This window comes from Bos indicus x Bos taurus, chromosome 13 (assembly GCF_003369695.1).
Source record: "Bos indicus x Bos taurus breed Angus x Brahman F1 hybrid chromosome 13, Bos_hybrid_MaternalHap_v2.0, whole genome shotgun sequence".
Classification (NCBI taxonomy): domain Eukaryota; kingdom Metazoa; phylum Chordata; class Mammalia; order Artiodactyla; family Bovidae; genus Bos; species Bos indicus x Bos taurus.
In genome coordinates, this window is record NC_040088.1 from 57,587,354 (window position 1) to 57,875,711 (window position 288,358).

Genomic DNA, 288,358 nt, shown 5'->3' on the forward strand with positions numbered 1-288,358 from the left:
TGCCACATTTTCTTCTCTAAAGTAGTAGTAATAGTAAACATATATATGGCAGCTACTAAGGTGTGCATTGTTCTAAGTGCTTAATGTAAATAAACTCACTTCATGTTCATAATGGTAAAGAATCCACCTGCAATGCAGGAGACCCAAGTTTGATCCCTGGGTAGAAAAGATCCCCTGGAGAAGGGAATGGCAGAGGAGCCTGGTGGGCTACAGTCTATGGGGTTGCAGAGTCAGACATGACTGAATAACTAACACACACACTCACACACAATGCTCATAAAAATCTTTTGATTATAGCTCAGTATGATTTTCCTCCTTTTCTAGAAATAGGGAAATTGAGGCACAAAAAGGTTAGATAATTGTCCAAGATCTCACCACTACTGACTGGCAGCAGAAGAGTTGACAAGGGACAGTGTGGATATCATAAAGAGAGGTATACACTCAGACACCTGAAGAGTAAATGATGTACACCTCACCAAGATTTCACTTAATCTTTAGCATCTTTTTTATCCCACAGTCCATCCACTTTCAGTTCAGTCAGTTGCTCAGTCGCGTCTGACTCCTTGCGACCCCATGGACTGCAGCATGCCAGGCTTCCCTGTCCATTACCAATTCTCGGAGCTTGCTCAAACTCATGTCCACTGAGTCTGTGATGCCTTCCAACCATCTCATTCTCTGTCATCCCCTTCTCCTCCCGCCTTCAATCTTTTCCAGCATCAGGGTCTTTTCCAGTAAGTCAGTTTTTCACATCAGGTAGCTACAATACTGGAGTTTCAGCTTCCGCATCAGTCCTTCCAGTGAATATTCAGGACTGATTTCCTTTAGGATGGACTGGTTGGATCTCCTTGCAGTCCAAGTGACTCTGAAGAGTCTTCTTCACCACCACAGTTCAAAAGCATCAATTCTTTAGCGCTCAGCCTTCTTTATAGTCCAACTCTCACATTCATACATGACTACTGGAAAAACCATAGCTTTGACTAGATGGACCTTTGTTGGCAAAGTAATGTCTCTGTTTTTTAATATGCTGTCTAGGTTGGTCATAGCTTTTCATAGCTTTTCCCATCCACTTTAGTGCCTGTGTAAGTGAAGTGGCACATTCTAACAGAATGTTAGAGGTTGCATCATGGAAAAGGCACTGGGAAACCAGGCTGGCCGCACAGGCTGCTCAGTGGATGCCGGAAAGTGTCCTCAGAAAGTGGTGTCCAGAATAGCCCCAAGGCACTGAGAGAAAAGATGGAAGGAAACTAGAGGGCGTTACCATCTTTGAGAAAGCTGACACAGCCTTCGAAGTTAGTAAGTTGCACATACCACACGCAATGGGGTCTCTCCTTTATTAGCCACTTCAGTTCTAAGGATTTTTGCATGTTTGGCTTGTTTTCCTTTACAAAGGTAGTGTAAGTGCCACGATGCAAATTGCATAGGAGCCACGATCAAGTTTCTTATGCTGTTTTCTGGACGTATGATGGAGTTTCCAGTTCATACCCCTCATGGGAGTGTGTTTGACACAATTTTTCTGGAGGAAAGATGCAAATCTGAATGTACTCTGGGAAAAGCATTCTTACATGCATGTAACAAGTCAGTATCCCAGTGCCACTGCAGTCAAAAACAAATGTAACTAATTTTCTCTGCCAGTTAACTCTCTTATTCTGAAGTTTTGATGAGCAGACTCACTGAAACTTTTTGTCTGAAGATCCTGATCTTTGGGAGTTCTGCAGTCTTCCAAGTTACACAACCCCCACTAAATGCAAGGTGTAGACTGCTTCAGGTGGCCGTGTGCCTATAGAGTTAGTTTACTTGCTTTGTATTGGATACATTCATATCTGAAGTCTTTAAATGTAGTAAATGTATAGACCCATACAGTTGATGGTTGTATGGCTGAAGAAAGCCTCCTTCAGCGATCAGTGCAAAGAAATAGAGGAAAACAACAGAACGGGAAAGACTAGAGAGCTCGTCAAGAAAATCAGAGATACCAAAGGAACATTTCATGCAAAGATGGGTTCGATAAAGGACAGAAATGGTATGGACCTAACAGAAACAGAAGATATTAAGAAGAGGTGGCAAGAATACACAGAAGAACTGTACAAAAAAGATCTTCATGACCCAGATAATCACGATGGTGTGATCACTCACCTAGAGCCAGACATCCTGGAATGTGAAGTCAAGTGGGCCTTAGAAAGCATCACTATGAACAAAGCTAGTGGAGGTGATGGAATTCCAATTGAGCTCTTTCAAATCCTGAAAGATGATGCTGTGAAAGTGCTGCACTCAATATGCCAGCAAATTTGGAAAACTCAGCAGTGGCCACAGGACTGGAAAAAGTCAGTTTTCATTCCAATCCCAAAGAAAGGCAATGCCAAAGAATGCTCAAACTACCGCACAATTGCACTCATCTCACACGCTAGTAAGGTAATGCTTAAAATTCTCCAAGCCAGGCTTCAGCAATATGTGAACCATGAACTTCCTGATGTTCAAGCTGGTTTTAGAAAAGGCAGAGGAACCACAGATCAAATTGCCAACATCCACTGGATCATGGAAAAAGCAAGAGAGTTCCAGAAAAACATCTATTTCTGCTTTATTGACTATGCCAAAGCCTTTGACTGTGTGGATCACAATAAACTGTGGAAAATTCTTCAAGAGATGGGAATACCAGACCACCTGATCTGCCTCTTGAGAAATCTGTATGCAGGTCAGGAAGCAACAGTTAGAACTGGACATGGAACAACAGACTGGTTCCAAATAGGAAAGGGAGTATGTCAAGGCTGTATATTGTCACCCTGCTTATTTAACTTATATGCAGAGCACATCATGAGAAACTCTGGAAGAAACACAAGCTGGAATCAAGATTGCTGGGAGAAATATCAGTAACTTCAGATATGCAGATGACACCACCCTTATGGCAGAAAGTGAAGAGGAACTAAAAAGCCTCTTGATGAAGGTGAAAGTGGAGAGTGAAAAAGTTGGCTTAAAGCTCAACATTCAGAAAACAAAGATCATGGCATCTGGTCCCATCACTTCGTGGAAATAGATGGGGAAACAGTGGAAACAGTGTCAGACTTTATTTTTTGGGGCTCCAAAATCACTGCAGATGGTGATTGCAGCCATGAAATTAAAAGACACTTATTCCTTGGAAGGAAAGTTATGACCAATCTAGATAGCATATTCAAAAGCAGAGACATTACTTTGCCAACAAAGGTTCGTCTAGTCAAGGCTATGGTTTTTCCTGTGGTCTGTATGGATGTGAGAGTTGGACTGTGAAGAAGGCTGAGCGCCCAAGAATTGATGCTTTTGAACTGTGGTGTTAGAGAAGACTCTTGAGAGTCCCTTGGACTGCAAGGAGATCCAACCAGTCCATTCTGAAGGAGATCAGTCCTGGGATTTCTTTGGAAGGAATGATGCTAAAGCTGAAACTCCAGTACTTTGGCCACCTCATGCGCAGAGCTGACTCATTGGAAAAGACTCTGATGCTGGGAGGGATTGGGGGCAGGAGGAGAAGGGGACAACAGAGGATGAGATGGCTGGATGGCATCACAGTCTCGATGGACGTGAGTCTGAGTGAACTCTGAGAGTTGGTGATGGACAGGGAGGCCTGGCGTGCTGCGATTCATGGGGTCGCAAAGAGCTGGACACGACTGAGCGACTGATCTGATCTGATGCTCATTAGTGGATGCAGAAGGTGATGCAATCAGTGTTGTTCCAGAAGAAAACCCAAAAGGGACAGGTTCAGGCAAGATCAAAACTGTCCAGTAATTAAAACTCAAAAATGAGATGAAGTGCCTGTGAAGGGCTGAGTAACTGTCAGTAAAAGCAATCTGACCATAGGTCAGGAGTCCTTCCTGGACCAAATGACTTCTACTATTTCTCCCATCCCAGTGCTAAGACTGGTGATTAATGTCACAGAGAACTTGAGTCTTTTTTTATGTTCATAGACATCTAAGCATTTGGAAATTTAACAGAATCATTTTTAGTAGTAAGAAATTGAAAGGCAGAGCTCTTAGTTAATCTTATGAATCATGGAATCTTAGTTTTCTAAATACTCTGGATAAGTTGGCAAACCCTCTGCAGTGCTGGGACTCAGAATCACGGCTGAACCAGTGTGTGAGAGTTGTGGCCCATGAGGGCCTGGGCATGTGCAAGGAATAGATACACCGGAGAGGAAGGACGGGGAAGGAGGAAAAGTGGAATAACACAAGTGACAGTAATCCTGATACCAATGCAATCATCAGAATAACCTTATCAGAGAATCATGACGATTCTCATTTTTTACTTGGAGGAACTGAATCTCAAGGTCATGAGCTCCAAGGCCATCAGTAAGTGGCAGAGACAGGGCACAGACTGCACTGCTGTGACTCCTGATTTAGTTTGCCCCTATGTAAGGTGGACTCACCTGTGCAGCGGCTTGGTCAGTTTAGCATGGGTGGCTCTGTATTAAAGATGGGTCTAAGGAGAGAAGCTCATTCTGAATCCTGCCATAAGTCTCGTGAATTTAAAATATCAGTATTTTGGGAAGTATATTGCTCAGCCTTGACTGAAACTCACCTTTCTTTTTATGAGATGGAAATAATATTAATGAGTCCTATAAGTGCCTTAATTAATTAATTAATTTCTTTTTGCCATACCACGTACCTTGTTAGATCTTAGTCCCCCAACCAGGGACTGAACCTGGGCCACAGCAGTGAAAGTGCAGAGTCCTAACCACTGGACAGCCAAGGAATTCCCTATATCTATTAATATTATAAATTCAAACTCCCATTTTGAGACTGAGAGAGAATAGAAATGATTGAATCCATAATAAAAGGAAAGTGTGGAAATCAAGTTTTGATTTTGCTTTTTGACTCAAGCTTTGATATATGTTTCTCTATGTTCAAAACATAATCAATGTTTTCTTTGTGTTTGGTTATGTTTCTCTATTGTAGAAAGCATGAAATAAAGAAAACCCTCTCACCAACTTTTCTCACGTTATTCCATACAGAGAGGGCTACAGACTAATTAAATATGGGTATACTGGCTATCAGAAAAACCTTTTCCTTTCTCTCTTCAAAACAGAGTAGATACATTCGAGACCAGCATAAGATCTGTTACTCCAGGACACTAATTCCTAACTGGAAATGATTCTGTCCCTTCCTCCACTCCAGGAGGACATCTGACACTTTCTAGAGATATTTTTATTGCCACAGCTGGGAATGATACTGGCTTCTAGCAGGTAAAAGTCAAGGATGCAGCTAAACCTCCTACAATCCACTGAACAGCCCAACGACAAACACTCATTTGGCCCAAATTGTCAATATTGCTAGGGCTGAGAAACCCTGGTCTAAGACCTGGTAATATGCTTGGGAGTTTACATACCTGGGCACCCTCATTTGCAAAATCTTCTAGCCCTCCAAACCTAGGGAATCTCAACACAGCAGAGCTGCCTAGAGCTCTGTGGAAAGAGAACATCTTGCCTGTATTCTCCATTAATTTTTACAAGTTCATAAACTGAGCTTAGATAATTATTTCCACTGTCTTCTTTCTCTATTTTTTTCTCATTATGCAAAGGCCAGCCGTATTTTGAGAATTTTTGCTTATCTGTTACTTTACATGATTTTTCATGGTTTGATTTTTAGGCCAGACTTTTCCTTTTTACTGAATTTTATTTTTTTACAAGAAGAAAATGTGGAAGAAGATTTGGTAAAAAACAAAACAAAACAAAAAACAACCTCTTAAAATGTCTAATCTCTCTAAGAATAAGAACAATTATTGGAAACTTATGTCTCAGGTTTTCCGAATTAATACAAAATGGTTTCTGAACAACTACTCAAATGACTATTTCAGTAACATTCTCAATATTGATCATTTTTAAAAGTTTGGTATTTAAAAAAATTCAATCTTATTGATTCAACAACTGGACTGTATCTAAGAAGTATGCCAAAACAAGAGCTTGGTAACATGAAGTAGTTTTAAGACTTAAAAAGAAATGTTGAAAAAGAGTGCAAAAAGGTCACAGATAACAACAAAAAAACCATAAAAGGTTTTTTATGAACTTGCCTACCAAGGTGAAAAGGTAATGAGTATAAAGTCCAGATATGCCATTTATGATTTTTGAGACAGTCTGTCTCTATCACTTAAGCTTTGGCAAAATCCCCAGACCCACAGAGGAGCCTGAGTCATCTCTCATTCCTTTATTCTCTGTAAAAGGTGACCTGGGTGTATATTCTGTGACTGACTATGCTGAACATGCTGAAAAATCTGAGAGTAAAAAGCCAATGACATCAATCCTAGAGTGAGAAACATATTATTTCCTGGTAATGCATTTGGCCTTATCATAGAAACTAGATTTTTCTGGTCTTATGTTCCTTCAAATGTTCTAAACTTAGAGATATGTTGAAAATTTCTCATCTGTGCAATTTTAGCATTGTTTGCTCTGTGTGGGTTTGGTATGAATCAACGAGAATCTGAAGGTTATTTGTCAACCCAAGAGACAAAGTCAGATAATCACAAAGTTGGCCTGAACTTTGAGTTCATAAGGATCATGATAGTTTTGCTGAACTAAGAAATAGTAGGGAATTTAAGGTAATGTGAGTGCTAAAGCAAGAAAACCGCTGACCACGGTAACAAAATAGCATCTAAAATGGTCTATAGAAACAGAGCATGGCTTCACCCAGATCCTCATGCAGCGCCCACTCCTTCACTGAGGGACAACTTTCGACTAAAAGACTTTCCCTGGGCCTTCCCTGGTGGTCCAGCATTTAGGACTCTGCACTTCCAATGCAAGGGCCATGGGTTGGATCACTGGTCAGGGGATGAGATCCCATATGCCACGGAGAGCTTTCAAAAAAACAAAAAAGACTTTCCCCAACTGCTCCTTACAGAGACACTTAGAAAAATGCTAAGTGACTTTTAATTTGATCCAGTCATTCTGTTCCTTAGCTGTAAGTTATAAATGCATTTATGTTTGATGGAAATCTATCAGAAGAATATTCATTAATCTTGAAGTTAACTTATGTTATTGTCCTTCATATTCTAAACATGAAGAGCATTAAATCAAGCTCATTTTTTCTAATATAAAAAAATAACATAGCAGTAAATAAAAAATAGATCTCCATTACTGTTAGAATCCATCACTATTTGTATTGATTTTACAGAGGCTTTTCTTGTAGCTTACTTTTGTTAAATTTATATGTACATTTTATGATATAAATTATATATATATATATCTTCACAGATGGTGCTAGTGGTAAAGAATCCACCTGGAATGCAAGAGATGCAGACAGACACAGGTTCAATCCCTGGGTTGGGAAGATTACCTGGAGGAGGGCATGGCAACTCACTCTAGTATTCTTGCCTGGAGAATCCCACGGACAGAGGAGCTTGGTGGGCTACAGTCTGATGCAGAGGGTTGCAAAGAGTTAGACATGACTGAAGCAACTTTGCATGCAGCATGCACATATATATATATCAAGCTGATAACACAACAAATATAATTTCATGGAAAATACTGGCTCATTTACATGAAGAAACTGTAAGTGATATAGTGTAGGTTTATTTACTTAAAACTTTTCAATTGATCTGTTTATTAATCCAGAAATTCTAATTAGGGATTCTATTTAAAATTTTTCTTCTTAAATAATAGATAAAATGTATTGTGAGCTCCTTAGGTTATCTGGACACATTATTTAAGCCTCACAATAGCCCCAAGAAGTAGGAACTAACATTATCTTCATCGAACAAATGCAAAAAATAAGGCAAAGAAATTAAGAACCTTGCCCAAGGTCAGGCAGGAGGTGGCAGAGTCTGATTTTAAAGCGGAGTCTGCCTGATTTGGAGCCAAAAGCCTAATACAGAGTACCATAAACTTTTCATTAGTCTAGGTATTACTTTATGGACTACAGCAATAAAAGCACATTGTTTTAAAGTAGTCTATAGTTAAGAATTTATCATAAATTCAAATTGACTTTTTCTTATTAGTTCCAATTACTAAGCTTTTAACATATGTTAGCCAATATTCTACCCTCAAACCTCAAAGTATTTTTGTAATAAAGTTTTATTCATGTTCAGTTAAAAATCCCATGAGATTTACTATAATTTTCCATTGAAGAAAGACATTAATATTGCAAGCTAAATTTAGAACTATATATCAAGAGTCTTAAAAATATTTATACCCTATAACTTAGAAATTCCATTTCTAGAGAATTTATCCACCAGAAATAGTTAAAATATACATAAATATTTTATTAAAAACATAGTTATTTATATATTTTTATAAAATCAAAATTTGGAAGTAATAAAAATATATTGAGGAATGGTTGGCATTGCCATTTCAAGCGATATTTATAAAGAGTTTACTATCCCGTGGAAAAACACTTGTGTTATATGTTTATTTTACATATAACATCAAAAGGTATTAATATTGTTAAAATGTCCATATGGCACAAGGTAACCTACAGATTTAATGCAATCTTTATCAAAATGTGAAATACCTATATCTATTGTAATATAATATATATAATGTAATGTTATATATTATCCATTATATTTATACTATACATTCCATTATATATTATATACATTATCTTATGTTATAAATTATATTTTACTTCATATATATAGTGACTTATTACTCACCATAAAAAAGAAGGAAATCCTCCCTTTTATGATAACATGGATGCATCTGGAGGACAGTATGTGAAATGAAATGAGACAAGACAAATATTGTATACTCTGACTTAGAAGTAGAGAAAAGAGTAGTAATTTCTGAGGACTCAGGGTGAGATGGAATTTGGGAGATGATAAAAATGTAGCAACTTTCAGTTATAAGATAAATAAGTTCTGGCCATGTAATGTATGGCATGGTGACTACAGTTAATAATACTATCTGGTATATTTTATATTTGCCAACAGAATAGACCTTAAGTGTTCTCATCACACACACACACAAAGACAACTGTGTGATTACTATGTGGATATGTTAATTAGCATGATTATGGTTAATTATTTCACAATGTATAGGTATATCTTAAGTTACTACTTTTTATACCTTGTGTGTGTGTGTGTGTGTGCACGCGCACATGCGTGTGTGTGTGTGCACGCTCAGTCGTGTCAGACTCTTTGTGACTCTATGGATTGTAGCCCACCAGGCTCCTCTGTCCATGGAATTTTCCAGGTAAGAATACTGGAATGAGTTGCCATTTCCTTCTCCAGGGGATCTTTCCAACCCAGGGATTGAACCTGTGTCACCTGTGTCTCCTGCATTTGTAGGCGAATTCTTTACCACTGAGCCACCTGGGAAGCCCCTTTTTATATCTTAAATACATACAATTTTTATTTGTCAATTATACTCAAAAAAGCTGGAACAAAACCAAAAACTTAAAATGAAAAGTTATGAACAGAATTATTAAAACTTAGCAATTTTCACCCTCTGTGAATCAGGTTTGTCTTGCCATGAATCCCACTGGTGCAGCTGAGGTGGTCAGTAGAGTTAAAGGTCCCGAGTTAGGAAACACAGGAAACTCAGTTCCTTCAAGTACTAACCCCACCAGACTATTAACCTGGCCACTGCAATAGAATCTCATTGTCCTGGCTATGACAACGCATGACTTGCTATATCACATCCCAGCTTTGCCTCTTGGCTCATCTGGATATTCTATATGCTGGCAATGTCTAAAAACAATGGCCTTTGGAAGCCACCGCAGCCACCGCAGTTACTGAGAGAGACCAAAGGAGATTGCCATAATGAGATAGCTTGCATCTATCTTGCTACTCTGGAGGCTGATCTTGTTTGTAGAGGGGAAATAAAGTATGAATGGCAGAGGGAGAGGGAGTGGGTGTGAGAGTAAATTCTTGTCTTCTAAAATAATCAAGTTTCATGTCTACTTGAAGGATGACACAAATTGCAAAGCCATGGCCTTTTAGAGGTTGAGAAAGGCCTTAGCCATGTCCATTTGAGTTTACTGCATATTTTTGAGAAGAAAAAAAACCAATGCATAGTCAGAAAACTGTATTTTAAATATTTAGTCCTCTCAAATATAGCCTTTAAGTAGCCAATTATAAAATTGCCTACTTCCAGATAAGTATAAATATAAATATCTTATAATAATGCAATTTGAAAAACCTTTTATAAAACACCCTCTAAGAAGATTTGCATGGTGTAAAAAAATAAAGTTTGGGAAACACTGCATTTTGCTATAGTCTTCTTGACTATTGACAGTACATGTTGGCATATTTAAGACTCCCAGACATTCCACAAGATAGAAATGTTTAGCTTTGCTTATCTCATTGTTTCTCAAACATAATGAATCACAACTTCATCTTTTTCAAACATAAAGAAAAATGAATTGAAATACACTTTGGGAAGTGTTCCTCTAGGTAGATCAGTGTCCAAATCTCTTTCTTTCTCAGTCTCTTTTCCCATGTGAAATGACCTCGACCTCAAACCACTTCTCAGCCGCTTCCCCAAACTAAAATATAACCCTAAAATACAATGCAGAACCTGACAAGAACTGGATTCATTCCTGGGATGTTGCCAGTGGATGTCATACATCAACTCTCATCTGAAGAGAATCCATGTTCAGCCAGGAGAATATTCAGCTCCCAGTCCAGTTGGTCCTTACAGTTCCTACACCACCAGCAGAAGTTCTCACCAACTAAGGTTTCCTTGTTCTGTGTGTATGTGTGCATATTTGAAGTAGACATCTTTCCATTAGGAGCTGGGCACTGGCTGAGGTGCCAATTAATTTTGCATAAGCTGCCACTGCACCCTTGGATGCTAATCCGCTCATTCATAACCACAAGCTATTGTGCTAGGGTCATGTACATGACTTGTGCCTCCAGCCCTGGGATTTATTTAGTCCTTAGCCTCTAGTTCCTGCAGCTGTGTCCTTTCAATGACTGCTTTATGGTGGCCAAGAGAGTTGAGGGTGGCTGCCAGGACTCTGAGATCTGGAGGAACACATGGACGCATTATTCTTCTCTGAACCTTTCCAATTCCTGTTCCGGTCAGATGGGGGAGATGGTGGGAGGATATCTCTGAAGCAGCCCAGCACTTAGTGTTGATGGTATTATTCGTGTCTGACATTATTGCAAAAGAACAGACTTAAATTTTACCCTCCGTGTGTTCTTCAGGGTAAGGTTAATTACCAAAGTGTCATAATGCAAAACATAAATTCTGAATTTATCTCCTGGGTTGTTTTGTAAGAACTGCTATGGAGTCATTATTTTTTGCTTACTCTAAGACTACACATTGGATCCAGTCTGCTTCAGACAAGAGTCCAGGAAAGAGGGCTTACTATGCTAATTGAATACTAATTAGGCTTTTGCTTAAGTTGTTTTGTGTTACAGTCATTTGCAACTACATTTTTTTCTGTATTTATGTCAAGGGGAAAAGAATACCTCAAAGGTAGCAAGATTCTTACTTAACCTGAATATTTGGAATAAAGTATCTTGCCACTTTTTTTTTGGTACTTGTAACATTTGTGAAGGGTTTTGTTCTGCACTAAGAAAAAGCAAAATATCATCATCATTATTACTGGCCTTTGTTCACAATGGACTTCATCCAGACTCTAACCAGTGACTCTATGACTAACAATCTGAGTCACTAAGTTTCACATGTTTATGAATTTCAACACAATTCCCAGGCTGAGAGTTTTTTTGTTTATTTTCATGTTTCAGGACTCAGAAAAAAGTAAATGCCCTTCTGGATTTCAAATCTGGTGTCACTGAGTGACTGCTCAGAACAACTCAGCACATAGACCGAATCACTCCTTCAATAAAGATTAATATTGGCAAAAGTTCAAGAACTACCAACTGTCAAAAGGTTAGTATATTCTTTTGTTGAGGGAAACACATTAAATGAAACCACCTACCCTGGCCAGGCACAATTACCATATCTGTGAGTTATTTTATGACAGGAGGTCCTGGTGAGGAACATGTAACTAACAAGCCACCACCAACTGGAAGAACTGGGGAAATGTCAAAAGAAGACTCCAGTGTCCTGTCACCTCCCAGAATCCTTGCTGGCATCCACCGTGACTGAGCCATGTGTGTGCCACCAAGGAATGATGACCCAGAGAAAACCCGGAAACTAATCCCATCACCATAAAACCTGAGACTGTGTGCCACGTTGCAGAGCAGTTCTCCTGGGTTCCCTCACCCTCCTGTTCTCCACCCAGGTGCCCCTTCCCAATAAGGTCTCTTGGTTTGTCAGCACGTGTGTGTCTTTGGACAATTCATTTCTAAGTGATAGACAAGAGCCCATTTTCGGGCCTTGGAATCAGTTCCCCTTCCTGCAACACTTTCAGGACAAAAGCCTTTAGCCTGGTAGAGATTTCAGGTAACCATAAATATTTGCATTTTCACCATGGTACTGAAACTAGACAATTTCAGAATTGAAAATGCAGGAACCTCCAACTAAAAAGTGGATCAAGAGAAGGACTGAAAAATGCAAGTATATTTACTGGTTATTAACTTTGCAAAGATGTAGTCCTTATCCTTATAGCTTCTTCAAAGGAGTATCAGAAAATGGACAATCTAAGCTAAAATACCATTTTTTGTGTGAAAAATTCCATTATTTTAATGATTTTCTTTTTTTTACTGTATCCACTCTCATACCGGTTCCACCTTGTCCCTAGATTATAACTGTCCCTGATTGGTCACCCTACACCCATCTTAAAAAGGCAATTACTGTGTCATTTTCCCATCAGATAACATTATAAACATTTGGTCACACACTGTCACAGCATCTCAAAGTAACACCTTACAGTTCTATAGCATTTTTCAAAGGATTCTCTCGCATGTCACCTCACGTTAATCTCATCTTCACATCCAGTAGAGCAAAAAAAAACAAAACAAAAAAACAAACTTCATATGCAGTATTGTCCTTCTTACTGATGAGAAAATTGAGGCATATTGTTGGACGTAATTGGCTTAGCCTCATTATCTAACTTCATATGGATTATTACTAAAAAAATCAGAATCGCTGTCTAAAGCCATTGCAGTAGATGCATAACAGAAATCTGAGATTTAAAAAGAATTTTTGCCTCTTGGTCCTCATATCAGGATTAAGAATAAAGTCAGGATGGATGATGTTATTCTTGGGTATTGGTTTTGGCAAATGCGATTTGTGATGTCAAATGTATACTGTATTACATTAATGTAGTCCAAAGTAGAGAAGCATAATTAGATCACCCAAAATGTTATCAAAATATACAAAGGTAATAAATAAAATGAATTCAATTTAACAAACCATTTGTGCACATTCCGTATTCTTCACAGGATGTCCTGTGGATCTCTGTAGGATCTTCTTGAGATTCTGTGATCATTCAAGTAAGTGACTTTTTTTTTTTTTCATTGTGAACCTACTGGATTTTACATTTAAATTAATGGCCTTTTTAAGGAAAGATTTATCTGCCATTTCCTTTACATCTTTCACAGTGCCTGGGCTGAGCACACAGTAGTAGCTTTTTTATTTCTTTAGAGCAGCTACATCTGTAACTGATACTGAAGTTTCTTGTTCCCAAGGCCCATGTACCCACGGGTAAACCTGACTTTGCTGCAGTAACAGTGGGATTCCTTAAGGTAAACCACTGCATTCCAACCTCTGAGTGTCTCAGCAGTTTAGGTGTCTGAATCTGAGCACACAGCTTCTCCACCGTAACCTGCCCCGACGTGAGGTGGCTGGCTTCCCAGCAGAGTCTTCTGGACACTTTAGTCTGATGATCACCTTCAGTTCCTGGAAATTTTAGTGACTTTGGTTGTGAAGATGCTTCCTGGGCTTGGTCTTCGACAATGAAAATAGAAGATGGTGCCTCACTTTTGAGAAAAGAGGTGGGTCAGACTATAAAAATCGCCCCAAACAAGGACGTCTGACTCTTTTATCTGTGCAAGAAGCATCTAAGCGCTAGTTAACAGGGGCCTCCCCGCCGCCCTTCCCCTGCCCCTCCGCAGTCCCCCCAGGACAGCGCCTAATCTCAGCGATGCACGTGCTGGCTGTAGACACACAAGAGGCTGAAGGCACATAGGGCTGAGTCGGGCCACGTCGAAATGACTAATATTTTCCCCACCCAGAGCGACATTCACGGATTGATAACTATTTCCCCCTCAAACCAAGCAAAATCAGCAGTCCTTCCCAGCTTTGCGCCCGAACTTGAAGATGAACAAAATAAGTCTTTCGGAGAGGCCTGAGTCCAGCTCGGGGCTTCAGACCAGAGCCGGCTGCAAAGGATGAAGTGAGATGGCAGAGACGAGGGCAGTGAATACATTTAAAGGGACAGCCGGGCCCTGGAGGAAGGGACAAAGAACCAGGACCCTCTAAGGGGGAAGGCTGAGATTAGGGTTTGAATTAACAAAAGATTCATAATAGAAGGCTCGTGAATCTGACAAGAGCTATGGCTTTAAGCTGCAACCTGAAACAATTAAACTCTGACCATACGTTCTTTAAAAAGTGGTGAAGTGAATGACGTCTAAAAAAGCTCTCCCTCCTCCCCCTCTCCGCCCTGAAAGCAGTAAAGGAAGGGCCTGCTTTCCAAGTCCAGACCCTGTAACCGCGGGTTTGGTTCAAGGGTAAACCGCCGCACAGCTCTTTCCAACTCCTGGCTGGGCAGTTAGAGGGTTTTAAAAACACTTCGTAGTTTGGTTCACAGCCGCACTTCGAGAACATCCCATACCGCAGGCTCTTTCGCGGATTTACTTGCGGTCAAGAGCACCCAAAAGTCAGCAGGCAGGATTCCAGGACCTTGTTAGCCTGAAAGCGGGGACGACAGACTTAGGGAGGCGGGGGACCTGGGCACGTCTTCTGTTGCAGCATGGGCGAGCTGCGTGCAGCTTGCGTCCCCCGGGTCCCCGAGCTCGCAGACGGGCGGTGGCCGCAGGGGACCCGCGCTCAGGTGGAGCCGGCCTCGCGGCAGCTGCGCCCCAACCCCCTACCCGCCCCCACCGACGCCCCGGGCCCTTCCCCTCCCCCCGACCCTGCCCCGCCCCGCGCCCGAGGACCCGCCCGGGATGCGGGCGCTGGCCAAAGCGCTGGAGTCCCGCCAGGCCTGGGGTCCTGGGTGCGCAGCGGCTCTCCCGCCCTAAGGCCAGGGGCGGAGCGGTCTCCCCTCTCCCCGCTACCCACCCTCTCCCGGCCCGTCACCCTCCCCTCTCGCTCCTTTCGTTCCCGCTTTCCCCGGAGAAACATGGCCGGGAACCGTGAGGAGGCGCCAGACTACGGGCAAGGCGTCGTGGTAAATGCAAACTCCGATTTCGAGGCCGAGGCGCGCGCTCCCCGCCCGTCCTTCATTTGCAGCCCCCTCCCCCACCTCCTTTTTAGATTAAACGCCCGAAATGCATTCGGGAGCGAGCTGGCCACGGCTTTGTTCTTCCCTCCCAGCGGGTCGCTTCCATCCTCCCCCTCCCCCGACTGACCCCGCGATTAACAACCCTTCCCCCGGGTCCTCGGTGTCCCCACCGCCCCCCGACAGCCACCCGCTACTCCCCACGGTTGAGCCCGCGTGGTTCCGGGTCCCACTCCCGCTGGCCACCAGGAGTCACCTCTAGGCGCCGGGGGGAGGGGCGGGGGCTGCGAGGACTTACGTGCTCCCTCCCGACTCCCCCAGCGCGGGCTTCACGTGTTGTTTTCAAAAAAGATACCTAGAGTTGGCCAGGGCAGCTAGGACATAAAGTTTGAGATTTGAAACGCCGACCAGGGCTCTTACTGTGGGGCCTCTGCACGAGCTACGGACACGAGAGCGCCCCTCGAGAGAGCATCCGTGTCTGCAAAAGGACCCGCTGAGCGAACTCGAGAGCATGTGTATGGAGTATCAGAAGGTGTGGGAGGCTGGGCTCGCAGACCAGATCCTCTTTATCCCTGGGAGCCCCACAAAGTCAGCCATCGCCCGGTGGGTACCCAAGGATCAATATTCTGGAATCAAATCTGGTCTTGCCATACAGGCTGCTGGCTTCTTTGGAAGGTAGTGGTTTTAACGTGTCAGGTTTAAAGTGAAACTGTGGCAAGGGTGGTGGGTGGGTGGGGCCAACTTCCTACTTTAAGATTCTTTGTTCAGAAATCAGCCTGTAATGTACAGATAATCCTGTCTGTGACTGAGTCCTGCAGGAGTGGGAGGGTTGGATTAAGAAACATCTCATTGTAACTGATCTGTTCGGGTTGAACTCTGTTGCCCAGGGTTAATTTCACAGCCAGGCCTGTTAGTCTTAAAAGAGTTCATTTATTTGTTCATTGGGCTCCTGTTTATTCTACTGCTGGGTACCTCCAGGCAGTGTTCTAGTCTCTGGGAAAACCAGACAGACCCCTGTGTTCGTGGACCTTACATTCTAGAGAGGAACACAGGCAAGCAGTGTGAAAGCGTCTGCACGAAGAATATGCTCTCAGACAGTGATAAGTGCAGGGAAGAGAAAAGAGAGTCTTGAGATAGTGATTGGAGGAGGGCTGGGGCTGCTGATTTAGCTCAGATGGTCAGGTTGGCCCCCTGAGTGACATCTAAGCCAAGAGCGGAGCTGAGGGGGAGGAAGCTGAGGGGGAGGCTGAAGATTGAAGAAGGGTACCTGAAGCAAGTCCCCTACATACGAACAAGTTCCGTTCAGAGAGCAAGTTCACAAGTCCAATTGGTTTGTATGTCCAACAATAAGCCTAGGTACCCAACTAACATAATTGGTTGTATAGTACTGTACTATAATGTTTATAATATTTTTCACAAATAATATATTAAAACAAAAAATAAAACAATTTAAATCTTACAGTACAGTACCTTGAAGAGTACAGTAGTCCAATACAACAGTTGGTATACTGTAGGGGACTTATTCTCCAAGACAGCACCTGCTAAGGGCAAAGAAATTGTTATAGTCTGAGAAGGAATCGTAACACCCAGCTTATGCTTTTTGAAAAAACGATCACTCCACTTGCCATGCAGACGATGGTCAGGCCTAGATTTGGGGTGAACACGTGTGAAAAGAGGAAGTCATTCAGTTCAGTTCTGGACAAGTTGAGTCTCTAATGCCTGTAAAGCTTATGGGTCAGGATGCACGGGAGGCAGTTTGAAATTCCTGTTTGGACTTCAGGAGGGTGACTGGATAGACTGGAAATCATCAGCAAACAGAAATATCTGATGCTTATCAGTGGGCTTCCCTGATAGCTCAGTTGGTAAAAAATCTGCCTGCAATGCAGGAGATCCTGGTTCAATTCCTGGGTCGGGCATAGGCTACCCACTCCAGTATTCTTGGACTTCCCTTGTGGCTCAGCTGGTAAAGAATCCACCTGCAATGCGGGAGACCTGGGTTCGATCCCTGGGTTGGGAAGATCCCCTGGAGAAGGGAAAGGCTACCCACTCCAGGAATCTGGCCTGGAGAATTCCATGGAATGTATAGTCCACGGCATCACAAAGAGTCGGACATGACTGAGTGGCTTTCACTTGGCAGTGGATGGGGATACCTGGTGAACATGGTGGGGAAATAAAACTTGTTAAGGGTAGAAACCCGGACGTAAGAGACTTAGTGGGAGAAGCCAGATAAGGAGACCAAGAAGGAGTAGGAGAGAGCAGATAGGGTGATCAGTGCCTAAGGAACAGAGTTTTATGGAGGTAAGGGGGCAAAAGCAGGGGCTTTCCTCATGGCTCAGATAGTAAAGAATCTGCCTGCAATGTGGGAGACCCAGGTTCGATCCCTGGATCAGGAAGATTCCCTGAAGAAGGAGCTGGCAACCCACTCTAGTGTCCTTGCCTGGAGAATCCCATGGACAGAGGAACCTGGCAGACTACAGTCCAAGGGATAACAAAGCACTGGACACAATTGAGCACACACACACATGTTCATGAGGGGGTTAAGATTGAGCAGGAGGGTCACATGCTGCAGAAGGAGCAGGTAGCATCAAGATGGCAAAGCCAGTTATGAAGCCAGCAGTAGTGAGAGTCTTTCAAACAACTATGCCATCAGTAGAATGGTTAAATACAGTAAATACTATTATGCCCACCAGGCTTCCCCATCCCTGGGATTCTCCAGGCAAGAACACTGGAGTGGGTTGCCATTTCCTTCTCCAATGTGTGAAAGTGAAGTCAATCAGTCGTGTCCGACTCCTAGCGACCCCATGGACTGCAGCCTACCAGGCTCCTCCGTCCATGGGATTTTCCAGGCAAGAGTACTGGTGTGGGGTGCCATTGCCTTCTCTGTTATTTAATAATAGGTACTCTTAATAAGGGATGAGGCCAGTCAATGTGACTAATTGGAAAGGTAGATTTTTAAAGTCTAAAAAGCAAATGGTGGAACAGTGAATAGCCCAATCTGTTGGCGTTAAAAGAAGCCCTCTTGAAAACAAGGTAATTTGGTGAAAGATAAAGGAAGGCAGTGTGAGGGTTCACCGAGGTTGGAAATAATCAATGTATTGTGGAGATATTCCCTGCACTCGTGTCATTCTCTCCAGTAGAGCTTGGGATAATTAGATTCACGTCAAGTTGGCTATGGGCAGGCAAGACAAATTCACAAGAGTGAATTCAAGGTGAGCTAATGGCGTCAAGGGTCAGGAGGATAAAGAAAGCTCAGGAGGAACGGTATACTGGGGAAGTATATACTTCTTGAGAGCCCCTCAAGAAGGGGTTGCAAAAAGCCAAAGGGAAATTTCAGTACGTGCGGGAAAAGGGATAGGTAATAACATTGGGTTGGCCAAAAGGTTCGTTCAGAGCTGGGGCTGCTGTGGCAGATGGGCTGTGGCCAAGGTGGAGGGGAGGCAAAGTCGTTTGAGCTAAGGTGGGTGAAGTTGCCTCAAGGTGGAGTAGCTAGCATGATCATCGGGGTGTGTATTGGAGTATCCAGAAATGATGTGGTGAAGAGAACTCTGAGTTGGTAGAAACTTGGTGATGAAGATGGCAAGGGGCCTAGATGACTTAAGCCTAAAATGAGTACAGTTTTTGCAAGAGAAGGGAAAATGAAGAGATGGAAACTGGCTCTTGGGTGCAGATGGCTTTCAGTTGAATTGGTGAGATGAGACATTAGTAGGTTATTAACAGTACATGGGATGGCCAAGCCAGAGATGTGGCCCTGGGTTCAGATACTCTGCTTAGGATAGCTGGTCACCAGTGTCCCCCCGCTAACCCTCACCCGACTCCTCCGCTGGTGTATCTTTGTTACTTCTCAGGGATAGAAAAGATCTTTACCTGTCTGCCCTTTGGGCATCAGGTTTATTAGATATGTTTTACTTTTACAGAACCATTATCAGAAGAACCATAGTTAGTACCTACACATGTGCATTTGGTAGGAAAATAAGGAGAAGAGGAAAATATAAAATATTTGTGCTTCTGTTGTCTCCCTCCCCATCTGTCCATGGAAACGTGGCGGGAATCAGAAAATCCATCAGAATCACAACTTTCCTAGGGGTGATGATTTTCACCTTCCAGGTGTAGAACCTTCCATGGGAGAGGAAGGCATGCAGGACACAAGGTATTATTTGGCCTGTGTGGTTCCCCCTTAGTTCTCCTTCTTTTCAGACTCTGTTTAGACTCAGTTTCTCAACATGTGGCTCTGAGGTGTCCGTCGCAGTGCACCTCCCTCCCTGGTTCTGGGCCTGGACTAGTGACCCCAGCTGGGCCAACTCCTGTTCTTGTCTGGGATTCCTGGAAGCAGAGACTCCCTTCCTCTCCTGTGATGGATGGGTTGATGTGAACCTGAAATTGAAAGCCGCCATGGTCACTGCCAACAAAGGTCCGTCTAGTCAAGGCTATGGTTTTTCCTGTGGTCATGTATGGATGTGAGAGTTGGACTGTGAAGAAAGCTGAGCGCCGAAGAATTGATGCTTTTGAACTGTGTGTTGGAGAAGACTCTTGAGAGTCCCTTGGACTGCAAGGAGATCCAACCAGTCCATTCTGAAGGAGATCAGCCCTGGGATTTCTTTGGAAGAAATGATGCAAAAGCCGAAATTCCAGTACTTTTGCCACCTCATATGAAGAGTTGACTCATTGGAAAAGACTCTGATGCTGGGAGGGGTTGGGGGCAGGAGGAGAAGGGGACGACAGAGGATGAGATGGCTGGATGGCATCACTGACTCCCTGGATGTGAGTCTGAGTGAACTCCGGGAGTTGGTGATGGACAGGGAGGCCTGGCGTGCTGCGATTCATGGTGTCGCAAAGAGTTGGACACGACTGAGCGACTGAACTGAACTGAACTGATGGTCACTGCCTGAAGGAGAGAGTGGGGCCCGTGGTCTGGGGCTTAGCAGCAGAGAGGTGCCGAGATTAGCCTTTTGTGTGTGTTTCCAAACTGTTTTTATCCCCAGAGCAGCCAACTTGAAAAATAAAGCAGGAAATATTCTAAGCAAAAAATTAAGTTTTAATGACTTAGAAAGAAGTCTTTAGTATATCTTCAAATGGGGAACAGAGGGTCTGAGGGAGTTCAGAGGCTTGGATGTGATGTAAAATGGCTTGGTGAATGTGTTTGTCACTTCCCCAGCTTGGCCATATTTTGCGTCTTTGAACAGAGAAAGCATTGTTCTGAAAAAACTTAGAGCGTATTATCTGTGATACTGAAACTATTTAAAGACTTGTTTTGATTTTTCAAAAAGCAGATGAATAACATAATTATCTGCAGTTCCCAACAGCCTCCATTCCCTCAGGTTTGGGACACATTTACAGTGCAATTTTGCATGCACTATTAAGGATAAACCAGCAGTTCCCTCATCTCTAATTGTCTTTAATCTCAACAGTGAAAATGAACTATTTCAGACTCATTTGGAAATAGACTGGTTTGGCTTATAGAATAGTGTTTAGAGAAACACGTTTCTTCTGCTTTTAAATTTGCAGCTTTAACTCAGTCCATAAGACTTTAGCAAAGAGGTTTGAGGCACTTTTTTAAGTTAATTAAAACATAATTTTTTTTCCTTTTTTTTTTTTTAATTTTATTTTATTTTTAAACTTTACATAATTGTATTAGTTTTGCCAAATATCAAAATGAATCCGTCACAGGTATACATGTGCTCCCCATCCTGAACCCTCCTCCCTCCCCATACCATCCCTCTGGGTCGTCCCAGTGCACTAGCCCCAAGCATCCAGTATCGTGCATTGAACCTGGACTGGCATCTCGTTTCATGCATGATATTTTACATGTTTCAATGCCATTGTCCCAAATCTTCCCACCCTCTCCCTCTCCCACAGATTCCATAAGACTGTTCCATACATCAGCGTCACTTTTGCTGTCTCATACACAGGGTTATTGTTAGCATCTTTCTAAATTCCATATATATGCATTAGTATACTGTATTGGTGTTTTTCCTTCTGGCTTACTTCACTCTGTATAATAGGCTCCAGTTTCATCCACCTCATTAGAACTGATTCAAATGTATTCTTTTTAATGGCTGAGTAATACTCCATTGTGTATATGTACCACAGCTTTCTTATCCATTCATCTGCTGATGGACATCTAGGTTGCTTCCATGTCCTGGCTATTATAAACAGTGCTGCGATGAACATTGGGGTACACGTGTCTCTTTCCCTTCTGGTTTCCTCAGTGTGTATGCCAATTTTTAAGTAAACTATTGATGTTTCAGTATGTCTTACTGGTTAGCATTTATTGCAGGGCCATGTGGGAGACCCGGGTTCAATCCCTGAGTCGGGAAGATCTCCTGGAAAAGGAAATGGCAACCCACTCCAATATTCTTGCCTTGAAAATCCCATGGATGGTGGAACCTGGTAGGCTACAGTCCATGGGGTCGCAAAGAGTCGGACACAACTAAGCGACTTTAGGGACAGTGTAGACCAGATACTGATGTAAGAGTTTTATATCCATTATCTATCTTATTTAATACTTCAGTATTCTTGCCTTGAGAACCCCATGCACAGTATGAAAAGGCAAAATGACAGGATACTGAAAGAGGAGCTCCCCAGGTCAGTAGGTGCCCAGTATGCTACTGGAGATCAATGGAGAAATAACTCCAGAAAGAATGAAGGGATTGAGCCAAAGCAAAAACAATACCCAGTTGTGGACGTGACTGGTGATAGAAGCAAGGTCCGATGCTGTAAAGAGCGATATTGCATAGGAACCTGGAATGTCAGGTCTATGAATCAAGGCAAATTGGAAGTGGTCAAACAAGATATGACAAGAGTGAACGTCGACATTCTAGGAATCAGTGAACTAAAATGGACTAGAATGGGTGAATTTAACTCAGATGACTATTATATCTACTACTGTGGGCAGGAATCCCTCAGAAGAAATGGAGTAGCCATCATGGTCAATAAAAGAGTCCGAAATGCAGTACTTGGATGCAATCTCAAAAACGACAGAATGATTTCTGTTCGTTTCCAAGGCAAACCATTCAATATCACAGTATTCCAAGTCTATGCCCCAACCAGTAACGCTGAAGAAGCTGAAGTTGAACGGTTCTATGAAGACCTTTTAGAACTAATACCCCAAAAAGATGTCCTTTTCATTATAGGGGACTGGAAGGCAAAAGTAGGAAGTCAAGAAACACCTGGAGTAACAGGCAAATTTGGCCTTGGAATACGGAATGAAGCTGGGCAAAAACTAATAGAGTTTTGCCAAGAAAATGCACTGGTCATAGCAAACACCCTCTTCCAACAACACAAGAGAAGACTCTACACATGGACATCACCAGATGGTCAACACCGAAATCAGATTGATTATATTCTTTGCAGCCAAAGATGGAGAAGGTCTATACAGTCAACAAAAACAAGACCGGGAGCTGACTGTGGCTCAGATCATGAACTCCTTATTGCCAAATTCAGACTGAAATTGAAGAAAGTAGGGAAAACCACTAGACCATTCAGGTCTGACCGAAATCAAATCTCTTCTGATTATACATTGGAAGTGAGAAATAGATTTAAGGGCCTAGATCTGATAGACAGAGTGCCTGATGAACTATGGACTGAGGTTCGTGACATTGTACAGGAAACAGGGATCAAGACCATCCCCATGGAAAAGAAATGCAAAAAAGCAAAATGGCTGTCTGGGGAGGCCTTACAAATAGCTGTGAAAAGAAGAGAAGCGAAAAGCAAAGGAGAAAAGGAAAGATATAAGCATCTGAATGCAGAGTTCCAATAGCAAGGAGAGATAAGAAAGCCTTCCTCAGCAATCAATGTAAAGAAATAGAGGCAAACAACAGAATGGGAAAGACTAGAGATCTCTTCAAGAAAATTAGAGATACTGAGGGAACATTTCATGCAAAGATGGGCTCAATAAAGGACAGAAATGGTATGGACCTAACAGAAACAGAAGATATTAAGAAGAGGTGGCAAGAATACATAGAAGAACTGTACAAAAAAGATCTTCATGACCCAGATAATCACGATGGTGTGATCACTGACCTAGAGCCAGACATCCTGGAATGTGAAGTCAAGTGGGCCTTAGAAAGCATCACTATGAACAAAGCTAGTGGAGGTGATGGAATTCCAGTTGAGCTGTTCCAGGTCCTGAAAGATGATGCTGTGAAAGTGCTGCAGTCAATATGCCAGCAAATTGGAAAACTCATCAGTGGCCACAGGACTGGAAAAGATCAGTTTTCATTCCAATCCCAAAGAAAGGCAATGCCAAAGAATGCTCAAACTACCGCACAATTGCACTTATCTCACACGCTAGTAAAATAATGCTCAAAATTCTCCAAGCCAGGCTTCAGCAATATGTGAACCATGAAATTCCAGATGTTCAAGCTGGTTTTCGAAAAGACAGAGGAAGCAGAGATCAAATTGCCAACATTTGCTGGATCATGGAAAAAGCAAGAGAGTTCCAGAAAAACATCTATTTCTGCTTTATTGACTATGCCAAAGCCTTTGACTGTGTGGATCACAATAAACTGGAAAATTCTTCAAGAGATGGAAATACCAAACCACTTGACCTGCCTCTTGGTCAGGAAGCAACAGTTAGAACTGGACATGGAACAACAGACTGTTTCCAAATAGGAAAAGGAGTACGTCAAGGCTGTATATTGTCACTCTGCTTATTTAACTTATATGCAGAGTACATCATGAGAAACGCTGGGCTGGAAGAAGCACAAGCTGGAATCAAGATTGCCGGGAGAAATATCAGTAACCTCAGATATGCAGATCACAACACCCTTGCGGCAGAAAGTGAAGAGGAACTAAAGAGCCTCTTAATGAAAGTGAAAGTGGAGAGTGAAAAAGTTGGCTTAAAGCTCAATGTTCAGAAAATGAAGATCATGGCATCTGGTCCCATCACTTCATGGGAAATAGATGGGGAAACAGTGGAAACAGTGTCAGACTTTATTTTTCTGGGCTCCAAAATCACTGCAGATGGTGACTGCAGCCATGAAATTAAAAGATGCTTACTCCTTGGAAGGAAAGTTATGACCAACCTAGATAGCATATTCAAAAGCAGAGACATTACTTTGCCAACAAAGGTTCATCTGGTCAAGGCTATGGTTTTTCCAGTGGTCATGTATGGATGTGAGAGTTGGACTGTGAAGAAGGCTGAGTGCCAAAGAATTGATGCTTTTGAACTGTGGTGTTGGAGGAGACTCTTGAGAGTCCCTTGGACTGCAAGGAGATCCAACCAGTCCATTCTGAAGGAGATCAGCCCTGGGATTTCTTTGTAGGGAATGATGCTGAAGCTGAAACTCCAGTACTTTGGCCACCTCATGTGAAGAGTTGACTCATTGGAAAAGACTCTGATGCTGGGAGGGATTGAGGGCAGAAGGAGAAGGGGACGACAGAGAATGAGATGGCTGGATGGCATCACTGACTCAATGGGCGTGAGTCTGAGTGAACTCCGAGGGCTGGTGATGGACGGGGAGGCCTGGCGATTCATGGGGTCGCAAACAGTTGGACACGACTGAGCGACTGGACTGAACTGATCTTATTTAATCCTCAAGTTAGCCATATGTGGTAGGCATTGACTGTTTTATAGAAGAAAACCCCAACCCAGAGAGGTTAACGCCTTGATTGTTGTTGTTTTTTATTTGGCTGCACCGGGTCTTGGTTGCAGCATGTGGGATCTAGTCCCCTAACTAGGGATCGAACCTGGGCCTTTTGCATTGGGAGCACGGAGTCTTAACCACTGGACCACTAGGGAAGTCTCTATAGATTTATTTTGTCATTTTATCATTCTTTACTTTTTGGGAGGCATCATTTATTAAGCATTTATCATATATGGAAATGGAAATGTACTAGGAATCTAAGTACATTATTTGTTCTTTTTATCCTGAAAACAACCCTGTCTTTGGGTTTTTATTGTGTTCTATTTAAAGGAGGGGGAAATGAGTCTCACATAGAATTTTCCTCACATCCATAGTAAGTGTCAGAGCTGTGCCCCAGAACATGAACTAGAGAGTGGTCTCAGATTCAGCTGGGCAGGGGCTACCGCAGGATTTCACGGTGGGAGGAACAACCCCCAGTTCGTGCTGCCACTACTGCAAGGGCTCTAGGAGGTGGTGTATGGGTTCTGGCAGGGGAGCCAGAAGGTGCTGTGTCCCTGGGTGATCTTCCTGAGGCCAGGTGCTGCTCAGGCGTCTCCTCTGGTCTCTATCATGGCCTGCCAGCGAGTCTTCTGGAAGCTCCTCATGTTCAGCTGGTGGTTCCAGGCACTGACCAGCGGTGTTGAAAGTGAACAGCCGGCCCTAGGCCATCTCGGGGTGGAAACCAGCGTTGCTTTGTAAACAGATTCAATTGTGCCCCTAGCCGATTTGCTGGTCAAGGCAGAGCCGGTGTGACACTCTGCAAATACACAGATGACACATTGTTTGACCACCCGTCTGCCCTTGGTCAGGTAAGAATTTCCAGAGCCGTGAACAGTGGTGCTCTTTATCACGAGGAGATAGACTGAGGGTTGGGTAGCACGTGGGTGGAGACTGTTATTTATTCACTCAGCATTTTTGAGCACCTGTGGTATTCCGGGTCAGTGTTCTGAATGCTGGAATTTCAACAATGAATGAGACAGACAAAGTCTCTACCAGAAGGAGCTAACATTCCAGTGCAAGGAGATAAAACACACAAGCACATGTACACATGTCACACCCAGTGGAAATACATGCTGTGAAGGACAGTGAGGCTGAGTAAGAGAAGTACATAGATGCGTGGGAAGGAAGCGGTGTTTTTTTACATAGGTGTCCAGAAGGCCTCGCTGTGGAGGTGATGTTTGAGGGGAGACTTGAAGGAAGTGAAGGGTAAGCCATGAGGGCTTCCAGGGGATGAGCGTTGTAGGCAAAAGAAAAGCAAGTGTAAAGCTCTTGGGGCAGAAGATGCTTGGGACATTCAAGCATCAGGAAGGAGAATGGTGGCTGAAGCAGGACGGGGTTAGACAGCTCCAGGGATGAGTCAGAGGCCGCCGCCCCTGCAGGCCATGGTGGCAACTCCAGTTGTACTCTTAGTGAAATGGGAAGCCCTTGAAAAAATCTGAGCAGAAGCCTGCTATGATGTACATGAGGTACGTTTTTCAAAGGAGGACTCCAGCTGCCACGTGGGGGTGGAGGATGGGCGGGATGCCAGCACAGTGGAAGCAGGGAGGCAAAATTGGTAGCCATGGCAATGGTCCTGGAAGAAGTGGTGGTGGTGGGGACTGGAAGTGGGGCAGTGGAGATGCTGAGAGGTGTGTGTGCGTGCTAAGTCACTTCAGTCATGTCTGACTCTTTTCGACCCCATGGACTGTAGCCCACCAGGCTCCTCTGTCCATAGGATTCTCCAGGCAAGAATACTGGAGTGAGTTGCCATGCCCTCTTCCAGGGGATCTTCCCAACCCAGGGATCCAACCCGTCTTTTATGTCTCCTGCATTGGCAGGTGGATTCATAATCTCTAGTGCCACCTGGGAAGTCTGCTGAGAGGTGGTCCTGGTTAAATTCTGAAGGATCTGATGATAGGATTTGCTGCTGGGTTGCAAGAGGGGGATGATAGAAAGGGGTCAGTTACAACTCTGTGATTTTGACCTCAGCAGCTGAGAAGAGTTGCCCTTTACTGAGAGGGAAGGGATTCATCTGCACTGGGTTTGATCTGGCCAGCGTTCCAGAGCCTGGAACCAGGATGGGAGTCAGTGGAGTCTGGACCCTGTGTGGCCCTTCCAAAACCTGGGTGGAGGAGAACTGGTTTTGAGTTCCAGGTGAGGAGGCAGGGGAAAAGCAGGGGGATATCCCAGTGTTCGATGAAGTACAGATGGGTTTTAAAACAATAGAAAACGGATGAGATGAGGGAGCCAGAGGCAGGAAGAGACAGGAGTCTTCTCAAGGAGCAGAGAGCTCTGAGGGATACAAGGAGTTTGGGCGACAAGATCACACAGAGGTGGGAACAGTCAGCAATTACTGGGGCCTGTCCTGAGTTTGTGCAGATGATGTGGAGTTTGGGATACAGGTGGGGGAGTGGATTAGACAGGGAGAGGGTGTAGGTGAGAGACAACAAATGAACAGAACACAGAACTAGGGAGGATCCTGATTCGACCACAGACCAATCTGAGAACAGGAGGACAAGGTATGGGGAGTTAGACTGGGAATTTAGGATAGGTCTGCATTAGGAGAGTCTTTGAAAGCATACAGCTGCATGGAGAAATCTGATGGAGGTATGTGGGAGTAAGCAGAAAACCGGAGACTGCAGTTCAGCTATGGTTTAGCTTGAGTGCCTTTCTGGATGATCTGACAGTAAAGGGAACATGGTCTTCACTGGCATTTTCTCTCCTGCCTCTTTATTGTCTTAACCATCAGACTTGCACATCCAGTCCTAAGCAACAGGGAGGCTTGCTAGCAGTCTGTCCACTATCTGAATACAACAGTTTTCTGGAGCAATCGGTTCCCAACAGGACTGACTGACGTTCCCACCACAGCACATCCTTTTGAAGTCTTTACTAAAACGACCCAACCACTCAGAAGTTTGGGTGCACAATAACCCCAGGAGACATGTACTTTTAGTAGGTAACCTTTCCTAGGCAGGTGAGGTGATTACAATGCATAGACATGTAATAGTATATATAATAATATATTATAATAATGTGGAGTGATACTGTCTGTGTCAGTGGCCAGACCTCAGAAATAGTGTGGGTTCAGTTCCAGACCACCAAATTAAAGCAAATATCTCAATAATGCAAGTCACAGATTATTACTATTTTGGTTTTCCAGTACATATAAAAGTTAGGTTTAACCTATACTGTGGTCGATTAAGTGTGCAATACCATTATGTCTTTGGCTTCCCTGGTGGCTCAGAGGTTAAAGCGTCTGCCTGCAATGCAGGAGACCTGGGTTCAATCCCTGGGTCGGGAAGATCCCCTGGAGAAGGAAATGGCAACCCACTCCAGTATTCTTGCCTGGAGAATCCCATGGACGGAGGAGCCTGGGGGCTACAGTCCACGGGGTCGCAAAGAATCGGACACGACTGAGCGACTTCACTTTCACTTTTCACCATTATGTCTAAAAACAATGTACATACCTTAATTTAAAAATGCTTTATTGCTAGAAGTGCTAAGCATCCTCTGACAACGCAAGGTTGCCATAAACCTTCAATTTGTAAAAAAAAAACAAACAAACTATCTGCAAAGCCCAGTAAAATGAGGTATGCCTGTAATTACAAAAATAATGTTACTTATATTCATGATAATATTTATAATGTAAATATACACTGTATCTTTACGTTTGTGCACTCTTACAAACAGTGCTGTCAGGTTAGCCTTAGGTCGGGGTTTTATCTTGTGATACGAGAAGTCAGGAATGGCGTTCCCTGTTCACTTCAGTAGGTCTTTACCTTGTTCCACCTGGCTTCTCACAGGTTGATGGAAGACAATTTAATGCCATTATGGATGGTCAGACCTAGTCTCTTATTTTCAATGGTATTCGTTTTTACAAAGCATGCTCTTTTACGTTTTAAAAAATAAATTCCAATGAAAAATATTGTAACCAAAATCAATTGGTTTGCAGATTACGGATGACTGGCCAGGGTATGATTTGAGCTTATTCACGTACCCACAGCACTACTATGGAGACTTGGAGTACGTGCTCATCCCTCATGGCATCATTGTGGACAGGTGAGCGCTCTTTGCTGAGTCTGTTTTCTCTAGTCCTCTCTTGTGTGAATCAAACAATAGGCTCAGGGACCCTATTCCGGAGTTTCTTCTATACAGTGGTGGATAGAATGTTTATAGGACAGAAAAATTGGAGTAAAATAAATCTGTGATTTCCTTGGATATTTGTTCCGGGGAGACAGAGGGTTGTACATGCAAAAGATAGTAATGACTACAGATAGTAAGGTGGTAACGGCTGTACATACAAGATAGATAGCCTCAAAATAACCGCGTCCTATACAGGCTGATAAAAATGAGGGCCGGGAAAGCATTTGTCTCACGTTTTTCACAGACTCTTAACGGGGAGAGTTAAGAGGTGACCTTTACCTTCATTTGCCTTCACAGGCCATACCCCGGAAACCCTGGCTTTTCCTGCAATTTGCATTTATCTCGAATAAGTCCCGTCTCACAGGTTGGCCAATCTGTGGATGTTTTCAGTGGTAATGTTTTGGAAATAAGAATATGTACAGCTTAAAAATAGCAGCACGGAACTGTTTCTCCACTACTGTTTCTCGTTCTTCTGAAGCCCTTGACACAGATGTCCTCTGGCTCCTTCCTAGTCACTTGACTCTCCTCTTCTAAGCCCCTAAGTCACCCTCATTTGTTTCTTGGTTTTCAGAGAAAAGAAAGTAATAGAAAGTTAGTCACTCAGTTGTGTCTGACTCTCTGTGACCGTAAGGACTGTAGCCGCCTGCCAGGCTCCTCTGTCCATGGAATTCTCCAGGCAAGAATGCTGGAATGGGTAAGAGCCTCTTCCAATTCAGCCTACCACAGGCGTCAGCACTTACAGGTCTTATCCCTTCAACAAAGCTGCCTTAATGCCCCGACTCTTGCCTTTCCGTGGACTTTTGATTTCTAGCACAAGATCAAATACGTAAGCCTTCACATTTATATGAAAAGCAAGCTTCCTGTATTTCACACTCAGAAATCGGGGTGGGAGAAGCTCTGAGAAATAAGGGCAAGCTGAGACTTGGGGCTCCCACTCTCCCCTTTTCCTTCAGCCTTTGTACTTCTGCTTCTATTTTCTTAAACTGTGACTTTCTTCTGAGTTAAAATTTAACTTATAAAATAGACCTTCAGCCAAAGGAAAGTTTGAAAAGCACCAACTGGTCACTATTCCCAGGATGTTATCTTTCCATCAATGCCTTTCTGTAAGCAAAAGGAAATGTCATTCTTTCATTCAAATTCTAAGATTTCCCATTGGTTAAGATCTGCATGTTGCATGTTCTCTCAAACTATAAAATATTACTAAAATAAGATCTAGTTTGGGATTTCTCACGGCCTCAGGTGGCCTTCCATGGAGTACAAGTTTTGATCCTTAAAGGGAAAAAAGGTTCTGAGAAGAAATAAATGTGAAAAATTTGGCATCTCCCAACTTGTCAAACCTCCCAGTTGGCAATTCATATTAAAGATGCAGATTCCTAAATCATTTCATTAGAGAACGCCCGATACTTGGTATCATTCTGTTTCACTAGATTGGGAGGCAGATTTCTGAGCCCAGTGAGACTCACTGTATGGCACCAAGGAAAACAGCTGCTCAATAAATTTTTCCTTTTCCAAATGTAGATAAATATGAATGCAAAACTCCTGTTATTGATACGGTAGGGGAAAAGTGGTCTCCGCTGTTGAATAGAATATTTATCCATTTCTTTTTACATATGCTTAGAAACAAATTTCTCCCAAATTAATTTGATTCAGTGGCTGCATTAACTCAATATTTTGTTTAGTCCAACCTCAGCCATTATGATGAATGCATTACACATAAAATATGGTGGAAGGTTAGAAAACAATAAAAATACCTAATTTTGAAAAAGGGGTAAATTTTGTAAAATATATTCAGCTTCCTAAGAATCAGTCTACTGGATTTCTCCTACCAAAAAAAAGGATACAGATTCTTGCAAAGGAAAGGGGAGGGATGGGGAAGAAATATGCTTGACTTTGATAGTTAAACCAACTTCTCTTGTGCAGTGGGCATCTTTGTACTCGATTCACTTCTTAATAGCTCTCAGAAGTACTTTGTCTTCACATGAGTTTGGGAACCCCCTGGTTTAAACAAATTCTGGCTTTTCTCATCTGAAAATTAATTTATGACTTAAGTTAATTGCATCCTGATCTAGTATAGGATTGAATCCTGGCAAGGTTACCAGTTGCCTCTACAGGAGGCTTTATGTCAAGAAATTCTGATTGGGGGGTCTGAGGTGGGGCCTCAAGAATGCCCGTCCCCACCTTTAAAATGAATTTAATTGAGATATAATTTACATACAACAAAACTCACCCATTGTAGATAAATGACTTAGTGATTTTTAGTACATTTTTATGGCTAGGCAACAATTACCAGCATCGTTTTACAATATTTTATTGTCAATCAAAAGTTTGTTGTCAATCTCTGCTCCTACCCACACTATCAGGCAATCACTAATCTAATTTCTTTCTCTATAAACTTGTGTTTCCTGAGCTTTAAATATAAATTAAATCAATATCTGATTATTGATTCATCGATTGATGGACGCTTAGATTTCTTGTTTGGGGCTACTGCGAATATTGCTTCCAGGAACATTTGCATGTAAGTCTTTGTGTGGACACATCTTTTCATTTCTCTTGGATGGGTTTTTGGAGAGGAATTCTGAGTTTTATGGTAAGCGTAAGAAACTGCCAATTATTTTCCAGATGCCTACACCATTTTTCATTCCCACCAGCAACGTTTGAGGCTCCAGTTTCTCCACATTGTTGTTATTGTTGTTTTAGTTGCTCAGTTGTGTCTGACTCTTTGCAACCCCATGGACTGTAGCCCACCGGGCTCCTCTGTCCATGGAATTCTCCAGGCAAGAATACTGGAGTGGGTTGCCATGCCCTTCTCCCTAGTTTCTCCACATACTTGCCAACATTTCATTTTGTTTGTCCTTTTAACTCTAGCCATTCTAGGTCTTCCCAGGCTCAGTGATAAAGAATCTGCCTGCCAATGCAGGAGACAGAGGTTTGATTCCTGGATCGAAAAGATCTCCTGGAAAAGGAAATGGCAACCCACTCCAGTATTCTTGCCTGGGAAATCCCACGGACAGAGGAGCCTGGCAAGCTACAGTTCATGGGATTGCCAAAGACATGGACATGACCTAGTGACTAAGACAACAAAACAAAAACGTGGATATATAAAGGTGTTTCATTGTGGTTTAAAATTTTCCTAATGATTAGTGTGCTTTCTAGCTGTTCATACATCTTCTTTGGAGAGGTGCCTATTTAAGTTTTTTGCCAATTTTGCAGTTGGGTTGTTTGTCTTCTAAGTGAGTTGTAAGAGTTCTTCGTATATTCTGGACACAGCCCTTTATCAGACATATGCTTTGCAAATATTTCCCACTAGTATGTGGCTTGTCTTTTCATTACTGATGTATTTTAAGGAGAATGTTGGGTAAAGTATTCTGTAAATGTCGACCAGGTCCAGCTGTTATATGGTGTACTGTTCCTTTATATCCTTACTGGTTTTCTGCCTTGTTGGATCTGTCATGTACTAAGAGAGGGGTATTGAAGTTTCCAACTACATCAGTGGATTCATCTACTTCTAGTTCTGTCAGTTTTTTGACACTCTGTTGCTAGGTGCAGACACATGAAGGACTGTTATGTTTTCCTGGAGAGCTGACCTCTTTTTATTACAGTAATGTTGCTCTTTATTCCTCATGATTTCCTTGCTCTGAAGTCTGCTTTGTCTGAAATTGATGTAGCTTGTCCAGGTTTCTGTTGATTATGTTTGCATGGTGCATCTTTCTCCATCCGTTTAATCTGGGTCTTTTATCTGGATCTTTGTGTTTAAGATGAATTTCTTGTGGACAACATACCTTAGGGTATTTTTTGATCCACTCTGACAGTCTGCCTTTAATTGATGTTTTTAGACCATGTGTGCGTGCTGTGCGTGCTAAGTCGCTTCAGTTGTGTCTGACTCTTTGTGACCTATGGACTATAGCCAGCCAGGCTCCTCTGTCCATGGGGATTCTCCAGGCAAGAATACTGGAGTAGGTTGCCCTCCTCTAGGAGATCTTCCTGACACAGGTATCAAACCTGCCTCTCTTACATCTCCTGCATTGGCAGGCAGGTTCTTTACCTCTAGCACCACCTGGGAAGCCTATTTTTAGACCGCTCACTAAAGTCATGATTGATATTCTTGGTTTAATCTCTACCATATTTGTAACTATTTATTACTCATCACTCCTGTTGTTTGTTCCCTTTTTTGTCTTTGCCTGTCTGTGAAGAGTGTCTCCCCAGCAGTGCATAGCTGTTGATGATGTGCAATCTGTTTTTCTTGTTTTTCCTTTTAAGTTTTGCTCACCGGGGTTCACACCTGTGTCTGAATAGCCTAGTCTTCGGCCTAATATTGATTAGAGATTGTTCTCAAACAACTTGAGATAGTGAGGCTTCCACTCTCTGCTGATGAATGTGTGTGGGGGCCTGGCAAACACATTCATATTGCCAGGCGTTTTTTTCTTTTTTAATTAATTTTTACTGGAGTATAGTTGCTTTGCAATGTTGTATTAGTTTCTACTGTAGAATAAAGTGAATCGACTGTGTGTGTGTGCATGTGTGTGTATCCCTTCTCTTTTGGATTTCCTTCCCATTTAGGTCACAGAGAGCACTGAGTAGAGTTCCCTGAGTTATACAGTAGGTTCTCATTAGTTATCTATTTTATACATAGTATCAATAGCGTATATATGTCCACCCCAATCTCCCAATTATTTCCAGCCTTTTCCAAGTCTTCCCTGGATTTTTACTTTTCACAGAGCTTTCTTGTGTCTGGGGCACCTTTCTCATAGGTAACATGCTATCTTCAGTAAATAAAAGACAAATATTATTCTTTTGATAGTTACTGCGGGCTTGACTTTTCCTCTAGTCTCGTCTAACGTGGTCAGGTGGGTGAGTCATTCTCCATTTCCTCTTTCTTTGCTTTTTAAAGTGAATATAATATCACCACATACCATCATAGCCTTGTTAAAGCTAACAACCAGGCTCTGTAGTGATCAAATAATTGCCTTCATGATCTTTGACATCATGTTTTACACCTTAATCATTTTTTTTGTGACACAGAGGGAAAAAATGTACCACTGATGATATGGTTATCAGAAATATGTTTTGAACACTCTCTCTTTGTCTGATGTTAACAAAGCTTCTTTATCTGGAGGCTTTGGTCTCCCAAGACCTTTTCCACTTTCCTCCTGCATAATCACATATGTAGAGTACATCATGCAGCTTTTTTTTTTGAAAGGAACAAATATGCTCAGAGATGTCTATACTTTAATATGTCTTTTAATCCCTTCTTTCAGAATTGAACGGCTGGCTAAGGATATTATGAAAGACATAGGATGTTGTGACATTATGGTCCTGTGTGTACTCAAAGGAGGCTACAAGTTCTGTGCAGACCTGGTAGAACACCTGAAGAACATCAGTCGAAACTCTGATTGATGTATCTTTATGAAGGTTGATTTCATCTGACTAAAAAGTTACAGGGTAAGTTATGATTTACTCCATTTTCATTATGTGATATTTAGAATGAACAGTGTTATAAAAGCAAAGAGCTAATAATGTGATGAAAATGAAAGATGTATTTTATTTTAATTTGCAAGATACTACAACCTGTCATTCAAATAATGTTCTTGATGGGGCGGAGACACCACCCTCCTAATCTATTGCTCATATAGGGAAAGAAGCTTCAGGAATGATTCATGCTTTCTTTTATGGCTATAAAGTTGAGTGGTTATTTCCTGGCGCCTAGTCTCATGAATAAATGTGAGGAGAAAGAGTATTAAGGAAGTCCAGTGAATACAGATGTACTTCTGCTCTGGATATCGCTCTTGGCCCCGAAGATCTGTATGAGGACGTCCCCCTGGCGTTAGTACTTGGGTGACTGCAGTCAGGGCCCAGATATGAAGAACTAAAACCTGTAGGGACAATGAGGTATCAAGAGCAGTGAAACAGAAGACCAGGGAATCTCCAACAGAACGCTCTTCTACCAGTCTGTGCTGGGTTTTCATGGCTACTCAGTTGTGTCTGACGCTTGGCGACCCGATGGACTGTAGCCCTCCAAGTCCCTGTGTCCTTGGGATTTTCCAGGCAAGAATACTGGAGTGGGTTGCCATTCCCTTCTCCAGGGGATCTTCGCGACCCAAGAATCGAACCCGGGTCTCCTGCATTGCAGGCAGATTCTTTACCATCTGAGCCACCAGGGAAGCCCAAATCACTAGCTTTGAATTGTGTTTGCTTTGCTTTGAGACGAAATAACCACAAACTTAGTGGCTTAAACCAACATATGTTTATTGTCCTACAGTTTCTCTAGGTCAGAAGTTCTCTGCTCAGAATCTTTCCAGACCGAAATCAAGGTGTTAGTTGGGGCTTTGATCACTTCTAGGATTTGGGGTCCTTCTCCAAGATCACTGGTCATTAGCAGATTTCAACCCCTGATTCCCTGCTGACTCTAGACTGGATTCACTGTCAGCTCTGAGAGGCTGCCCTGGGGTCCCTGCCTCGTGGACAACAGCATAGGCTGTTGATTGCAGGGTAGGAGAGCTGCTCCTCCGGTGGGGCCCTGCTCCTTTCTAAAGGACTCCCCTGATTAGGTCAGGTCTACACAGGATAAACTCTCTTTGATAAACTCAAAGTCAGTTGACTAATCACCTAATCATGAGAGTAAATTCCTATCATATTTACAAGTCTTGCCCACAGGTAAGTGGAGGAGATTATACACAGGTGTGTGCCTGGGGACTGGGATGGGAGGGCATCTTAAAACCACCGAAGAATTGATGCTTTTAAACTGTGGTGTTGGAGAAGACTCTTGAGAGTCCCTTGGACTGCAAGGAGGTCCAACCAGTCCATTCTAAAGGAGATCAGCCCTGGGTGTTCTTTGGAAGGAATGATGCTAAAGCTGAAACTCCAGTACTTTGGCCACCTCATGTGAAGAGTTGACTCATTGGAAAAGACTCTGATGCTGGGAGGGATTGGGGGCAGGAGGAGAAGGGGACGACAGAGGATGAGATGGCTGGATGGCATCACTGACTTGATGGACGTGAGTCTGAGTGAACTCCAGGAGTTGGTGATGGACAGGGAGGCCTGGCATGCTGCCATTCATGGGGTTGCAAAGAGTCAGACACGACTGAGCGACTGAACTGAACTGACCCTACCGTTCTCTTTCTTTGACTCAGTTGCCTCAGCTTTCAAGTGGCTAGTAAATTTTTCATTTCTTAAAACACTCTGTATTTTCCTAATGACTTCTGAGGTCAGGATAAAATTGTCTTTTGATTTTGTTTTTGGGTGTGGCGGGTGGGGGGGCGGGCATGTGGCCATCTTAACTCTAATTTATTTGTTTCATCTCTTGAAAATCTTTCCTCTCTTTAATTGTCTCTCATCTTAGTTTAAGTAGCTGTGCTTCCTTCTTACAAGATTTTTTTCCCCGCTTGGCTCTGATCCTTATTGTAAAATCTTCTAAAATCTTAAAAAAATTAAAGTCAGGTTTATTTGAGCCTAATTTACAGGCAATAGAATTTACCTCTGTCACTTTCTATGAGTTTTAACAAATGCATAGTCATGTAAATCACCACAGTCATCGATGTTGTTATATGTCCCAATAATGCATTTCTTATTGTCAGGTAGGATTTCATTGTATGGATACGCCAGTTTTAAAATCATTCATCAGCTGAAGGATATTTGGTTTGTTTCCTTTCTGGGGTGATTGTGAATAAAGCTAGTAAGGGGGGGTGGCAGAAGATGAGATGGTTAGATGGCATCCCTGACTCAATGGACATGAGTTTGAGCAAACTCTGGAAGACAGTGAAGTACAGGGGAGCCTGGCATCCTGAAGTCTGTAGGGATCACAAAGAGCCAGACATAGCTTAGCAGCAGCACAACAAAATATTCACATGCGGTTTTTGTATGTACTTATGTCTTTGTTTCTCTTGAGCAAATTTGTCTTGAGATTGCTAGGTTATATGGGGAGTGTTTATAAGAAATTACCAAACTATTTTCCAAAGTGACTGAACAATTTTGCTCCCCTCCCAGGACTATATGAGAGTTACAGTTGCTCTACACTTTTGGCAACACTTGTTATTGTCAATATTTCTTTATTTTTTCCTTTTTTTTGTTTTACCCATTCAGATAACCAGTAGTATCTCATCATGGTTTTAATTTGCATTTCCCCAGTGAATAATGATGTTGAGCATCCTTTTATTTGCTTTTTTGTTGTTTATACAGTTTCTTTGATGAAATGTTTATTCAAATATCTTGCTCATTTAAAAAATTGGGTTGTTTCTTATTATTGAGTTTAAGTTTCTTACATATTTTTGTTACCAATCCTTTATTAATGTGTTTTTGAATATATTTTCCTTTCAGTGGGTTGTTATTTTTGTTTTCATTAGAGTGCTTTTTTTCCCAAAGGGTATAATTTAAACATTTTTGTAAACTCTACTTTATCATTTTTTCTTTTGTAGATCATAATTTTTGTGTCTGTAAGCAATCTTTGCTTAAATCTTTGTGTATATGAGTAATCTTTGTTTAATTCAAGGTCATGAAGATTTAGCCTCTATTTTCTTTGAGAAGTTTCCTAGTTTTAGGTTTCTAGGTGTATCTAGGTGTATAATTCATTTTTTGCATGCGTGCTTAGTCACCTTAGTCACGTCCGACTCTCTGCGACCCCATGGACCATGGCCAGCCAGGCTCCTCTGTTCATGGGATTCTCCAGGCAAGAATACTGGAGTGGGTTGCCATTAATTTATTAATGTGGTACAGATCAAGATTTCTTTTTTTTTCTTTTTGCAAGTGAATGTCCAATTTTTCCAAGATCATTTGATGAAAAGACTATTCTTTTCTATTGAATTGCCTCTGATCTTTTATTGAAAATCAATTCACTGTATATTCGTGGGTCTATTTCTGAGCACTCTATTGAGTTCAGCTCATCTCTATGCTTATTCTTTGGTCAGTATCACCCTGTTTTGATTACTGTATCTGCACAGAAGTCTGGAAGTCAGAGAGCATGTGTCCTTCAACTTTGTTCTTTTTCATAACTGTTTATGAAAGTTTATCTTTCTATGTAAGTTTAAAAATCATGTTGTTGATGTCTACAGAATAACCTGTAATTGGTGTCCTGTAAAGGAGTGTTGGAGTTACATGTTCCTTCCGGGATGCATGCTCAGAGAATGGTGTGTTAGAGTGATCTGAGAGTGGGGGTTTTGGTCCTGTGATGTCAAAAGCTCATCCATCAGGTATTTCCACTAGACCAGTTTAAGGGTTGGGGATCTTGGCTGGTTTGACTTGGTTAAGACTAACTCTCTGCCCCTGAAAGAACAGCTGTACTGTAGCAAGCCATGTGTCAGAGGTGTTATCTGTAGGGGGTGCTGAAAGGAGTCTTGTGATATATTTATTGTCTAAGCGTTGTGAACCTTGGAGGGTGTGCAATTTTCAAAACAATTAAAGAGAGCTTAGTCAGGAAAGGCAGTTACAGGATGAAGCAAGTTATAGTTTAAGGGATCCAACTGATGACTGCCCTTGGTTTCACTATTATATATGGTAAACTTTTCCTTGAATTTCAAATTGTCTGTTGCAGGTACATAGCAATTTTGTGTATCGAACACTTGACTTTTCAAAACTCTCATTAGTTTAAATAGCTCTTTTGTAGATGCTTTTGGGTTTTTCTATGAAGATAATGGTTTTCCTTCTTTCTTTCTAATTTGTGTATTTCTTTTTATTGCTTTACTGAACTGGCTAGGACTTCCTGTTCAATTCTGAATAGAAATAGTGAAAGAAAATATTCTTGCCTTGTTATCAGTCATGTGATATTAACTGTTACATCATCAAATTTTTGTTGTATTGTTTTCATTTTCATTCAACTCAAACTATTTTCAAATTTCCTTTGCGACTTCCTCTTTCATTCATGGATTATTTCTTACTGTTTAATTTCCAAATATTGGGGGATTTTCCAGAGATAGCTCTGTATGATTTCTAGTTTAATTCTGTTGCAGAAAGAGTACTTTGTATGACTTCAATTCTTTTAAATTTTTTAAGTCTTGTTTTACGGTCCAGAGTACGGTCAATCTTGCTGAAACTAATAATCTTGCTGAAACTTCCCTGCTGGTCCAGTGGTTAAGACTTCTCGATTATAATGTAGGGGGTGAGGTTTGATCCCTTTTCAGGGAACTAAGATCCCACATGCTGTGTGGCACAGCCAAAAAAAAATTTTTTTTTAAGCAATGAACAGATATATTCAAATCAACGTTATTTTTCCTGGGGATCATGCTGTGGAGGCTCCTACCCAGGGTTCTGATGAAGGAGGAAGGCGAGAATAGACTTTAAATGTTTCCCGCCAGCATCGGTTCTTAAACACAGCACATTTTAGTGTTTGTCCCACCTTTAAATCATGTAGCAACCGAGCATAACTGTGGCATCTCTCCTCTTCCCTTCTTACAAAATGTCCTTCCTCTTGTCCATCACCAAGGTGACGCAGATCATCTCCTGATCGATCACCTCACATAAAAGCCTGCCTGCTCACTCAGAGCAAGCTTTGCCCCTGATTAAATACCCTCTCAGAAATGGATGGAAAACCATGCTCATAGTCCAGGCTCTGAGGCAAACAGCCCAGTTTTCTCTGCTCACAGCACGTAAGCTGTCCTCATCCCGAGATGGATTCAATGCCTTCAGATTAGTCTTGAGCTGACCACCCCTTTCCACACTTGAGCTCTCTCCACAGTCCCGAGGACAGAGACCTGTTAAAAGCCCAAGCTAATAACACCACCAAGGAAGAGAAACAGGACTAACTCATTTTCCTCTGAGGGTGTCTGGTGCTCCCACATACCTCCAAACCGACTCATCCCGAGCAGACACCTTAAAAACATCTTGGCAGAAACAGTGGCCACTGAGGTATTCTTTTCATTCCTTCAGAAGTTCCTGGAGGGCAGTCGGGACTCTGTAGGCTGTTGTGGGTGCTGGGCAGAAGCATCATGTAGGTTTACTCCCTCCTGTGCTTCTACTCTGTGATTCTTTTATTTGTTTGAGGAAAACGTTGGAAGTTCCGTTTACTGAGAGGCTGTGTCTCCTTGTGACAGCTGTTGGCATTCGGAGGTCACTCGAGGGGCTCTTTTTCTAGGAGGGGTCCCAGTTGTTTTACACCCTCCGCTAAGGTTTACTAAGGAACCTTCTTGGGGTATGGATGGGTCACACGTCTCAAGGCAATTTGACTTGTCTTTGTGTTGTATTACACTTCCCATGAGACATGAAATGAATTTGCTGAATGATACCCATCTAGACAAAGATTACTTAGAACTTAGCATGAGGCTAATTCATTGGAGAGCATGGCCCACAGACTCCTGTTTTTTAAATGAAATGAAAGGCGCTGGTAGCCTGGGTTCCTTAATGTTTCGAGGTTTCCTTCCTCCTTCCCTTCTTTCGTTTTTCCTCTGTCCCTCTTTTCAGGAGTTTTCACTTAGCTCTTGCTAGATTAATTAATTTAAATTCATTTAATCCTGACTGTAACTCTGCCAATTATCTCTCAGCTTTTTTTTTTTAACTGGTGAAGAAAAAGAGGCTCAGAAAGTTTAATTAACTCATAAGGTCACACAGCCAGTAAATAGTAGCAAAGGCACCAGAGGCCAGACCCATCTATTTCTCAAGCATGTGCCCTTTGCAATGTATCACATTTTCCACAAAATTTTACTGTTTCATGAGATATTAATATGTTTGCTAACATTTATTAAAGGAGTTGGTTGTATTTTTCTTCTAAAAATATATAAGACAAATATTAAGTTCATATATACAGTTATTATTGTCATTATGCAATAATTTGCCTTTAAGAAATGGTGACATTACTTGAGAAAATCCAGAAGTTGCATGAGAGAGAGAACTTATTGCATGTATCACATTCCATGTGCCCACAAGAGGCTATACTTTGTAGCTTCTCTTAAAAGATCAACAAAACTTGTGAGAGTATTCAGTGTTTATTTTATTTAGCAAAGAATCTAATTTCAGTTATTTCTCAAAAGAATTTATTTATCTGAGGGGCCTAATTTTTCAGCTGATCTAATAACCCAAAGATAACACTGCATTATGTGAGCACTTATTTGTGTTACACCATTACATTACACATTAAAAAAATATTTTCTTTTTCTCAAAATAATACATTCAAATAGGTTAACAACCCAGACAAAAAATTTAATTGTGGCAGTTTTATGGAATAAACAACTGGAAAATTCTCTTGCTACAAACATCTAATAATACTAGGTGAATATAATAATAAATTTTTAGTCATTCATTTACTGATCGTGGCACATGGGATCTTAGTTCCTAGACAGAGGGTTGAACCCGCAACCTCCTGCAGTGAAAACGTGGAGTCTTAACCACTGGATCGCTAGGGAAGTCCCTAAGAAGCCTTTTAAATGCTTACTGGAGTTCACAGAAGGTAGGGGATATCCAAGGCAGAAATGAAGAGTTTGAGAATCTAAGCGTAAATGTGTACCAGGGCTCCTAGGAGAGGGGTTGGGAGTTGTTTTAGTAATCTGACTTTAACCTCCATGCAGAGACAGATGGCAAAGCCTTGGACCTGTATCAGATGGGACATTAGATGAGACCCTCATGCAAAGCCATTGCCTTCAAAAATATATGCCCTTGCTGAAAAAAAAAAAAAAAAAAAATCCATCCTCTGGTAATGGGAGACCCTAAGAAGCTAGCTTGTCATTCTTGGCCTGCCCTAGAGGGGAAAGTAAATATCCTGTGAGAACTTTTAAACATGAATCTGTACCACATGTGAGTCTGAGGTTTTCATTTACTTTACCTGTATCATCTGGGAAACTCCAACCAGAAAACTTAATACTAAAATTGGTCTCAGACCACAAAATCCTCAAGACGCCTGATACAAGCAAGTGGAAAACCTCTGTGGAGGAAATACCTTAACTTTAGCCAGATTCCTACAGATATACCTCACTTAACCTGAGCTCACAAACCCAAAGCACGAAAGATGTATAGAAGCAATCTTTCACAGGCAAGATCAGCGGCTGGCAAAGTAAATAGCAAAAAATAGGTAAGCAAGCTATGTGAAAGACAATATAAAATAGTTATAGTTAATTTGACTAAAGACATAAACAAAAGGATTTAAATAAAAGATAAGACAACACAAGAAGAAAAAATAAATGAGAACTTTTGGATGGGAAAGAACAGAATGTCTAGCAGTGAGAAAGATACCGATTGAATGGATAAGAAAGTGACTCACATAATAGGATAAACAGCAGATTGAAGTTCTTATGGGTATGAATTTTTAACTGGAAGATAGATCTGAAAAAACTATCCAGGAAGTAGAGAAAACCAGAGATAGAGATGAAATATAGGAGAGGATAGGAGACATGAAAAGTTGAGTGAGAAGATACAAAAGATGTTACCTAGGAATTCCATAAGGAAAGACTAGAGACATTGAGGAGAGGTAATTTTTGATAAGATAATGCCTAATCATATTCCAGAGCTGATGAGAGACATGAATATCCAGGAAGCACATATCCAGTGAGACCACACGTAGACACAATCTGGTGAAACTGAAAGGCAAAACCCCAGAGTCAAAGAACAGATCATGAAAGTAACTGGAAAAAAATTTAAAATTCCCCCCTGTCCTATCAACAGACTTCTCAAAAGCAACAGCAGAAATCAGAAGACATGGTGTAGTAACATCGTCATTCTGAGAGAAAATACCTGGTAACTTAGATTTTCATTCGAGCTGATCTCGAACTCAAGTGTGAGGGCTGGCTATAGACATCAGGGGTCACCTTCCAGAAGAGTTTGTTGATAATAGATGCTGGCTGAAAACACCTCCTAGTTTATTTTAGTATATTTAGAGTACATTTTAGTAAAAAGGAAATTGAAGCCAGGTAAATAAACATAATGCAAATGAATTGACAGACATGTAGGTAAATCAGCAAAGATTGGTTCAAATAATAATTGTGAAATAATAGTACTGACTATGACCCATTTTATGGGAAAACAATCAAGATGGAATTAAATACCAGCTCATACTCAGTTTTAAAAGACCAGAGTAAAAGCATTCTAAGGTTTTCTATGGTTTAGGAGAAGTATAGAGAGGTTTATGATTTACAGAATTTCAGTTAGGTATGCCTGTTAAAGTTTAGGTGTAACCACTGAAAGAATAAGAATACAGTGTATATTATGTATACCTTCCCAGCAAATAGAAAGGATGAAATGGAATGAAGAAGACTCCAAACTTAATTGATTCAGTAGGAGAGGGAAAATGAATAATAGTCGGTAACATTGTTATACCCATTTTGCAGATGAGGAAAGTGAGACCTGGGCTGTGAGGTAACATGCCAAAGGTCAAACAGCTTGTAATAGAACTAATATTCAAACCCAAGTTCAACTCCAGAGCCCAAGATTGTGACCACTGAAACATACTGTGAATCTAGAGATGTGTTGATGTATTGAGAATTATTAGGCTGAAAGGAGGAAAATTTCACCAAATGAATCAGCTTAATTTTTTCCCAAGGTTTATTTTGATATTTACATACCTAGGTTAAGCCAACTCCTGTAACTGCTGGAAGAACGGCAAAATCTATAAATAGACAACTGCTTATTTTTCTGACATGTGTTATGTTTGATATTAATAAACTATGAAATGCCCTCCAGGAAAATGAATAATAAATATTCATAGGGGTTTTTTAATAAATGATGGGAAATTATGATTTTTTTTTCATCTTTGCCCCCTATGCCATGGAGATTTTCCAAAAGCTTAGAATATTCATTCCACCTGCTTCCTCTCTGGATTCAGTTAGAGCTGCTGCTCTTGGGAAGGCAGACCTAGCAGAATCTCCCAGAAACCTTGAACTCCAAGCTCCCTGCCAACTCTGGAGGCTGTAGAGGCTTGAATCAAAGAGAAACGGGCATCATTCAGCTGGCAGTTGAACTCCCCACCTTAGTGTGTTCTGAAGAAGCTCTTTTGGGGTAAGGGTGGGAAGCCTTTCAAAACATCTATTCTAAGGGGCTTGGGGGTAAAGAAATGGGAGGATATGAGAGAAGTCAGATGGAATATTGGTAGGTGCTATTTAGGGCCTCTTGAGAAATTTGTATGCAGGTCAGGAAGCAACAGTTAGAACTGGACATGGAACAACAGACTGGTTCCAAACAGGAAAAGGAGTCCGTCGAGGCTGTATAGTGTCACCCTGTTTATTTAACTTATATGCAGAGTACATAATGAGAAACGCTGGACTGGAAGAAACACAAACTGGAATCAAGATTGCTGGGAGAAATATCAATAACCTCAGATATGCAGATGACACCACCCTTAAGGGCAGAAAGTGAAGAGGAACTAAAAAGCCTCTTGAAAGTGAAAGTGGAGAGTGAAAAGTTGGCTTAAAGCTCCACATTCAGAAAACGAAGATCATGGCATCCGGTCCCATCACTTCATGGGAAATAGATGGGGAAACAGTGGAAACAGTGTCAGACTTTATTTTTCTGGGCTCCAAAATCACTACAGATGGTGACTGCGGCCATGAAGCCAATGCAGCCAAGCTTACTCCTTGGAAGGAAAGTTATAACCAACCTAGATAGCATATTGAAAAGCAAAGACATAACTTTGCCTGCAAAGGTTCGTCTAGTCAAGGCTATGGTTTTTCCTGTGGTCATGTATGGATGTGAGAGTTGGACTGTGAAGAAGGCTGAGCGCCGAAAACTTTTGAACTGTGGTGTTGGAGAAGACTGTTGAGAGTCCCTTGGACTGCAAGGAGATCCAACCAGTCCATTCTAAAGGAGATCAGCCCTGGGATTTCTTTGGAAGGAATGATGCTAAAGCTGAAACTCCAGTACTTTGGCCACCTCATGTGAAGAGTTGACTCATTGGAAAAGACTCTGATGCTGGGAGGGATTGGGGGCAGGAGGAGAAGGGGACGACAGAGGATGAGATGGCTGGATGGCATCACAGACTCGATGGATGTGAGTCTGAGTGAACTCCGGGAGTTGGTGATGGACAAGGAGGCCTGGCGTGCTGCGATTCATGGGGTCCCAAAGAGTCGAACACGACTGAGCGACTGATCTGATCTGATATGAATAAGGGCCAGCTCTTTTGTATGTGGACGCATTATTTGCAAGCCTTTTCCTTTTATTCCCTGTGAAATGCTGCCTTGATTTAAAGCTTCTTCAATCTGTGTACAATCCAATGTGAGGATAAAGTGTGATTCAGGGAACTATACTCTGATTTCTTCATGTTCCACCATTTCGATAACTAACCTGTGAGCAAAGTAAAATCTTCATCCAACTTCAAGTCTTTAAAAACCAAGAATTTAATTTGAGGCGTTGTAGTTGCCCTGGATCCCTTCCCTGTGCTACTTGTACATGCCCTGCTTGTATTCATCCATAATTCCTGTGTGTTGGCAGCACCGAGAGGAAGCTTTCTGGACATAAAATAGAATGCAGAGTGGGCTGCAATGGGACTGAGACGTTTGCCATGCAGGGTATGTGGGCCCCTGGGGATGCTGGCACCTTTATGAAAGAGGCTCATTAGAGCAAAGAGTTGGCCACAGACCTATTCCCATGAGAGGATTTTCTTCTCTCTCATTCCCAGAGTTCAGAACAAAGGCTTTAAGTCATCCTTTGTCATCCAGGCTAGTGAGGAATGGGTAAGAGATAGATAAACCAGACCCAGTGTCCCGAGAGTTCGTGTTTTCACTTCACCTTGCAAAGCCTTTCACTGTAAGTTTTCCACATAGTAAGGGGGCCTGAATGCCTCCTTTCTTTTTTTTCAGTTTATTTTAATAAAAACAAAGATAAGAACTGTTTACTCATTTCTTCCACGTCTTACTGCCCACCCACCCATCCGCACCTCTAGTAACCACCAACCTGTTCTCTGTATCACTGAGGTTTTTTTAGTTTCCACACATAAGTGATCATGTAATATTTATCTTTTTCTGATTTATTTCACTTAGCATAATGCCTTCAAATTCCATCTACATTGTTGCAAATGGCAAGGTTTCATTCTTCTTTATGGCTGAATAATATTTCAGTATGTATGTGTGTGTGTGTACCACATCCTCTTCTTTATCCATTTTTATCAGTGGGGACGTAGGTTGTTTCTGTACTGATTATTGTGAATAATACTGCAGTAAATATGCAGAAATCTTTTCAAATTAGTGGTTTTGGTTTTTTCAGATAAATGCCCAGAAGTAGAATTGCTGAATCATAGGATAGTTCTATTTTTCATTATTTGAAGAATTTCCATTCTTTTTTCCATAGTGACTGCATCAATTTACTTTCCTACCAACAGTGCACAAGGGTTTTCTTTTCTCCATATCCTCACCAACACTTGCTGTTTGAAATAGAAAATCTTAACAGACCAGTTACTATTAAGGTGATTGAATCAGTAATCAAAATCCTCCTAACAAACAAAAGTCTTAAGATGTGACAGCTTCACTGATGAATCCTCCCTTTCTTTTTGAGGCAGGAAGTCCACCATTAGTAGAGTCCCATCTTGGGCTTCGGGTGATAAAAAGGACCCCAGTTTGATTCTTTAGAGATAGACAGGTGCAGAAAAGAAGTCCTCATTTCTTGGAGATGCTGGTTGGATCCAAGACAGGCGTGTGTGTGTGTGTGTGTGTGTGTGTGTGTTTGTATCTATAGTGTATATATATTCATATATATATATATACACACACACACACACACTATATACATTATATATATATATACATTTTACATATATATTATATTTTCATGCTTTTTCAAGTAAGAAAGGGCAGAAAAACAAAAGGACTAGAAAAAAATAAAGGAATAAAAGAGGGAAGTTAAGAGAAAAGAAACTTCAGAACTTAGCCATATTTTGTTAAATTCAAGATATCATTGATTGTAAAGAACACTGTTACTTTACCTACCAATAAGGGCTTCCCTGGAGGCTCAGTGGTGAAGAGCCTGCCTGCCAATGCAGAAGAGAGAAGAGACATGGGTTTGATCTCTAGGTTGAGAAGATCACCTGGAGGAGAGCAACCCACTCCAGTACTCTTGCCTGGAGAATCCCATGGACAGAGGAGCCTGGCGGGCTACAGTCCATAGGGTCACAAAGAGTTGGACATGACGGAAGCAACTGAGCATGCATGCTGGTTTTGGGCAGTTCTGAGTGTTTGAGTAGCTAATATGTGACAGAAAACACTGTCTTTATCCTTTGGTTATTCTTAAATCTCAGGTCTTGTGATATTATTCCAATATTATTTTGCAAATGGTGGGATATTCCTTTGAGGCTACAGATTTTTTCCACCTTAGTATCTAAAATATTTTTAATATCCTCAAAACATTTTTGTAGACTTCAAAGGGAGAGTTATTTACCAAAGAATAAATCAGGGAGAAGCCTGGGTGGTTTGATTCAATCCACATAAATCCTTAAACGAAATCAAAAGCACTTATGAAAACCAGAACATAATTTCTCTGTGACCTCTGGATAGAGATGCTGAAACATCTGTCATGTTTATATGTTTACCGAAACAGGGAGTGTTGACATTACTTGTTTTGTCTTTGACCTTTGGCTCTTAAGATATATTTACTGTTGGCTTTCAGGATGCATGAATGCCAACAAACTTGGCATGAAGCAAATATCTAGTTTGATTTTAAAAGAGATTATTTACCATTGCTCTGGGGAGGTTTACTTTGAGATTCCAATTCATCAAGTAAAATACATTAAAGAAAAATGTGAAACCAAACCATTTATGTAATGTAATAAGGTTGCGTTGTGTTCAGTCACTCAGTTGTGTCCGATTCTTTGCGACCCCATGGACTATAGGGCACCAAGCTTCTCTGTCCATGGGATTTTCCAGGCAAGAATACTGGAGTGGGTTGCCATTTCCTTCTTCAAGGGATCTTTTGGACCCAGGGATCGAACCTTTGTCTCCTGCATCTCCTGCATTGGCAGGCAAGTTCTTTACCACTAGCGCCATCTGGGAAGCCCGTAATAAGTTAATGAAGGAATGGCAACTCGCTCCAGTATTCTTGCGTGGAGAATTCCATGGACAGAGGAGCCTGGTGGGCTATAGTCCATGGGGTTGCAAAGAGTCAGACACAACTGAGTGACTAACACACACACAGGGATTATAGCATACATTTTTAGCTATCATTCCTAGTCTTTATCTTGTGTCTGTGCATTTTATTAAAGTATACATTCTTTGTATTCAGGTTTACTTTCCCATAGAACACTGAGAGGGCAAATAAGGGAATAATGTAGAAGCAATGGTTAGATTGTAGAGGCAATCAAGTTTTCAGAGAACACTGTAGGGTCAGAGCTGTGCTTAATTCAGTGTCTACCTCAGGCTGTGTTTGGATCCGGGATAAGGAAGCACACAGAGGGGGGTATCTATTTTACCCATGCAGAGCGGGGCGTACTGGGGAAGGACTCTGCTCCAGCACAAGGTGAAGTCCAGTACAGCAGGCAGAAGAGGTAGTTGAAAGATGGACTGAAGGCCCATGGCCTGTAGAGCTCCAAGCACTAGACTGGTAGTTTCTGCTGGTTCGTGTTGTACTATTGGTTCTACTATTAATAAAGCCTGATATACCCTGAATACTCATTTATGGCCAACTCTCCTTCTAAGTGCTTTATATGTACAAACTCTCTAAACTCTCACAAGATGCCTGTGAATTGGACACTACTAATACTCCCTTTTCACGTATAAGGACACAGAGGCCAGAGAGGTTAGTTAGACCTCCAAAGACACGTGGCCAGGAAGTAAAGATCTGTCTAGTAAGAGAGATACTAGAGCTTTTTTTTCCCGAGGAAAATTGCTTTACAATGTTGTGTTGGTTTCTGCTGTGCAATAACGTGAATGAGCTGTAAGTATAACCTATATCTCCTTCCTCTTAAGCCTTCCTCCTACCCTCTCCCTGCCCTCCATCATCACCGAACATCGAACTGAGCTCCCTGTGTCATCCAGCAGCTGTCTGTTTTACACATGGCAGTGTGTATGTGTCAGTGCTATTCTCAACTCATCCCGCCTTCTCCCACCCCCACTGTGTCCACAAGTCCACCAAACTAGAATTTTTAACCATAGTACCACAGCTGCCTCTTGGAGCTGTGGAGGGGACAAAGGACCCCAGTGCTTAAGAGGTAGACGGGCAGAAGAAGGGAGCACCCCAGTTCTTCACAAATGCTGGGCAGGTTTCTAGGAGGAGACTTGGGCAAGGAAACAGAACAAGACACAAATGCAGAGTACAGTGGGTCCTGATCTTGAGAACAAGGCGGATTGCCAAAGCCAGCAGGAAAAATGTACTACTGAGTCATGGGGTATTAGGTTCTGATTGCCTGCCCACCAGTTCCAAAGAGTTCCAGTCCCATCTGACGTTGGAGTTGTTCCTAGAGATGCGATGAGGCCGATGCGATGAAGTGGGAGTGGAGATCAAGTGACTAAGCTATTAGAGGCACCTGCCGATGACTCAGGGCCTGGCCTCCACAACGTGTGTGTCCTAGGAGTATTGGCAGCACATGCCCCAGGCTTCCAGTTGTATTTCATGTTCCCATGTCACCCCATGTAGTCTTCACGTGCATGCTGGACCCATGAAATTCAAGTGTACTGCATTTCAGCACACTTATGTGTTAATGCTGCTGCTGCTACTGCTGCTAAGTCGCTTCAGTCGTGTCTGACTCTGTGCAACCCCATAGACGGCAGCCTATCAGGCTCTTCCGTCCCTGGGATTCTCCAGGCAAGAACACTGGACTGGGTTGCCATTTCCTTCTCCAATGCATGAAAGGAAAAGTGAAAGTGAAGTCACTCAGTCATGTCTGACTCTTAGTGACCCCATGGACTACAGCCTACCAGGCTCTTTTGTCCATGGGATTTTCCAGGCGAGAGTACTGGAGTGGGTTGCCATGTGTTAATAGTATGTGTAAATATGCTGAAAATCATTTAAATCCATTTGTACCTGACCTTTTCCCAAAAGTATGCAATGTGGTATTTTATTAATTATGTCCAGACAATTTCTAATTTTTTGGCACAAAAATAATTGCTGGCAGCAAAAATCCTTGTCCTTATTTTCAAGTGATGTTATTTAATCAACATTTTGTAACTGATGTAGAATATAAAATCTAGCATCAAGACCATAAAGCCTTTAAGAAATTATATATTCCATAGATATTTTATAAACCACATGGGCTTTATGTGCTAGGGAAGTTACCAAGGAATAATTTGGATTTAGATGGGAAAAATAGTTGGATATAATAAAATGACTTGGGGAAAACATTTTGGGGGAAATTAGTCTCTTTAAAAATCCTTTATGATGGTCATTGTGCTATAACATGGTTTGAGTTTAATGTTTTGGTTTCAATTTTGGATTATAATATGGGTTACTTTTATGGCATGAGTTTGCTGTTACTAAGCACAATACTCCAATTAGGTAATTTCAATGTATATTAATATAATTTTGACATATTAAAATGCTTGAGATCCATAGCTTTAAAGGACAAGAATGATTTCACTCTGTTTTTGTTAATTTGGCATTCTTCTAGAGGCTAGTTTTGAAAATACTTCTTTTTTTGTTTGCCTAGCACTATTTTCTCCTGGAGAATAGACATGGAATTCGAACAGACATTGACAAATGAGAGTCTTCCATGAAAACAGGATGACTCTCCGGGGGGAAAGGGCACAGCAATACGTCAAGGGCCCCAAAACTCACGCCAGAGACAGAAATGACTGGTCAGAAGTGCCTCCGGAAGAGACTCAGCAGTCACTGTAGAGCAGTAGTCGCGATGAATCAGCAGTGCTTTGGCTACAGACGCTGATCTAACACCGCAGTGGGAAGCACGGGCAGGCATGTGACGCGCGGAAGCCAGGAATTCCTCTTTCCTCTCTCATGGGCCCCTGCAGAAGTGCGGGCATGGGCTCAGTGCCCTGCTAACCTCTGCGTGTTGTTTTGGTTGTAAAGTCTCTTCTAATTAGGAAAGGCAGCTGGAAGAAATGGCTTCCAGAATCTGCCCCAGTTAGAATTCTGGTAAGGGCACACGTCTGAAGTTCATCTTGGCCTGTGTTTTCAGAAATCTGAGAAGTGAAAATGTACCATTTTAGCTTCGTTCCTCCTATGAAGACAATTTAAGAACTTTTCACATTGAAGCATAGTTGCTCTGGGCTTCCCTGGTGGCTCAGCAGGTAAAGAATCCGCCTGCCAATGCCTGCCAGTGCAGGAGACCCGGGTTCGATCCCTGGGATGGGAAGATCCCCTGGAGAAGGAAATGGCAATCCACTCCAGTATTCTTGCCTGGAGAATCCCATGAACAGAGGAGCCTAGCGGGCTATAGTCCCTGGGGTTGCAAAGAGTCAGACACGACTTAGTGACTAAACAGCAACAGCACAGTTGCTGTGCAGTGTTACATGTTGCATGTGTACAACACAGTGATTTCACAATTTTTAAGATTACACTCCATTTATAGCTATTGTACAATGTTGGCTGTCTTCCTCATATTGTACAATATATCCTTGTAGCTTATTTTATACCTAGTAGTTTGTGCCTCTCAATCCCCTACTCCTATGATGCCCCTCCCATGAAGATAAGTTCTTAAAGATGAAAATAGGACTTTTCTTTTATTCTACTACTTTCTGAGCCCAAGTCACTCAGGAAGGTGTTAATTATGCCTCTGTTGTTCAGTTCTTCAGATCACTTCTAACTGTTGTTGAATTGTAGGCATGGAAATACTTAACAATGGCAAGACAGGAAGGTGTGGCAATTGGGCCCTAAGAGGGAAGGACTACAGATTAGGTGGAGACCGCCTTGTCAGGAAGTAGGTGATGATGCCAAAGGGGGGTCATTTGAACACAAAATTTCCGTAGGCTAGTCATTCAACAAATAATTATACTATGGGTCAAACCCTGTTCTAGGTACTAGGGAGACAGGAGTGAACAAAACAAATTCCTTGCCATTCTCCAGCTTACCTTCTAGGTTCAACAGACAGAAAACTTCAAAAAACAGATATGAAATATTTCAAGTAGTGAGAGATACTGCAGGGACAAATAAAGCTGGGTCAGAGAGATAGGGTCAGTTGAGGAGGGCCAAGGGAGAAGTAGTTAGAGAAGATGGGTTCTGATGGGCGTGTGAAGCAAAGACTAGAAGGAGACCAGAGAGCACACTATATGGATAAGGAAAGTAAGCTCTAGGCTTCGTTGGGTTTTGAGCAGAGTGACACGATCTTACTTCTGTTTTAAAGGATAAGTGTGTTATGTTGAGAACAGAATGAATGGGGTAAAGATTGAAGCAGGGAGACATTTGGAAGGCCATTGTGGTAATCTGAGAGATAACAATAAGCTGAACCATGTTTCCTGAGCAGGAAACACGGTGAGAAGTGTTTGGATTCTGTATGTGTCTTAAAGTAAAGCCAAAGCACCGGATTTACTGTCGATGGATTTGACACTGTGTTTCAAGAGTGACTCCCAAGTTTTGGGCCTGTGCAACAGTAAGAACTGAACTGCCATTTGCCTCAAATGAGGAAGAGTATGAAAAGAGGAGGTTTGGAAAGGAAACCAGAAGTTTGATTTTGAGCTGTTTTTCCTCTTGTATATCTAAAATAAGCAGCAGCTGGATGTGCCAGTCTAGAATTCAGAGAGAAGGTTGAGGATGAAGAGGTCAATGTATGGAAGGGATTTGAAGCCATAATAAAGGATGAGGTCACCCAGGGAGTAGGTAGAGAAGAGATCCAACGACTGAGCCCCAGGGCATCCTATTATTTAGAAACTAGGAGGACAAGAAGAAACTAGCACAGGAGTCAGAGGAGAAGCAGCCAAAGAATCATGTCCTGGAAGCCAAGTGAAGGTGGGGCTGATCAAAAATTCAGTTGATGGATCAAGTAAGAAGATTGAAAATTGACCTCTAGCTTTAGCAAGGTGAAACTTGTCAGTGGCCTTGACAAGAGCCAGGTGTCTTTAGGAACAAAGAGAGGACAGGTTCAGCAAATGATGCTGTCAGCAATAGCACCTAACCTGGACAGCCCGTCATTGGAAGTAGGCTGCAACATGGAAAGTGACTCCTTGACTAGGAGGCGTGTACAGTTCTAAGACTGCCTGTAAAGAAACAGAAGTCAAATTTGGACAGTCATTAAGAAGAAAATAAGAGGTTCTGGCAAAACACCATTTGAGTAGTAAATTCCCTCTGAAGCTCTTATTCATTTGGAAGCTAGAAGACCGATTCACCTGTCCAAACGTCAGAGGTCTCTGAAAAGGCAAGCATAATAAAAAAGAATATGAAGAGAAGCAAATGGAAGCAATAAGCATAAATTTTAGAATAAAGATACATCTGATACAAATTCCAATATTCCATACTAATTTTTGGTACCAAGCTACTAAATCTTTCTGAATCTGAGTGTTCTCATCTATTAAAAAAAGGCTGTTCACGTCTATCTTATGGGAAGATTTTATGAGGAGTAACTTAGATGGCCCATAGAACACTCCTAGAGTACAGATTTATGCAAATTGATGATCAATAAATAGCAACCATGATTTATTATTATCATTATTGTTATTATTATTATATCCTAGTTAGGTCTGGTAGAGGGCCTCTGAGGTAGAGGCCCTTTGCTTTAATGTGGAAAAAAATGAAGCATTTCTTGACATGAACCTAGTTGGCTATGCCTGCAGTTTCAGGAAAATTCTCTGAAAGGCATTTCTCATAGCCTAGACCTTGTATACTGAGAAGGAAATGGCACCCCACTCCAGTACTCTTGCCTGGAAAATCCCATGGATGGAGGAACCTGGAAGGCTGCAGTCCATGGGGTCGCTGAGGGTCGGACACGACTAAGCGACTTCACTTTCCCTTTTCACTTTCATGCATTGGAGAAGGAAATGGCAACCCACTCCATTGTTCTTGCCAGGAGAATCCCAGGGACAGGGAAGCCTGGTGGGCTGCTGTCTATGGGGTCGCACAGAGTTGGACACGACTGATGCAACTTAACAGCAGCAGCAGACCTTGTACGAAGCAGAGCAGGGCTCAAGGCCATATTTTCACGATATCTTCCAAAACAAATTTCACTGACTTCTCTTAAACTCTACTCTTTAAACCAGATCATAGCCTGTGTTGAGGTTAAGATAATACCACACCCCTGGGATGCTGAGGGCAGAAACCTTGAGCAGGAGAGAACACCTTTCTGCCTAAGGATGTTGCCAGACCAAGAAGTACATTTCTGTGAGGTACTCAGTGGCCATAAACTCAGCTTCATTCTCTTGTTTCCACTCTCCTTTATGTATTTTTACAGTATGTACTCATGGGTGTTGGTTCTCTTCTTGCTGGTTCACAAAACAGAAAGCAGATCGCAAAACCGAGGAAATAATTTTGTGAAAGCATGTTATGACTTTCTTTTTATTTTCACAGGAACTCAGACCAAACTGGCATCTTTATAGTAGAAAGTGTCACATTCCTCACACTTGAGTAAAATATTTAGAAATTTAGCAAATGGGTTCTGTGTCCTAAAACAATATTTACTTGTAGCTATTACTGACTTCGTTTTCTTATTTAAATATGTAATTTTGAGTCAGGCTTTTTGATTTGTTTTTTCTAACTGACTTTGACTCTGAAACTTTATGGCATTGAAACAGTTGAGCCAAGAGGTTCACAGGACAGTGTTGGTTTTGGATTTTGTTTTTGTATTACAGTTCGTGGTCATTTAATTTATCAACAGAAAAATTCAAACAGATATTCCCAGAAGTCAAGTAATTTCCCCAGAGGGCAAATAAAATGTCATTAGTTCCTTAAGTTTAAAATCTTCTAACTCCCTTTAATAATAACCATGGAAATCCTATTTCTTCACATGTGACTCAGAGAAAGATTTTTTTGACATGAACCGAGTTGGCTATGCCTGCAGTTTCAGTAAAATTCTCTGAAAGGCATTTCTCATAGCCTAGACCTTGTATACTGAGAAGGAAATGGCACCCCACTCCAGTACTCTTGCCTGGAAAATCCCATGGATGGAGGAACCTGGAAGGCTGCAGTCCATGGGGTCGCTGAGGGTCGGACACGACTAAGTGACTTCACTTCCCCTTTTCACTTTCATGCATTGGAGAAGGAAATGGCAACCCACTCCATTGTTCTTGCCAGGAGAATCCCAGGGACAGGGAAGCCTGGTGGCTTTTTGAAGCTGCTTTGTATGCTAACCCTTATGTTTTTATTGTAAGCACTCAGTTGTGTCTGACTCTCTTGCGACCCCATGGACTGTAGCCCGCCAGGCCCCCCTGTCTATGGGATTTTTCAGGCAAGAATACTGGAGTGGGTTGCCATTTCCTTCTCAAGGGGATCTTCCTGACCCAGGGATCAAACCCACGTCTCTTGCATTGCAGGTGGATTCTTTACCCACTGAACCATTGGCGAAGCCCTAAATAAATTCTAAAACTTGATTTAAAGACATTGCCTGAGTGAGCTTTACCCTTATTAGCATCTGACTGTAATCTGAATGAAAATACATTCTAATGGGGCATTAGAAATCATTTAGGCTAACTTGAAAGGGTAATTTTGGCAGAAATGACACAAGTTTATTATAATTAAAATTTTCATTAAGCATCTCATAAACTTACCATACTCATGAAGTTACTTAATGGGTCAAGCTTAAAGGAACAGCAAGATTGATGCTGAAGCTGAAGCTCCAATACTTTGGCCACCTAATGTGAAGAGCCGACTCATTGGAAAAGACCCTGATGCTGGGAAAGATTGAAGGCAGAAGGAGAAAGGGACGACAGAGGACGAGATGGTTGGATGACATCACCGACTCAATGGACCTGAGTTTGAGCAAACTCAGGCAGATGGTGAAGGACAGGGAAGACTGGCGTGCTTCTGTCCATGGAGTCTTAAAGAGTTGGACGCAACTGAGTGACTGAACAACAACAAAGATTGCTTGATGTCATTGCCTGATAACATAACACTTCCCTCTCATTGCTAACCTAACTTTGAACTAACAAGAGGAAGCCAGTTACAAGGTTTTTTTTTGACATGAGGGCTTCCCCCATGGCTCAGCAGGTAAAGAATTTGCCTCCAGTGCAGGAGGCACAGGAGATGTGGGTTTGATCCCTGAGTCAAGAAGATCCCCTGGAGGAGGGCCTGGCAACCCACTCCAGCATTCTTGCCTGGTGCATCCCGTGGACAGGGGAGCCTGGAGGGCCACAGTCCAAAGGGTTGCAAAGAGTTGGACGTGACTGAGCATGAACATGAGCTCAGCATAGAGTTCCTCCACTGGGTGACTCTGCCTTCGAAGCTGGGCAGCCCTAGAAAAGGTAGTGTTTACTATAAAGTGGCTGAAATTTCAACAGCAAATGGTATTAGAACCATCCAAGAGGCCATTCTTGAAATCTTTTGTATTTGGTTTAGTGAAAAGATTTTATTATATTGTATTGCCAAGTCTACTTTTAAAAAATGTAAATGGGAAATATTTTCTGAAATGAAAATGTAAACATTTTGTCTGTTTTTATAACTGTAGTTTTGACTTAGTAAAGGGAAGACTTTGGAAGGTTTCAAGTGGAAAAGTGACAGGATCTGACTTTTGGTCTGAAGGGATCACTCAGGATGCTATGTTTGGAATAGAATGAAGGGGCAAGAGGGACCAGGTAAGAGTTTACTGCAGTAATCCCAGCGACAGATGGTGGAGCAGAGTGGGAGCAGTGGAGGTGATAAGAAGTGTCAGATTCTGGATACCTGTTAAGACAGAGGCAGGAGGGTCGGATTATGAAAGGAAAGAGAATGAGAGGTATCAAGGCTGACTCTAAGGTTTGGTGCTTAGGCACAAATTGGAAGAAAATATTTGCAAAATGTATATGATAAAGGTCTTGCATGCAAACATATAAAGAATTCCTACAACTCATTAATGCGTTGCTAAGTTGCTTCAGTCGTGTATGACTCTCTGCGACCCCATGAACTGCAACCCACCAGGTTCCTCTGTCCATGAGATTCTCCAGGCAAGAATACTGAAGTGGGTTGCCATTTCCTGCTCCAGGAGATCTTCCTGACCCAGGGATCAAACCCACATCTCTTATGTCTCTTGCATTGGCTGCTGCTGCTGCTGCTAAGTCACTTCAGTCGTGTCCGGCTCTGTGCGACCCCATAGACAGCAGCCCACCAGGCTCCCCCGTCCCTGGGATTTTCCAGGCAAGAACACTGGAGTGGGTTGCCATTTCCTTCTCCCAATGCATGAAGTGAAAAGTGAAAGTGAAGTCTCTCAGTCGTATCCAACTCTTAGCGACCTCATGGACTGCAGCCCACCAGGCTCCTCCGTCTATGGGATTTTCCAGGCAAGAGTACTGGAGTAGGGTGCCATTGTCTTGCATTGGCAGGTGTGTTCTTTACCACTAGCACCACCTGGGAAGCCCCACAACCCATTAATAGGAGGACACACACCCAACTTTTAAAAATAAGCAAGAGAGAGACTTCCCTGGTGGTCCAGTGGTTAAGAATCCACCTTCCAAGGTAGGTGACATGGGTTCAATCCCTGTTTGGGGAACCAAAATCTCACATGCCTCAGGGCAGCTAAGTCTGCAGTGTGCAACAAAGACCCAGTGCAGCCAAAAAAAAAAATAATTAAAAATTAAAAAAAAAATAAGCAAAAGATTTCAATAGGCCATCCACCAAAAGAGATATATGAGTCACAAATGAGAACATGGGAAAATTCCCAGCATCATTAACCATCAAAAAAATGCACATCAAAACCTGAGTGAGATAGGACTTCCCATCCACTAGGGTATGTATAATCAAAGAATCAGAAGATGATGTCGAGAAACTGAAACCCTCAAACTGCTGGTCAGAATGTAAAAAGGTTTAACCACTTTTTAAAACTCTTTGGTAGTTTCTTAGAAAGTTAAATATGCACTTGCCATGTGACACAACAGTTCTGCTCCCAAGAACTTTTCCAAGTGGAATTAAAACATGTTTTACACAGAGACTTGTATACAAATATTAATGGCAACTTTATTTATAATAACTCAAACTAGAAATAATTCAAGTGTCCATGAACCACAGAAGGGACACACGATGGTACATCCCTGAATAGAATCCTAGTCAGCAATAAAAATGAATGAACAACAAGCAAAGAGCAATCCATGGCAACATGGATGAATCTCAATGCATTATGCCCAGTAAAAGAGCCAGCCTAGAAGAGCTACACATTGTGATTCCATTTCAGTGAAATTCTAAAACAAACAAACAAAAAAAACCCAAACACCCAAACTATCATAAGAGCAAGTGGAACAACATTTGTCAAAGGCTGAAGGTAGAGAGGAGAGAAACACAAGGGGCACAGTGAGCTCTGGGGGTGATTCTTGATTGTGTTTGTGGTGATGGGAGCATTGCTGTTTACATTTGTCAAAACTCATTGAATTACATGCTCAAAATTGGCATATACAAATTCAGCTTCCAAAGAGTCGATTTTTTTAAAAAAAGTAGTTATAAGTATCACTGTCTTTATTTTTGAAGTTAGTGTATTTTAATTGTTTGAGATTCAGTAACTAAATGCACAGGTGGAAAGTACCTAAGCAAGACTGAAAAAGCTACTGAACTCTCTGGCCATCTGTCTCCTTACCTATAAAATGAAGCCCATTGTTCCCGATTTAGTTTTTTTTAAACCTAAAAAGTCACATGTAATAACCATTTTTGTAAATTGTGTTGAATTTTAATTGCCTCAAGTTCAGTTTTTATTTAATGGAATCCAGTAGTGATTCATGTGGTCAAGTATCCTTTGGCAGTAAAAGAAGTGGGCTTGAATTTTGTAGACTTGCATTTTTGAATATTTGATTTATTGAAGCCAGATAGATCTATAAACATATTTCTGAGGGGAGGAAAACGGCTTGCTCTCACACCGACAACCAGAAATGCTAGGATTTTAGTTGATTCTCACTGAATTAACATTGATTATGGGATTGACTGTGACCGTCCATTACAGTTTGACATACATTATCTTCATCTTCCATAGCTATGATATACACCGCAAGATAAAAAGAAAAAGCTATGAGTTGCTAGATGACGTGCTCGTGGTCACCCAGCTTGTGATTGGTAAAACCAGAATTAAATCTTAGGCTTTCTGGCTTTATGCCCATTCCTCAACCAAAGCTGCATTCTTCCCTTAGTCCTTAAAATACATGTGAGTTGTCAAGCTAATAATGGTCCTTAATTTGCTGATACGCCATCTTCTGCCATTGTTCAGCTCATTGGATTTGAGCTCAAACAAAACAGCTCAGGTTTGTTTTGTTTCCATTTTATTGGACTAAATCTGCGTGGGAACATGGCATTCTTGACAGAGTCTGGCCACGGCACTGAGAAAGGTCCTTGTACTGCTCAACTGGCCCCCTACCTAATTTCAATGAGGTGCTAAGGGTTTCATGGACTTCCTGTAGGAGGTGAGATGAAACAAAATGTAAAGAGCAATATTGCATAGGAACCTGGAATGTCAGGTGCATGAATCAAGGCAAATTGGAAGTGGTGAAACAGGAGATGGCAAGAGTGAATGTTGACATTCTAGGAATCGGCGAACTAAAATGGACTGGAATGGGTGAATTTAACTCAGATGACCATTATATCTACTACTGTGGGCAGGAATCCCTCAGAAGAAATGGATTATACATCATGGTCAACAAAACAGTCTGAAATGCAGTACTTGGATGCAATCTCAAAAATGATCTCTGTTCGTTTCCAAGGCAAACCATTCAATATCACGGTGATCCAAGCCTATGCCTCAACCAGTAACACTGAAGAAGCTGAAGTTGAACGGTTCTATGAAGACCTACAAGACCTTTTAGAACTAACACCCAAAAAAGATGTCCTTTTCATTATAGGGGACTGGAATGCAAAAGTAGGAAGTCAAGAAACACCTGGAGTAACAGGCAAATTTGGCCTTGGAATACGGAATGAAGCAGGGCAAAGACTAATAGAGTTTTGCTAAGAAAATGCACTGGTCATAGCAAACACCCTCTTCCAACAACATAGGAGAAGACTCTACACATGGACAGCATCAAATGGTCAACACCAAAATCAGATTGATTATATTCTTTGCAGCCAAAGATGGAGAAGGTCTATACAGTCAGCAAAAACAAGACCAGGAGCTGACTGTGGCTCAGATCATGAATCCTTATTGCCAAATTCAGACTGAAATTGAAGAAAGTGGAGAAAACCACTAGACCATTCAGGTATGACCTAAATCACATCCCTTATGACTATACAGTGGAAGTGAGAAATAGATTTAAGGGACTAGATCTGATGGAGTGCCTGATGAACCATGGAATGAGGTTCGTTACATTGTACAAGAGACAGGGATCAGGACCATCCCCATGGAAAAGAAATGCAAAAAAGCAAAATGGCTGTCTGAGGAGGCCTTACAAATAGCTGTGAAAAGAAGAAAAGCAAAAAGCAAAGGAGAAAAGGAAATATATAAGCATCTGAATGCAGAGTTCCAAAGAATAGCAAGGAGAGATAAGAGAGCCTTCCTCAGGGATCAATGCAAGGAAACAGAGGAAAACAACAGAATGGGAAAGACTAGAGATCTCTTCAAGAAAATTAGAGATACCGAGGGAACATTTCATGCAAAGATGGGCTCAATAAACGACAGAAATGGTATGGGCCTAACAGAAGCAGAAGATACTAAGAAGAGGTGGCAAGAATACACAGAAGAACTATACAAAAAAGATCTTCACGACCCAGATAATCACTGTGGTGTGATCACTCACCTAGAGCCAGACATCCTGGAATGTGAAGTCAAGTGGGCCTTAGAAAGCATCACTACGAACAAAGCTAGTGGAGGTGATGGAATTCCAGTTGAGCTATTTCAAATCCCAAAAGATGATGATGTGAAAGTGCTGCACTCAATATGCCAGCAAATCTGGAAAACTCAGCAGTGGCCACAGGACTGGAAAAGGTCAGTTTTCATTCCAATCCCAAAGAAAGGCAATGCCAAAGAATGCTCAAACTACCGCACAACTGCACTCATATCACACGCTAGTAAAGTAATGCTCAAAATTCTCCAAGTCAGGCTTCAGCAATATGTGAACTATGAACTTCCAGATGTTCAAGCTGGTTTTAGAAAAGGCAGGGGAACCAGAGATCAAATTGCCAACATCTGCTGGATCATGGAAAAAGGAAGAGAGTTCCAGAAAAACATCTATTTCTGCTTTATTGACAATGCCAAAGCCTTTGACTGTGTGGATCACAATAAACTGTGGAAAATTCTGAAAGAGATGGGAATACCAGACCACCTGACCTGCCTCTTGAGAAATTTGTATGCAGGTCAGGAAGCAACAGTTAGAACTGGACATGGAACAACAGACTGGTTCCAAATAGGAAAAGGAGTCCGTCAAGGCTGTATATTGTCACCTTGCTTATTTAACTTATATGCAGAGTACATCATGAGAAACGCTGGACTGGAAGAAGCACAAGCTGGAATCAAGATTGCTGGGAGAAATATCAATAACCTCAGATATGCAGATGACACCACCCTTATGGCAGGAAGTGAAGAGGAGCTAAAAAACCTCTTGATGAAAGTGAAAGAGGAGAGTGAAAAAGTTGGCTTAAAACTCAGCATTCAGAAAACGAAGATCATGGCATCGGGTCCCTTCGCTTTTGGGAAATAGATGGGGAAACAGTGGAAACAGTGTCAGACTTTATTTTTCTGGGCTCCAGAATCACTGCAGATGGTGACTGCAGCCATAAAAATTAAAAGACGCTTACTCCTTGGAAGGAAAGTTATGACCAACCTAGATAGCATAGACATAGATAGCAACCTAGAAAACAGAGACATTACTTTGCCAACAAAGGTCCATCTAGTCAAAGCTATGGTTTTTCCAGTGGTCATGTATGGATGTAAGAGTTGCACTGTGAAGAAAGCTGAGCGCCGAAGAAGTGATGCTTTTGAAGTGTGGTGTTGGAGAAGACTCTTGAGAGTCCCTTGGACTGCAAAGAGATCCAACCAGTCCATTCTGAAAATCAGCCCTGGGATTTCTTTGGGAGGAATGATGCTAAAGCTGAAACTCCAGTACTTTGGCCATCTCATGCGAAGAGTTGACTCATTGGAAAAGACTCAGATGCTGGGTGGGATTGGGGGCAGGAGCAGAAGGGGATGACAGAGGATGAGATGGCTTGATGACATCACTGACTCGATGGACGTGAGTCTGAGTGAACTCCGGGAGTTGGTGATGGACAGGGAGGCCTGGCGTGCTGTGATTCATGGGGTTGCAGAGTCGGACAGAACTGAGCGACTGAACTGAACTGAACTGAACTGACAGTCTATGGGGTCAGTCGGACATGACTGAGTGACTAAGACTAAAGCATTGGAAGAAAGGGACATTCTACCCCTACACAAAGCTGTCAAAATTAAGAAGAAATATACACAATATTTTTAGATTCATCCATTCAACTAACATTCAGTGAAAGTCTGTGCATCAGTGATTCTGCTAGATCCCGTCAGTTTGCGAAAACTTAAGCCCCAAATAATCCCTGTCCTTGAAGAGACCACAGCCCAAAGGGTAAGTAGTGGGATCACAGATAATGGATAATTTTATAATAAAAAGAGTGTGCATACCAGCTACTTATTTAAAAGTCCTGCAATATCTCTCTAATCTTTCAGGTAGATGGTCTTTTATTTAATATTTATTTATTTTATTTATTTATTTAGTGGTCGCGTTGGGTCTTAGTTGCAACATGTGGGATCCAGTTCCCTGACCAGGGACGGATCCCAGGCCCATTGAACTGGGAGCTCAGAGTCTTAGCCACTGGACTACCAGGGAAGTCCCTGAGGCAAATGTTCTCATCCCCACTTAACATATGAGGTCACCAAGGCTCAGGAAGTTTAGGCACTCTGTTTGAGATTGATCTTCCCAGGGTGGGAGTTGATGTTTCCAACAGCCGCCCTCTTTCCTGCATTCTCAGTCCAGCCAGAGATCTGTTTTCCTTGAGGTAGATGGAATCAAAGGGGCTATTTGGAAGAGAGGTTAACTCCTAATGTTCATCTCTTGCCTCCATACCCCACCTCGGTTACTAGGGCCCGAGTGGAAATAGGTCTCAGATCCAGTGAAGGAGTACAGTTGCACATGGAAAGTTCTAGCATCCAGCCCTTCCCATCTCCTTCCAGCCCTGGCTATGCTGGCAGTCCTTAGAGAAAAGAAACCAGATACTTTGTCACTTAGTATATTTCTTCCTGCCGGAGACTGTGAAAAATAACAAAATATGTAAAGAAACACTGTTTAGGCATTAAAAAATGTTGCCTTAAAATACAGCTTGGAATCTTCCAGTCCTTTATTCATTAAAGGATAGAGGGCATGTTCAATTAAATTCAACTAATCAAAAATGCACTGAGGGTATGTTATGTGGCAGCTTGGGTGGGAGAGGGGCTTGGGGAAGAATGCATATATGTATAGGCTTGGCTGAGTTGAGTCCCTTCGCTGTTCACCTGAAACTGTCACAACATTGTTAATCAGCTGTACTCCAGTACAAAATAAAAAGTTCAGAGGTAAAAAAATAAAACACTTTTATTTTTTAAAAAATGCATTGAGGGTCTTCTGTTACGACAGGAGTGGGTGTGTAAACATGTGATGTAGCCCTGGGCCTTGGAAGACTTTGTTACAGATGAAGCCACGGTCAGTGAAACTTTACTCTAAAAGGCTCTATTCAACATTCATGTTAAATGTCTTGGACCATATCCTAGAAAGCAGTGTTGCCCTCAAGTAAAATTTTCCCACATTTAATGCTCAAAACAGTTGGTTGCTAGAAAACTCTGTAAAGAAATTTTACTGAAAATCAAACTCTGAGGGCAAAGGTTATGACATTTTGTTGCCTGGCTTCAGAATGAAATAGCCTTTTATTCTGTATTCTCTATTTACACTGGGTTAGAATACTTCCCTTTGAAATGTATTTGGATATAGTTTTAAAATGAGAAAGGACAGAAAGAAAAAGGAAGAAAACAATCATTCAAAATATATTTTTATTGTTAAGACATTACATTTGAAAGAGTAGAATTTCTTCAGTAGTGTGGATGAAGCTGTTATAGATTTTCAGACTCAAGTGAATTTTAATTAGCTCCAAAACTATCATGTTGCTTTTTTCATAGAAATGATTTTTTTTTTCTTCTCAAGAATTTGCCTAGAAGTGATTCAAGTCAGATACTTTTATCCTGTGGGAATTCTAACTCATAAGTTCACCATCTCTCCATCTCCTGAGTCATTTTCCATTTTTATTCATATCTACACTGTCCCATTTTTCCATAATGTGTTCATGTGACTTTTATATTCAAGAAAGTTAAAATGTGAGCTGCTTTCTGTTATGAAAGGATAGAACTATGACATAACTGTATGCCCGTATTCCAAAGAAACCCATTAAAGGAAAGATCAGCTAGCAGCAAAATCAGGAAAAGTGCCAGAATTGCCTGACATCTTGTCCATTTCTCTATTCTTCGGACCTGTGCCTCTCAGAACCAGGGCCTGTGATGCTTGAGTAGGAGCAAGCAGCCAGTAGCCTCAAGACATCTCTGAGGAGCAGCCGAGGCAAACCTCTTATGTGTGTTGCTCCCTTAAAATGAGGTCTTTTAGTAATCTCGCTTTTATTTCTTTGATAAATAAAAATGTTCCAGCTCACTGGCCTCTTAGCAGAAATGCCAAGGATACCAAAGAATCAAAGACAGGCTTTCGTGTTCCTTCTGTGTGGTCTATATTCTGGCCATGTATCAAGGGAGATATTATTCTGTTTGTTCCACATGATCAGGTAAACTCATTCATTCATCCTTACGTCATTAGTTCCAGGTATCAGCGAGGCCCATCAGCATCTAGGAATTAGTAAGTGTGTGTGCACACATGTACACATAAGCTAGTATTATGTTAGCATTCAAATTATACCACATTATGTTTATTCTAAGTATTTCTTCATATGCAGCATCTACGGATCCTCATATGATGGGTGACCCAGGCCTCTCTTGACTTCAGAGGGGACCTGGCAGCCACAGTGTCATGAGAACTGCAATGAGACATATAGCACAGAGAGGCATACAGTAAGAGTTGCGGGTTCCATCCCTGAGTCAGGAAGATCCCTGGAGAAGGAAATGGCAACCAACTCCAGTATTCTTGTCTGGGAAATCCATGGACAGAGGAGCCTGGTAGGCTATAGTCCATAGGGTGGCAAAGAGTCGGGCACGACTATAATGATTTGGCATGCACGCATGTTGTACACAAAGCCTGGGAGCAGAGAGACCGTGGAGAGCCTCCTCAACCGAGTCATGAATGCAGAAGAGGGCTCCCTTTGAAGATAAGGGGAGATGGGACTCAGGCTGAGGAAGCGGCACCTCCCACTCCAGAGGAATAAGAAGAAACTTGATCTGGGATGGATGGAGGCCCATGCACTCAGGGTGTGATAGGAAGCAGGTCTGCAAAGATGGGCCTGGTCACCTCTGAGAAGTTGCCCCTGACCCTCTGGGCCTAGAGGATGAGTGAAATGAGCCGGGTAGAGAAAGACAAATACTGTGTGATGATGTCACCTAATGTGGAATCTAAAAAACAAATGAATGAATATTACAAAATGAAGCAGACTCACAGAGAACAAACTAGTGGTTACCAGTGGGAAGAGGGTTGGGAAGGGCAAGATAGGGGTAGGGGATTGAGAGGTTATACTGCAAAACATAAAGAATTTAGCCCAGATTTTTTAATAACCATGAATGGAGTATAACCTTTAAAATTTTTGAATCACTGTGTTTTACATCTAAAATGTACATAATATTATAGATCAACTATGGAAGTTTTAGTTGCTCAGTCGTGTCCAACTCTTTTGAGATCCCATGGATTGTAGCCCGCCAGGCTCCTCTCTCCATGGAATTCTCCAGGCAAGAATACTGGAGTAGGTTGCCATTCCCTTCTCCAGGGGATCTTCCTGACCCAGGGATTGAACCCAGGTCTCCTACACTGTAGGCAGATTCTTTACTGTCTAAACCACCAGGGAAGCCCGCTAGATCAACTAGACCACGAGTGTAATTACATACAGAAACGTGCTCAAATTGTGAGTGTACAACTCAATGAATCTTTCGCCAAGTAAATATGAATACACTTGTGTGATCATTACTAGTTAACTACAAATAGAACATTACCGATGGCTTCTTAACTAGTTTTCAACTTTTTAATTGGAGTATAGTTGATTTATAGTGTTTCAGGTGTACAGCAGTGATTCAGTTATAAATATCTATTCTTTTAAAGACTTTTCCATTATAGAGTATTACAAGATATGGGATACCTGTGCTATACAGTAGGTCCTTGTTTTAGTTTTCAACTTTTACGCGATGCTCAGTAAATAACAATTTACTTAGTTTGTGAAGATGATCCAGTTGTCTTTTCTCACAGAAGTCTCTGTCCTGTGTTATTCCATTCATAGTGGGGAATTTGTGTCAAACAATCTACTCAGTCTTTTATGGTCTTAGAGAAATCAGTAGGTATTTGTTGAAAGAATAAATGATTATCTAAACCAACCGTTATGGTAGAACACCAAAAAAATGAAGGAGAAAGAAAGTTAGCTAGACTCTTTTAATATATATATGTATTTATTTATTTGTCTGCCCTAGGTCTTAGTTGCAGCATGTGGGATCTAATTCCCTGACCAGGTATCAAACCTGGGCCCTCTGCATTGGGAGCACGGAGTCTTAGCCATTTAGAGCACCAGGGAAAAGTGAAAGTGAAAGTTGCTCAATTGTGTCTGACTCTTTGCAACCCCATGGACTGTATAGTCCATGGAATTCTCCAGGCCAGAATACTGGAGTGGGTAGCCTTTCCCCTCTCCAGGGGATCTTCCCAGCCCAGGGATCAAACCCAGGTCTCCTGCCTTGCAGGTGGATTCTTTACCAGCTGAGCCACCAGGGAAGCTGTAATTTTGATAGATGACATTTGCTTGCTTTTGCTCCTAGCTCTCTTCCTAAGACCTCGTCACTGTGTGGCGGGAGGAAAAAGCTCTCTAAGTTTCAGTGTCACTCTCTTTGGTCTCAAGTGTGAAGAAAACTGTAAAAAGTAACTTCCTCCAGGACTTCTAGAAAGAGCCACAGAGGCCGTTTGCACTGGATTGCGTTTACGAAGACTAGATCCTCACCCTGGTTCCGATGTGACCTACTGAATCACACAGTCTCAGGCAAAAGCTGAGTGGGTCTCTCCTCTGTGAAAGGACAGAAGTAGACAATTGCTAGAAATTATTCCTACTCTAAGATTCTGAGGGCTTCCCTAGTGGCTCAGAGGTAGAAAAAAATCTTTCTGTGGTGCAGGAGACACAGGTTCAATCCCTGGGTCGAGAAGATCCTCCAGAAGAGGAAATGGCAACTCACTCCAGTATTTTTGCCAGGAAAACTCCACAGACAGAGTAGCCTGGCAGGCTACAATCCAAAGAGTCACAAAGAGTCAGACACAACTGAACACGCATGCACCACTACTAAAATTCTAACGACACCCACTTTTTTCACAATGAGTAGCTGGGTGCAGCCTCTGGCCACAGAGGAGATAAAAACGAACTGGGCCTCGCCAGTAGTGAGCCATTGACATGGCTCTGTGAGTTGGTCAGTCATACTAACCAGGCAGAGAGAGATCCGTGCCTAACTAGGATGTGAACTATCACTCTGCAAAAGAGCAATTTAAAGATTAAGGGGGAAAAAAGAAAAAATCCCGGGCAATCTTATCCCTCTCCCATCTAGCCAGACGGGCAGCTTTGATGAGTAATCCATCGATCGCTCTAAACCATCAGCCTTCTTTCATCCAGATTTGCTGCAGCAGAATTTTCACTGCCAAAAGCGACTCCGAGTGTGCAGGCTCGGGCCGTCCGAATGGTGCAAGAATTGCAGTGATACTCAATTGGGGGAGATTCTGAGGCTTTGGACCCTGTGGATAGATAGCCTGTGACAAGTCATCTGGGCTTTCGACTGTCTCATTTTGGGGAGTTGGATATTCATAGATGTTCAGGAAGAGAAATTCACTGAAGTACAGTGGTTTAACACAACAGGAAGCTGTTCTTGGTGTGACTAGTTCCACAACATGGGAACAATTAGAAATGTTCTGTGGCAGCCTTTTTAAAAACACACTTTCGTGTGTATTAGTGAGGTTAGGCAGTGGGGAGTCATCTCTGTTTAAAAGCAACTTTCCTTTGGTAACATCTATTTTTCCCGCACTGTGACAGCATGCACACGCTCTGACCCTTGCCGGTTTCTTGACGCTTCTGATTGCTGACATTCTGCCAGAAAAGAAACACCCACTTGGTTTCTTCTCACACAGTCGCAGGTTCCTTTTTTCTTACTGACTTGATGTTACCCTGCTCGGCCATTCAAGAAACAAGAGCCTGACAATAGAGATCTTAATTGTGGCCTGCAAGCCACTACATGTGCATAAAGGAATGGTGATACAATTTCCTGTTAAATTGTGTGATGATATTTGAGGCATATGATTTTGAAGAATTTTAGAGGATGAAACTAATTTCTGATGCTAAATTATGATTTCCAGGTTGTAAGTACTTTGTACTATGGTAGTTTGAAGTTCAGTTTTCAGATTAGAAATTTCAAACACCCATTCTTGACAGGTGACCATGAAGTAATTTCCTTTCTTAAGGATGTGCACAGGAAGCAAGGTTCTTCCTTTTTAATGCACCCTTTATGCATAGATTTTATTTATATAAAATGTGCATCCTGAGTCTTTGTAAATAGTGTTCAGCCCAGTTATTTTTTTTTTAAATTCTGAAAGCAAATGTACAAAATTTGGCAACTAAAAATCCAGACTCATTGGGCTTGCAAAGTGATGTTATATAGATTCATTGATTTGGTTTGTAGGAGAAAAGACTGATTTAAAAAAAAAAAAATCAGTGAATGGATTTGAGGAAACTACCTAAAATAAAGAGCTATATATCCCAAAGAGCATTTTCTTTTGGTCACCCAATTAGCACCTTCTTCTTTCATTATCCTCACTCAAAGTTCTAGAAGATTCTGAGATGTTGCCTGTGTTAATTAGCCAGAGTAAGGGGACAGCTTCTTAGGAGCTGTAGAAGTTGGTGGGGAAAATTCAGTTGCAAAAATACTAAGTTCCCTAAAATTATATAAAAAGTCAGCTGCAGAGATGCAGTTTCAGAGTTTCTGTTTTTTCTGGTTTACTTTCCTGTTTGAGCTGAGACATGAAATGGTGTGTAACCTACTGATCCAGGGCTTCAAGGGACTCTGGCCCAACACCACCACCATCTCTCCATGTCTTCTCAATACTTGTTCAGCTTTTCATAAGAATTTGTATTTGGAAAGAAACTCTGAAGAGTCAAATGTTTTTAAGTTCTCTCAGTTTAGCAATATAAGAAATGATCAAATAAATTGTATGCTTTTCAAAAGGGAGGATTAGGTTGCATCAGGAAATTAGGTGAGGTCTGAAATTCTGCCTATTGATGGGCAGTAGGCAGCAATTAAAGTTTTTTTTTTTTTAATTGATTTTCAAACCTTCACCAGCTAGCAATCTCAGTAGATTTTTTTCTCTTCATAAATAAAATCTGTGCACTCATTTCCAATTCATCTTCAATCTGCTTTTTAAATCTCCCAATTTTAGTGGGTAAGAATCTACGGATATCCACATCTGAACAATAAAGAAAATCCATAACAGGCAGCAATATTATTTAATTTGAAATACTTCCTGCAACATTGTTGGCTGTTCTCTAACAGAATTAGAGCATTTCACTGTTGTGGTAGCATGTTTAAAATGACCATCATTTGTCATGTCATCTGTCTCTATTGTCTTGAAATCTTGGATTTTTAAAGACTCATGCTGGATTTTTCTCTCTGTGTCTAAGCTATGGGTTTCAGCATGACATCTCTAATGATAGCATGATAGAGTACACTTTCTGGTTAGTTAGAAATCAGTGTGTTTTAGAAATGCTAGATTTCAATGGAATAGATAAGTTGTTGTTTCCCATAACCAGTTCTTACCCACTTTTGTGGAAGTGGGTACGAATTTCTTACGAATCTTTTGTGAAAGATTTGAAGTCTTTCATCAGTGGTGGCAGCTCATCTCTGGTCCCATTCAGACAATGAGAATGGGGACAGTCATGCTCAGGGTAACCCCTGTCTAGTGCCCTTTATCCCAGACCACTTCCCAACCACCAAGGGAATTCCTCTACATGAAATAGAGTAAGACGTATTTCTTCTTTAATCTCTCTCTCACACACACACACACAAAATTCGGTCCAGCTATTGGAAAGGAAGCAGTAACAAATAATAAGAGCAACTGAAGTTGCCCAAGTGTCCCTGACCATGCTGTTCCATCCTCCATGCCTCTCACAGGGAATCCAAATCACCCTGTTGATCACAGTGGTTGATCTCAAGTGGTTATTTGACACAAAGCAGACAAATCTTTCCAGGTCACAAATACAATGATTGGAGTAGAGATGCGATCCAAACCAAACCAACCAAGTCTTCCTTGGAGTTTATCACAGGGAGAAACTATTTTCTCTTAGGTGATGAGGTTATTAGGATGAGCCCAGATATGGAGTGGAAGCAGACACACGAGAAGGAGAGGGTCCTGAGACCATCTGAGTCTCTGGTTCAGGATGCCCTGTATTCATCCTGCCTTCCTAAGCTTAGCCATTCAGCTCTTCCTTGACAGTCACCTTTCTGTTTAAATTAGTTCAAATGAGCTTCCTATCACTTGCACTTCAGAAAATCCTGAGTTTCACATGTACCAAAAAGAATTTCAAACTCACAGCAAAAGAGGTTGGGTCTGTGATTACCAGAGGCAGAAGTTGGGAGGTTGGGAGAAGGGGGATAACTGGATGAAGGTGGTGAATAGGTACAAACTTCCAATTGCAGAATAAAAAGGTACTAGTAATGGACAACATGATGAATATAATTGACACCACTGTCTGTTGTATATGAAACTTTTTAAGAGACTAAATCCTGGGAGTTCTCATCAGATGAAAAAAGGTTTTTGTTTATTTCTTGAATGTTACATCTATTTAATATGATGAGTGTTCACTAAACTTATTTTGGTAATCACTTTATGACATATGTGAGTCAAATCATTCTGCTGAACATCCTAAACTTATACAGTGCTATGTGTCAATTTCAATAAAACTAGAAGAAAAAACAATGAAATATTTTTTGGAAGATCAATTTATGATACGAGTTTTAACCACTAGTAAGCAATGATAATCACGATGGTGTGGTCACTCACCTAGAGCCAGACATCCTGGATTGTGAAGTCAAGTGGGCCTTAGAAAGCATCACTACGAACAAAGCTAGTGGAGGTGATGGAATTCCAATTGAGCTCTTTCAAATCCTGAAAGATGATGCTGTGAAAGTGCTGTACTCAATATGCCAGCAAATTTGGAAAACTCAGCAGTGGCCACAGAACTGGAAAAGGTCAGTTTTCATTCCAATCCCAAAGAAAGGCAATGCCAAAGAATGCTCAAACTACCGCACAATTGCACTCATCTCACACGCTAGTAAAGTAATGCTCAAAATTCTCCAAGTCAGGCTTCAGCAATACGTGAACCGTGAACGTCCAGATGTTCAAGCTGGTTTTAGAAAAGGCAGAGGAACCAGAGATCAAATTGCCAACATCTGCTGGATCATGGAAAAAGGAAGAGAGTTCCAGAAAAACATCTATTTCTGTTTTCTTGACTATGTCAAAGGCTTTGACTGTGTGGATCACAATAAACTGTGGGAAATTCTGAAAGAGATGGGAATACCAGACCACCTGATCTGCCTCTTGAGAAACCTGTATGCAGGTCAGGAAGCAACAGTTAAAACTGGACATGGAACAACAGACTGGTTCCAAATAGGAAAAGGAGTCCGTCAAGGCTGTATTTTGTCACCCTGTTTATTTAACTTCTATGCAGAGTACATCATGAGAAACGATGGACTGGAAGAAGCACAAGCTGGAATCAAGATTGCTGGGAGAAATATCAATAACCTCAGATATGCAGATGACACCACCCTTATGGCAGAAAGTGAAGAGGAGCTAAAGAACCTCTTGATGAAAGTGAAAGAGGAGAGTGAAAAAGTTGGCTTAAAGCTCAACATTCAGAAAATGAAGATCATGGCATCTGGTCCCATCACTTCATGGGAAATAGATGGGGAAACAGTGGAAACAGTGTCAGACTTTATTTTTTTGGGCTCCAAAATCACTGCAGATGGTGACTGCAGCCATGAAATTAAAAGACGCTTACTCCTTGGAAGGAAGATTATGACCAACCTAGATAGCATATTCAAAAGCAGAGACATTACTTTGCCAACAAAGGTCTGTCTAGTCAAGGCTATGGTTTTTCCAGTGGTCATGTATGGATGTGAGAGTTGGACGGTGAAGAAAGCTGAGAACCAAGGAATTGATGCTTTTGAACTGTGGTGTTGGAGAAGACTCTTGAGAGTCCCTTGGACTGCAAGGAGATCCAACCAGTCCATCCTAAAGGAGATCAGTCCTGGGTGTTCATTGGAAGGACTGATTCTGAGGCTGAAACTCCAGTACTTTGGCTACCTCATGTGAAGAGTTGACTCATTGGAAAAGACCCTGATGCTGGGAGGGATTGGGGGCAAGAGGAGAAGGGGACGACAGAGGATGAGATGTCTGGATGGCATCACCGACTCGATGGACATGAGTTTGAGTGAACTCCAGGAGTTGCTGATGGACAGAGAGGCCTGGTGTGCTGTAATTCATGGGGTCGCAAAGAGTCGGACACAACTGAGTGACTGAACTGAACTGAGGCAATGCATCATTTTTTTTTTTTTGAGGCAATGCATCATATGCATATGTACAGACTTCTCAAGCAGCCCACTATGATTGGATACTTAGGTCTCTTAAAATGTTCCTGCACTATAAATAAGGCTGTGATACACATCCTTATTCACAATGCATGTGCCCATCTCTGATTGTTGCTGTAGGCTTGCTACTAAAACCATGTGTACTTTGAAAGCTTATTTTTTTTATTGGAATATAATTGCTTTATAGTGCTATGTTGGTTTCTGCTGTGCAACATCGTGAATCATCCATAAGTATACATATATCTCCACCCTCTTGAGTCTTCTTCCCACCCACCCCTCTAGGTCATCTCCGAGCAGAGAGCTGAGCTCCCTGTGCTGTACAGCAGCTTCCCACCAGCTCTCTGATTTTACACACAGTAGTGTATGTGTCGGAGAAGGCAATGGCACCCCACTCCAGTACTCTTGCCTGGAAAATCCTATGGATGGAGGAGCCTGGTAGACTGCAGTCCATGGGGTCGAGAAGAGTCGGACATGACTGAGCGACTTCACTTTCACTTTTCACTTTCATGCACTGGAGAAGGAAATGGCAACCCACTCCAGTGTTCTTGCCTGGAGAATCCCAGGGACGGGGGAACCTGGTGGGCTGCTGTCTATGGGGTCGCACAGAGTCAGGCACGACTGAAGCGACTTAGCAGTAGCAGCAGCAGTGTATGTCAGTGCTACTCTCTCAGTTGGTCTGTCCGTCACTCCCCCTCCCTGTGTCCACAAGTCCATTCTGCATGTCTCTGCCTCTATTCCTGCCCTGAAAATAGGTTCATCGGTACATTTTTTGTTACTTGTTTTTCTCTTTCTGACTTCACTCTGTATGACAGGCTCTAGATTCATCCACATCACTTCAGTTGACTCAGTTTTGTTCTTTCTTATGGCTGAGTAATATTCCATTCACACTGGCTGAAATGGTCATGATCAAAAAAAATCTACAAACAATAAATGCTGGAGAGGGTGTGGAGAAAAGGAAACGCTCTTACACTGTTGGTGGGAATGTAAGTTGGTGCAACCAGTATGACGAACAGTATGGAGGTTCCTTAAAAAACTTAAACATAGAACTAACATATGACCCAGCAGTTCCACTATGGGGAATATACCCTGTGAAAAATGAACTCAGAAAGACACATATGTGGCAGTGTTCACCGCAGCACTGCTAAATGATAGCCAGGGCATGGAAGCAACCTAGATGTCAAGGGACAAATGAATGAAGAAAGAAAATGTGCTACTTTGAAAGCTTTTGATACATTATTGCCAGATTTCCCTGCCAAACAATTGCATTTAATATGTACTGTTTATGGAAGTGTTGGGTTTTTTTCCCCCACTCTGTCACCACCTCAGGATCATCATTCTGTTTCTTTAATGTTTCTCAATTATACAGGCAAAACCAACTCATTGTTTTCTTCAGTTTGGACTTCTTGGGAAAAACAGGTCATTCTTACAAAGAAGCCCGGAATTTCCTTCACATTTTAGAGTGTCATCACCATCATCACTCCACTGGGCCTCTGTGGCCACCTCACTCACTCTACCAAAATGCTGACACAGTTTCCTGCCGTCAGAGGGTTCTGTCAGAACATCACATTGCCTAATTTTGATCCAAAATATCAACAGCATTCTTCATTCTTAGAGACAGGGAAGAGAAAGCATCAAATATACATCCTGAGAGATGATAGCAAATGGTAGGAGCATTTCTGCTTTCATTTGTCTGGATTTGTTTAGATGTAGTGACTGAAGGAAAGGTAGGAAAGCCCTTTCATGGACAGAGAAACTGACCTTTCCCAAACCACAGGCAGGGAAAGCTGAGCACTGAAGAATGGATGCTTTTGAACTGTGATGCTGGAGAAGACTCTTGAGAGTCCCTGGACTGCAAGGAGGTCAAACCAGTGTATCTTAAAGGAAATCAGTCCTAAATATTCATTGGAAGGACTGATGCTGAAGCTGAAGCTCCAGTACTTTGGCCACCTGATGCAAAGAACTGCTGCTGCTGCTGCTAAGTTTCTTCAGTCGTGCCCGACTCTGTGTGACCCCATAGACGGCAGCCCACCAGGCTCCCCCGTCCCTGGGATTCTCCAGGCAAGAACACTGGAGTGGGTTGCCATTTCCTTCTCCAGTGCATGAAAGTGAAAAGTGAAAGTGAAGTCGCTCAGTCGTGTCCAACTCCTAGTGACCCCATGGACTGCAGCCTACCAGGCTCCTCCATCCATGGGATTTTCCAGGCAAGAGTACTGGAGTAGGGTGCCATTGCCTTCTCAGGATGCAAAGAACTAACTGATTGCAAAAGACTCTGATGCTGAGAAAGATTGAAGGCGGGAGGAGCAGGGGATGACAGAGGATGAGATGTTTGGATGGCATCACCAACTTAATGGACATGAGTTTGAGCAGGTTCCTGGAGTTGGTGATGGACAGGGAAGCCTGGCGTGCTGCAGTTCATGGGGTCACAAAGAGTCGGACACGACTGAGCGACTGAACTGAACTGACTGAAACCAACCTTAAGGAGACTTTGAGCCAGCTCTTGATTTTTTAATGCACCCACAATAGTTTCTCCTTCTGGTATGGAGTGGGAATGACCTTGGATTTCACAGAGACACAGTGCCTCTCATTGCAGACTGAATGACTCATGCTCTGTCTTTCCTCTGTCTCCATTCCAAACAGGGTGCATTTGCTCTTGTCTTTTTCTCCCCTTCCATTAGAAACAGACTAAATCTACCGTTATACTCTCAGAAGTTGAACTTAGTGAACTCTGGGATTCTCATGAAGAGGCCTGAGTGGAGAAAGGCCAGGTCTCATAATTAAGGGCTTTGGGGAGCATCCTTTTGGGCGCGTGCCAGTGGCTTCTAGACCCTGTTGTCCAGCCAGAGCCCCTTCTCTGCGTGTTGCGGTGTGAGTGTGATGTGGCCAGAGTGGATGCTTGAGACTTTTTTCTCTGTGACAGTGCAGAATACGAAAGAAGGGGGAGACACTATATTCATTTCATTTTTAGGTTAAGTTGATGTTGACTTTTAAATTCCATTGGTCTGAGAATTACTATATTAAAAAGAATTTAATAAAGTTTGTACTGTGCTGTGCTTAGTCATTCAGTTGTGTCCAACTCTTTGCAACCCCATGGACTGTAGTCCTCCAGGGTCCTCTGTCCATGGGTATTCTCCAGACAAGAACACTGGAGTGGATTGCCATGCCCTCCTCCAAGGGATCTTCCCATCCAGTGATCAAACCCAGATCTCCCGCATTGCAGGCAGATTCTTTACCATCTGAGCCACCAGGGAAGTTTGTACTAATGTATCATTATTATTGATGTAATGGGTTTAAAAGATTGCATTAAATCATATTGATTTTCATTTTAATCAGTCTATTATATGCAATATATATAGTGGATTGACCAGTTTGTTTGGGATTTTCCATAAGATGCTATAGAAGAAACTGAATGGACTTTTTTGCCAACTTAATATGTTAAATATTAAATACAGTTTTCCTATTTAAATACACATGTGTATGTATATATTTGGGTATCCCTGGTAGCTCAGCCAGTAGAGAATACACCTTTAATGCAGGAGATCCCAGTTCGATTCCTAGGTCTGGAAGATCCCCTGGAGAAAGGATAAGCTACCTGCCTCGAGTAATCTTGGGCTTCCCTGGTGGCTCAGACGGTAAAGAATCCACCTGCAGTGTGGGAGACCTGGGTTCGATCCCTGGGTTTTGAAGATCCCCTGGAGAAGGAAATGGCAACCGAACCGACTCCAGTATTCTTGCCTGGAGCATCCCCATGGACAGAGGAGCCTGGCAGTCTACAGTCCATAGCGTTGCAAAGAGTCAGAAACAACTGAGCGACTAAGCACACAGGTACATATTTGCCCAGCTTCAACTTTACACCCCTCCTAGGTTTTAAGGCTTTCTTTCACTTGTTCCAGAACTGCATCTTTTCCCTAAGCTCATGGCAGGTCCCCTCATATATAGAAAACTACTTTGTGTATTTAAATAAGAAAAATTTAGAGATTTGCAGAAGAAAAGCTGCATGGATATAGAAACAGAATATAGAATATACATTTCTAATTCAACCTTGGTGTAAGTCACATCTTCTCTGGGCCTCAGTTTTCACATTATGTAAGGAGAGTTTTATCATTAGAAGAGGTAACACAAGTAAACGCCTGTCTTTACAACTCAGACCTGTCTGGGGAGCCAGGCCCTGAGTCTTTCACAAGCCATCAGCTCTTTCCCTCCCTCCTCCTCCTCCTAAATTTTAGCGCAATTCCCCTCTAGCTCTTCACCTGCTAATAAGGCCAGTCCGTAGGGTTAATAACCACCATTGCTTCTTACTCGGTTGTCAGAATAAGTTTGAGGTTCAGAGGTTGGAGTAACTTGCTCTGTGAGGCACATAAACCAGGAGCGGTTGAACTTGGAGTTGAACCTATGTTATCAAGCTCCAGAGCCATGAGCTTAACCACCGAATTATGCCGTCTCCAGCAGCCTGATGGTTCTCCAACTTTTTTTCAGCACTGAAACTTTTTAAGTGATATCTTCCATAAAACCTCAAAATTGGGGCTGCTCTGGGTCAGTGGGAACCAGGGTCTCAGCCGCTTGGCCTCATCTACAAAGTCAGGTGGGCCCCATGGTGCTGCCACAGAACTCTGAGTGGCCGGAAGTGGAAAAGAAACCACTACACTCTCATGACTACACGTGACCACGATGGATGGAGCAACACCCACCTTGCCTCCTCTCCAGAGTCTCTGGGTGAAGACCAAGCAGTCAGGGTCCGCAGAGGCAGAGGCCAGCTCGTGACTCACAGCTTGAACAGCAGCGCCAACAGCCAGAGGGCCTGCAGAGCTGCCCTGTTTTCATACTTCCTTTGAAAGCCGCAGAAACATTATCAGGAGACAGGCGGCATCTGCACTTCCTCTGCCTTGATCCCCCCTCACATTTCCAGTAGATATGACAAGGGAGGTGCCCTCGGGCCTTCATTTTGGAGTACAGCTGCCAGTAGCATTGCCAAGTTGGTTAATGGTCATTTGTATCTTTTTTTTTTTTTTTGCCACATCTTGTGGCTTGCAGGATCCCTGACCAGGAATTGAACCCTGTCCCCAGCAGCGAAAGCACCAAGCCCTAACCACTGGACCACCAGGAAATTCCCAAATTTGTATTATTTTCATGGTGTTCACCATAATGGTCAAGTGTAAGAACTCTGCCATGGGTGGACCTGGGTTCCCATTCTGGCCCTGCCAGTGAGTGGGCTTGGATCAGCTTTTTAATTAAGATGCCATTTTCTCATCTGAAAAATGAGATAAAGGGACTTCCCTGGGGGCCCAGTGGTTAAGACTTCACGCTTCTGATGCAGGGAGGGAGGGTGCAACCCCTGGTTGGGGAACTAAGATGCCACGTGCCCTACAGACAGTAAATAAATTTTTTTAAAAAAGAAAGAAAATGAGATAAAGCAAGTAAAACCCAGCACAGCATCTACCACAATAAAGGTTAGCTATTAATAATATTGTAAGTTAACAAGAGATATGTTTCTAGTTATAAGAAAAGTCAGTGTTTTAAAAAACTTTATTAATACATATAGTTACATAATTTTTAAGAGATGGACCCATGAGAACTTTTTTTTTTTTTTTTAGTTTGGATACTTCCCTTCTGAACTGCATTTGAATATTTTTTAATGATTTCCACAGTAAGTCTAGTTAATATCCATTGCCACATATAGTTACAAAACTTTTTTCTTCTTATGAGAACTTTTAAGATCTACTCTCTTAGCATGATGTAAGATATAGCCTGTTGACTATAGTTAATAATACCAGTTACAACAGTATTGTGTATTTCAGAGTTGCATTTGAATTTTAAGTGAGTTTTCTCTCACTGTGTAATTTAGGTAGTGCTACTTCCATTTCATGGCACTTCAGTTAGAGGTGCCCTTAGAAACACAGATATTATATGATCAGAGTTTGGGAGTTTTTATTATCTATTGATTAGCTAAATCCCAGGGTTTTAAGAGAATTTGGAAACTTCTTCCAGTTCTTCTCAACCAAATAAAAAACAGTTTTATAAAAGTCAAACATCCTGTGTAGCAGGTTTGGGAATCGTGAATACATCCTTCATATCTCACCATGTTAACAGTGGTAGCAACGTCTGCTTTTAGGTCTTTAATGCTTCAGAAATAGCTAAAGCTTTACTAGAATCTGAATTGTCAGTTTTCTAGTGAAGAAGAATATGGTTTTCATTGCCACTTGCCTCCTGAAATACCTCAGTCCCTTTCTACTGCGGACGAGTGTATTTATAGTACCCACAATTTGTTATTACATTTCAGCTGCTGAGTTAGATGTGCTGGAAGGGTATGTGAGCACAAAACCAGGGCTACACTACCTAATTGGGCCTGGCGGCACTCATCATCAGATAAGTGGGGGAAGAAGAGAATCTATTTTGACTGTAAGGGTAAAAATCATAGTGTAAGAGCCAATCTGAGCAGATGAGGATCAGGGGTGAGCATGCAGAAGAAACAGATGGTGGTGAGTAAAGAGAAGCAGGAGGCCAGGAGTTTTACATAAGTGTGACCTAATCAGAACCCTGGCAACTTGAATGTGATTTAAAAGCACATCTGAAAGAAGTTTGCTTTACTGGTCTCTATGGTGGAAATGGAGTGAGAGCCCTTGGAGCAAGTTTCTAGAACTTCTGGCCACAGTAGAGTGTAAATTATGTAACATTAATCAAATCTGTTTATTGGTATTTTTTAAACTGAGTTTTTAGTTTTGAGTTTAAAATTTTCAAATGTTGTTGTTCAGCCACCAAGTCGGGTCTGACTCTTTGACCCCATGGACTGTAGTACACCAGGCTTACCATCTCCTGGAGTTTGCCCAAGTTCATGCCCATTGAATTGAATGCCATCCAACCATCTCATCCTCTGTCGCCCTCTTCTCCTTTTGCCTTCAATCTTTCCCAGCATCAGAGTCTTTTCCAATGAGGTGGCTGTTCGTATCAGGTGGCCAGAGTATTGGAGCTTCAGCTTCACCATCAGTCCTTCCAGTGAATATTCTGGGTTAATTTATACTTCAGCCAGATATGAAGTTCTCTTTGAAAATGGCCAGTCCACAAACATTGTTAGAGGCACATGTGGTCACAGCATGCTTAGCATAGGAGCCTATATAAACATCCACTCATCCACTTATTCACTTGCCAGTGTGAGGCATTTGTCTTCTAGTGCACAGCACCCCGCTGCCCGCTTGGTACCTGTTGGTGGACATAGACGTTTTCAGTTTGGGGCTATTGCAAGTACAGCTGTTAGGAACATCTGTAACAGATCTTTGTTTGGAGATAAGCTTTCTTTTCTCTCGGTAAATACCTAGTGGTGAATAAATACCTGGACTTTGTAGTAGATGCATATTTAATTTTCTTAGAAACTGCTCAGCTGTTTCCCAGAGTGGCTGCACCTTCTTATATTCCCCTCAGTGTGAGTTCCACTTGCTCTACATCCTCCCCAGCATTTGGTATGGTTGTTAATTTCAGCTATTCAAAGGAATAAAACCATCTTATTGTATTTTAATTTGTATTTCTTTAATGAATGGTGATGTTATATATTTCTCTTTCCTTTTACTTTTAACCAATTTGTTCCTGAACATGCAAAGTTGGTGTCTGAAGGCAGCATATATCCAAATACCATCGTACTAATCTGTAACTGTTCTGTAAGTCTGACGTTATTCCAAAATTAAAAGTTTATGTTTTAAAAAAGAGTTATACTAAGAAAAAATATTTTATGTTTACTCATGTAGTCACCATTTCCTGTGCTGTTCATTTCTTCATGAAGATCCACACTCCCTTCTCATATCATTTTCCTCTTCTCTGAAGTTCTTCCTTTAATGTTTTCTATAGTACAGCTCTGCTGGTGATGAATTATTTCAGCTTTTGTTTGTCTGAAACCATCTCTATGTCACCCTCAGTTTTTGAATGATAGTTTTTCAGAATATAGAATTCTAGGTTGACAGTCTTTTTTCAGTAATTTAAATGTGTACTTCCATTATTTCCTTGTTGTTGTTCAGTCGCTAAGTTGTGTCTGACTCTTTGTGACCCGTGGACTTCAGCACACCAGGCTTTCCTGTGCTTCACTACCTCCCAGAGTTTGTTCAAACTCATGTCCATTGAGTCAGTTAGTTCCTTACTTGATTAGTTTCTAATCAGAAGTATATCATCATTATTTTTATGCTTTGGTGTATTTTTCTTTATGTTGCTTGTACTTGGATTTCATTGAGCTTCTGAGGTTTGTGGACTTATACTTTTCGTCAAACATGGAAGTTTTTCAGTCATTATTTCTACTAATTGTCTTTTCTCCACTCTTCAGTTTCAGGTACTCTAATTACAAATGTATTCGGTAATGTCTTAAAATTGGCCGACAGCTAATTAATGATCTTTTTACTTTTTATTAAGTTCTTTTTTCTCTGTTCCATTTTGGATATTCTCTATTGCTGCCATCAAGTTCACTAATCCTTTCTTCTGCAATGTCCCGTCTGCCATTAACTCCTTTTCATTGTATGACTTCTCTGTTGCTGCATGACATATCACTACAAATTTAACAGATTAAAACAACACATGAGCATACATAAAAAGGTCACTTTTTAATGAATAATAAAAGCTAACATTTATAGAGCAAAAATAAAAAATAAAAAAAACAACACATGAGCATACCTCATTTTACTCTTGTTTCACTTTATTTAGTTTCATGTATTTTTTTCATACATAGTTTCATACCATTTTTTTGCAAGTTGAAGTTTATATCATGCCATTTTCAAGCAAGTCTGTTGTCGCCATTTTCCCAAGAGCATTTGCTCCCTTGTGTCTGTGTCACATTTTGGTAATTCTCACAGTATTTAAAGCTTTTTTTATATTATTATACTTGTTATGATGATCTGTGATCTTTGATGTTACTATTGTAATTGTATTGAGGCACTGTGAATCATGCCCATGTAAGATGGCAAAATTAATCAGTTGTTGAAATGACAACAAAGGATTTAGACTATCCCATAAAATTAGCTGGTAAAGGAGCAGCAAGCGTTTGAGAGGATTGTCTCCAATTTTGAAAGAAGTTCTCATTCTACTGTGGGTAAAATGCTACCAATCAACATTGCATGCCCCAGAGAAATTGTTCTTGAAGGAAAGAGTCAAGCGATGCAGCAAACTTCATTGTTGTCTTATTTGAAGAAGTTGCCACAGCCACCTCAGCCTTCAGGAAATATCACCCCAATCCATCAACATTACAATAAAACCCTCTACCAGCAAAGAGATTTCAATTCACTGAAGGCTCAGATGATGGCTAACATATTTTAGCAGTGAAGTATTTTTTATTGCTGTTGTTAAAAGTATCAATTCATTGTTTCAGTGTTAGTTACTCAGTCATGTCTGTCTCTGCAACCCCATAGACTGTAGCCTACCAGGCTTCTCTGTCCATGGAATTCTCTAGGCAAGAATTCTGGAGTGGGGAGCCATTCCGTCCTCCAGGGGATCTTCCCAACGCAGGAATTGAACCCAGGTCTTCTGCACTGCAGGCAGATTCTTTACCATCTGAGCCACTAGAGAAGCCCTTCAAGTATCAATAGTTGTTTCTTTAATTCACTCATTCATTCCTTTTTGGCTGCACTGGGTCTTCATTGTTATGTGTGGACTTTCTCTCCTGTCGATGAGTGGGGGCTACTCTCTAGTTGCAGTGTCAAGGCTTCTCATCGTGGTGGCTTCTCGTTGCAGAGCGTGAGCGGGCTTCAGTGGTTGCAGCTTGAGGGCTCAGTAGTTGGAGCTCACAGGTTTAGTTGCCCTATGACATGTGGTATCCTCCTGGACCAGGGATGAAACCCGTGTCCCCTGCATTGACATGCAGATTCTCAACCGTTGGACCACCAACAAAGTATTTTTAAATTAAGAAACATACATTTTTTAGGTATAATGGTATTGTGCACTTCTCAGACTACATATAGTGCAAACACAACTTTTATATGCACTGGGAAACCAAAAAGTCTGTGTGACTTGCAAGAGGGTAAATCTGGTCTTTGTTATTCTGTCTTGGCAAGAAACAAGTCACAGAGACTTATCCAAAGTATAATGAAATTTTGAAACTACCACAATAATAAAAATCATTGCCTTAACGTTTTTTAAATGAAAAAGCAAGGTGTATGAGAAAGTAGTTTCACGAGCTCCATTATGTTAAAGACATCGTGACTTCCACTGCAAATGAATTTGGTGTAGGCAGAGGAAGATTACCTAAATGCCAAATGAGTACCTGAAATTTCCAAAACTATACGCCATTTTCTGTGTAGCTTTGACCTTTGGCATTACCAGTTGGTAAATACAAAATTGGATCCATTTATGAGTAGGCCCAAAGTGCATTGAATTGGGGTTGGACATTTCCCCTCTAGCCAGTCAAAAAAGTATTCTTCAGTTATTTCTGAGGGTCCCCAAATGGGTCCTCACGTGTGTCTGTAGATCAGTCTGTCAGCCACAGTTAGCACAGCGCATCTGCCTCCTCCCTGGCCAGCCCCCACTCCATCTGCCTGAGAAGCCTCTTGCTAGCATCATTAAGGAAGCCTTCCCTAATGGGCTTTATTATGAGAGAGCCAGCCCTCCGGCTCTCCAGGCTGGACCAGGTTTCTCACAGAGGCAGGGGCTCCAGGCAATTCTGAGCCTACCATGCTTCAGACCTATCACCCCTGTAAGGAAAGCAGTTCAGTCCTCCAACACTGGGGCTCAAATGTAAACCAGCGAGCCAGACAGGGAACAGAGACCACATCACACTCCAGCCTCCTCTTCTCTCCCCACCATGTCTGCGTCAGTCAAACATCCTCTGTTCCGCCCCTGACAAAACAAAGGCCCTTGTGCTCATCAGGCAAAGACAGCAAATATTTGATGGGGCAGAGGGGGAGAAGAGCAGGTATTTCGTGCGTTAGCAGTATCTGGATGCAAAAACCACATAACCCAGGTGCCCTGTTCATAGTTGCTGGAGCTCATTAGCCCATGTCATGTGGACATTGTGACCTTCAGGACATAGAGGTCATCGGGTCTGAAGCCTCAGTTGAATGCCTCATTGAGTTGTTCTTGGATCATCCAGAAAAAGCTGAGGGCGAAAGCCACCCTCCTGGAGTGATCTGGCATTCTCCTTGGCAGTCTAGAATAAGGTACCCTCCTGGAAGGCACGACCTCTCCTGCATCAGGCACAGCTGTGGACTTCTTCCTCCTCCCACTCCTCCTCCAGGCTTCCGCTGACAGATCGGCCCAGCAGAGTCTCATTTCCTTTGGTGTCCTGGACCTTCCTTTCCACTGCGATTATACAAACATTTATTAGAGAATAATTTATTCCTCAGGCCCATTAATGGAGTCCAGATTCCGTTTGTCTTATACGGACGGACAGATGTGCAGTGTTTTGTGCTACTTTCGATGAGCAATGCTGTTTACACAGAATTTTCCCAAGACCACCCAACTCAGTTTGCATGTCATCTTCAGCTACTTCCAAACCCTGGCTTCCAGAGGAAAAGAAAAAATTTAATAACTCAGCGCCCCACCCAGTTTTGAAGACATGACTTCATACTGAAGGAATCTGCAAGCCTGCACTGCCAATCAACATGCCTACATCAAATAAACCATCTCTTATTCTGAAGAAGGGAAGGTGGCTCTAGAAGCATTCTGCTCTCTGACCTCCTCACATGGCTCATGGCTCATTTAGGTACCTGGAGCAGTTGGAAGCCAAGACCATAAATCTAAAAAATAATAATAGTAGATGAAACACTTAATAGTTGGACGTCCCCAAGTCTTCCACTTTCTGTAGGTTTCACGTAAATTGCCTTTCCCCTCAGCTCTGGATTATATCTAAAGATACTGCTAATGATTTTTTACACATAGAAAGTTTGCTGGATTTTTATGGTGTTTGCATAAATTGGCTTTTTTTTTTTTTTTTTTGCTCACTCCATGAACTCTGACACAAGTAAGGCGGTTGGTAGTCTCTCTGTTTTTGAGATAAGTAAATGAGAAATCAGGTGAGTTTGCCAAGGTGTCCCAGTGAGTAATCCATAAAGGCAATCATTCTGGTTGATCATAATCATTTATTTTCTTTTGAACAATCATGTTTAATCTGGAACCATTTCCTATTTTTAAATTTGGTTGTGTTGAGTTTCATAGACACGCCATTACATTATAGATGGATATGAAATATATTATGTTACTTTATTATTTGCCAAGATGTAAGGATACATCAATGCCTTTTATTTGTAAGCCCTGTCTGAATTTTAGCCAGCGATTTGTACAGGAAATGTGAACCAGGAAGCAATATTCTGGGTTTCTTCTGTAAACACTAATGGATTTTAGTCATATGAATGACTGGGAATGTTACTCACATAAAGTACAGTAGAACTTGACAGAGTGGAAAAAATGACTGGAATAAAGGTTAAGATCCCTGGCACTAGGCCTGGATCTATCATTAACTCAATTTTTAAAATCCACATCCTTTCCTTATTTAGATAATAAAAGAGGAAAATCCAATTCAGTACGTATTTATCAGTGGCTTACTGTGGGTGAGGTATTTTACATATGACTTTTTTTTAACTTTTGGCTGCACGGAGTCTTTGTTTCAGCGCATGGGCTGAGTTTCCCTGCAGCGTTTAGAATCTTAGGTCTAGGGTCAGACCCCCATCCCCTGCATTGAAAGGTGAATTCTTAACCACTGGCCGCCAGTGGTTAAGAAGTCCTTACACATGATGACATTTAATTTAAACCTCACAACCATCCAAATGGGTAGGTGTTATTGTCCTATTTTATAGAAGAGAGGACCAACATCAGGGGGCTAAAGAAGGGGGCAAGGTGGGGTCATGTTCCTTTCTGCATACAAAGTCCCACTGGGTGTTAAGGAGCCTGTAAAGATGAAAGGGATAGAGTCCCTCTCAGCGTGCTTTCAAAATAGCAGAAGCGAACAGATGCACAGCCAGTGAGCAGAGAGGTGCCAGTTACGGAGAAAGAAGCAAGCACTGCCTGAAATGGTGCTGAAGGCTAGGGAAGCCCATCAGAAGGACCAGTTGATTCTGGCTGTTGGTGGGCGTCTGGGGGTTGAAGAGGGTCAGGTGCTGACCTATCATGAGAGTAGACTTTAATTTGTCTATCTATATTTTTTACAAGCAGAGATGTGGCAGAAAGACATTCTGGGTGGAGGAAGCATCAGTAAGACACAGTGATGGCTCAATCAGCGGGTTGGTATGGGCAGAACACAGACCCAGGCAAGTGTGTCCCCTCTGGGCCTGCTCCATCCTTGTCGCCCAGAAGCTTGTTGGAAATGCAGACTGTCAGGTCCCATTGCAGAGGAGATCACAGTCTGCACAGATGAGTCATGTGCAGAAGGGGTAAAGGGTCAAGTCACATGGAAAGGTAGCTTCTGATCAGACCCAAGAGAGAAGTATAGGACTTATGGGTTAGATGGAGCAAGACAGAGGGTCGGTCCTGCTCTGTCTTCAGCTCCATCACTTTTCAGCTGTGGGACCTTTGGCGAAGTTTGTTGTTATTGTTGTTGAGTCACTAAGTCGACTCTTTGTGACATCATGGACTGTAACCCGCCAGGCTCCTCCGTCCGTGGGATTTCCCAGGCAAGAATACTGGAGTGCGTTGCCATTTCCTTCTCCAGGGGATCTTCCTGACCCAAGTATCAAACCCATGACTCCTGCATTGGCAGGCAGATTCTTTACCACTGAGCCACCTGGGAAGCTCTCGGCAAAGTTATTAAAAAATTTTTTTTAAGTTACCTGTTGCCTCAAGATTTTTTTAAATGGACTTTATTTTTTTAGAGCAATTTCAGGTTCACATCAAAATCTAGGGGAAAGGACAAAGAATTCCTGTATACCCACTGCCCTCACACACCCTCAGCCTCCCCGATTATCAACATCTCCGACCAGATTGGTAACCTGTGTTACAGCTGATGAACCTACATTGATTCATCATCACCCAAAGTCCATAGTTTACAGTAGGGTTCATTCTTGGTGTTGTACACTCTAATGGGTTTAGATAAATGTATAATAATATGTATCCATCACCATGGTTTCATAGAGTATTCTCACAACCCTAAAAATCACTTTAAAAATGTGCCCCATCTTTTCATCTCTTCCTCCCCCAAATTCCAGGTAACTACTGATTTTTTTACTGTCTTCATAGTTTTGCCTTTTCCAGAAAGTCATATAGTTGGAATCATATAATATGTAGCCTTGTCAGATTGGCTTCTTTTACTTAGTAATACGCATTTAAGCTTCCTTTCATGGCTTGACAGCTCATTTCATTGTAGTGCTGAATAATATTACATTGTCTGAACGTATCACAGTCTGTTTATACCTTCGCCCACTGAAAGGTATCTCGGTTGTTTCCAAGTCTAGCAGTTGTGAATAAAACTGCTTTAAATATCCAAGTACAAGTTTTCCTTAAGTATTTTTTCAGTTTTAATATTTTTTTATAGAAGTATAGTTGATTTACAACGTTGTGTTAATTTCTGCTGTACAGCAGAGTGATTCAGTTATACATATATACATTCTTGTTTTAAATTTCTTTTCCATTATGGTTTATCATAGGATATTGACTGTAGTTCTCTGTGCTATACAGTAGGTCCTTGTTGTTTATCCGTTCGGTATATAAAAGCTTGTATCTGCGAACCTGAACCTTCTATTCCATCCCTCCTCCAGCCCCCTTGCCCTTGGCAGCCACCAGTCTATTTGCTATGTCCATGATTCTACTTCTGTTTCAATAGGTGCATTTGTGTTGCAGTTTAGATTCTACATGTAAGGGATATATATTTGTCTTTCTCTGTCTGACTTACTTCACTTAATATGGTAATCTCTAGTCGAATCCATGTTGCTACAAATGGCATTTTGACTTTTTTATGGCTGAGGAGTATTCCAGTGTGTGTGTGTGTGTGTGTGTGTGTGTGTGTGTGTGTGTGTGTGTGTACATATCATGTCTTCTTTATTCATTCATCTATCGGTGGCCGTTTAGGTTGTTTCCATGTCTTGGCTATTGTGAATGGTGCTGCTATTAACATTGGGTTATAGGTCTCTTTTTGGATTAGAGTTTTGTCTGAATATATGCCCAGGAGTGGGATTGCTGGATCATATGCTAATTCTATTTTTTGTTTCCTGAGGAACCTCTATACTGCTTCACAGTGGCTAGGGTGTGAATTTTGGTATGGATCCAAGTGTTCTACTCTGTGGGTAAATAATAAGGAGCATGATTGCTGGATCACGTCTCACAGGATTCTGTTTGGACTCATGTAAGCGGTGGCCTTAGCATTCTAGCGCCTAGCATTCAGTAAATGGTTCTCAAAGTCAGACTTGCCCCTTGTATGTATGGAGTGCAGGGCAAGAGAACAAATGGAGATTCACCTATCATATGCCTAAATAGTTAAGGTTTTGAAACTTTATAGATTTGTCCATGGCCAGGCTCATGTTTCCAGCCAGATCACCTGAACTGGAGGCCGTAGGAGCTGTGCTTGTCCAGGCAGTGGACAAGCCTGGGCAGAGCCAAGTGCCTTCTGGGCAGGGCAGGGCACCAGCTGGGCCCAGCACCTGGGTGGTGACCAAGCTTGCCTGAACCCCGCATGGGACTGGCAAGGTTAAGCTCTCCAGGGGGTTGGGGCAGCTAGACTCTTCATGCCTCTCTTTGCTAACTCAGATGCCCCCAAAGACCCTATCCCTGAGCACAGAGGGAACACAGTTATCCGGGGACTCCAGTCTCCGAGGCATCTGCTTTGGGTGATTTAGGGCAGCCAACTTGAAAACAGACCCACCCCTCTTTGTCTGGTTTCCCAAGGTAGGCCACTGCCACCTTCCCTACAACAACCTAACTTGACCCTGCAAGGGTCGGGGGTGAGGCACAAAGCCCAGTTCAGCACACATTTCCCTGTTGCATAATTCCCATTAGCTCTAACTGCCCCAGAGTTTCCCCCAAAACTGCCTTTTAAGACCAAAAAGAAAACAAATGTCTTTGTGTTTTGGTATTTGTGATGTGCAAGACTTCTCTTGCCTGACTCTAAGGATGGCCCTGCCCAACACAATGACAAAACGAGACTCCTTTCTATAGGCATGGGCAACTGCAAACACATTTTGAGCTGAGAGGTCACACAAGGAAGCAGAACCGTGTAGTCCCAGAGTACAACCGGGTGGGAACAAAAGTGGATTCGGTCTAATGCCAGAAAGCAGTGTGTGTTCTGGACGTCTGCTCAGCTCAGGGTGTCCTAGCAGCCCTCGCCCTCCGCCCTTCGTGTTTACCATCCCAGCCCCTGGCAATCTTAAAATGGGTCTGTAAGAGCTGCTTTAAGATTTCTTTAGTGTTAAACAACAATGTCCGTTTGAATTCTTTTATTTAGAATTATAGTTATAAATCTGCCTTGGGTTATCTAGGAGGAAAAAACTGTGTGGCGAAAATGACCTTTCAAGAGATGGTTAGGACTTCCCTGGTGGTCCAGTGCTTAAGAATCCACCCTGCAATGCAGGGAATGCTGGTTCGATTCCTAGTGGGGGAACTAAGATCCTACATGCTGAGGAGCAACTAAGTCCATGCTCTGCAACTAAAGAGTCCTCCTGCCTCAAGGGAAGAGCCACATGACACAGTGAAGGTCTTGGGTGCAGCAACTAAGACCTAATGCAACCAAATAAATAAATAAATATTTTTTAAAAAAAGAAATGATGAAGTTTATAAGAAAAAAGAAAGAAAAAAAAAGTTACCACTGGGATATGGTCATCCACATTTGAACACGTAGATTTTACTGAAGTCCTTTGGGGTCGCTGACATGTGTTAAGGGCTCAGTTTGTTTTTTCCTTCTGATCCATAATTTAAAAACATAATTTAAACCAAAGCAACAAATCCATACCAGGTTTCAAAACAGAAGGATATCCTGCTTCAAGGTTTCAGAGTCCATGTAAAGCAATGTCACTGAATCTGTTTTTAAACTTAGTTTCCTCCTTTCTGGGGTTTTTGATAACTAAATTGAAGTAAAGGTCCATTTTTCTCCTTTTCCCTCCCTTTTTCCTTTTTCTTGGTGACCCTTCATTATTCCTACCAGCCTATAGCTTCTTCTTATTATTGTGGTCGCTTCTTCTGTTCCAAAATTGCTTTATTTCTCATAAAGAAAAGAGCCTTTCTCTGTTGGGTAGGGATTACTCTTAGCTAACCAGTACCTCTCTTGGAGAATGGGTGGTATGGAATACCAGTCACAATAGAGCAATAAATCATTGTCATTAAACAGAAAGCTGTTTTGTCCTCGAATAAAGTCTCAACCGTGCTTGCAAAAGCTACACACCAAATTTAGAAAATGCAAAATGTATGTGTCCCTTCAACTGAGCTAAATTGTACATGCTGATATATACATTTTTTTTTTCCTGGTTAAATGCTAGTTTGGCTTTAAAATACATCCTTTACTCATCATGAATGACTGATCTTAATAATTCCTGATACATCTTAATAATTCCTGTTTTATTTTTCATGTTCAGAATTCACATGGATTTTTGCATTTATATTTTTTTCAAAGTACTGAGAAGGCTCTTTGGATACCAATGTAATAGAATAGTAGTAATAATAGTAAATAAACAGTTTCTTTATGGGTGGGAATCACTCAGACATCACAGAGGAAGGTCTGTATTCTTTCAGTCTTAGCATTTTCCAGGTTGCTCAAGTCCGCTTCCTTTGTGTCCACTTTCAATCAAACTTTACAGATATTTTCTCACGTGTTTGTTTATCTGTAGTTTTTATTTTTTCTCTGTCTCCATTGGGCAATAAGCTCCTTCCAGTTCCTGGACAGCTGGAAGAAGAACTTAGAGCAAGGGAAACCAAGTGCTGCCTGAGAACACTTAGTACTGTAATGTGGGTAGTGGAAGAGGTATTAAAAATATAGCGAACACATGTATGCAGATACTTCAGTGTAGCTCAACAAGCAGTGGATGCCATGGTGTGTCGGCCACAGCGGGTGTAATTAGGGTGAAAATCAGGCTGTTTGTGCTCAAGTCTTCACGCCACTGGCAGTTGCTGCATTCTCAGAAAATTCTAGTTGGACTTGACCTGTTGACGTTTAGAGAGTGTTATCAGACACAGATCAAGTCCAGAGGACCCCAGGAAAGCTTCCTAGAAGAGATCATGCATGAACTGAGTCTTGAGGAAAGAGTAAGAATTACTACCAGGAGCAGCCACAAGCTAAGACGTGGAGGAAGAAGCAGTACATCGTGTGCTGGGGATGCCTAGGATCTCATGCGGCACGGTGATGTGTGATGACGTGTCATGAGTAAGTTGTCACTAATCATGCTTATCAATATTTGCAAATATTGAGTTCTCCTGTAAATTGGTATGAAATCTTAGTCAAGGTTCTGTTGTTGACAGGTAGTGTAAATCTATTTTAAATTACCTTAAGCGAAGATGGTGAATCAAAGGGAAGAATTGAAGCAGCTCATGATCCCCAAGCAAAAATGCAGCCAGGGTTGGGAAAATTATCAGGAGCCCGGCCATCCAGTCTCCTGTTCTACAGATTGTGACCTGCCATCTTGTGAAGCAATTTCAAGGTTAACTCTTTGCTCTGCTGACTGTAAACGGCTCCTACAAAGAATAGATGAGAGGTGATAAAGACAAAAGAGGGTCCAAGCATGATTTCCAGGTGGCTTCTGTCCATCGGGAGAAAGATGAAAACAGCAGAGTGGAGTGATGTGGGTAATTATACCCACAAAATGGTCCACTGTAAAGATTCAGACACCACCGCTTGGGAGCTAGGGGATCACTGAGAAACCCTGAAGGAACATACAGTGGAGCTTGTTTTTAACCAAGACTGTAGCCCTGATGCACAGTTGCCACAGGACAGGAGTCCTCCTTAACCACACGCCTCATGGGTGGCCGTCAGCCTCAGAAACCTTAACCCCAGAGCACGAGACATTCATGTATCAATGATGGACTCAGTGAACTGTGCAAAGAATCATCACGAGGTCCAAGTTGAGAAACTTGGGTAGACATGCAAATTTCTTAGACTAAAAGTAGATGATGATCCTGGGGTAAGCCAAGGCTTTAGGAACTGCTTCTTGTTATGCACCAGGTATTCTGTGCTCAATTCATATTAATTCATTTACTCCTCCCAATAATCCTAGGAGGTAGGAACTATTAACGTTGATTGACACTCTCTTTTTATAGATGAGGACACTAGAGTACTGAAAGGTTAAGTCGCTTCCTCGAGGTTGGACAGCTCATAGAAGGTGGGGCTGGGGCTGGAACCCAGGCAGTCTGGTCCCCAAGGGCTTGTAGGGACCCCCCAGCTGCCTGTTTACCAGTCGCCATGTTTTCCTTTCTCACAGCTCATCCACATATTGTAAGAATGAGATTCTAAACAAAAATGACCTCAGAAACAAATGGATATTTAAATGAGCAAGAACCAAAAAGATGGCAAGTCTGTTTAAAAGGAAGCAAAAATATTGACATAGGAGTTTTCAAACTTTTTGGTTCCCACCGTCTTACCTTGAGGGAAGATTCCCTGGAGGAAGGTATGGCAACTCACTCTAGTATTCTTGCCTGGAGAATCCCATGGACAGAGGAGCCTGGGGGGCTATAGTCCATGGGGTCACACAGAGTTGGACATGATTGAAGTGACTTGGCACATCTTACCTTGAACCCAGTTAATACAACAGAGATAAGTGGAGTTTCTCTGGGTGAAGCAAAGGGCAGACATACAAGCCACTGCCCTGTGACCTCCACTTTGACCCTAGGTGGCTTAAAGGACTCAGGGACCGAGTTAAGGGTCATGTCCTATATCCACCACTGGTTGAAAAGGAAACACTGGAACTGATTCATCTCTCCTTGTTATCTGACTTTGTACCACATGTTAAGAGTTTTTGAAAAATTTTTCAACCCTGCAACATTTTCATAAGAAACTCTCCACTTTGATCATTAAAACTTCTTATAATGAACTGTTTGTGTGTTTTAAAAAATATTTCCTTAGTTATTTTGTTATTTTTGGCTGTGCTGGGTCTTTATTGCTGCACACGGGCTTTCTGTAGTCAAGGTGAGCAAGGGCTACTTTCAAGTTGCGGTGTGCAGGCTTCTCACTGTCGTGGCTTCTCTTGTTGCAAAGAGCGGGCTCTAGAGCCCAGGCTCAGTAGTTTCAGTACACGGGCTTATTTGCCCAGCAACATGTGGAATCTCCCCAGAGGAGGGATCAAACGTGTGTCCCCTGCATTGACGGCAGATTCTCAACCACTGATCACCAGGGAAGTGCTATAATGAACTGTTTTGGTTGGGGGTTTGCCTTTATTTGATATAGTGCCGTTGACCTTACTGAGCACAGGAGAATAGCTGAGAGGAAGGATGAGGCTGAAAAGAAGAGGGAAAAAAGCAAAGTTAAGGCATCTGTGGCGGCTGAGAATGTTGAGAAAGTCTTCCGTGTATGGATTCTGAGGCAAGTCTCTCTGACTTTGGAAATGAGTGGCTGAGAGAGTGATTCTTTTGTTTATTTGTTTTCTTTACTCATCCCCTTCCCGTTCCTCAAAAGGAATTCAGGATATTATTCTTACTTGGCTATGTTTGTTCCTGAACATTATCTAAACAGTCCAAATTCTCTTTTGTACCAGCAGTCACTATATATGCTGAGCTCTTTTTTGTACCTGAAGACCAGGTCACCAAAACTAGTAATTTCCAATATGTTTCTTTCTGAGGGTGCTTGGACTAAATGTCGGAGACTTCCTTTGCTCTTTATTCATTTGTTTTAATGTTTTTAATTGGAGTATAATTGCTTTACAATGTTGTGTTAGTTTCTCCTGTACAACAACGTGAATCAGCTATATGTATACATATATCCCTTCCCTCTTGAGCCTCCCTCCCACCCTTCCTTTGCCATTTAAATAAATCCACACAACCGTTACCAGCATTTCTGCCAAGGTGTGTATTTCTCCTAGCCATTTCAGCTTATATATTTTACTTCCTTAGTACAACCAGGACCCAATTCTTCTCCCTGGTACTCTCAAAGATACACTGTTATTTCTACCTTCTAGGAAAGTTGTGGGGGGTGGGGCTTGTTAACACAAGAATAATGCCAAGCTAGACAATCCTAGAACTGAACTGGTTTCCCTCACTTTCTAGTAGTGCCTTTTTTTGGGCAAGCTACTCAGACTCTTACTGCCTCCAGTTCCTCATTTGTAAACTGGGGATTAAATAATACCTATTCTGAGCTCTACTGAACCTTAGCAAAATAGATAAATTCATTCATATACAAACTTCTAGCATACAGAAAAAAGACAAAGGCCCACCCAACTCATGAGGCTTGTATAACTTGCTTTAAAAATCCACAGAGGTAGCAAAAGAAAGGAAAGTACAGGTCAGTCTTACTTATGAAGATCAGATGAACAATCCCAAGTAAAATATCTTCAAATCAAAATCAATGATGTTAAAAAAAAGAAAGGATACATCAATCCTAGGAATATCTGTGAACCGCTGTGCAGAGTGATTGCATCAGTGACCCTGATTAAATGGCTTCCCTGTGTCTATGTACTTTGTTCTGTTACTTGATGATTTCTTCTCAGATTAATGCTGGGCTTGTTCATGTGACTTGCTTTGCTAATGGGACAGTAGAAACTTGACTCAAGCAGAGGTGTTTAAAAAAAAAAAAAAAAAAAGCCAAAACAGCAAAAGACCAGTGGATTCTAGATAGTCTTTGATTTTCTCCTTTGGCTATCAGTTCCCATAAGAAGAAAATTATTGGTTTTATCTAACTTATGGGGCACTTTCAAACATTTCAAGCATTTTCACCACTCCTTTGCAGTTAGGAATAAATGCTTTCAAACTGGAAGTAAGAACATTTTAAGGTCATTTTTTTTTTCCTCTTGAGCAGTAAGGTGAAAAACAAAAGGCTGCTTCATTGGTAAAACTATTATATTGGTTGATTGGCTTTTTTCTTTTTTCCTTTCTGATGACCAGTGCTGTGACAATGTACTTCTAGGTCTAGACTCTGAATTGCAAGTGACAGAATCCAATTCAAACTAACCCAAGAAAATTCCTTTAGGGGAATGAACTCCCTCCCCAAAAGAGGCAGGGCCTTCTTGCCAGAATAAGGGAGAAAAGCACTGAACTGGCCAAAGCAACAGCAGTAACCGAAGATACTTCCTGGCTCAGCACATCATATGTCTATTCCCTCTCTTGGTGTCTTCTCACTTAGGTTATCATTCGGATGAAGGGACTGCAGTGTCACCGCAGTCTTGCTTGATCATGAAACCAATTGCATATAGGGTGTCCCCTTCAGTTCCTCTAATGCATCTTTGCAAGGAAATCGGAAAATAAGTTGCTTGCCTTCTGTTACCTGTTCTGCCCCCATGTTATTCTGTTGTGATATTTACTAAGAAACAACCCATATTTTATTGTGTGTGTGTGTGTGAGGTTTAATTGAGGCAGAATGATGTCCCGTATATAAATACTGTGAAAAGGAATGCTTATAATCTCTAATAGGACTTAAGTGAAAAGTCTCTTTTTTTTAAACTGAAGTATAGTTGATTTACAATGTTGTGTTAGTTTCTGGTGTACAGCAAAGTGATTCAGCTCTATGTATACATATATGTGTGTGTGTTAGTTGCTCAGTTGTGTCTGACTCATTGTGACCCACAGACTGTAACCTGCCAGGCTCCTCTGTCCAGGATTCTCCAGCCAAGAATACTGGAGTGGGTAGGCATTCCCTTTTCCAGGGGATCTTCCCAACCCAGGAATCAAGCCCAGGTCTCCTGCATTGCAGGCAGGTTCTTTTACCATCTGAGCCACAAGGGAAGCCCATATATATATATACACACACATATGTAATATTCTTTTTCAGAGTCTTTTCCATTATAGGTTATTACAAGGTATTGTGAAAAGTCTTCTAAATGGGATTCTAGTCTCATATTCCTGAATTCCAGAAAGTTCCTGAGGCTTCATCATCCTTGTGTCACGATCTAAGTGTAATAGTTCTTGATCTGTAGCCTTTTAGAATTGCCCTTGATACAGATAAGGGATTGGACCCACATTGGTAGTGAGGAGAGGGGGTCTATAACCTCTGTGGGAACCACAGTCTAATTGTTCCCCATTGCAGGGCTGTAACTGGGGCTGTTGGCACAGCTGACAAACGCTAGGCCCCCTCCCCAGCTCCCCCCGCCGTAGCCCTAACCACCCCAGGGAAGTCCGGGAGCATGACTGTCTTCTCCAATTCCATCTGCCTCAGAATAGGCTCGGGCACCTTCCATGGTTTTATTTTGTTCCAAAATTAGATTTGCTTGTCCTCTCCCCACTCCCTCCATCCCCTCTCCACACAGCCTCGGCTATCAGCCATTAGGATGCTTTGTCTCAAACACGGTGGCAGGAGACTGGCTCTTGGTAACCATAGGCAACCATGAATCAGGACCAGCTATTTGTGCTATATTTGCAAGGCACAATCCAGCTCCTGGCTGGGTAGATGGGGAAACGTGCTGTATACAGCTTTTCTTGTATAGTAAAATATTATCTCCCCCTTTCCGTTTAGAATGACCAGTCCATGGACGAGATGCACATCATTGGAGGCGATGATCTTTGGACTCTGGCTGGAAAGGTTTGTTCATGTGACTCTGCTTTGTGCCCACTGAGGCCTGGGTGTTGCAGGGAAAACAGTAACCTCCATTTCAGGTCAGCGCTGCAGTCCATTTCAGACACTCTCCTGGGTTTGCTAATTCATGCAAATGAATGTGTGGATCCTTTTAATGATTCCTCCTTTTATAAAACACTCCTTTTATAATGCTTCCAAGGCCTGACTCAGACCAAATCTTTCGTCTCCAAGCTTCCTTCCAATCTTATTTCAGACAACCTCACATTACAAACCCCCCTTAACACTCCTTCTTCTCTTTCCCATTTTTTTTTTTCCTACTCACACTTTCAGGTACCTCCTGAAAGGGAATTCTTTTCCTTTATTTGTCTGATTTTCACCCTTCATCTCCTCCTGGGCACCAAAGCACTTTATTAAGACATTTAAACATGTTTGTTGAAGTGTTTAAAATTTAGGCAGGGAATTAAAAAAAAGAATATCTAAAGACTTTTTCATTTTTCAACACTTTGCCTCCCCCCCCAGCGCTGTCCCCCATTAAAAAAATGTATCCCATGAGATTTTGAGGCAGGCGCCTCCAATATTAACTTGGAGATCCAAATCTGCCAAAGCTTAGTAATTACATGAAAAACTCTGGATTCTGACAGAAATCCATGCATTGGGAAGGAAGAGTGTTTCATCAAGCAGATGGTCTGTGCAAGTGTGACCTGAAACGCGAGTTTTGCCATGAATGAAAGCAACACAGAATTTGTTTTTCTTCAGCTCTCCTGACATTATCTAGTATTCATTATCCCTGAGCAACTTAAGCTTTCTAAGTGAAACGAAGCAGTCTGTTACACAAGCTTAATCTCGTATCTGCAGTTGTTCCTGGTTTGCAGTGCCCACCTGGGGAGGGGATGGTAGCCATATTTAATAAAAATGTGTATAATAACACTAGGAACATTGAAGAGCCACAAGGACTAACTGCAGAACAGCTTCCTTCCTCTCCTCAGAAGATAGCTTAGCATCTGAGTGTTAAATTGCTACCTAGTAGTAAACTGCGTCCTACAGAAACTGGAATTCACTTGTTGGTGTTAATGTATGTATCACGAGGCCGCCATTTGATGTTACTACATCACTGTATAATCCTGGAAAGATTAAAAAAAAAATCAAAGCTATTTCCAGAAATTCATAACTTTTAACAACCCTGGGGGTTGTCTTTAAATGATATCATTGTAGTGCTTTGTTGTATGACATTGCCTTGAAGTTTATCACATAGGAGAAATCGTGTGCCTTGTGCATTCACCATGGAGTCTGTCAAAGTGGCAGCTCGAAGAATCCCAAAGGAACGCCAGAAAAAAAATTGCACAGAAAAAGGGCAGTGTTTCTCTCCTGCCTTCTAAAATCATCTTGTATTTTGTTTTAAAGTCATTTTTCCTCTTATGTGAGCACTGGATAGTCCCTTCCTTTAGGAGGTAGAGAGAGGATAATGGTTCTAATTTTTTCAAGGAGAGACTGAGAAGAGATTGAAGAAAGGGGAGTTTCTTCCTGGGGGTGGAATGAGCAAGAAGGGGTGATAAGGCTGTGCCTCAGTTTCCCCTTCTGCAATTACTGCAAAGACCATCCCCTCATGAGAAAATAGACATCGTGGAAGTTCAGGCTAGGAGAAACAGCAAACCAGCCAAACAGTAAGTCTGAGCAGAGGTTGGCTTCAGTTTTTTGCTAGCACGACGAATGATTTGTCCAGGTCACCAGGTAATGTTACGTGGTATCTTTCCAGTCGCTGTGTGTGCAGAGATATATGCATTCAAATTCATGTCAAGTAGAACCCCCTGGGCTTCTTGGGTAAATATTTCTAAGATATATTTAGCCAGATTCTCAACTGTCATGACAGCTTAAGATTCTGCAGTTCAGGGTTCCTAGGCTCACATCAGAAGTCAAGTAATGAACCAGTATAGACCACACTCTGTTCTCTCAAATACATCTTGAATCTGTCCATGTCTCTCCATCTCCATGGTAACATTCCAAGTCTAGACCTTGCTACTCAAAGTGTGTTCTAGGGCAGGTGTCAGATAAACTTTCCAGGTTGGGGCAGGCAGTAAATATTTTTTCAGTTTTGTGGCCCATACAGTCTTCTGCTGCAGCTATTTCACCTTGCTGTCATAGCACAAAAGTGGCTATTTGCAATAGATGAAGTGCAAACAAATGGACACGGCTGTGTTTCAATAAAATTTTATTTACAAGAAACACGCGGCAGGCCAGATTTGGCCAATCAGCCATAGTTTGCTGACCTTTGGTCTAGGAACCAGCAAGGTCGGCAACTCCTGGAGACTTATTGAAAATGCAGTACCTCAGATCCCACCCCAGATTTGCTGAATTAAGTCTTCATGTTAACAAGGTGCCCTGATGATTCTATGCACATTAAAGTTTGAGAAGACTGGTCTCTAAGGCGAGACAACCTCTATCCCTTTTCTGGGCAGCATGAGCCATGCCTAACTAGTCTCCCTGAACTTCTGCCTTCACTTAACTCTTGTTAAGATGCTCAGTTGTGTCCGACTCTGCAACCCCATGGACCAGGCTTCCTTGTCCTTCGCCATTTCCCTGAGCTTGCTCAAACTCATGTCCATTGAGTCAGTGATGCCGTCCAACCATCTCATTCTCTGTCGTCCTCTTCTTCTGCCTTCAGTCTTTCCCAGCATCAGGGTCTTTTCAAATGAGTTTGCTCTTTGCATCAGGTGGCCAAAATATTAGAGCTTCAGCTTCAGCATCAGTCCTTCCAATGAACATTCAGAATTGATTTCCTTTAGGATTGACTGGTTTGAGTTCCTTGCAGTCCATGGCACTCTCAAGAGTCTTTTCCAACACCACAGTTCAAAAGCATCAACTTAACTGTTGCCACCTCTCAAACCAGTCTCCAAGAAGCAAAGGGATTTTCTTAAAATACAAATTGGATCCCATCACTTGCCTACTGAAAACCTTTCAGCAGCCTGTCAATTAGGGTTGTCAGACTTAGTTTAAAAAAAAAAAAAAAAAACAAGATGCCAAGTTAAATTTGAATTTCAAATAAACAATGACTAAATTTTCAGTATAAGTATGTCCCATGCAGTGTTTGGAACACACTTGGACTAAAATGTTGTTCTTTATCTGAAATTCAAATGTATCTGGATGTCCTATATTGTGCCTGGCAACCCAGTGCTCTGAGATTATAATCCAAACTCCTTATCACAGCCTAGAAGACCCCGATGATCTGGCCCTGTCTCCTTCCTGACATCATGGCACACCGCTCACCACCTCCTCTCTGGCCATCACCACACCGGCTAAGCTCCTTCCTGCCGAGACCCTGGACAAGCTGTGACCTCTGCCTGGAGTTCACTTTCCTCCCATCCTTCAGATTTCAGCCTAAAGACTTTTGTGTCAGAGAGAGGCCTTCCCTGAGTCTCTAAAATGAGCACAAACTCCTCCCCCCTAAGCCCCTGTCCCCCTATTCTCCATTAGCCTCTGTATCAGCACCCTCTTTCCACTGAAGCCCTTTCCATAATTTCTGGTGTTTATTTGGGGCTTATTTTTCATTTGCCTATTTCCCCACCAGGATGTGGAAGGAGTGGAGGAGTGAAAAAAAAATTCACTTAACTTTCCTTCTCCTTAAAAGAATAAAGGCTTTAATATAGCTTGCCCTCCCTACCCCTTCTTTAGCTTTTCAGAAATAGGCTGTCCATGAGGAGTTTGAGAGAACTATAAAAACAAATTTCAGGAATTTCCCTGGCAGCCCAGTGGTTAAGACTTTGCGCTTCTGCTGCAGGGGGTGTGGGTTCGATCATTGGTTGGGGATTAGGATCCCCCATGCTGTGCAGTGCTGCCAGAAAAAAAAACTTCAGAGGCCCTCTAGCATCTTCCCATCACGTAGAATTTATACCAGCTGGGGAAAAACTTGAATGGCACATAGCAATGGGCAGGTCCTTTTTTAAATGGTGGTAGAAGAAAGTCTGAAACTGCAATAAATATCTGCCTGGGATGGAAGATGTGTTGGATGAATATCTGCATTGGAAGGTTTGGTACAGGTCATCATTTAACTTTTCCCTTCTCATAGAGTAATCACACGATTTCTCAATTAAAAAATTCACACTGAAGTTACATTTATCATTATATTACTACTCTACCATGAACTTGTTCTTGTGTTCTCTTTTTTAATGCTCAGCATCCAGGGAAGAACATTTAGGGGGTAGGGGGCCTTTCCACACGAGACTGTTCCTTGAGCTTAAAGAAATCCAAAGAAGGAATGATTTCTTCGGATTATAATTGTCTTAGAAGAAGGTGAGGTTTTATTTGGGACCAGAAGGTCAGGGAATAGCGCAGAAGAGGGAGAGAGAATAAATAGCATGTGGAATCGGGGAGGAAGAGAAGAAAACAGCAGAGCCAGAGAACAGGAGTGGCCCAGTGTGACTGAAGGAAATTCATCAAAAAATAGCAAAATAATAATTTAAAGAACTGAAATTGGATTTGGTTTATAGACTATATCGGGGACTTCCTTGGCAGTCCAGTGGTTAAGACACCTCACTTTCACTGCAAGGGATGCAGGTTTGATCCCTGGTTGGGGAACTAAGATCCCACATGCCACACGGTGTAGCTAAAAAAGCAAAAAGCCAAAAAAAAGAATACGTTGACTAATGAGTGTAACTTGCTCAGAAAAGCAAAGAGGAGCCACAGAAGTTGTTGAGCTGAGGTGAAATCAAGAAGCTGTGTTTTGGGGAAATCACCTGACAGGAGGGCAGAGGTAACTGAGAGAAGAGAGAGACTCCAGGGAGAGAAACCAGGGAGGAGATGGTGTGGTTTGAGCACTTGAACTTCAGGAGTGAAGTGGCGTGAAGCAGAAGGAGTAGCTCTCTCCGAAGGAGCAGGATGAAGTCAGTGATTCCTGAAGGAGGGAAGGTTAGAAAATCACCTGTCTAATTTTCCATGTGTTAGAAATCCCATAGATTTACCGTGTCACTTAAGTTCTCTGCTGCTGCTGCTGCTAAGTCGCTTCGGTCGTGTCTGACCCTGTGTGACCCCATAGACGGCAGCCCACCAGGCTTCCCTGTCCCTGGGATTCTCCAGGAAAGAACACTGGAGTGGGTTGCCGTTTCTTTCCCCAGTGCATGAAAGTGAAAAGTGAAAGTGAAGTCGCTCAGTCGTGTCTGACTCTTCGCGTCCCCATGGACCGCAGCCTACCAGCCTCCTCCGTCCATGGGATTTTCCAGGCAAGAGTACTGGAGTGGGGTGCCAAAGCCCTCTGTAGATGCTCAAGTTAAAATATTTAGGAAATGGAGACTCTAGACAGCCCACATTCTCCTTTCTGTTTCTGGGCTTCTTTTATTACCTCTTCTTCCTTCCTTTGTCACTTCCTTCCTTCCGGCCTCTCTCTCTTTCTCTCTCCATCCTTCCTTCCCTCCTTCCTTCCTGCCTCTTTCTTTCTTAAAAGCAAAAGGAAGAAAGCTCCCCAGAAAGGCTGGCTGAATCATGGATCTAAATAGGTCAAGGCGGCTGAATAAAGAGAGCCCGCAATGATTCAATAGTTCCTTCAGCTCCCAGCGTTAAAAGCGTTTCGTTTGGGTGTTTAAGCTGCCTGCACAACGCACTCTCTGGCTGATTTTTTTTTCAAAGTTGATTTAATCCTAGCACTTCATAAAATGTGTGTATCCATTAAAGCAAGGCGATTTTATTCATGTTCAAGAGAAATCTCTGAAAGGGTGGAATAAAACCCAAAAGCACAGAAAAAGGCCCAAATCCGGCAATGGGCAAACATAGATGTGCAGGTTACGTGTGAGATTTCAGGAGACCTACCACTGCACCCACCCCCCACCTCAAAGAAGTTTCTAATCAAATGCCGGAAATGAAGCATCAGAACCTGCCGAAATTTCCTCCTTGCCTGCCTGAGCTATTTAAATCATTCCTTTCTATTGCATCTGACTAGGTTGAGAACAGTCATGGAAATGCCCAGCGACTGATGATTCTGGCAGTTTTGTGAATTATCACATAAAATGAAATGCTGGACTGCATGCCTTTCTCCATGGGGTTTATAGTCACACTCCCACGCAGGCTCAGGATCCATGCTTAGCTCACCATCACTCCTGCCATCGTCCCTCAGCAGGGCGCAGCCACAGCCACCAAAATACATTGCTGCAGATTAGACTGTGGTGTGCTGATCGCTTTACATTTTAAAAGACTAAAAGGAATAACCTATTTAAGAAAACCATTCTGATTTTCATCAGTCTGTCCTTTCTTTTCTTTTTCTCTTTTTTCCTTCCTTCCTTGCTTTTTGTTTAGGAAACCCAGAGGGATGAGCTTCCATCAGGATCATGAAATAGCAGAGATAGGACACGCCGTGGAGGTTCCCCATAGGATTCTTGCCTGCAGCTCCCAGGCTGCAGATTTCATTGGCTTTCTGGGAGGAAATGAGCTAGGTGTGATGAGATGACCACGACAGTAACTGGCGAGCATCTCAGATTCAGTGATGGGAGTCAGCAGATTGGAAGTGTTTAAAGAGGCACAGTGTGTTCTGAAAAAAAAAATTCCCAAGGCAGCCCACTCAAGAAAATGGGAACTTTAGAAGATTTCTAAATGCAAAATTAAAAGCAAAAGACATTTAATGATAGCTCAGTTAAGGAGGAACTGTATATCATTAAGGAGAAAGATAGAGGGGGTATAGGATGAGCTAGAGACAGAAAGGAGGTCAGAATTGTTGAGTTGTTCCACAGGCATTTCCTAAGCACCTACTACATAACAGTTTCCATGTTATATACTGATAGTATAAAGATGGGTTAGTCTTCCTCTCTTAGCTTGTGTTGCTAATCTTGGTCCACTAAAGGGTAAAGAGATGAGTTTTCTTAGATAGTATTGAAAAATGCTTCCATAGTTGGGGTAGTCACTTTCTCTCTACACTTGGGCTACTTCTTGTTTTGCAAGGCAGAGCCAGTCTTCCGAAGGTATTAAAGTCATTGCTCTTGTTCAGGGTAAGCTTTCCACACAACAGGCAGGCCACTGAAGATCCAGGAGTCAATTCATGTAACACTAATGAAAGAATTTGAAAACATAACTGATGTTCTATAAAGGAAAATAAATATATATCTGATGGTTGCTCTGTAAAGCCAATAAAAAACTCTTAATTTTCTGCTTAATCCCCTTTCAATAGCAGATGGTTTTTCTGTATTAGTATTCTCTTGCTCATCATTTTTGATCCTACTAAATAATTTTACGTTTTTAGTACTGTTCCTAACACAGGGTTGTTACAGATTTTTTCAACCTGTTTGCTTTCTTGATCCTCCAAAAATCCTTTGAGAAAGACAATTAAACCATAACTAGTCAATGTTTTCCTCATTATAATCCTTCTAAGAAAGAAGAGCTTAGAATGGGACTTTCCTGGTGATCCAGTGGCTAAGACTCCATGCTCTCAATCCAGGGGGCCGAAGTTCAATCCCTGGTCAGGGAACTAGATCCCACATGCCCCAACTAAGAGTCTGTATGCCTTAACTTAAAAAAAAAAAAGAAGAAGAAGATACCACACTGAAAATTGAAGATCCTGTATACCACAACTAAGAACCAGTGCAGCCAAGTAAATATTTTTAAAAAGATGAGCTTCCTGGGGGAAAAAAAAGGGGGGGCAGGAAAAAGTAAGGGTTATTCCAGTATTATAAGACAATGGACTATGATAGGAAAAACAATTAAGAACTTCAAGAAAAGTAAACAAGCTCTAAAAAAAGATATAGTACACTACTTGACTTATTAGTGGGAAAAAAATGTAACCTGTATGAGAAGATACAGTCATAACAAGGTAACATTGGGGCACGGGGAAAGGAAGGGAGATAGTGTGAAAGAACATAGTAAATAGATGGTGTATCAAGTTGTGAGAGTGAGAAACAGAAGTACAGAAAAAGAGACTCTTCTAAATTAAAGGACATTAAAGATCATTGCATGTTCTTAGATTAGACAAGCCAGCTACAACAAAAGCCATTTGAAATACATATATACTTATGGCTGATTCATGTTGTTGTACAGCAGAAACCAACACAATATGGTTAAGCAGTTATTCTCCAATTGAAAAAAAAAAGCCATTTGAACGACAACTGGGGAAATTGTCCTGGGAAATCTGGTGAATGTGTAATAAGTTTATATGATATTAAGAAATGTGGGGAACTTCCCTCACAGTCAGTGGTTAAGACCCCAACTTCCATTGCAGGGGGCACGGGTTGGATCCCTGGTCGGGGAGCTAAGATCCTGCATGCTGCCTGGTGCAGCAAAAAAGTAAAAAAATAAAAGAAATTATTGTCAAATACAGAAATGTGGTATACATACACAATGGAATTTTATTAAGCCATTAAAAAAATAAACCAAGGAAATCCTGCCATTTTCAACAACATGAATGGACCTTGAAAGCATTATGCTAAGTGAAATAAGTGAGACAGAGAAAAACAAATTCTGTGTTGTCTTACCCATATGTGGGATCTAAAACATAATAAAACCAAACAAAAACCAAAATCACAGGAAAAAAGACTAGTTTTGTGGTTACCAGAGGCAGGGAATGGGAGCTGGTCATAGGTACAAATTTTCAGCTATAATAAAAATAAGTACTACAGATGTAATGTATAACATGATAACTAGTTAACACTCCTGAGTAATATAGGTAAAAGTTATTAAAAGAGTAAACCCTAAGATATGGCAGAAACCAACACAATATTATAAAGCAGTTATTCTCCAATTAAAAATAAATTGATATTTTAAAAAAGAGTAAACCCTAAGAGTTCTTATCACAAAGAAAAAAAGTTTTTGCCCCTTTTCCTTTTTCTTTGTATTGTGTCTACATGAGAGGGTGGATACTGACTAAACATTGCAGTAATCATGTCACAGTGTATCTGAGTCAGAGCATCATGCTGAACCCCTTAAACTAACATAGTGAAGTATATCGGTTATATCTCGATAAAACTAGGAGAAAATGAAAAAAAAAATGAAATAGATTGTTGTCATTTTTGTGTGTTGTCATTGTTGCTAAGTCATATCCGACTCTGTGACACCATGAACTGCAGCATGCCAGGCTTCCCTGTCCTTCTTTATCTCCCAGAGTTTGTTCAAACTCATGCCCGTTGAGTCGATGATACCATCCAACCATCTCATCCTCCGTCGTCCCCTTCTCCTCCTGCCTTCAGTCTTTCCCAGCATCAGGGCCTTTTCCAATGAGTTGGCTCTTCACATCAGGTGGCCAAAGTATTGGAGCTTCAACTTCAGCATCAATCCTTCTAATAAATATACAGGGTTGATTTCTTTTAGGATTGACTGTTTTGATCTCCATGCTGTCCAAGGTATTTTCAAGAGTCTTCACCAGTATCACATTTCAGAGGCATCAGTTCTTTGGCACTCAGCTTTCTTTATAGTCCAGCTCTCATATCCATACGTGACTACTGGAAAAACCACTGTTTTTGTTAGATGCACTAATAGTTTTGCTAGATGAACTAATATTTTGGATACGCATAGTATAAAATGCCATAACTTCAGTATAAACATATAAGCATTTTGAAATACTTTTATCAGTTAGAAACACATCAATATCTAGAAAACTTTAGACTTCTCTATTTTATTTTAAACGTGTATACATTACCTTGATTTTAAAATGTGTTTAATTAAGTTTGACACTCTATCTCTGGATTTATGTCTCTCTGAATTCTAATTCCCAGATATCACTATGTCTTGTAGTTGAAGCTAATCTCCTCAAGAATGACTCTTGTTTTGCAAGGCCCTGAACTTTCAAAAACCAGATTTAATTATGTTCAGTGCACTTCATTTAATTAGGCAAGAATGCGGACTAACAGTTTTAAAAGGTTTTTCATTGTAAGATTGAAACAAAAAGAGATTGTGAACTAGGACGTTAAATTAACCAAGTATTCTTCCAGTGTTCTGGTTGGCTAATAGGCCTCAATCAAACTAAAAATGCACATCCTAACTAGTTGTGATGGATTGATGGTTAATAATATAGCAAACGCATTGAGGATACCAAGGGGACTTCTCCGTCAGTGTGATCCATGGGGTATACTGTGGGCATGACCTATTTTTAAAACAGACAAAATAATCTTATATTTTAATGATAAAATTAAGATTCTTTCATGAATTTAATGAATAAAATACTAGAAAGAAAAACACTTCCAGAAAGATATTCCACCTAAGAATGCAGTTGACACATAAGGTAGTATAGTTCAGATTTAACAGAGTGGTTGGTTGGTTCACGTTTCATTATTTAAATCTCTTTTGCATGAGAGATAAGATAGCCAAAGTGTATGGTTTGATAGAATTTTTAAAGTAGTGTATGAATCATAGGGATAAATGAAAAGTTATCTAAAGAAAGACATCATTACATTGAGGAGAATATATAGCATGTTAACACAGTGGTATTTTAATTTGATGGGGCAATATTGACATGTGACTACAAATCCACTTATTGGTTAATTTTGTCATTAATAAGTATAATTAGTTATTGTTCCTTCATTCACAAATAATTACTGAGCATCTGTTTGCAGTATTTGTGCTAGTGGCTGAGACTATGAAAGTAAGCAAGAAAAATGTGATTCCTTCCGTTCCTTGCAGAGTTGATAGTCTAATAATAGGTATCATTCAAGAAGTTAAAATGAAACATAATCTGTTCCTAGGGGAGAAGCAGAGGGATGCCTTAAAAGCACAGAGTAAGGAGTGTAACCACATCACTAAAAATATAAACCAAGCATCTCCCCTTCCTTGGGATTGAAAATCCAAGAGTAAATACCAGATCCCTGGTGATTGTGGTGGCTACACTGGTGTAGGGGTGGCCCCACTGAATATAGGATCCTTCTGCCCAGTGCTGTCTCCATTAACAATGCTGTTTATCTGGGAAATTTGGTGAGGTTTGTATCCCAAAGGACTCAGAGGGGTCACTTGCCAGGATGATGGCGGTCGGATGACATTATGGATAGTTCTTCAGACAGGTAAAGGATCTAAAATCAGCCGGCTTCCCTGGTGAATCTGGGAATTCACCAGAATTCCCTGGTGAATCTGCCTTCTATGCAGGAGATCCTGGTTCGATTCCTGGATGAGAAAGATCCCCTGGAGAAGGGATAGGCTACCCACTCCGGTATTCTTGGGCTTCCCTGATGGCTCAGATAGTAAAGAATCTGCCTGCAATGCGGGAGACCTGATTTCGATCCCTGGGTTTGGAAGATCCCCTGGAGGAGGGCATGGCAACCCACCCCAGTATTTTTTCCTGGACAGTCCCCATGAACGGAGGAGCCTGGTGGGCTACGGTCCATGAGGTCGCAAAGAGTCACACGTGACTGAGTGACTAAGCACGGGACAACACTAACCTGAATATAGACACCAATATTGCAGCATCCGTGATTCCAGCAAAACTGGAAAAATAAATCTGGAAGTCCTGGATTATCTCCAAGCATTTGGGTTAGATGGATGGTGGACGACCAGCTAAGTTAACTGTGAAATTCTAACTCCAAGCAAAATATGTGTTTATCTTATGAGCCAGATTTGCATCATATTCTAAATAGTTTTTTTTTTTTTTTTTAATTTCAGAATGTCCTCATTGTTGAGGTAAGCTGACTTTTCTTTATCCATACCTGGAAGTTGAAAGAATCTAATGTTGAGTTTCTAAATATAGACCTTGTTATCAAATTGGCCAAGGATTTATTGAATGCCCACTGCATGCAGGCTTCTCCAAATTTACAGGATAGGAGTTAACTAGAATTTGACTTGAAATAACTTAGAATGGAAGCTTTGCAATAATAGTTGTGTGGTATTTTATCCTTTTGTATCTAATGCCACCCATGTCTAAATTGGTTCTTAGATCTATTTGTAAATCAGACATTTTCACAGAAGAGAAAACTAGCCCACAGAACCAAATTTTTTTAATAGAGAAACCAAGATTGGCCTCTCACCCTTAATTCCGTGTTCTTGCTAATGACCTCTAATGACTTGAAACAATCCTCCCTTCAGCATCTAAATCATAAATAGAATCAGTGTAAAAATTTGCTATCCAGGGGAAAGATATAATTTAATTTAATTTGTTTTTCTATTTTTTTTTAAAGAAGAAAAGAAAAGAGAAAGAAATAATGGGTCCTTTAGCCCAGCAGGCCTGTCTTATCAGCTGGCAAAAATTCAGGGGAGCTGTTTTTGTCGCGCTTTTGTTACAGTCGCCTGGGTGTGCCATATGTATGTGCCGTTCTGGCTCAGACAAAACCCTTGAAGTAGACCCTCCAGCGAAAGGCACTGCCCGACCCTGGCTAAATTCAGACCTGTTGTTTTGATAATCAGCTCCAGACAGCTGATTTCTGTCCCACGGACAATCAATTTCGCCTGCCCATTGTGCTCTAATTGTGCAGCAGCTCATCAGCCAGGGTGAGCCTCTGCTCACAGTAGCCTCGTGCCCTCAGAGCTCACAGGCTGTCACCAGCTGCTGTCCACATACATCTCACTTCCCAGCCATCGAATCTCCTATTAAGTGGGGAGAGTATGTGAAGGGGGAGCGGGGGAAGTGTTTATCTGTCCATTCAGCATACTCAGATGTGCATCCCATGTCCATGAAAATTCATGTGCCCCGCGTTGTGTTACATTACCTCAGGGCCAAATTTAGTCCTTGAATGCGCATGCACGAGACCAAATGCACTCGATAAAGAGCCCCACATGCTCTCCAAATGCTGAATGTAGCCTTTTGACACAGCTCAAGGATTCTAGGAGGAAACAGTCACCAACATATTCCCCCCAAACCCAGCTTCCAGAAAGATGCACCTGTCTAAAAAATATAACCAGCTCTGCCTCCTACTTGGACTTCTAATTTGATGGCAATTCTAATTATGATACATTATTAATAAGGACTAGACTCATCTGTCTGGATGAAAAGCCTTTTAATGCAGCCCAAAGGCATCTGGTTGAATTTGTCTGTCCTCTTCTATTGGAACTGGGAGAACCATAAAAGCCTTGCTCAGTAGCATAGAGAAGTACAAGCCCAACATGATCAAGGTAGCCAGGTGAGTACCACATTCACGTCATCACTGCTATGTCTTTCCAAATCTGCCCAAGAGGGATGCTAACACAGGACGCTGGTTCCAAAGAATGCAGTCCATTCCAAACCACTAACCCTTTGCCCTCGGGCATTAGGGTTTGACCACACTGAACAAACAGCCCATTTGACAGCTAGCCTGAGAGAAAGGAAGGGGGAGAGGGCATGCTTTGCTATGTATCTGAGCCCCTTTTTCCAATGCCTCTGTTAGCTGTTTCCAGGAGCAGCTGGCTGAGCCCCTGTGCCCACGCCCCTCTCCCTCCCTTTTATCCAGAATCTCACTGATAAGGAGACATAGGAGGGAATTCAAGGCTGTGCTGATGCCCCACATGCTTGAGGGGGAAAAAAAATGCACGTTTCAAATATATATTTTAATGATGTTCAATTCTATTTGTAATTCACAAACATGTTACCTGGATCACTGAAACATTTTTTTTTCTTTTAATGGTAGTTTGTTGGTGAAGAGAACACCTAGAAGTGATGGCTTTAGACCTGACTGTAAGTGTTTGAGGCGGGGCGCGGTGGTTGTTGGTTGTTTATTGGCTGGTGGTGGTGTTTTGTGTTTAAGACTCTTTCCTTTCCTGGTTGTCAGCATTCCATGTGAAACGGAAGCTATAAAAGATTTGATGGCTCCATAAATGCTCTGTGTCTCCAGCAATAGAACCCTCTACAACCAGGGGTTTTCATTTTCTAATTACACCTTTCGCAGGAATTCTGTTGTGTACATTCGATGTTTTTATTTTTAGGTTTTTCTAAAATCTTTGCACCTTCATTCCTAAGAACTCAGCTAAAATGTGGGTTTGGGGGTTGGAGGGAGATGTGACCCTCCAACCCTGGACTGACTTGGATGCATGGGATTCCTGCCTTGGCCTCTGTCCCCACCTGTCTGTCCTCTCTGTGTCTCTGCTGGACGCAGAGAGGCACTGGGAAGGTTGAGGGGTTCTACCATCTCTAGGAACTGTGAGCAGACAATGCACAGTGCTGACCTTCAGCAAATCGGAATTTTAGCACACAAAGGGAAATCCGAGACTCTGCCCCACCATCTCCAAACACAAATATAACCACACAGAGAATTAGAGCAAATATCTCTAGATACCATCTTCACACTTCACTTCAGACATGTGTTCTCAAGGAGTTTTCTCATCTAAAGCAGTTTCCTCCATCCTCCCCAGGATACGAATAGTTGTAATGCCAGAAAGGATAAACAAGCTGCTTGATTATTTATTATTCTAACACTAGAGGCGATTTTTTTTTCACTTGCATAGGCAGACTTCGGCTGGATTTTTATAACTTACATTTGCACTGGGATAATTTGGCTACAGTTCTCATCAGCAAGCTGAACAAACATTAGCACGAGAAGCATGCTATGGATGGGTAATGTGCCAATGACATTGAACCAGTGATTCTTTATTCTGAAAACAAGTTGCATTCCTGGGTGGATGTCTTAAATCTAGACAATGTTAGCTCTGGCCAGATAGACCCAATAACATGTTCCTGTCTAGTTATTGGTTTGGGGAATATAATCTGAATATAGTTAGGGTTGGACAAGGTTAATAAACAGAAATCTTCCAAGGAAATAATCTAAGATACTATATAGAGAAAATTTCAACTGAAGTTGAAAGACATGCACTTCAGAAATATCCAACTAATTACAAATTTCTTGTGTCACAGCAACAGTATTAATAAAATAATAGCTAGCACTAGTAAGAGATTTGGAGAAGGTGATGGCATCCCACTCCAGTACTCTTGCCTGGAAAATCCCATGGACAGAGGAGCCTGGTAGGCTGTACTCCATGGGGTCGCTAAGAGTCGGACATGACTGAGCAACTTCACTTTCACTTTTCGCTTTCATGCATTGGAGAAGGAAATGGCAACCCACTCCAGTGTTCCTGCCTGGAGAGTCCCAGGGACAGCAGAGCCTGGTGGGCTGCCGTCTATGGGGTTGCACAGAGTTGGACACAACTGAAGTGACTTAGCAGCAGCAGCAGCAGCAGCAGTAAGAGATTAATTTTTTTAATTAAAAAATTAAAGTGTAATTGATTTATAATGTCATGTTAATTTCCTGGTGTGCAGCACAGTGCTTCAGTTATATATTTGGATACACGCATGCATGCTTGGTCATGTCCAACTCTTTGCCACCCCATGGACTGTAGCCCACAAAGCTCCTCTGTCTATGGGATTTCCCAGGCAAGAATACTGGATTGCCATTTCCTACTTCAGGAAATCTTCCAGACTCAGGGATCGAACCCACCTCTCCTGCGTTAACAAGCAGATTCTACCACTGAGCTACCTGGGAAGCCCATTTGTATACATACATATTCTGTTTCAGATTCTTGTCCCTTATAGGTTATTACAAATTAATGAATATAGTTCCCTGTGCTATACAGTAGGTCCTTATATATGGAATCTAAAAAATAAGTTGCAGATGAACTTATTTACAAAATGGAAGAAGACTCACAGACATAGAGATTTTGGCGTGTCTGACTCCGTTTTAAGAGCTGCAAAGCGATGAACATGTTTAATCCTCACAGCTTTCTCTAAAGTAGGTGCTATTGCTGTGCCCATTTTACAGATGATGAAACTGAACCCAGCCAGGTTAAAGAGCTTGCTGGGTCACAAAGCTGTACGTGTACAGTCACTGTTGAGCCCAGGCAATCTGATTACTATCATGGCTCTTACTCTTGCACTCCATCTGTAAGTAGCATCTGCAATCGCAAATATAAGGGTAGGAACTGCACTCACTTACCAGCTAGAGACCAGTCAACTCTTTCCTGGCTGTTCTCCTGACCTGCTGGTTCAAGATTCTTTACTCCATGACAGCTTTGAAGGCTTGACCTTTGGAACCAACTTTTCCCAGTCTGAGTTGCCCATGCCCATTGTAGAGATTGCGTTACTCGCTGTAAAGTCATCATTATCTTTACAACCAGGGGTTCCTGGGAGTTGCTAATATTCTTTTAGCTAGCTCAGAATCTTTGTTTTTTTGTCTTTCTTCCCTATTTCTGAGGCTTTGTACTTCTTGGTCCTTTTTCATAGTTGACTTTCTCCTCTGTGCTCAATGACACTTGTATCTTCGGACACCTTTTCTTCTGCTCTGCTTCTCCTCTGATTATTTTTCTCAAGAAACCTACAGTTTGGAGGGCTCAAAAGGGCTTTCTAACAGTGACACACAATGCAATCCTTAGAAAAACAAGTCCCTCCCCTCTAGCACTTTCTGCGAGCAGTAACCAGGTGGTTTCTCCATGTGAAAGCATCCTTGATCAGAAGGACCAACGAGGAGGTGAGTAGTCAACCACAGAGGTAACTTTCTCTGTGCTGTAAGTCCACTGGCTATGCCAAAGTACTGTTTTGTAAAAGTAAGCAAGTACATCTCTCATTTGTAATACTATAATAAACTAACAGAGGATTCCCCAACACTGGAAAGAATTTGAAAAATCACTGGGCTATAGGCACATTTATTCAGTTTTAAAATCTGAGGAAGAAGAACTATTTCATGCTCCTTAAGAATCCTTTTCAGAGACTTCCTTCGGTCTAGTGATTAAGACTTTGCCAGGTTAGATCCCTGGTTGGGAATCTGAGATTCCCACATGCCTCATGGGCAAAAAAACAAAACATAAAACAGAAGCAATACTGAAACAAATTCAATAAAGACTTTTAAAATGGTGCACATTAAAAAATCTTTTTAAAAATTCCTTTTTAATAAAAATCATCTTTCAGTATATTCATTTTTTTACTTAACCTGAGTACCTTAATGGGCTGTGGCTCAGTGGAAAAGAATCTTCCTGCAAATGCAGGAGACGTGGGTTCGAGCCCTGGGTTGGAAAGATCCCCTGGAGAAGGAAATGGCAAACCCACTCCAGTATTCTTGCCTGGAAAATTCCATGAACAGAGGAACCTGGCAGGCTACAGTCCACGGGGTCCCAAAGAATCCGATACAACTGAGTGACTGAGCACACATGCACAGTCTCATCCTGCCTGCGGTGGAGACAGAGAGTTAATTGCTATCATCTGCATGTGGATTCAAAGACCAGCCTTGGAGCAACCCTCAGCATGTCTTCCTCAAGCTGAACGGTCCTGTCTCCTTTCACCTTGTCTGTCAGGTTTTGCTTTCTAGCCCTTTATCCAGCCGAGGACACTGAGTGCGGTGGGAGGATGGCTTCCTATTGCAACAGCCTGTCCCTATTCACATATTACAGCATTGGGATGCCTTCTGATTGAACTGCACTTCATGCTTTTTGCAGTGTTTCCTTTGGCATGATATCGTTGGATACTGCTTGCTTTGAAAAAGCAGTGCTATATGCCTGACTCAGGCATACTTCTTGTTTTCCACGGGGCATCCTGAGCCCTTTCTCAGCTCTGTCTACAAGGATTGCAGTCATTTTTCCCTGTCTGTTTATTAGTTTGTCCTGTCTCCCTGAGTAGTCACTCTGGCCCAGGTCCTGCTGGGTTCATCTTACGCGTTGTCTGTCACTTTTCTCACTTACTTCTGCCTAATGGAAGGTCCTCACACTTTAAGTGCTAACAACAGCTTATGGTGGCTTTATTTTTATGTTATTTAAATTGTGTTCTTTTTCCCCTCCCTCTCTCTGTTCAGATGCTGGATTTGAGATTCCAAACTTATTTGTGGTGGGTTATGCCTTAGATTACAATGAATACTTCAGAGATCTAAATGTAAGTCTTGCATGCAAATCCCTAACTCCGTTTTCACAAGAACATTGCAATGATACCAATTTAACAGATTTTAAAAATAGCCATAGCCATAATGAAGACATATTGAGTGTCTTCTGTGTCAGGAATGTTCCGGGCACTTGGCATTCTTAGTCTCAGTGAATTCCCACCACTGCCCAGCAAGGTTGATATTAGGATGATGGAAGCAGTTATGATTGTCTCTATTTTGTACGAAGGAAATAAGCAGAAAGACAGCTTGCTGCAGAGTTTTCTCCATCGTCATCAACTGTGTCTCCATTGACCATACTAACAGTCAATACTCAATAAACTGTTTAGTGTCAGTGCTTGAGATCTAGAAGCCTCCAATTACACTGGCTTGTAGCTCATAACTCTTTCCCCTTGGGAGAAATGGCTATAGACATGGACCCTTAGGTGTGTGACCCTGACCACTGCTGAATGATCTGGAGATAAACATCTAACCCAAAGTGGACCAGTCTGTCTCTCTCCCCTAGAATTTAGAAACTTAAACCAAGAGCCACAGAGACCAAGGGGTTTGGGGCCTAGGCCTGGGCTGGTTTCTGGAGCCTGTTTCTGGCTTCCAGTTGCTGCACTCCTCTGCCTTTGCGAGCTACCCCAGTCTCCTACCAGTAATAGCCCCCTGCACCCCCCACCGCTTTGCTTACGTTAACCCAGCGCCATTTCTGTTGCTTGCCATCAAAATACTTCTGACACATTTCTGGCTACCCAAAAAGGATCAAAGGAAAGTCAGTACCTGTGTTTACTACAGCTGTTTCTCTGTTCACTGTAGAAGCTGTAACTTCACCAGTAGGATATGCTGTCTCCACCACTACCTATATTCCACAACCCTCAGCATATATCTCGTTGTTACAGACCTACAAAGCCAGGTTCAGAAAAGAGCTCAAAACTCAGTGAAGAAATTTTTGCCTTAGTGGGTCTCTTTAGATTTTACAGATATCTGCATGTGTACACATATATGTGTATGTGCATATACATAATATGTATATGTATACATAATGCATTCACATACAAATACATACACATATAAATAAATACATATTGGGTTGGCCAAAAAGTTTGTTCATCTTTTTCCATAAGATGGCCCTGGTAGTGCTTGGTTGTTTTTAACTTCATTCAGAGCAGTTTTGTTAGATTGTATTGTGACAGCTGTCATATCAATGTGCATCTTTTTTAAAAAAAATCAAAATTGGTGAATTTTTGTGTGACCATTTTAATAGTGAAGATGGAAGAAAAAAGCAACATTGTTGACATGTTATGTTTAATTACTTCAAGAAAGGTAAAGATACAACCGAAACGCAGAAAAAGACTTACGCTGTGTATGGAGAAGGTGCAGTGACTGGTGAAATGTGTCTAGTGCAGTTTGCAAAGTTTCGTGCTAGAGATTTCTTGCTAGACAGTGCTCCATGGTCGGGTAGACCAGTTGAAGTTGATAGCCATCAAATCAAGACATTAATTGAGAATAATCAATGTTATACCATGTGGGAAATAGCCAGCATACTCAAAATATCCAAATCAAGCATTGAAAACCATTTGTATCAGCTTGGTTATGCTGATCACTTTGGTGTTTGGGTTCCACATAAGTTTAGCAAAACAAAAAACCTTCTTGACCATATTTCCACATGTGATTCTCTATTGAAACATAAGGAAAATGTTGTCTTTAAAACAAATTGTGATGGGTGATGAAACGTGGATACTGTACAATAATGTGGAATGGAAGTGGTTTGAGGGCAACCAAAGTGAATCATCACCAACCACACCAAATGCCAGTCTTCATCCAAAGAAGGTGATGTTGTGTATATGGTGGGATTTGCAGGGAATCCTCTATTATGAGCTTTTCCTGGAAAACCAAACGATTCATTCCAACAAGTACTGTACCCAGTTAGACCAACTGAAAGCAGCTCTCAAACAGAAAATGCATTATCTTCCATCAGGATAACGCAGGATAACGCAAAGATGTTTCTTTGATGACCAGGCAAAAGCTGTTCCAGCTTAGCTGAGAAGTTCTGATACATCCACTGTATTCACCAGACATTGCATCTTCGATGCCCATTTATTTTGGTCTTTACAAAATTCTCTTCATGGAAAAAAAAAAAATTACAATTCCTTGGAAGGCTATAAAAGGCACTCGCAACAGTCCTTTGCTCAGAAAGATAAAAAGTTTTGAGAAGACGGAGTTACGAAGTTGCCTGAAAAATGGCAGAAAGTAGTGGAACAAAACAACAAATATGTTGTTCAATAAAGTTCTTGGTGAAAACTGTATCTTTGATTTTTACTTAAAAACCAAAGGAACTTTTTGGCCAGGCCAATTCATATGTATTTAAATGAAGAGTAATGAAGTAGGAGATATTACTGCATCCCATTTTCTGCACTTCTTATTTTGTTAAGAGGCTGATGCATTTAAATCCTTTATTGTTTCAGCACATATGTGTGATCAATGAACACGGCAAAGAAAAACATAGAGTCTAAAGAAGTAAAATTTTACCATCGCATCTCCAGATAACATCCTACTTAATGACTACACTCAGGAAGTCAGCATGTAAAATATGTCTCCCAGGCATCTTCACTCAGCAGGACTTAAAATGGAAAAAAAATTTTTTTTAATGAATGAGCTTTCTTTTCTGAGATTATAACATAACATAAAGAGTCCCAAAGGTTTTTAAGGAAAAGAAAGCAATGCTTTTATTTGACTTGTTCCAAATTAAACACTCCACCTTGTGACTCACAAGTTCAGTCCACCTTCACACCCCTGAGAAACTCCTTCTTTTGTTTTGATAAAGTCATTATGGTTGATTACTATACCCGCACCTACTTACTCAAATATTTTTCAGTTAAGTTTTTTTTTTTTTTTTTAGTACTTCATTTTGGTGATATTTCACAATCTTAAAACCCAGAAGCCTTTTCAGTGAACCTCTGAGCCCATATACTAGAAATGCAACTAGATTCCATACTAATAAAGAAGGAAAAGGACAATTTAATATAAATTTCTGTTTGCAGACTTCTGACAGGCCATTATGATCTGCTTTGACAAAGCCTCTCTGAACAGCAGCGTTCAGTGCATCTTAATGATGTTATGAAATGGGCCTTTGCCCAGTGCTCTTGATTGGAGCTTCCGGTATGTGATAACGGTATGTCATGTATGCGTGGATGTACTCAACTGTGTTTAATACTCTGAATTTTAAATAGAAAAAACACAATGGCAGCAAGGACCCTGGTCTCTCAGCAGCACTCGTTTATGCGCTTGAGACGTGAGCAAATAGCAAAATTGCGGGGGGGAGGGGAAGGTGTTTTCAGTGCTTGAAACTGGGCAAGTATAAATTGTGCTTGTATTTCCGTCAGAGGGCCAGGCACTATTATGTATTATCCTAAAGAAGAATACAGAGGCTGAATACTTTTTTAAGTGGCCTTATGAGGCTGATCACATAACCCAGTGCGCTACAGAAAACTAGGATACTTAAAAGTTTTTTTCTGAATAACATTTTTTTCCATTTCCACTGTTTTATGAGAGGTTGTCTAATTTATGGGGATTTTAATTGAAAATAAACTTGAGTGCCAGTAGAGCTGTTTTTTCCTCACTTCCTAAAAGGAGCAAATGCAAAATAAATAACTAAGCAGCCTTTGTTTGGTTCTGAACTGTATGTGGTGTATTGTTATCGGGTTCCAGCTTCCTTTAAAGTAATAAAGAATAAGAAAACTTGTTATGTCTCATAACTGCTTACTGTTTTTCTTCCGCCTTCACATCTTTTATATACTTGCAGCCAGTAAACTGTGTGTGAGCCAGTAGCTTAAATATACGGCTGCATATGTCTTCCCTGTGGCTTTATTTTTGTTAACCTGGAAAAAATCCAGTATATGCACCAATATAAGCAAACGATTAAGCCAGGCTTGATCTGCTGCTTTTTTTTTTTCTCTCTCTCTCTTCTTAAGCTTGTTTGTAAGAACAAGGAATTTGAGTTGTAGAAAGAAGATTTTCCTGCATATCTTTGTTCCAGTCAGAGAAGAAAATAAACCACACCCAGCTATCCCAAGGGGCCAGCAGGCAGAGGGAATTCTTTCTAGCTTTGTTCTACAGAAGAATCGGTATCCAAGTTATAGGTTGAAAATTCGGTCTAACTGGCCAGTTTCTTGAACTATCAACATGAATCTTCTATATATAATTTCCCACTATGCCACATTTATATCAGAGGACCTAGGAAAATCTAAAGACATTTGATTTTAAATATAAAATTAGCCAGAAAGTATGTATGATTGAAAGATTTTCTTGAAAATGTTGAATTTTAGTAAACATCAGTATCATGTTTGAGGACTGTAAGTTTATTCAGATTAGAAAGGAAATTGATCTACATCACAAGATTTTGAGAAGGAATTATGAGAGTTAATAGTGAAAAAGAAAAATTCATTAAACACACAAGAAAGGTAATCATTCCTGAAATGTTTTCCAGTCAGACAACATTTTAACAGTGATATCCAAGAACGTCATCTTGGGAAGAATATTATTTTCTTTTCTCTTGAAAACTCTAATCTGTTTAGTACCACTGAGTTTATTCAACCTAGACCAAAAATGTAAAAGCTTATCATCTGATTAACAACCATTGCATTTATTAATTTAGTGTCCCAAAGCTGAGTAATAAGGGGGAAAAATGTGTGGCATGTTTCCCTAGAAAAATTTGCATTTGGTTACAATCAACATAGTACTAATACTTTGGGATCTTTGAAACAGATCAGAAACCTTTGGTATAAACTGGCCCTTACTGAGCTGGAACATTTCACATACTGAACCAGGTACCCCCAAGCTGAACTATGTGAGGGTCATATCCTAATGTGTCTTTTTAACTTATTTTTTTATTGAAGGATAATTGCTTTACAGAATTTTATTGTTTTTAACCTTTGGATATCTTTGGGTATCACTTGTTTTGCCGTGTCTCAGGCCTGCAGAAACTGTGAACACAGCCACCTCCTCAGCCTCCTGTGCCATGAACTTCGATCTGCCCAGCGGAGACGGAAGGTAACCCATCCCACTTCTGAAGACCTGCTGTCATGGAAATATCGCCCCATTTTTGTAATCGAGTTACTGTGTTCTAGGAAATTGAAACCCTAAACCACACTCTCCACCCAGATGTCTGGCTAATTTGGGAAAAAAATAGCATTTGGGAGTTTACCATCATAAAGTTCCTTTGGGTCCCCTGATGACATCTGAGGCCTGGTGGGCCAGCGAGCTTTGTGAAGGGAAAAGAGAATCACAGGAGGGACTCTGGGAGTTGATGCTGGGACGTGTACAGAGTAAGGAAGGAGGATGTGGTAGGGAGGGCTGTGTGGCCCGTGGCCCCAGTCATACCCCGTGAGTGGATCTGACGCCAGCAGGAAGAGCTGTTTCCCTAGTAGTCTTCGTGCTACACAGTGGGGCAGCCGGGTGGGTCCCTGCATTTCACCGAGGATCCTGGTGCAGCTTTACCACAGGGAGGAGTCCTAGGAAGACATTTCCCTTTGAAGATCCCAAGGATTTTGATCTTGGGATGGGAAGAGTTGGGGGAGCTCTTGGGCTGGGAAGGGGGTCCACATCCAGGGTGCTTCATGAGATGTCCCCTCAAGAGACTTCATGGGCCACAGGTGTCCACAAGGGGCCAGAGCACCCCCATGAGATGAGTGTTGATGACCATGTGTGAGAAAGCTCTGGGTGCCCCAGAAACATAGCAGTCACCTGGATCATGCCGTCCACGATGCTGGTGCCCTGGGTGAGGATGGCTGGCCCTGGGGCAGGGGGTGGGGGGAGGAGAGGCTGAAATCCACCCACACTCCACTTGTTCAGCCTCGGACTGTGTCAGGCTTCAGGTAAGGGTGTCTTAAAGGGGTATCTTTTACTAGTCTACCAGAAAACGGTGCATTTTTTGTTTGTTTGTTTTTAGCAATTTCTCATCCAGGAGTGCTGAGTGCTGTGCTTAGTTGCTCAGTCATGTCTGACTCTTTGCAACCCAAAGGGCTGAGGCCCGCCAGGCTCTTCTGTCCATGGGGATTCACCAGGCAAGAATACTGGAGTGGGTTGCCATGCCCTCCAGGGGATCTTCTCAACCCAGGGATCGAGCCCAGGTCTCCTGTATTGTGGTGGATTCTTTACTGTCTGAGCCACCAAGGAAGCCCAAGAATACTGGAGTGGGTAACCTATCCCTTCTCCAGAGGATCTTCCTGATCCAGGAATTGAACTGGGGTCTCCTGCATTGCAGGCAGATTCTTTACCAGCTGAGCCACCAGGCAAGCCTGAGGTGGCTTTTTCTGCCAGAGTGAGATTTACTCAGAAATAGGTAGGGAAAAAGACGGGATGGATGCTGGAGTACCACATTTTCCAAGTGAGAGGAATAAGCCTGAACTAGTGTTACTGTGACCTCATCCATATCCAGATCCTAGTGGGTGTTGACTAATGAGTAAGCTATGAGTAAGGATGGTGAAGTGTAGGCAACTTGTTCAAGAAATCTGGCTCTGAAGAGAAAACATAGCTAGATGGCTTTTGAAAGGTGGAAGAGGCTTGTGGGGACTTCCCTAGGGGTCCAGTGGGTAAGAAGCCTCCTGCCAGTGCAGGGGACACCAGTTGGATCCCTGGTCTGGGAAGATCCCACATGCCACAGAGCAGCTAAGTCTGGCCAGTCCAGTGGTTAAGACTTCTTACTTCTGCCCCAACCACTGAAGCCTGAGCCCTAGAGCCAATGCTCTGCAACAAGAGAAGCCACTGCAATGAGAAGCCCTCGAACCACAACCAGAGAGTAGCCCTCACTTGCTGCAACTAGAGAAAGTCCACTCACAGCAACAAAGACCCAGCATAGCCACACACACACACATGCACACAAGATGAAAGAGGCTTGCATATCTTTATTTGCTATAGAGAACAAAAAAATCAAGTGAAATAGAGTGTATTCATTATCAACAGCTGAATAACAAATCACCCCAAAACTGAGTGGCTTAAACCAACAGTAATTATTTCTTATCTTGCATGCTTCCAAGATCTAGGAGTATGGAGAGAGCCCAGTAGGGATGGCTCGTTTCTGCTCCATGATGGTGGTTGCTTCTGCAAGAAGATGCAAAGGCTGAGGGCTAATCTGTCCAGTGTGGCAGCCATTAGCCACATGCAGTTACTTGAATTTGAATGAAGTTAAATTTAAAATTTACTTTTCATTCACACCAACTACATTGTAGTTGCTCCATGGCCTCATATGATAGTAAGCACAAACAGAAAATATCCATAATTGCAGAAAGTTCTGTGGGTGGCTGTGATCTGAAGGCCTGTCTTGTGGTTGATGTTGGCCTTTAGCCTGCACCCCAGCTAAGGCTGGAATTCTGTGTGGTGTCTCCATGTGGTGTGGACTTCCTCACAACATGGCGGCCGGGTCCCCAAGGCAAGTGCAGAGACAGAAGCAGGTGGATGCTGTATCGCTGCTTATGTGACAGGCTCGCTACTATCACGTTCTGTGAGTCAAAGCAGATACAGGGATTTTCCTGCATTCAAGGGGAGGGAACACAGATTGCCACCACTCGGGACAAATAGCAAGATTTCCTGCTTTTACTGCAGGAGTTCTGGGTTTGATCCCTGTTGGGGGTACTAAGATCCCACAAGCCATGAGATACGGCCAAATAAATAAATAAAATGTGATTTCTTTCTTTAAAAAAGGAAAAGAATAGCAACATAATATTGTAAGAAAATCAACTGAGGGACTTCCCTGTCCAGTCCAGTGGTTAAGACTCCTCACTTCTGATGCAGGAGGCATAGATTTGATCCCTGGTCAGGGAACTAGATCCCCCATGCCACACGGTGCCACCAAAAAAAGAGAAAATCAAGTGAGATGGCATATGTATTGCTGTGGCCACTTTCAGAAACCAGAAGATGAGATCTGCCACAGAAAGATGATGTGCCCTCATTTCCCTACTAATAAGATTAGTGAAGGAATTGACTATTCAGTCATCATAATACATAATTGAATATATGCCTGCTTGCACAGATTCTTAAAGATTACAAAGTACTAGCTAGCCACGTGGGAAAATACGAGATGATGAACAGCAGGCAGTAGCACACCTTGATTACAGAGATAGAAATACATGTCTTCCCACTGACAGTATCTGGAATAAATTAAGAAGACTTTGAAAGAGCAGTTTGATTTCTGTTAAGGTGCTTTAAGTTTGAAACATAAAAAACTAAAATAATTTTTTCTTAACAAGCATCCTATAGATAGATGTAAATTCATTTTAGTATTTCCATTTTTATATGAAAAAATTGCATAATAATTTGGCCAAGAAAGTGATTAAGGATGGGGCCCTTAACACAATAAGATTTAAATGTAACAAGATATCCAGTTACATATATATATATATATATATATATGTAGTTTTATATATATATATATAAAACAGTTACATATATATATTACATATATTATACTAGAAACAATACTCACCAAATAAATTACAAAACAACAGATAACTCAGTACTAATCTATAAGATTTTTCAATGAAAACTGCTATGATTTATCTAATTTCCTAATATTGAAAGACAGAACTGGTTGACTGGAAAAAGAAATCAATGTAATTTTTCTTATCTTTAGTAAGAATTTTGGCTCTGTTATGTGAAGAATATCATCAATATCTGAGAAAATGACTAATAGTATATAGCTACTGAGTGATTGCACAAATCCTTGTAATTGAATTCAAAAGAGATCTGTCATGAGCATAACAAAGCATCTCAGGAAAGATTTAAGCCCAGACATTGAGAGTGTTGACATTTCATGAAAGATTTGGCTGCAGCTATCGTGGGGCTTCCCAGGTGGCAAACGGGTAAAGAATTCACCTGCCAGTGCAGGAGACGCAGGAGACTCAGGTTCGATCCCTGGGCCACGAAGATCTGGAGGAGGAAATGGCTACCCACTCCAGCATTCTTGCCTGGGAAATCCCATGAACAGAGGAGTCCATGGGGGTAACAAAGAGTTGGATGTGACTAAGCACGCTCACACACACACACTGTGATCAAGGGCTATGCGAGAACTTAACAGTAACTCAATGTAATTATTTAGCACAAAACTCAGAGGTAGGAATTGGCATCTCCACTTCAGAGATAAGGGAATGAGTATCAGAGAGATTAAATCGCTTACCCAGGGTTACACAGCTTTGTTCAAAGCCCATAAAAAGGGCTTGTGCCAACAGAGGACTAATAAAAGAATTTTGATCTTGTATTTAAGCTGTAACTTAAACAAGATAGACCTGAGAGGTTCCACTCTTTCAGTTAGAGGCAAAGGCATGAAATGCTGAAGCCAAAATTCCAAACCCAAGTAATTCTGACTTCTGTATCACTGAGCTCTACTTCCAGGCCCAGCCGGTCCTTTCCAGGCCTTGCTTTTATTCATCTATAAACCCAGAAGAGACAGATAGGCCTCCTCATTGTGTAGCTGTGAGGAAAAATTCATTAATAGGAAACTGGTAAACGTATAGGCAATAGCACACATGGAGATGCTTATAATTAACTTGAGAAGAAGAGATGGCTTGAGATGTTTACTTGCATCAAACACTGGGCTTCTCTCTGGGTCCAGACTGCTAAAGCTGCTCCCATACAGAGAGGCCGCTTGGTGAAGTCAAATGTCATTGAATGTATAGAAGGTTCAGGGCAGAGGTGTTCAGTAGGAAGACAATCTAGGCAAGGTCACATGGTGAGCAAGGGCTCTAGAAGGAAGTGCTGATGTCTGTGCGATGTGCAGTTCATCTATTCCTAGTGCCATCAACAGAACGATGGTCCCCCAAAGATATCCACGCCCTCACGTGAGTACATTGCCACACGTGGCAAAAGGGACTTTGCAGCTGATTTTAAATTAAGGATGTTAAGACAGGAAGATTATCCTGGATTGTTCAGGTGGACCCATTGTAACCATAAGGGTCTTCATTAGAGACGAGCAGAAGAGTCAGACTCAGAGAAGGATGTGATGGTACAGGGAGAGGTCAGAGGCAGAGAAATTTGGAGATGCTCCACTGCGGGCTCTGAAGGTGGAGGAAGAGGCCATCAGCCGAGAAATGGAGGATGTCTCTAGAAACTGGAACCAGCGAGGAAATGGATTGTCCCGTAGAGCTTCTAAAAGAAACACCTTGGGGATTTCCCTGGTGGTCCAGTGGCTAAGAATCCACCTTGCAATGCAAGGGACTTGGGCTCGATCCTTGGTCAGGGAACTAGGGTCCCACGTGCGACGAGCAACTGGGCTTGTGCGCGCTGCAATGAGAGAGGCTGTGTACCATGATGTAAGGGCCCACAGGACACAATGAAGATCCCAAGTGCCACAGCTAAGGCCCGAATCTGCCAAATAAATACATGTTTTTTTTTTAAAAAAAGAAGCCTTTTGACTTAGTCTGGTCAGAGTTGTTTTGAACTTCTGGCTTCCAGAACTGCAAAATAACACATTCATATTATTTTAAGTCACTGAATGTGTAACAGTTTGTTACAGCAGCCACCTGATACACCTCCTGTATGCCAGTGCTGTATGGCAGGCGAAGTTTTTCTTCCACAACCTCTACAAGGAGGCCACACATCTAGAAATGGGGGTACCACACAAGACGGCCACCACACACTACTCCACTCCCCGCCGACAGAGCAGGAAGAGTGACGCGTGGAGGCCTGTCTCTCCACTGGAGTTGGTGACAGGGCAGGATAAACCCAGAGCATTTAAACATCCATGAGATACATTGATTATTTACTGCAGCTGAGTATTGCTAGACCTCCTTACTTTTGAATGACATAAAAAGTGCTGACTTTCTGCTGAACGCCTATGACTCAACACACCTGTGAAAAGCACACACCCCATCAGGGCTGTGTCTGTCTTACTCAATGTATCGTGTAAGCCCAGCATCACGCCTGGATGACAGTGAGAAGCGCCATCACCATTCCCGACACCATTAGGTCACTTCCTGGTTGCTACGGTAGTGATGTATTGGGAAACGATGCATGGACCCATCTCGTGGTATTGCCTACGACTGGTTTGTTCCTCAGCGCCATGAAAGCAGGGCAGGTTCCTGAGGGCCAGCTGCCTCATGGTGTAACAAACGCTTTTAATGCCAGTTTCAGTTCATGACATCATTTCCCACCACTTGTAGACACGCACTCTCTATGCCCGCCAGACAAGCCTGTTTGCTGCCTGTGTGGGTGGCTCTCACTGATGGCTCCTTTGTCCTTTGGCACAAGAGGTATTTATTTCCACGTTGCATGTTTTTTACTTTCTCTCTACAAATTCACAGCCCTCTTGTCTACCTCAGTAGGAAGCCAGGTGCACTTCTATTAATAGAAGCCCTTTGCAGGTTCCACCGCTCTAACCTGATCCTCCCTTGAACTCATGTCTCCTCTGTTCTTACTGTGACTGGATTCACAAGTGAAGAGTTGAGGAAAGAGTCAAGTGGTCTCTTTTGACCAGTGGTCCATTTTATGGATCGTGTGTATCCCCAGGGAAATTGTAAGCCTTGAGAAGGGAGGAATCGTGTCTTCAGTCTCCTTCCTGTTATATTTTTGCCAGGACATCAATTAGCACAGCATTTGGGCTTCAGTGAGTATTTGACAAATAGTTCTAACTTGTTTTGTTCTCTTTAAGATTTTTTGAGGTGGACTATTTTTAAAGTCTTTATTGAATTTGTTATAATACTGCTTCTTTTTTTGTTTTGATGTTTTGGTTTTTAGGCCACAAATCATGTGGGATCTTCACTGCCTGACCAGAGATCAAACCCAGATCCCCTGATTTAGAAGGCTAGTCTTAACCACTGGACCGCCAGGGAAGTTCCTGGTCTGTTCTTTTCTGCAGGTGGAGATAGCGGACCTTGGTTTTGCTGGGGTTTCACCCTTGAGCCTCCCAGCCCTTCACTTACAAAATGAGGCAGTGGCTGGACCATGTCTAAAGGCTCTTTCAGGTCCAGAGTCTCACGGGCACATTTCTGTCTTAAGTGATGTCCCCCAGTCTGCCCTCTCCTTTCCTGTTGCCACTATCTGAGCCTTCTGAAACCCTCCTACCGTCATCAGCAGTCTAGAGGCATATTGGATGCTCACGGTCAGCCCGGCCAGCCGCAACACTCAGGAGCACTCTACGTGTGGGGCATGGCCTTCTGAACGGATCCATGGAGGGTCTCCTTGTGTTTGAATAATTGGCAGACATGAATATAAGCAGCCTTTTGGGGTTGCCGCTCCAAATGCCTTCCCTACTCAGATTAACAAGGCTTCTTCCCCCTTCCTCTCTTGTATCTCCTCAAAACACTGCCTGCCCTGGAAGCCCTCTCAATGCCCCCTTGAGACGTGCCTGTCCCATGCAAGAGCTATGGATGCCATTCCATCACAGACATGGGGAGGAGGAGATTACCTGCACAGGTGGCTTCACAGAGATGCTGGGTATGTATCTGATAAGGCAAGTTATGAACTTGGGCAAGTTAGTCAACCTCGGACTTCCCTGGTGGTCCAGTGGTTAGGACTTCCCGTTTCCCCTGCAGGCGGTGCTGGTTTGATCCCCGGTCAAGGAACTAACATTCCATAAGCCATGTGGCATGGCCAAAAGGAAAGTTGTTCACCCTCTCCATGCCTCAGTTTCCTTATCTGTAAAATGAAACCAAGAATGGTACTTACCTCACAAGGTTCTGGTGAGGGTTCAGGGAGTTAGAACTAGGCCTGCTACTTAATAAGTGCTTTAGTACCTGTTGGTTATTGTTACTATCATCGTCATTATCGGGGAGCTATTTCAAGTTAAGGCTTTTATGGTGGCTCAGAGGTAAAGAATCCATCTGCCAGTGCTGAAGACTCGGGTTCTATCCCTGGGTCAGGAAGAGCCCCTGGAAAAGGAAATGGCAACCCACTCCAGTATTGTTGCCTGGGAAATCCCATGGACAGAGGAGCCTGTAGAGCTACAGTCCATGAAGTTGCAAAGACTCAGACATGACTTAGTGTTCAGTTCAGTTCAGCCACTCAGTCTTGTCCGACTCTTTGCGACCCCATGAACCGCAGCACGCCAGGCCTCCCTGTCCATCACCAACTCCCGGAGTCCGTGCAAACCCATGTCCATTGAGTCGATGATGCTATCCAACCATCTTTTCCTCTGTCGTCCCCTTCTCCTCCTGCCCTCAATCTTTCCCAGCATCAGGGTCTTTTCAAATGAGTCAGATCTTTGCATGAGGTGGCCAAAGTATTGGAGTTTCAGCTTCAACATCAGTCCTTCCAATAAACACCCAGGACTGATCTCCTTTAGGATGGACTGGTTGGATGTCCTTGCAGTCCAAGAGACTCTCAAGAGTCTTATCCAACACCACAGTTCAAAAGCATCAATTCTTCAGCACTCAGCTATCTTCACAGTCCAACTCTCACATCCATACATGACCACAGGAAAAACCATGGCCTTGACTAGACGGACTTTGTTGACAAAGTAATGTCTCTGCTTTTTAATATGCTACCTAGGTTGGTCATAACTTTCCTTCCAAGGAGTAAGCGTCTTTTAATTTCATGGCTGCAATCACCATCTACAGTGATTTTCGAGCCCAGAAAAATAAAGTCAGCCACTGTTTCCATTGTTTCCCCATCTATTTGCCATGAAGTGATGGGACCGGATGCCATGATCTTAGTTTTCTTAATGTTGAGCTTTAAGCCAGCTTTTTCACTCTCCTCTTTTACTTTCATCAAGAGGTTCTTTAGTTCTTCACTTTCTGCCATAAGGGTGATGTCATCTGCATATCTGAGGTTATTTTTATTTCTCCTGGCAATCTTGATTCCAGTTTGTGCTTCTTCCAGCCCAGCATTTCTCATGATGTACTCTGCATATAAGTTAAATAAGCAGGGTGACAATATACAGCCTTGACGTACTCCTTTTCCTGTTTGGAACCAGTCTGTTGTCCTAGAACTAACACCCAAAAAAGATGTCCTTTTCATTATAGGGGACTGGAATGCAAAAGTAACAAGTCAAAAAACACCTGGAGTAACAGGCAAATTTGGCCTTGGAGTACAGAATGAAGCAGGGCAAAGGCTAATAGAGTTTTGCCAAGAGAACTCACTGGTCATAGCAAACACTGTCTCCCAACAACACAAGAGAAGACTCTACACATGGACATCACCAGATGGTCAACACTGAAATCAGATTGATTATATTCTTTGCAGCCAAAGATGGAGAAGCTCTATACAGTCAGCAAAAACAAGACCGGGAGCTGACTGTGGCTCAGATCATGAACTCCTTATTGCCAAATTCAGACTGAAATTGAAGAAAGTGGAGAAAACCACTAGACCATTCAGGCATGACCTAAATAAAATCCCTTATGACTATACAGTGGAAGTGAGAAATAGATTTAAGGGACTAGATCTGATAGAGTGCCTGATGAACTATGGACAGAGGTTTGTGACATTGTACAGGAGACAGGAATCAAGACCATCCCCAAGAAAAAGAAATACAAAAAAGCAAAATGGCTGTCTGAGAAGGCCTTACAAATAGTTGTGAAAACAAGTGAAGCGAAAAGCAAAGGAGAAAAGGAAAGATATAAGCATCTGAATACAGAGTTCCAAAGAATAGCAAGGAGAGATAAGAAAGCCTTCCTCAGTGATCAATGTAAAGAAATAGAGGAAAACAACAGAATGGGAAAGACTAGAGATCTCATCAAGAAAATTAGAGATACCAAGGGAACATTTCATGCAAAGATGGGCTCAATAAACGACAGAAATGGTATGGACCTAACAGAATCAGAAGATATTAAGAAGAGGTGACAAGAATACACAGAAGAACTGTACAAAAAGTCTTCGCGACCCAGATAATCACGATGGTGTGACCACTCACCTAGAGCCAGACATCCTGGAATGTGAAGTCAAGTAGGCCTTAGGAAGTATCACTACGAACAAAGCTAGTGAAGGTGATGGAATTCCAGTTGAGCTATTTCAGATCCTGAAAGATGATGCTGTGAAAGTGCTGCACTCAATATGCCAGCAAATATGACATATCTGGGCTGTGCTTTGCTGGAGCAGCTGTGAAGAGTTACCCCACATCCAAGGTAAGAGAAAGTAAGATGGTAGGCCCTGAGAGAGGGCAACAGAGGGCAGACAGACTGAAACCACAATTACAGACAACAGGCCAATCTGATCACATGGGCCACAGCGTTGTCTAACTCAATGAAACTAAGCCATGCCGTGTGGGGCCACCCAAGACGGATGGGTCACAGTGGAGAGGACTGACAGAATGTGGTCCACTGGTGAAGGGAATGACAAACCGCTTCAGTATTCTTGCCTTGAGAACCCCATGAACAGTATGAAAAGGCATGACTTAGTGAGTAAACAACAATCTGAAACCAACTCCCAGTGGGACTTTGTCCTGTAGGAGAATGGGCGCTCAGGCAGGACATAGAGAGGTGAGGTCATGGCAGAGCCAGTTGGCTTGCCGACAAGCAGAAAAACCCAGAGAGCTTCACACCCACATTTTTATCAGAGATAGTGAATCACAAGCATTTCATGTCAGAAAGACTTAACACTGAAATAGCTTCTAACATCTCTCCAATGTTTTTATCACACTGTTTTATCTGGGCCTAAAAAAAAAAAAAAGTTTAGATCTTGCTTTGCAGGGGGCAGAAAAGAAACATCCCAAATGCTTGTCATTTCTCTTCTTTGTCTGTGTGTCTGTCATGCCTGATGAACAACGGGCTGCTCAAATGATGGCTCTTGGTGAGGTGGAACCAGCCTACCGAGCCTCATTCAGCACAGTGTGAGGACAGGAAATGAGTGCATTGTTCTGAAGGCTGTTTGTTGCCCCATTGTTTCTCTGGCCCAGGCCTGTGTGGGACGGTTTGTACTCTGGCGCACACAGCGGCCATTATGCCCCCTGCGGCACCCTTCATACAGCTGTGAGCGTCTGTGCCCGAGCCAGCAGAATTCACTCAGAAAGGAGCCACACCGAGTCAGGGCCCTCCTCAGCTCTGGGAACGATCTGGGCTCTCCCACGTTCCTCCTCCCACTTGGCCAAAAACAGGAAGCAGATTGAAGCCTGCTTGGATGTACACCCTTCTGGGCTCTTCAGAGGTGGGGCTTTTAGGTAGCAACTTCCAGTCTCCATGTGGAATCTCCATTCACAACTTGCCAACCCGGAGTAGGGACAATGATACCCAGTGACTGGAGGTGCCTTTCCCTCAAGCTGAGGGTCTAATCACTGCAAAGCTCTGGGTCAGCAGTGGAGGGGCATCCAGCCTGGTCATTCGCACCATGATGGCTGTGAGTTTAGCCTGGCGTGTGGCTCGACAAAACTCTGGTTCTTTCAGGTTCCCTTGGGCCCACCTATCAGAGGACACCGTGTGGGTCATTGGAACAAGAAATACCGGCTCCCAGGTTGAACATGGGCAGCCAGGAAGACTGGGGCAGTGAGCTCCCAGACAGACATCCAGGCTTAGCAGCTGCAGCCACCCACTCTGTGTAGATGTGACAGCTTGTGGGCCCTCACATTGAGCCCGGGGTCAACAAGGGCAGCCCTGGAGACTTGATCATTCCGTCTTAGTCACAACGCCTGCGTTGTTGGTTGATAAACACTGGTGCTTGAAGACTTGCTTGTATAACATGAACCAACCATCTGGGCTGTTCTTGGGACTGCAGTGCTGATCGTCAGAACATCTAGCACAAGGAGCCAAAAGGTAAACATTCCCATAAAGCATATGTGTGTGGATATGTATGTAAAACTGTGTGTATAGACTTATCAGTATCAATCACTAACAAACGCAGTTTCTCAGTCTTTGCCAACAAATTTCCAAGTGGGATGTAATTTAAAACGTGAGTTAAATAAATAGAGATATGTAGATGTCAGTTCAGTGCCGCACTGGCTACATTTCCAGTTTTCACTGTTCGATGTCACCCTGTGGTTCATTCCCAGAACAAAGAAGGAAGTGAACTTGCCCACTTCCAGCCACGGAATGCTGCTTCTCTTGTTCACCAATAGAACAGAGTGTTAAGATATTGAAGGAAAATGCTACCCTGGGAAGCATTTATAGGAGTCTGTCACTTTCTCCTGGGACACTTATTCTTTTTCCAATCAAGCAAAAGATTCTCTTGATAATCAGCTTACCCATTTCTTCCCCACTCTTCCCTCCCAGCTGTTATTTGGAGGTTGGAAGGACAACAAAAATAACTTCACAGAGAAGACTAAGGATTACTCACTAATTATGTTCCCTTCCCACTCATCCTTCTTGCCAATCTTGAGTTTGGCCAACTTTTTTTTAAACATTAAAAAGCAGAAGGAGGAGAAGGCAGCAGAGAATGGAAACAGATGAGGCCTTAAATCAAACGTGTTAGCGTGGTCCCAGCAAGGTGTGTTCTCTCATCTAGTGATTGGCAACCTGAGGTCTACTTGCTTAAGACCAGTGTCTAATAGCAGTAGATGGATCAGCCCCTTCAGGATGGAGGATGCACCAAACTAACATTAACTCTTCCATGCAGTTATTGTTCTTCAGGGTTTCCAGTGAAAAACAGATTTGAACAAACACAATATAAAAACCTTCAATGAAAAGAAATCTGTGAAACAAAATTCATAGGAATGAGTCACTTGTTGAGAGCATCTTTGCAAAACACTTGGGACTTCCTTGGTGGTCCGGCGGTTAAAACTCCCGGCTTCCAATGCAGAGGAACACAATTCCTGGTCGAGGAATTAAGATCCCACGTGTGGTGCGGCCAAAAAAAAAAAAAAGAACCACACTCTAAAGTGGAGGTCTTCAAACATTTTTGCTCACAGCTCACCTTTCTTTCCAAAGAATTTTGAAAAGCTCTGCACTCCCTCACCTGTTTTAAAGATAACTTCCACAATTTTTCCATGTAAGTATCCATGGTTGCCAAGGGTGTAATTTCCAGCAGATTGCAAATGTTAATGTTTTAAAGGAAGAGTACACATCACTTTGAAATGTGTCTGATGGAATCTAAACATGTAGACAACTTGATACTCATTTTCATCTGTTACAAAAAAAAATACATGAAAATTCTTATGTAATATCTGGAGATTGTATGTCCTTTATTTTAATTTTTTCCATCTGCCATATAATTTTGTCCTAATGAAATGTACTTTTATCCTTGAAAGTCTTTGATTAGTCACACTGTTAGGCTTCTCTGCAACAAAGTAGGTTTACAAACTGTGCTTCTGGTTGAAATTTGGGAGGAAGATTGGAGATAGATTTATGGTCCAAGGGAGTGAAGCACCCCTAGGAAAGTGCTCACCAGGTTGCTTCAGCATCATGCTCAGTGTGAGAGGAGCAAACAGCATGGTGCCCAGGACCCAGGAGTTCCCGCCAGTCCATCCCCTGTGAGCAAACGGCGGCTTCTCAGCAGGTGAGGGGAGGAGGCAAGTAAAATTTGGAAGTGCAGCAGCTGCTGCTGCTGCTAAGTCGCTTCAGTCGTGTCCAACTCTGTACCCCATAGACGGCAGCCCACCAGGCTCCCCCGTCCCTGGGATTCTCCAGGCAAGAACACTGGAGTGGGTTGCCATTTCCTTCTCCAATGCATGAAAGTGAAAAGTGAAAGTGAAGTTGCTCAGTCGTGTCTGACTCTTAGCGACCCCACGGACTGCAGCCTGTTACCTCGAAAAACTCTCTGTGAGATTTCAGGAACATGGACTTCCCTGGTGGTCCAGTTGTTGAGAATCCACCTGCCAAAGCAGGAGAGACAGGTTCAATCCCTGGTCTGGGAAGATCCCACATTCCATGGGGTGGCTTAGCCCCTGCACCACAACTGCAGAAGACTGTGCTCTAGAGCTGGTGCTCTGCAACAAGAGAAGCCACCCCAATGAGAAGGCCACGCGCCGCAACTGAAGATTAGTCCCCCGCTTGCTGCAGCTAAGGAAAGCCTGCTCATAGCAACAAAGACCTAGCGCAGGCAAAAATGTAAAAAAACAGACTTAAGGCATGTAAAGCAGCACTAGTTTGGCCTGAAGTGTGAGCGTGTGGCCTGAAAATAGGAGAAAGGTCTGTACCTGCTTTAGTGAGGTCGGTCCAGGGCATCATGGATTCAGTGAGCCCTGGGAACAGCCTGCATACCAGCCTCTGTAGCCCGATTTTGGTGGTGGCTGCCCCATGGGTGTGGGAGAACCCACCCTGGAAGCAGTTCTAGGGCAACATCGCCTGTGGGCAGCAGCCCCATTGGCAGGCCCACAGTGACGGCCCTGACTGGGCAGACTCACCCCAACATCAGGCGCTGCTTCCCCAGAGCAGCAATGCCTTCAGCGGCTGCCTTGTGTCAGTGGCAGCTAATGGGAGCGCCCTCAACCAAGTATCAGGTCTTCTGCTCAACTGAGGTTGAGGGGCTTTGCTGCAACTTCATGGGCGATGTCACAGATGGCCAATACAGGAAAGACTTGTTTGCAAACCCATGTGAAATACCATCCAGGTCCCCCTCAAAAACATTGGTATGAACTTCCAAGAGTCCCAGACAAAAGTACTGCTTTTCACTCAACACAGCCCTCTTTTGGCCTTATAGATACTTGTGGCCTGGGCAGACTTGAGGTCTGACAGAATTTCTCCAAAACTTCCACTAGACCTGTCCATCGTTACGTGATGAGAAGCAGCTTGGAAATAGAAGATACTGAGATGGAGGGTATAAAGATGGCATCTGAGTACAACCCAAAGTGCCCTCCAAGCTATGAGGGTTTGCCTTTACACAAACTGGGACTTTTCCATTATGGGCGATGACCCGATCTAATTAAGGGGAAATGGTGTTAGTGTAGGTCAAATCAATACAAAATAGTAAAGAAAAACAGAAGTTAGCCTGTTAAGGCATCCCTCCCAAATCTTACACAAAAGGAGAAAGAGAGGGGCATTTGTTGATAATCAACTAGAAGTAGAGAGATCCTGCCTGGAAAATAACCATGACCGTAATGGAAGGGCACTAAGCTGAGCTTAGTTTTATTTTCGGAGTGTCTGAAGTTCTCTGAATGAGAAGTCATAGAGGTGTGCCAAGTATCTTACTAATGCCAAAGTCTCCATCCTCTCTGCACAAAATAGAGGGGGCGGGCAGGAAGAGAATCTTTGTGCTCTAGGAAAGATTTCATGCTGTAAGATTGAAGCCGTACTTCTAGCAAATCACCAGAGATTCAGAATCAGTAAGTAGCTGAGCCTGGCCAAGAATGTGTTCTGAAGAGAACTTGCTGTATCCACTCTTGAGCTCCGTTTGGTTTTTTCCCAAGAAGCTGAGAAAACCTTGCACTGTAATGGTTCTGGGCTGGGAAAGCATTCAGGTTCCTGAAAACAAGTCAGCATGGGTGTGTTCACGTTCCTAGAAGCCCCCAGACTCTGCCCCTCATGGACAGGTGACACCCTCAACCCCACTGAGCCTTGACAAGGCGATTCTTTGACTCTATGCCAGCAGTCCCCAACCTTTTTGGCACCAGGCACCAGTTGTGCAGAAGATAAGTTTTCCATGGACCAGGGCAGTGGGATGGTTTCAGGATGATTCAGGTGCATCACATTTCATTCAGTTCAGTTCAGTTCCGTTGCTCAGTTGTGTCCGACTCTTTGCGACCCCATGTACTGCAGGACGCCAGCCTTCCCTGTCCATCAACCAACTCCCGGAGCTTGCTTCAGACTCATGTCCCTTGAGTCAGTGATGCCATGCAACCATCTCATCCACAGCATTACACTTACTGTGCACTTTATTTCTGTTATTATTACATCAGCTCCACCTCAGATCAGCAGGCATCAGATCCCGGAGGTGGGGGACCCTGGTCCTACAGGATCATCGCCAGGGCCTCGCACATCCTGGTGTCACTCAGAGCCTGCCTGGCGAGGGGAATCTGGGAGAGGGGGTTTTGGACTAATAATCATGGGTAGCTGAAGAAGGAGGGAAGAATGGGAGTATAGGACTTCTGTGATTGGCAAAACAATTTTGTATGTCCTAATGTACTCATCTGCTCTGCTTTACAACACTGAGAAGTGTTTACTTTACAGATGAAGAAACCAAAGTTTATAAAGCTGTGAGAAATTGAATCGGGGTAAAGTTGGAACTTGGATCTGACAGACTCTTGCTCCTGGGTACTCTCCAGCCCATTGCAGTCCTCCGTAGGGAGAGGAGTCAAGGGGAGGTCCCCTGTTCCGTACGCTGGTCTCTGGCTGCCATGTGCAGGTCATCCTGCCCGCCAGCCCCAGCCTTGAGCAAGGGCTCAGGGCTGCAGAGAAGCCACAGCGAAAACTCATTTCTCATGAAAACTCCTCGTCCAGACCTGGAGCTGGTCATGAACATGTTGCATCTATTTATAGAATCAGATAAGGAAGGGGATTTCCTGAAGAGAAGGAAAAAGGAAACCTAAGGATGTCACGTGGGCACCCAAGGAGTCCCCTGGACCCTTTCTATTCACGTGTGGAATACTAGCTTCATCAGGCCAACTCGAACTTTCGCCTTGGAAATATTGACAACAATTTACATGGAAAAGGAACAAGGTGGGGTCTTCAAATATGAGTCTCTCATTTGTCATTTGAGGCTTGGTTGCTAAGGAATCAGTTCCACATCTTGTGTTTGACCAACAGCTGTAACTCCAGACTGTTCAGTTTTGTTTTTCCTCTGCTGAGTCTCTTTAAAACCAAAGTAACAATCCCAACGTCTTTCTGTTTGTAATAACAACAAGCCATAATCATAGCTGCAAATTATATAGTAATTACTTGGTGGCTCAGTGATAAAGAACCCACCTGCCAATGCAGGTGACACAAGAGACATGGGTTTGATCTCTGAGTGGGGAAGATCCCCTGGAGGAGGAAATGGCAACCCACTCCAGTATTCCTGCCTGGGAAATCCCATGGGCAGAGGAGCCTGGAGGGCTACAGCCCATGGGGTTGGAAAGAGTCAGACACAATTTAGTGCCTGGGCACACACACTACTGAATTTCTTTAAAACCAAAGTAACAGTCCCAACATCTTGCCATGTGAAGTAACAGCCATCATCATAACCAACAATTATATAGTACTTACAACGCATGAGATATTATTTTAATTTTATTCCCACAATGACCCTATGATCTGGTTACTATTGTACCCTCATTTCAATGTATCCCCATTTCAGCATTTCATAGATGAGGAAACTGAGACATGAGTATCTTGCCCAAAGTCACAGGAGTAGAACCAGGATTCAAACCGCTGAGGTTTGGCCCCAATGTAGGTACCTAACAAGTCTACAAGAGATATACTACAGTTGTCCTTCAGTATCCACGGGAATTGGTTCCAGGACAACATACCCCCCAACCCCTGCCTCTGCAGATACCAAAATTTGGAGATGCTCAAGTCCCTCATATACAATTGCTTAGTGTTTGCATATAACCTGCACTCATCATGCCATACATCTTAGGTATCATCTCTAGGTTTCTTGCAATATATAATACAATGTAAATAGTTGTAAATACAATGCAAATGCTATGTAAATAGTTGCCAGTATGTGGCAAATATTTGCTATTGGAAATTTTTTCAAAGCATTTTTCATCCACGGTTGGTTGAATCCACGGATGCAGAACCTGAGGATATGGAGGGTTGATTTTTCTCTGAATTATAAGGGTTTCCCTAATGCCGCATCAGTAATACAGCACAGCTGTCTTAGCGTCATGATATCAGCATCTTCTTGTGCTCACTCGTGTCCGACTCTTTGTGATCCCATGGACTGTAGCCCATCTGTCTCCTCTGTCCATGGGATTTCCCAGGCAAGAATACTGGAGCAGCTTGCCATTTCTTTCTCCAGAGGATCTTCCCGACTCAGGGATCAAACCTGCCTCTACTGCATCTCTTGCATTGGGAGGCAGATTCTTTACCACTGAGCCACCTGGGAAGCCATCTTTCTTGCTTTTGTTTAAATTGTAAAGAAAGAAAGAAAAGAAAAGAATTCAGAATCTAGTGCCCTTAAGATGAAGTAACATCTGGTCTCTACAGTTAACTATCCTAATAATCTGTTTAGGTCAGATTTGCAGACTGACACTCAGTGTGACTCCTGGCTCCGTACTCATTGATCAAAGTATGTAAAATAGTAGATGATTTCATTGTTAGCAAGCAAGTAGGCACTGGTGAAGATAGCAGTGGGTAAGACTTCAGGCAAGAGGGAAAGGCTGGACTTGATTGCTGTCATTTATATCACTTGCTGCTGGCAGGCAAGGAGTTATGTTTACTAAAGAAAAGAGACAGGATATTCCTAATTCTTTGCTCTGTTCGGAAATGTTTTCTCAATAACTCCTTCCATAGCAAACTATGGCCATTTTTGTTTCAAAGACCCACTCTAAAAGCTCTTTAGACTTCTGGTGAAATATAGTGAGTTTAACACAAGCCTATACACCTAATAAAATGTCAGTTCTAGAATGTCAGGAATAAATATGTCAACGGTGCAAAAGACCAAATGGATCATGTAACATCTCTTTAGATTTAAAAAAAAATGGGTAAAATGTGATGCAGAATGGAGACCCAGCCACCTAAACACCTACCTGCAAGAGTAAACGACAAAGAACAGAGCATCGGTTTGCCCCCAGGAGCCCTAGAAATCCTGGTCTTGAGGTTATCGAGTATTGTGGAAGGTTGGTGAGGCAAGGAACTGAAAACATGGATGAAAGACTGCGTACACAGCGCGGCCGCTCTGCTTTTCTCTGTAACCAGACAGACTATCTACCCCCCATACACACACACACACACACACACACACACACACGAAACAAGAAATTATCTTCAATCTGAGTCTCTTGATTTAAAAGGCCTAGGGCTTCGCAGGTGACTCAGTGGTAAAAGAATTCACTTGCCAACACAGGAGACACAGGTTCAACCCCCAGGTTGGGAAGATCTCCTGGAAAAGAAAATGGCAAGCCACTCCAATATTCTTTCCTGAAAAATTCCATGGACAGAGGAGCCTGATGGGTTACAATCCATGGGGTCGCAAAGAGTCAGACACGACTGAGTTACTAAGCACACAGCACAGCACCTCCCACAAAGGAGCCAGACCAGAATCATCCCTGAGAATTTTCTGAACATCAAAAACCAAGAGAAATTCCTTAAAATGTCTAGAGAGGAAAAATAAAAGCATTCACATAACAAGTATCAGGAATCAAAATTACATTGAATTTCTTCATAAGGATAGTAGAAACAAGGGGTCATTACCTTAAAAAAATAGGGATTTTTTTTTTTTTTCTTGTCAAGAAGTACTATGCCCTATCCAAATGATCAGGGTCTTTTTAGATCTTGAAATCCTCAAGTGTTTTGCCTTTTGTATGTTCTTTCTCAAAAAAATATTAAATTCTGTTTTTCAGAAAAACAAGGGAGAAAACCAAGAAACAGAAATTATAGGAACCAGAGGATCCAACAGAGGATGACAGCTGGACAGACCTAGAAAGAAGTGACCTGGGTAGGAATAGGAAGGTGGGAAGGCTCCAGGGAAAAGATCTGAACTTAAACCACAACGACAGTACTGGATTGTTTGGAAAATATAATCTAGAGGCATATTACAGACCTAATGGAGTAGTTAGAGTTCACGATCGTAAGAATTAAGAAAATAGTCAATAACTCCAGGAACATTTTAAACATTTGAATAAGAAGGGGAACATAATGATGCGATTCTACTTAGCTCAGCCAAAAAAGAACCACATTTACATAATCATAATAACAAACTCCAAATATTGATTTACTTAAAAACATAAATAGGAAGATATAACTCAGATATAAGTTGCATTATAAATTAGGAAAAATGGGAACTGCCGTTAGATTTCTAAAACTGGGTTCATAAGTTTTTTTGTTTTAGTAATTTTATTATTAAAAATTTTGTTTAGTTTTTACGTTGTATTGGGACATAGCTGATTAGCAATGTTGTGATGGTTTCAGGTGAACAGCGAAGGGACTCAGCCACACCTATACCTGTGTCCATTCTCTCTCTAGCTCCCCTCCCATCCAGGCTGCACATAACACTAGACAGGGTTCCCTGTGCTAGACAGTCGGTCCTTGCTGGTTATCCATTTTAAATATAGCAGTGTGTACATGTCCATCCCAAACTCCCTAACTATCCCTTCCCCCCGTCCTTCCCCCTGGCAACCACAAGTTCCTTTTCTAAGTCTGTGAGTCTGTTTCTGCTTTGTAAGTAAGTTCATTTGTATCACTTCTTTTTAGATTCCATGTATAAGGGATATCATACAATATTTCTCCTTTTCTGCCTTATTTCACTCAGTATAAGAGATTGTCCTCATAAGTTCTTTTACTAAAAGTTGAAATTAAGGATAATTCCTTAAAAGGCAGTGCGGATGTGTCATCCCAGACATCTAGAGTGGCAAGTGCCATGTTTTTGTGTTCTTAATCTCTGCAGGGGTTGCTACACAGAGTAAAATGAATGAAGCGAAAGACTAACACTTACAAGACAAAATGCACAAAAATTAGAAAAATCAAAAAGAGTTCGAAGACAAGAAAAGGTAACCTGCAGTCTATACTTGGCTTAATTACTGAAATAATAACAGTCTATGAGGGATTTCAAGAGATAGTTAAAGTAATTTGGAGGGTTTATTCTTATTCCACTTAAATATATCTATGTATAAAAGTAGCATCTTGTATATGTATACATATGCATATATATTTATGATAAGCTATTTCTGCTTTATTGACTATGCCAAAGCATTTGACTGTGTGGATCACAATAAACTGGAAAATTCTGAAAGAGATGGGAATACCAGAACACCTGATCTGCCTCTTGAGAAATTTGTATGCAGGTCAGGAAGCAACAGTTAGAACTGGACATGGAACAACAGACTGGTTCCAAATAGGAAAAGGAGTTCGTCAAGGCTGTATATTGTCACCCTGTTTATTTAACTTACATGCAGAGTACATCATGAGAAACGTTGGACTGGAAGAAACACAAGCTCGAATCAAGATTGCCGGGATACATATCAATAACCTCAGATATGCAGATGACACCACCCTTATGGCAGAAAGTGAAGAGGGACTCAAAAGCCTCTTGATGAAAGTAAAAGTGGAGAGTGAAAAAGTTGGCTTAAAGCTCAACATTCAGAAAACGAAGATCATGGCATCCGGTCCCACCACTTCATGGGAAATAGATGGGGAAACAGTGCAAACAGTGTCAGACTTTATTTTTGGGGGCTCCAAAATCACTACAGATGGTGACTGCAGCCATGAAATTAAAAGACGCTTACTCCTTGGAAGGAAGGTTATGACCAACCTAGATAGCATATTCAAAAGCAGAGACATTACTTTGCCAACAAAGGGTTCGTCTAGTCAAGGCTATGGTTTTTCCTGTGGTCATGTATGGATGTGAGAGTTGGACTGTGAAGAAGGCTGATCGCCGAAGAATTGATGCTTTTGAACTGTGGTGTTGGAGAAGACTCTTGAGAGTCCCTTGGACTGCAAGGAGATCCAACCAGTCCATTCTGAAGGAGATCAGCCCTGGGATTTCTTTGGAAGGAATGATGCTAAAGCTGAAACTCCAGCACTTTGGCCACCTCATGCGAAGAGTTGACTCATTGGAAAAGACTCTGATGCTGGGAGGGATTGGGGGCAGGAGGAGAAGGGGACGACAGAGGATGAGATGGCTGGATGGCATGACTGACTCGATGGACGTGAGTCTGAGTGAACTCCGGGAGTTGGTGATGGACAGGGAGGCCTGGCGTGCTGCGATTCATGGGGTCGCAAAGAGTCGGACACGACTGAGCGACTGATCTGATCTGATCTGATCTGATGTGTGTGTGTATATATGTATATATTACATATATTCCAGAATGTTCACAGTGATGGATGGGTATTACGGTGTTGATACTGGTATTGTGAATGATCTGGAATTTCATCTATGTGCTATTATTGGTATAGTTAGGAAAAAACAGTTTTTAAATGAGTTCTTTTTATATAGATTGTGTTTTTTGTTTACTTTCCCTTTTGCATTTATAAAATTACAACATTTAGAATTGGAAGGGACAGGAGAGTAAATTAAGATGGTAAGCTGAGCACAGATTTCTAAAAATGACAGAAAGGAGATGACATGTTTAAAATAACAAACCCACAATATAACGGAAAAATAAGACGAGATATTCTTGGTGGACTAGAAATAAGGAATTCCTAAACAAGAGAAGGCAGGCAGGATTGGAATGATAGAGGAAGATGTTTTAAAAAAAAGCAAAAGTCTATTGTAGAAGGAAGAAGTCACTGGGGAATTCTCCAAGCCTCCAACACCAAGCTTGGAGGTGGCAGTTATGAGAAGCAAGAGGGGAGCCCAGAGGCTGATGGAGAGGTAACTGGTTACCGAAATAGAGTAGGAGTGGTCAGAGGGGATCAGCCCTGACCCCCTCCCTGCCTGTAGGCAGGAACAATGAATGAGAGCTTTGGAAGAATGCTTTGGAAACATCCAGAATGGGGAATCTCTACGCCTAGAACATTGACTACTGGCACAGTGTGTCCCATTTCTGCTAGAGAATAGTTGGAAGCAAGAAAGCATTCATGGGGGACTCCCCTGGTGGCCCAGTGGTCAAGACTTTGCACTTCCACTGCAGGGGAAGAGGGTTCAATCCCTGGTTGGGAAACTTAAGATCCCACATGCCCAATGGTGCAGCCAAAAAGTAAAAAATTATAAAAGAAACCATTCATAGACAGGATCCAAGGAGATTCCAGCTACAATGATGAGCTTCCAGCTAAGAAAGGTCAATCATTTGAAAACAAAGCAATCCTGCAGTACCCTGAATCATCGTACCAAACTCAAAAAGTGAAAGTACCACTAGAAGAGTGTCCTCTTCTGAGGACAGGGACCTTCTTCTGAGGGTAATCTTGTGAGAGAGAACAGGATATAACATCCCTGAAACCAACAGCACTTTTTTAAAATGGAAATTATTAAAGGCTTGGAAATAAAAACTATGATGGTCAAAACAAGAATCTGCAGGATGGCATCTGTATCTTCCTTTCTACTGATTTCCTGACTGCCTCTTCATGGACAGGGAGCTAATCTTATCAAGCAGTCTATTCCATTGCAGGCGAGCTCAAATTTAAAAGCTGAGCAGTTCTCTGTTAAATTGAATCTTGTCTCTTTGCTCTCAAACCCTTTGGTCCCAGGTCCTCCTCTGGAGCAAAACTAAATTGACTTCTTCGTCTGCAAGAAAGCCTTTCAAATATTTGCAAGCATTTATTATGTCTGTCTCTTTAGTCTTGTTGTCTCCAAGTTAAAACAGTCAATTCATTCAACTGTTTTTATCTGACCGTTTCCAGATATTCTTCTCCTGCTCTTGATTATTCTCAATACCTAGGATAGAGGCTACTTAAATCAGGTCTGGAGTCACACAAGATGTTTCAGATGTGGCCTAATTTTCCCACAGCAATATTATTACTTCCTCTGGTTACTCAACTGCTATTAATAACATCTAAGCTGACATGAGCATGGTGCTTTCCTTGAAGAATTCCAGGAAATGAGTAAGTAGGTCTGTTTCTCTCATGTTTAATATCTGGATCTCTCTAGTAAATATTTAATAACCAAAAGTTTGGCTTCAGAGATTATACTAGATGCTGTTGGGATTTCAAGAATGAATGCCACATAGTTGCCCTCTGGAAGCATACAGTTTAGTAGGAAACTTAAGACACATGTATAAATAACCTCCAATGTAGAAAGTGTAAGAAATGGTGGAATAGGACAGATACGGAACTAGGGCATCCAAAGGAGATATATAATCTAGAAACAAAAATCTTTCCTGATAAAAATGTATCTCAGGAAGCTGAGGGCAGAGTTCTCATTGCCCAGGTTCCTTGATCACACTTTGCCTTGTGGTCTCTTCCAGGTACCAGCTCAGTTCAGTCCTCGGTAGGGAGTCCTTGTTATTCATTTTCTGTTTTTAAAGTTTTTATTGGAGTATATTGTGCTTGTGCTCAGATGTGTCCTACTCGTTGCGACTCATGGATTGTAGCCCACTAGGCTCCTCTGTCCATGGGATTCTCCAGGCAAGAACACTGGAGTGGGTTGCCATGCCCTCCTCCAGTGGATCTTCCCCACCCAGGTGTCGAACCCGCATTTCCTGTGTCTCCTGCAGGTGGATTCTTTACCACTGAGCCACCCGGGAAGCCCTTATTAGAGCATAGCTGCTTTACAATGTTGTGTTAGTTTCTACTGTACAGCAAAGTGAATCAGCCGTAGATTTACATAGATTCCCTCTTTTTTGTATTTCCTTCCTACTTAGGTCACTATAGAGCATTGAGTAGCATCCCCTGTGGTATACAGTAGGTTCTCACTAGTTATCTGTTTTATACACAGTAGTATATATGTGTCGACCCCAATATCCCAATTCGTCCCACCACCCATTTTCCCCCTTGCTATCTTTTTTTTAAATTTGGGTTTTTTTATTTGGAGGATAATGGCTTTACAATACTGTATTGGTTTCTGCCATATATCAACATTAATCAGCCATAGGTATACATATGTCCCCTCCCCCTTGAACTTCCCTTCCACCTCCCACCCCATCCAACTCCTCTAGGTTGTCACAGAGCACAAGGTTTGAGCTCCCTGGAAAGTGAAAATGTTAGTCACTCAGTCATGTCTGACTCTTTGCAACCCCATGGACTGTAGCTTGCCAGGCTGCTCAGTCCATGGAATTCTCCAGGCAAGAATACTGGAATGGGTTGCCCTTCCCATCTCCTTTGAGTTCCCTGGATCATACAGCAAATTCCCACTGACTGTTTTACATATGGTAATATTTATGTTTCAGTGCTACTCTTTTTTTTTAAGTCTTTATTGAATTTGTTACAGTATTGTTTCTATTTTATGTTTTGCTTTTTGTCCACAGGAGGCATATGGAATTTTAGCTCCTCAACCAGGGATAGAACTTGCATCCCTGCATTGGAAGGCAAAGTCTTAACCACTGGGCTGCCAGGGAAGCTCCCCGCTACCCCGCCCCAACTCCTTGTTGTCTTAAAAAAACTAAAAATAGAACTACCATGTAACCCAGAAATCCCACTCCTGAGCATATACCCAGGGAAAGCCATAATTCCCTTTTTACTCTTATTGTTTCCTCCTAGGCTAGAAAATAGTCTGAGAGGCCTGGGTTTGAGAATGAGCCTTTCCAGTGAACTCATCCCTAGGTAAATGTCCAAAAATATTGAAAGCAGGAACTCGAGTAGATAACTTGTCCAACCATGTTCATTGGAGCATTATTCACAGTGGCCAAAATGCAGAAGCGACCCAAGTGTCCATCAGTGAATGGAGGAATAAGCAAAGTGCGGAATATTTTTCAGCCTTAAAAAAGAAAATAAGGACTTCCCTGGTGGTCCAGTGGTTAAGACTCCATGCTTCCACTATAAGGGGCATGAGTTCCATCCCTGGTTGTGGAACTAAGATCCCACAATGCCAAAAAGTAAACTAAAAATAAATGATAGAAAAAAATTTTAAATTAAAAAGGGAAGTAATTCTGACACATGCTAAAACATGGGTGAGCCTTGAATATATTATGCTTAGTGAAATGAGCCAGTTACAAAAGAACGAATACTGTATGATTCCACCTATATGAGGTGCCCCCCAGCAGTCAGTTCATTGAAACAGAAAGCAGAATGGTTGGCAGGCAGTGGAGCAAGGTGGGAATGGGAAGTTGGTGTTCAGTGGGTGCAGAGTGTCAGTTTTGCTGGATGAAAAGGGTTCTGGAGGTGGATGGTGGCGATGGTTATACAATAACATAGCTTTATGTGATGCTGCTAAACTGGACACTTAAAATGATTAAGACGGTAAGGTTGTTTTGGTAACTTATTTTATTTATTTATTAATTTTGGCTGTGCTGGATCTTCATTGTTGTGCATGGATCTTCATTGCTGTGCATGGGCTTTCTCTAGTTGCTCTACTTGGGCTTCTCGTTCTGGTGGCTTCTCTTGTTTGGAGCCTGGGCTCAATAGTTGTCACACACGGGCTTAGTTGCTCCATGGCCTGTGGGATCTTTCTAGACTAGGGATCGAACCCATGTCCCCTGCATTGGCAGGCAGATTCCTAACCACTGGACTACCAGGGAAGTCCCCAAATGGTAAGCTTCATGTTATGTGTATTTTACTACAATAAAAAAAGTGTCTGCATCTTCTTGGGCCTTAGATATTATAGCATTCAATTCTTCATCCTTTTTCCCGACTCTGAGCCACGGCTTTGCTCTTCCTTCTAAGGCCTGTGTTACCTTAGAGGTAGTCCCGATGCAGGGCTGCCTCAGGGCTGCTCTAACAGTAACCAGTTAACCAGTGTGTTCCCAGAGCAGGGACTTGTCTTCTGGGACCACAGCCAACTAACTCATGCTGGAATCTTCTAGGGCTAGACTCTCTTGCTATGTGGGGATCTCATCTGCCCACAAACCTGCCTGGAACAGCCCATCAGTTAACCAAGAGCATGCTTGGCTTTGGTCTGGCCTGAGCCTGAAGTGAAGGGTCTCTGCCCCACCCCTGCCAATCTAGCATTTTCCACAGAAACTCATTTTGAAGGAGGCTCTTTGCCCAGCATCCCACCCTCTATTTTCTGGAGAGGAACCCTTCTCAGAGTTACCTACTCAGGAGACAAGCCAACAGACTTGAAGAAACTGAAGTGATAGTGTCGTAAAGAGCAGTCTCTTAATTTATGTTGACAAAAGTTGTTTAACGTGATGCTTTACAGTTTATGATTATTTATTTATGATGCTTTACAGTTCACTAGAGACTGCCCACAATTCACTCAATAGGAGGCCATCAACAGATAACCTGAGACGTTGGCTCACCTCTCAGCTGTCGAATCCTTACGAGGAAGGGTGAGTCTTTTCAGGAAAGAAGAGTTATTCACTAATTATTGATATTGATGGGATGATTACATGGTGTGTTATAATAATAGGGTTATGATAATGAGTCTGTGATTGAGCGGAAATCCACTGGTCACAGGTCCGTAAACATTCTGCTTTTAAAAAAATATTTATTTATTTATTTATTTTGGGCTGTGCAGGGTCTTTGTCGCTGCACACAGGCTCTCTTTAGTTGCAGGGAGCGGGGGCTATTCTTAAATGCCGAGCACAGGCTTCTCATTGCGGTGGTTTCTCTTGTTGAGCACAGGCTCAAGGTTGCGAGGGCTTCAGGAGTTGCAGTGCAACTTAGTTGCCCCAAGGCATGTGGGATCCTCCAGGATCAGGGATGGAGCCCACGTCCCCTGCATTAACAGGATTCTTCTTCCTTGGACCACCACGGAAATCCAGCATTCTGCTTTTGTACGAATACTGTTTCACCACAATATTATAGACCCCAAAGCAATTATATCTCCCAGGTATCCAGGGAGCCCACAAGGGCATCCCATGGGCTGCATTGTATCCCCTCCCCCCAAATTCATAGGTTGGACTCCATACCCCCAGTACCTCAGAATCTATTTAGAGAGAAGATCCTTAAGGAGATAACTAAGGTCAAATGAGGTCACTAAGGTGGGCTTCATCTGATCTGGGTAGTGTCCTTATGAGAAGAGGAGATTAGGACACAGACACGAAGGGAAGCCCACAGGAGGGCAAAGGGAGGAGATGGCTCTCTACAAGCCAGGGAGAGCTGTCTTTGACACCTTGATCTTAGACTTCGAGCCTTCAGAATTATTAAGCCTAACAGAATTAAATTGCTGCTGCTTAAGCCACCCAGACTGTAGTATATTGTAATGACAGCCCTAGCAGTCATACCCTCCATCACAGCCAGTCCACTCCTCTGATGCCTTCATAATCCCATTCCCTTTCGTGACATCATAGCCAAGACATTAGGACCGAACTGCTTGGATTCACGAAGGAGCCAAAGGAACACACAGCTCATAAATCTTCCTAACAACACAGCATACCTTAGGAAGAAAACAACAACAACAACAACAAAATATGGTGGGAGGAGGTGGGGATGTACCAAGTCTATTAAAAAAGCATCTTTGTTATTACTCATATTTCCTCCCAGAGTAGAGCTCTTCCAACTTAGGAAGGCTTCCCGGCACAGGCACTGTTGCACTGAAAGCTGAAGAGCCAGGCATCTATACGCCACTGTTGCAAACAGTCCACTGAGATTGTGCAACCTCTAAATAAGGAGCTCACTTTGATTAGAATGTACATGAACATGAAAACTCCCAAACTTCTATCCCAAAAGAAGGATGCCATTTCCAGTAGCCAGAGAGCGTAGGTGGTTAGCTCGAGTTCTGCTTTCTCAAAACGTCTGCCTTGTATTTCTCTTCCCTTCACAACCACCTTCAACACATCCCAGTAGAGGAGCCATATGGTCACACCGCCTCCTCACTCTGGCCGTGCCAAGATTCACTTTTGCTTCTTCGGGAAACATTACAGCCCCCAGGCTGAGATGCCTGGAATATGAATCTTTGGCTTAAGCATGATTCTGGTGCCATGGACCCTACCTATCGCCCAAATTTTCTCGCCAGGATTGGGAAGTGTTTTCTCAGCTTTTCCCTGATTTCTTAAGCTCTGTGCCCCGTGTGCTTTATCTGCTACAGCCCCCCCCACCCCCGCTCTGGATTTGTCCATGGCTGCTCTGCTGACACTTGGATATTAGCTTCCACTTCTCATCTGCTCACCTTTATGGTGCCCAGGAGTTTTCCCAGTTGAGGGTTACAAGCCTGTCACAGGTGCCCCGTAAACAAAGACTACCTTTCGAGACACAGTAACAACTCCTAGGCCAAACAAACTCTTTGCCCCTTTAAAAAAAAAAAATCTATTTAACTGCCCCATATCTGGCCAACATTTGAATACTTCCACCTTCTCATCTTACCAAAGGAATCTTTGTGCCCAACTCAGTGGCAAAACAATTTTGATTTTTTTTTGCATTTTTCTTTATTTTTTTAATTAATTTTTTTAGAGGATAATTACTTTACAAAATGTTGATATTTATTGAAAGCCAGGAGACTTCCCTGGTGATCCAGTGGTTAAGACTTTGCTTCCAGTGAAGAGAGTACAGGTTCGATCCCTGGTCAGAGAGCCAAAATCCCACATGCCTCATGGCCAGAAAACTAAACATTAAACGGAAGCACTGTTGTAAAAACTTCAATACAGGCTTTAAAAAAAAAGAATCTTAAAAATAAGAAAGCTGGGCAAAAGATTCCTCCCTAATGTTGTCTGCCACTGATAGCAGACCTGAGTCCAGCGTATGTTCACACTGGAATATATGTTATACCATAGCATTCCAAGCATCAGAAAACATCATTCACAAAACATAAACTTAAGGCTAAGAATGCTGCTTCTGACCTCTGTTGGGAATCACTGCTTTCTGTCGCTGGGGGTCAGTTGAACCAGCGTAATCACCTTTCTTTGAAAGTGACACTCATCTAACCCTCTCACCAGCTCTTAGGCTAGACGATAGGTGAGCTTCTGTCATTTGGTCATTTTTGTTCCCATTTCCTCTTTTCCTAGTTGGCCACCTACATGCTGAATCACCTAGGATTCTGGGATGCTTTTCTTTTTTCCTCCATCTCTCCACACTTAGGACTTTCTGATTGCACCATCTCTATTTGCCCAGAACTGGAGGCTTGAGTGTGCAGAGCTGTTTGTGCCCAAGGCTGTTGCATTGTATGCTGGGAACAGGGTGGACGCTGCAGGTCCCCGCAGCTGCCCTAAGGAACGCTAATTGCCTGCTGAAAAACTGAGAAATAAAAAATGCCTCAAGGACGATGCTAGACCCACTGAAGGATAGAATCCTTAAAGCACAGCTCCAGAAACTTCAGTCTTTTAAAGAAAACAGTCTTTTTCTCCCCCCGCCCCAGTTATTTTACTTCCCTTGGCTTCATCCTGTTCTCTTAGACCATTCTAGGATCTATTCTTCCCAGACCTGAACAAGGCATATCAAGCTAACACACGCGTGCGCGCGCGCGCGCGCACACACACACACACACACACACACACACACAGCCCAGAATCAAGGTCTCTGCTGTTGTCAAGTTCAGGATTAGCTGGAAAAGCCCTGCCTTTCTGGTCTTGTCTCCCTATCATGAAATGCCATTTTCCCCAGACATTCTTGTAATCCATGGCCATTCACCAATCAGAAAGCCCAGTGGGGTGATATTTAATTCATGTCTGTCAATCACAACACAAAGAAAAGTCCTTCAGCTGGCCACTGAGAGAATCCTCTGCTACAGAACAAAGAGTCCGTGGGGATCTGTGGTCCCAGCCTCGCCTTGCACTCAGGGGCGGACCCAGCAGCCCTGCTGGCCCTTGCCTGGTTTCAGAATAATTGTGGCTTTGGAAGCAGCTAGGCAGATTAAAGAGATTAAATCCACAGCGCGTCCCTTCGACACAGTCAGGGGAGAGGAAGATTGGGACTTTCATGTTTTAGCTCTTCAGTCGCAGATCAGCATGTCCTTGGCACTGGACCTCTGCATCGAATCCAAATATTTGAATTTTAGAGTAATCGCCGTCGCCCAGCCCTCTGCACGGGTGGTTGTAGGAGCTCCGTGGTTTTTACACTGACGTATCAGCAAAACAAAGCGGCTGAGATACAAATCTAGTGCATGAAAATGAAAAAGCTTCACTTCCCCGCTTTGCATTTATCTTTGGAAGTTAGAGGGATATGAATAATAAATAAATGAAATGAAACGCTTCCGTGGCAATTGTGGGTAACACAAACACAGGATTCGAAGGCAGCAGCTGGACAACAAAGGAACAGTGCCTCAAGTTCAAGATTAGCTCACCAAAGCTTTTTTTTTTTTTTAATTCTCCAAAAACAGTCACGTGGAAGTGCAGTGCGCTTCCTCCTCTCCCTGCTTCTCCTGTACCAGTCTTGGAATCAAAATGATCTTTATGTTGTCACTACCTGTCGGGACTTCAGCTGAGGCTCCTCGGTAATGCAAGCCACATATCTTTTTACTGCAAGGATCCTTTCAATATATCTTACATATTATTCATTCCAGATACTTTCACATTTGTTCACTCAGTTTTAAGGAAGGTGAGGGATATTTTAGCAGTCCTTTTCTGGGCTCGTTTTACAACTGGAAAAAAAAATGCAGTAAGGGAGGGTGATTTAGAAATAAATGAGGGGTTGCACTGTGGGAAGAAAAACAGAAGCCAGTGGTTGGGGGAATGGGAAAATACCTGGTTTTGAACCTCACCCTTCTGATTCCTGACTTTGGCAGGATCTCTAAGTTCTTCCCTGTTAAATGAAAATGATTCCTTTCTCATAGTAATCTCACTACAATTAAATCAAGTAACACAGGTAGAGACTTCCAGGCACACAGTTCAGTTCAGTTCCGGTCACTCAGTTGTGTGCAACTCTTTGCGACCCTGTGGACTGCAGCACACCAGGCTTCCCTGTCCATCACCAACTCCCAGAGATTGCTTAAACTCATGCCCATTGAGTCGGTGATGCCATCCAACCATCTCATCCTCTGTTCATCCCCTTCTCTTCCTGCCTTCAATCTTTCCCAGCATCAGGATCTTTTCCAATGAGTCAGTTCTTCATATCAGGTGGAGCTTCAGCTTCAGCATCAGTCCTTCTAATGAATATTCAGGACTGATTTCCTTTAGGTTTGACTGGTTGGATCTCCTTGCAATCCTAGGGACTCTCAAGAGTCTTCTCTAACACCACAGTTCAAAAACATCAATTCTTCGACACTCAGCTTTCTTTATGATCCAACTCTCACATCCATACATGACTGCTGGAAAAACCATAGCTTTGACTGCTGCTGCTACTGCTAAGTTGCTTCAGTTGTGTCCGACTCTGTGCGACCCCAGAGACTGCAGCCCACCAGGCTCCCTTGTCCCTGGGATTCTCCAGGCAAGAACACTGGAGTGGGTGGCCATTTCCTTCTCCAGTGCTTGAAAGTGAAAAGTGAAAGTGAAGTCCATTAGTCGTGTCCGACTCTTCACCACCCCATGGACTGCAGCCTACCAGGCTTCTCCATCCATGGGATTTTCCAGGCAAGAGTACTGGAGTGGGTTGCCATTGCCTTCTCCGTAGCTTTGACTAGACAGACTTTTATCGGCAAAGTAATGTCTCTGCTTTTTGGCTCTTAGAAGTAGTAGTTTCTTTCTTAAACCAGTGACACATTGCCCATAGAGAGGGAACTTCCACCTCTAAGCAGGATACCCTGGAGCCCTGGGAGAGCGCCATTGATCCTGGCAGCTGACTGGCCTTGTGGGCTTGGCTCCCTAGGCTGGATGCCCATGGGCTTCCTACCTGCTGCGGCAGCAGCAGCAGCGGCCCTTTCAGAGGTTCCTCTGCCTCTCCTTCACTGGATTTGCTGCCTCTCGTGGGTGGGGAGGGGTTTGGGGAAGAAGTTAACCCTGTGAGACCAAGAGCCTTCTTGCTGACTGATAGGCTTCTTCTAGCCTATTAGCCTAGGCTGCAATTAATATTTCAAAAGTAAAAAATCTCCAGGAAATCTGCCTTTCACATGTGTCTGCCTTACAAATGCAGAAGCAACAACAGCAGTGTTCAGGGTTTTAAAAAATGAGTCCTGGAGGACTTCCCCCTGGTCAGACTCTGCCTTCCAGTGCACACTGGTGTAGCCAAGGTTTCCTTCAGGCTTGGGTTTGGAACTTAAGACTCACTTAGCCTTTCCAAAACCTCTGTTACCTCAGTGGTAAAATGAGGTGCTTGAATGAGAATATTTCCATTTATGAGCTCATTCCTTACGTAGCCTCTGTGTTTAACTACTGTAAACTAGGGAGAATAATGGGGCTTCCCTAGTGGCTCAGACGGTAAAGTGTCTGCCTGCAGTGCAGGAGACCTGGGTTCGATCCCTGGGTGGGGAAGATCCCCTGGAGAAGGAAGTGGCAACCCGCCTGATAGGCTACAGTCCATGAGTCGAAAAGAGTTGGACATGACTGAGCAATTTGACTTTCACATGTAAGTTATTGTGAGGCTTAAATCAGGTAATCCAGGTAGTAGGTGTAGATCTCAAGCCACAAGTTCTGATACAAAAGAAATACATATGTAATTTTTGAAAAGTCACATATCCTCTGAGCCCTAAGCCTCTGGGTTACTGGAAATTTAACTTTGAATCTTCTTGGACCTTTCTGCCCACATCCTCCAAGTTCCAGGGCCTTCCACAGCGCCAGCATTTTGTTGGGGGTGAAAAGGAAGAGATTCTAGTCCATCTGCGATGTCTGTCGCCCTTGCTAACATGAGCCTTTTACCCACTCTCCTGCCATGCTTGTATGGACTGAAAACAAATGCACAGCCTAAAAGTTGAGAATTATGTTTTATTCAGCAGACTGACCAGGATGAAAGCCCAGGAGTCAGCCTCTTATATACATCTGAGGGACTGTTTCAAAGAGGTAAGGGAAGAACCAGGATATATAGATATTTTTGCAACAAAAACCAGGTAGTAGAAACATCAAGGAATTACTGTTAATTAAAGAAAACCCAGAACATTTTTCTATGTTCTGTTTTGTAGCCTTAAGAAGTGTTTCAAACATATCTGAATGTATAAAATAAGAGTAAATGCCCTACATGGTGTGATGCTGCATTATATATAAAACCGTGTGCATATATTAAATTTTGTCTCTCGAAAAAAAATAAATAAATAAAGAACACCCAGATGTCTTCAGTTAACAAATTTAGTGCTTTTCCTATGGGAAGATACAAGAGGCTGAGCTCATTGAAATCATTCTTTTGATATGCACCTTAGTTGTCTATGGAGAAGGAAATGGCAACCCACTCCAGTACTCTTGCCTGGAGAATCCCATGGGTGGAGGAGCCTGGTAGGCTGCAGTCAGCCAGTATCCTGTTTTTCTCCATCCTGAATCCCCCTCAGGCTGCACTGTTGTGATGGTCGCAGTGGTTGATGGCTTGATGACCAAGATGTCCTTTGTTTGCTGATATGGCTGGCGACATTCTTCACCCACACTTGAGAACAGACAATCTTGACTATGAAACTGCACACCTCAGATGGGAACTTGAACCCACAGCCTTTTAGTTGAAATCGCACACTTGGTCTCAGAACTTAATGAAGCTCAGTTTCTTGATGTCTCAGCAAAGAGAGAATTCAGTGAGAGACAAAGTGATAGGTAAGATTTACTTAGAAAGATACACATTCCATGAGCCTCCCTGGTAGCTCAGCTGGTAAAAAATGCAGGACACCCCTATTCGATTCCTGGGTCAAGAAGATCCCCTAGAGAAGGGATAGGCTACCCACTCCAGTGTTCTTGGGCTTCCTTGGTAGCTTCGATGGTAAAGAATCTGTCTGCAATGTGGAAGACCTGGGTCAAATCCCTGGGCTGGGAAGATCCCCTGGAGAAGGGAATGGCTACCCACTCCAGGATTCTGGCCTGGAGAACTCCATGGACAGAGGAGCCTGGCAGGCTACAGTCCATGGGGTTGCAAAGAGTTGGACAGGAATGATCAACTTTCACTTTTACACATTCCATAGACAGAATGCAGTTCATCTCAAAAGGCAAGAATAACCCTGGGAGAAACACACTCCACAGAAAGAGTATGGGCCACCTCAGAAGGCAAGAGACCCTGAAATATGGGGTGGTTAGTTTTTATGAGCTGGGTAATTTCATAGGCTAATGAGTGGGAGGGTTATTCCAACTATTTTGGAGAAGGGGCAGGGATTTCCAGGAATTGGGCCACCACCTACTTTTTGACCTCTTATGGGCAGCCTGGGAACTGGGGTGTGTCATTTAGATGCTAGTGCATTCAGTTCAGTTCAGTTCAGTCGCTCAGTCATGTCTGACTCCATTCGACCCCATGGACTGCACCATGCCAGGCTTTCCTGCCCACCACCAACTCCCAGAGCCTACTCAAACTCATGTCCATCAAGTCAGTGATGCCATCCAACCATCTCATCCTCTGTTCATCCCCTTCTCTTCCTGCCTTCAATCTTTCCCAGCATCAGGGTCTTTTCCAATGAGTCAGTTCTTTGCATTAGGTGGCCAAATTATTGGAGTTTCAGCTTTATCATCAGTCCTTCCAATGAATATTCAGGACTGATTTCCTTTAGGATTGACAGATTGGATCTCTTTGCAGTACAAGGGACTCTCAATAGTCTTCTCCAACACCACAGTTCAAAAGCATCAATTCTTTGCTGCTCAGCTTTCTTTATAGTCCAACTCTTACATCCATACATGACTATTGGAAAAACCATAGCTTTGACTAGATGGACCTTTGTTGGCAAAGTAATGTCTCTGCTTTTTAATATGCTGGGTAGGTTGGTTCTTCCAAGGAGCAAGTGTCTTTTAATTTCATGACTGCAGTCACCATCTGCAGTGATTTTGGAGCCCCCCAAAATAAAGTCTCTCATAGTTTCCATTGTTTCCCCATCTATTTGCCATGAAGTGATGGAACTGGATGCCATGATCTTAGTTTTCTGAATGTTGACTTTTAAACCACTTTTTCACTCTCCTCTTTCACTTTCATCAAGAGGCTTTTGAGTTCCTCTTCACTTTCTGCCATAAGGGTGGTGTCATCTGCATATCTGAGGTGATTGATATTTCTCCCGGCAATCTTGATTCCTGCTTGTGCTTCATCCAGCATGACATTTTGCATGATGTACTCTGCATAGAAGTTAAATAAGCAGGGTGACAGTATACAGCCTTGATGTACTCCTTTCCCAATTTGGAACCAGTCTGTTGTTCCATGTCCAGTTCTAACTGTTGCTTTTTGATCTGCATACAGTTTTCTCAGGAGGCAGGTCAGGTGGTCCAGTATTCCCATCTCTTGAAGAATTATCCACAGTTTGTTGTGATCCACACAGTCAAAGGCTTTGGCGTAGTCAATAAAGCAGAAGAAGATGTTTTTCTGGAATGCTCTAGTTTTTTTGATGATCCAACAGATGTTGGCAATTTGTAATGCTAACACATTACAGTGAGCATATAATGAAGTTCAAGGTCCACTGGAAGTTGAATCTTCTGCCATCTTGGACTTAGTTGGTTCTAACCAGCTTTTGTCATAATGTCGATGGCTAGGTCATTCTCTTAAAGATTGTGCCCAGCCCCCTTCTCTCCTGTTTCTGTTAGCCTGGGAAGTCTAGTGCCTGTAGTCTCTTGCCCTCTCTGAAGTTTTGTCCACTCCAGAGGTCCCTGCCAGGAAGTGGTTCTTCCCTAGGGCTCTGGGACCCATGTCTTCCCAACACTGACAGTAAATCCTCCACCACTATGCATGGCAGGAGAGACCTTCACAGTTCTGGTAGCTCCCTGTTTCCCAGTACTTCTGGTGTCTTTTCACAGGTGTGCTCTACACCAGCCATGCCCAGGAACTGCCTGCAGCTCTCTGTGTCTGCCATGATCTCACATGCTTTGCAGCTTAGCTTTTGCTGTCCTTTCTGTGTAGACTCTCCGCCCACGTCCTCCTCCCAAATTAAATTAGCTGTTGTTCATTCTTAAGCTTAAGCTCACTCGTTGCCTCATTGAAGAAGTTTTATTCTATCTGCCTCCAGACACGCTGTGCTACCTGCATGGACACAGCATGGCACCCAGCCTATTGCATTGCAGTAGCCTGAGTACAGGTCTCTTTTGCACTGCTTGTCTCAAAGCAATTTGCTTTTCACCTGTGTCATGAGCTCCTGCCTGAAACACAGCCGTGCCCAGTGTAGATTGATGTCAACTTCTTCTTAACTGCAGCCCTGTCTCTTAGCCTTCCTCTTCCCTCTGTCCTCTCCCAACTGCCCTTGCCCTCTGCACTTGACTCCTTGGCAGCACTGTCCACATTTGAGCCATTTGCGTTATTAATGTGACTACTGGGTGACCACAGACTTGAATGAATTACATGTTCCCTCTCCCTGCCTTCTAATTACAGAACCAGGAAGGGATCTCAGTGGTCAATCAGTCCAACCTCCCATTTTTAGCACAGGAGCTACTCTACGGATGGTTCTTCAGTCTTTGCTAAAATAACTCCTCAGGCTTTTATAGTACACGGATATAATGGCAGCATCATGAAAAACACCAGCAAGTAGGGTGTATATTACCAAGGAGACATCCTGGCATGCAGAAGCTGATTCACTCCATGGGTGAGAACAGAGCAGTCCTGAACCAATAGGGGCAGAGAAAAAAAAGGGGGGGCATTCTATTTTTTTTTTTAAGCAAAGCTTATTTTTCTTTCAGATTATGGACCAGGTGAGAAGGATGCTTGACTACCTTAATCTTGTGGGCTATGGCCTGTGGGCTGGTTTTGGCTGGGGTTCTACAGGTGGAACGGCTACAGCCTTCTGCTCAGTCTGCGAGGAGCCTTTGTTATCTCCGCAGCGAGTTTTGGACTCTGACAGTTTTTGAAGAAGAAAAAAAGAGGCAAGGACAGTGGCTCTTTGTGTCTCTCAAAGGCAGCACTGTTTCTGTGGGCTGGCACAGCCCACGGACAACGTGCTGCCCTTCATGCGGGATTGTTTTACTGCCCCGACGCATGGACTGCCCGGTGCCAGCCTTCATGTAGGAGAGAAAGGCTGGATGCCCCCTGCGATGCCAGGACAACTCACAGAGCAGCAAATGGAGATCACTTTCTGATGGTGACTGTCAACAATCCCTCCTCATCCTCTCTTCGCGTCCCTGGGGAGCAAGTTTCAGGGCGTGCTTCCTGTTACCTGACTCACTTCAGGCTCCTGTCGCCTAGAGGTCAATGGTGGTCTTGACCTTAGAAGTGAGTTTCTAAAGAGCTCTCTCACGTTTCCTCTGTTTAGATTCATTGTCAAAAGTTGAAAGTCAGTGACCAGCTCTATCTTTGGAAATGCTTACCATTTTATTTTAAATTGAAGTATCGTTGATTTACAATATCAGTTCAGGTGTACAACATAGTGACTCAATACTTTTATAGATGATACTCTATTAAAAGTTGTTTTAGGGAGTACTTAATCTCTTGGTGCAATCGGAACCCTTCATCCGTTGATATATTTAACAGGCATTTTTGAAGACCAGCTCTGTGCCACCCACTGCACCCGGTGCTGAGATACCAAGAGAAAACATTCCAGTCTTCACAGAGCTTCTAGGTAAGTGACAGTTCACTAGGATAAGTAACAAAGGGGGACTGTGTACCCCGGAGCACAGAGGAGGGTTCATGGAACACGGCCAGCGGGAGTCACAGGGGCCTCCTGAAGTAGGCGGGTAACCGCGTCGTCATAGTGGAAACACACAAGTCAGCCAGGGGCTGGCGATGATGAGGGGCGTACAGCATTGGGAAGACAGAGAGAGCACACAGCGCATTTAGGGAACTGAACTTAATTTAAAATGGTTGGGGTGGGCGGTGGCAGGAGACATTGATGAAAAAAGAGATTTTGAAAACAAGCCTTGGGTGCCCTTTGGATTTTAGATCTTATTCTAGAGGTAACTGGGAGCTTTTGAAAGATTTTTGTGGATGATCCTGGTCAGGGACACGGTACAGACCTTGAGTCTGGACAATAAATGATCCCACGCAGAAGGCGACTCATTGCGAGGGGGCTATGCCTGCCCAAGGAACACTGCTGCCACAAGAGACATAAATGCAAGTTTCAGAAAGCTGGGATGTGTCCTTTGTGCCCACTAGACTGTGTGGTTTTTGAGTTCCTTTTATTCCTGGACTTCTAAAACTTGGCTTAATAAAAAGTAATACGTGCTCAACAAGTTTGTTCAATGAATGAATGAATGAATGATTCTGCCTTCTGGGAGACAAGGGACCAAGTGTCATCTTTCTTTCATGTGATTCATATCAGATTTTCTGATACTTGAAGACCACTATTCCTTTTAGTCAGTTCAGTTGCTCAGTCGTGTCCAACTCTCGGCGACCCCATGAAATGGAGCACACCAGGATTCCCTGTCCATCACCAGCTCCCAGAAATTGCTCAAACTCATGTCCATCGAGTCGGTGATCCAACCATCTCATCCTCTGTCGTCCCCTTCTCCTCCTGCCTTCAGTCTTTCTCAGCATCAGGGTCTTTTCCAATGAGTCAGTTCTTTGCATCAGGTGGCCAAAGTATTAAAGCTTTAGTTTCAGCATCAGTCCTTCCAATGAATATTCAGGACTGATTTCCTTTAGAATTGACTGGTTGGATTTCCTTGCAGTCCAAGGGACTCTCAAGAGTCTTCTCCAGCACCACAGTTCAAAAGCATCAATTCTTCAGCGCTCAGCTTTCTTTATGGTCCAACCCTCACATCCATCCATGACCACTGGAAATTCCTTTAAGTCTTGCATTTTCAGGTTCCACACCCTGCACTCCTCCAACTGTCCTTCATGTGATGTGGTTCTTCCCCTACCTCATGTGTCCTTGTTCTCATTTGTCATTGTCCCTCTGGTTAAAATGTGCTTCTGAGAAGTAAATCCAAACACCCAGGTAAACTCTGGCCTCAGGAAAGGTTCTCAGGGACTCTTCGTCTGATTGCTTTTCACCTGGTTATTTTGGCAATCACTTAACCCTGATGACTCGGATCCTGCTTGTACTAAATTAAAATCCTGAAATCTTTCCCATATGTTCTATTTTCAAATCATAACTCCTTCTACAAAGATGAAACAAATTTTAAAATATGGCCCCTATTTGGGATATATGACTTACATCGCTTAATGTAGTGTAGGGTTATACCTTTAACTTTTTGAAAACACAGCCTGTTTTCTTGGATCCACTGTTGCAGCCTACTAAAGCTATGTTAGCTACATCTTCCAGTCTGATATCATCTATCTCCAAACATGATCGGTGACAATCGGTGTTCAATGTCCTAAATCAAACCACCAGGAGAAATGTTTCACAGGCTGGATCCCTGGGGCATACCAACTAGAAACTTCCCTCAAGTCAGGATTTTCAGACTGAGGTCGTGATCCTTTAGTGAAACAATGTAGTGGGTTGAAGTCAGCATTTTTAAAAAAGTATAGAAAAGAACCTGTCAGAGTTATTGTGTGTTGTTGTTCAGTCTCTTAGTCGTGTCCGATTCTATGTGACCCCATGGACTACCCCAGGGTAGACAGGGTAGACAGGCTACCCTGTCCTTCACTATCTCCCAGAGTTTACTCAGACTCATGTATATTCAGTTGGTGATGCCATCCAACCATCTCATCCTCTGTCGCCCCCTTCTCCTTCTGCCCTCAGTCTTTCCCAGCATCAGGGTCTTTTCTAATGAGTCAGTTATTCTCATCAGTTGGCCAAAGTACTGGAGCTTCAGCTTCAGCACCAGTCCAGTGAATATTCAGGATTGATTTCCTTTAGGATTTAATGGTTTCCTTTAGGTTTATTATTCAGGGTTGATTTCCTTTAGGATTTAATGGTTGGAACTCCTTGCAGTCCAAGGGACTTTCAAGAGTCTTCTCCAGCATCACAATTCAAAAGCACCTATTCTTTGGTACTCAGCCTTCTTTATGGTCCAGCTCTCAAACCCATACATGACTATTGGAAAAACCATAGTTTTAACTATACGGACCTTTATCGGCAAAGTAGTGTCTCAGCTTTTTAATATGCTATCTAGGTTTGTCATAGCTTTTCTTCCAAGGAGCAAGCATCTTTAATTTTGTGTAATTTTAATTTCCATGTATGGAGTAAAGACAAGTTAGATTTTGTGAAACTGTGTCTCAGTCATACATATATACACGTATATTATATTAAGGTCTATATAGCACAGTCACAGATGCAAATAATACTGTCCCATGAATCACATAATTAAATTGGAGGATAAATACTGTGCTATCTCTTAGTTCAGTTCAGTTCAGTCGCTCAGTTGTATCCAACTCTTTGCAACCCCATGAATTGCAGCACGCCAGGCCTCCCTGCGGAGAAGGCAATGGCACCCCACTCCAGTACTCTTGCCTGGAAAATCCCATGGACGGAGGAGCCTGGTAGGCTGCAGTCCATGAGGTCGCTAAAGGTCGGACATGACTGAGCGACTTCACTTTCACTTTTCACTTTCATGCATTGGAGAAGGCAATGGCAACCCACTCCAGTATTCTTGCCTGGAGGATCCCAGGAAAGGAGGAGCCTAGTGGGCTGCCGTCTATGGCAGAGTCGGACACAACTGAAGCAACTTAGCAGAAGCAGGCCTCCCTGTCCATCACCAACTCCCAGAGATCACCCAAACTCACGTTCATCAAGTCGGTGATGCCATCCAGCCGTCTCATCCTCTGTTGTCCTCTTCTCCTCCTGGCCGCAATCCCTCCCAGCATCAGAGTCTTTTCCAATGAGTCAACTCTTCACATGAGGTGGCCAAAGTATTGGAGTTTCAGCTTTAGCATCATTCCTTCCAAAGAAATCCCAGGGCTGATCTCCTTCAGAATGGACTGGTTGGATCTCCTTGCAGTCCAAGGGACTCTCAAGAGTCTTCTCCAACACCACAGTTCAAAAGCATCAATTCTTCGGTGCTCAGCTTTCTCCACAGTCCAACTCTTACATCCATACATGATTACTGGAAAAACCATAGCCTTGACTAGATGGACCTTTGTTGGCAAAGTAATGTCACTGCTTTTGAATATGCTATCTAGGTTGGTCATAACTTTCCTTCCAAGGAGTAAGCGTGTTTTAATTTCATGGCTGCAAAAACATAGTAAATAGATTAACATAGAAATGAGCTGAAAGTCCCATTGTCACTCTTGTAATTCTTGACTTTTTAAAAAAATTTTAATTTTTATTAGAGTTGCTTTGCAATGTTGTTTCTACTGTGTAGCAATGTGAATCAGTTATACATATACATATATTCCCTCTTTTTTAGATTTCTTTCCTATTTAGGTCACTGCAGAGAACTGAGCAGAGAACTGTACAACAGGTTCTCATTAGTTGTCTATTTTATATGTAGTGTATATATGTCAATCCCAATCTTTCAGTTCATTCCTCTCTCCCTCCCCACCTTGAGATCCAAAAGTTTGTTCTCAGCATCTGTGTCTCTATTGCTGCTTTGCAAATAGGTTCATCTGTACCATTTTTCTAAATTCCACATATAAGTGATAATATATGATATTTGTTTTCCTCTTTCTGACTTACTCCACTCTGTATGACAGTCTCCTAGACAGCATAATAAAAAGCAGAGACATTATTTTGCTGACAAAGATCCATCTAGTCAAAGCTATGGGTTTTCCAGTGGTCACGTATGGATGTGAGAGTTGGACTATAGGGAAAGCTAAGCGCCGAAGAAGTGATGCTTTTGAAATGTGAGGTTGAAGAAGACTCTTGAGAGTCCCTTGGACTGCAAGGAGATCCAACCAGTCAATCCTAAAGGAAATGAGTCCTGCATATTCATTGGAAGGACTGATGCTGAAGCTGAAATTCCAATACTTTGGCCACCTGATGCAAAGAACTGACTCATTGGAAAAGACCCTGTTGCTGGGAAAGATTGAAGGTGGGAAGAGAGGGGGACTTCAGAGGATGAGATGGTTGGATAGCATCACTGACTCGATAGACATGAGTTTGAGCAAGCTCCAGGAGTTGGTGATGGACAGGAAGCCTGGTGTGCTGCAGTCCATGGGGTCGCAAAGAGTTGGACACGACTGAACAACTGAACTGAACTGATGATAGTCTCTATGTCTATCCATAATTCTTGGCTTTTTGAAATGAAAACTTGCATTGTTTGACAAAGAGACAACTACTTTCCTTTGAAAAGTGTTCTTGAAGCAGCAATCTAGCATTTTCCAGGGTTTCTGCAATATTTCAGGCCCACTGTGAGAATACTGGCCCTCCAATCCCAGTCCGAGAGGCTCAGATCCAGTTTGTTTTGTATGCCATGGTGCTGCCTGAGATTTTATCTGGGCTCCCAGTGAGGGTGAAGGTTTCCTCTGGGTTAAAAAATTTAAAAAGTGAAACAAAGACCATGCTTCCTAATAAATTCATTAGAAAATGTCTTTGACTTGCTAACTGAGCATACGGAGAATATATGGTACTAGCAGACCAGTCTAGTTTTGCCTGAAATGTTGGGACCATTTGTCACAACTACTTGTATCCTTCTGTTCTACCTACATGATACATTTTCTAGATTCTAATGTTAATATATTGATTAGCAGTAAACGTGCAAGTTATTCTTTTGAAGACAGCAAATACCTTCCTATTGTTGGTATTCTCCTTACATGTTGGACTGTTGTTATTCTGGTTGTTGGACTCACCTTGCATGTAATAGTCCTTGTCTACAACCAGTTTTTCTTCCATCAAATATGATGTGATACAAACTTAGAGAATGAATTTGTGGTTGCCAGGGGATACGGTTCGGGGGAGGGGGCAGTTAGGGAGTTTGGGATGGACATGTACACACTGCTGTATTTATAATGGATAACCACAGTATCCTACTTATAACACAGAGAACTCTGCTCAATGTTATGTGGCAGCCTGGATGGGAGGGGAATTTGGGGGAGACTGGATACACGTATATGTATGGCTGAGCATCTTCATTGTTGACCTGACAACATTGTTAATCAGCTATACCCCAATACAAAGTAAAAAAGTAAAAAAAAAAAAAAACTGCACAAAAAAGTGATGTGATAGCCATTAAAACTGTTCACAAATATTATGATCTCCTTGCTCCAGGCAAGCATATGATAGAATTGCACTTCACTATATTGAAATTAGTCATGACCATGTGACTGGCTTTGGCCAATGAAATGAAAGGGACATGTGTCACTTGTAGGCGGAGGCATTTCATTGCCGGGGTAGGTATTGTCGAACTTTAACCCCCTTCCCACATTGATTAGGCAAGTCTGGTGACATGGATGAGCACATCTGCCTTGCAAACCCACGTCAGACATGGAGCAGAGTGAAAAATAAGCCGTTATTGTCTTGGACACCTGAGATTTAGGATTTATTTGTAACTGGAACAAAAACTAGCCCATTCTAATGTGTGTAAAAATACACTTACTTTCCTGTAAACTGTATCTATTTTTTGTTTTCACTTGTGTCTTCGTTTCTATAGTGATAAATCTTGATTATTCTTCTTAGAACTCCTCACTGTTTATTGAACTGTAATAATTTGCTCTTCTGATTTTCCAGTGTTTTTTCTTTCCTGTGAAAGAGTCATATTGCAAGAATCTTTCTTGAATGAGTATCAATAATGGGGCAGTTGGAAGTTGTACTTTTTTCATTATATTTGGCAAAGAAAAAATATACTTCTTTTTAAAGGAGCTCCACCCTTCAGCTGCAACGCATTACTGTCTACCTAAATGCTCTTAACTAGCCAGAAAGCAAATGTTTCCCATTACAAATGACATTTATCAGTTAGTCTCAGGAATAGGACTTCTTCAAAATTGATCTCGCTTGGAAGTAACCATTATGACTCACTACTGGATCTCTCATTGCTTTCAAAGTGAAAAAATGCAATGGAGGATGTGATTAACATTGACCTATTGCATCCTTCATATGTGTATATCAACCATCACATTTATTTTTCAAATAGGACGTTTTTTTGGCTATCACTATTCAGATATCCTCCTGAATATACCTGGTAGCCTGTGCATTAGTCCTTTACATTTTAAAGTTTTTCATATAACCTTCATTATTATATTTCTAGAATCTGTTATTTCATTTTGTGCTGTTGCCCATGAATTGAATTATGGGCAACATATGCTGTTGCCCATATAGTGTTTAAAAAAAATGTTTGAGCCAGTATCATTCACACTTTAAGCTTGATCGAGGGGACCTCCCTGAAAGTCCAGTGGTCAAGACTTTGTGCTTCCACTGCCAGAGGCATGGGTTCGATCCCTGGTGGGAGAGCAAAGATCCCGCATGCTTCATGGCACGGCCAAGAAATAAATATTTTAAATACGTTTGAAATATCGAATGTCCCCAACTTCCCATTGGATTATATTCTAGAAACTTACAGTCTCCTTTTTGGAGCTCGGATGACACTTCCCAGAGATTATTCTGAAATTCATCATTAGTTTCCACTCTAGTCACTCAAAGTCAATTTAACCCCTAATTGACAAAGGTACACATTTATTTGGAGAAAAAGTTTGTTCCTCTAAACTTTCTGTTTTAAAAATATTTATTTATGTATCTGGCTGCACCGTGTCTTAATTGCGGCATGCTGAATCTTTAGTTGCAGAATACGAACTCTTAGTTGTGGCGTGTGGGATCTAACTTCCTGACCAGGGATCGAACCCAGACTTCCTACTTTGGAAGCACAGTGTCTTAGTCCCTGGACCACCAGGGAAGCCCCTCCCCTAAATTTTCTTATGAGAAGGGAAGAAACGTGGCAGCCCTAGGGACACGTTTTTCCTTTTTTTACAGCCATGGATAAGAAAGTCTTTGCAAATCAGATATTTCCTTCAAAACACTTGTACTTAATTTCATACAGTAGCTTAAAAGATACAGATCTTAAAGCTCAGATCAGATCATTTGCTCAGTCGTGTCCAACTCTTTGCGACCCCATGAATCACAGCACGCCAGGCCTCCCTGTCCATCACCAACTCCCGGAGTTCACTCAGACTCACGTCCATCGAGTCAGTGATGCCATCCAGCCATCTCATCCTCTGTCGTCCCCTTCTCCTCCTGCCCCCAATCCCTCCTAGCATTAGAGTCTTTTCCAATGAGTCAACTCTTCGCATGAGGTGGCCAAAGTATTGGAGTTTCAGCTTTAGCATCATTCCTTCCAAAGAAATCCCAGGGCTGATCTCCTTCAGAATGGACTGGTTGGATCTCCTTGCAGTCCAAGGGACTCTCAAGAGTCTTCTCCAACACCACAGTTCAAAAGCATCAATTCTTCGGCGATCAGCCTTCTTCACAGTCCAACTCTCACATCCATACATGACCACAGGAAAAACCATAGCCTTGACTAGACGAACCTTTGTTGGCAAAGTAATGTCTCTGCTTTTGAATATGCTATCTAGGTTGGTCATAACCTTCCTTCCAAGGAGTAAGCGTCTTTTAATTTCATGGCTGCAGTCACCATCTGTAGTGATTTTGGAGCCCAAAAAATAAAGTCTGACACTGTTTCCACTGTTGCCCCATCTATTTCCCATGAAGTGGTGGTACCGGATGCCATGATCTTCGTTTTCTGAATGTTGATCTTAAAGCTATAGAAGCAATATAATGCAAAATTAACTCATGTGGAATGCTCACCTTCTCATTCACATCTTCCTGCCATAAAATATTGATCACAATCTGATAGGAATAGGAATCTAATAATAATTTTTAATGGGGTAATTTAGCTGCAAAATCAGAGAGAAGAATTGGAATGACTTTGAACCTTCTAAGCTTGGAGGTGTGGGGCTTATTTAGTAATAAATTGTGGGTGGGCTGTGTTCTGTCATCTTGACCCATAGATGAGCTATTATTAAATATTGCTGAATATTAAATCAGCAGGGATTTTGGTTTTAGACTTTGTTTGCTCCATTTTGAAAGCAAAAAAAGGGTAACCCTTCAACAACAGAGGGAACAGGAAAATCTGTGATCCGGTAAGGGATTTATGTTCTAATTCTGCCTTTGACCATAATAATACAGTACTAAAAACTCCAAAAAAGTTTTTTTTTTAAGATATAGAGAAAGAGATCCAAACAGTGTTGAATTTTGAAATATTTCCCTTGATAGCTCAGTTGGCAAAGAATCCACCTGCAATGCAGGAGACCCTGGTTTGATTCCTGGATCAGGAAGATCCCCAAGGGATAGGCTACCCACTCCAGTATCCTTGGGATTCAGCTGGTAAAGAATCCACTTTCAGTGTGGGAGACCTGGGTTCTATCCCTGGGTTGGGAAGATCCCCAGGAGAAGGGAAAGGCTACCCAATCCAGTATTCTGACCTAGAGAATTCCACGGACTGTGTAGTCAGTCCATGGGGTCGCAAAGAGTTGGACATGACTGAGCAACTTTCACTTTCACTTCACTTTCAAACAACTATGCTTCAAACATTCAATAACCTTGACAGCCAAAGTCTTTAATCACTTCTTAAAGAGTGAATCTAGAGACAGCCTTGAGATTAAAAGGTCTTGAGAAGCTTATCTTATTGTAAAAGATGGAGTTTTCCATAAATCACCAGTATTAACTTGTTTGCTAAGGTGAATAGAGAATTCTAGGAAGTTTGAAAAATCTAGAAAATTGTGAAATCAAATAAAGTATACTGTAGGCTTTCCTGGTGGCTCAGCAGTAAAGAATCCACCTGCCAATGCAGGAGATGGCAGGTTCGATCTCTGGGTCTGGAAGATCTCCTGGAGGGGGAAATGACAACTCAGTCTAGTATTCTTGCCTGAGAAATCCTATGGACAGAGGAGCCTGGCGGGCTACAGTCCATGGGGTTGCAAAAGAGTCAAACATGATTTAGTGACTAAACAACAATAAGGAAATACATATGGCCCTGAATTTCAAGCCAGGACGTCTTGGTTTTAATTTCTCTCCTATACTAACTTTCTGGTCACTTTGATGACTGATACTTAATTTAACCCTCTGCAACTATTAATATATCTCCTTGGATGACTTGTTCTCTAAGCCTTTTCCAACTTCAGTATCTCAGTAACCTGTCACTAGTCTACTCAGATAGAGGTGTTTCTAGATACTAAGGGCGTGGGAGTGGCATTTGGTCATCAGTGTCCCTCTTGAGCAATGGTGGTGGTAGCAGATACAGCTGCCATTCACTGACATTTACTCTGGGCAAGATTCTATGCTGAATCCTTTACAGGTATTATCTCACTTAATCCTCAAAATATTGTTAGAGAGTTTGTGTATTTTGTCCAAGTCTCCCCAGCTATAAAATGTCCAATATGGAAAGAAGTAATACACGTTGATCTTTTTATCATCTGCTCATAAATTAGCTGCTGTAGCAGCAGCTTTAAAGGGACATATAAATCTAATATATCCAATTTTACTGGAAATCAGATGTCTGTGTGTACTGGCAACAGATTTTAGTTTAGGTAACATTTGGATCTATTTGTGGGTGTTATTTATGTGCACTGAGTACACTTACAAAATCATACAATGTTAGAACTATCAGAGGTCTTAAAGACATCTAGTGATGTGGTGTCCAAAATAGTAGCCACTGTGGTGGTTTAGTCGCTAAGTTGTGTCCGACTCTTGCAACCCTGTGGACTGTAGCCTGCCAGGCTCCTGACTATGGGATTCTCCAGGCAAGAATACTGGAGTGGGTTGCCATTTCCTAATCTTGGGGATAGCTGTATTGAAATTTTAATTTTAACTAATTAGATTGAAAACTTAGTTCCTCAGTCACCACCTGCAACTCAGTAGACACATGTAGCGACCATATTGATCAGCACGTTTATGAAATATGTTCATTGTCACAGAAATCTCTATTGGAAATTTCCAGTGACTACATTGTAATTCAACCCCTTTGTAGCTATCAGGATGCTTTTGGTTGCAAGTAGAAGAAACCTCGGCCCAAAATGACTTAACCAAAGAGTGAGAGTGGGGAGTTTATTGGTTCATGTAACTGGATAATCCACGACTTGACTCAGGGTTCTTAAGGCCAGGTAGGCACCTACTCCTGTTATCTGTTTCTTTCTTATGTCTACCCTCCCCTCCACCCAGTGACTCAGTTTGTCTTAAGGCCAGATCCATTCACTGTAACAATAGCTCTAGTTATTCCAGACCTTTCCATCAGAGGAAGAATCTGGTGAGAGGAGAGGGAGTAGTGAGAAGAGTGAGGGAAATAACTTCTCTAAAGATTTACACTCTGTATAGACATGTCTCACTGGTCCAGAATTGATGATCTTTGTCCCTAAGTAATCCTTATGGCCAGAAAGATAGAATGTTCTGGGTTTAAGCCAATCAGGCCCATGCCTGGATTAATTCCACTGTAATTGCTATAATTTCATGACTAATTTATAACAGATTCACAAAGAGACTACCCGCCCCCCCCCCCCTAAAAAAAAAAATCTCAGAGTACTTTAAGCAGAAGAAAAGAATAAATTTTGGTGAGTTGCTTCCCAAATATCCACAGTACCTTCATTTTTACTGCGTCTCCAAAATTATGTATGCGTTGGTTCAGTGGCTAAGATTCCATGTTCGCAATGTAGGGGGCCTTGGTTTGACCCCTGGTTAGAGAACTAGATCCTGCAACTTAAAAGGATCCTGTATGCCCCAGCTGATACCTGGCACAGTCAAACAAATATATTTTTAAAAAAACGTTTCTCTTGCGTTCCTTATAATACAAGTCCACACAGTTGAGGTTTCTGCATCTAAATATTTTCTAAAGCTCTTTGACACCCTAGAGGGTGTTACTTAGGGTGAAGGGTACTAGGTTCACTTACAATGGAAGGAAAAGTTACCCATAATCAATTACATTTCTTTCAATTCTTTGCTCTTAGTTTTTAGTCAGTAGAAAATCTGGACCTTATATTTTTAGATTTCTGAAGTTTATATAAATGTAGAAAAGAGGAATGCCCCAGCCTGCTTCTTCCCCAAATATAAATATACAAGAGAAGAATCCACACAAATCTGTTTACAATTTAGGACAACAAGAAGAAAATAGAAAAAGTCATGGTGATGAGTCCAGAATGTCCAAGCCAGTTTTCAAGCAGCTGGCCTTTGAGTTACTAAGTGTGTTTATTTTTTCCATTCTCTCCTAAAACCATAGTTGTTACAAAATCCCAGAAACAGAACTGCCCTGAATCTACAGCACTGCTTTATTCCATCAAACCCCCGTCACCAAACCATGATTAAATGGGTGTGAAGAATAAAATAGCCCAAGATTCCTAAAATGTCACATATTTGCAGTTTGACCAAAATGGAACCCAGCCTCTAGGCTTGTCTCATTACTTTTTGAAAGAGGGAAAAGTGAATATCCACGGAGATGCTCTTAAAATTATCTTTATTTTCTTCTGACAAATCATACCAATTCATAACGAAATTGTAGTGCTAGTCAGAGAGGTCAGCATACCCACCAGATGGAGCCTCTCAAAGAAGGATAAAAATACCCAAAACTCTGGTGTGAGCTTTACACGCTGGGGCACTAGTTAGACAGCTTACACCTATCTTTCAGAATATGCCCACACCTTCATTAGCTCATGATAAAGAACTCTGTCTCACTTAGACTGGCTGCCTTCCATGATATCAAGCCTTTGGGACAATACCTGCAACTCTTTTCTAAAGCGTGAACTAAATGAACCAGCCCCTTTGGCCTCTTAATGACTATTGATCGTGATGGGGTCAGTTCTTCCTGTCTGTAAGTGCCCATTATAGAAATCAGCAGATCCAAACTTATAGTCACAGATTCCAACAACAGATTCTGCAGGTTGGACAGTTATTTTCTTATTTGTTTATCTGCTTATCTGTTTCAGAAATTTTGGAAGATGACAACAGCACATGTTATCATCTCATATTAGCTTCTTTTTGAAAAAAAAATTTTATTCATTTGGCTGTGCTGGGTCTTTAGTTGCAACACATGGGCTCTTTGATCTTCACTGTGGTACGTGGGATCTTTACTTGCAGTATGCAGACTCTTAGTTCCAACATATGGGATCTAGTTCCCTACCCAGGAATTGAACCCAGGCCCCCTGCATTGGGAGTGCTGAGTCTCAGCCACTGTACCACCAGGAAGTCCCCAAGTTAACATCTTAAGACAGAAACCAAGCCTATCACCTTAACTATCTCCTATGAGTTTCTTTCTTAAGGTTAAAAAAATGAAAGGTAACTTAGTAAACCAGAATTCTTTGAGACTTAGCTCCACCCCACGCCACACACCTGTGTCTTTCCAGACGGATGTTTAATAACATTGAGACAATAAGTTCAGTGCTGCTCTGGGCCTTATGGTACTATAATAAAGTGGGTTTTTATGTTCTTATATGACTTTTCAGATAATAACTATAAGTCACTAATTAGATGAAGTAAGTAAATACCTACCTGAGTCCTTCATCAGGTTTAAACCTAAGGAAACTTACAGAATTGATGAGAAAAATTTGACCTTTCCCTTTAGTTGGTATTCTCTGCTCCAACAGAAAAAGAAATCCCCTAATATTTATATACCTGTGTTATTTCAAGAGACAACACCCTGTGATGGTAAATAAGGATTCTGAGCCTTCACTCCTTCTAACTTATTGACAAAAGCGAATATCAATCTTTAAAAAATTTTTTTAATTTATTTTTGGCTGCTCTGGGGCTTCATTGCTGTGCAAGGGCTTTCTCTAGCTGCAGTGCACAGGCTCCTCATTGGAGTGGCTTCTTTGTTGAGGGGCACAGGCTCTAGAGCACAGGCTCAGTAGTGGTGGTTGTTGGGTTTAGTTGCCCCCAAGGCATGTGGGATCTTCCCGGACCAGGGACTGAACCCATGTCTCCTACATTGACAGGCAGATTTTTAACCACTGAACCACCAGCAAAATCCTAAAATCAGTCTTTATATTAGCAGGATCCAAATGTTTTTACAGGTTTCCTAGGGAAATAGGCAATAATGAGATGAATTAAAATGACTATAGGTCTGAGAACAAATACATTTTTCTGAAGAATCTTAGAAAGGATAGGTTGCAGTGTGGTGTTAGAGGAGGTGTCAGGGATGACATTGGGGTAAAATCCAGTTGTGAGGCCTCCTGTCTGTGTGCCTTGAGAAAACCACTTGAACCCTCTGAGATTCTGCTGCTTCATCTACACAGTGGGGGTAATAATGCCCCCATTCTTTGCCTTAATGGATTATTCATTAGAATACATGTATTGTTATCTTGAAGTTTATTCATGATTTAATGATCAAAGCCAATGGCCCTTTCTGTCTTTACATTACTCAAGTTCCCCACATATTCAGTTAGGTGGCCTCAAACTCACTGCTTTCATAATGTAACACTATGTTACATTAGTTTCATAACATTATAGTTACATTAGTTTCTCAAGTTTAGAAAACTTTATATATCCATATCTTTTGTTGACTTTCTCCTGCCTGTGAAAGTTAATACTCCAGAGATTATCTCTTTGGGCTTCTCCTCTTCCTCCTTCTCCTCTCTCTCTCTGTAATTTCATTGTTCCCTAGGGCTAAGTTTCCCCTTTAGAAGATGATTCTTATGTCTATGTCCCTAATCCACAGCTCTCTTCTGGGATCCACAGTGTTTCCAATTGCATGATCAATAGATCCACTTAAACAGCTCATAGATAATTAACACTCAAGATTGACAGCTACCCCCTCAATCCAGCTCTTCCTATTAGATTTCCATTTCTATAAATGGTGCCTAATTCCCCACTCTCAAAATATCAGGTATATAAATGACTCCCCTATTCCTTCTCCTCCTTGCTTTTCATGTTTTGTTGGTTTGTCCTCTACAAAATGCTTTGTGTGTATTTCCTTCCAAATTCTGTGATGTCACTGTGGTTCAGGCTTACCTTGCCTCCTGTTTAAACTATTCCAGTAGCTTCTCCTCATCCTTGCCTCTTTCTAATTCGTTCACTACATGCTGCCAGAAAAATCTCCCTAAATCATTCTCCTAAAGCACATACTTTTAAAGACTCTGACTGGATATGAAGTCAAATTCAGACTTCTTATCCTGGTTGCATTTATTCATTCAGTGAATATTCATTGTTAAATGCTGGAAATACAACAGTGAGAAACACAAGCATGATTCCTGTTCTTGCTGAATTTTCAGCCTAGTAGGAAAGACAAACATTGCATGAAAAGGCAAACAAAAAGTTGATTAGAATTGTTAGCACTTGATGCAAGAGAAATTAAGCTTATTTCAAATGACTTCACCTGGTTGGGAGGATCCATGAAGGCTCTCACACAAAAGTTTTATGTTTATATATCATATATGTAGGGCTTTCCCGGTGGCTCAGCATAAAGAATCCTCCTGCAATGCAGGAGACACAGGAAATATGGGTTCAATCCTGGATCAGGAAGATCCCCTTGAGGAGGGCATGGCAACCCACTCCAGTATTCTTGCCTGGGGAATCCCATGGACAGAGGAGTCTGGGAGTCTACAGTCTGTAGGGTCAAAAAGAGTCAGACACGACTGAAGTGATTTAGCATGCAGGCAAGGAAATACCTAGTGTTTCTTCCCTTAGTGATTGCTACTATCCAGAATTGCTCTGGTTATTCTTGTCATGTGAAATAAGAAAATGAAATCAATACAAATATCAGGAAGAAGAAGAAACAGAAGCTCTTAGAGCTAAGGAGAGAAGCAACTGAGCATACACACACGCATCATATATGTTGTTGTTGTGTGTTCAGTCCCTCACTCGTGTCTGACTCTGCGACCTTGTGGACTATAACCCACCAAGCTCCTCTGTCAGTGGGATTTTTCAGGCGAGAATACTGGAGTGGGCTACCATTTCCTCCTCCAAGGGATCTTCCAGACCCAGGGATCAAACCTTTGTCTCCTGCATTTCCTGCGTTGGCAGGCAAGTTCTTTACCACTAGCGCCACCTGGGAAGCCCCTCATATATGTAGAGACTTGTTTTTTCAAATCGTCTACTCATAATCCAGCTTTCATTCAAATTGCACAACTTGGAATCCTTGCTTATGCCTTCTTCTGTGCTTTGTTCACGCTGAAGCTTTTATCTACAGTATATTCTGTGTGTCTTTCAAGTCCCACTCCTCCATGTAGCTTTGTTAGTAATTTGTCCATTCATCTGTGATTTTTTGTTCCCTTAATCCAATGATCCAATGATCTTGTTAAAACTGTACTTTTTTGGAAATCAAGACAGAAAAAAATCAGTTGCATGTCCAGGTATTAGAAACAAGCAAATGGAAGACGAATGTGTAAGAATCCATTTGAAATAGCATCAAAAATGATAAAACTTCTGCTTCCAGCCCAGTTTTACGCTACCAGCTGAAACAACCAAACAACAACCAGAAAATTGATAAATAAATCAGTAAAGCAGCCCAGACAAAACAGAGGAAGCAATGACTGAAGACACTGAGCAACAGGCAAAGGACAGGGATTGCTCAGAAGCAAAAAGTAAACGAGGGGTGTGCCATGGCTGCTGACCAAGGTGTATGAGCTTGAGAGGTTGAGAGCTTTTTGACTTCAGCACACACAGAGAGAAAACCAGGCAAAACCCAGTTGACTTCCTGAACTGAGAAGATGGCACTGAGGGTCCAGAGACCCCATGGGAACTAGAATATTCAGGACAGAGGAATAGAGAAGAAAATTTTGCAGAAAAAGAGAAATCCACATGCCTGCAGAAGGTCCCTAGCACATATGCAGCCAAGAATTGATCAGTGGGTGTCTGTGAGGGAACTACTTGAAAGTGAACTTGGGTTAGTTGTAAATGTTAATTAAGAACAGTCAAAAACTGGAAATAACCCAAAGATCCGTCAACAGTTGAAAGGACAGATTGTGGCATATTCATAGAATGCAGTATATTCGTACTCAACCATCCCGACCAATCTCTAAAGCAGGATGTGGAGTGAAAGAAGACAGTCACAAAAATGTAAGAACCGTGTCTTTGTAAACAGGAAGTTAAAGAACAGGCAAAATGGATCCATGGTGATGGGAGTCAGAACAGTAATTGCCCCTGGGTGTTGAGGCTTAACTGGAAGAGATGAGAGAACTTTCTGGACTGATGGAAATGTTCATTGTCTTGATTGGGGTGGTGGTTTCATGGGCTTATACGTTTGTCAAAATTTATCAAAATGTGTGGTTCAGATTTCTGCACTTCACATGCATCTTGCTTTAAAAATTAGACAAATATTAACCTTGTCAGGTAATTAGCAGATGGATGATGAGTGATTGCTTATAAAGCTTGTGTTTCTGAATATTTAATTTTTTTAAGGAGGCTTTAAATTTCTACTCTGTCAAGTCACCAAATATATGACATCTATTCAGACTGAAAATGCATCTGTTTTTACAAATTGTATAAAAATTTCAAGCCTTTACTTCATCAAAGAGTTAAAATGTTTAAGAAGTAAAAAAAAAAAAAACAAAACCAGAAAAGTGCTGAACCATGTCTGTAAAACGTGTTACTGGAACGGAGATGAGATAGAATGGACTTCAATAAATGAAACTCCACTATAACAAAGATAGAGAATAATGAAGAAAGGGAAGAACAATTAAAAATTACAAGAATAATTAAGTGCCATAGGACAAATGCAGTAGAAGTCGTGACTGTGAGTAACCAACAAACCAGGATCCATGTAGAGGAACCTAAGTCAGTAAACATGCATTAGAGCTGGGAGCCCTGCCGTGACCTTGGTCCTGCTCTCATACCACACATACCTCTCATTCCACGGGACACAAATATGCCTTTCATATTAGAAAGAAGACTCTTTCCTATATGCTCGGCCTTTCCAAGGGCCGTCAATAAGCCCAGGGACAGATGTTTGGACCGAAGCTTACTTGGGTTTCCTAAAACCTTTATTTCTTCCCAGACAACTCAGTCTTATTCTCTGAAAGTTTATTCACTGAACTCATTAAGTGCTTTATTTGAGAATGAGATTTTAACATGTGTTTTCAAGAAAATACATAGTTTGAGAAATTATGTTCATATAATTAATAATTGTAAAGATCTAGAATGGGGGTGGCATGCTGGTGACAGCCACTTTTTTTGTTTAAACAGAATCTTGGGGTTATGAGACCAAGGACACATAAGTTTATTTTTTATTATTTTTGGCCGAGCAGCATGTGGGATCTTAGTTCCCCGACCAGAGATCGAACCCGTGCCCCCTGCATTGGAAGCACAGAGTCTTAACCACTGGACCTGCCAGGAAGGTCCTGGCAGCCACTTTCTTGTGATTTGCTCACTCCATTGTCTCTGTTCAGCTGTAAACAACAGGAGGGCAGGAACTATTTTACTCCTCTCTGTGTCTTCCTCAGAGCCTTGAACATGACTGGAGGTTAAGCAGTGCTTTCTCAATTAAAATTAAGCAAATTGGCTTTCACATTTCCTCTCCATTTCCAGGCACTCCAGAGTTCCTCGGGCACAAGTTCTTCTAGTCTGCATCTTCATTGCTCTCTTTAGTGTGTTTTGATACTGAATACTTTTTATTCATTCGTGCATCTCATTGATTTCTTCCCTCTTTCCCAAGGAGCTCAGCAGCTAAATAGAGAAACTGTCTCCGTGCGTGGGATGAGTCCTGTTTTCTCTATGATTTCCTCCAAAAGAAAGAGCAATAAATAAAGCAAGGCAAACATGAGCTGTGTCAACAGAGCAAAACACCTGCGGGACAACTCAAAGCTGACAAAGACTCATGCAACTTTTTAATGGCTTGTCCTCAATCCAGCAGTAAGATTTTCCTGACAGTAACTCTCTCCCTGCCAAAGAGAGCAGGACCCTTGAATCTGATGGAGAAATTGACTATAAGACTGTACTGTGGTTTCTGGGGACGCTGGAAAAAATTTGTGATTGCAATCTTGGTCACAGAAAGCTGTTGTACATAGATTAGCATATGAGACAGAAAATGATTCTTGTGATAGCAGCCAAAACATCTAAAATATATACAGGATATACAGTCTGCAAAGCAGTTTTACACAGATTATAGCCCCTCCTCCCCCAACACATACACACACACACTCTAAACCAAGGGGGTGGATGTAATTTTGTTTGTTGTACAGATAAGAAATGGACTCTGAGCAATGGAAGTATTAGTCACAAAATCACGTTCCTCCTTCATATTTCTGACTCCTATACATTAACCATCTGATTCCATTTATGAAATGTGTAGTCTTATTGACCTGTAGTAAAGCCATTCCTTAGCTTTGATACAATATCATATAATTTGTCAAGGTGGTGGTCCAGTGATTACGACTTGGCCTTCCAAAGCAGAGGGTTGGGGAGCTATGACCCCCTCTGCCTTGAAAACATGAAATAAATGTTTTTCAAAACATGAAATAGAAGCAGTATTGTAACAAACTCAGTGAAGATTTTAAAAATGGTTCACATTTTAAAAAGTCTCAAAAAAATAAAATTCATTCAGGTGACTTCTGAGTTAAAAAAATATAAAATTTCTCCCAATGGCCCATTAAAATAACTATGAAACTACAGAATTAGAAAAGTTATCCTAAAGGAAAATTAATATAGTTATACAACTTATTAGAATCTGGGGTGAATCTTGACCAACAGAAAAGTAGATTTGACAAACATTATTGGAAAATATAATAAACACTTGTCCTGTGCCAAGCATGGTGCAAGGTACTGGGAATGTATTTTTCAGTAAATACAATTGCAGTCACCCTTACAGAGTTCACAGTCTAGCTCTGCTGACTCTAATCTCTCGGACATAGATTCATAGTGTATCTGAATTGCCTGAAAAGAGGTAGGAATATGCTTTTTACAATCCCAGTGATTCTTGCACTCAGACACCCTGTATCTGTAGCAATTGAAATATTGGGTAGATGGTACTTAGTCTGCAGTTCCTGATCTATCTCAATACCAGAGCACTGATTCATTCTTCTTGCTCCTCATGGCACTCTCCATTCCTCCCTACCCCGTCTTTCTATATTTTTGCATTCGCTGAGAAGTAGGTATATAAAGAGGGCTTCCCAGGTGGCACAGTGGTAAAAGACTGCACCTGCCAATTCAGGAGATGCAAAAGAACCAGGTTCAATCTCTGGGTCGGGAAGATCCCCTGGAATAGAAAATGGCAACCCACTCTAATATTCTTGCCTGGAAAATCCCATGGACAGAGGAGCCTGGCGGGCTACAGGTCATGGGGTCACAAAGAGTCGGACACGACTGAGCACAAAGCACACAGGTGTATAAAGCCCTTAGCATAGCTCTTGAGTCCTAGTAAGTTCCCATGAATATTAGCCATTGTCACTGTCATTTTTATTTTTATGACTCAGCGGTGATTATTGTTCCAGAGAGTGATGGCACAGAATGCAGGGCTCAGGAGAACTGGTGGTAGTAAATCGCAGGTGTAGACTCCACGTGTCATGTTCCAAAGGCAGAGGGGCAAGATCGGAGAATGCCAGTTAGAAACAGTACCAATGCAATGTATATAGAAAGAGATTTTTTCACAAGGAATTGAATCACCCAATTTTGAAGAGTGAGAAGTCCCAGGAGCTGCAGTGGGCAAGCTGAAGACTCAGGAGAACTGATCACGTTGTTCAAGTCTAAAGCTGGCAGGTTTGAAGAGCCAGTATTTCACCTTGAGTTCAGAGGCAGAGAAAAAAAGCAATGCCCCAGTTGGAAGGCAGTCAGGCAAAAGGAGTTCCTTCTCCCTCAGCCTTTTTGCTCTTCTATGCTTTCAACTGGTTGGATAAGGCCCATCCACATTGGGGCAGGTAATCCACTTTATTCAGTCTGCTGTTGTTCAGTCGCTAAGTCAGGTCCAGTTCTTTGCAACCCCAAAAACTACAGCATGCTGGGCTTCCCTGTCCTTCACCATCTCCTGGAACTTGCTCAAACTCATGTCCATTGAGTCAGTGATGCCATCCAAGCATCTTGTCCTCTGTCATCCCCTTCTGTTACTCAGTCTACTCATTTACATATTAATCCTATCCAGAAACCCTCACAGACACACCCAGAATTATGTTTGATCAAATATCTGGGCACCCCTTGGCCCAGTCAAGTTGACACAAAAATTAACCTTTACAGGTACCTAGTAAGGATATTAATTTTTCAATGATTCCATAATTTTGAAGTGCAAGGGGTGAGATGTCACAAGTAGAATCACAACAATTGAAAAGACCCTAAAAACTGGAAAGTGGACAAGTAGAATTTTAACCTGCTCTCAAATGGTAGATTTGAGAAGGGAACTTCAGCTTCCCACAAATATACAGAGAGGGACCAGGACAGTCCACATTTCTGTCTGTTGACAAAAAGTGCGAGCAGATCTTATTGAAGAATGAGGAGCAGAAGAAAAATAAGGGTCTATAAAATATGGTATAAAGCTAGAGGAAGAGAATAATCTCCACAAAGTTTTGAAGAATTTCAGGAATCTCTTTGCCTTCCTCCACAAAGTGCAGGAAAATGCGATCTCGGTGAATGAAAGCAGAATGACAAAGAGGGAAGAAAAAGTCTGAAAGATGACAGGATGAAATAAAAAGGCAAAGTAAGGTTTAAAAAGCAAAGTGAGTAAAATAAGAATTCAAAAAAAAAAAAAAAAGACAGCACAGGTAAGATAAAATTGCTTTTCATTTATGAGGAAAACATACTGACTTTTCTGAATATGCAAGGGCTAAGGAAATACCCAGTGTTTCTTCCCTTAGTAGTTGCTACTATCCAGAATTGCTCTGGTTGTTCTAGTCATCATGTGAAATAAGAAAATTAAATCAATATAAATATCAGAAAGAAGAGGAAAGAGAAGCTCTTAGAGCTATGGAGAAAGTTCAGTAAGTTGGTTGGTTATAAAATAAATATGCAAATTGATTATTTTTCTGTATACCAATAAATGGTTTGAAAACCTATAATCATAAATCACTATAAAGTATAAATACCCAAGAATAAGCATAATAAGGGCTTCCCAGGTGGCGCAGTGGAAAACAGTCTGCCTGTCAATACAGGAGACTCAAGTTCCATCCCTGGGTTGGGAATTTCCCCTGGAGTAGGAAATGGCAACCCATTCCAGTGTACTTGCCTGGAAAATCCCATGGACAGAGGAGCCTGGTGGGCTACAGTCCATGGGGTCGCAAAGAGTCAGATATGACTGTGCACACATGCACACAAGCATATTAAGAAATAGGAATGACATGAAAAAAAGCTAAAACTTCACTGAGGGTAATACAGGAAGACAACTGAAGAGAATACCGATGTTCATTAATAGGAAAATGCATTATTCTATTCTTACATGCTAAAAGTGAATTCTTTCCAAATTAATTTACCCATTTAATACGATTTGATTAAAATCTTAATAGGATTTCTTGAGATGACTCATCAAACAAGAATAGCCAAGAGACAAATTAGAAGAATATTACTGAAGAAAGAGGCTTACTTTACCAGATTATCACTAATGGTAAACGATGGTGAACAAGGTACACGATGGGTTTTCAGCTCTGATCTTGTTCTGCCATCCTGGCTCAGCTTTCCGCCTGCTGGTGCACCTGAAATCTAGCGGGAACTTGGAAGTCAACACGTCCAAAGCCCCCCTCCCAAAATAGCTCTCAAATTATCAGTTGAATCTGAGTCGTGTGGATTCAGACTGTCCAATACTTCTGTTTCCACTATGACTGTCCTGATCAGGTTCTTACCTCCTTATACCTAGGCTTACTGCCGCAGTCCTTGCTCAGATTTCTGACTCTATTCTCTTCTCTGTATGTGGGCTCCATCCAGTATTTCCTCTGCCAACCATTGATTAGCTCCTGTGATATCACTCAGTTCCATGACTCAAAATTTTTAGTGAACTCCCCCCACCACCAGCCCCCACCATTTATCTACTATATAGACTCTGCTCTTTAGATTAATTTCATTAAAGGTTCTGGACTTTTCAGTCCTTACCTATCTTCTCAGCTTTCTCTCTCATGAACCTTCTTCCTGCCAACTATGGTCCAGTCAACCTGAACTGCTCACTGGGCCCTGAGGATGCACCCTACTTTGCTATTTTTGTGATTGTACTAATTCTAAAATGCCCTTTCTTCCAATTCTGCATGTCCCAGTTTTACCCCTTTTAATCTCATTTCACTTCTAATTGATTCCCTAGACCTTGGGGTTTTCCTGTATGTCCTTTGGTACCTCGTGTTCTACCTCAAAGCGTGATTATTTCTAGAAAAGTTTTAATCTATTCTACCAGAATATAAATTCCCTACAGAACATTGCTTATTCATCTGTGTGTGTACACGTCCTCCATCACAATGCCTGACAAAGAGTAAATGATCATGTTATATGTTGAAGTCATTAATTCATGGACATGCCTACAATTGACCCAAATAATTGAAAGCTTAACAAGTATTTTCCCTGGTGACTCAGACGATAAAGAATTTGTCTGCAATGTGAGAGCCCCAAATTTGATCCCTGGGTTGGGGCAATCCTCTGGAGAAGGGAACCGCAACCCACTCTAGTATTCTTGCCTAGAGAATTCCATGGACCGAGGAGCCTGGCGAGCTGCAGTCCATGGGTTCTCTGCGTGACTAACACAACAAGAATTTAGTTAAGGGAAAATGAGTGACATATACTGAGCTGTCTTCAAGAAACTCTAGAAATAGAACATGAAAACACTAATAGCTTTTGATCATTGTGTGGTTTTCCAGGAATGTTTTTGTTTTTTTACAATGTCAGTCCTTCTTTATATTTTCAACCTTCTCTAATTTTTTCATTTCTTGACTTTTCAGAATGAACAGAAAGAAACCTAGTTTTTCTTATTCAGCCATTTCATTCCGTTGGCATAGACAAGGAGATAAATTAAACAGATATCTATGAAGATGATTCAACTAAGATTTTATTGTCCCTTAGTCTTCATGTCAGGCAATCTTGATACACCCAGGAAAGGTCATTTTAAAAAGGAAAAATAGTTTGTCATCAAAATAGTTCTCTGTAATATTAAAAAACCAGATGAGTGTGATGCAAATATTAAAATTTTGTGAAATCATATAATCAATTTTATAAAAGGCATTTTGCTGTTGTTCAGTCGCTCAGTTGTGTCCAACTCTTTGTGACCCCATGGACTGCAGCATGCCAGGTTTCCCTGTCCTTCACCACCTCCTGGAGCCTGCTCCAATTCCTGTCCATTGAGTCAATGATGCCATCCAACCATCCTGTCCTCTGTCGTCACCTTCTCCTGCCTTCAATCTTTCCCAGCATCAGGGTCTTTTCTAATGAGTTGGCTCATAAAAGGCATATGAGTTCTATTTAATAGAAATAATTGACCATATTACTTGAAGTGCTTTGCTTTAATTAAATCCTCAAAATAAGATGAGCGTTATTCCCATTTTGCAGATTGGAAAATTGAGGAAAGAGTGGTTGACCAAGTTTGCAAAGCCAGGATTCAATTTAGCTAGGATTTGGACCTTGGCCATGTGAGAGCAGAACTTGATGCCTTAACTGCTGTTCTATTTTGACTCACCATAAAAGATAATGGAGTACTTTCCTTCTTGTTGCTGCTAAATACAACTGAAAACCTGGACAGTATATAGAAAACAAACATAAGAAGACTACATGACAAGATATTCTGTGTCAGTAGATATTAGGGAAATGCAAATTAAAACCACAATGAGCTCTTACTACACACTTATCAGAATGGCTACAATAAAAAATAATGATAACACCAAATGCTGGCAAAGATGTGAAGAAACTTGATCACTCACACATTGCTGGAGGGAATGCCAAGTGGTAGAGTCACCCTGGAAAACACTTTGGCAGTTTCTTAAAGAAAAACCAAAACCCTGTAATTAGCATTTGACTCAGCAATTGCACCCATGGGTATTTATCCCAGAGAAATGAAAACTTAAGTTCATGCAAAAACCTGTACACAAATATTTTTACTGCTGCTTGATCCGTGTAACAGCCCCAAACTGGAAAGAACCCAGATGTCTTTCCTCACATGCATAGTAAGACAGACTGAGAGATGGCCACATCATGGAGAACTACTCAGTAATCACAAGGAACAAACTGCTGATACACACGACAACATGGATGAATCACCAGAGAATTATGTTGAGTGAAAAAAGGTGACCCCAATAGGTTACAGACTGTGTGATTCCATTTATACAACATTCTTGAGATGACAAAATTATAGAAATGGAGGACACTGTAACTGCCAAGAGTTAAGAAGAGGTGTGGAGTGGGAGAGATACGTGGATTGCAGAACAAGACAGCCAATTCTTGGTTGCAGAACGGATGATGTTACGGTGATTACCTCAAGACACACATCCCCTTAAGTGATGGTAAAAACATATTATGGAGACCATTTTCCCCTCACCAAGTGATGGTAAAAACATAGAGACCGTTTCCCCTCACCCACCTACCTACGTTAATGCTTCCTGTTCCCACCTTGATCGTGTACCTGTCAAGTCTTTCATACATTTTAAAGCAGTTTCAGTTTTAAAGCTTCAATGTTTACTTCGAATTCCCATTAATTGGATTTATATACTGTTCTCCAGGAGACTAAGAAGTAAAGCTTTGTGTTTTTATTAAAGTCTTTGAAGTATTGGGGTTTATTTTGTTTCTTAAAATAATAGAATCAAATCTTAGCTTAAAAAATCTTTTCTATGGAAATAAGGAAGAAGGGGAAAAAATCCCTTTGGAAAGGATGAATACTCTTCTATACCACTCAGAAAATCAAAGCTATTTTGATAAGTTTTAATTGCCGCCTCACCCTACTTGTTTCACTTTAATTTGAAACCAGAATAACTTTCTGTTGCATTGCCAGATGGCTAGTGATTTCATGGTGACATCGCCCACAAGTGCTTTCATGAAGTCTCACATTTCTGGGCTAAATCAGAACTTCTGAAATGCCTTCTGCTCTGGAATAAAAGAGCACAGAGATGGGAAGCTTTACACACTTATTGAAGAGTCAAGCTTCTGCAGACTTCTGTGATGTAACCATTCTCTTTTCCTCTACTTGCAACCAGAGCAGTGGGTACCAGTCTTGGCTGTAGGATGCAATCACCTAAGCAGCTTTCAAAAACACTGATGCCTGTGCCCCATCCCCAGAGGGCTGTATTAATAGGTTTCCACTGTGACCTGAGTCTCAGGAGTTTTTTAAATTTAATTTTTATTTTATATTGGAGTACAGTCGATTTTCAATGTCATATTAGTTTCGGCTGTACAGTAAAGTGGTTCAGTTATACATATACATATATACATTCTCTTTCAGATTCTTTTCCCACATAGATTACTACAGAATATTGAGAATTCCCTATGCTATACAGTACATCGTTGTTGATTATCTATTTTACGTATAGTAGTGTGTATATGTTAATACCAAGCTCCTGACTTATTCCTCCCCGCCCCACATTTTCCCTTCGATAACCAGAAGTTTGTTTTTGAAGTCTGTGAGTCTTTCTGTTTTGTAAATAAGCTCATTTGTGTCACCTTTTTCAGTTCCACATATAAGTGATATCATATCATATCTGTCTGACTTTACTTAGGATAATCTCTAAGTCCATCCATCTTGCTGCAAATAGCACTATTTCATTCTTTTTAATGGTGGAGTAATATCCCATTGTATATATGTACCACATCTTCTTTATCCATCCCTCTGTTGATGGACATTTAGATTGCTTCCATGTCTTGGCTATTGTGACTACTGCTGGCTATGAACATAGGGGTGCATGTATCTTTTTGAATTATGGCTTCCTTGGTGGCTCAGATGGTAAAGCGTCTGCCTGCAATGCGGGAGACCCTGGTTCGATCCCTGGGTTGGGAGGATCCCCTGGAGAAGGCAATGGCAATCCACTCCAGCACTCTTGCCTGGAAAATCCCATGGACAGAGGAGCCTGGTAGGCTATAGTCCATGGAGTCGCAAAGAGTCGGACATGACTGAGCGACTTCACTTCACTTTCACTTTCTCAGGGTGTATGCCCAGGAGTGGGATTGCTGGATCATATTATAGTTCTATTTTTAGTTTTTAAAGGAACCTCCATACTTTATCCATAGTGGTTGTACCAATTCACATTCCCACCAACAGTGTAGGAGGGTTCAGGAGTCTTTTAGAGCTCCTGGAAATTAGCCTGGATTGAGAAGCACAGATCTTTATGCATTTGATCAAATCCACGTGCTATTTAATTTGCTGTTTTTATCAACTCAGTTCCTAGCCTGATGAAGCTGCAATTTTCAAAATTGGAATTGGAATTCTAAATTAGATTTTACATCAAGGTTCTAAGTTCCCTCTTCAGTAATTAGCTCAATTTTTAAAATTAGTAAATTAGGGCTTCCCTGGTGGCTCAGTCGTAAAGAATCTGCCTGTCATTGCAGGAAACATGGGTTCAACCCCTGGTGCAGGGAGATCCCATATGTCACAAAGCTACTAAGCCTGTGAGCCACAACTATTAAGCCTGTGCTCTAGAGCCCAGGAGCTGCGACTGCTGAGCCCTCAGCCTCAACTACTGAGGCTCAGGAGCCCTAGAGCCCGTGTTCTGTAGCAAGAGAAGCCGCCACAGTGCGAAGCCCACACAGACAACTGGAGAGTAGCCCCTACTCTCTGCAACTGGAGAAAAGCCCGCCTGACAATAAGACCTAGTGCAGCCAAAAACAAAATAAATAATTTTTAACAATTAATTAAGTTAGTAAATTAGTGACCTTGATCTTGGTAATCATTCTATATCTATGTATATAACATCATCAGGTTGTACCCTTTAAATACAGCTCTATTCATAAATTATTCCTCAGTAAAATAAAATGCTCCTAAATTTTACTAGTAAAAAACTTTAGTGAATCAGATTTTGCAGTTTGGGTTTCCTTGAACAAACTGGAGGTCCCTGACATGTAGCAGGTTGTAATTTGGCTGTAGCACAAATTTGAATGAGATGTTTCACAGGCTGGAGAGCTGGGGCATGTACTTTTCCATTCAGTTTTGCAATTTTCCTATTGTTATGGCTAGGCTCACTGTATGGCATCTTTATGCGCACCTTTAGAAATGGCTGGAGAAAATGTTGGTGAAAGTGAAAAGATCAGTTCACTTTTGGAGTGAAGATATCCATCAAAAACATTCCACTGTTAACCATTTCCATGTTTCTGTAATTCATGTATTTACCTTCCTGCCCCCATGCTCCACCCCTCAACATATGCAGTCATATTCTCCACCATTTTCAAGAGCCACTTTTGAACACTATTTATTTATTTGGCTGCTCTGGGTCTTAGTAGTGGCATATGGGATCTAATTCCCTGATCAGAGGTTTAACCCTGGGCCTCCTGCATTGGGAACACAGAGTCTTAGCCACTGAACTACCAAGGAAGTCCCCTCAAGACCCTAATATTTCTATAGTGTATTTTATCGAAAGAAGTAGGAAGTATCTCTTCTTTCCCAACTCTACCTCCTTATCACCATTCTGTTTTTCCTATGACTTCACTCTCATCCTTTTTTTTTCCCCATAGTGTACACCCTCCCAACTGAAAATAGAAAAACTATCTTATGTTGTTTCTGTTAGTACCTTGTGAATGTACTGAAGCCTTTTTTATGGCTTGGTATATGGTCAGTTCTCATACTGTTTCCTGGGAGCCCTGATGGCAGGTAGTCTTTTATTTTCAGAGGAGTTTGATACATACATATTTTAAGCTTGTTAATTATGTTTTTCAGGTCCTCAGTGTTTTTATTCACCTATCAGTTTGCCCTGACAAAGACTGAAGAAAGGCATGTTAAATTTGTCATTTAAAAAATGGAAGTAATGCTTTCTCATAAATAATTTTAGGGGAAAATGGTGATCAAATGGTGATCAAGGTGATGCTGCTTCTCATTCCCCATTCTCAATTCCACACCTCAAAGACAAATGCTGTTAAGAGTTTCTGATTTTCATTGTGTTGTGGAAATAGATCAAATAGGTTGTATTGTATAATATATTATGTCTAAATATATTGTATATGTAATAGAATGTGTTTCTGATATGTCTTCAGAGCTTATTTTGCGTGTTTAGTCACTCGGTTGTATCGTGTCCGACTCTTTGCAATCCCATGAACTACAGCCCACTAGGCTTCTCTGTCCATGGGGATTCTCCAGGAAAGGACTAGAGTGGGTTGCCATGCCCTCTTCCAGGGGATCTTTCCAACCCAGGGATTGAACCCAGGTCTTCCGCATTGCAGGCAGATTCTTTACCAACTGAGGCACCAGGGAAGCCCAAGGATACTGGAGTGGGTTGCCTATCCCTTCTCCAGGAGATCTTCCTGACCCAGGAATTGAACCAGAATCTCCTGCATTGCAGGCAGATTCTTTATCAGCTGAGCTACAGGGAAACCCAGAGCTTATTTTTAAAGAACTAAAATACTGCAGCTAAACCCTTGCCCCACCCCTCTTTTCTGTCCTTCCTTCTTCCCTTCTGAAGTTGATGTGTATTATTCTATGATTTTTATACTTTTCATTCAGATGTGTTTATGATAAACAATATATGTTGCACATATGGATACATGCTGCTGCTGCTGTTGCTGCTAAGTCGCTTCAGTCGTGTCCGACTCTGTGCGACCCCATAGACGGCAGCCCACCAGGCTCCCCCGTCCCTGAGGTTCTCCAGGCAAGAACACTGGAGTGGGTTGCCATTTCCTTCTCCAATGCATGAAAGTGAAAAATGAAAGTGAAGTCGCTCTGTCATGTCCGACTCTTCGAGACCCCATGGACTGCAGTCTACCAGGCTCCTCTGTCCATGGGATTTTCCAGGCAACAGTACTGGAGTGGGTTGCCATTGCCTTCTCCAATATGGATACATAGGTATATAATATTTACTCAAACTGCTCATCTCTTCACCACTTACCTCTTCACTCAACATAATTCTTTTGATATAAATTGATATTTGTTGATATATTCATTTTACATGCTAAATAGACTTGTGTTGCTTACACAAAACTGATTTTATCTTTCACCTACTGAAGAACATATTATATCTGATTTTTAGAAAGGAATACTTTATACTTCCTACTTGGATACAAAAGGGGCAGTTTCTCTGGGGGAGACATATAGAAGTAAATTTTTTTCTAGAATAGAATATGTAGCTATTCAATTTTCCTAGCTATTATATTTTTAAATGTGCTTGGCAAAATAGTTTTCATTTACTCAACACATATTTTATTGGGTGTCTAGTATAAGACAGGTCTGTTCAAGGCACAAGGATTTAGCCATAAACAAGAGACACATTTCCCGTTCTTCTGAGGTTTACATTCGAAGCTGGGAAGAGAGGCAATAAATAAAAATATAAAACACCAGGTGGCAATTAGTGCTTTGAAAAATTAAAGTCTAAAGGGTGGTGAGAAAGCAGTTGGCTTGGGGTAGGGTGGGTGGATACTATACTATTTTAAGTGGGGGCAGGGGATCAGAGAAGACCTGTCTAGTAAAGTGGGAACAGTAGGTGAGCTGCAGGAGCGTGTGCGTGTGTGTGTGCGTGTGTGTGTGTGCGCGTGTGTTTGAGGAACAGCAAGGGTATGGGTGTGGCTGCACTAGAACCGGTAGCCAGGAGGTGGATCAAACAGAACCAAGGTAAACCATTGTAAGAATTTGGAGGACTTCCCTGGTGGTCCAGTGGCTAAGACCCTGTGCTCTCAATGCAGGGTGCCTGGGTTCTATCCCTGGTCAGGGAACTAGATCTCACTTTTCACAGCGAAGATCCAGGACAGCCAAATAGATAAAATAATTTTTTTTTAAGTTAGGGCTCTTTTTCCAAGTGAAATGGGAAGCCAGTAGATGGTTTTAGGCAAAGAAGTGACGTGATCTGACTTAGGTCCTAAAAGGGATGACCCTGGCTCCCATGTTGAGAGCAGACCTAAGTTGTGGGCAGAAGCTCCAACACTGTAAAACTGTCATCTTCATTCAGGTGACAGATGATTGGCTTGGATTTGAGTGAGAACTATGGAGGTGAGTAGAAGCTGGATACGATTTGACGTTAGAGCTGAGAGTTTACTGATGAGAGAAAGTCAGTCAAGGCTGCCTCAAAGCTTTTGGTCTCAAGCAACAGGATGATGTTAATATGGGAAAAAGAGATGAAGGCACCTTACACTTGAGACCTCTTTTGAATCTCAAGGTGGAGATAACAGTCATGACAACTTTTGCAGACCATCCAGGGGGCAGGGCCTGAGCAACCAGAGTTGCCACTTGCTGGTTTGATGAATTTATGTCTCTCACCTGCAGTGTGTAAGAGCTTCTGTTTTCATCAACACTTCAACACTGGATGTTATCAGACTTATTTTTGCCAGTTTGATGGATTTGAAACGGTCTCATTATCATTTTAATTTGCATTATCCTGATTCCAGTGATACTGAGCATCTTTTATGGTTAGTGCCCACATGTGTTTCCTCTTTTGTGAACTGCCTATTTATCTTTTTGTATTTTATTTATTGGTTTATAGGGGCTCTTTATAAACTGTCGATATAAATCCTTGGTGGGTTATATATCAGCAACATACATCGTCTGCTAGTTCATGGCTTGTCTTTTCACATTATTTATGTTATTTAGTCACTCAACACTTCTACATTAAATACCGTAAGAATACTATCCATAACTCCCTATAACCATTGAGGAAATTACCACCATTAACATTTTTTTCACCTTTCTTTGTCCTTTCACCTCTCAATTTTTTGTACCCTCATTCTTATTCTAGTGTATTATACTGACAGCATTATTACTTTTCGTTTTAGTACTTTTCTTTCAAGATTTACAATGTGTACCTGCTATATAATCATGAGAATAATCAGTTGTTTCATTCCTTTTATATTTTCTCCAAGTCCTCTCTTAGTGAATGACACGATCATATCAGAGAATTGTTTTGAGGAAAGGTGATGTATTTCCCAAATCTTTATATAGTTGAGACTGTCTTTCTGCAGCTTTTTTTTTTTTTTTTTTTTTTTGGCTGTAGTGCTAGCCACGTGGCATGTGGGATATTTCGGATGAAACCCGTTCCCCCTGCCTTGGGAATGGGGAGTCTTCACATCCAGTGGAGTGGGTCCACTTCACTGGACCACCAGGGAAGTCATCTGCTGCTTTTAAATGTGGATGGCTACATGGTTGTCATCTCTGTCACATTCTTTTTTCCTTCAAAACTCTGTTCCTATCAATTCATACTAAGAAGAGTTCTGTGGTCAGTAATGTTTTTCCTTTGGATCAGAGGTCAGCAAACTTTTTCTGGAAAGACCCAGATAGAAAATATTTTAGGCTTTGCAGGCAATACGGTCTCTTGCGATTAAAGTGCTGAAGCAGCCACAGACAAGTAAACAAATAACCACGGTCGTATTCCCATAAAGCTTTATTTTCTTTCTTTTTTTCCCCCCCAAAACAGGCAGCAGATTGGATTAAGTCTGTGGGCTATAATTTATCACCCCCTGCTTTAGCCAATTCACTTTTAAGATTCTTTTTTTTTTTTAAAGTAATCTAAGTTTAACAACTTCCCCCTCCCCACAAGTAGATATTCTCTTTTAATAATTCCTGAAACATGGTAAGTCCTTCTAATCTTTGACATTACGAAAAAAGTTCGCATATAGTTTAGACAAAAGCTAAGCTCCTATACCGAAAAGATCTTAGAAATACAGTGGTCCTTATATATAGAAGTGGTGAGATGGAAGGCTGTGTCTGTTTCTGGTATTAATAGCAATCCCGAAGTAGTCACTTCAGGCCTGCCACGTCTCTGGCATCTTCCACAGGTGACGTCCATCTGTGGGTCAAAGGAGATGCTGACATTCTCAGTACCTACTGTAAGATTCCCAGATAAAACATAGGTCACCCTGTTTACTTTGAATTGTAGATAAACAACAAATAATTCTTTAGTACAAGTATGTCTCATGCAGTAATTGAGATATACTGAAAATGTATTCCTTTACCTGAAATTCAGATTGAACTGGGCATTCTTTATCTTTATTTGCTAAATCTGGGAATCCCTTTTTTTCTGCCATCATGAAGAGGACAAGGGGCTAGAAAGGCACAGGTTCAGTCTTTTAAGGGAAACCTTGAGAGTGGCAGACCCTCATTCCTGCCCACCATTCATTGGCTTGAATTTAGTCTTAGGGCCACACCTAGTTAGAAGGAAGGCTGAGAAGCCAGGTCTAGCTTACTGACCATGTGGCCAGCCAAAATGCTATTTTTATGAAAGGAGAGAACAGATACAGGAGGGTATATTACATCTTTTAATAATTTTCTTAGTTCCATTACTTCTAAACTCTTTGTTAGATGCACCGGTTTCTCCAAATTGGATTTTGGTTACTTGTCCTCCTTATTTTTCATCTCCTATCTGATCATTTTAGCCTTTTTGTCTTTTTCTTATACATTTAAAGTGTTTTTTAAAAGCCTGTCATCCTTCCCATTATTTTCTGCAACATGTTTCTTCTCTTTTTTTGTCCCTGCTGTACCCATGTGAGATCTTAGTTCTCCCAACCAGGGATTCAACCTATGCCCCTGCTTCCCCTGAAGTATGGAGTCCTAACCATTAGAACATCAGGGAATTCCCCAAATGTTTCTTCTTATTCCTTATAATTCAGTTATTATACACACACATAGAGAGAGAAAGAGAGAGAGACAGTGGCTGAATTATTTTTGAATGGATTCAGCCAATAAAGAGTAGGAGGTTAGAAGAAGGCAAGAGAGTGGGTTCATAGAAAGTGGCACAAGATTGGGCTCTGTCTTAGTTGCAATATCTATTTTTTTTTCTTTCTGTGTTGCAATTTTAGAAAATTAAAATATAATTGAAAAATCTTCGGGGAGACAAGTGATGCAAGCATGCAGCTATGCTACTGAAGCCCAAATGTGAATTGCCCTATCTCATCGTGCAAACCTTTCCTATCTGAAAGTAGAATCCTTGGTTAGTTGACCTTGGGATTAGAAGCGAATGCAGGCAGTGACAGGAATAGAGGAGTGGGATCTACAGTGCAAGGGAGTTTTGAAAGATAGTGAGTTTCACTGAGTCAAGGATTGCTGGGGTCTTTACATGTCTCTCCTCCTTCTGCCCTGAGAAGGTGAACAGGAAGGCTAGGATATTGTTTTCATTCTGAAGAAAAAGATTTGATTGCTCTGGATCAGGCCTACAATATCAAAATCAATTGCTAACACAGTTTCTTAGTTGGAATGGTTGGTATTTAGTTTTTTTTCCCCAAGATGATGAAGACATATTTCAGTTCTCCGGTTTGACTCTGGATTGCTACCCAGATTGCACAGTATTTTCACAGGATGTTCCAGCTCATATTTAGTTGGGTGGGTGGAAACCTTTAAAAAACTGGTCTCATATTTTTAAGGAAAACTGAAATGATTATAAATGGAAGTCACGATTCTCAGGGTAAAAGAAAAATGTAGACATTTTAATTTTTTCCTCAAAATATAGACATAAACTCTTCATAATGCTGATGAATATAAATACCATACCACTCAATTATAATTATGGAGGTACTGAAATAAATATTTGAATTCAGAAGAGAATGTCTGCTACATGATTACGGTTAAACTATGGGCTTTATAATTAGTGCCAAAGTGCAAGTCCTTGTGAGTTCTTGGCATGGTAATGTGGTCAAAAATCAGTTCGGTCACCAGAGGTGGAGTCAGGTAAAGAGATAAAATGTGGTACTTCTGGAAATCGAGGCCCACGTCAAGTGTTCTTCTTGTGGGCACCTCTCATAATTTATACTTTCCCTTTTAGGCACGTGCACACAGACACACATATATATATCTTCCAGCAACCCAGAGCATTGTTGGATGGCCAGGAATTTCTTGAGGTATAAATATTTATCAATAATAGTCACACAACCATCATTCCTTTCTTGAATAATTTTGTAGTGAAATGTGCAAAAGCTGTGGTAGGTATTATGGAGGTCTGAAGAAACCAAATGCCCTAGGAATTGGCCCTAGAGAAGTTTATAGTCTAGGTAGAAAAGGAGATAATAATCACGTTCCTTGGAGAAGGAAATGGCAACCCAGATCAATATTCTTGCCTGGAAAATCCCATGGACAGAGAAGCCTCGCCAGCTATAGTCCACGGGCTTGCAAAGAGTCAGATATGACTATTGACAAAACCACCACCAAATAATAATGTAAGATTGTTTATGATCAAGTAACTTATTAATAGCAACAAATAAACATAAACCACAAAGAAACATTCAGGCAGAGTACTGGTCCAAAGAAAGGAAAGACCAGGTTAAGTTGAAGACAGAGAAATTATTCAAGTGTGTCTATTGTGTGTGGCACTTGCTACACACTATATACTTTGAATAAAACAGTATCAATACCTTATAGATTGCTGCTAAGTCGCTTCAGTCGTGTCCGACTCTGTGCGACCCCATAGACGGCAGCCCACCAGGCTCCGCCATCCCTGGGATTCTCCAGGCAAGAAGACTGGAGTGGGTTGCCATTTCCTTCTCCAATGCATGAAAGTGAAAAGTGAAAGTGAAGTCGCTCAGTGGTGCCATGGACTGCAGCCTTCCAGACTCCTCCATTCATGGATTTTCCAGGCAAGAGTACTGGAGTGGGTTGCCATTGCCTTCTCCGCCTTATAGATTAGAAATTAATAATTGAAGATAGATAGTGATCTTGCAGACAGAAATAATAAATCACATATTTAGCAGATGCAGAGCATTAAATTAGTAAATATTTACGCTATTTAAAAGAGGTGATGAAGGAAGGAGAGTCTTAGAAATGATTATTATTTTTCATTTTTTAATTTTTTAAAATTTTAATTGGAGGCTAATTACTTCACAATATCGTGGTGGTCTTTGCTATACATTCACATGAATCAGCCATGGGTGTACATGTGTTCCCCATCCTGACCCTCACTCCCACCTCCCTCCCCATCCCATCCCTCAGGGTCATCCCAGTGCACCAGCCCTGAGCACCCTGTCTTATTCATCAAACCTGGATTGGCGATCTATTTCACTATTTTATTTTATTATTATTTATTATTTCTATTTTATTATTGACTGTGGCATGGCTTTTGAGATCTTAGTTCCCCCCACCAGGGATTGAACCTGGGCCCCTGGCAGTGGAAGTATTGATTCCTATACACTGGACCACCAGGGAATTCCCTAGAAATTACTTATTGTGGAAAATCACTGCCTCTCCTTGATTACAGTAGTTAAATGCCTTGCCAGAAAGGTGAGATTTCTGTAGTTATTCAATTCAACAAGAAAGTCTTTTTTCAAAGAAATATTAGTAGATAATGTGTCTTTTTCTATTGAATGAGTAATAAGTATATATACAGTATAGTCCTAAAACCAAAAAAAGGCTTAATCTTCTGGGGGCCATTGGTCTTAACTGCCTCAGACACATAGTTCTGCAAATGCTTCATCCCAATTACACATTTCATCTGTGGAATTTGCTGGCAAACACTTGTGCTTCTTAGAATTGCCAACTTCCATATTGAGAGTAGAAATCATCCATAGATTATCACCGAATGACATTAGATCAGGGGCTAGGACAATTTATTAATAGTTCTGTTTTTGCCTTTGACAGATAATGATTTACCAAAACAATATTATTGTGTCATTAACAAATTCAAAGCTGAACATTTTGAGGTTATAGTTCTCATCTTTAAGACTGTCTTGCCTACGTTGCAAGAATTACAGTGTACAAGGTTGTCTTAGAGTTGCTATTAATATAACTGTAGGTGGCACCAGTGGTAAAAAAAAGAAAAGAAAAGAAAAGAAAATCCGTCTGCCAATACAGACAGAATAGACACGGGTTCAATCCCTGGGTTGGGAAGATCCCCTGGAGTAGGAAACGGCAACCCACTCCAGCATTCTTCCCTAGAAAATTCCATGGACAGTGGAGCCTGGCAGGGCTCGATGGGGTCGCAAAGAGTTGGACACGAGAGAGGCAGGGGCAGGGGTGAGGAATTTTTGGGACTGTTTCAAGGGAGACTCTCAGAAGTTAGATTCTAGGAAATTTACACATTTATTAGTTATGCTCGAAAGAAGAAAATATCAGCCTTTCAAAGTAAACAAAGCTAGAATTACTGTGAGTTCTTGCTTAGCCATGATATTTGGGATAAAGAATACCAAGGTACCAAGTGCAAAACCCACAGTTAATTCCAAGTCTCCTCAGTTCCAAAGATCCCCAAACCTATTGTTTCACCAAATCTCTCACTGGAACAGTTAACAAGTAGCCACAGGATTTAGGTTTGGCTGGTTTTCCTTTCTCCTGCCCTCCCTCTGGTGGAGGTGTTAATGAGTGAAACACCCAAGATGGGCAGCTGAAAACGACGCCAAGCCTTTTTTGCATCCTCCACCAATTATACTGTCAGCCTTTGGAAAGGAGAAGGCTGCTGCTTCCCAGATGCCTAGAGGGCATCCACAAGGTCTACTCAGAATGCATCTAAATGAGAGCTCAAGCAGTTATTAAAGTATTGTTACTGTTCATGCCTTAGAAAGGAATAGACCTAATTTTTTAAGCTGGCTTAATATGTTCCTCATAAATGCCAATGAAATAAAAGTACAGAGTTCCTATTGGGAAAACAGGACAAACCCCTCCTTCATAGTAATATTTTATATTACTATGTAATATAAATACATATTTATATGTATTTATTAGAGTAATATAGTAATATTTATTACTATAATAGTAATAAAATAGTAATATTTTAATTGGAATAATGTTTTTACCTTTTAAAAACTCCTCTAGTCTATTGTCTCATTTGATGCTCTCAACAGCCCAACCAGAGTGGGAAGGTCCTGTCATACTGGAGATCCCAGGAGAGGACTAGGACTCAGGTTTCCCAAATCTTAGCTCTGGGCTTTTTTTCTTTTGCATCCAGATAGCCTAATGCACATAAGATACATATGGTAGGGACTTCCCTAGTGGTCCAGTGGTTAGAACTTCGAGCTCCCAATGCACGGGGTCTGGGTTCAACCCCTTTTCAGGGAACTGGATTCCATATGCTGCAACAAAGATGGAAGACCTTGCATGCCACAACCAAGACCTAGTGCAGCCAAATAAATGAGTTAATTAAAAAAAGATACACATGGTAGCAAGAACACAGAATCCTACTGATTCTAGATGTAGGGTTAAGTCAGTTACACACAAAACACAATGATCAGTACAGGATAAGCTAAGTAAATGCTGGCTACTGTTGTTGTTATTAATAAAACTTGTGTTAGAAGTAAGGATAGTGTTGTAGAGAAAAACATGGACTCTGGACCCTATGTCCTGGGCTTGAATTCTTGCTCCGCAGTGTACCTGTCTCGTTAAGTTTTGTGTAAAGCTCTGGGAGGACACAACTGAGCGACTGAACTGAACTGAAAGCCCTGGGAGGAATACTCAGCTGGCAGTGCTACATAGACAGTAGTCACTGTTACTTGTTAGCTCTAGTACTTTACAGAAGTAAAACTGTGCCCTAGGTCACATGGTAAATGATGAAGCTAGACTGTAATCTCCATCCTTCCACTTATCTCCTATAGAAATGGCTTTCTAGATTACATTGTGGGCATGCATGCTCAGTCATGTCCAGCTCTTTGCCACCCATGTACTGTAGCCCACCTGGATTCTCTGTCCATGGAATTTTCCACGCAAGAATACTGGGGTGGGTTGCCATTACCTCCTCCAGGGGGTCTTCTAAACCTGGGGATTGAACCTGCGTCTCCTGAATTGGCAGGAGGATTCTTTACCACTCAGCCACCTAGGAAAGCCCCTAGATTATGTTATTTTCCCCCAATCCCCAAAATGTGTTTTACCTTCTTTTCACATCTCCTTCCATGGCCAACATTTAGTCTCCTTTACCAAACTGAAAGCCTTTATTTCCCAAATCAACATTTATAAAAATTTCCATGACAAAAACCTTAACCCTAGATGTCCTCAGCTGTTAGACTCAGGTTATGCCATGCATGCCCATTTGCATTTGTAAAGAAGCTGTTTTGTGCTTAAAATTGTTTTTTCTTTCTGGACATATTCTCTAAGCCCACTAGAGGTACACTACTTGAACCCTGTCTTTCTATTCACTTCTAGTTCATTTACTCTACAGTATCCAGAACTGGATACTGCTATAGCCCAGTGGGCTGTTCAGTAAATTACTCACTGACTGGCAGGCATTCCTTCTGTTTTATTCTTTTTCTTTTTTTTCTTTGTTATTAGCTGACTAGTTTTGTCAGGGGCTGTCTAGACCATGCAAATTTCATGGCCATATAAAAATGAATCCTTCCTCTAATTAAGGCGAAGGACTTAGCTGTATATTCTAATGTTTGGCACCTTCCAGTCTTAGGAAGGTCTAAAAAACTACAGCACAGGTTTTCAGGCTCCTGAGAGTGGTTTTGGATTTTTTTCTCAACATAAAAAACAGGACCGGAGGCTCGGGACTGCGAGCTGGGTGTGGACAGCGGGGTGGGTGGAGCGGGGAACTGTCTCTAAATCTTATGGGGAGACTGTGGTTAAAAAAAAAAAAGAAGGAAAAGGTACGCAGACCCCAAAGCTTCTTGGTTTTGTTCTTTTTTTTTCTCCCTCAGGAGGGTGGTGGCGGCTGATCAGACACAAAAGCTGGTAGTTCCCCGCCCTCGTGAAGATAAAATGCCCCTCAACAGCATCAGCAGGAGGACTGGGAAAGGGAGGAGAGGCGTGTCTGGGAGGAGGCGAAGATGAGGGTGACAAGGTGACAAACCCCGCCGCCGCGGCCCGCTCCTCCACTGCAGCCGGGCGAGGACTGGAGCTGCGAGCCACCACCCCGGAGCGGGGCGGGGTGGGAAGGGGAGACCTAGGGGCTGTGGCTTTCCTAGCGGGGGCGGGGCAAAGGGTGGAGGGAAGCCTGAGTCAGCAGCCCCTGATTGGCTGGTGTTCTATCATCGCGTCCTCCGATTGGGCCATTTGCAGCGGGAGATGTTGTGAAGCGCGGCGGGGCGGAGCGAGCCGCCAGGGGTCTCGGGCTAAGCCCCGGGATCTGGCGGGGAGGGGCAGCTGTGGGGCTCCCGGCCCCGCGCCGCTGTGACCTGCGGGGCGGAGAAGCGCCGCCACCTTCCCTCCCAGTTCCGCTAGCCGCGCCGAATTGTTCAGCTGCCCTGAAGATATGCAAAGGGCAAAGGATTGAATGAATAACGCTTCGCTGCGAGCCCCCAGCCTCCTTAAAGAGAAGCTCTTTTGCAGTCGGGCATTGAAAGGACACTCCCTTATCTTGAAGTCCCATATCGCACCCCTCCCGCTGCAGACAGGGGCAAAAACTCACCCGGACGCGTACCCCGCAGTCTGGGACCCGTGATCCCTGACACCCCCCCCCCCCAATTCTGAGTAGCCGTAGAATCCTCCCCCCATCCCCGGCTCTGACGCCGAGCACAGGGTCCCTTCCCAGTGGAAGCCCAGGTTCCTGGCCGCTCCCGCTCAGCGCTCGGGAGATTGGAGAAGGCGGGGAGGGTTTTCTGTGTTTGGTTTTTGGGGAGGTGTTGGGGGCGGGTGAGGGCTTGTAGGTCCCGACGTACATTGGGAGGGGGTTGGCGAGCACCCCCACCGACCCCCGCCCCAGGCTAATCCCCCTGCTTCAGCGTCTGTTCCCGGGACCATATTATTCAAGACAGAAAATATTCAGCCCCAGAGCCTCCCCTGGGGAGGGGAGGGGAAGGAGGTGGAGTGGGAGGAGGTGGATCCAGGGAGGAAGAAGCGAGAAATCCGCCCCCGGGAAACAGCTCGGCGCGGCTGCGGAGCGGAGCAGTTCTGTCACTTGGCGATCGCGGGCGCCCGAGCGCGGCCCCGGCCCGGCCCGGCGAGGCGAGGGGAGAGTCCGGCGGCCGCCGCCCCGCCCCACGCCCTCCCGCGGCGGCCGAGAGCCCGGGGCCGGCCGGGGCAGGTCGCGGCGGTGTCTGGGAGCGGTCGGCCGGGGGCGGCGGCCTCGGAGCGCGGCGGCGGTTGGTAGCGCCGGCTCGTCCTCCCGCTCGGTCCGCTGTGCGCCAGGCGTACGGGGCGCGCCGTCCAGGGGACCAGCCGGGCCCGGTGCGGATCTACTCGGCGCGCTTGCTCCGGTGCGTGTCTGCTTGACTTTCTGCCTCGACGGACAGGGCGCAGCGCCGGCAGGCGGGTGGAGAGGGAGAGCCGGCTCGCCGCGGGCTCCCTCCCTTCCCGCCACCCCGGGCCACCCCACCCGGCGCTGGCGCGGGGCCGGAGAGAGTGGTGGCGGGAGCCCGGCGGGGGCGGAGGGGCCGCGCCCGCGTGTGCGGAGCGAGGGAGGGCTGGCGGGAGGAGGGAAGGGCACAAAGGCCGGCGGCGGGCGCCGGGGTCCCGCCGGCCGGCCGTGGAGGAGGGGCGCCTCCCGTGCGCTCATGAATATTAACCGAGCCTGCGGCCTAGCGCGCCCCGGCTGGGCCCGGCGCCCGGCCCGCGTCCCCGCCGCTCGCCGCCGCCCCTTGGAAGCCGGGCCAGGCGGGGCGCGGAGGGTGAGCTCCCTCGTTTTTGGCTTTTCCCTCGGGTCTCCCCACTCGTTTTTGAAAGTACATATTTGGGCCGCCCTTCCCGGGAGATCGCGCTCCCCGATCCGCCTCTGGAAGGGGCGGAGGAAATAGTGGTAGGTGGGTGGTGGTTTTCTTTTTCCAAAAAAAAAAAAATTTTTTTTATTTTCCCTAGGCTGCCCCGGGGAAACGGGACGATCGTGTCGAGGCGTAGTTTGGGGCGCGGCAACTAAATAAAAGTTGCTGGGGCTGCGGCTTCATTTCTGTGGCTCCGGAATAATGCCCCGGAGAGGGACTCCCTCCCGCCGCTGCGCACACCTCCCCGCCCGGCCCCGCGCCGTCCCCGCCCAGCCCCGCCGCGGGCCAAGGAAAACAGCCGCCTCCTCGGGGACACCGGCCGGTCGGGGCGGAGGGCGGAGGGCGGGCGCCCCAAGTCCTCCAGGCCGCCTGGAAACGCCGGCAGAGCCGCTGGCAGCATCCGAGCCTGATTTTTTGTTTTTATTTTAGGGAGCTGGGGAGGTGGCGGGGAGCAAGGCGTGTTTTTGAAAAAGTATTCTCCCATTTTAGCCTCGTGGGGACAAAACTTCTGTAAAGTCTTCTTATCCGGGTGATGCAGAAGAACATAAGCTCCCTCTCATTTGCCCAGAAAATACATGAATTTAAATGCACTTCAAAGGGGAATGTTTTTTTTCTTGACGGCTGCACAAAGTCCGAGCGTGTTTGAGGTAACCATCGTGCCGTTCTGATGTTTCTAATTTCCCCCTTGATTTAAAGATTTCCCCTCCCTTTCTTTCTTATTTTGTATGGGAAGATTATTTGATCTTTTGATTCATCATCATGGACCGAATTATCTTTCCAAGTGTTGGAAGGGCGAGCTTGGAGTAGACGCGTGGGCAAGGCCAAGGTCAGCGTCTGGAGAAAGTTCATGTCCTTTAACTTTTCCCTCTTTAGGAAAGATCTCTTTGGGAGAGCCTTCACGACGCGCTAGCATTGCTCTCGGGCTTGGGAGGAGCGCTAGGAACGAAGGGGACCGCTTTCTGCAGTTGGCCTCACTAGCTGCCCAGGAGACTGGTCTTTGTTTTTTACGTCTGGAGAAATGGACGAAGACGGTGAAGGCCGTTGAAGTCGGAAGAAATCATCATCAGGGCATTTGAAAGGCGGCGCTTCATTGAAACCTTCATTTGTCTCAGCAACCCTGCACCCTCTCGGAACCTGGTGTGGAATTCTTACCTTCTTGGTGCATGGTGGCATTTCCCTCCCAATGTGGACTCCCAAGGGTTGGTCCCTTCTTTGTAATTTGAAATGAAATGATGGCCACACGTCGGACTGGTCTGCCTGAGGGAGATGGTGACACCAAGCTCAAGGCCTGCGGGTCCCCCACCTGTGAGGTAAGCGCAGAGCTGACATCCCTGCCCAGCTGTGTGGCTTGTGTCTTTGAGGTGTCTGTCCTGCCAGTGGGGGGCGAGGGTCAGCTGCCTTGGGGGTCTAAGAAGATCGATCGGCTTTTGGGGCTTTGGGCTGAATGGTGGGAGCGTCCCAGCCTGACTCGTAGGGAGGTGAAACCTTGCCCGGTTTTGTTTCTTTTGCAAGGGCATTTTCCTTACTTTGAAGTGTCCCTATTTTGATCATCTCAGACCACAGAATTCTTCATTTTTAGGTAACTAGGAATACCACCAGCTTGTTTTCCTCCACTCCCCACCCTCTGGTAGTTTTGATGTAGGGCTGGACAGGGCTTGGCTTTGTATATTTCATGTCTGTATCCAGGGTTCCCGCTGGAGATTGAGAGAGGGCAGCTGGAATCCTTGTTGCTCCTGGACCACTTTCTCTCTCTGACACTGAGGCCGGTCCTGCCTGCTTGCTGTTGCTGTGAATCTCTGCTTTGGGTAGAAAAACAAGTCTTTTCCCTTGGACGGTTTAGGCACAGCTTTGGAAAACGGCTTAACAGAACTGTCATTCCAACTGCCTTAAAAATCTCCTGCCTTCCCTGTTCTGTTTATGCCCTTCCTTTCACTGCTTAGAAGTCCTGTGAGTGTCAGCCTGAGCCGTCAGGTGGCTCGTACTGCCTTCATACCAGCGTCTTCCGAAGGGCCCAGAAGATTTTACACCAGGCTTCCTGAAATTTTTTGAGCAGGCAGGACAGAAATAGAAAAGCCGTGTACTGATGGCACCCCTATGCTCTCTTGCCTCTCTTGTCTTTTTTCCTCCTTATTTTTGGTGTTTTTTTTCTATAATGGCTTCTTTGTGTTTACTTTGTTATTGATGGTTTCTGTAATTAGGTTCCTTTAGGCTTTGCTTTTGAGATGCCTATGTTTTTCTGGAAAGGTTGACAATTACTTTAGATAATAATTACATCTCCCAGTGAGACATCACTCTCATGGTTTATTTTGTGCCTTGTGTTACATTTTAACTTCCTGGTCATTGAAACTGGGTCTAATTCTAAGTGTGTGAGTTTGGCATTTTGATAAAAATGACTCAAGTTACGTTTTTGCTGGTAAAGCAGCAGAGGAGCTTGCTTCATGCAGCTGACCTCGTACTGGATTAGAAAGTTTATACAGAAATCACGGTGAGCTAGATCAGTGTGCCATTACTATACAGTTGATTAGGACTACAGTATAGGTTTACAGTTAGAAACAGTGTTTTACTTTTCGACACCTGCAAACACCTGCTTCCAGGTAAAAATGTGATTAAGTATAACACCACAATCCTCTGATCATGGTGAACCATAATAACGCCTTTTGGAAGGCCTAGTGATTGCTTAATGTGTATTGTTGCTCCATAATGATAGGTACTGTGGTCCTGAAGCCTCATTTGTCATTGACTCCTGAAGACTTTAATTAGCATGCTATTTTGCATTATATTTGCAAGAACTAATGTTATTTGATTTTTTTTTTTTTTGTCATTTAAAGGATGTCCCAGAAACCAAGAATTTGTAATAGACACATCTTGTCCTTGGCTAGAAGGCAGTTTCCAGTTGCAAACTTGGGTTTTATTAACAATGACAGTTATATATCTTTTAAGGGTGGTGAAATTTGTTTTCATTTAGACCTTACTGCTGATGTAACCATAGTATTTCTAGTTTGAGAGCCAAGGAAATACTGTATTGTCTGTATTTTGCTCATTTAGAGACTGTACACAGTAGTTTGATATTACACTCAGGTGTTGTTTGGCTTTTTAAACAATAGGCAGATAGTTTGTTTAGATTCTATATGGAAGCAGATATAAAGGGGCTCTGTGTTGTCAGAAAACATTTTAAAATCTCAGGATGGGGGGGAAGTTGTATAATTATTGTCTGTTTAGTTGTCTCTTATACTCCCGTGCATATTAAATTTTGTGAATATTTAATAAAAAGAGAGTTGCCATTGAAATACTTTGGGTATCAACTTTGGGCTGATAGATATTTAGGTTTTCGAATACCACACTTAATTTTTGTGCTTAATTTTGTTAGAAGAATTACATTCTGGAGCAGTACTGCTATTCTTTTTAAAATTTTAAAAATCACTAGCTAAAAAACTAACAAAGAAAAAAACAATAGGCACGTATATTTGAATAATAAATTTGTGTGTGTTTTTACTTAACCAAGAAATGAGAGTATATATCTTAATATTAATGGTATTAGCCAAAAATTAACTTTCCAGCACAGGAGAAATCAATATAGGGAATTAAAGGAGTCCCTGTCTTATGCCTTATCTAATTGACTAACTCTACCTGCTATGAGTAAGGTCTGTTGCTTTGTTGAAAAACAGTTTCTTGTTTATCTTAAATGTTTAGAATTTAATTGTGTTGCTATGTGGATAAGTGTAGGCATCACCTCCTCCCCCCAAGAGCATATTGAAAAGGTAAAGAACAAACAAATAACAAACAATCCTTTTCCAGTAAAGAATTGTGACACTTTAATAAAATATATCCAACATCCAATACAATAAGGATAGCATAGATGTCAAGAGAGATGTATTTGAACATCTAAAGATCTGTATTTCAAAATTCATTCACTCTAAGCCAGATAAGGGTTTCTTTGGGGGGGGTGTGTGTGTGTGTGTGTGTTGTGCAGACATATGTGTAGGCTGATCTGTGATACCTAGCCTTGAATAACTTTACTCACAAAATCACTTTGTATAGACTCCTGAATCCTCTGTGGTATTACCTTTTTTTTTTTTTAAATATCACATAGCGTTTCTTCTTTATGGCTCAACTTACTTTTTTTTCTCTTTCTTTTCTTTATAGGCAAAGCTCTCTAGGTCATATTGGTGTCCCCATTTCTAACAGTTACTTCATTTTTAATGTCTAGTCTGCGGGGTTGTCCAAGTGTGTAGCACTTTCACTGTCCATTATTAGAACAATCTTAGTTACTCATGCAAATTAACTTAGTTCATTTTATGTCTTGCTTCTTCACCTAGACTAAGAGGATTCTGTGACGAAAAGGTACTGTAAGCTGATGAAAACTGTTTGTTAGTTGGTTTTGGAACAGTATTTAAATGATAAAATAAGGCATTTTCTTGGCAGGAACTCATTCATGTAAAAATTTGCACTTTTGCTCTTCTTTCTGAAACACTGTACACTTTACTTTTATCCCAGGCTTCCCCGTTCCTTCTCAGGCTCTCCCTCTGTCCATCTCTCTTTCTCTCTCTCTTTAGGCTGCTTCTTCCTCTGCTGCCTCTTGCCTGTTGGTTTTTACTGGAGCCCGGTCTTTCCACTCCTCTTTTCTGTCTCCCTGGGTTTCATTTTACACTCTTCCAGGGCATTAATCTACATGCCTGTGATTCCTAGTTTACAACTCTATCTCAGATTATATGGCTACTCTCTAGACCTAGATAGCCAATTGCCTATTTACCCAAAAGCTTTTTTGGGAGATAGGCTGCATGCTTTTGAAATTCAACAGATTCTACTCTAACCAATATCCTGCCCTCTCCCTGACTTCCTTCTTTCAAGGACTAGCCCTGCTCGTTATCTATCCAACCCAAAACCCAGCCTACCAACTCTGACCCCTCTCTCTCCTCCTCCCTCCTGTCAAAGTCTTGTTGAGTCTACATTCCAGGTCCTGCTGCCACTCCCTGAGCTCAGGTCAGCGGCATCTCAGTGATGGTGATGAATCACCGGCCAGGCTTCCTAGCAAGTGGCCCAGGCTCTCTGCCTTGCCTCCTTCCAGCTCTGACCTGCCTCTGTAGCCAGAGGACTCCTCCTGAAATAGAAAGCGGATCATTGCATTCCCTGACCTAAAACAGTTTTCTGGCTTCCCACTGCCTTTGGAAGAAGGCTCAGACTCCTGAGAACATTCTTAAAGGACTTCTGGCCTGCCTTCTTCTACTCATCTGTGACCTCTCTGTGCTTCCTGTGCTGAATGATTTCCAGTTCCCTCCAAGGCTGGTGGTTTAGTGGTAAAGAACCTGCCTGCCAATGCAGGAGATGTGGGTTTGATCCCTGGGTTGAGAAAATCCCCTGGAGGGGGAAACAGCAGCCTACCCCAGTATTCTTGCTTGGGAAATCCCATGGACAGAGGAATCTGGAGGGTTACAGTCCATAGGGTCACAAAGAGTTGGACATGACTGAGTGACTGTACAACAACCAGGGGCATGACAATCTCTCTGTCTTCCTTTTAGGTCCTTATAAATCCTGTTTTTTTCCCAGGTTTCCTTCCATTCTCCCCTCTTCCATTGCCACCCTTCCCTGGCTGAGTTTTACTCTCATTCTGGTCTTTTCTTCAACATCACTTCCTCAGGAAAGCCCTCCCTGACCTTCCAAAACCAGGTTAGTTGGCCCCAGTGCCTTATCCTCCAACACCCTGAGCTTTCTCAGGAAGATCACTTACTAGTTTATTTATATATATTCCCCTGGATTGAAGTCCCATGAAAACTGGGACCATGTTTGTTTCTAGTGTGTGGTGCATAGTAGGTGCGCAGTAAATGTGTTGAAATAATGAATGAATGTGCGGAAAGGGCTTTAGTTTTTATTAACAGTTATCTTAGACCCCAGCACACTGTACTGTCTTGACGGTCCTCCTGCCTCTCTGTTCCCGCCTTCTCAGTCCTGGAAGTTTCCTTGGCCTCTTGACCTGTCAAGTCTTCATATACCTTAAGGCTCAATTTGACCCTCTCTTCTTCTCTCCAGACTCAGTTTCACAGTTTTAAATATCAAGGATAAGCTGGTCATTCATATACATACATATATATACAGGTATTTGTGTGTGTGTGTGTTCACCCCGACTTTGCCCTTGACTTTGCCCTTGAATTTGTGTTCCCCCATCCAACTGACCTGCCCACTCGCGGGCTAAGAAGCCACATCCCAAACCAAATTCCTCCTCCTCTCCAGCCCCTCCCCGTGCCCAGCTTCCCCATCTGCTCTTTGACTCCATCCACAGTCTTCCTCATCTTAAGCAATAGCAGCCCCACCCTCCCAGCCCAGTGGCTCCAGAGCAATCTTTGTTCCCTCTTTTTCTCTCTGGTGCCTCTCATGCAGATCTGACTGCCGCCGGCCCCTCAGCCTAGCCCACCTCACCTGCCTGCGGTCTGTCCCCACGGTCATCTGATGGACCTTTCAGAAGTCAGGTCCTGGCACTCATTTGTTCTGGTTCTTCTAGTGGCTTCTCATCTCTCTCAGGATGAAAAGGCAAGGTTCTCAGAGCACCTGGAGAGCCCTGGACAGACTACCCTGCCCTGCCCTCCCTGAGCTTGCCTCCTGAACGCTCCCCACTTCACCCCACCCTTGCCATCTTGGTGTGCCCCAGAGCCTTCCCACTGGATGCTGCCTCCTTGGAATATTGTCCCCTGGTGTCTGCAGGGCCTGCTTCCTTGTCTCCTCCAGATTTTCTCAGAAGTCATCTTCAGGGAGAATCTCCCCTCCCTGCTCCCCATGACACCACCTGCCTCCTTCCTCGCTTCACTTTTCCTCCCTGTCACTTACTCTCTATCTGACCTGCTTGTCCCTCTGATTTTGCTTATGGGTCTGGACAGATGATGTATGTAAGTGTTAAGAGTACAGTTCGTTTGGTTCACTTGGTATTTTCTTGTGCCTGGAAAGGAATCTAGCACATTGTAGGCCTCAAATATTTTTTCAAATGAATGAATGAAGACTTAAGGAAAATTTCCAAAATGTTCTTGAGTTTACATGTAGGTGTGCAGTATGTGAATTCTTAATTTAGATTATACAACAAGGTGTAGTGTGAGATGTAGGGTCTTGCTCAGACCTCCATTTCCATTAGGATGGCTGCTCACGTCTTTCTTCTTTGGGAAGCTGGTAACCAAGTAACAGTAACCAAGGCAGTGTGTAGTATAAATGTGTGAAGTAATTTGTGCTAAGGTAAGATACTGGTAATTAACAGACTAATGGGTGGGGAATCAGATGGGTGGCAAAACTATAAAAAGGAAATACGGTCATCCCTCTGTATCCACAGGGCATTGGTTCTAGGACCCCCTACCCTGTGGACCCCAGAATCCTCGGATGCTCAGGTTCCTTATATAAAATGGGGTGGTATTTGCATATGCCCTTAACATCTTCCTTTATACTTTAAATCCTCTCTCAATTACTTATAGCACCTCATACAATGTAAGTGGTATGTAAATAGTGGCCAGTGTGCAGCGCATTCAGGTTTTCTTTTTAGAACCTTCTGGAAAATTTTTTTCTGAATATCTTTGTTCATTGATTGAATCCACAGATGCAATACCTTCAGATACAATGGGCCAACTGTATGTCTGAGGTTTTCTTTTTTAAAACAATTGGCCAGTATAGGAATGCTCCTTATGCTTTTCATATTTTTGATGTCATAAACATTTCATTGCAACTTTAAAAATGATCACAACTTTGACGATGGCAAAATGTTAACAGTTGTTCATTCTGGGTGGGGAGTATACTGGAATAGTATTATTTTTGGAATTTCTCTTTTTTGTTTTAATTCCAAAGTTGCAATGAAAAAGATAGCATTTACAGATTTAAATAGGTAATATATTATCAGTCTTGTCAAAATCTGGTTTCTAGCAAAGCTACATTGCTTAAAATAATACTTAGACATTTTTTGAAAAGGATACACATTACACAAAACAATACTTAGACATTTTTTAAGAAAACATGTCTTCTTTAAAGTCAGCTAGATTCATTGTAGGCTACTGATAGTACAATATAACATAACACTGTTACTTAACTTGAAATGTGTGCTCCTTCATATACCTGAATCTAAATGATGGAACACCATTGTATAGCAGAAGCTTTACACTGCAAGTTTTGGTGAAAAGTATAGCCTGTTGGAATTAAGAAGTGTGGGAGCAACAGAAGGCTAGAATTGGAGGTATAGAGTGGGACCCCTCTCTAGCTGTCATGTCTAGCTCCGAGCTGGGTGCCCAGGTCTAAGAAGATCTCTCTACACATTGTTGGTGTTTTGTAGCATTCAGTCCTTCCAAAGGAAACATTTTATGAAGACCTTGTGCCTTGCTTACAGAATCTCTAACCCTTTCCTCATTTCTTTAGGTCACAGAATCTGATACAAGCGTGATACTGAATTTCTTTTGTTCTTTCCTTTGTGAAGGGACCCATCATCTTATTATATTTAACAACATGCTGATTTAAGTATGGGCCGTGCTGAATGGAGATGCACAGATGCTGTTATCAAATGCAGCTATTTTCTGTTACAGAAAGACCATATGGTAGGCACTTGTTTTTCTCTCTGGTTGATGTGATTACATTAGTAAAATGAAAGGATATTGGACTTAGATTGTCCTAGTATTTATTTAATTTTAATTGACCATAAGGCATTAAATGCCTTAAAAATATTATGAGCCATCTATATATTCTGTTGGTTTGAAGCAGGAAGACGTCTTCACTCAAAAGCTCAGTTTTGGATTGCTTCCACCAAAATAATTTTTTACTTTAAGTTGTCATATTCTTAAAAAAAAATTGAGTTATGCAGATAATTAATTTCACAAAAAAATCTGGAAGATAGCCTTTTGTATCTCTAAGATAATCCAAAGGTGAGTTGATTTCTGTACTATAGGTTTAAGAAGTTTAGTGTGATGGAAATTGCTTTTTAGAAGTCCTCTTTTTTCTAGTTATCTGTTAACATGGAAAGAATTGCACTGTGTAGATTTGTGAATAAGAGAATGGATTTAGAACCCAAATTGGATATTTCTGAAATATTCATCTATTTTGGGGAAAGTTTTTAGGTGGATCAGAAAAACTGTAATCAAAAAACAGTGAGTTAAAGAGCGTATTTCCTTTTTTCCTTAGGCCAGCTACTGTTGAGCCTTCCTTTTGTTTGATACTGGGCGTGTTCTTCATTCAGACTTGGTTACTTATTGCCTTTTCCCCTGGTGGCTTATCTCTGTTCTGAATAGACACCTGGCATAGTTATGAGTGGTGGTGATATGTATGTAGTCTGTTTACAATCCCACAAATTCGTTTTCCTTTTTATAACCTAATGAAGACATAGTCGCTTGACTTACACTGATTGGTTCACCTCATTAATCTTTAATAGATCTTGACAGGACTAATATTCTTAAGAACCGCTTGATTTTTTTCCTTATTCAGAATGGAGAGTATCCTTAAATATTAGGAGCTAGAATGATCTTGGGGATTAATAGTCTTTTTTTTTTTTAACCTTGAGATATCTAGATGTTTTTAATTCCCAGTGTTTTCCTAAAAATTCTATATTTAAAAGAATTTGTGTTGGGACTTCCCTGGTGGTCTAGTGGTTAAGACTCTCTGCTTCCAAGGCAGGGGGCTCGGGTTTCATCCCTGGTTGAGGAACTAAGATCCCACATGTTGTGTGGCATGGCCAAAACAATAAAATAAAATTTTAAAAAGTCATTGAAATTAAATTTTGAAAAGTCATTGGAAAAAAAGAATTTGCATTGGGTTCTACATACTGATTTCTGGAAACATTAAATACTTAGTAAATGTGATGGAGAGGAAGTACTCTGGGCATCCAGGTTAAATAAGATCTTTATTATGATGTTTTTAGGAAACTGTTTTCAGTTTACTTATTTTTTCATTTAATACTACATTATAGAACCCTCCTCTGCTTATAAGGGAAATATATATATATATACACACAATCAATTTTATAAATGGAGGAAAAGAAACTCTTAAGCACTGTACAAAGATATTCAAGAGAGATTAGATTTGTTTTATGTGGCTATGATGAGTAGAACTAGGATCAGTTAGACAGACAGGCCAATTTCCAGAATTCAGAAGAAAAATTTTTGTTAAATTAGAAGTTAACTGAAATTGAATGTGTTTCTCACAGAGGTGGGATGACCTTCTGTTTTACAGGATTACAGAGGGGACTCCTGCTTTGGTAGGAATTTAAATCAGACAAATCTGGATGATCATTAGAATCCCTTGGACCACCTTTCAAACTACAGGTTCTTGTCCCCATCATTATGTTAATGAATCAGAATCCTTGGGGATGAGACCCCCAAACCTTTGCTTTTTAAAAAGTCCCGTGGTGATCTTCTGAGTTTGAGAAGAACAAAACAAAATGACATTCAAGGTCTGGGTTCTTAGGGCAGCCTGATTTCAGAATTGTTGTGACCAAATTGAAATCAACATAAAGAAAATAATAAAAATATGGGGAGAAAATTTAAATGATTGTAAATCAGTGAATATTTCAATCTTAAAATTATAATCACTTTCTTTATATAATCAAATGTATTTCTATATGTCATTAGTATAACAAAATAATATTCTTTTCAAATAAAGTAAACATGTCAAAAGAGCACTTTAAAATTTGACAGTAATAGGTGTACTTTTTTGTATGTATGTTATACTTTCTGTTGTTGTTATACTTTAATGAAAAGTTAAATATTTTAAAGTGATAGAGCTCTGCTTATATCAAAACTGTTGTTGTTACTTTTTAGACTTATTATAAAAATTATTTGTTTCATGTCAGTTCCAGGAAGGCATATTTTCTTTAAGCAAATAACCATTAAAATGATTTCACTTGCATCTTATAATCATTTGTTTATATTAACTCTTCATCAAGAATAGGAAAAGTTAACAGTGAAAGAAAAAAATGTCTTTCTTTACCAAAGTATACATTGTGAAGGGTTTAAGAAATCATTCCAACATAAATCATAATAAACTAATCATTAAGCAGATAATTTCTCTTTACACACCCTTCTCATTTAATACCAACGGCTGTTCTGTCTGTCCATTGAATCCATCTTGTCTTTTGATGTCACTGATTTGTGAGATTCTTTGGATAGTGTGCTACAAAGACAATCTGAACTAATAACAAGAGTCCAGCTGCCAATTCTGCAAAAGAAGCAGGATTTCTTGAAGTCAGTGAAAGTGATATTGCACAAGGAGCAAAAAGCTACTCATAGAGTCAGACTGAGACCAGTGAAGAGATGCAGAGAGCATCATCAAGGTTGATAGGCTTCTCAAGAGAGACTGATTTGAATTCAAAGGATTAAGGGAAGCTTTGGGAACACTGATGCCCTTGAGGGCATTTACAAGTATGGAGAAGCGACGCTTTCCTCTGGGCAGTGATGCTTGGTTTGGACCCCCTGTCTTAAGCTCTGTTTACCAAGGGACCTAAAAAAGTGGGTGTGAATCTAGAAGAAGGTGGTGAATAGATTTCTTTTGTGCTTTCTAAGTAGAGACAGTGCCACTAAGAGCGAATAGAAAATCTTACCTTCTCTAGTTGACTTAGAGATAAAGCTCTTTACCCAGAGGTCCAGGAGTAGCGTCTTTAAAAATCCTGCAGTTGTAATATTTTTAGATGTACAAACACTTCAGAGTCTGAATATTTTAGATGTCTCCATTTCTTTTTTTAGAAAACCCCTTTAACGAGGTACAATCGACATGTAAAATGCTGTATATATTTAATGTATACACTCAGTGAATTTGAGGGTAAGTTATACACCTATGAAACAATTCCCACCATCAAGGCCATAAACATATTCCTTACCTCTCCAGTTTTCCTCCCACCCTCTTTATTAAGGGACTTCTTGGTGGCTCAGATGGTAAGGAATCTGCCTGCAAGATGGGAGACCTGAGTTTGATCCCTGGGTCAGAAGAATCCCCTGGAGAAGGGAATGGCAACCTACTCCAGTATTCTTGCTTTGAGAATTCCATGGACAGAGGAGGCTGACAGGCTACACAGTCGGTCCATGGGATCACAAAGAATTGGAAACGACTGAGCAACTAACACTAAGTCACTCTTTATTATTGTTGGTATTATTGCAACATGTGTGAAGCCTACTTAATATAAAAAATCTTCCCCCTTAGCAAATGTTAAATATGTCGTCGTTTAGTTCCTAAGACCTGTCCGACTCTTTTGTGACCCCGTGGACTGTAACTCGCCAGACTGCTCTGTCCATGGGATTTCACAGGCAAGAATCCTGGAGTGGTGTGAGCAGAACTGCAATCCCTAGCTGAGACTGAGATTGACAGAACTTCATCGTTTATGGCAGCTGTAACTGCATCTGCTCTGGACCAAGGAGGAATGCAAATTCTCTTCAGTTCAGGAGAGGAATTTGGAAGGAGAATCATTTTTCCATGTTTAATCCTTGGCTACTGCTGCCATTCTTGGCTGTCTTTTCAGTTGATCACCATAATCTTTGTATCTAACTATTACTTTCAAATAAGTTACTCAAACATTATGTTTGGATCAAGTGGGATCTCTAGGAAAAAGGCAGATATATAAAGCCTAAAATATATATATATATTCAGGAAGCATAAGGATACCCAAAAACACATGGCTTAGAAAATGATTATTATAGAAATGCTTGATTTCTATAAACTCCAGTGACGTGTTTGTTTGGTATGGATTTGGCAAGCAAAGAGTTCGTCTTTTCTCGTTGGCTTTGAATTGACAGCAGATAAGACGGGCATCTTTTGGTAACCCGTGAAAAGGATTTTGAATGTCAGAAATCAGTTCGCAGGATAAATGAATGAAGAGGAAAAACATAAAGTGTCCATGTCAGGATTAAAAGGGGGGCACCATTCAGAGCCCACAGACATTAAAAAGATAAAAAAGGGAATATTTGAATAACTTTATGCCAGTGAATTTGACAATTTAGATGAAATGGGAAAAGTCTGTGTAAAATTCTGACACCGATTCAGAGGGGGATGTGTGTGTGTTGGGGGGTGGTGATGGTGGGGTTTTCCTCACCAAGCAATTCTCTGATATCAGAGAATTGAGAGTCCTACAATTCAACTTAATCGGATGCTGTCTACCCAGATATAGAATCAGATCCTCCAGGTTAAGGGCTCAGTCCCTCAAAACTTCCCCGTTCCTGCCCCACCGCCTCCCTACCTTGTGCAACTTCAGCGTCCAATTGCAAGTCTAGGTTGCCACCTGAGTTTTTAACCTACTGACTTAGATTGTTGGTTCCAATGACCCCTTCCTTGGGTTCAGTTAATTTGCTAGAGTGGCTCACAGAACTCAGAAAAACATACTACTTACTGGATCATGGGTTTTATGTAACATGGGACAGCCAGTTAGGAAGGACATACAGGGCAGGGTGTGGGGGGAAGTGTGGAGGGCCCACCCCCTCTCCATGTGCTCCACTCTCCCCAAATCTGCATATGGTCACCAGCCTGGAAGCTCTCTGAACCTCAACCTTTTGAGTTTTTATGGAGGGAAGATGGTGGCCCTTGAGTAGAGTCTTAAAGGACACGCAGAAATTTCTGAAGCAGGTGGTGGCAGAATGTTGCAGGCAGAGCGAACAGGATGGCAGAGGCAGAGTGTGAGAGAAAGATAAAAGAGGAAACCCACCGAAAGATGAAGAAAAAGTCATACTAAAATAAGCACTTGACAGTCTATACATAAATTTCCATTTAAGATTTTCCTCTGCCATTGCTTCTGAGTAAGGACGTATGTATTGTATGAATGAAACACACAACTTGGAGTTTGGAACTGATTTTTGCTGCTTTTCTTTCCAGTTCAGACTGTTTTTGAGACATTAAACTTCTCCATAGAGGACCTCTAGTGTATTTGGTAACAAGAATCTGATTTTTTTATAAAAGCTCGATCTAGCTAGCTGTAAGCAAGTAATTTTTGTCAACCTGTAATATCTGTGAATTCTCACAAGCAATTGGCCTAAGGACCCTGAGAAACAGTGATATTGGTGACAGTATTTTTTTTTTAAGCTTTCCTTTTAAAAAGAGTTAAATCAGATAATTCTCCTTGTTAAATATCTTAACGTATTCTGGTTTTGTAGCTGCCTTCATTTATTTAATCTCTGCTTCATTTCCTTCCTCTACTATTTTATAACCTGTAAAACTGCTGGGGTTTTATGGTGTGGTTTTGCTTTTCTATAGATACTCTGAACAGGCAAGGTCAGGAAAAGTGAATTTGTCTTGTCTTTTTTTTAGATTAGCTGCATGTATTTGTTTGTCTGCCAACATAGTCTCAGATTCCTCTTAGGGAATCGAGGTACTGCTGGTGTTTAGTCGTTCAGCTGTGTCTGCCTTTTTGCGACCCCATGAACTGTAGCCCACCAGGCTCCTCAGCCCACCGAATTTCCCAGGCAAGAATACTGGAATGAGTTGCCATTTATTTCCTTCTCCAGGGGATCTTCCCAACCCGGGGACTGAACCCTTGTCTCTTGCATTGGCAGGTGGATTCTTTACAACTGAGCCACGTGGGAAGCTCCACGAGGTTGTATAGTTTATTATTTATTTTGCCTATCAGAATAAAAAGTTAGTAGTCCTTTGATTTCCAGCATACAGTGTGTATCTATTTGTCTCCAGTTTTGTGTCACATCCTTTTAATATTTTTTATTCCTGTTAGAATTTAGATATTTATGCTCTTTCCATTAACCTAAATATTTATTTCATCTTGATATACTGTTTATAAGAGCTAGACTGTAAATCTGTTTCCTAGACACATACTGGAGAAGGCAATGGCAACCCACTACAGTACTCTTGCCTGGAAAATCCCATGGACGGAGGAGCCTGGTAGGCTGCAGTCCATGGGGTCGCGAAGAGTCGGACACGATGGAGTGACTTCACTTTCACTTTTCACTTTCTTGCATTGGAGAAGGAAATGGCAACCCACTCCAGTGTTCTTGCCTGGAGAATCCCGGGGACAGTGGAGCCTGGTGGGCTGCAGTCCGTGGGAGCCTGGTGGGCTGCCGTCTGTGGGTTTGCACAGAGTCGGACACGACTGAAGTGACTTAGCAGCAGCAGCAGCAGACAACATACAGTGAAGCAAAGCAGACTTCAGAAAATGTTTTAGGGTTTTCAGAGAGAACACTGAACCCCTACTAATTACCATAATACTGATCATTTACCTTGTTTACTCCTCAAAACAACTCCATGACATGTCTACTATTATTATATCCATTTTAAGCATGTGGAAATGGAGGTACTGAGAGCCTAATTAACTTCACCAAGGTTACACAACCAAAAGGGGAAGACAGAAATTTAATGGATAGTGTGTTAATATGACCATAACAGCTTCAGTAGAAGGAAGAAAAAAAATTTCAAGGAGAAAGTCTCTACTTTGATTGAGATCTACTGGTTTCACCTAGATGGAAATAGTTTGTGTTCCATTAGCTAAATGGTAAACAGTTCAATGGCAGATTGATAGACAGCTTGAAAATTTTGTCAACCCTCTCTTTTGTCTCTTGGCAACCAGAGAACCCGATGACTTTATGTCTTTAAAGTGTCAGCTTATGGTACACAGATGACTGGCCTCTTCTGTTGCTTCAGTGTATTAAATTCCTGAGCTAAAGCCATGTGCTGAATTTATTGAGTCTCAGGAATGGTCTTTTAAGACTAAGGTTTGGAAGAGAACTTTCTGTGTATTTTAAGTTTCTGCTTACCCTTTCTCCAGAGTGGGAGTTGGTCATATATAAGACATATTTTGCTGAAGAAAGCCTGCAGTTCGTTTACAGCTCAGTGGCTGTGCTAGGATTTAAGGTATAGGTGCTTCCGCATGTGATGTCTTATTGTCCCATGCGCAACGTATGTTCAGAGCAAATGGCAGGTCCGCTGTCCCCTGAAGATACGTGGAATCTGAAATGTTTTCAATTTGTTCATGTTCATTTTACCTGAGATGCCTTCCCCATGTCTCGTCGTTTATGTAAACCCCACACTTCCTTCCAGGGCTGGCTCACATTTTAAATACTTGCTTAGAAAGCTTTGTCTCCCCTTCGTTGCAGTAGGTAGAAAAGATGTTCTGGGAGATGGTCTTATGCTCTGTACTCTTCTTGCCCTGTTGTTCCTTTTTTTTCCCTTCTGAACTCCTTGCTGTCCTGTTACCTTTATTTCCAGCGTTGTTTGTACAGATCTATAATCCATCATCCAAAATCCTTGAGCTTTTCAGAATTCAGAAGTTTTCAGGTTTTAGGAATGTGTGATGATGCAGGCTATGAGACAGCCCGCAGCTATCAGAGTAGTCATTTCTGCTGTAAAATGTATGAATATTTATTTGTGTCAGGTTGGGGCAGGTCAGATTTCACTATCAATGAGTTGCAAAAATGTTTTGACTTCCAAATCTGTTTGACTTTTGGGAGTGTAAATATAAGATTATAGGTCCAGATTGCCTGATTTTTTAGAACTGTAAACTGTGTATGAATGTGAGAGATGGACCATAAAGAAGGCTGAGTGCTGAATAATTGATGTTTTCTAATTGTGGTGCTGGAGAAAACCCTTGAAGAGTCCCTTGGACAGCAAGGAGATCAAACCAGTCAATCCTAAAGGAGATCAACCCTGAATATTCACTGGAAGGACTGATGCTGAAGCTCCAACACTTGAGCCACCTGATGTGAAGATCTGACTCATTGGAAAAGACCTTGATGCTGGGAAAGATTGATGGAAGGAGGAGAAGGGGATGACAGAGGATAAGAGATTTGGATGGCATCACCAACTCAGTGGGCAGGAATTTGAGCAAACTCTGGAAAATAGTAATGTCTCTGCTTTTGAATATGCTATCTAGGTTGGTCATAACTTTCCTTCCAAGGAGTAAGTGTCTTAATTTCATGGCTGCAGTCACCATCTGCAGTGATTTTGGAGCCCCAAAAAATAAAGTCTGACACTGTTTCCACTGTTTCCCCATCTATTTCCCATGAAGTGATGGGACTGGATGCCATGATCTTCGTTTTCTGAATGTTGAGCTTTAAGCCAACTTTTTCACTCTCCTCTTTCACTTTCATCAAGAGGCTTTTGAATTCCTCTTTACTTTCTGCCATAAGGGTGGTGTCATTTGCGTATCTGCGGTTATTGATATTTCTCCTGGCAATCTTGATTCCAGCTTGTGCTTCTTCCAGCCCAGCGTTTCTCATGATGTACTCTGCATAGAAGTTAAATAAGCAGGGTGACAATATACAGCTTTGACGTACTCCTTTTCCTATTTGGAACCAGTCTATTGTTCCATGTCCAGTTCTAACTGTTGCTTCCTGACCTGCATACAGATTTCTCAAGAGGCAGGTCAGGTGGTCTGGTATTCCCATCTCTTTCAGAATTTTCCACAGTTTATTGTGTTCCACACAGTCAAAGGCTTTGGCATAGTCAAGAAAGCAGAAATAGATGTTTTTCTGGAACTCTTGCTTTTTCCGTGATCCAGTGGATGTTGGCAATTTGATCTCTAGTTCCTCTGCCTTTTCTAAAACCAGCTTGAACATCAGGAAGTTCTTGCTTTTGAACTGTGGTGTTGGAGAAGACTCTTGAGAGTCCCTTGGACTGCAAGGAGATCCAACCAGTCCATTCTGAAGGAGATCAGCCCTGGGATTTCTTTGGAAGGAATGATGCTAAAGCTGAAACTCCAGTACTTTGGCCACCTCATGTGAAGAGTTGACTCATTGGAAAAGACTCTGATGCTGGGAGGGACTGGAGGCAGGAGGAGAAGGGGATGACAGAGGATGAGATGGCTGGATGGCATCACTGACTCGATGGATGTGAGTCTGGGTGAACTCCGGGAGTTGGTGATGGACAGGGAGGCCTGGCGTGCTGCGATTCATGGGGTCGCAAAGAGTCGGACACGACTGAGTGACTGAACTGAACTGAACTGAACTGAAAGAGGAAGGAAAGAGAGAAGGACAAACCAGCTAAAGGTTGAAAAGAACTGGTTAAAAATAAGCCTTCCCACAGCCTCACTTTTTAGATTCTGAGGCCTTTGAATCTGACCTTCCTACTTAGACTCTGAATAACCTCGCAACTTTGTTTCACCTGGCTTTTTGAACTTATTTGCATTGAAGGCTTTTTCAAAGATTCTTTAGGTGGTCCTCTGTGGGCATGATCCCAGAAGATCCCAGAAGCAGTGAGAAAGAATGTTTGGGAGATCAGCTGGAGGCACTTGTGGAAGTCCAGGAGCAAGCTGATGAGAGTCTCAATATAGGCAGTGACAGTGGGAATGGAAAAGCGAGATTCACTATAGATTTTACTCGAAGTGCTAGAAGTTGGTCACCGTACGTGAGAAGTAAGGAAGAGGGAGTTGGGAGGACTCTGGTTTCTGTTTGCCTGACCAGGGGAACTTACGGTGAGCCTTTATGCAAAGGGACAGGTTGTGAAAGGGAAGACCAGTTCCATTTTGGACATGTGGTCTAAAGGTTTGTAGGTGCGTGTACTTAGTGAGAATTCAGACACATAGATTGGGAGCTTGGGAGAGAGGGTAGGGTTGAAGAGAAGTTTGGAAGTAATTCATAATGAAAATCATGAAGGATAACATCATTTAGGATAGTATAAGATATGAGAGGTAGAATTCTAATTGAGACAGGAAGGAAGCCCATCTTAAGAATAGTGGTAATCATTTATGAAGAAGGAAATGGCATCCTACTCCAGTATTCTTACCTGGAAAGTCCCATGGACAGAGGAGCCTGGCGGGCTACAATCTGTGGGATCACAAAGAGTCGGACATAACTGAGCGATTGAATATCAGCAATCATTTATTAGGTGTCTGTTAGAGACTGTTTCAAGTATGTTACAGATACTATGTTATTTCATATTGAAAACCTCATGAGAGCAGGTGTTGAAATAGTCTCCATTTTACAGCCAAATGAGTTGAGGCTCAAAAGTTAAGCTGTTAGCTCCTGTTCATTCATTTGTAAGCGGCAGTTGAAATGATATCTGTTTTACTAAAAGTCTAGGCTTTTCTTTTTTTAAAACATGAAAGAAATGGTCAGAGAAGTAGGTTGATGCTGCCTCAACCTAGTGTCGGGAGCTGGCTTGTCGTGGATGTAGTCTGGCATGCTTGATTATGCCATTTTCCCCAAGTTGTGATTTCAGTGAATGTATAAATGTGAGCCTGTGATATCCAGAAAGAAGGAAAAAACAGTAATCTTTTTAAAAAGCAAGTGATCATAAGTATAGAATAAGACCTTTCGGAAGAGGCTGTCCTTCTTGATGTAACAGAGTGAGTGTAGCGTCTTTCGGAAGATGGTGTTGTTCTGCCCGTGAGCTATTGCTGCTTGGACAGGAAAGGGGGGGGGTAGATCCTCCTTGCCGGTCGCATCTCTGCAGAGCTCCGGGAACAGGAGCTGAGTCAGAGAAGACGCGCAGGCTGCGCTGCAGGCAATCATGGCCCAGTTCAGGATCTTAGACTGCATGATCAACCACAACTGGAGTTTATTGTGCAATCTCTATTGTGCATGGAGTGGTCAGGTTTGTTGGATATGTGTATATATATTTGCTTTTTTAATTCAAAATTGCTTCAATATATTTTAAAAAATGCCAGTGAAAATGCTGGCTATGAAATCACTGTCTTCCTTTAACAGTGAAAAAGTAATCTTTAGACTATGACTTTTTCTTGAAATACTTGTTTGGCTTGGTGTATCTCAACTCTCATCATCTGAATTTCTCTAAAAGAGTTAACTCTGATGAGACTTTATTTGGAAAGCTTTCAGCATGGGGGAGGGGAAGTTAGAACAAATTACTGAAAAAATAAAACTAGGAAAAATTAAAGCAATAGAATTGAGACATGATGAATCTTAGACTTTTTAGAGACATTTAATATTATATCTATGAGAAGGTTGGCAAGATTTGGAATGAGTTGCTTTTTAACTAGTTTTTCATTTTTAATGAAATAATAGTTCTTCATTTCTTTCACTTTGGGATTAAATGTAAGTTTATTTTTGGATTCTGTTACTAGTCTACTACATAGCCTTTTGAGAAAATAGTTATTCTGTGATAGAGAAACTTTGCCAGGTATTTTTTTTTTAATGGCAGTTATCATATGCTTTTGAGTTTTCTCCCCTAGGAAGCAAAAGCTGTTGTTTCTCCCTTCAACCTTCAATCAACATTATTATCAAGTAAAGTCTGCTTTTGTAATTCATAAATAATATTGTTCATATTTAGCATAATAGCTTCTGTTACAAAATAGAAGCCTTATTGATATCTTCTATTCCAGTGATCAGTGAATCTTATGAATTATTTACCTCATAGAATCATTCATCACTGTGGATTTTTGTCTTTGTTATTTTAAAAGTTCCTTAGTATTGTTTCAAATTTATTAATAGAAGCAAAACTGAATTTAAAATATTGAAAGCAGTGAATGATATATGTACCAATCCCCTCCCCCACCCCCACACACGTACACCCTCTGTCATTTCTTAGTCCCCCATAAACATTGCATTAATGGAAGTTTATGAAACATGAACTTAGTTCCAAGTGGGACTTTGGGTCTCTGTACCTTTCTTTATATCCTATTCTTTTTGTTCTGGAATGGTGGGAAGATATTTTCATGGTTTATGTTGGGAGCAATAGACTAATGTATCAGAGACATTAGAGATGGAGAAGGTCATTTAGTCTACATTTCTTCCAGCAAGAGATTGATCCCTCAATGCACTTTCTAGTTCTTTCCCTAATGGATTTACATTACCGTAAAAATACGGATTTCAAATGGCTACTAGAGAATAAAAGAAGATAGATACTGCAATTATCTTAGCATGTAAAATTCATAATGTCAGGAGCTTACCAGAGCTGAAACTTTACATTAAAAAAAAAGAGTGTTTAGTCACCAGTTTGCCCCATCACTAAATTTATTGGTCTCATCATCAAAAAACTTTCTAGTTTGAGATCCAAGACCTTGTCAAGACGTCTTCATTGTAATTAATCCTAAAGAAATATTTGGGCTGCAAAAGAATCACGGGATAAGTTGATCCAGTAAGTCAGTAACCGAAAGTGTGTTGACCTGGGCTTTTGCAGGATTGCTGCTGCTACTTACCGTGTGGTTTAGACCTGTTAATAGGCCATTTAGTTGCTAGCATGTCTCAGAAGAAGAGTTTGCAGAACTTAGCATGAAGAAGGGCTTCCCTGGTGGTTCAGATGGTAAAGAATCCGGCTGCAGTGCGGGAGACCTGGGTTCGATCCCTGAGTTGGGAAGATCCCCTGGAAAAGGACATGACAACCCACTCCAGTATTCCTGCCTGGAGAATCCCATGGTCAGGAGCCTGGCAGGCTACAGTCCACAGGGTTGCAAAGAGTCAGACATGACTGAACAACTAAGCGCAGCACAGATTGAAGTAAAACTGGCATGTGACCACTGCTGTGGCTTTTATGTCACCACCTAAAGTTTTTGGTGGAAGTCGTCAGCTCGATGCTTTGGGGTCTAGACAGTTTCCATGAAAGGGTAAAGGCAGCTGGGGAGAGTCAAGTAGAGGACGCCTGGGCCTGGAGGAGACTGTGGCTAACTGGGGATTCAGCTTCAGGAGATGGATACCTTGTTGGACCTATTGTTGTCACATCAATGAGTTTTCAAGAGAAACTAAAATTTTGCATTTTTGTGCGCAATTCATGCTAATTTAAAAAATGTTGACTGATTCAGATTTTTCAAAACACTGAGACCTATGCAAAACGTATCTGTGGTCGATGTGGCTCTCAGCTTTCAATATGTAACTTCTGACTTAGAGAAAGACTTAGGGCAATGGCTGGATTTATTTGAGTTTTATTATGAAGCTAAGCTGCCCAGGGATGCTGCTGAACACCTTTGGAAGCTTGGGGTGTTAGTAGGGAGTGTGGGAGAGGAGAGGAGTGAATGAAAAGGCAGGATGAGGGAGGAGCTGGTTCTGTGTGTCTCCGGCTTCACTCACTCACCTCTGCTTCCTTTTCTAATAGTACCTGCGTCATGGAGCGCTGTGACGGTTCATGAGGTAAGCTGGGTGCACTACTTCACACAGTGCGTGGGTAACCACTCGGTACATACTTGCTGTCATTAATGTATTCTGGCTTGATACAGTGTACCTAGAGGTGATGCTCTGGGAGATTTATATTGAAAATAAAAAGACGGGAGTAAGGGGGCTCCATTAATTTAATGTTTCAGTTCAGTTCAGTTCAGTCACGTCTGACTCTTTGCTGCTGCTGCTGCTGCTGCTGCTGCTGCTGCTAAGTCGCTTCAGTCGTGTCCGACTCTGCGACCTCATAAACGGCAGCCCACCAGGCTCCTCCGTACCTGGGATTCTCCAGGCAAGAACACTGGAGTGGGTTGCCATTTCCTTCTCCAATGCGTGAAAGTGAAAAGTGAAATTGAAGTTGTTCAGTCGTATCCGACTGTTCGCGACTCCATGGACTACAGCGGACTCTTTGCGACCCCATGAATCACAGCACTCCAGGCCTCCCTGTCCATCACCAACTCCTGGAGTTCACTCAGACTCACATCCAGTGAGTCAGTGATGCCATCCAGCCATCTCATCCTCTGTCGTCCCCTTCTCCTCCTGCCCCCAATCCCTCCCAGCATCAGAGTCTTTTCCAATGAGTCAACTCTTTGCATGAGGTGGCCAAAGTACTGGAGTTTCAGCTTTAGCATCAGTCCTTCCAATGAACACCCAGGACTGATCTCCTTTAGGATGGACTGGTTGGATCTCCTTGCAGTCCAAGGGACTCTCAAGAGTCTTCTCCAACACCATAGCTCAAAAGCATCAATTCCTCAGTGCTCAGCTTTCTTCACAGTCCAACTCTCACATCCATACATGACTACTGGGAAAACCACAGCCTTGACTAGACGGACCTTTGTTGGCAAAATAATGTCTCTGCTTTTGAATATGCTATCTAGGTTGGTCATAACTGTCCTTCCAAGGAGTAAGTGTCTTTTAATTTCATGGCTGCAGTCACCATCTGCAGTGATTTTGGAGCCCCCAAAAATAAAGTCTGACACTGTTTCCACTGTTTCCCCATCTATTTGCCATGAAATGATGGGGCCAGATGCCATGATCTTAGTTTTCTGAATGTTGAGCTTTAAGCCAACTTTTTCACTCTCTACTTTCACTTTCATCAAGAGGCTTTTTAGTTCCTCTTCACTTTCTGCCATAAGGGTGGTGTCATCTGCATATCTGAGGTTATTGATATTTCTCCCAGCAATCTTGATTCCAGCTTGTGCTTCTTCCAGCCCAGCGTTTCTCATGATGTACTCTGCATAGAAGTTAAATAAGCAGGGTGAAAATATACAGCCTTGACGTACTCCTTTTCCTATTTAGAACCAGTTGTTCCATGTCCAGTTCTAACTGTTGCTTCCTGACCTGCATACAGGTTTCTCAAGAGGCGGATCAGGTGGTCTGGTATTCCCATCTCTTTCAGAATTTTCCACAGTTTATTGTGTTCCACACAGTCAAAGGCTTTGGCATAGTCAAGAAAGTAGAAATAGATGTTTTTCTGGAACTCTTGCTTTTTCCATGATCCAGTGGATGTTGGCAATTTGATCTCTGGTTCCTCTGCCTTTTCTAAAACCAGCTTGAACATCTGGAAGTTCACGGTTCACGTATTGCTGAAGCCTGGCTTGGAGAATTTTGAGCATTACTTTACTAGCATGTGAGATGAGTGCAATTGTGGGGTAGTTTGAGCATTCTTTGGCATTGCCTTTCTTTGGGATTGGAATGAAAACTGACCTTTTGCAGTCCTGTGGCCACTGCTGAGTTTTCCAAAGTTGCTGGCATACTGAGTGCAGCACTTTCACAGCATCATCTTTCAGGATTTGGAATAGCTCAACTGGAATTCCATCACCTCCACTGGCTTTGTTCATAGTGATGCTTCCTAAGGCCCACTTGACTTCACATTCCAGGATGTTTGGCTCTAACGTTTAGAGTTGTAAAAAGAATACCTGTAAATAAAATGCATGCTCGTGTGTAAAAACTGGCAAGTATGAGTTGATTTACTTAGTTCAGTACAATTCCTGTTGATACTTTGATGTGTTTGCTGCCAGCTTTCTTTTTCCTATGCACAGTGTTTTCTCCCTCTGTGTGTGAGGGGCATTTTATAAGTTGTAAGCATAATATGCACATTTTATCTTGTTGGGATGTCGTTTTTTGTGTATGTGTGGTATCATTTTTAATGGCTGTAGAATATTCTAGCCAGAGGATGGATATATATATATATACACACACACATATATGTATGTGTGTATATATATACACATATATACACACACATGCATTTGTAACATTTAATATTTTATATATATAAATAATATAATTGTTTATCTGTTGTTGGAGATGTAAATTGCTTCTGTTTTTTTGCCATTGGAAATAAAGTATGGTGAATATTTCTGTGATTCAAATTTATTTTCCTGTTTAGGATCGTTTTCATTGGATACGATCTCAGACGTGAAATTATTGGGTCAGAGTGATGCATAACTTTAACAAAATGCATTTTGGATTAAGAAGATCTTAGCAAAGTATTCTTAAGCTTTGTGAGAGATGAGTGACGTTTTAAATTTTATAGACAGCAGTACTGTTAATGTCAACAACAGCATTCGGAAGGGAAGAATCCTGTGTTTTTTTCTCTCTTTTTCCATGTTGGTACATGAGAAATTTTAGATGTTCTTATCAGCATTTAGAACTTGGGGCTGAATGTGAACAGCAGAGACAGATAGCAGGAGTTGGGTATTAAATCTTCGTGTTGATGACAGCCTGTCATCCTAGTTCTGGATTTTCCCACAAGTCCACTGATAACATTGCACCATTCTGAAGGAAAACTCGGAAGCGCCAGGCATGGGAGATCCTGGCTTTGCCATTCTTTGTGTATGTCCGTTTAGAGCTCACAGTAGGATTCAGATCAGCAGCCAGTCTGATCCTGTTAAACATCTGAACGTTGTTACTCTATTCATAACGTTCTAAGTCTATAGTTATTCTCTTCTGGTCTGGGTCCCCAAAGACTGCCCAGATCACTCAGCAGAAAAGCCTGGGGCCTTATGTGGTGTGCGTGTCTTCCTCTGTGGTCACCATAACCCTATTTCCACTCAGATGTTCCCCTTCTCACCCAGGGCTCTGTGCACTTCAACCCCATGACCTTTGCCCTGACTATCTGATTCCCTCTTCCAGAAATGCTTTTCTCAAAGATCTGTGCCGAGTTTGCTGCCTCACTTTCTTTAGGTTTTTACTCACCTGTCCCTTTCTCACTGAAGTGTTCTGTTCAAATTTGTTATAAGTGTTACGAAGGGGAAAATAATCATATCATCCAAGAAGATCCATTTTTTTTCCTTTGAAAGAAAATTAGAAGAATGATTAGAAACTTTATTATTTCACAGAATAGTCATTCTGTTGATATATATATATGTGTGTGTGTGTGTGTGTGTGTATATATATATATATATATAAATCTATTTCAAGGAAGAAGAGCCAGAGAGGAATCCTGGATTGTTTCCTTGAATTGGAACCCAGGAGAAAGTCATTCTGAGGATCCTGGCTTAAGGTTTTCCTCCCTTCTATGATGAAACAAAATGGAAGACAGAAAGAGAGGCTGGCAGAGAACTTTATAAAAATTTTTAGAAAAATGTATTGCTTCTCCCTTGAGCCTCTCTCCATTATTAAGAAGTAGTTGGTAGCCTAAGGTTCACTTTGTTCCTTAGAGCTGTTAGAACCAGTCGCTGCTTCTCACACCACTCCAAGGAGGCTTTCCTTTGGTAACCGAAGGAATTGGGAAATAGGCCTTTTGACACTTAAGCTACTCTGTATGGTCCACAGGCCCTCAGTGTCTGTGCTCTCAGAGAAGCTTGTAGGAAACTTTCAGACTTTCAGGGCCCTGCCAGACTTAAGAATTTCATTTTAATAAGACCCTCCAGTGATTCTTCTGCACTTTAAAGCTCCACCTGGAAAGAGCTAAAGCTGTTTTTATTGTTATTGTTAAGTGTTGACCGCACTGGGTCTTCGTTGCTGCGTGGGTTTTGTCCAGTTGCAGCGAGCGGGCTTCTCAGTGCAGTGGCTTCTCTTGTGGAGCGCGAGCTCTAGAGCACAGGCTCAGTAGTTGTGGCACGTGGGGTCTTCCTGGATCAGGGATTGAACGTGCGTCTCCTGTATTGGCAAGTGGACTCTACCATTGAGCCCCTGGGGAAGCCCTAAAGCTGGTTTTTGTTTACTTGTTTTTTTTAAGGAGATGCTTAGTTTAACTGCTTTTCTTTAAATATTATTTACATTGTGTGTGTGTGTGTTAGTTGCTCAGTCGTGTCCGACTCCTTGCAACTACATGGACTGTAGCCTGCCAGGCTCCTTTGTCCTTGGGGTTCTCCAGGCAAGAATACTGGAGTGGGTTGCCATTGTTTCCTACAGGTGATCTTCCCTGACCAGGGATCAAACCCTCATCTTTCGCAGTGGCAAGTGGTTTCTTTATCACTGAGCCACTAGCAAAGCCCCATTTAAATACTTATATTTATAGTAGAGTTCTAAGGGATTAAGTGCTTCCTTTTAATCACTGGATAAGAGACCAGTTAATCTAGAATACCTGAACGTGAAGAACAAGAGCTCAACTTTCCTTGTTTTATGCTTCGTTATTAACATAGAAGGAAAAACTGGAAACATCTTTAATTTTTATTATTTTAATTTAGGTAGCCTGAAAACGAGGACTTCAGGTTAAGGACCCTGAGGATTTTGCCTTGCAAGGCTGCTAGTGTCAGTGGCCTTTTCTCTTGGCTTGACCTCCATTCAGCCTTCTTTGTAGCCTGTGGTGTGCTAACTGCCCACTTCTATGCAGATGGCCTGGGCCTGGAGATGTGTAGGTGATTCCAGCTGGAAGAAGCTAGCTGTCGGGCAGGGTGAACGTAGAATTAGAAGAAACACGTCTGTGTTCAGGGGATACAAGTGACGTTGCCAAGATGCACCGATGGCTGATTCTCCACAGCTAGAGCTTACAGGTGAAACCAGGGGAGCTGAAAATCCACGTACAGAGGCCTCTTAACTGTTGTTAGGAGAAGTCCAAGCAGATCATTTCTGCATTTCACCAGCAGTGTCTGAGAACTGCTGACCTATAATTGGAACTCTCAGAATTATTGGCAGAAGGCAGAAGAGATAAAAAAATATCCCATGTGCCCCTGTGACCAGACTTTCAATAGCAGGGCTCAAAAATGCTGAAAAAAATGTTCCAAGAGCTCGATATTTTGTTAGAGATAAAAATAAGATAACATTTAGCGACCACTTAGTTAGTAGGTGTCAGGCACTTTATGTTGTTAACCTCCTTTAATTCTTCTACAGAGATGATATTATTTTCTTTTTAAAATTTATTTAAAAAATGTAAAGGCTTATGGAAGTATAATTTGTCTACAGAAATTCACTTCATAAAGCATACAATTTAAGGGATTTTGGATTTTGAAAAATTCATCTGATCATGTAACCATCATGACAATATAGAACATGTCCCTCATCCTAAAAACTCATTCATGTCCCTCTGGGGTCAGTTCCTTGCTGCAGTTCACATTCTCTGGAAACCACTGATCTAATTTCTGTCCCTATATAATGGAATGGTGGCTCAGACGGTAAAGCATCTGTCTACAATGCAGGAGACCTGGGTTCGATCCCTGGGTCGAGAAGTTCCCTAGAGAAGGAAAAGGCAACCCACTCCAGTATTCTTGCCTAGAAAATCCCATGGACGGAGGAGCCTGTTGTCCATGGGGTTGCAAAGAATTGGACACGACTGAGCAACTTCACTTTCACTATAGTGTATAGTCTTTGGGGTCTGACTTCACAGATGATATTATTTTCATATTCCCATTTTACAGGTGAGGAAACAGATGAAATAGGGGTTAAATGGCCAGCCACACAGCCTAGAAGCTGCCAGGCAGAATGGGATGTAAGCATGGGGAGAAGGATGGGGGTTGGTCAAACTCTGAAGTCTCTGCCCTTACCACTCACATTGTGCTGAGGGATTTGATACAACATTCAATGCATCAGCTTTTAAAACTAGTCATTCTAAAGCTGTATTAAGAATGTCAGTTCTGTTTAGTTGCTCAGTTGTGTCCGACTCTTTGCAACCCCATGGACTATAGCATGCCAGGCTTCCCCGTCCATCACCAACTTCTGGAGCTTTCTCAAAATCGTGTCCATAGAGTTGGTGATGCCAACCAGCCATCCCATTAAAAATGTGGAGTAAACGAAAAAAATTTTGTATGTATATTGGAATATATATATATATATATTTCTAATTAATGGCCACTGTAGGGAGCAACAGAGAAAAATGGAAGGAAAAAGGAGCAGGAAAGGGGGAGTAAAGGGTAGGAATGTCTGGAATGATGACTATGCAAGATTGAAGAAGAGATAAAAGGTTGAAGAGCTGCCTAAGAAAGGTAAAGGAAACAGAGAATTTGATTTTGCCGTAAATAGTGGTAGCTGTGAGATTTAAGTGCCTTGTAATGTTGGTTAGTTGATGTCACTTTCTTAGTCCTTCTGATACTGAGACTTTGTTGTTCATTGTTCCGTCACTAAGTTGTGTCCGACTCTTTTTGACCCCATGGATTGCAGCATACCAGGCTTCCCTGTCTATCACTATCTCCTGGAGTTTGCTCAAACTCATGTCCATTGAGTTGGTGATGCCATCCAACCATCTCATCCTCTGTTGCCCGCTTCTCCTCCTGCCTTCAATCTTTCCCGGCATCAAGGTCTTTTCCAGTGAGTTGGCTCTTCACATCAGGTGACCAAACTATTGGAGCTTCAGCGTCAGTCCTTCCAATGAATATTCAGGTTTGATTTCCTTTAGGATTGACTGGTTTGGTCTCCTTGCTATCCAAGGGACTCTCAAGAGTCTTCTCCAGCAACACAGTTCAAAAGCATCAATTCTTTGGTGCTCAGCCTTCTTTATAAACTTTAGCTTTGTTAATATATAAATATAAACAAATATATTATGACTTGGTGACCATGTTAACATAAGCAGTTCATGATAAACATTGAGTCTGCATGAACAGAGAAAAATGTTGAAATAAAGTTTTAAAAAGTAGCCTTGTACTTCCCTGGCAGTTCAGTGGTTAAGACTTCACCTTCCTGTGCGAGGGGCTCGGGTTTGATCCCTGGTCAGGGAGCTAAGATACCACATGCCTCATGGCTGAAAAAAACCAAAGCATAAAACAGAAGCAATACTGCTGTTTGTTGTTGTTTAGTTGCTAAGTCGAATCTGACTCTTTTGAGCCCATGGACTGTAGCCCTCCAGGCTCCTCCATGGAATTGTCCAGACAAGATACTGGAATGGGTTGTTGTTTCCTTCTGGGGATCCTCCTGACCCAGGAATTGAACCTGTGACTCCAGGATCTCCTGCATTGGCAAGTAGATTCTTTACTGCTGAGCCAAGCAACAGTGTAACAAATTCAATAAAGACTTAAATGGTCCACATTTTAAAAAAAATTCAAAAAGTAATGTCATTAATGTCCTGTAGCAATATTCATAATTGCTTTTGAGCTGAAAGCTGGTGAAGTTAGAATGTTGAGCTTAGTTTAGTTAGTTTAAATATCTAGTTTATATTGATGTTGAGCATCAAGCCAGCTGCCTCTGGACTTGTCAGTTAGAGGGCCCAGAGGGTGACTCTGTCTTGGCCTAGTCTCCTTCCTGGGAGCTTTTGATGGGTGAAATAAGGTTTAAATGAATGAGAAAGACGAAATTGAAATCTCTGAAGGAAAAGGCAGATTTCAGGACAGAGCAAATGGTCTGCGGATAAATAGGACGACAGAGTCACCTCTTCTGATGATAGCTGAAATTGACTGCAAGGAGAAAAGCACTTAGAGACATTAGCTTTTTGTGTTCATCCTCCCCAGCCTTGGGGCATGTTGGATGGTCTGGTGGAAAGAGTGAGCCTTGGACTGCGAGTAGAGGTTCCTGCATATCTGTCTACCCTGCCATCTCTTGGTTGTGTAATTCTGAACAATTCTGTCATTTCTCTGGATTTTAGTGTTCTTATCTATAATCTGATTAGAGGATTTTCAGGGCTTCCTTCTTCCAGTTGTAACAATAAGTAATTCTTTACGTCATACAAAGCCAAAGAGGAGAGCCAGACAGAGTGAGTGGGCATTTGGAGGTTGCAGTCTTTGGTAATCTAATCTCAGAAGTGACATCCATCACGTTGGCTGAATTCCAAACATTAGAAGCGAATCATCAGGCCCAGCGCACACTCAAGAGGAGGGGACTGTTCAGAGGCAGGAATGCCCAAAGGCGGGGGTCACTGTTCTCTTTCTTCCTCTGTTTTTCTACAGTTGTGATTGATCATCATCTGTTTAAGAATTGGGAGATTTGAGAGGGGGACCCCCTAGATCACCTCCTGGTTCAGTGACTTAGAGAATTCATGAGGCAGTGGTACCCAGAACAGCAGAAGGTTTCAAAGCAAAATCAGCCACGGGCAAAGGAGATAAAGCTCGGAGGAGGCCATGCACAAGCATCCCAGCATCCTCTCCCAGCAGAGTCACACAAGATGCACTCAGTTCCTCCAGCACACACTGTGACAACACGGGCGACACGTCTGTCCACGAAGGGGGCTCATTTAAGACAACGCTTTCACGGGGGGCCAGTCATGTGACTAGCATATGCCAAAATTCCAGGCCCCCAGAAGGAAGGCAGGGGGTCAGCATAATCCGCATTGTTTGCACTGACAATTGAGGCCCGGAGGGCCACTCTTATCTGTGAGGGAATGAGGGAAGCCCCTCTGAAGTCCAAGTTCCTAGACGCCAACCATGGCCAACCTTTTAAGCAGGCCTCTCTGAGGACAGCAATCTCAGGCCTGCTGTGGGAACTCTTTTCTGCACGGATGAGAACAGGTTAAGTTTACCATAAATAATGGTGAGCAGTCAAAATACTCTCTTAACATTGATAATTCTGGGCCTATGTTTGGTGGGGAGGTGGGGCTGGTGCTTTTTACAGCCTGGAGATTAAAGAAGTTTACCTCAGGCAATAATCCCAGAGTTCAGATCCTGACTGGCCTGTTACGATGCATATTTGTGGTGACCTTAGGAAAAAAAATTTCAATGGTGTATTTCTTAAAAATTTATTTTTATTTATTTATGTTTTCAGCTGCAGCAGGTCTCAGTTGTGGCTTGGAGAATCTTTAGTTGTGGCATGTGGGATCTAGTTCCCCGACCCGGCACTGAACCTGGGCCCCCTGCATTGAGAATACAGAGTCTTAGCCACTGGGCCATCGGGGAAGTCCGTTGGCTGTGTATTGATGTACTGTATCTTTTGCTTCCAGGCATATTGACTCAGTGCCTGGTTTTTGCCTGACTGCTATGTTAGGCATTCCCTATAAGATGGTGAGCATGTAAGTCTGTGTTCCTGGAGATTGTAATCAAGTGGGAAGATAGATATTAAACATATAAGCAGAAATAAATATATAATTGCAAATAAAAGCTTTCCCTTAAATAGGAGGAGAAAATGCTCAATTTCTATTCATTTGCTACATGTTTTTATGCACCTACTTTGTGCTACTATTCTGACATGAACAAAACAAAAGTCCCTGCTCTGATGGACCTTACATTTTAATGGGAGTCAATAAATAATCAGACATACAATATTGTCTCAGATTGTGACAAGCATTATGAGGAAAAACTAAAACAGGATGGAGAAGTGGGGAGACTGAAAGTGAAAGTTGCCCAGTCAAGTCTGACTCTGCAACCCCATGGACTATACAGCCCATGGAATTCTCCAGGCCAGAATACTGGAGTGGGTAACCTTTCCCTTCTCCAGGGGATCTTTCCAACCCAGGCATCAAACCCAGGTCTCCCGCATTGCAGGCGGATTCTTTACCAAGTGAGCTATCAGGGAAGTCCCAATGGGGAGACTAATTTAGATAAAGGTGGTCAGGAAAAGCCCCTCTGAAGTTGAGACAGGAGGGGAGGGAGCAGGGTGCAACCTTTAAAGAATGACATAGCAAATTTCCAAGTCATGTCCGACTCTCTGCGACCCCGTGGACTGCAGGACACCAGGCTTCCTTGTCCTTCACTATTACCCAGAACTGGCTCAAACTCATGTCCATTGAGTTGGTGATGCCATCCAACCATCTCATCCTCTGTCACCCCTTCTCATCCTGGCCTCAGTCTTTCCCAGTATCAGGGTCTTTTTCAGTGAGTTGGCTCTTTGCATCAGATGATCAAAGTATTGGAGCTTCAGCTTCAGCATCAGTCCTTCCAATGAATATTCAGAATTGATTTCCTTTAGGATTGACATAGTCATAGGACATGACAAAGCCTGGTTAGAACCAAGTAGGTCCAAGGTGGTGGAACAATCCCCCTTTCTTCCTATTTCAAAGTCACTTCTCTGTGTCGATGATGTTTAAGCAGAATCCTAAATGAATTAGGGGAGCAAGCCATACAGATATCAGCATGCCAGATAGTGGGAATTGCAAAGGTAAAATGGAGCAGGCAATGGCAACCCACTCCAGTACTCTTGCCTGGGAAATCCCATGGACAAAGGAGCCTGGTAGGCTGCAGTCCATGGGGTTTCTAGGAGTCAGACATGACTGAACGACTTCCCTTTCACTTTTCACTTTCATGCATTGGAGAAGGAAATGGCAACCCACCCCAGTGTTCTTACCTGGAGAATCCCAGGGACGGCGGAGCCTGGTGGGCTGCCGTCTGTGGGGTCGCACAGAGTTGGACACGACTGAAGCGACTTAGCAGCAGCAGCAGCAGCAAAGGTGAAATCCTTGAGATGGGAAAGAGCTTGGTGTGTTTGAGGCAGCCAGATGTGTGTGGCAGGAATCTGTGAACAGAGGGAGAGGAGGGAATCAGATGTATCCAGGACTGGATCAGGAAGGGTCTATAAGAGAAGGGTTTTGGAGTTTCTTCCCAGTATGATGAGAAGCCAGTTGTAGGGTTTTCAGCATGAAACTGACCGATCCAGATTTGTATTTAAGCAAACATGTAAACATTGTAACTAGAAATATAGCAATACCTAAAATACCTTTAAATCATAAATACATAGGTCGATGAATTTTACAAAGTGAATGCACTGTGGCATCATTACCCTAATAAAGCTATAGACGCAGTCCTTCAGCCTCTTGTACCCCTGCATATTATCCTCTCCTCCAAATATTATAACTCTCTAGGCATCCATCACCATGTATTGGTTTGCCCAATTTTATTATGAATGTTATTGGATTTGTGTTTGACTTTTTTCACTTAGGATTAGCTTTCAGTTCATCCAGGTTGTTGCCTTAGCTGTAAACCTAAAAAAAAGTTATATATAGTAGTTTTATGAATAGGCCACAATTTATCCATTTTACTTTTGATGGCATTGAGCTCATTTCCAGTTTCAGCCATCCTCAATAATGCTGCTGTGGACATGTTTGCACATGGCTTTGCATGTATGGATTTCTGTCGAGTGTTGATCTGGGAGTGGAGTTCCTGGGACACGGGATGTTCACATTTTATGGCCTAACATTGACAGTTCCTACCAAGCAGCTTTTCAAAGTGGTTGTACCAGTTTATATTCTCATCAGCAATATTTGAGAATTCTTGTTACACTATGTCCTTGCCAATAATTGTTTGCCAGTTAAAAAATATTTTTTAGCCATTTTGGTCTCTTTGTCATAGTATCTTATGATGGTTTTGATTTGCGTTTGCCTGATGACTAATGAGCTTGAGCATCTTTTACTGGCCACTTGGATTTCTTTGCCCATCATTCACTAGTTGTAAGAACTTGGATAAGTCACCCAGTATCTTTGAGTACAGTGTTAAAAATACACAAAAGAGGAATGATGTCATCGAATTTTTGGTTTCTTTGAATAGTCTATTTGAATTTGTAAACTCATGGGTTTTATACTGTTGTACCTGACTCGAATTGAAACAAAAATAAGAACTGAGGCCTCATCGTGGGTCTGTATGTGTGTGTCTCTTTCTTTTTTTTAAATCACATTGCCATGGTTAATCTGAGTTTCAGGTTCACATGAACTGGGAAATATTTAATATTAAATTAGTATCTGGTATTAATGTTTAAGTTTGTTGATATAATAATAATAATAATATAGACAAGTCTTGGGCCTTCCCTAGTAACTCAGCTGGTAAAGAATCCACCTGCAATACAGGAGAGCCTGGTTCAATCCCTGGGTTGGGAATATCCCTTGGAGAAGGGATAGGCTACCCACTCCAGTATTCTTGGGCTTCCCTGGTGGCTCATATGATAAAGAATCCACCTGCAATTTGGTCTCTGGTTGGGAAGATCCCCTGGAGGAGGGCGTGGCAACCCACTCCAGTATCTTACCTAGAGAATCCCCATGGACAGAGGAGTGTGGTGGGCTACAGTCCATGGGGTTGAAAAAAGAGTTGCTCACGACTGAGCGACTAAGCATGTTTGAGTAACCAAAGCAAGTTAGTCTCCTTTAAGCAACTTTTATCTTCCAGATGTTCTTAGGAACTGCATATTAAATATTTTCTGCATCGACTCTATCTACTTGAATGTAAAGATTTTTAATAATATAAGGAACAAGGACCTTCCTGGGGGTCAAGTGGTTAAGACTTCGCCTTTCAGTGCAGGGGGTTGCATGTTCAGTCCCTGGTCAGGGAGCAAAGATCCCACATGCTTCCTCCCCAAAAAACCAGAACATAAACATTAGAAGTAATATTGTAACACGTTCAATAAAGGCTTTAAAAGTGATCCACATTAAAAAAAATTCTTAAAAAATAAAGATCCACAGAGAATGGGATTGCCCTTTTAGCTTCGCTAAAATGGATGTAGGAAAAGCAATTTTCCAAAGATAAAGTTATTTTATAGGTAGACTCATGTTTCTTCCTATGGAAATTATAATTATTTAATTAAATTTGAATTAATACAATAGCAGCAACAATCACAAGAATATCAATATCACTAACAAAGATCTGGAAATTGATTTGGGAGATGGTCCAACCAGCTAGTATTTAAAGCAATGCCCTGTGGCATCCAACTGAACCATGAACTGCTTACACTATAGCCAAAGCAAAGGAATGTAAAGGAGCGTAAAAAGTCCTTCTTTTAATAGAAAATTTTCTTTGGGCTGTTCAGGTTGATCTGAATGATTAATGGTTCTTATTTCTGCCTTATAAATTTTCAGTAAAATTTAAGATAGATTGGATTTGTATTTTTATGAGTGCTGTATGTACTTTATAATACTTTAGGCTCCTCCTTATATAATATCCAGCTGGTTTAATTATGCTTATTTAAAAATTGTGACTGCACTTGGAAATGATTTTAGAGATTTCTAATTGCTATATATTTACTTTCCAGATGTGTTGTTGAATCATTTCTGTGTTTTAGGCAATTAAAGCATTCTTTTCTATGTAAAAATATTATCTATTCAAGCGATTCATTTTATAATGTAGTTTCCAGAAAAAAATGTTATGTTGAAAGGCAATTGTATTTATGGGACATAAATTATGGAGTGATTAAAATAATTTATTGCCTTCCCAAAGGCTTTCTCCCTGGGTTCTTTTATATAGTAAGCTCCACCAGGGCCTGTAAAATATGTTCAAAATACTTCTTGGTGTTTAATCATTACTTTTCATGAACAGATTATAAAACAAGGACCTCCTGCATTTGGAATGTTTTTACTTAGCTGGGTTTTTGAAATAAACAAGACACAATTGGGTTCGACTAGAAACAGTGGTGCGTCTGAAAGGCTGTAAGCAGACAGTACATTACCACATTAGAAGCCCGGAGCAGAGCCGAGTTGCTCCATTTCCAAGGCCAGTCTTCCCCTGGGGGATCATGGATGCAGTTAGTGAGCGTCACGTCATCTGCCTTGGCTGGACATAGCAACTCCAAACTGGATCTGCCCTGGCGTCTGGTGGTGCATCTCAGTGCTCAGATTATTTTGAGCGTGAGCCGGTTTAACCCTCTTTCCGCGGGGAGCTTGTCTCGTTTCTGCGATCTGGGGTCTGCTTTCCCCAGTTGTCACCTCTGGGTCCCTGTGCACTTTAAGTTCCCTTTCCCATTCAGGAATTTTGCTTTGGTTTCTATTACTGTGTTTTAAGACATTGCTGTCAACCTTCATTTTGTCTGAGAACTGTGTTCTGAACAGTGGCAATGTGTTTTTTTGCAATTCAGTCTCAAACAAGTTGAGACATATCTGTGTATTCTTTTCTATGTTTTTTTTTTTTTAATTAGTTTATTTGGCTGCCCTGGGTCTTAGTTGTGGCAGGTGGGATCTTTAAGATGTAGCACGTGGGATCCTTAGTTGCGGCAGCTGGAATCTAGTTCCCTGACCAGAGATCTAACCTGAGTCCCCTGTATTGGGAGCATGGAATCTTAGCCACTGGACAACCTGGAAAGTCCCTTCTGTGTTATTTATATTATAGGTCTTTAAGAATTGGATGTTTCCTGCAAAGATGTTTAGTTTCACTACAAATGAAATAAACAAAAAATTAAAACAATAAGAATCAGTTTTCATCTTAGCTTATTAGCAAAGAATGACTACCCAGTGTTGGCAAGTATATGGATATAGTAGTTTGATACACTGTCAGTAGTAGGTGTATGACTTGGTCCCTATTTTATAGATGGCCCTTTGACTCTTTGAATATAAAACCATAAAACAGCATAATGATGTTACAGCAACTTCATTCTTTGGAATTTATCCCAATGACCTATTCCTGGTTTTGTACAGAAATTGGTCAACAGGTGGTTGTAGTAGCAGTGCTGCTGCTGCTGCTGCTGCTGCTAAGTCGCTTCAGTCGTGTCCGACTCTGTGTGACCATAGATCGCAGCCCACCAGGCTCCCCTGTCCCTGGGATTCTCCAGGCAAGAACACTGGGGTGGGTTGCCATTTCCTTCTCCAGTGCATGAAAGTGAAAAGTGAAAGTGGAGTCGCTCAGTCGTGTCCGACTCTTCACGACCCCATGGACTGCAGCCTACCAGGCTCCTCCATCCATGGGATTTTCCAGGCAAGAGTACTGGGGTGGGGTGCCACTGCCTTCTCCATAGTAGCAGTAGTAATAAGCAATAATGGTAATGGTAGTATAAAAAGGCTTAACAAACTGTGCATTCCAAATAGCAAAAAGAAAAGTGAATAAATGAAGTTTTATTTACCCATATGGTGAAATACCATGCAGTCTTTAAAAATAATGTATAGATATATGTTATATTGGGCTTCTCAGGTAGCACTGGTGGTAAAGAATCCGCCTGCCAATGCAGGAGATGCCAGAGACGCAGGTTTGATCCCTGGGTCAAGAAGATCCCCTGGAGTAGGAAATAGCAACCCACTCCAGTATTCCTGCCTGGAAAATTCCATGGAAGAGGAGACTGGTAGACCATAGTCCACAGTGTTGCAAAGACTCAGACACAATTTAGTACACACACACATGTTATATTAACTCAGAAAGACATTCATAACATATTGAGTAAAAATAAGATTAGAAGAGCATTTTTCTTGTGTGTGTTTGTATATATTTTCATATGAAAAGGTCTAATATATATATATGTATAATATATCCCAAAATACTGGCATCAGTTTTCTCTAGAGGGATAATGGTATGTAAGTTAAGTTATTACTGTTTTTTTGCTTAACTTTATTTTCTAATTTGTCTTGAATGAATATATGCATCTGATGAATATCACTTATAATGGAAAAAGCAAAGAGTGCCTGATTCAGTAGCTGGTATCCTTGAATCGCTAAACCTATCTCTTTGTGGTATAATACAGTGAGGAAGTTCCAGGATCAGGAGATTGGAAACTTAGGTTCTAGCCTAAACTGTGTCACTGATTAGCCATGAGACCATCAGCAAGTCTCTCTGGGTCTCTATTTTTGTGTTTAGTAAATTTAAGTTGGTTGACCTACCTCTCTGATCTTTAAACTCCTTAACAGACTGTTCAGGTTTCTGAGGAACTAGCAAAAGGGAGCAGGTTTCTGTACAAACTCTCCTGCCCCTGTCCCCAGACAGAGCAGCCCTATATATTTGATATTTTGTATATAGAGCTTCTGTTTGAAGCTTTCTTTCAACAAAAGGTAAGGAAAAAGTGAGGGAAGAGAGTCCTCTTTCGAAGATGTAGTTTTATGTGACTCCCTTTAGGGTTTACACCTCTTCCCATTCATGGGGGCAAGTTTCTTGTAGGACAGAGCTTACCTTATGTATCAGGATGTCCTTGTTCTCCTGGAAATAACAGACTATGATGATCTACATTCTTTGAGAGTAGATGAGTAAAAAAATAATTCACAAGATATGGGGTGCCTTCGTCCTAGCTAACATAGACAGACCTATATTTTTACATATTTCAAAAACCATTTCAACATCTTTTATGAATTATTTTCCCATTTGCTCCTGACCCATTGGAGTAATACTCTCTGCCCAGTCTATCCTACTTCAGTTGGACCCTAATGAATAGTTCGGGTCACCCATCAGCGTGTAACTTTTGGCAAGTTACTCAACTTCTTGGAGACTCAGTGCTTAATAAAATGGTGAATGGCCAAGTTGGATTATATTATCTCCATGTTTCCTTCCAGCTGTATAAAAGTCTGTGAAATTTTTCCATAGTTCAGGCTGAGGAAATTGAAGCAACTGTTAACATTGGTTGCCAGCATAGTATCTTTGATCACCTAAAATCAATGTAGATTCAGAAAGCTTTTCTGTATGGACTTTTAGCAAGATGAATCTCTGGTACTCTAGGTCATACAGTGCTTCAAGCAAAATAGGGAAACCACATGATACGGGTCTGACCTTCTGTACCCATATCTTCACTAGCTCTATACACGGTCCGTATCACTGTGTCTGCTCAGAGGGGGCTGCAGTATTTCATTAGTAGCTAAGATGAACTGAAATTTAAGCTTGCTTCTTAATTCGGAGATTCCTGTCTGCCCAAAGGATAGGGAGGTGATTGTTTTTCCCCTAAAAATACGGTCTGTTCTCTGATTCAGAGTAAACAAAATTTTATTCATATCAGAAAAAAAGCAGCTTCTGAAAATAACCCTATTATCTGGTCATAGAGACTCTTTACAAGAAAATATGTGTAAAAATAGACATCTATATTTGAGCTTCTGTCTGTTTCACTCTCTGTCTATTTGATGTGAAATAGAGCTATATGCCCTTACTGTCTCTAATGAGAAAAATGGGGAAGTACTTAAACAGGAGTAATTCCCCATCAGAGTTTTAAAGCAGTCGTTTTGTTTTTCATTGTCCTTTTTTTATGTCAACTTTACTTGTTTAATTCATGTAGATTTCATTTTTTTTTTTTGAGTCCTATTTTTTGTCAGAATATGTGATGGGCACTGAATTAAGACATTATTCTCCTGTGTCCCCAGGAAACTACTCTAAGATTGAAAATATAGATATATGCTGCTAAGTCGCTTCAGTCGTGTCCGACTCTGTGCAACCCCATAGACAGCAGCCCACCAGGCTTCCCCGTCCCCGAGATTCTCCAGGCAAGAACACTGGAGTGGGTTGCCATTTCCCTCTCCAATGCGTGAAAGTGAAAAGGGAAAGTGAAGTCGCTCAGTTGTGTCTGACTCCTAGAGACCCCATGGACTGGAGCCTACCAGGCTCCTCCATCCATGGGATTTTCCAGGCAAGAGTACCGGAGTGGGGTGCCATTGCCTTCTCCAATAGATGTATAAACAAGTAATTATAAGATGGTAGGGTACACCCTTTGCTACAGGGGCTTTATGAGATACAGGCCCTGGAACACTGCCTCTGAGTATTGCAAGACACTGGTTGGTGATTTCTGCTGTACGGCACGTTGGTACCAAGAAAAGAGTGGATTATTCCATTAACACAGACAAAGTGTTCAAAACGCAGCTTGTGTGGTACACAGTGATGCACAGCAATACAGGCTGATGTGAAGAGTTACCATTCACACGGCTTCCTTATAAAAATTGATGAATTGTCTAAAAAAAAAGGACCCTGGCCCCTTGTTCCAAACTGTGTGTGTGTGTGTATGAGAGAGAGACTAAAAAACACTTTGTCAAACTGTGACATTTTAACCTTACTTTCCCCCTCAATATTATATTTTGGGCATTTCCCCATGTCATTAGTTTTTTTCATATTTCAGCTGTATCATAATTTACGTAACTCTTCCTTTTTTTTTTTTTTTTTTTGCTGTTGTTGGACTTTGAAATAATTTCCAAGTAGAGTTTATTATACCTTAGGCTGAACATTTTGTAAAATGAATCTTCACCCTCTTATTATTTCATTAGTTATTAGGTTAAAAGGTATAAAATTTAAGTCTCTTAATAAATGTTGTCAAGAGGGTTTACAGAAAGATTGTACTCCCAGTAGAAGGGTATGAGAATTCTCACGGTTTTTCCTGATTGAGTTTAGAATAATATCTTTTCTTCAGTGTCCTTTCCTGCTAGTAGAGAATATTGTTAATGAGAGATTTAACTAAACTTTAGGTTAGTAAAGTAATTCCTTCAGAAGTCCTTTGCAGAAAAATATTTTGGAAATTTAATACCTTTCCTTTATAATTTGAAAATCTTTTGGCATGGAATGAGATTTTCAGCTAAATAATTTAGGAAGACTTCTATCAGTATGGTATTAAATTTGAAAAAGAAGGTTTTTTTGTTGTTGTTGTTCTAAATGGTCATTCTGTCATTCCATTTTTGTGATTAGCAAATAACTTTCTGGCGAGTTAGCAGCAAATGGGGAAAATAGATAAAATTGTATCCCCCGATTCTGGTAGACATGCTTAAAAATAGATTATAAACGTTCCATATAGCTAGTTAGGCTTTGAGAGCAGGGGCCAGGTGCTTGTACTAGTGTAAATTGTATGAGGCGTAAATATCTATAGTGATATAATGCTCAGTTATTATTTTGGGTGTGTGCTGAATGTGGTTGACCAGCACTGTACTTTTAAATATGTATTTAATAGCTTATTTATTTCTTTGTATTATATAATTGGCTCTCCTCTTGCCTGTATAATTTTCTTTCTTTTTCATATTTATTAAAATATAGGCAAGGAAAAAGCAATTAAGCAGAAACATTAAATATTAATATAGTGCCACTACATAGTTTTTTTTGGGAAGTACTTGAGCAGCTAAAATTACATTTTTAGATTTTTTTTTTATCATTTTAGATGTGTATTTCATTTAGTCATTCTATTCTATACTTGTTTAACAAAGAAAAGAGAAAAAGGTATATGTAAAGCAGATTTAAATAGTTTTCGCCATCCAAATAGCAGTCGTCATTTGTTAAGGACCCATTTCTAATATGTTTAGGAGATGTTCAGCAATCAAACTGATAGACCTCTGGAAGTTTTGTTTTTGATAGGAACTTAGTTTGGAATTGTTGTTTCTAGAAAAATTTAAGTTATCTAAGGCTTCATTAAAAAAATACTAGAGGTATACAGTAACTGGTCATTCTTCTGTACGGATTCTCCTACGTGGATTTAAATCTGCCATGTACTGTAAAGAGATTAATGTATTGAAAGAAATAGTTAAGTTAGTTTAGTGTGTGCTTAGTTTTATTGCTAATCAGTGGACTGATGAACTTTTTTTTTTTAATAAAATATTATTTAGAAGTCGTTAAAGTTGTAAGGTTCAGCAAACACTCTTTCTGAAAAACATAGTCCTGGAAAAGTAAGTAAAAATTTTATTGGAATCAGATTGAGTTGAGTTCTTGTACCTTTTTGGGTAGAGAGTTATTTTTTTAGAGAGCTCTAGAATTGGAGTTATATGTTGTACAACTATGGGGAAGTCACTTTATTGTTTTTGAACCTCATATTAAAAAGATGTAAATAGATGCCAGTCAGCGCCATCATGGTAGTTCAGTATGGCAGTACTGAAGTAACACGTGGAGCATACCCTGTGCCTGCTTGCTGGGTGCCAGTTGAACTTTCATCTTCGTAGTTAATGCTAGTTAATAATTAGAGAGGTTTTGGTATAGGGCTGGTGATGTATCTTAAAGTGGAAATACTCTCCCTACATACAGTGTAGGCTTTCTCTCCTTTAGGAAACAGCCCTGCAGTGTATAAACGTTTTTAAATAAATGAGAGATTTGTTTTTTTTATTATTTCTTAGGACAGCACTAGAGGAATATAAGTGAAACTTTGAGAGTGGTATGTTGACAGTCTGCACGTGCAAAGGGCAGGTAGTTCTCCTAGCCCACTTGCCCCTTTGATAGAGAAGAGTGATGGGCTAGATGGTGAGTAGTGACTGATGGTGGTCATGGTGTAGGTCAGGCTTCTGAATTACACATTTGAAACTTACTATGTTAAGCTACCATCTGTCATTAAACTATGAACATCTATCCAATACCAGGTAAATACCTTAAAGAAATCATCTAAATACTATGTAAGCATAAGTAAATACCATAAAAAATAAACTAGGTAACTACTATGTAAATACCTTAAGAAACTATGGTGTAAAAGATGTTTTTACGAACAGGAGATGTTCTTAGCAACTAGGTTTTTTCTTTTCTTTTTTTGCTAATAGCAAAATGGGAAAACCCTATTTCCATTTAGAGGATAATAGGTAAAACGTGGTACACTCACGATGAACTTTCATGTATCAGTGAAAATCAATGAACCACAGCAGAGATTGGCTAGCTGTTCATCAACCCTTTTCTTCTTCTTCCTGGTAAATAGCTAATCACGTTCCCCAGCCTCCTTTACTTTGGTGAGTATTTTTGATAACAGAATTAGGAAGTAATGTCAGAAGCTATTAAAGATGAAAGGATGAATGCAGCAAGCATGCCAGCTAGATTCAGTCATCATTGTTTGCTTCTGGAATCAGTAATAAAGAGGAATTCTTTCAAATGATATGGAAAGTTATACAAATGCCAGATGACACATGATGATACCATTAAGGTATCATCTTGAAAATGCTTTCTCTATTTTAGGAAACAAGCTCAGACTTTCCTTTAATATCACAAAAACGTTTATTGTTCGTCACAGAAGGTCCAAGGGACAAAAGTAAATGTAATCCGATCCCACCATCACTACTAGTAAGACAACCATGAGAAAATGCCCAGGAAATGGGTCATTTGTGAAGAGAAGAACATTCAGATTCTTACCATTTTGTGAGACTGATAATATTGACAGATTCCCTGGTAGCTCAGCTAGTCCAGAATCCGCCTGCAGTGCAGGAGACCACGTTTCAAATCCTGGGTCGTGAAGATCTTCTGGAGAAGGGATAGACTACCCACTTCAGTATTCTTGAGCTTCCCTGGTGGCTTGGACAGTAAAGAATCTGCCCGCAATGCGGGAGACCTGGGTTCGATCCCTGGTTGGGAAGATCCCCTGGAGAAGGGAATGGCTACCCACTCCAATATTCTGGCCTGGAGAATACCATGGACTTCATAGTCCAAGAGGTCACAAAGAGTCTGACACGACTGAGCAACTTTTACTCACATAATGTGTCCGAAGTAAATTAGAAATAACCTTTCAAAGTCATAGTGGTAGTCAGAGCTAAGCTATTTATAAACAGTTCACACCATTGTTTTTAATTTTTTCATTTACTTCTGGTTTTAACATAGCCATCTTCTGTGAGAGTGAAGTTCTAAAATTGCGGAATTAAGAACTCATGTCTTCAGCATGATGGGATCTGAAAGTAAATCTTAGAGAGAGAAGAAAGAAGAGTACTGTCTAGATAAAAATTATATTAAAAACCAGAATGCTGAATAGAGAAGGAAATCACATAGGAAAATATCAGCCAATTCAAAACAATCTATAATGAAACCATACAGAAAAGCAGGAGAAAGGACCCATCTTGACAGTCAACCGAGATGAAAGATATTATAAATGAATGTCCAATAATGAACTTAAAAATTAAGTTGTAAAAAAAAAAATTGAGTAGTATTTTAAAACTGAAATCCAAGCATCTAGATTTTTCTCTTTTTCTGTGTTTTGGCTGCTCTGCATGGCTGTGGAATCTTAGGGCCCTGACCAGGGACTGAACCCAGGCCCTCAGCAGTGGAAGTGAATTCTCTAGATTTTTCAACTTCAGTTCCTGAGAGTGTTAAAATTTTTTTGGTCGTCATCTTTTATCACTTAAATATTAAAATATCTATTGAAAACTAGAATTATTGGAAAAATATATCTGGATGCATCTAGATAATAAACGTCAAAGTGGTTTCAATTGTTATCAACCTGGCTAAGAAAGAGACTTCGTCCATCAAGAGAAGCTCCAAGCCCAGAGTTGTCAGGTATACTTAGCATATGTGTGCAGGCCAAGTCACTTGAGTTGCGTCTGACTCTGTGTGACACTGTAGACTGTAGCCTGCCTGGGTCCTCTAAAAAAAGAAAAAAGGACCCCTTGGACTGTAGGCCACCAGGTCCTCTATCCTTGGAATTCTCCAGGCAAGAATACTGGAGTGGGTAGCCATTCCATTCTCCAGGGCATCTTCCTGACCCAGGAATTGAACCCAGGTCTCCTGCGTTGCAGGCACATTCTTTACCACTGAGATATCTGGGAAGCCCCTGAAGATATAATACATAGATAGAATGGAATACTCCTCAGATATAAAAAGTACAAAATAATGTCATTTACAGCAATATGGAAGCAGGTGTCATCTTAAAAAAAGGGTTGTATCACGGTGAATAAGTCTGGCCCTAAAATAAGGAAGAAAAATCTTTAAGTGGTACTAATATTATCAGTGGTAAAAATTTTTTTTAAAATAGCAAATCCTTTTCAATAATCCATAGGAGTAGGGCTTATAATCTTAGGTATATGATGGAATCAGTATTAGGATCTTATAGAATGAACGTAATACAATACTTTCTTATGCTTTATTGTGAACGATTCCTGGAATATACTAGGAAGCTATCCCATTCTATTTAAATTACAAGTAATTGCAAAAGATAGTTGAAGGCTTATGTGGTTACTGTGTTGGAGAAGGCCATGGCACCCCACTCCAGTTCTCTTGCCTGGAAAATCCCATGGACGGAGGAGCCTGGAAGGCTACAGTCTATGGGGTCGCTGAGGGTCAGACACGACTGAGCGACTTCACTTTCACTTTTCAGTTTCATGCATTGGAGAAGGAAATGGCAACCCACTCCAGTATTCTTGCCTGGAGAATCCCAGGGACGGGTGAGCCTGGTGGGCTGGCGTCTCTGAGATCGCACAGAGTCGGACACGACTGAAGCGACTTAGCATAGCATTAGCATAGTTACTGTGTATAAAGGGATTCTTTCTTTCTCTTTTTTTTTAGTTTTTTTAAAATATAAATTTATTTATTTTAATTGTAGGCTAATTGCTTTCCAATATTGTACTGGTTTTGTCATAGATCAACATGAATCTGCCATGGGTGTACATGTGTTCCCTATCCTGAACTTCCCCCAACTTCCCTCCCCTCACCATCCCTCTGGGTCATCCCAGTGCACCAGTCCCAAGCATCCTATATCATGCATCAAACCTGGACTGGTGATTTGTTTCATAGAGAGGGAGAGGGTGGAATGATTTGGGAGAATGGTGTTGAAACATGTATAAGATCTGTTTATAAGGGCAGATTATGAAACAAAAGTATAATATTTTATACTTATGTTTATTTTTTTTAATTTTATTTATTTTTTGTGTGTGTCAGTGTGTAAGGGATTCTTTCTTAACTCACTTGTGTTTGCTTTCATGACAGCCCTACATATTTCACCTCTGGCACACATTTAGATTTTGTACTTTCCATGCCAGTTTTTCTTTTGAAGCATCTTTGTTGAAGTGCAATTTACATACCATAAAAAGTCACCCATTGTAAGTGTACATTGCAGTGGCTTGCAGTAAATTTATACAGTAGTGAAACTTTCTTTATAATCTACTTTGAGAACATTTCCATTATCCCCAACTGCTGCTGCTGCTGCTAAGTCACTTCAGTCGTGTCTGACTCTGTGCGACCCCATGGACGGCAGCCCACCAGGCTTCCCGTCCCTGGGATTCTCCAGGCAAGAATACTGGAGTGGGTTGCCATTTCCTTCTTCAATGCATGAACATGAAAAGTGAAAGTGAAGTCGCTCAGTTGTGTCCGACTCTTCGCGACCCCATGGACTGCAGCCTACCAGGCTCCTCCGTCCATGGGATTTTCTAGGCAAAAGTACTGGAGTGGGGTGCCATTGCCTTTTCCGATTATCCCCAAAGGTGCTGTCAGACATGTGTGCATTCCCTTCTGTGAGGTTATTATTACCTTTATTGTTATATGATTAGCATGTCCCCCAATACTTTCTCTCTCACTCCTCTTTGCTTTGTCTAGTTGTTGTATCTAGTTTTTATGTTTTATTTTTGTTTCTTTTAACCTTGAGTTATTACTCAATCAAGTGACCTTGTTATGAAGTCATCTAAGGGAATCAGAGGACAGTTCACAGGCATGGGACCACTATGATTCCATCCGCTTCTAGGCTTCTTACGCTCTGAGGCTATGAGCACACACGTCGCTGCTCATGGTGGGGAGCCTCGACACGTGTAGAGAGAGAGCGTCTGAAGGGTCCTCTCAGTGGAGGCATCTGGCTGCTGTGCCCTTCGCTGTGTGCCTGCAGTTTGCCCTTGGTGTAAAATCCGGCAGATCAAAGGCTCTGCGGGTAAGGAGGAGAAAGAGTGAGGAAGGCACGTGTGTGTGTTTCTTTTCATCTTCTCTCTTTATGTAGGAAGAATGGTAACCCTCCCTTCTCCCTTGCAGGGAAAAGGTAAGGAGACTGCAGAGGATTCAATGTGATGTTCTTGGGAGGGTGAAATAATTGAGACAACGGAGCTTTGTGACGTTAAAAAAAAAAACTTCCTCTGCAGAGAGCAAAAATGAAGTTGCTTACTCTTTATCCCATTTTCTCCCATTTTGTGAAGAACTCAGTAGAATAAGACACAGCAGGCTCTATGTAGCAACTTGAAGTATGATACCCGGATCCTAGAGCCTTATCTTTATGGTTCAGAGGAAAAAGGAAGCTTGAATATGTTTGGGAGCTTTGAGGCCCAAGTCATAATAATACACTAGAAAATAATACATGTAAACTGTTTAAAATTGTAAAATTAGAGTCCTGCAGAAAAATAAAAGCAATAAATTAGATCAAAGCGCTACTGGGGGAGAAAATCTATGCAGATTACACAATAGAAAAAATGATGAAAAGTTCCTTGGTGGCTCAGATGGTAAAGAATTCACCTGCAATGAGGAGACCTGGGCTTGATCCCTGGGTTGGGAAGATTTCCCTAGAGAAGGGCATGGTGACCCACTCCAGTATTCCTGCCTGGAGAATCCCTGTGGACAGAGGAGCCTGGCAGGATAGAGTCTATGGAGTTGCAAAGAATTGGAAACTGTTGAGCGACTAAGCACAAACACTGTGACACAGGAGAAACACTCTAGCCTCAGATTCAGGAACTGATTTTAATTCTTACTCTGAATTAGCCTACAAAAATCTTACATAGATCACTTAGCTAAACTGGGCCTCAGTTTCCTCATGTAATAGAAAACGATTCACTTATGTCTATCATATCTGAGATTCTTTTGGGCTTTACAATTACATAAGGAGATGGCAGCTGAGCACTTGAAAAGGTGTTTATCATGGGCCATTGCCACTGCTGCTGCTGTTAAGTCACTTCAGTCATCTCCGACTCTGTGCGACCCCATAGACGGCAGCCCACTAGGCTCCTCCTTTCCTGGGATCCTCCAGGCAAGAATACTGGAGTGGGTTGCCACTGCCTTCTCCAATGCATGAAAGTGAAAAGTGAAAGTGAAGTCGCTCAGTCATGCCCGACTCTTAGCGACCCCATGGACTGCAGCCCACCAGGCTCCTCCGTCCACGGGATTTTCCAGGCAAGAGTACTGGAGTGGGGTGCCATTGCCTTCTCCGATGGGCCATTAGGGAAATGCCAATATTAGCACACCAAGAAACCACCACACACCTATCACAGCGACTAAAAGAAAAAAAACAACAATACCAAATGCACTCGAGAATACAAACTTGAGAGAGAGACAGATATGGAGGGAATGAACTTAAATGCAAAGATAAAATAATTTTCTCCTTTGGATCTTAAAAGGAGGATTCAGTCACAACCTAAAGCTTAACTAATCTCTTTGGATAATTAAGCCTAGAATAAAAACTTTCCTGCTACAAATTCTACCTGATTATGTGATCACTTTTGCAACTGAGATTCAGCTTGAGTCCCCCATGTTGGTGTTTGCTGTTATTCCCCCTCCCCCTCAAAATTTCCAGGTCTTAGAAGGGGGAATAAGGTAAAATGCATTTATGATAAATGAGTTTCAAATGTGCAAAGTCTCCATCAGTGGCTCAGAGTCTTGATTACTGTGCTGCTGCTGCTGCTGCTAAGTTGCTTCAGTCGTGTCCGACTCTGTGCGATCCCATAGACGGCACCCCACCAGGCTCCCCCGTCCCTGGGGTTCTCCAGGCAAGAACACTGGAGTGGGTTGCCATTTCCTTCTCCAATGCATGAAAGTGAAAAGTGAAAGTGAAGTCGCTCAGTCATATCCGACTCTTAACGAAGATCATGGCATCTGGTCCCATCACTTTATGGGAAATAGATGGGGAAACAGTGGAAACAGTGTCAGACTTTATTTTTTTGGGCTCCAAAATCACTGCAGATGGTGACTGCAGCCATGAAATTAGAAGACGCTTACTCCTTGGAAGGAAAGTTATGTCCAACCTAGATAGCATATTCAAAAGCAGGGACATTACTTTGCCAACAAAGGTCCGTCTAGTCAAGGCTATGGTTTTTCCTGTGGTCATGTATGGATGTGAGAGTTGGACTGTGAAGAAGGCTGAGTGCCGAAGAATTGATGCTTTTGAACTGTGGTGTTGGAGAAGACTCTTGAGAGTCCCTTGGACTGGCAAAGAGATCCAACCAGTCCATTCTGAAGGAGATCAGCCCTGGGATTTCTTTGGAAGGAATGATGCTAAAGCTGAAACTCCAGTACTTTGGCCACCTCATGCGAAGAGTTGACTCCTTGGAAAAGACTCTGATGCTGGGATGGATTGGGGGCAGGAGGAGAAGGGGATGACGGAGGATGAGATGGCTGGATGGCATCACTGACTCGATGGATGTGAGTCTGAGTGAACTCCGGGAGTTGGTGATGGACAGGGAGGCCTGGCATGCTGCGATTTATGGGGTTGCAAAGAGTCGGACATGTCTGAGCGACTGAACTGAACTGACCTGAAGCAACTGGGAACACACAGACAGTGTGTGGAAACACTGCTCATTTTTATGTTTTATAACTCTTGCATTCCGTTGAATGGACTTGGTCCGGTCTCCCCTACTGTAGGTTTGGGGAAATGCTACTATCTAGTGTCTTCCCAAATGGAAAAGTAAATGAAATTGATGAATGGCTAACTAGTAATGGAGCTTCCCTGGTGGCTCAAAAGGTAAAGCATCTGCCTGCAATGTGGGAGACCCGGGTTTGATCCTTGGGTTGGGAAGATCCCCTGGAGAAGGCAATGGCAACCCACTCTAGTACTTTTGCCTGGAAAATCCCATGGATGGAGGAGCCTGGTAGGCTACACTCCTTGGGGTCGCAAAGAGTCAGACACAACTGAGCGACTTCATTTTCTTTCTTTCTAACTAGTAACAGCCAAAATATTGACTTATGATGAAAATATTTAGGATTTAGAAGTCTCTTGAAAAATGGCTTCCAGGAACTTTTTTTTTTTTTTTTTAATTTGAATACCTTCATGTAAGGTATATCGTTGTAGAGGGATAGATAAGATTCATCAGTGAAACAAATTAAAAATGTAGTAGAATCAAGCATATTCAAGTATTTGTCATTTGTTAAAGGTGACATTTCACAACTGCTGTGATGAACTAGTAATTTCATACAAAATCTTAACAGCCAGGTAGACAAGACATATTAGGTTTGAGATACCTATTAGATTGGGGAGGTGTCTGGGTAGAGATAAAAATTGAGGATATCACCAAAAGCCAGAGTAGAGGTAGAAAGGTCCACTTGAGCCCTTTTGTTGTTCAGTTGCTAAGTCATGTCCGTCTCTTTGCAACCCGATGGTCTGCAGCATACCAGGCTTCCCTGTCCTTCACCACCTCCCAGAGCTGGCTCAAACTCATGTCTATTGAGTCATTGATGCCATCCAACCATCTCATCCTCTGTCATCCCCTTCTCCCGCCTTCAATCTTTCCCAACATCAGGGTCTTTTCCAATGAGTCTGTTCTTCGCATCAGGTGGCCAAAGTATTGGAATTTCAGCTTTAGCATCAATCCTTCCAATGAATATTCAGGGTTGATTTCTTATATTCCTTAATTCAGAAGTTGAGCCATTGAAGAGATAGCAAAGGAGACTGAGCAGAGGGAGCCTGGGAATTAGGGGGAAATTCAGTGTGGGAAGTCATGTGGAGAAATTTTTCCAGCAGGAAGTAATCCCTGCACCAACTACCAGTCACCCAAGACAAGAGCTAAGAATTGACTGTTCATTATAATGATGTAGAAGCCTTCAGGGCCTTGACAAAAAAGCAGTTTCAGGGATATAGGGAGGCCACAGCCTGATTTAAGGGGACTTAAGAGACAAATGGGAGAGTAAGAATTGGAGATAGCATTCATAGATAACTTCCAAGGGGTCTTGCTCTAAAGGTAGAAAAACAAAGTGGAAGCTGGAGAAGACTGTGGTCAGAGAGGACTTTTGCTGTCCTTTTAAGATAAAAGAGCTTACAAAAATATACACATGCACCATGGGAATGAGATCATAAGGAGAAAGTGTGATGTAAGAGAGGGAGGGAAGAATGGGTGGGACCATGTCTTGTCTGGGAGGAGGGACTGGGATCTACTCCATTAAGTGGTGGGACCTTAGAGCAATGGGGAGTGCAGCCATTGTCACAGGAAGGAGACAGGAGAACGTGGGACAGAGGTAAATAGGTGGGGAGATGTGGAAGGCGACAAAGGACTCATCGTGGTGTAATAAAAGCAGGGTCATCAGCGCCAAGTGAGGGCAGGGGAGAAGGTATGGAATAGTCATCGGATGAATGAACTGCAGAGAAATGGACACCAACACTGAAGGCTTGTGTGAGCTTGGTGATCATGAACTTAGAGGGAAAGCAGTCGGCTTAATTTTCTGTTTTTGTCTACCTGTGTTCAACTGCACAGGCGCAGGTGCAGAGCAGGCAATGTTGATTTATCCAGGTCTAGGTTTTCTCAGATGACTCTGAGGAGGTGAGAGAAGGCAGAAGAGTGAAATGAAACTGGTTTAAGGGAGAGGTGAGGCCATGGGGCGGTGAGGGGCTGGGAAGGGGCAGTAGGGTCAGCCTCAGATGGAAGAATTTGTGAGGGTTGACGTATGAGAGGGATGAAGGGGTGGGCTCTTAGGTTTGAGATTACAGAGGGCTTTTACTTCTGACCAGATAAAAGCCAAGAGTCAGGGGAGAGGAAAGCACACAACCGGAAAGCCAGGGTTTGGGAAGGATTATTTATGTGGATACTGAATTTATGCTTAGAACCTGAAGCCTGGTCTCTTATTTTCTAATGTCCTTTGCTGTCATTGGACTGACAACATGTTTAGGGTTCTTACTCAGCAACAGTTTCATGTTTTTTTCGTGGTTTCTGTTTCTTAATCCTTAATGCTCTGAGATTTTCTTTGTGTTGTCTTTTAGTTTTTCTATTGCGTTTAAATTTTTTTGTGTGACTTCTTTTTAAAATTCTGTGTATAATAAATATCCCCAGCCATAACTCATTTTTCTTATTATTACTATCATTTTTAATGACCTTAAGAGTCCATAGTATGAATTTTTATAATTTATTCAGTTCTCCTGCTGGGGTTATTCTGGTTGTGTCAGTTCTATCTCCACAAACCATGCCGCTTATGTATATTGCATTTAAAATTTTAACCTGTCATTTTATGTCTCACTTTCAGGAGTTCTTTCTTGCTTCTGATTAACTTTTCATACCATCCCTTTCTTGGAAAAAATTGAGTTTTTGATGATCTATGTGATTTTTCTATGCCACATATAGTTCATGAATCAGAATACGGTTCTTTTTCTCCAGTTAGTTCCCCTCTGCACTCAGTTATTATATTTTTACACATAACATTTCCCCCAAATGATGAAATGTATTGTGCTATATAGTTAACGTTTAAATGTCTTTTCCTTTTAGGTATCAAAAAGTAAAGATGGAAAAGAACAAAGTGAAACTGTATCACCATCCGAAGATGAAATGTTCTCCTGGCCAGGTCCCAAAACAGTTATGTTGAAAAGAACATCTCAAGGCTTTGGTTTTACATTGAGGCATTTTATTGTTTATCCCCCAGAGTCTGCAATTCAGTTTTCATTTAAGGTAAGAGAAGTAATTAAAGTAGAACACGAGGCAGTTGCTGTCTCCTTGTCTTCCTCTCATCCTGCCTTCTGTCTTTTAAGGATTAAGTGTTACTGGGTTGGTCAAAAAGTTCCTTTGGGTTTTTCCATAAGATGTTATGGAAAAACTCTAACAGACTTTTTGGCCAACCCAGTCTGTTTGCGTTTTTATTATATTCTTTTCCGTCTTTTAGATATATTCCATCTTCTGGAACAAAACTTTAATCTCCTCTGAAAGATCATACTCATTTTGAACTATGTATCTTTTTTTACTATCACTTCTAATTCTAAACTTCATCCTGCTTTTTCTAATATCTAGAAAGGGGATACGTTTTCTGGGCAGAGCATGCAGAGGAAATAGTTCATTAAAATATTTGGATAGTTGTATAGTTATTGGAATTAGATTCATACTTAACTTTCAGATATGTAATATGATGGCAAGTCAGAATTTAAAATCACAGCTTCTCACTAGAGTGAATTACACTGATAGGCTTCAACATATAGGAACACGGTCTAATAAAAGGCAAATGGAATCACTGTGATGGCAGCTGACATGCTGAGTACTTGTTCTGTATTCTTTATTATTCTTTATGAGCGTTATCTCACTTTATTATTAGCCCCATATAACAGATGTGGAAACTGATCTGAGTCATGTAATGAGTAAGTGGTGGACCTAGGATTTGAATTTGGCCAGCGTGAATGCCTGATGCGTAACTATTGCTCAACAGTGTAATGGAAATAATGACATTCAGAAGACTTGGGGGACTTTGACCAAAACACTTAACTTCGTTTGGGCTCTAGATTTCCATTCTAATTAAAGGGAATTGTACTAGAAGATTTGAAAGTCTCTTCTAAATCTAAATATCTATGAATCTAGGCCTGTCTTTTATAACATAGTATCATATTACTTCTGAAGACAACACACTTTTTAAACTATATTTTTCTTGGGAAATATCTTATAAACTTTTAAAACTACTAAAGAATTTTTAAGAGTTATGAATTATTGCTACCTTTGGGATTTAAACTGACCAGATTGGTGTTCCTGAAATGTGTAAAACAGTTGAACTGGATTCCCTAAACATCTACTTTACCTTAAAAAATGCCTTAAGTAGTATAACTTAGATACTAGGTCACGTAGGAGAGTAATAGAGTCCCTTGCTTTAATTACATATTAAGGAGAATTTTGTTTTTGTCTTTGGGTTTTGTTTTGAAGAAGAGTATTAGATCGTGATGATATAGAGAGTACAGATTTTAAAAGATAATTTTACCAAACATAGATTTAAAATGCATTGTTATTGTTGGAAAATATTTCTAGAAATTTCAGTGGCTCAATGTAACTGTTAGCAGCACAGTCTTTGGAGTCAAAAGAGTCTGGGTTTGAATCCTATCTCTGCTCTTTGTCAGCTTTATGTCCTTGAATGAGTCTCTTAACAGACAGTGACAGCACCTTCCTCACGGGTGGCTGGGTTGATTAAGTGATATAATACATGTAAAATAGCACAGAAATTGGCAGACAGTAATTGCTCATTAAACCTTAGCGATTAATGCTGTTATTTAACACAGATGTTCTTGCAAATAAGTCTTAGTCTTATAACTTTTACATGGAAAATATTTATTGAAATCTTTTCAATTTGAAAACTTGTTCATCCACTTCAAAGGAATGTATAAAAATTAATATTGTAGAGTTTTCAGAAAATGTACCATTAATTCAACAGTGTCTTTATTATGTTACGTAGCTGGCAGCCTTGTTGCCAGAACAGTCTCAGAACAGAGCTTGTAACCAGGAAAAAAAATTATGTATTTGGGCAGCCAAAATAAAGGTCAAAAATTACATAACAAATTATCAACCCTTCACTAAATGTTTGTTTTTCGTTCCATAGTACATTGTACATAGTACATTGCTTTTCATATGATACTCAACAAATATTTGAATAAATGTATTTTTATGCTAGGTTTTCAAAATTGCATTTCTAATTTCCCAGCTAGAGGTAGACAACATGGCAAGACAGCATGGTAGCAATGAATGCAAGCAAGTAGATAAACCTCAAAGTTTTAAAGATATAGCAATTTGGAACCAACTTATCCAAAGATAGTTCTGAGTGCTGTAGTAGCCTTGAAAGGCACATTTTTTAAGGTTTAGTACATAAGTGATGAACCAACCCGGCCCTGTCTTCCAGGTACCAGCCTCATCCATACAGTTGCCCGCTTCTGACAGCTCTCCTTGGATGTCTGTTTTAGGCAGCTTACACTCAGTATGTCAGAAACTGAACTTCTGTTGTCCTCCTTAAATTGGCTTTACCTGAAGCTTTTTCATCTCCATGCATGACAGCTTCATCCTTCTGGCAAAAGGCATTGTTAGTGAGATTGTAATTGGCACATTTTCAGGCGAGCAATTTGAATTTAGTTGAGCCTTGCTGTGATTTTGCCAGTTTTAAACATGTATTCACATGAATTTATACTTTTTGTTTTGTAGGATGAAGAAAATGGCAACAGAGGAGGTATGTTTATAAAAGTTTTAATTTTTCTCTGATAGTTTTTCTACTCATCTCCTACCTTTCTTTAAGTAACATTCAATGAGATGATTTAGTTTTTGGAGTCCACGTATAAAAGAGTCTCTAGATGTGAAAGTCATAGAAATTAAACACTTTTACTGTAGTCTTCAAGATTTTATGGATTCCCTTGTGTCACCATGATCTGAATGTGTGATGATTTTGTTGTCAATTATATGTAAGTGTTATGTAGGGGAACGTATCATGGTTCTAAGGAAAGTAATTCTGAGTTCTTTTTTATGCAATTAGTAATCTTATAAATTTAGTGATTTGGTGTGTATTTTATCTACTAGATTTATTGGTTCAAATATTGAGAAATATTTTGATTCTTCTAGTTACTCTTGATTTAAACATATTTAATGGGCTTGAAAGGAAAATCAGCCTAAGGATAGGGTTATTTAGTAAAAACTGCCGTTTTTATTTTTGTTTTAATTTTATATGAACTTTAATGAGTTAAAATTTATACACAATAAAACGCACCTATTTTAAAAACTTATTTATAGATAATTTTAGGTGTTTAAAAACTTGTAAAAATAGTGATGAGTTTCTGTATACTCTTTCTTTCAACTTCCCCCAACGTTAAAAACATAATTATGGTACAACTAAGAAAATCAAGACATTAGTATTGGTATGACACTCCTCTCTAAACTGCAGAATTTATTTGGATTTTGCCCCTTTTCTGTTCCCAGATTTTATATTGCATTCACTTTTCATGACCCCTTGATTCCTGTAGTCTGTGACAGCTTCTCAGTCTTTCCTTAAAATCCGTGGCCTTGAAACTTTGTTTTTTTTGTACAGTGTTCTTCAGTTTGGTTTTGTCCGATGTTTTATCTTTTGTTTGCAGCGATGCCTTTTTAGCAAGAATACCTATTTGCACCAGTTAAATGTATTATTTACTTAAGGTTTTGTTTTGATAAATACATCACTTGGGAAACCACCAGTCCAATCAAGGTGTGATTCTGAAAAGAACCTTTCCATCATCCGTAAAGTTCCCTTGTGCCGCTGGGCCGTCAACACTGCTGGCCCTGGACAACTGATCTGCTGTACGTCACGATAGATGAGTTTTGCGTCTTCCCAAATTTCTTATAAACAGAAAATACAATGTGTACTCTTTTTTCTCTTTCACTTGGCATGTTTTTTGTTTTTTTTTTTCAATAAGAGTATAGTCGCTTTACAGTGTTGTGTTCGTTTCTGCTGTATAGGAAAGAGAATCAGCCACGTGTACACATCCATCCCCTCTTGGATTTCCTTCCCATTTAGGTCACCACAGTAGGTGCTGTGATGCTATATAGTACGTTCTCCTTAGTTACCTACTTTCTGCATAGTAGTATATGTATGCTGATCCCAATCTCCTAATCCATCCCACAGCTTGTCATAGTACTTTTGAGATTCACCATATTGTATGTGTAGGTACTAATAGTACTCCTTTTTATTTTTTCCTGAGTGGTTTCCCCTGCCTGAATAGGCCATACAGTGTTCATCCTCTCCCCAGTTGATACACCTTTGTAATAGCATCTCTGATTTGAGGTGGTGTGTTCAGGGTTCAAATGAGAGGAAAATGGTTTCTTTCAGTACTATGAGAAATAATCTGAGTGTGCAGGGTGAGGTAGGACCCTTCATAGTTATCACCGTAGTGCAAGATGGGCCACTCCTGTGTCACCATCTGTCATGCTCCAGGGCTCAGGATGGATTCCAAATGTTACTTGGCCTCAGTGGCGAAAGGCAAACTGACAGAACCAGCATCAGCGTGAGAAAGGCGTGGGTGCTCTGTCTCCCCATCACCCTGTGGACTGATGGGCTAACGCCTGGACTACTTACCAGACGCACTGCACCTAGAGTTTAACGCCTCTTGTGTTCTAGTTTCTACTGGGAGAGATATACTGCTAATAAATGTAGAAGAGCTTAGTTGTAAAATCATCTGCAGATGATTATATTTCTGACATATCTGTTCACTGAAGTGAGCAGGTTTCATTATATGTTTTGACTGAAGAGAATAAAACATTTAAAAGGGAAAACTTAAAAGATACAGATCCAGCTGAAGATTTGGACTGGCATGGATAAGTGAGACTAAAGGGTGTGGTCTGCTGGGAAAATTTACAGTTTAAATACTGTTTATTTATTAATTTATATTTAATCTCATTGAAAAGAGAATTTGTGTTCACATGCACGTATTATACTAAAATAAAAATGAGATTAAAATATTCATGGGGGAGAGTGAAAAGTGGCCCAGTCGTGTATGACTCTTTATGACCCCTTGGACCATACGTCCATGGAATTCTCCAGGCCGGAATACTGGGGTGCGTAGCCTAGCCCTTTTCCAGCGGATCTTCCCGACCCAGGAATCAAACTGGACTCTCCTGCATTGCAGGCGGATTCTTGACTAACTGAGCTATGAGAAAAGCCTCATTTTTTCATGAGGGAAAAGATGAATTAAACTGACACTCAGGAGGTTTAGTCCACATGAATGTGTGTTATAGATCCTACACTGTTATCAAAGATGGGCTGTAAATTTGCTTTGAAGCTTTCCCAGTGGGGAAAAAAAAAAGAGGGAAAGAAGGAAGGATTATTATTTAAGGATTAGCTGAGGATTCACAGTTACCGTCTGCAATGCGGGAGACCTAGGTTCTATCCCTGAGTTGGGAAGATCCCCTGGAGGAGGGCATAGCGACCCATTCTAGTATTCTTGCCTGGAGAAATCCATGGACAGAGGAGCCTGGTGGGCTACAGTCCATGGGGTCGCAGAGAGTAGGACATGGCTGAGTGACTGAGCACAAGGATTCATGTTGTCCATGAGAAAACAACATCTGGTTTGCACTGAAGTCTGAGACAGATTTCTCCTGTGGTTCCTCATAATGGAAACAAAGATAATATAGTAAGTAACATCCTCAAACCATCCTTTTACATGAATATTTTTAACAATTTCCTCAGCGTAAGTTGATTTCAAAAGCCCGTGGTCCAGTTTGGTCTAAAGTTTGGTCTAAACTTCTCAAGTGGGGACAGATGTTCTCCCCAGGGGATACACAGAACATCAGCTGACATTTTTGGTTGTCACAGTTGGTGTGGCAGGGAGGGTGTGCTGCTGGTACCCAGCAGGGAGAGGTCAGAGATGCTGGTGAGAATCCTACAATGCACCCAAAAGACCCCACCCCCAGAGGATTATCTGGCCCAGAATTTAATAGTGCCAAAGTTGAAAAACCTTAGGTTATAGGGATGAGCAATAAAACAGTACAGTTACCCAACAGTCCAGCTTGATCTGGTGACAATACTTAAGACTATTTGGAGAATGGATATTCAAGACTACATATCCAGTGATCTTTAATGATTATTATCCCTCATAACTGAGTTTTGATCTGAAAGTTACCACTATAGTTTGAGATTAAATCATCTGGCTGTTCTACTGGCATTGTATGCTGTCAATGAGGGAATAATCATATGTAATAAAAATATTAACAGTTTAAGAAAATACAGTCAGTATATTAATAACTAAAAGAATTATAGTTGATAGCTTAAAAATCAAAGAATGTAAATAATTGAAATGCAGTAAACTTATCAGGAGTCCAACAGATGGAGGGAGATAATAATTATAAGCTTGGTTAACAATTTAACTTAAAAGGCTAATATGTGTTAGCCGCTCAGTCATGTCTGATTCTTTGCAACCCTGTGGACTGTACCCTGCCAGCTCCCCTGTCCATGGAATTCTTCACGCAAGAATACTGGAGTGTGGGTAGCCATTTCCTTCTTCTGGGGATCTTCCCGACCCAGGGATTGAACTGTTGTCTCCTGCATTGCAGGCAGATGCTTTACCATCTAAGCTATGAGGGAAGCCCTAAAATGCTAATAAAAGATTTAAAATAAACCCGACATAGCTAAGATTTTTACAATAAGAGAGATATAAATTCAAGCACCTTATCTCCTGCAAAGCAAGATCTGTCAAATTAAGATTATTTATAAAGTCTGGAACATCTGTATGTTTTCTTCATAAGAAGAAGAATATGGAATTATGAGAATACCTAAAGCAATCATCTAGGTATGTTTGTAATATACTTGGAGAACTGCTTGATTTTTAAAAAAATTTTTGGAGGGTGGTAGAAATTAATACATGATCAAAGACTTTATACTAGGAATCAATACATGCCATTATCCCATTTAAGCCTTGCTATAATGCTTTGCGGTGTAAGACAATACTCCCCTCTTGTAGATGAGGAAACTGAGGGTGAAAAGGCTGTAAAGTAATTTGCCTAGGATCACACAGCTAAGTGACAGAGCTGGACTTTCCAAATCAGGCTTGTATGAAGTCCATCTTTTTGAAGCTGTTCTGTTGACTTAAATTGTTTGACTTATGTAGTGTCAAGAATTAGTAGATAAATACCAGATACATTTACTGCATTAGGAAATTAATTCTGTGAAATATCTCTGAACTGAAAAAGCTGAAAACAAAAGTTCCATATTTGTGAACACTGAAGGACAAAGAATTCACAAGAAGGTCAGGGAAGCACCAAGTTCAGAGGCCCCAGAGACATCTTACAGAAGCAACCGCCCCTTGTTCCTGGAGCCTGAATAGCCGGCTGGCAGCGGACCTGGGAAGCTGGATGGGTTTAAAGAGTTCCCGGTGCTCTGTGTCCTTTCGCCGCTCAGGGCCAGGCTTGCTTTTGTCATCCCAGTTGGCAGTGGGGGGTCACCGGCTGGTCCACAGGGGCCTACTGAACTTACAGTTAGTACTAACAGCACCATTTCAAATAAACTGATCGGATGGTCTGTCAGAACATATTCTCTGTGAAAAAATTTCTTCTGACTTGAGAACAGTTATTTATAGACCTGTTTTAAAAATACAACCTGTTTGGAGACAGACGACTTGTAATCTGTTATTTTGATTCAGCTGAATGTTTCAATATTCATTTTATAGTCTCATTTCCTTTTCAGACTTATTTTCAAGAGTATTGAGATTACAAAATCCTTTTCTATGAATTTTATTTGATGAACTAGAATCCCAGCCTCCGGTGCAGTGATCTGAGTCAGTGCCTAGAATCACTGGAGAGAAAAGAATTCCCAGAATTTTATTCAAGCTCCTAAGAGATCCTGCTAGGTTGCCAGAATTCTGTGCAACAGTTGAAAGGTTCTGTTTTGTTGTTCTTTTACTCTTGGCAATTTAGTGGAGTCTCTTTTTGCCACTTAACTTTCTGAATATTTCCTTTACCCAAGTTTTATATTCGGTTATATATTATTTCTCATATCTTGTATATATGTGTACTCTCTGGATTTTTAAGATTTTTCATTCTTGTTGGTTAGTTTTCTGCACTATAATGCAGATGCTGTATACAAGAAAAAGGCCATTGAGGTAGAAAAATATTTTTTGGTGATAATAATAATTGCTATCTTGCTGACATCCTGTTGTCCCTTAAATCATAACTTCATAATAGTCAAAATAAGAATAATTGAAGGTTTGTAATTACCATTATTTCTCTTTTACTTGTTTTATGAGAAAAATTCTGGCTCAGCTTAGGTGTAGGGACACTTCCAAGATTCTAAAATTTGTATATCATTTTGTTGGATGCTTCAATAACTGTTGGATTTCTACTTCAGCATTACATTTTATATTCAAGCATGTTAATGGTAGGAAAAAAGATATCTAGGGATTCTGTAAACTTTCTCAGTAGTAAAAATTTGTATTTTGTGATTGCAGTCACTTCTAACTAAACAGCTCTATAGACTATGTTAGAGTTTTCTAATGAAGGATATTTTAGTGGCAAGAAATAGAACTCTCCCCATGCCTAAGCCACCTTGGGAAGATGTGTTAATTCTAAAAAACAAATAGGGCATCTCCAAATTCAAAGTTAAACAGCATCAGTTCAGTTCAGTCACTCAGTTGTGTCCGACTCTTTGCGACCCCATGAATCACAGCATACCAGGCCTCTCTGTCCATCACCAACTCCCAGAGCTCACTCAGACTCATGTCCATCGAGTCAGTGATGCCATCCAGCCATCTCATCCTCTGTTGTCCCCTTCTCCTCCTGCCCCCAATCCCTCCCAGCATCAGAGTCTTTTCCAATGAGTCAACTCTTTGCGTGAGGTGGCCAAAGTACTGGAGTTTCAGCTTTAGCATCATTCCTTCCAAAGAAATCCCAGGGCTGATCTCCTTCAGAATGCACTGGTTGGATATCCTTGCAGTCCAAGGGACTCTCAAGAGTCTTCTCCAACACCACAGTTCAAAAGCATCAATTCTTTGGTGCTCAGCTTTCTTCATAGTCCAACTCTTACATCCATACATGACCACTGGAAAAACCATAGCCTTGACTAGACAGACCTTTGTTGGCAAAATAATGTCTCTGCTTTTCAATATGCTATCTAGGTTGGACATAACTTTCCTTCCAAGGAGTAAATGTCTTTTAATTTCATGGCTGCAGTCACCATCTGCAGTGATTTTGGAGCCCCCAAAAATAAAGTCTGACACTGTTTCCAGTGTTTCTCCATCTATTTCCCATGAAGTGATGGGACCAGATGCCATGATCTTTGTTTTCTGAATGTTGAGCTTTAAGCCAACTTTTTCACTCTCCACTTTCACTTTCATCAAGAGGCTTTTTAGTTCCTCTTCACTCTCTGCCTTAGGATACCCAAATGTGCCAGACACCAGAAAAAGGACCTGGAAAGCAGCTAAAACCAGAGTATCAACAACAAAATCTTGAAGTATGATCTTCCAGAGGCCCAAACTCCACTATTTACAGGATGATTTAAATAATGTTTACAGATAGTTTTGATTATACATGATTGTCTCATGTGCTGACCGCTGTAGAAAGTACATGCTCACCATCTCCTTCCTTCCTTCCTCTCTTATCATAATAATTCCAAATTCCCCCAGAGAGAAATATAATTGGCCTAGTTCATCATTTAATGAACAGTACTCACTATGTTTAGAGAGCAAATGTTCTTCACTTTAATGAAGAGCTAAATTCTGAAGAGCTGAGAAAATTGAGTATATTTTATGCCATTGATTTCCATTAATAGATTGAAGACCTATTCCCTCAGGATAATAGAACACTAAAATATGGACCTTAAAATCGGTTAGAAGAAGAAATTCTTATTATGCGTAGATCTATGGTCTGTGGCATGGTGGTAGGGTGTCAAGATTGTGTTCTTGTTACTTTTGAAATGTAGAAATACTGAGTGGGGTTCACTCATCTCATATCATTGAAAAGGAGCATTATTAACTGAACCTCTTTGGATCCATTTTTAATTGTACTGAAATTTAAGTTTTTTGAGCTTTGAATTCCTCTGGTAGTTATATTAAATATAGCTTAGTAAATATACTAATATTTGGTATATTAGTTCTTTACCAATCGAGCTATCAGGGAAGTCCATATTAGCATATAGTAAATATACTAATAACTTGGTAAATATACTAATTACATACATTTATTAACATCTGGTGCTGTTCAGTTGAACATAAGTGTCTTAAGCTGTCTTGAAAATATTTTACAAAGTAGAATTGATGATAATGTTCATGGTGCTGATGGTGATGATGAAGGTGGTGATGGGGTGATGATAACGGTCGGGGTGGTGATGATGGCGGTGGTGATGGGGTGGAGTGGCAGCAACAGCAGCTAACTTACAATGTGCCAGTTACTGCACTAAGACTCTGTGTGGTCAACTCATTTAATCATCACAGCTTTCTGAGATGGATATTATCACCTCCATTGTTTAAAAAATTAATTTATTTTAATTGGAGGCTAATTACTTTACAGTATTGTGGTGGTTTTTGCCATACATTTACACCTCCATTTTTAAGATGAGGTAATAGGAGCACAACGTGTCTACATAGCAAGTGGTAGAACTGAACAGTCTGATTCTAGAGTTTTCTCTCAATTCCTACCCCAGCTTCTCAGAAAGCTGTTTACTCTCACATAATTCATTCTTGAAAATGTGTAATAAAGAGGGTTCTGGTCCCTTGAAAGTCAAGCAGTATTAAAAAAAAAAATCACTGATTCAACTTTCAGATAAAATTTGGTTAACATTGTATTAGCCTTTCAGACTTGTTCTTTAGCTTCTTCATTGTTTTTATAATTGAACATGTACTGTTGGCTTAAATCTGCTGGGCTTAAGGATAAAACATCATTACTTTAATGTCTGCAATTGGTTTTCATCTTTGATTCAGTTACATAATGACAGATAACACTTTTTTTTGTTTTGTGTGTGTGTGCATGAAATGATAAGAGCACTTACAGGTATTTGCCCAAGATAAATGAAACATGCCTGCAAAATACTTGTGCAGAATTGTTCATAGTTGGTTTTTCATATTAAATAAAACACTGGATTGAGCTGACCAAAATAGTACACAGCATATGAATGGGTGACTAAATTGTGGTATATCTGCTTGTGCACTACACGTGGCATCAGGGATCCATGTCGAAAACATTTCTTTTCTTGAGGTGAAATTCAACTAATATAAAGTTCACCATTTTAAAGTGAACAATTCAGTGACATTTAGCACAGAATTAAAAGGCGTGTGTACAATGTGTATCTGCCCCCTCTATCTAGTTCCAGAACATTCCATGAGCGCAAAAAGAAACCCATGTCTCCAGTAGGCAGTCATTCACTGTTCTCCCTTTGGCCTGGTCCTGGGCAACCACCAATCTGCTTTCTGTCCCCAAGGAACTTAACCTATTCAAAATATTTCATATAGGTGGAATCATACATGTGTAACCTTTTTCTTATGGCTTCTTCCACTTTAGTGTTAATGTTTGTGTCACATATATCACGGAGAAGGCAATGGCACCCCACTCTAGTACTCTTGCCTGGAAAATCCCATGGGTGGCGGAACCTGGTAGGCTGCCGGACACGGCTGAGCGAATTCCCATTCACTTTTCACTTTCATGCATTGGAGAAGGAAATGGCAACCCACTCCAGTGCTCTTGCCTGGAGAATCCCAGGGATGGGGGAGCCTGGTTGGCTTCCATCTATGGGATTGCAGAGTCGGACACGACTGAAGCGACTTAGCAGCAGCAGCAGCAGCACGTTCCTTTTTATGGATGAGCAATGGTATGTTGTTTGTACATACCACAGTTTGTTTATCCATTGATTTGAGCTGTTTCTGCCTTTGAAAGTGAAAGTGTTAGTTGCTCAGTCCTTTCCAACTCTTTGTGACCACATGGACTGTAGCCCACCAGGCTCCTCTATCCATAATTCTCCAGGCAAGAATACTGGAGTGGGTTGCCATTTTCTTACTCCAGGGGATCTTCCGAACCCAGGGACTGAACCCAGGTCTCCTACATCACAGGCAGATTCTTCAGTCTGAGTCACTAGGACCCCATGGACTGTAGCCGACCAGGTTCCTCTGTCCATAATTCTCCAGGCAAGAATACTGGAGTGGGTTGCCATTTCTTACTCCAGGACATCTTCCAGACTCAGGGACTGAACCCAGGTTTCCCATGTTGCAGGCAGATTCTATAGTCTGAGTCACTAGGAAGACGCCTTTAGATGGTTGTGATTAGTGCTTCGGACATGCATATACAAGTATTTGTTTACATTCCTCTTTTTAAATTCTTTGAGGTATATATGTAGGACTGGAATTGCTGGGTCATGTGGTAATTATTTGTTTAACATTTTGAGGATCTACTGAACTGTTTTTCATACCACCTGCACCATTTTTGCATTTCCATTGGCAATATATGATTTACATATATCTTCTCTCATTCTGTAGGTTGTCTTTTTATTTTCTTGATAATGTCCTTGGATGCACACAATTTTAACTTTTGGTGAAATCTCATTTATCTTCTTTGGTTTCTCATGCTTTTCCTATGAAGCTTTATTTTGATTAATGAAGAAGGCAAGCACAGGACAGTACACACTGTCTAATCCATTTATGTGAAGCTCTAGGAAAAACAGATCTCAACAAATCTGCGGGTGCCTGAATTGACTGGGAAGGGGCACAAGGGAAGTTTTGGCTTGATGGAAAGGTTCTAGATCTTGATTGTGGTGGTTGCATGGATGTGTACATTTACAAATGTAAAAAAAGCTTATGAACTGTTAAATGGGCACATTTTATGTTAAGTCATAAGAAAGTTGATTTAAAACAAAAAACGTATTCGATTCGGTTATTCAGTCTACTGTTGGTGGACATTTAGATTTGTTTCCAGCGTTCAGCTGTTTAAGCAGTACAACTGTGAGCCATCTTTTTACGTGTACTTTATGCATATATGTACTCATATCTGGTGGGTATGTATATCTAGGAATGAATGGCATTACTGAATCATAGGTATGCACATAGGTATGCACACATTTGGTAGGTATGACTAACACTATAGTCATTTCCAAAGTGATTATACCAGTTCACACATCCATCAGCAGGGTATGAGAATTCTAGTTGCTCCGTATCTTTACTAACACTTGACATTTGTCTTTAATTTTATTCATTTTAGTGAGTGTGTGGTGGTGTGGAATTTGGGTTAATTTAAAGTTTCTTGACATTGATGAAGTTGATTACTGTTTATTTGGTTATTAGCTATCAGTCCTTTTAAATAATTAATTTGTAGGAATCTTCAAATATTTTTGATGAAGACTTTCTTAGTTTTGTATTTAGCAGATATTCTGCTCTGACTTGCCTTTCAACTTCTTATTAGTAATTCTGATAAAGGGAAGTTCTTATTAGTAGTTCTGATAAAGGGAAGTTCTTAATTGTAATTTAGTCCAAATTATCAATCTTTTCTTTTATGATTAGGGCTTCCCTTATGGCTCAGATGGTAAAGAATCTGCCTGCAATACAGGAGACCCAAGTTCAATTCCTAGGTCAGGAAGATCCCAGATTATCAATCTTTTCTTTTATAAAGTTAATACTTTGAATGTTATTGTAGAAATTTTTTTTCTACTACAAAGTCATGAAGATATTTCCCATTATGGATATGAATCAGCCTGGCAATATTCAGTGAAAAATCTGTACTTTTTCTACTGCTCAGTAGTACCACCTGATCACACAGTGTCTCTATATGTTTTGGTTGGTTTCTGGACCTTATTCTATTCCAGGGATTGACATATGGCTCATTTCTGTACAGCTTCCAAACTAAGAATAGTTGTATATTTTTAAAAGGTTGTTTAAAAAAAGAATATGAGACAGAGACTGTATGAATCCTGCAAAGGCCAGAATATTTAGCATCTGGCCCTTTACAGAAGAGTTTGCCAAACTCTGTCCCATTCCATTGGTCACTTTCTTTGGAGCAAGACTGATCTTAATTACTACAGCTATATAATAAGGGTTGCTGTTAGATAGAATAAGTCTTCTAGTTTTGTTTTCAAGTTTGGATTGGCTATTTTTGTCCATTTGCAGTAACACACATGCACACAAGATATTATGGAAAAACCTGAATGAACTTTTTAGTCAACCTAATACAAATTCTTCTGGAATTTTGATTGGTTTTATATAATTTACACTAGTTGAATATTTGAAATATTGAATCTTTCAATCTATGAATGTGGTATATCTCTTCCATGAATGAATTTTGAATTTTTCTGCGTCTTTTTGGATAATCATTGGACTTTTTTTCTCCTTTAACCTCTTAAAATAGTGAATTACGGGCTTCCTTGGTGGCTCAGACGGTAAAGAATCCACCTGCAAAACAGGAGACCTGTTCGATCCCTGGGTCAGGAAGATCCCCTGGAGAAGGGAATGGCCACCCACTCCAGTATTCATGCCTGGAAAATCCCATGGACAGAGAAGCCTGGCAGGCTACAGTCCGTAGGGTCACAAAGAGTTGGACATGACTGAGCAACTAAGCATAGTGAACTATATTGATTTTTTTTAAATGTTAAATTGACTTTGCATTATAGAACTGAACCAAGATTGTTGCTAATGTATGATACTTTTTGTATATTACCAGATTTGGTTTTCTACTTTATTTAGAATTTCTGCATCTCTGTTCAAGGATAGCTTTCACATAAAGGTGGACTTGGTCTTTTTGATATTTGGTGTATCATTTGGGTTTCCTGAGAAGCAAACACCAAGACAGAAACAGTGGCAAAACATTATTAGACATGTCACAGGTTAATTGGGGGGAAATGCCCATAGAAAGGGGCAGCAAGGATGGGGAAGACTTAAAATCGGGATACAGGTCTGTCACCTGGGAAAGAAGAGAGAAAAGGAAGGATTTGGTCTGAAGGCAATTTTGGCATAGCTCTTAGAAGGCCTGTATTGGGCCAGAGAGGAGTCCCCAGGCCAACACTGGCCCTTAGGAGCATCCTGCTTTGCGGGGGTAGGACAGTGGCAAATGTGACCTTCCTGTGAACATGATGGTATTTTATTTCTATTTTTATGTTATATTTATATTATTTACTTATTTACTTATTTATGTATATCACTATATTATTATTTATAATATTTATGTATAGTAAATGCATAATAAATATAAGTATATAAATGGTTTTAAAATACATAAATATAAAATATATTATCTATAAATTTTAAGAGATTTATATATATAATTTGAAACTATGATGTGACAAACCTAGACAACGTATTAAAAAGCAGAGACATCACTTTGCCGACCAAGGTCCGTATAGTCAAAGCTATGGTTTTTCCAGTAGTCATGTATGGATGTGATAGTTGAACCATGGGGAAGGCTGAGCCCTGAAGACTGATGCTTTTGAATTGTGCTGCTGGAGAAGACTCTGGAGAGTCCCTTGGACAGCAAAGAGATCAAACCAGTCAATCCTAAAGGAAATAACCCTGAATACTTATTGGAAGGACTGTTGCTGAAGCTGAAGCGACCAATACTTTGGTCACCTGATGCAACTATCCGACTCTTTGGAAAAGACCCCGAGGCTGGGGAAGATGGAAGGCAAAAAGGAGAACGGGGCAGCAGAGGATGAGATGGTTAGATAGTATCACTGACTCAGTGGATATGAATTTGAGCAAACTCCGGGAGATAGTAAAGGACTGGGAAGCCTGGTGTGCTGCAGTCCATGGGGTCACAGAGTCGGACACAACTTAGCAACTGAACAACAACAACAACACAATATGCATTTTTTTAAAAAAGATTGAAAGAGCTTGTAACTTTTGGTTAAAGGGCGAATTTGATAGCTTTCCATACGTTCAATAGTTTTCAAGTGTTTGAAAGGATATTTTGGACAAGGCGGAGTAGATGCTGTTTCACAGCTAGTGATGATGCAGGTAGCCTCTTTCCCTGATTCTCTTTTGGAAAATCCCCACTTGTATTTTGGACACAGTTAATCTAACTGATTGTGGTAAACAAGTAGAGACTTTCTGCTTCCTCATATACCTGTTCCTGAGAGATAAAGACTAACACAGACCTGATACAGGAAAATAGAAAAATAAGAAGGGAGATTCTGTCTTATCAATAATTGGTCATCAGAAGGTTCAAAGTAAAATTTTCCTACATACTCAGACTAGTCATTATGTTCATTAAGAAAATGTTTTTATGTGTTACTTTGAGAACAGAGATCATGAAGGGGAGAAACTGCCATTGAGTTTTGAATTTTCATTGAAGTTTGAATTCATCGTTGACTTTTCAGTGCCTGCTAAGTGTATGGCGCATAGTAGGACCACACATACTTGTTGAGTAAATGGATTGAATGAAGGGGGCGCCGCTGCTTTCACATGCTCTATTCCCAAATGACTTTCCCCTAAACTGCAGAAGTTAGCACATTAGTATCTGACCTCAGCCGTTGAACTGTTGTCTCTTTTCCCAAAACTGTTCCTTTCTTTCTTTTTTTTTTTTTTTGAGGGTTCATTTCACTTTTTCCATTGGTTCTGTATTTTATTGCTGTTTTTTAAAAATATTTATTTGTTGGGCAGCCTCAGGTCTTAGTTGCAGCATGTAGGATCTTCACTGCACCATGCCAGATCTTTCATTGCATCAGGACTCTCTAGTTGTGGCAGGTGGGCCCTGTAGGTAGGGCACAGGCTTAGTTGGCCATGCCATGTGGGATCTTAGTTCCCCGACCAGGGATTGAACCCACATCCTCTGCATGGCAAAGCGAATTCTTAACCACTGGACCACCAGGAAAGTCCCTTTTGTTGCTGTTTGATATTTAATTGTAAAGACCGTAAGGAAATCAAACTAGTCAATCCTAAAGGAAATCAACCTGGACTATTACTGGAAGGACTGATACTAAAGCCGAAGCTCCAACACTTTGGCCACCTGATGTAAAGAGCAGACTCATTGGAAAATACCCTGATGCAGGGAAACTTGGAGGGCAGGAGGAGAAGGACAGAGGATGACATGGTTGGATATTATCACCGACTCAATGGATGTGAGTTTGGGCAAACTTTGGGAGACAGTGGAGGACAGGAGAGCCTGGCGTGCTGCAGACCATGAGGTGGCAGAGTCAGACACAACTTAGCGACTGAACAACAACATTTAATACAAGGAATATTGAATTGGTTCTTGTTAACAGAAATTCCTATTGCATGAAGGTTTCATAGCCTTCAGGATTTCATTTCTTGCCCCCTTGTGTGGTAGTTTCCTAAAAACAGGTGTTCTTTAGAAAAGTGAGATGGAGGGCACATGAAGTGAGGCTTTATGGGCAGGTCCCTCAGGACAGGCACGGCCTTCTCTGCTTCAGAAGATTATGCTGTCGAAAGCCTTTCCTTTCTATTTTTCTTTCTCCCATCAGTCCCCCTTTAACACAAAGTCTCAGTGACACTTTTTAAAACTAGGAATCTTATTTCATATAGTTGATAAGTGTATAAGCTGGAACACTAATAGCAAAAATACACTAATCCAGGACCTTAGTAGGAATTTGTAAAATAAACTGGTATACTGGTCAAGTTCGATGAGAGGGTTAAAAAAAAATTAACTTCATTTTAGAAGGTCCCGGGAAACCATTTTTACAGTAATCTAAAATGAAGGGAATTTGATGACATTACAAGTAGGCATTGTCAGAAATCCAATTTTTGGAGTAGATTTTAAGGCTTTGTAAGACATTGTATGAAGGTAGTTTGGCAGTCAAGATGATAAATGCAATTTTAAAATCTCTTTAATGGTTCTAAATCCTTTAGGAAATATGAAATCTAGGAGTTCAGAGAACTAATTGGAGATACTGAACAACAGAACTATAAAGGTGAAAGTCCAGGGAAGCACATGTTTGGAGTATTAATGTTCCAAACTGTCCTGGAAATCACTTCTCTAAAGAAAATATTGTTCCAGAGATTACCTGTAACTAGGTGATTCTGAGCTGTCTTTTCTTAGGTGCTGTGTAACTTAAGACCTTGATCACAGACACAGCCAAATAAGCCCATTTTTTTTTTCCAGTTAGTCTGTACTCAAAATATGATTCATAGATCCAGTTAATAATAAAAAGTGAATTCTTTTTTTTTTTTTTTTTGGCCATGCCATGTAGGATGCAGGATCTCAGTTTCCCAACCAGAGATAGAATCCGTGCCCCCTGCATTGGGAACATGAAGTCTTAACTACCAGACCCCCAGGGAAGTCCCCCAAAGCGAATTCTAATAATGATGCTTAAATTGCTTTCAAAGTTTTACCAGATAACTTCATCTCCGGTGTGGAACTGCAATAGAAATATTCTGTGTATGAATGCTAAATGCATTAAGTCTAGAAATATCCTTCCTGTTGTTTATTCATTCTCTTAGCTGATATTTGTTGAGTCATTGCCATGAGCCAGTCACTAAACTAATTGCTGGGAAGGGAGCAATATGGCCTCTAATCTCACTTCCTTTAGCTAGTGATTCAGATGTCACCTGCTAGAGAGGACTTCCCTGCCTGTTTCCTAAAAATAGCATTCCTGCCCCGCCTCTGCCTCTCCTTGCCTTCTCGCCCTGCTCATTTCTCTCCTTCACACCTTTCACCATCCCTCCTACTACTTTTTTCTCAGACGTTTTTCTGCCTCAGTTGGATTGTCGAGTGGAAAGATTATTATTTTTTAAATGTTAAAAATAATTGGTTTGTATGTATTTATGGCTACACAACATGTAGCATGTTAGTTCCCTGACCAGGAATTGGGACCTCGGAGCCCTAACCACTGGACTGCCAGGGAATTCCCAACTTTATTTTATTTTTAATCTTTTTTAGGTATTTCAGTTCAGTGAGCTTTTATTTATTTATTTATTTTGGTCACCTTGCCCTGCATGTGGGATCTTAGTTCCCTGGCCAGGAATCAAACCCACACCCTTTGCCTTGGAAACACAGAGTGTTAACCACTGGATCACCAGGAAAGTCCTCCCAATTTTATTTTGTCTATTACTTTTTTCTTTAAACCCAGAACAGTTCCTGGCCTATATACATTTGATAACTCTTTATATAGGATGATAGAAGATGAAGGTGTAAAACAATTACACAAGGGTAGGAAAAAAGAAGTCTGCACAACTGTGGCAGGGTCTGAGCACGGAGAGTCATCTAACCACCAGGGAAGGGTTTCTTAGATAGGGTGTGCTTTGTGCTGAATAGGATTTTATCAGGTCAAAGGAAAACCAGCATTTGAGAACAAATTTCGGAGGTATTTAGAGATTGTATATGCCCAACTTTGGTGGTAGGACTTGGGGGTAGAATGTATGTCACCAGTTAAAGATGAATTGTGATCTTTGCTTGGTTTTTCTGATATGAGTGAGTGGATGGATGGTGGTACCATTGATTGAGGGATACAGAAGGGAAACACACTGTCCTCCTTCCCCGGGGAAAAGAGTTTAGTTTGGGGTAAGTTAGAGCTTCTTGATGAGGGTGAACGAGGAGAGTGAAAAAGATGGTTTGCAACTCAACATTCAAAAATGAAGATCATGGCATCCAGTCCTGTCACTTCATGGGAAATATTTGGGCGAAAAGTGGAAACAGTGATGGATTTTCTTTTCTTGAGCTCCAAAATCACTGCAGATGGTGACTGCAGCCATGAAATTAAAAGATGCTTGCACCTTGGAAGGAAAGCTTTGACAAAGCTAGATAGCGTATTAAAAAGCAGAGACACCACTTTGCCGACAAAATTACATACAGTCAAAGCTATGGTTTTTCCAGTAGTCATATACAAATGTGAGAGTTGGACCATAAAGAAGGCTGAGTGCTGAAGAATTGATGCTTTTGAATTGTGGTACTGGAGGAGACTCTGGAGAGTCCCTTGGACTGCAAGGAGATTAAACCAGTCAATCCTAAAGGAAATCAACCCTGAATATTCATTGGAAGGACTGATGCTGAAGCTGAAGCTCCAATACTTTGGTCAACTGATGCAAAGAGCCAACTTACTGAAAAGACCCTAATGCTGGGAAAGACTGAGGACAGGAGGAGAAGGGGGCAACAGACGATGAGAAGGTTGAATGGCATCACTGACTCAGTGGACATGAGTTTGAGCAAACTCTGGGAGACAGTGAAGGAAAGAGAAGCCTGGTATGCTGAGGTCCATGGGGTTGCAAAGAGTCGGACACCACTTAGTGACTCTACGTCAACAACAACAACAACAACATTTCTAATGCCTGTAGAATGTTCAGTACCTAGTTGAAGTTTTGGAAGTGGAGCTCATAAGGAGAGGTGAGAGTTGCAGATAAATTTGGAAGTCATCATTATGTATGCTACAGTTAAGCAGTAGTCATAAATACAATCAGAGAGCATGATGACATCCAGCATAAAGGTAGACCCCTAGGGAAGGCAGCATCTTAGAGCTGGTCAGAGAAAGAAGAATCAGAAAGGAAATCTGATAATAAATTTTGGAAGGTATAAGGACAACCAGGAGGAGTTGCTGGCTTGCTAATTAAGAGATGATCATTTTAGGGGAGGGTGGATAACTTGTCATTCATCCTAGAAGATTCTTTAGGATGTAGACTAAAAACATACCGTTTGATCTGACCTGACTGACAAGTAGCAGCTTGGTAAAGTTACCGAGAACAGTTTCAGGGCAGTGGGCAGAGGGAATCAGACATGTCAGTGGGCTGTGATGTGAATTAGATCAGGGAATGGGTGGAAGGTGGGGGTGGGCATGCTGTCCCCCAAAGATTCTTGTCAGTGTCTGAGAAACTGGATTAGAAGTAAAGAAAGGAAGGTAGGTGTGAGTGTAGACTATTCTTTAAGAAGTAAGAACATGAAGGGATGAAGAATGAGAGATGGCAGGTATGTGGCAGAGTGGGGAGAAGTTCTGTGTTTTTTTTGTTTTTTGTTTTTTTACATTTGGAAAGCTTTTGTGTGTTATGAGATCTGTAGAGAAGAAAGAGATTGGTTTTACAGTTGAGAAGAGACCATTTGGGGAGCAAAGTCCTGAAGAATACTGGTAACTAAATCCTCACCTGAGACAGAACAAAGGGAAATAAGCGTGTTTTTGTTGTTCAGTCACTTAGTTGTGTCCGACTCTTTGCAACTCCATGGACTGTAGCTTGCCAGGCTCCTCTGTCCTTGGGATTTTCCAGGCAAGAATATTGGAGTGGGTTGCCATTTCCTTCTCCAGTGGATCCTCCCGACCCAGGGATTGAACCCTCATCTCCTGCATTGGCATTCGGGTTCTTTACCACTGAGCCACCAGGGTAACGGAGGTATGGGTAGGAAAAGACTTTTTAAAAGAAAAAAATGAGGCTACAGTAGTTGAGACAGAGTGGAGTAAGAGATACAGTTATCTAAACAGTGTGAGGAATCAAGATGGCAGAGCAAGTCCTTGAAGGTTATGAGAAGCTTGATATGGCAACCTCAAGGGAAAGGGAATTAAAATATTCAATACAAGCAAGAGACTCTAGTCAGTAGTGTCAAACGCTTAGCTCAACTGGGAAACTAAATCAGTGGGTTACACAGTTTTACTCAGTTGACATCGCACCAAGAACAAGAGCAGAGGGAGGGTCTGGTTGGAATTGTCCATAGCTGGACATTGGCAAGTGGAATGCTTTGGAAGGTCAAGGGGGAGAGGAAGTTGAGGTTGCTGGTGAGTTTGGTTGTAATACTGATCTGTGGGTAAATTTACGAGAAAGTGATTTCTCATAATCACTTTGGAGATTAAAGTACAGATCATGGGAGATTAAAATACTCTTTGGGAGACTGGATAGTCTTGAAGACTAGAGAGGACTAAGGGTTTCAAGAAAGATGGGCAGGTTTTATCAGTTACGTGTCGGGCAGTGGTATGGTCAGAGATGGAAAGATGGTTGCCTGTGGTCAGTGCACTGCGGCACATTTTTCTGGGTTTGCAGAGAACTTAAAATCCAGTACAACTGGAATAACAGGACTGTGAATCCACATGCGATACATACTTTGTGAAATTCCTGAAGCTTCAGAGAGAGAAAAAAACGATGTTGCAGAAACTTCAAATACTCCAGAAGACAGATCCCAGGACTGTTTTGTTCGTCGCAGAGTAAATCAGCTCCTGGCAAGTTGTCTGTTGTCCGAGCTCAGTAAATATTTGTTGAATGAATAACACCCTCCAGAGAATTTCTTGACTGGGAGATTTATAATGCCGGAAAATTATGGCTCTCAACTGACACCTAGTGGTGGTGTACTCAAATTACTAATAAGTGACAGCATTTTCTTTCTTATTTCAGAGAAATCGTACAGATCAGTGGCAGCAACAGTAATAGCTTTGTTCCTGAAACAAGTCTCTGAGTTGATTTTGGGCAGTCTTGCTATTGGCATTTACCAGGACTTTAATTTGAATCAGCAGTAATATTTACAGAACGTCCACTGTATGCCAGACACTGTTCTGTGTGCCAGAGATTTTCATGCGGTGTATATTCTCTTGTATATAGGACCTCACTGAATTTGAATACATAGGTAGAGTGTTCCACTTGGAGTTGAAAACTTGTTCCAGAACTTAATTTTAGGTTTTGTGTGTGTGTGTGTGTGTGTGATTTTACATGTGAGACCTTTCTAAACTTGTTTCATAGCTTTTGGTGCTGACGTTCCTATGTCATGAAATACTTTTCATTAATGTTAGGTAGGCTTTCAGGGAGATTGAGGTAAGGAAGTCTCGGGGTTGTTGTCAGTTTATATGATACACGTTGTGCAAGATAACTATATAGCATGGAGAACTGTGAACAGATTTTATCTTTCCTTCATTGCTGTTCAGTCACTAAATCATGTCCGACTCTTCGTGACCCCCGTGAACTGCAGAACACCTGGCTTCCCTGTCCTTCACTGTCTCCCGGGCCTTGCTCAAACTCATGTCCATTGAGTCAGTGATGCCATCCAACCATCTCATCCTCTGTCACCCCCTTCTCCTCCTGCCCTCAATCTTTCCCAGCATCAGAATCTTTTCCAGTGAGTGGGCTCTTTGCATCAGGTGGCCAATGAATTGTAGCTTCAGCTTCAGCATCAGTCCTTCCAATGAATATTCAGGGTTTTTCCTTTAGGATTGACTGGTTTGATCTCCTTGTTGTCCAAGGGACTCTCAAGAGTCTTCTCCAGCACCAGAGTTTGAAAGCATCAATTCTTCGGTGCTCAGTTTTCTTCACAGTCCAACTCTCACATCTGTATATGACTACTGAAAAAACCATAGTTTTAACTATATGGATCTTTGTTGACAAAGTGATGTCTGTGCTTTTTAATATGTGGTCTAGATTTCTCATAGCTTTGCTTCCAAGGAGCAGGAGGTAAAGTTCTGATATGTTAGTAATCATGCTGACATATTTAAAGTATTTATGGATGAATTGACATGATACCTAGGATTTGCACTAAAATACTTTAGGAAGAAAATTTGAGTGTAAATGAAACAAGATGACAGATTTTTGAATAACTATTTAAATTATGTTCATGGCCAGAGGTTATTCTACTGTTTTTCTCTACTTCTGTAAATTCTGGACATTTTCCACACTAAAAAGTAAACAAAAAAATTAGACTGGTGTGGGTAGAAAGAAAGTTTGTTATGATTAAGTTAGAACATGATCTGTATTTTAATATTTAGCAGATTTTCTTGCTTTGCTTTGTTCCATTTGATGTTATTTGAAGATGAGGTTGAATCGCAAGTATGTGTTTGCTTATAATGGATGCAATGTGAGAGGCCTGACAGGTGACTTTATACTGACATTGTCTAGAGACTATTGGAATTTGGACTTTAAAGCTCATAAGATTTGTTGGACAACAGATTGGAGGCCTGGGAGATATAATTTAAAGTACTAGCCATCACTGTGGAAATGAGAGTTGTCTGAAGTGGAAGTTTGGAAACACCTCGATTTAGAAAGCTGGAATGCGATTTTTTTTCTCTCTCAGTGCTTCTGCCTTTACAGGGAAGAGAAGAGAAGAGGACCCAGTAATCTGCCATGACAGCCTTCTTAAATTGGATTCTACTTAATTTTCATATAGGATGTATATTCATCATTGATACATGTGGATTTTTGATGCTAAACAGTCTCTTAGGCTCTAAAAGTGTTTTGTATGCCATTAGCAAACCAGACCCCTAAAATGAAAACTAGAAGCCTGTTTTCTTCTTTTTTTAGAAGTCTGTTCTCAATAATTTAAAAGGAGCTATAAAATATTTCAGGCAAACAGAAAAATAAAGGGGAAATGTAACTTCCAAATGCTTACTACCTATGTCATCCTAATATTTCAACACCACCTCATTCCTCTCTTTCTCTAAGACATAAATTATTATAAATATGACTAAGGCCTTTCTATACAGTTTCTTTTCTGTTCTCTTCCCCCCAGATGTAATTACTAGCTTGAATTTTGCATTTATCACTTCTGCCTTAGTAGAGCCATATTCCTAAACTCCGGCTTGGTAAGTGCTTCCCCACGCCCTGGGTTTGTTTTTTTTTCGTCTGTAGCAATCTGCAGCCCAGCAAAGAGAAGCAAAGATCGTTTTTCATTATTCAAATTTAACTTTGATATATCTGTCTCAGTCTACATTGTGGTTTCAATTATTAGGGGTCTGAAAAATAGATTTTAATTTCAATGAGCTATTTAATTGATTTTCTTTAAATAACTAATGCCTGGAGCCTTAGCATTCCATTATGTGACCTCTTTAGCTTTCTGCCTTTGTGGAGAGCACATGCCTTCTAAGGCTTATCTAACTTTCATATTAAGCCCAGTTTAATTTCAACAGCCTTTTCTTGTGTAGAGATAGAGCATTTCTTTGTTGTTGTCTCTCTCTCTTTTTTTTAATAGCAAAGAAATCGATAAAAAAAACTTAAATCTGTCATTATGAAAACAGATTTGTTTTCATTAAAAAAGTTGTTTGATAGCATGTTTATGAACTGTCAGAGAGAAGAATTTAAAAAAAATCTCAATCTGAGTAATTGCCATTGTTTCCTGCTGCTTTGCTTTTGGTTGAAATGTAAGATGGTATTTCTTTGTTTAAAGAATTTTTTTTATTTTAACTGCTGAGAAATACATTTCTCTTGTCCCTGTAGGGCACAGAGAACTATAGGATTCCCTGATCTATCCCTCTGTGTGTCTTCATTATAGGCCCTTGTTTGTAACTAGTATAGTTCAAAATCTGTTGCTTTGGAAAATAATCGGTTTGCTTTAGTCTGCTTGCTCTGTGGACTTCATATTTCAAATTTTGAAACAATTTAAATCCAGTTGTTTTAGGTTTTAGCATTCTCCAGAGAAGAGGGTCATAGAGCTTCTGGCTTTTAGACACCCATCTCTTTAGTACACTGGGCTTCCTATATGCCTCAGTGGTAAAGAATCCTCCTGTCAATGCCGGAGATGCTGAAGTCATGGATTCGATCCTGGGGTCGGGAAGATCCCCTGGAGAAGGAAATGGCAACCCACTCCAGTATCCTTGCCTGGAGAATTCCATGGACAGAGGAACCTGGAGGGCTACAGTCCTTGGGGTCCCAAAGAGTCACACGTGACTGAACGACTGAGCACCCACACACTCTTTAAGACAGATTTGTAGTTTGTGTCAGTTATTGGAAATGTTTTAGTGCAGTCTCTCTTCTTTTTTCCGTTGTTCTTTGGTTTCTGCTCTTCAGCTTCCCTCTAATATGACGGTTAAGTTTGTATCGTTCCTCTCTAGACCAGTATTTAATCATGCGTGGCAGTGCTCTGTCCCTGGCTTCATTCACCTCTGCTTTCTACGTAAACCTAAAGGTTTATCATCAGACTCAGCATAGTAGTAACATTCCTTAAAAACCTACTTGTATGAAGTATATTCCTTATAAACCTACTTTATATTCATTATATAAATATGTTAATGAATTCTCTCTTCTAATCCTTACAACAACCTTGCCAGGTGAAAATAAATAGATGATCATCATTCTCATTTTTCCCATGAGTTAACTGGAGCACCAATAAATCATTTGTTTAAAACCCCTTGAGGATGGGATTGCCAGATAAAATATAGGATGCTGAATTATATTTGAATTTCTGATAGACAATAATTTTTGCAAAATCCAGTAACCCTTCTTGGAAAGTACGTGGTAGAGCTGGGATTTTAAACCCTGTAATCCGGTCATAGGTCTCAAGCTGTTGACTGCTACATTATACTGGATGTGGAGAGTAAAAACCATGCCCACCTGGATGCTCATTCAGTGTTTGGATGGCAGCTACTACCTATTCATTATTGTTTAGTTGTCCACCCCCCCCCCCCCAACTAATTATATTTACTGAAATGTAAAAGTATTTGCATTCTTTCTGATTTCAAAGTGTCGCTTTCACCTTCAAGTAAATACATATATGCTTTTTACATCTTCTTATCTAAGTCTTTACTAATTGTATGTTAAGTGGCAAAATAGAATAAAATCGGACTTTTCTGGAGTACATGCTCATTTTAGCCATTCTTATTCACCATAAGATTACCACCATCTTCTTCCTTTTCTCAAAGACAGAAAGATTTAGTTACATGTGTGTGCTAAAAAGACACATTTCCCTTTTCTTCTGATAAGGAAATGAGGCTTGAATAAAGTCTTTAGAAAACTAAGAAATTATAAAATACACATGCAGAATTGAAAGAGACATTTTACTGAGAATTGCCAAGGAAGCCACTAACTCCGCTAAATGATCCTACAGGGAAGTAAGGGGTAAATTTTCCTGATGAATTGCCACAGGGTTAGACTTTTAGTTTTGCATATCTAGAAACTGATTGTAAAAAACCAAAGGCATAAGAGATTGAATAACACAGACTTTAAATTTGATGCTTGTGATTTCCAGTTCTAGTGGAATTGCAGAGAGCATATATTAAAAAGAAGACACTCTTAAAATTAATGAACTATGTCTTTAACATAAGACTTAAAGTCAAGGCATATAGAAATTGAAGAGAGGGATATTTCTTATTAAACCTGTCTGTAATTAATGGATGCCTCTGGGAAATTTTTCTATTGTCCAGAAGAAACTGGATAACATCTGTAGTAGTAATAGCAAGTCAGAATTCTGTAGAGAGTCTAGAAAGGAAAGTGAACAAGAAGGATCAGAGTACAACTCTTAGCAGTTAAAATAGTGTTTGCTATAAGACTGGCCCTTCTTTTAGTGTACTCCATCTTCATATATTTTCAGGCATAGTATATTGAAAAATTGGTCAATTTGTGGCAAAGTCTCTCTGAATTTATAGTGGTAGTCATTGCCAAGTTACTGTTTCCTTAATAGAAATTAAAACCAAATTATTTGAACCGCATCTATTCTGTGTAAGTGAAAGTTCCTATAGGAACTTTCAGAAGTCACTATATTGCTATATAGTCAGCTTTTTACTATTTTGTAGAAGTCATTAATAGTCATTTATATTTTTGTGTTTCTTAAATGTAGGTATGATATAATCACCTTTGGGACATGGTGGACTGCAAGTCATTAATAAAAAGAAAAATGTGTCCTTTCTTTTATTATATAAATCTTTCCTTGAAACAATGACTTGATACAGCAAAACTTATTAAACCTTCAAATCTCTAGCCAAGAAAAAAGTAAATGGTTTTCTTTAAACGCCCACTGCTGTGAATGTTGAGTTGGCTACATAAAGACCTAGCCTGATTACCAACTTGTTTGGAATTAAGTGTTTGCATTTTAAGTGAGTTAAATTGAAAAGAATTTTTTTTTTCCCTTTCAAACTAGTTGTAAGCGAAAGCTTGATGTAAGATTTAAATAAGAAGTTTGTTCATTTATTGAGCAATGATTTATCGAATGTCCATTCTGTGCCAGGCATTGTTAGGTCTATGAGCATCAGTGAACGTGGCAAAAATCCCTGCTCTTCATTTTAGTTGAAGAGACAAACAAGCAACATGTAAACAAATAAATATGTAATTGTAAGTAGTGGATGACCAGTTCTGTGAAGTAAAAGCTTGGCACAGACAGAAAAATTTTCCAGACTTTGTATTATAATTTTCAGAGCACAGCAAATGCCCTGTCTGTCTGTATTCCACAATAATGTGTGTCTGAGTATGTGGCTATCTAGGTTTATTTTTTTCCCTCAAATCATTTGAAAATTATGTTGCAGATATCCTTCTCATTATAATAATGGAAATGTAACAATATAATAATAAAATATGATAATTGATGATTACTAATACTTCATCCCTAAGTATTTCAACAAACATCTCTTCAGAATGAGGACATTCTTCCTTATCAGTTCAGTTCAGTTGCTCAGTCGTGTCCGACTCTTTGCGACCCCATGAATCGCAGCACATCAGGCCTCCCTGTCCGTCACCAACTCCCGGAGTTCACTCAAACTCATGTCCTTCGAGTTGGTGATGCCATCCAGCCATCTCATCCTCTGTCCTCCCCTTCTGCTCCTGCCTTCAATCTTTCCCAGCATCGCGGTCTTTTCAAATGAGTTAGTTCTTCTCATCAGGTGGCCAAAGTATTGGAGTTTCAGCTTCAGCATCAGTCCTTCCAGTGAACACTCAGGACTGATCTCCTTTAGGATGGACTGGTTGGATCTCCTTGTAGTCCAAGGGATTCTCAAGAGTCTTCTCCAACACCACAGTTCAAAAGCATCAATTCTTCGGCGCTCAGCTTTCTTTATAGTCCAACTCTCATATCCACGCATGACTACTGGAAAAACCATAGCCTTGACTAGATAGACCTTTGTTGGCAAAGTAATGTCTCTGCTTTTTAATATGCTATCTGCTGCTGCTGCTGCTGCTAAGTCGCTTCAGTTGTGTCTAACTGTGTGCGAACCCATAGACAGCAGCCCACCAGGCTCCCCCGTCCCTGGGATTCTCCAGGCAAGAATACTGGAGTGGGCTGCCATTTCCTTCTCCAATGCATGAAAGTGAAAAGTGAAAGTGAAGTTGCTCAGTCGTGTCTGACTCTTAGCGACCCCATGGACTGCAGCCCACCAGGCTTCTCCATCCATGGGATTTTCCAGGCAAGAGTACTGGAGTGGGTTGCCATTGCCTTCTCCGAATATGCTATCTAGGTTGGTCATAACTGTTCTTCCAGGGAGCAAGTGTCTTTTAATTTCATGGCTGCAATCACCATCTGCAGTGAGTTTGGATCCCCCAAAAATAAATATAAAAAAATTATTTTATTTATAAAAATAAAGTCATTGTTTCCACTGTTTTCCATCTATTTGCCATGAAATGATGGGACTAGATACCGTGATCTTAGTTTTCTTAATTTTGAGTTTTAAATCAACTTTTACTCTGCTCTTTCACTTTCAATATGAGGCTCTTTAGTTCTTCTTCGCTTTCTGCCATAAGGGTGTGTCATCTGTATATCTGAGGTTATTGACATTTCTCCCGGCAATCTTGATTCTAGCTGTTGCTTCATCCAGCCCAGCATTTGTCATGATGTACCCTGCATATAAGTTAAATAAGCAGGGTGACAATATATAGCGTACTCCTTTCCCTATTTGGAACCAGTCTGTTGTTCCATGTCCAGTTCTAATTGTTGTTTTCTGAACTGCATACAGATTCCTCAAGAGGCAGGTTAGGTGGTCTGGTATTCCCATCTCTTTAAGAATTTTCCAGAGTTTGTTGTGGTCCACACAGTCAAAGGCTTTGGCGTAGTCAACAAAGCAGAAGTAGATGTTTTTCTGGAATTCTCTTACGTTTTCGATGATCCAACGGATGTTGGCAATTTGATCTCTGGTTCCTCTGCCTTTTCTAAATCCAGCTTGAACATCTGGAGGTTCACAACTCATATACTGTTGAAGTCTGGCTTGGAGAATTTTGAGCATTACTTTATTAGTGTGTGAAATGAGTGCAATTGTGCAGTAGTTTGAGCATTCTTTGGCATTGCCTTTCTTTGGGATTAAAATGAAAACTGACCTTTTCCAGTCCTGTGGCCACTCCAGATTTACTGGCATATTGAGTGCAGCACTTTCACACCATCATCTTTTAGGATTTGAAATAGCTCAACTGGAATTCCATCACCTCCACTAGCATCATAATGATGCTTCCTAAGGCCCACTTGACTTTGCATTCCAGGATGTCCAGCTCTAGGTTGGTAATCACACCATCGTGATTATCTGGGTCATGAAGATCTTTTTTGTACAGTTCTTCTATGTATTCTTGCCACCTTTTCTTAATATCTTCTGCTTCTGTTAGGTCCGTACCATTTCTGACCTTTATTGTGCCCATCTTTGCATGAAATGTTCCCTTGGTATCTCTAATTTTCTTGATGAGATCGCTAGTGTTTCCCATTCTATTGTTTTCCTCTCTTTCTTTGCATTAATCTCTGAGGAAGGCTTTTTTATCTCTCTTTGATAGTCTTTGGAACTCTACATTCAAATGGGTGTATCTTTCCTTTTCTCCTTTGCTTTACTCTTCTCTTCTTTTCACAGCTATTTGTCAGGCCTCCTCAGACAACCATTTTGCCTTTTTATATTTCTTTTCCTTGGGGCTGGTCTTGATCCCTGCATCCTGTACAATGGATAAAAATTCATATAAAAAGGTTTAATTTGACAACAATTATGGATTCTTTATATTTGACACTCAATCAAATTCTGCTCAGCGTTGCAGTCTAACAAAGTCTAACAAAATGGATTAAATTTACCCCATACATGTATATGTATTATTTTCTCAGTTACATTCTTTTTAAAGAGTCAGGGCTCTGTGTTCTGTTTCAGTTTCTGATTCAGTAGATCTGAACACACTTCCTGGGTTTGTCAATACTGCCGGTCTGGGGACCACACTGAGTACCTACCTGTTTGTCCTCTCTCAGTACTTACCTTCATACTCTAAATGTTACCACTTACTTTAAATGTTCTCTCATCCATGACTCCTTTTTTTTCACTTCTGTGTATTGAAACTGTCAGTTTTTCTCAAATGTTAGTGTGTAGGTGAATCACCAGGGAAAATTGTTGACAAAGCAGATTTCTGATTGGACTCCAAACATTGATTTTTAGCAAGTCCCTGAGCTGGTCTGTGGATAGCAGTTGGTGAAGTCCTGACTTTGCCATTTGATCACCTGCTCCTCATCACCATGACTGTCTGTTGTATTTGTCTCTGTTTTTTAATGCTGTAGTATCAATCTTCATTCATATGTCTGTCTCCCTCCAGCATCCCTAAAGGGAAAGAACTGTTTTACTTGGCATTAGGACTTCAGTGCTTAATACCATGCAATATTAAAAAGCAGTAGACTTGATAAAAATAAATTACTGAACAAACAAACAAACAAAAAAAAAAGGCAGTAAACTTGAGTACCACCTGTATAATTAGCTCTGTGATCTTGGAGAACTTACTTAATCTCCCTGAGCCTCAGTGTCCTCTTTTGTTCCATGGTACTATTTACTCACTATGGAAATAAGCTCTCAGGCATGGTAGTATTTAGTGTAGTAATTTACATTCAGAATGTTCCCAATAAATGGAAACCATTGCTACTGTGATGGTTGTGTTATGAAAGAAGCAAAATAAATGTTTGAGTTCGTGAAATACTCTTAATAATGACTTCAGCATTCAAATTCAGGATATGTGGTTAATACTTCATTAAAAGATCTTGGCTTACTTGTCTCAATTAAACATAGTTTCCTGTTTTGCTATTTTATGGAAATATTGTGAAGTAAAACCATGCCTTGGTTCTTTTATCTCCCACAGGAAAACAAAGAAACCGTTTGGAACCCATGGACACCATCTTTGTTAAACAGGTGAAAGAGGGCGGACCTGCTTTTGAAGCTGGATTATGCACAGGTGCTGATATTTAAACAGACTCTAAATTTCTTGCTTTGTTTCTTCCATATTTCATTTTCCATATTTTTATTTCTCCTTCTGTATATTTCTTCCTTCCTCTTCATATTAGTTATTTCTGAGACCTAGTTAGTTATATCAGAGAAGGCAATGACACCCCACTCCAGTACTCTTGCCTGGAAAATTCCATGGATGGAGGAGCCTGGTAGGCTGCAATCGATGGGGTCGCGAAGAGTCAGACACGACTGAGCGACTTCACTTTCACTTTTCACTTTCATGCATTGGAGAAGGAAATGGCAATCCACTCCAGTGTTCTTGACTGGAGAATCCCATGCAAGAATCCCCATGCAGGGGACCCTGGTGGGCTGCCGTCTATGGGGTCACACAAAGTCAGACACAACTGAAGCAACTTAGCAGCAGCAGCAGCAGCAGCAGTTAGTTATATGCTTCTTGATACTCAAATAGATACATTCTGACCGAAATACAGAGTTGTACACGACTGAGCAACTTAGCACGCACACACACAATTTGTGGGCCCTTTTGTTGTTGTTGTTCAGTTGCTAAGTGGTGTCTGACTCTTTGCGACCCCATGTACTGCAGCACGCCAGGCTTCTCTTTCCATCACTATTTCCATGAGTTTGCTCAAACTCACATCCATTGAGTCAGTGATGCCATCCAGCCATCTCATCCTCTCAACCATCGCCCCTTTCTCTTGCCCTCAGTTTTTCCCAGCATCTTTTCCCAGGGTTTTTTCCAATGAATCAGCTCTTTGCATCACGTGGCCAAAGTATTGGAGCTTCAACTTCAGCATCAGTCCTTCCAATGAATATTCAGGGTTGATTTCCTTTAGGATTGACTATTTTGATCTCCTTGCTGTCCAAGAGACTCTCAAGAGTCTTCTCCAGTACCAGAGTTCAAAAGTGTCAATTCTTTAGCATTCAGCCTTCATTGTAGTCCAACTCTCACATCCATACATGACTACTGGAAAAACCATAGCTTTGACTAGACGGATCTTTGTCGGCAAAGGTCCGTGATGTCTCTGCTTTTTAATATACTGTCTAGGTTTGTCATAGCTTTTTTTCCAAGGAGCAAGGATCTTTTAATTTCAAAAATTGTGCTCTTTTAGTTGCCACTTAATAATGGACTCTCAGAGGCCCTTTAAAACAACCTATTTTGCATACATTTAATTTTGACAAAGGTGAACAAAATAGTAAAATGATGAAGATATTTATTGATCTAATTAAAATAATCTTGAAGCTCCAAATTCAGAAGAGCCTGGCCTGCCAGAGATGAATTAGTTCATTCCACCACAAAGAGTAGCTTATTTTTTGGTTAAAATGGTAAATTTTCTTTATTTAAAAAATTTTTATCAGTATAGTTGCTTTATAGTGTTGTGTTAGTTTCTGCTGTGCAGCAAAGTGAGTTGGCTATACTTACATATATAACCCCTCTATGTTGGATTTCCTTCCCATTTACACCCCTTAGTGCATCAAGTAGAGTCCCGTGTGCTGTACAGTAGAGTTCTCGTTAGTATCTATTTTATACATCATATCAGCAGTGTATATGTGTCAATCCCAATCTCCCAATTCATTCCATCCCTCCAAGTCCCCAAAGAGTAACTGAAGTCTCCAGTGCAATGCAAGCAAGCCCAGCTGCATATCTGCAGTGTGTGGTCTGTTTGTTCTGAAATATTTTGTGACTTACGATTTTCATAAAAACTAGCTAGGACTTAGTTTAGAGTAATGCACACACTAAAATAGTTACCCCTTTCTTTTGTTTTTAAACATGAAATAATTTAAAATGGAATTAATGAAAAACTATCTTTCACTGCCTTTTGATTAAAATATCTTTTCAGCTACAAGTATAAGTATTGGGTGTCATTCCTAAGATATATTAGGATGCACTGTTAATTTGTTAATTGTTTTTTTGGTCATAGTTGAGGGGCTGTGCTAAGCACACGAAAAGTACATTTTTTCTATTTTCTTCTTTCCCTTATCCTTTCTCTCATTTATTTTCTCTTCTGCTCCGTTGAATTTTTTTGAGTCGTCCAGATGTCCTTTACCCCATGAAAATGAAGAACAAGTTAATATATATAAAGTCAAACCCATGTGCATGCCCATATTTAAGTTCTGCAGTACAGCACTAATGAGTAAACTAAAGAGACTGGGAGAACATGACACGGAAATTAGTTGGACTAAAATTGGAGGACACTGAAGTTCCCTAGTGGTCCAGTGGTTAAGACTCTGCACCAGGGCTGTATCCCTGGTCAAGGAGCCAAGATTCCCCATATTGCACTGCATAGCCAAAAAGCTTAAAAAATAAATAAATAAAGTTAGGGGATTTATTTTATTTATATAAATATTTAGAGATAAAATACTTTTTGAGGTTTCTAAATTCATCAGTTGCTGCGCTCTTCATTTAAAACATCGTTATGTCTCATAAGCTGGATATATTAAAATTTAGGATCATTTTTATAAAAGATATTTTACAAAACAATGAGCAAGGATAGATCAAAAATAAGTATATTACTCAAGAAGTATTACAAAAGTACTCAGAAGTGACATTGTAAAGGAATTCCTCATGTGTTTTTTTAATTCCTCTTTGAAGGTGATCGAATTATAAAAGTCAATGGAGAAAGTGTTATTGGAAAGACCTATTCTCAAGTAATTGCTTTAATCCAGAACAGGTAAGTCTTGGCATGATTAATTTTGGCCAAAGATGGGTTTTAGAAATCAATGAAGAAAGTAGACTTAATACAATATTGTATTCCTGTAAGAAGCTGATGTGATATAAAGATAGGAAACCTTCCTTTAAAGTTGAAAATGCATTTGAAAGTTACCAAGCGCGTACTACCAGAGGATGGCGTATTTGGTCGCATTGTTTTGGCAAATTTACTCAATTTGTAATTAAAATCCTTTTGAGCCTGAGAGGCATACATTTTATATTTGCCATTAAGTTTCTTACTTTTATTTGAAGTGACAATCAAATTTGTTTATAATATGTATATAAATACTTGCATATATAATTTATTTTAAAACTACTAAGATAACTTGTCTTTAAATAGCTTACTGAATAATATTCTTGGCTCAGATTCATTTGTTTTAACAAAGACCACAAGAAATCATCTTTTAATCCACTTGTCTGCCTACTTTCTACAGAATAGGATTTTGAGTTTTAAAGGTAGAATAGTATTTATAGAGTGACTGACTGTAAAGATAATTTAGTCCAACTCTCTTTCTCTCTGTCACACACCTAGACTTTTTTTTTTAAATTACAAATACAGAAATCAAAAGCCAAAGAGGTTGGCATATTAAATTTCGATCAAGAATAAGCCATGACTCTATGAGGGTCTGATTTCCAGATCATCATCACAAGAGGTTCTACCCAGATTCAGATACAGTAACTTTTAGGTGACCTATTGCTTTATGTTAGCTACTCAGCTGTCTGTAATTAAATTGAAGTTGACTGTTTTCTGAAGACTTCTATCAAGCTCCTCTAACCATGTCTAAAGCAGTTCATGCTATAATCTCACTTATTTACACAAGGCTCCTTGGTGATGTTAGTGGTAAAAAACCTGCCTGCCAGTGCAGGAGATGTAAGAGATTCAGGTTCAATTCCTGGGTCGGAAAGATCCCCTGGAGAAGGAAATGGCATCCCACTCCGGCTTCTCCAGTGGGGTTCCCCAGTGGCTCAACGAGTAAAGAATTTGCCTGCACTGCAGGAGACACAAAAGACACAGATTCAATCCCTGGGTCAGGAAGATCCCTGGAGGAGGAAATGGCAACCCACTCCAGTATTCCTGCCTGGAAAATCCCATGGACAGAGGAGCCTGGCAGGCTACAGTCCACGGCATCGCAGAGTCGGACATGACTGAGTGACTTAGCAACAACAGTTTACACAAATGCCCTAATACGTTGCCACTTTTACAGTTGGGTGATCATGATTTATTGATTTCAGAGTATTCTTTTTACTATTGGATTCTCGGTGTTCCTGAGTGACACCTATTTGATCTTAAGTATTGAGGAAACCGGGGGACTGGTAAAGAATTGAAAGCCTCCTCCAGAGGCAGTGGGGAGATCTACCCAAATTTTCTTTTGGAAAATAATTTAGATCATGATAAATATAACTATGTTTTGTCAACCTATAATTTAAGAGTTTTCAGGGTATTTCTTAACATGTCTTCTTTAAAAATACCATTTCCCAAAACAACCATAATTTAATCTTTGTTTTCCTCAAACTCCACATTAATTTTTTTTTTTTTGGTTACTGATGCAGTTCATCTTTCACGATAATAACATTTTGGAATGACAGTCTTAATTTTTCACCAGTATAGCAATTTGAAAAATTAAATAAATAAATAAAATGTTTTTTTTTTTCATGATCTTATTTTTCTTTTAAAAAATTGTGTTCCTTTTGTCTGCAGTTGGTAGCAAATGGATTAATGCAGCACAAAGCCATTGAGATTCTGCAGTGTATTAATGTAAAAATGTATCCTTGCAGAAGAATTTATCTAAGCATCAGTATGTATTTTCTACCAACTCTAAATGTTGAAATTCAAGTACTTACATATTTTCTTAGTGGAATTTATTTGAACCTGTGGTTCTTACTGGTTTACTATTCTCTTTGCATTTATGAACCTAAAATTAAGGGTTCAAATAGAGACACCAGTAAATTATTAGATTTTCGGTTTTTTGTTGTTTGTTTCTTAATCTCATGATTGTATTGGGGGGAAATCTATCCGGTATTGTTAGGATAGATACTGAGGCCCTAGCTGGGGACCGCACCACTATCCTTGCATATCTCAATGTAATTCTGATATCACAGGACTTGGTATATTAATTTTTGCCTTTGAGCTGTTTTAAACCTAGAGAAACTTGTCTATTATTTCAACAGGACACTTGCAGTACCAAAATAAAATGAGACTTTGGGCTATTCCTATAAAAGCTCTAAATTAAATCATGGAGAAGAAAGCAAATAGTTGAGATGATATATGGTTTTTAAAGATAAGGCATCATTTTGATGGTTGTGATGGTGAACTCTTATTTCCTTCCCTTCTGAGGCCAAGAGGGAATATTTCAAAATTAGGATGTTTAGTATTGCTTAAAATGTTAAATTTGAGGGTTCTTTGATTATTTTCATGTTAATGGGTTTTTAACTTGATAAACAGACTATGTAGTAAAAATTTGTAATTTGTTCTGTGACCTGAGATAAAGGAATACATACTTATATATTGATGAGCTTTGTTCCAGGAATATTCAATATGAGTAATCTACTTGGTGTTTCTAAATTAGAAGCATGTTGTAAAGAACACTTGACCAGTTCTGAATAGCTCAAACATACATACATAATTATTATATACACATAAAAATTACTACTTTTCGTTTTAATGATTTGGATTTAAAATAAAGATTTTTAAAATCTGCAAGTTAAACTCATAATTAACTTAAAAAATACCTGAGTTACCTCTTTTTTCCTTTATGTCCTTCTTGTATAATTTTTGCCTCCCCTAAAATAGTTTATGTATATTCAATTTCAGTGATACAACATTGGAACTTAGTGTTATGCCAAAAGATGAAGACATTCTCCAAGTGGTAAGTTTTATTTGTTCAAATATGTGGACTGTTTTAAAGTTATGAATGTTAATAAAAATTCTCTAAAGATAGAGGTGAATTAGATTTTTTTTAAAAGATTCTAAGGGGGAAAACCCTTAAACACTCTGTTTTTCTCTACACTTTACCAAAGAGAGAGAGACAGACAGACAGACCACTGTCAATTTTTTACAGTTAAGCAACATGAGAATGTTTATTGATTTCACAGTAAACTTGCTGTTGTCATTTGGAATGAGATTCCTAAAGAGTTTGTTTGCCCCACTGTTGTGTTCTACATTATTCCTTTGACCAAAATCCAAACCTCAGAATGCAAGTATATATCCCCAGGAATTAGACTTTTTAAAAAAATTATAAAGTCAGAAGTTTTATGAAAGCCATTTCTTAATTTTTCAATAAGTATTACTGCTTATAAATGAACTTACCGAACAGTTTTCAACAGTATTCATTCATTCCATTATAAGGAATGTTCACAATGAGTACAGTCCACACCTTAAGGGAAAAATACGTTAACCTCTTAGAGAGGGAATGAAATTAGATAGCTGAAAACCTATAGCATTTGTCTTAAAATATCTTTCTCCTCTTGAGAAAGAAAACAAATTGAATGGAGTACTCAACTCCTTTATTAAACTTATATACTGCCGATGGTAAAAATAGAAGACAAATTTTGTTCAGGAATACTTTTCCTCAATTGACTTTTGTAGTTCAGCAGAATAAAACAATTAGATTGGGGAAATAGTGGCTGCTGAAGTTTGTGGTTTTTAGAAAACTTCCTTTTAGAGAATTGTCATTGCTGTTTTGGAGAAGGCAATGGCAACCCACTCCAGTACTCCTGCCTGGAAAATCCCATGGATGGAGGAGCCTGGTAGACTGCAGTCTATGGGGTTACTAAGAGTTGGACACGACTGAAGCGACTTAGCAGCAGCAGCAGCAGCAGCATTGCTGTTTTACTCAGAACTAATGGAATCTTTGTGATAAGAATCAAAATAGGGATGTTTTTCATTTATAAGGTGTTAATTTGAACTTGGCTCAACCAAAGTGCTAAATAATCTTTGTAAACACTTTAAAAAAATATTACTAAAACTAATCCTAATAATTCCACTTAGGGAAGCCTGGTGTGCTGCAGTCCATGGGGTCGCAGAGTCGGACACGACTGAGCGACTGAACTGAACCGAACTGATTCGCTTACACATAAAATATAATTAACCAAAATTCGTGGAGATCAACCTTGTGTTTTCAAGGCAGGCTGATTTCATTTTAAAATGGCAGTTTTACTGATAAAAGATTATCCTTCTTAAGTGCACAGTTCTGTTGAGGTCAGGGGTGTCTGATCAAGGAGGGATAACCATCCATGATGGTTTTCTTAATCAAGTGGAATTAATTGCAGGGTTCCTACCCTGATCATTCAGCACAATGAAAGAGTTACAGTCATAACCATGGAAGGCAATGAAGTCACTAGATTGAAAATAAAGAGGGGCTTATTCTCTAGGGCTCTACTTATGCAAAGGACCAGGAGGTGATACTTACAGGGTAGGGCAGGCTTGACCTTGAACTGTTGCATTCTCCTGACTCAGAGACAGAGTGCTCTTCCGAAACAGAACTCTACTGAAGAGTCATCTTTAGGAGACTCTTTCCTTGCTAAGGTGAAGGCACTGGTGGGACTTTGTTAGAACAGTGAAAGAAACAGTCCATTTCAGAGTGGCTGGCAATGAATAAACGCCGAGGGGAGGGATCAAGCACAGAATGATCATCCTAGCATGCTGTGTGGTTGATGCAGGGGATCGACAGTGCAATAATGTTCTAAGGA

At 41.4% G+C, this 288,358-nt stretch overlaps 2 protein-coding genes and 2 long non-coding RNA genes across 15 annotated transcripts in view; 3 read left to right on the forward strand and 1 right to left on the reverse strand.

Moving 5' to 3' along the window:
* Positions 1 to 12,403: 12,403 nt before the first annotated feature.
* LOC113903579 lies at positions 12,404 to 15,710 on the reverse strand. Its single transcript, XR_003514186.1, has 2 exons — positions 15,544 to 15,710; positions 12,404 to 14,713 (listed from the first exon to the last, which is right to left on the reverse strand). It is a non-coding gene; the product is annotated as an uncharacterized LOC113903579 (long non-coding RNA).
* Positions 14,948 to 117,583, forward strand: PRTFDC1 (phosphoribosyl transferase domain containing 1). Its single transcript, XM_027559939.1, is given in 9 exon segments — positions 14,948 to 15,194; positions 28,800 to 28,906; positions 34,246 to 34,429; positions 96,085 to 96,150; positions 107,692 to 107,709; positions 109,036 to 109,142; positions 109,626 to 109,672; positions 113,766 to 113,842; positions 116,297 to 117,583. Coding segments are annotated over 9 exon segments (702 nt in total). The 5' UTR covers positions 14,948 to 15,146; the 3' UTR covers positions 116,345 to 117,583.
* Positions 117,584 to 129,088: 11,505 nt separating this feature from the next.
* On the forward strand, positions 129,089 to 175,295 carry LOC113903580. Of its 3 annotated transcripts, XR_003514187.1 has the most exons (9): positions 129,089 to 130,498; positions 138,100 to 138,194; positions 139,143 to 139,245; positions 142,034 to 142,234; positions 145,459 to 145,557; positions 155,495 to 155,705; positions 155,800 to 156,328; positions 156,587 to 156,674; positions 174,493 to 175,295. It is a non-coding gene; the product is annotated as an uncharacterized LOC113903580 (long non-coding RNA). The 3 variants fall into 3 exon arrangements; XR_003514188.1 differs by lacking the exon at positions 155,495 to 155,705; XR_003514189.1 differs by lacking the exons at positions 138,100 to 138,194; positions 139,143 to 139,245.
* A 21,419-nt stretch (positions 175,296 to 196,714) lies between these two features.
* The window catches only part of ARHGAP21 (Rho GTPase activating protein 21), a 130,103-nt gene continuing 38,459 nt past the window's right edge, over positions 196,715 to 288,358 (forward strand). For 4 of the 10 annotated variants that reach the window (XM_027559941.1, XM_027559945.1, XM_027559947.1 and 1 more), the window contains exons 1-7: positions 196,715 to 196,871; positions 198,246 to 198,682; positions 249,294 to 249,473; positions 251,964 to 251,988; positions 280,856 to 280,948; positions 283,553 to 283,631; positions 286,482 to 286,536. In XM_027559941.1, the coding sequence (XP_027415742.1) occupies positions 198,602 to 198,682; positions 249,294 to 249,473; positions 251,964 to 251,988; positions 280,856 to 280,948; positions 283,553 to 283,631; positions 286,482 to 286,536 (513 nt within the window). In that variant the 5' untranslated portion in view covers positions 196,715 to 196,871; positions 198,246 to 198,601. Of the gene's footprint in view, positions 196,872 to 197,264; positions 197,283 to 197,394; positions 197,415 to 197,724; positions 198,020 to 198,245; positions 198,683 to 205,803; positions 205,922 to 249,293; positions 249,474 to 251,963; positions 251,989 to 280,855; positions 280,949 to 283,550; positions 283,632 to 285,368; positions 285,466 to 286,481; positions 286,537 to 288,358 lie in introns of those variants that run through there. The other 6 variants (XM_027559949.1, XM_027559950.1, XM_027559944.1 and 3 more) reach the window with 5 other exon arrangements.